At 37.0% G+C, this 252677-nt stretch overlaps 9 protein-coding genes, 1 long non-coding RNA gene and 1 pseudogene across 17 annotated transcripts in view; 4 read left to right on the forward strand and 7 right to left on the reverse strand.

Moving 5' to 3' along the window:
• The window catches only part of LOC115423359 (xylosyltransferase 1-like), an 81064-nt pseudogene extending 56347 nt beyond the window's left edge, over window positions 1–24717 (forward strand).
• A 9356-nt stretch (window positions 24718–34073) lies between these two features.
• Window positions 34074–35588, forward strand: LOC115424442 (uncharacterized). Its single transcript, XR_003936082.1, has 2 exons — window positions 34074–34116; window positions 34805–35588. It is a non-coding gene; the product is annotated as an uncharacterized LOC115424442 (long non-coding RNA).
• Window positions 35589–69580: 33992 nt separating this feature from the next.
• LOC115424094 (uncharacterized) lies at window positions 69581–71303 on the reverse strand. Its single transcript, XM_030141198.1, has one exon. It carries the CDS (start codon window positions 71273–71275, stop codon window positions 69581–69583), a length of 1695 nt encoding a protein of 564 aa, XP_029997058.1. The 5' UTR covers window positions 71276–71303.
• A 24494-nt stretch (window positions 71304–95797) lies between these two features.
• LOC115424096 (SE-cephalotoxin-like) lies at window positions 95798–97610 on the reverse strand. Its single transcript, XM_030141199.1, has one exon. The coding sequence runs from the start codon at window positions 97608–97610 to the stop codon at window positions 95937–95939; it is 1674 nt and encodes a 557-aa protein (XP_029997059.1). The 3' UTR covers window positions 95798–95936.
• A 25441-nt stretch (window positions 97611–123051) lies between these two features.
• On the reverse strand, window positions 123052–140515 carry kat8 (K(lysine) acetyltransferase 8). The gene is made up of 11 exons (XM_030141272.1): window positions 140111–140515; window positions 136271–136345; window positions 135980–136158; window positions 134623–134676; window positions 134369–134533; window positions 133059–133148; window positions 131827–131967; window positions 131014–131107; window positions 129032–129182; window positions 127954–128108; window positions 123052–123256 (listed from the first exon to the last, which is right to left on the reverse strand). The coding sequence occupies exons 1-11, from the start codon at window positions 140424–140426 to the stop codon at window positions 123192–123194; spliced, it is 1485 nt and encodes a 494-aa protein (XP_029997132.1). The 5' UTR covers window positions 140427–140515; the 3' UTR covers window positions 123052–123191.
• An 849-nt stretch (window positions 140516–141364) lies between these two features.
• On the reverse strand, window positions 141365–153418 carry rnf25 (ring finger protein 25). Its single transcript, XM_030141273.1, has 10 exons — window positions 153375–153418; window positions 153046–153117; window positions 151804–151900; window positions 150012–150079; window positions 149856–149925; window positions 149694–149765; window positions 147136–147282; window positions 146969–147058; window positions 144924–145061; window positions 141365–142250 (listed from the first exon to the last, which is right to left on the reverse strand). The coding sequence occupies exons 1-10, from the start codon at window positions 153389–153391 to the stop codon at window positions 141609–141611; spliced, it is 1413 nt and encodes a 470-aa protein (XP_029997133.1). The 5' UTR covers window positions 153392–153418; the 3' UTR covers window positions 141365–141608.
• A 3203-nt stretch (window positions 153419–156621) lies between these two features.
• anapc2 (anaphase promoting complex subunit 2) lies at window positions 156622–175083 on the forward strand. Its single transcript, XM_030141624.1, has 14 exons — window positions 156622–156720; window positions 159467–159716; window positions 160748–161069; window positions 161188–161320; window positions 161688–161910; window positions 162012–162131; window positions 163114–163231; window positions 163630–163808; window positions 163911–164052; window positions 165145–165220; window positions 167658–167861; window positions 168688–168820; window positions 170202–170443; window positions 174610–175083. The coding sequence occupies exons 1-14, from the start codon at window positions 156622–156624 to the stop codon at window positions 174817–174819; spliced, it is 2451 nt and encodes an 816-aa protein (XP_029997484.1). The 3' UTR covers window positions 174820–175083.
• A 3945-nt stretch (window positions 175084–179028) lies between these two features.
• On the reverse strand, window positions 179029–206600 carry LOC115424388 (ras-related protein Rab-35). The gene is made up of 7 exons (XM_030141625.1): window positions 206444–206600; window positions 202354–203177; window positions 191423–191473; window positions 186468–186591; window positions 185398–185522; window positions 182420–182544; window positions 179029–179810 (listed from the first exon to the last, which is right to left on the reverse strand). Exons 2-7 carry the CDS (start codon window positions 202406–202408, stop codon window positions 179661–179663), a joined length of 630 nt encoding a protein of 209 aa, XP_029997485.1. The 5' UTR covers window positions 202409–203177; window positions 206444–206600; the 3' UTR covers window positions 179029–179660.
• A 2031-nt stretch (window positions 206601–208631) lies between these two features.
• srrm2 (serine/arginine repetitive matrix 2) lies at window positions 208632–222425 on the reverse strand. Of its 7 annotated transcripts, none has more exons than XM_030140177.1 (16): window positions 222227–222424; window positions 220461–220712; window positions 220254–220349; window positions 219334–219519; window positions 218986–219069; window positions 218838–218906; window positions 218714–218743; window positions 218365–218481; window positions 218121–218259; window positions 217706–218032; window positions 216007–217639; window positions 214229–214775; window positions 212628–213275; window positions 212467–212541; window positions 210807–210914; window positions 208632–209129 (listed from the first exon to the last, which is right to left on the reverse strand). In XM_030140177.1, exons 2-16 carry the CDS (start codon window positions 220706–220708, stop codon window positions 209075–209077), a joined length of 4362 nt encoding a protein of 1453 aa, XP_029996037.1. In that variant the 5' UTR covers window positions 220709–220712; window positions 222227–222424; the 3' UTR covers window positions 208632–209074. The 7 variants fall into 7 exon arrangements, with proteins under 7 accessions (XP_029996037.1, XP_029996036.1, XP_029996035.1 ...); XM_030140176.1 differs by having other exon boundaries at window positions 216007–217061; window positions 217095–218032; XM_030140175.1 differs by having other exon boundaries at window positions 214229–214772; window positions 216007–218032; window positions 222227–222425.
• Window positions 222426–225304: 2879 nt separating this feature from the next.
• On the forward strand, window positions 225305–237385 carry arl6ip1 (ARL6 interacting reticulophagy regulator 1). 2 transcript variants are annotated; one of them, XM_030140181.1, is made up of 6 exons: window positions 225305–225480; window positions 227111–227244; window positions 227919–228038; window positions 231422–231539; window positions 232412–232548; window positions 233148–233217. In XM_030140181.1, the coding sequence occupies exons 1-6, from the start codon at window positions 225445–225447 to the stop codon at window positions 233200–233202; spliced, it is 600 nt and encodes a 199-aa protein (XP_029996041.1). In that variant the 5' UTR covers window positions 225305–225444; the 3' UTR covers window positions 233203–233217. The 2 variants fall into 2 exon arrangements, with proteins under 2 accessions (XP_029996041.1, XP_029996040.1); XM_030140180.1 differs by lacking the exon at window positions 233148–233217 and adding an exon at window positions 236381–237385 and having other exon boundaries at window positions 225309–225480; window positions 232412–232496.
• Window positions 237386–250278: 12893 nt separating this feature from the next.
• The window catches only part of LOC115424097 (uncharacterized), an 8984-nt gene continuing 6585 nt past the window's right edge, over window positions 250279–252677 (reverse strand). The window contains exons 2-5 of the mRNA XM_030141200.1: window positions 251892–252677; window positions 250617–250918; window positions 250432–250502; window positions 250279–250306 (exon numbers count right to left, since the gene is read on the reverse strand). The exon at window positions 251892–252677 is cut by the window's right edge and continues 843 nt beyond it. Of these exons, the coding sequence (XP_029997060.1) occupies window positions 250279–250306; window positions 250432–250502; window positions 250617–250918; window positions 251892–252677 (1187 nt within the window). The remainder of the gene's footprint in view (window positions 250307–250431; window positions 250503–250616; window positions 250919–251891) is intronic.

Below are 252677 nucleotides of genomic sequence, written 5' to 3' on the forward strand. Positions count from 1 at the left end.
CATCATTTCTACATCCAAATCTGCTTTTGTTCACATACTCTTCCTGTAAAAACTACAGCTATATTTGATTTAATCGTTAACACAAAAATCTTTTCAAATAAACAACTTTGCATCGTATTGTCACTTATAGTGTTTTTATGTTGCGATTTTAAAACTTTTTGGTGTTAATTCTACAGTCATTTTTTACAGTGTATATAAATGTACATCTATAAAATGTCAGCTTAACTTTCCGGTGTCCAGGTGAGCAGATTACGCACACTTTGCACTTCATGTTATGAAAGGTTGTAGTATTTTTCACAGTTTGTATTAGGTCATAACTCAAAAACTGTTCATTTTTGCATGATTTTTTTCAATTCTGACCCAGCCACTAAAATAACCACATTGTAAACAAAAAAAATTTATACAGTAGAGCCCTTCTTCAAAGTGAGTAAAAAAATGCACATTGGTTAATATGCATTATAATTTTTTGTGCTAAATCAAATGTTAGAAATTGTGTCAATGTTGCTGTTAATCCTTGACATGTGCCAGGCTGCAAAAAAAAAGTAATCCAATTTTTATGTACTATATTGAAATAAAAAAGATAAAGTTTGTAGATTTTTTTAAATTTAAAAAAATATGGTTTGTTTACATTAAGAACATGGCATTTAAAGGGTTAAAATATGACCCCTCTGAGGGGTTAAAAGCTCTAGCACATACTAACAACAGGCTAACACGTTACATTACTGACCAATAAACTTTGAAATCTATATTTTTGGAGCATAAGGACTGTAAATATTGTTCCATAAGTAACACATTTGGTTCATTTGCACCATGTCAACGGCTGCTTTACAAGTTTAGATTCATATTAAATTTCCACAAATGCAGCAGCGCAGCATGACTTCCAGTGTAACAGATAAGACTGAGGTTTCTTTGCAGAAGTCACACGTGTTTTCCAGTTGAAAAGATCAGGTTCATGTGATTTAAAGACTTGGGTTAGATTAGATTTGGGTCTGTCTGAATGAGACGCATGTGAAGATCCTTTCCGTTAAAGGTACATACAGTTTGACTACTTACACTGTTCTAGCCGCTGTCGGAAGAATTTCAACTGGACTGAACATTGGTTTGTCTTTATTCACCATGTTCACTCAGATTTAAGCAGCAGGTATAAAAACACCAGATGTCACAGTGATCTTCCTCTGAACCATTTGTTCAGGTGATTATTAACTGTACGTCTTATTCCACTCTGTACGGTCCTGATAGGAGACAGAAGCGTTTCAGTCTGAACCTGTTGATTCTGTGTCTTCATCTACACTATATGGACAAAAGTATTGGGACACATTGAATTCAGGTGTTTGTTTTTCTAACAGGGGTCTGGGATAGAAAATAATACTGCAAATGTCATGATATAGTTTTATGTTGTGATAAATATCATGGTATTGGTTAGTTTGGTTTAAATTGTTACCTTTGCTTCCAGAATGCCTCAGAGATGGTTTTTACTGAATTTCTCCCAGCATTGATTTTGTTTTTGTTTTGTTTTGTTTTTTTTTAATCCATAACTATGATTTTAAATGTTCTACCTTTTAGATTTCTAAAATATTTTACATGCTTAATGTTTATGTCTCAAGTCAGTATGAACAGGACACTTCACAGCTGTAGCCATGATGTGTCCCAATATTTATGTCCATATAATTTATAAACATCAATATTTCCTTACGCTTTAATGGGTAATTTTTCTTCCTCAGTGAGATGTGAAGAAGTAGATGGTTAGTTGTGCTAGAAAATGATTATTTTTCAGTCATAGCAGGAAAAAATATTTTAGAAATTTAGAGGCAGAACTTTGAAAATCATCGTCATGGATTAAAAATGAAACTAAACAAGAAAAGCACTCAGAGGACGCAGACCTCCGCCAAGACAGATCTGCCCCCCCACTCGATCACCACCAAAATTTAATCATTTCTTCCTTGTGCCAGTATCAATATTTCCTGAAAATTTCATGAAAATCTGTCCTTAACTTTTTCAGTTCTCTTGCTACAAACAAACACACAAAGCAGTGATCACAATAGCTCCAGGTAGAGGAAATCAGTGTTGAGTGAAATTCAGTCCAAACCACCTCTGAGGCATTCTGGAAGCAAAGATAATAATTTAAACCAAACTAACAAATGTAATGATATTTATCCTAATATAAAACTATATTCTGACATTAGTCATTTTTATTTTGTATCTCAGACCCTGTTAGAAAAGAAACACCTGAATTCAACGTGTCCACATACTTTTGTCCATATGTTTACCTGTGGGTGCAATAAAACACTGTATAATCATGTGACTGTTAGTTCTGTATTAGGGATGGAACCATATGAAAATGTCATATCACGGTTATTGTGACTAAAATTATCACAGCTATCATTATTATCGTTGTATTATTGAAATTGTGCTCAAAATGTTCAAAAAGTACTAATACACACACTGAAAGAATTTAACCAAGTTGTATTTTTTTTAAAAAATCAAGTAATAGTCCCACTGTCCCTTCTGTGTCAGAAACATTCACATATTAACCCTTAGTGGTCTGAGTCTATTCTGTCTGTTTTTCAGTCCTTTTGATTTGGCCTTTATATACTATAGAAACAAATGTTTACTATACCCATGTTTGGGATCTGTTTTTTCAGCACAACTTCATCTATATCATCTGTCTATTATTTTTCACTTTAACCTACTATAAAAACACAAAAGGACAGAAAACACACACAAAATATATAAAATCTAATTTGAAAAATGTATATAATTTATTGCATAAATAACACACAGATGTTTAACGAACCTTTTCACAGACTTTAAAAGTGAATATTGGTTCAAATATTAGGTATAGAAAATTAAAATTGTAATAAATTCAAACTATACTCAAATATTTGACATAAAAGCAGATCTGTACATAGGGTTTCTTCCCCTAAAAGTGCAGTAATCAAACACAGTTATCATGAGAATTAGAATTTAAACGCTAATACTAACCGTCTGTGATTTTACTGCCATTTATTGATATACCGGTAATCGTTACATCGCTATTCTGTAGATTTTTTGTTGACGATGGCTGTCTGTGCAGAGGAGAGGACGGGCAGATAACGTGTCTGTGAGTAACTGCCCCCACGGCTGTTTGTGGACGTTCACAGGTCCAAATTAAATATGAAGATAAGGCAGACTTGTCCTCAGGCACAATCAGGCTTCAGTTTGAGCGCAGACTGGATTTTTCCAGCTCTGTGTGTGTGTGTGTGTGTGTGCGTGTGTGTGTGTGTGCAGGTGTGTGTGTGTGTGTGTGTGCGTGTGTGTGTGTGTGTGTGTGCGTGTGTGTGCGTGTTTAGGTGTGTGTGTGTGTGTGTGTGTGTGTGTGCGTGTGTGTGCGTGTGTGTGCGTGTTTAGGTGTGTGTGTGTGTGTGTGTGTGTGTGCGTGTGTGTGCGTGTTTAGGTGTGTGTGTGTGTGTGTGTGTGTGTGTGTGTGTGCGTGCGTGTGTGTGTGTGTGGGGTGGAGACCCACAGTAGGTACAAGGAAGTGCTTGTTGGAGTTGGGGTGTGGGTTGGTGGCTGATGGGTGGGGGCAGCTTTATGGGAAGTGCACAGAGGAGGGGGGGGGGTCTGAAAAAGGAGCGGTGTGTTGAGCAGACCTGTGATTTTACACCACGTCTGCACTCGTGGACAGGGGTTTCAAACAGAGACTGCATGTCAGACATGGTTCCTTTTACAGCAGCGCTCTGAGTCCAGTGTTTTCTCAGACTTTGTCCTTCTGGGATGTTCACTGTTAGACCCCAGAAGTGGAGCTGACTTAAAAAATCTGAGGTAACCCACTGCCTTAAAAAATGTAAGTAATGAGTCATGAAAACTTGAGTGGATTCAACTTAATTCACTGCTTGTTTTGAATGGAATTGCTGTTTTAAGTCCAACGCACTAAATGACAAGTTCATTTAACTGAACATTTGTTGCAATGTCAGTTGCTTTGTATAACACTGGTCAACAACAAATGTATTGTTTCAGTTTTTTGAGCTGATTTAGGATCATTTTGGTGCTGAATCCAAAAATCACATTAATTTTGCTCAGTCAGGTCAACTTTCTGAACTATGCTCCATATTGGCTTTTTAACATTTGTGCTTACATTTATGGGCATTTTCACATCATATGATACAAAATTCTTTCATATTTCTTGCAATAAATGAATTCTGAAGATTTGACTTTTGCCAATTTATGATTAATGTTTTTTTTTAATATTACAGGTGAATGAAATGGCTTCGACTAGAAGATCTGGCAAAAATAAGCCTGATGTATTCTGCTCCATCTGCGCTGAATACACCATTGTACCTAACAGGAATCCTGTTAGAAAATGATTTTTTTTCTCTTAAAAGCTATTTTGGGTGAGAACTATATAAAAAAATCAACTGATAAAGTCACAAAAATGTAATCAAATTTGTGAGAAGATCAAATTAGCAAAAAAACCTGACCTGACTGAGAAAAACAGATGTCATTTTTGGATTTAGCGGTGCAAAATGGTCTGAATTCAGTTGAAAAAACCTAGACAACTTGGTAACCCAGTGTAATCATTAGACTGAATATCATCAGTTCACTGGACTCAATTCCAAGTTGATTTAAATGAAAATCTTTTGTAATATAAATTGCTTTGAATAATTGTTCAGTCTTATATATTGTAGCGTGGATGGAAGTTAAACAGGAAGTTAGCTCAGTGTAATTTACCAGTACGGGAAGTGCTTATAATTTGGCAAAGCATTAAGATTTCTATTGAACAAGAGCAGTCCTGTGTGAACAGTAAACCCACAGTTGTTCCTGTGGCTCTGACTCCTGCTGCAGCTGGACAAATACACAAAAACTAACCCAAAAAGGCCAAGAAACACTGACACACACACATTCAGTCCACGTGAACACTAACAGCACAACCCACTGAAGCCTGCACAGAAAAACAACACATTTACAACAGCAGCAACAATACCCACAATGCACTGCACAGATACAAAGGTGTGGTCAGGACTCAAACTGAGGGATTTAAATCCATTCAGCTGAAACTGTTTCATACTTTGGACTGTGTCTGCAAATGAGTAGAATATTCTGAACATTTAGTAGTAATGGAATCAAACTGAAATCATGTAAGTACATTGTAATTAAAGTATTTTAGTGAATACAAAGTCCAGGCTTACAGTGTATAATCAGATGTATAAGCAGATGTATAATCAGATGTATAAGCAGATGTATAAGCAGATGTATAATCAGATCTATAATCAGATGTATAATCAGATGTATAATCAGATCTATAATCAGATGTATAATCAGATGTATAATCAGATGTATAAGCAGATGTATAAGCAGATGTATAAGCAGATGTATAATCAGATCTATAATCAGATGTATAATCAGATGTATAATCAGATGTATAAGCAGATGTATAATCAGATGTATAAGCAGATGTATAAGCAGATGTATAATCAGATCTATAATTAGATCTATAATCAGATGTATAATCAGATCTATAATCAGATCTATAATCAGATGTATAAGCAGATGTATAATCAGATGTATAAGCAGATGTATAATCAGATCTATAATCAGATGTATAATCAGATGTATAATCAGATCTATAATCAGATGTATAATCAGATGTATAATCAGATGTATAAGCAGATGTATAATCAGATGTATAATCAGATGTATAATCAGATCTGTAATCAGATGTATAATCAGATGTATAATCAGATGTATAAGCAGATGTATAATCAGATGTATAAGCAGATGTATAATCAGATGTATAATCAGATGTATAAGCAGATGTATAATCAGATCTATAATCAGATGTATAATCAGATGTATAAGCAGATGTATAATCAGATGTATAATCAGATGTATAAGCAGATGTATAATCAGATCTATAATCAGATGTATAATCAGATGTATAAGCAGATGTATAATCAGATCTATAATCAGATCTATAATCAGATGTATAAGCAGATGTATAATCAGATGTATAATCAGATGTATAAGCAGATGTATAATCAGATCTATAATCAGATCTATAATCAGATGTATAAGCAGATGTATAATCAGATGTATAATCAGATGTATAAGCAGATGTATAATTAGATCTATAATCAGATGTATAATCAGATGTATAATCATGCATTGTACTTTTAACCACTTCAATCTGAGGTCTAAGTTGGGCATTTTGAACATACATTACCCTTCTATTTTGATTTTTTTTTTCTTTTTTTCTTCTTCTATGGAACAGAGTGTACCATAATTAAGCATTATACCAGGGGTGTCAAACATAGGGCCCGCGGGCCAGAACTGGCCCTCCGAGGGGTTCAATGGGGCCCACAGGATGAATGTCCCAGTGTACGACCCTGAAGATTAGGGCTGTTAGAAAATATCAGTTCTGCAATATATCGTGATATTTCATTTCACAATACAGTATCGATATTAAAAAGTCCTGTATGGATATTTGTAGGTGTTTATTCAAATGCAGATATGGTGGAGGTTCATTTTAGTTTTTCTTTTTTGTTTATATTTCACACTCTTTTATTCAATAATGTTTGTTCCTTTGTTGGGATTGAACTCAAATCCTGTTCTGATGTTAGTTGTGAACTAATAGAATCTGAACATTTGAACAGGATCTGAAACTGGAATGTCTGGAAAACAGAATTTCAGTTTGAACACAGTTGGAACATTTGCTGATAGAACATTAGATCCTGTTGGGATCAAATACAAATGTGTTTAGGATTTGTGCAGATTTCTGATGGAATTCAATTCTTCAAGAAAATAATCATTTTTAAAAAAGAAACAAAAAAAATGGCCTTTTTAACAGTACCTTGATATATCACGATATATCGCATCGTTATCTTAATATTGTGATTTATGTCGTGTTGCCAGATCCTTGCTGATACACAGTCCTACTGAAGATACTAAGTCAAGAGTGTCACTGAGTTTTTCAGTTGTTTTGATCCTAAAGTTAAATTCTATATTTTCGGTTCCAGATGCCTGGTACTAAATGTGTTGTGTGTTTGTAGATCTGCTGTGAGCTGTGATGCACATTGGGTTTGTGGTTTTTGTTTCTCAGGTACGTGGCCATGAGCCACCCGGTGTCGGTCCATCTCTACTTCCTGTCGGACCAGTTCCAGGGCTACCTGGTGCGTCACGTGGCCACCAATCGAGCCTCGACCCAGCTGGAGACCCTGGAGACCTGGGTGGCCTCCAAAGACCACTTCAGCCTGGCCAGCCCCCCCCACCCCACCAACCGACTGCAGCACGTCCAGGTCAGACTCACACTGGACTAGAATGGAGTGGTTTACATGTGTGTCCTGTTTACGTTTAGGACAGTTAGATGGAAATGAATACTGTCCAAATACAACCATGTAAATATTAAATTATATCATGTATGTTAAAGTATTCATTTAAAAAGAAGAAAACAGATGAAATGAAGCAGAAAAAGAATCAAATAAAAGTAGAAGGATCATGAAACACTGAAGGATTCAAACTAAAGCATTTCAGTGGCAGGAGTAGGGCTGTGTACGGGCAAGAATCTGGTGATACCACACAAATCACAATACTGTTAAAAGGCAGTTTTTTATTGGTTTTGTTTCTTTTTTAAAAGATTATTTCCTGGAAGAATTGAATTCTAGCAGAAATCTGCCCAAATCCTAAACACATTTGTATTTGATCCCAACAGGATCTGATGTTCTATCAGCAAATGTTCAAACTGTGTTCAAACTGAAATTCTGTTTTCCACACATTCCAGTTTCAGATCCTGTTCAAATGTTCAGATTCTACTAGTTCACAACTAACATCAGAACAGGATTTTTGTCCCAACAAAGAAATTAACATTTAGAGTAAAAAAAAAATCTGCATTAGCATGCTAGATTTCAAAAAATGTTCCAAAGGCAGACTGTAGGATTTGTGTAAAAATAAAATGCCTTCATTAGTTCATGGCAGTCTTTTAAAATACAGCCAACGTGTTGCGACCTCTGGTCTTCATCAGGACTTTTTTCAGTCCTACAGTGTGCCTTGAGAATATTTTTGTAAATCTAGCATGCTAATGCAGATTTTTTTTGACTCTAAATAACCAGACACACCACAAGTTTCCAAAGAGCACCTGTGGATAATCACCAAGAAGACCCAGCAGCACTTCCACTGTTGGATTAAAGGAACGAACATTATGTAGTAAAAGAGTGTTAAATAATAAATAAAATAGAAACAAAAAGCAAAAATGAACCTCCACAATATCTGCATTTGAATAAATACCTAAAAATATTGATACAGTTCTTTTTAATATTGATACAGTATTGTGAAATGAAATATTGTGATATATTACAGAACTGGTATTTTCTTACAGCCCTAGGCAGGAGTTAAATGATGAAACACAGACTGTATTAAGAATTCATAAACATCTTAGCAAATAAGGTCGACCGTTAAATATGCTGATCAATGGACTGTTGAAATTAGGCAGATACAGGTGACAAAAAAAGAAAATAAGCAAAATAAAGAAGTACAGAGTCCTTACACTTGTTTATGGAATAACTGCCTTTGGATCAGACCGTTTATAAAGTAAAGTGTGAGAAACTAAAAGTAACATATAAGGAAAAAGGTTACCAGTTAAACTGAACTGAAATAATGTAACACAAACCTGGCATTTTATTTATGTATGCATATGATTTTTTTTTTTTCGAGAGGGATTCTTTTTTCTTTTCCTCTTTTCACCTGTTCATGTTTTTTTTTTTTTCATGTTATTTTCCAGTTTTGATGCTTTCACAGTTCATTTTTTATGCCTGTATCACCACCTGAAGTCTTGACCACAGGCTGTTATCACTTATGAGAAACACGAAAAGAAGGTGTTCACTAAGTTTGGAGGAGTTTAGGGAGAGTTTGAGTGAAACAGTTTGACTCTTACCTGACTAAAACTTTAGCCAAATGAAGATAAAAGCAACTTGGAGAAACAGAAATTGGCACACAGATAATGAAATGATCTAAGGTCAACATGTATAATCTGAATAAAATCTGCTTTTCTGCATCATTAAAATAACTAAGCTTTTATCAGAGTCATCTCTAAAATAACCTTATGTTTTAATAAATGTGTTTTTTCTCACTGGTCCAATAATGAATTTTTGAAACTAATCTTTGTATCTGCCTTTGAACTGTGCTGATTGTACAGATCTGCTGAGTTTAATGTATGTGAAGCATCCATGTTTTAGATGTTGGAGCTTTTTTGCAGCTCGTTGAGTCTTCTGTTCTCATCCATCGACAGCATGATTATCAACAGGATTCATGTGTCAGTGCAGTGATGACTTCATTTCACTCTTAACTTCACTTTATACCTTATGTATTATGAGTCTGAAGTTAAAATTGACTGCTTGGTAGAGACGTACAACCACGAGATGCAAGTTGGAGTTTTTAGTTCATCGACCAATAAGCCACGAGGTACGATGAAGGCACCGTCATCTTCATCAGCTTCATCATCTTCATCGTCTTCATTAGCAATTTCTTCAAACATCTTTCTGATGAAACTACTGGTCGGATTAATGTCAAATGTTAGATTAATTTTTTTTTTATCAAATTTTGAAATATTAAGAATTTGTCTTTACTTATAATGGTCTATATACTGCAAAAATCTAAGTCTTACCAAGTGTATTTTTCTCATTTCTAGTCAAAATATCTCATCACACTTTAAATACAACATAATCACCTAAAGAGTAACTTATATTTGAGATATAAGAACTGATTTTCAGACAATAGATCTGGAAAATCTTATTTCAAGAAATCTTACCAAGATAATTTTCACTTGTTCCATTGGCAGATTTTTTTTATTTATTTATTTATTTTTACTTAATTCAAGATTTTTTTGCTTAATTCAAGCAAAAAAATCTGCCAATGGAACAAGTGAAACTTATCTTGGTAAGATTTCTTGAAATAAGATTTTCCAGATCTATTGTCTGAAAATCAGTTCTTATATCTCACTGAAAAGTTATTCTTTAGGTGATTCTGTCGTATTTTAAGTGTGATGAGATTTAGATTTTTGCAGTGTATTTTGATGGTTTATAACATGTAAATGATTAGAGGGATCAGTCTAGTTCCTGCTGATCACTGATAGAAGTCATAGATGGACTCTGACTTACTGAGTTGAGTCGTCCTCCAGTGACAGTCCCATCCACTTCTATGGGGAGGCTGGTCTCCTGCATCCAGACCACAGGACTGGAACAGAGACAGACCCTGACAACCTCACAAATTCAACTGGGGGTTCATTCTTGATAAAACATGCTGGTGAGACACTGGAACTGTTTTTAGGTCCAGTTCTGTCATAAGCCGCTGTCAGGACAGATGGGTCAGGTTTGGTCCGACCCACTTTCATTCACTAAATACATGTTCAATGAATGAAACTGGACCGAGGAACTGAAACGGTCTGATTTGATTTGATTTATTTCGAACATGCAAAGAAACAAAATAAAACAAAACAAAACATTTAAATGGACAGAATCTCTCTTCAGCACATACAAGTCTGAATATTGCATGGTCGAAAAGGAGTAAGAAGAAGTCTAAACGTATTTAATCCAACCCCTCAGTGCTTTTACACCTTTATCACTAACTGAATACAACAATCAAACTATAGTATTTTCCTCATTTTAGCATCGAACCACAATGATCCATCCTGCAGTAACTGAATTACCCACACCAGTCTGTTCATGTCAGTGCAGTCACACAAACAGACTCAACACACAACAGTTTTCTTCACTGATTCCAGCAGATTCATCAGTTCAACATCATCATAAACAAACAGGACTCAGTGTCTTTATTAAATACTGGAACTCTCAACAATCATTTTTTTATATCTATTTTTAAACTGAATTATATTTGATATTTGTTTTATCTCCACGCAGTTTTCCTCCACAGATGGTGATACAGAAACTTTTTAACCTAGTGTGTACTTTATGAATCTGTAAATTAAATTTTCCCCTTAACTCATCTCCTCCCTCTGTTTCACTGAACATTTCTTGAATTGCCCGTCACTCACTTATTCTTTGCTCTAAACATTATTTGAAACGGTTTGAGACCAGAGTGGTCCTGACCTGGTGTCTTTGTCGTTCAGGTGGGGACAGACTGGGACCCTAAGGAGCGTCTCTTCAGGAACTGGGGGGGTCTTCTGGGGCCCGAGGACGAGCCGGTGGCGGTGCAGCGCTGGAGCCGAGGACAGAGCAACCTGACCGCCACCGTGGTCTGGATCGACCCCACCAACGTCATCGCGGCCACCTACGACATCCTGGTGGACGCCGCCGCCGAGGTGACGCACTACCGCCCGCCCCTCACCCTCCCACTGAGGCCCGGCGTGTGGACGCTGAGGGTCCTGCACCACTGGAGCCCCCTGGGACAGACCAGCTTCATCGTGGCTCCGCTGGAGTTCCACCGACAGCAGCCCATACGACAAGGTGAGCGGATGTGCAGGTGTGACCTCTGACCCCGGGGTCCAATACTTCTGGAGGTTTCATTCTAGTTACGTTTGAGTTTGCCGATCACAAACCCAGCTTTGGGGTCTTCAAAACGTACTGAAAATTCTACCTAGACACACTTAACCTTTGCACTGACCCTGAAGCTGTGAAGACTGAAGCCTTATGTGATGAATTTAAGGTTTTATTTATTTATTTATTTATTTTTTCTCTTCTTGTTCATTCCTTTACTTTTATTTATTTTATTTACTTACCTATATTTGTATTTATATTTAATTTCCTCCTGCCTCACCTCCAGCATTATGTTTTCTCCATGCCATGTTCTGTTCTGTGTACATGGTATTATGTAAATAAAGTATAGGGAAAAAAAAAAGTTTAGTTTTATTTAGTTTGGACTTTTTTTTCTCTAATTCAGTTCGTTTTAATTCGTTTTTAGAGCAGGTTTGGTAGTTTTTATTAGTTTTCATTTTATTCTAAATGCTTAGTTTTTGTTCAGTTTTAGTTTTTTTTGTCGTATCTTTCGTCTTCTTCTCCGTCGTATTCAAATTCCCTTATTTTACTGAAGAAATTTCCAGTTGCTCATTGATGTTCAGGTCAGTCACATTTTTTTGTTTTAGGATAGTTTGTAAATATAAACATTTTCATACTGTAATTTTCCTTTTTTTTTGTTCTAAAGCAAAGAGAAAAATTGGGACTTGTCATTATTTATAATTTATTATGTTAGCATTCTAAGGACCGGCCCACTTCAGATCTAAATGGGCTGAATGTGGCTCCTGAACTAAAATGAGTCTGACATCCATGGTTTAGAAGGTTGTTGATTTGTGTTCCATTGTTTTTCAGTCTTTGTCATGTTCTGACCAAGGTTCGAATACTTCTGGATTTTTCATTCTAGTTTAGTTTTATTTAGTTTAGACTTTTTTTTTTCTCTTATTCAGTTCGTTTTAATTAGTTTTTAGAGCAGGTTTGATAGTTTTTATTAGTTTTCGTTTTTTTCTAAATGCTTAGTTGTAGTTCAGTTGTAGTTCAGTTGTAGTTCAGTTGTAGTTCAGTTGTAGTTCAGTTGTAGTTCAGTTGTAGTTCAGTTGTAGTTCAGTGGTCTCTTTTCTCTTCTTCTCTGTGCTCCTATTCAAATCAATCCCAGACAGGACTCTGCTGCTTTAGTCTCCATGTTTCCAGGTAGAGTGGGGACCAGAAGACGACTGGAAACCACAAGTGAACACAAGTGACGGAGCAAAAAGTGTCGTATGGAGACAGCACAGAAAACTGAGAGAGGGAAATAAATCCATTGAACATCAATCTGACATTGACAAAGACCAAAACCAAGGGAATTTGATCCATAATTTCTATCTGTTTTAGTTAGTTTAGTAAACACACAATACAGTTTCAGTTAGTTATGTTTTTTTTCTTTTAACTTTTTAACTATAACGTTGCCCAGTAGAAGCAGAGCATAAATACTAAACTACTGCAGCTGGAGGCAGCAGCCACCAGGCTCATAGAGGAGACATGGAAAACCAGAGAACAGAAGGTACTGGACCTGATGAAAGAGGTGGAGAACCAGGTCCAGAAGAGCCTTATGTGTGTCCAGGTGTGATGGAATCTGCTGAAGCTGATGTGCAGGTGCAGAGCAAGGTTATTATCGTTAACGAAAACTAACAAAATGACCTAAACTAGAATTGTAAAAACATTTTTGTTAACTGAAATAAATAAAAACTAGAATTAAAAGAAAAAAACAATAACTAACTGAAACTGCTTATAAAACTAACTGAAACATAAAAATTATGGACAAAATTCCCTTCGTTTTCGTCTTTGTCAATATCAGATTGATACGAAATCGATTTATTTCCCTCGAGCAATTTTATCTGGTGGCACCGTATGATATTTAAGGGTCCGTCACTTGTGTTCACTTGTGGTTTCCAGTCGTCTTCTGGTCCCCACTCTACCTGGAAACATGGAGACTAGAGTCCTGTCTGGGATTTATTTGAATATGACGACAAAAAAGATAAAAGATATAAAAAAAAAAAAACTAAAACTAAAACTAATCATTTAGAAAATAACGAAAACTAATAAAAACTATCAAACCTGCTCTAAAAACTAATTAAAACGAACTGAATTAGTGAAAAAAGTCAAAACTAAATAAAACTAAACTATAATGAAAAATCCAAAACTATTAGAACCTTGCTACTGGGGTTTGTGAAGGTTACTCTCAAACTTTAGATCGGGGCACCAAAGTCATTGTAGTTCAGGTTCCACATTCAGCCCAAAATGATCTGAAGTGGGCTGGAAAAGTAAAATAATAACATAATAATATATAAATAATGTCAACTCCAAACTTTTTATCTATGTTTTAGAGTTTAAAAAGTAAAATTACATAAGGGAAATGTTTGTTTACATCTACAAACGATCCTTAAAAAACATGAACAAACTGAAACTTAAAAAAAATAAGTGCAATTTTAACAATATTCTGCCTCAGCTTCTTGTTTACACATGTGTATTATAACTTACAGATCACAGTGGATCTACAAATACACAAAACATTTAGTAACAGGCATCTGGAACTGAAAAATATTTAACATAATAATAATAATAATAATAATAATAATAATATAAAAAACAATAATATTATACTAGATTTATTTTAACATTTCGTAACAGGTGAAATATTGGTTAATTTACACAGTTGTTCATGTTTCATACAGATTATTACATTTTTTTGTGACAGAATAGTTTGTAAATGTAAATATTTTCATGTAATTTCACTTTTTTTACACTTAAAGAGATGCAGTTTGTCATTATTTATAAGTTATTATGATAGTATTTTATTGGTCGGACCCACTTGAGATTGAATTGGGCTGAATATGGAACCTGAACTAAAATGACTGATATCTTAGTGTAAATTTTGCATTTCACAGATTCATCCCACCGGCCGGATCGGAGCCTTTAGCGGGCCAGATTTGGCCCATGGGCCGTATGTTTAACACCAGTGCTCTACATCTTTTTATAAACTGACCACACGTAAAAGTAACTACTGCTGTTTAATAAATGTAACATAACACAAAATCCAAATGTTTCTGTGTAAATGTTCAGTGTCCAAACTCCATCTGAAGCACCTGTTGAACTGATACTCAGTGTGTGTGTGTGTGTGTGTGTGTGTGTGTGTGTGTTAGAACATGCCGTCACAGCTGTCAACACTATGCATACATGTATTTATAGCATCAGTTTCCAGTCACTCACAGGGTCACCTTTACCCCCCCCCCCCCGGGGTGCCGTGTGACCCCCACAAACCTGGGGCTGTCTCTGTGTAGTTGTGTAGATAAATGATCACGTCCAAATCCACATTGTGAGGATGTATGTCCGGCCCCGGCGCCTTTAACCCTTTCATGCATGAATTATGAGAACTTTAATGGGTCCAAACTCAGTCATGTCCCGTCAGAGTGAACTTTAACTGATCACCATTCCAACGTTTATTTCACTATAAAGTAGCTCCTAGTTTTGGATCATCCCTTACAGTCCAACTAAAGCAAAAATGAATTTAAAAGTAAAAATGTGGGTCAAATTGTCTCTAAAATGTCCCGTCAGAGAGATTTTGAATACTGTGTTTTGACCTTTAATCACGATTTTTTTCCTGAGTGTTTTTATTCCTTTGTAGGCCTGAAAAAAAACAATGCGATTGAAGAGTTTTTTATGAACCTATTTTTCATGGAGTTGCAAAAATATCCACTCAGCTGGACACCATGCATTTAACCCTTTCACGCATTAATTTTTTGGGGTTTTTTTGAGTGTTTTTATTCCTCCTTAGGCATGAAAAAAACAATACAATTGAGTTGTTTTTTTTCATGGATTTACAAAAATGTCCACTCAGCTACACCATGCATTATATTCTTGAAGCACAGAAAGATATATTTAAAACCCAATATCAGAAAATGTTATGAAAACAATGAAATAAAAACATGTTTAATACTGCTAATCTAATATTTTCTCACAAAAAAAAAAAAAATATATTTTCTCACATTTTAACATATTTTATTTAATACTAGTTATTACTCACTTCATGGAGATAATGTGCAACAAAAAACCTTTTTGTCTAAAAATAACCCCAAAACTGTTTCTTACAGTCTAACAATTAACCGTTGTTTAAACTCAAACATGTCACTGCAGATCAGGTTTATCAAGAACAGCAAAGTTATAGTAATGGTATGAATTGTAGTGTTTGAGATGATGCATAAGTGTCCACTGTGTTGGCTGATATCCAACTACAACAACAAAATATAAAAATATAATATACATATAAAATATACATAAAATAAAGTATACAAGAGAACAGCTGTAGAATAGTTGTCCACTGTAGTAACCATTATGGACGAAAGGGTTCATTTTAGAAGCAAAGAAACATGTATTTACTGATATACTGAGTGAAAACGATGAAAGAATTGTTTTAATGCTGCTAATCAGATGTTTAGTCACATTTTAACAGACTCTAATACTAGTTATTACTCACTTTATGGAGATAATATGCAAAAAAAAACAAAAAAAACAAAAACCTACTGTCTAATAACAATAACAAGCAATTGATTTACAGACACGTCAGTGCAGATCAGGTTTATCTAGAACAGCACAGTTACACTAATGGTCTGAATGTCAGTGGACTATTATGGGATGGTGCATTAGTGTCCACTGTGTCGGCTGATCTGGAACTAAAACAACCAAACCCATGAATATACAGGAGAACAGCTGGAGAAGAACTGACCACTGGAGTGACCACTGGACTGACCACTGGACTGACCAGTGTGCATGAAAGGGTTAACTGTGTTTGGGGTTCTTTGAGTGTAGGCTTAGAATAGGGATGGAACCGTATGAAAATTTCATATCATGGTTATTGTGACCAAAATTATCACAGTTCTCATTATTATCGCGGTATTATTGAAATTGTGCTCAAAATGTTCAAAAAGTACTGATACACACACTGAAAGAATTTAACCAAGTGGAATTTGGAAAAAAAAAACAAACAAAAAAACCCCACCAAATACAATAACAGTCCCAATGTCCCTTCTGTGTCAGAAACATTCACATATTAACCCTTAGTGGTCTGAGTCTATTCTGTCTGTTTTTCAGTCCTTTTGATTTGGCCTTTATATACTATAGAAACAAATGTTTACTATACCCATGTTTGGATCTGTTTTTTCAGCACAACTTCATCTGTATCATCTGTCTGTTATTTTTTCACTTTAACCTACTATAAAAACACAAAAGGACAAAAAATATATAAAATCTAATTTGAAAAATGTATATACTTTATTGCATAAATAACACACAGATGTTTAACGAACCTTTTCACAGACTTTAAAAGTGAATATTGGTTCCAAATATTAGGTATAGAAAATTAAAATTGTAATAAATTCAAATTATACTCAACTATTTGACATTAAAGCAGATCTGTACATAGGGTTTTTTCCCCTAAAAGTGCAGTAATCAAACACAGTTATCATGATAATTAGAATTAAAACGCTAATACTAACTGTCTGTGATTTTACCGCCGTTTATCGTTATACTGGTAATGGTTCCATCCCTAGCTTAGAATTAGGTTTGGAAAAGCATGATGTTAACGAGGGTCCTCACAAGGATATAGAAACACAGCTGTGTGTGTGTGTGTGTGTGTGGGGGGGGGGGGGGGGGGGGGGTCTAAGTAAAGCCTGGTTTCTGAATAGACGGTGGTTTTATGGGCTGGTGTTAGGAAGTGAAGGTTGGATCAGATGTCGAACTGGATCTGGGTCATGTGGTTCATTTTAACCCATAAAGACCCAAACAGCCACCGACGACCAAAACCACCCACTGACCTAAAATATTCAATAACCTCTGATCCACTAATCCTACCAATACATGTCGATAATTAGTGTAAAATACAGTTAATCATCTTTTCATGGTCATCAGATATGACCCGTTTGGACGTTCAGAGGCTCTGTAGTTACCATGGAAACACCATCATCTTCTACAACATCGATTCACCAGTAAAACCCATGGATTTGAATAAATGACAGTGGATGGACACACTTGTTTTATAAATATTAATAAATAAAATGAACAAATAAACCTACAAAATGATAAACTGTGGAAAAAAATAAGCTAAATATTTATTAAAATAGAGTAAAAAGGACCCAATAAGTAACAACATGAACCAAAACAACCAAAGTAATGAATAAAATGAATAATAAAAAACAAAATAATCAGTAAATTAAACAAAATAAACTGTAAGCTGAACAAAATTGAGGATAAAATAATAAAAGAGGCAACAAAATGTAGAAAAATAATCAAATTAGGTAAAAAAAAAAAAAAAAAAAAAAAGAAGAATTTACCAAAAAACCAAATGGCCCATTTGGATGTTCAGAGGCTCCGTAGTTACCATGGAAACACCATCATCTTCTACAACACTGATTCACCAGTAAAACCCATGGAGTTGGATCAGTGACAGTGGATGGACACACTGGGTTTATGTTCAGTTAATGCTTTATTTTGCTGAAAATGTCACTTTTTCTTCAGTTTTCTCTGTTTTGGATATAATAAGCCTCAACTTTAATCTGAGTTTGTTCAGAAACCTACATGATTAGTAAATTAAATATAGGAAAATACCTGATGTTCACTGAAAAAAAGCAAAATACAGAAGATAATGTCATAATAAATGCCAATAAATCACGCAAGAAAAGTTAAATATAAAGAGAAAATTATTTTGGAACTGCCACCAAAGTTGAACTGGGTCTTTCTGGGTTAAAATCCAACATGTTCACCTGTAACAATCTGAAAAACACAAACCTCATGTCCAAATAATGCATCCACTGAGGTGGAAATATAGTCTGTGTCAAACTGTGACAGTTAGAAGGTCACTATTTATTATAAAAAATAAACTCATCTCACAGTTTGCTATAAAATCATCATGATTTTTCACCTGAAGCTTGTAATCATTAATATTTACATGTAAAGTCAAAGAATTGATGTGGAATGAGCACATAAAATTGATCAAATAGAATAAATAAAATTGATTGTGTCCTCATATAATTACTTTCAATCATATACAATAAGTCATGCAATAATCTGTTCTGCAATAACTGCAATATTTATTCAATATTTATCAAAATATAAATGAACTATTTTATACAGACTTGAGTTCATACATATACATACTGTTAATATTGTCTGTTTATATTTTATGTCTATTTTTTGTTACTTTACTTTTGTAAAATTGTGTATTCTATTTTCTGATCTTGTTTTTTTAATTTTTTGTAGTTTAACATTCGTTCTAGCCTTGTTTTCTGAGGTATTGGTGTTTTATTAATATTTTTGCACTGACTGGAGTAAACTCTTCATTTCAATGTACACACGATGACAGTGAAGTCTATTCTATCAAATAACATCAATCTGGTAACTATAATTACACTCTCCTGTAGATTACAGATTTTCAGTCAAGTTAACAACAACTGAATGAGCCTCAAAAACAAATTGTATCCAAAATAACATGAATTTGTACAAACCCAAAAAAGGTCAAATTTTCCAACTAATTAACCTGTTAAACCCTGACCATATTTTCAGGGAAAAACGCCTAAACAGGCAAACCCAAAGTACATGAAGAATTCCTTCACAATAATAAGGTTCATATGGATGTTCTTGGTGTCTGTGGACATTTACAGAGCTCACAGAATCTATTCCCATTGTCTGAAATACTGTATCTATTACTCTGCCTGAGTAAACTGGAACAAACTAAAAGAGAAAGTAGAATTTTTTATCCTCGCCTGTTTTTTTTCTGGCTGGACTGACGATGATATGCATAAATTAATTGTTCGTGTTGGAGATTTTTAATAGCGTATATTTCACCCCACAAAGATTAAAAATCATGTTTGAGCATTAAAGTTTGCACTAAAATACACGTTTGATGTACTTTTATTAACATTAGGGTCTAAACTTTGAGCAGAAGTTGAAAAAAAACATCCATTGTCCTGATTTATTATATTTTTATAGCAGATGAATATTAATATAATATTTTAGGCCTGTGGGCGGGCCGATAGGGCTAAAGGGGTTAAAAAAAAAAAAGAAATTAAGAAAGGTGACATAGTTCAACAGGTGAAGTCATTCATCCGCACAAACACAGTTTCCGTTTGTCCGCTGTGTACCAGGTCCATATGAAAGAAATATGACAGAGCAGGTTTATTCACTTCAGAACACACTGTCATCCTAAGGGCTGAACAAGCGTCACACAGCGAAGTGGAACTGAATAATTTAACACAATCAGAACAAACTGACAAAAACAAAAACATTCAGATGGAACTAAGTGTTCAGACATAAAACAGACGTCACCTTTGAAAGAAATGAAGAAGAAGAAGAGTTCAAACAAAGTTCAAATCAACCAGTAAAAGTCTGAAGGACAAAGTTTTAATCAGAGTTTCTAATGACATACGAAGACAACGTCTGAGAAAACTGTCCGACCGTCTGGTTAAGGAGTACTTTATACAGAAAATCATATAAAATACTCTTTATATTGTAAATTATATAAAATACTCTTTATACAGAAAATCATATAAAATACTCTTTATACAGAAAATCATATAAAATACTCTTTATATTGTAAATTATATAAAATACTCTTTATACAGAAAATCATATAAAATACTCTTTATACAGAAAATCATATAAAATACTCTTTATATTGTAAATTATATAAAATACTCTTTATACAGAAAATCATATAAAATACTCTTTATACAGAAAATCATATAAAATACTCTTTATATTGTAAATTATATAAAATACTCTTTATACAGAAAATCATATAAAATACTCTTTATACAGAAAATCATATAAAATACTCTTTATATTGTAAATTATATAAAATACTCTTTATACAGAAAATCATATAAAATACTCTTTATATAGGAAATTATATAAAATACTCTTTATGTTGTAAATTATATAAATCATGCATACTGTGTTTTTATGGAGTATTTTATATATTTTATACATTTTATTATATTTATATTTTATATAGTAAATCATATAATTACTCCTTCTGTCGTAAATTGTATAAATACTCCTGCAGCAGATCGTATAAATACTCCTTCTGTTGTAATCCTATAAATACTCCTTCTGTCGTAGATCGTATAAATACTCCTTCTGTTGTAATTGTATAAATACTCCTTCTGTTGCAATCCTATAAATACTCTTTCTGTTGTAATCGTATAAATACTCCTTCTATAGTAGATTGTATAAATACTCCTTCTGCAGTAGATCGTATAAATACTCCTTCTGCAGTAGATCGTATAAATACTCCTTCTGCAGTAGATCGTATAAATACTCCTGTTGTAATCGTATAAATACTTCTGTTGTAATCGTATAAATACTTCTGTTGTACTCATATAAATACTCCTGTTGTAATCGTATAAATACTCCTTCTGCAGTAGATCGTATAAATACTCCTTCTGCAGTAGATCGTATAAATACTCCTGTTGTAATCGTATAAATACTTCTGCAGTAGATCGTATAAATACTCCTTCTGTTGTAATCGTATAAATACTTCTGTTGTAATCGTATAAATACTCCTGTTGTAATCGTATAAATACTCCTTCTGCAGTAGATCGTATAAATACTCCTGTTGTAATCGTATAAATACTTCTGCAGTAGATCGTATAAATACTCCTTCTGTTGTAATCGTATAAATACTTCTGTTGTAATCGTATAAATACTCCTGTCGTAATCGTATAAATACTCCTGTCGTAATCGTATAAATACTCCTTCTGTTGTAATCGTATAAATACTCCTGTTGTAATCGTATAAATACTCCTGTTGTAATCGTATAAATACTCCTGTTGTAATCGTATAAATACTTCTGTTGTAATCGTATAAATACTCCTGTTGTAATTGTATAAATACTCCTGTTGTAATCGTATAAATACTCCTGTTGTAATCGTATAAATACTCCTGTTGTAATCGTATAAATACTTCTGTTGTAATCGTATAAATACTTCTGTTGTAATCGTATAAATACTTCTGTTGTAATCGTATAAATACTCCTGTTGTAATTGTATAAATACTTCTGTTGTAATCGTATAAATACTTCTGCAGTAGATGGTATAAATACTTCTGTTGTAATCATATAAATACTCCTTCTGTTGTAATCGTATAAATACTCCTGTTGTAATCGTATAAATACTTCTGCAGTAGATGGTATAAATACTCCTGTTGTAATCGTATAAATACTCCTGTTGTAATCGTATAAATACTTCTGCAGTAGATGGTATAAATACTCCTGTTGTAATCGTATAAATACTTCTGCAGTAGATGGTATAAATACTCCTGTTGTAATCGTATAAATACTCCTGTTGTAATCGTATAAATACTTCTGCAGTAGATGGTATAAATACTCCTGTTGTAATCGTAGAAATACTCCTGTTGTAATCGTATAAATACTCCTGTTGTAATCGTATAAATACTTCTGCAGTAGATGGTATAAATACTCCTTCTGTTGTAATCGTATAAATACTTCTGCAGTAGATCGTATAAATACTCCTTCTGTTGTAATCGTATAAATACTTCTGCAGTAGATCGTATAAATACTCCTTCTGTTGTAATCGTATAAATACTTCTGCAGTAGATCGTATAAATACTCCTTCTGTTGTAATCGTATAAATACTCCTGTTGTAATCGTATAAATACTTCTGCAGTAGATGGTATAAATACTTCTGTTGTAATCGTATAAATACTTCTGCAGTAGATGGTATAAATACTCCTTCTGTTGTAATCGTATAAATACTCCTGTTGTAATCGTATAAATACTTCTGCAGTAGATGGTATAAATACTCCTGTTGTAATCGTATAAATACTTCTGCAGTAGATGGTATAAATACTCCTGTTGTAATCGTATAAATACTTCTGCAGTAGATGGTATAAATACTCCTTCTGTTGTAATCGTATAAATACTCCTGTTGTAATCGTATAAATACTTCTGCAGTAGATGGTATAAATACTCCTGTTGTAATCGTATAAATACTTCTGCAGTAGATGGTATAAATACTCCTTCTGTTGTAATCGTATAAATACTCCTGTTGTAATCGTATAAATACTTCTGCAGTAGATGGTAGAAATACTCCTTCTGTTGTAATCGTATAAATACTCCTGTTGTAATCGTATAAATACTTCTGCAGTAGATCGTAGAAATACTCCTTCTGTTGTAATCGTATAAATACTCCTGTTGTAATCGTATAAATACTTCTGCAGTAGATGGTATAAATACTCCTGTTGTAATCGTATAAATACTTCTGCAGTAGATGGTATAAATACTCCTGTTGTAATCGTATAAATACTCCTGTTGTAATCGTATAAATACTTCTGCAGTAGATGGTATAAATACTCCTGTTGTAATCGTAGAAATACTCCTGTTGTAATCGTATAAATACTCCTGTTGTAATCGTATAAATACTCCTGTTGTAATCGTATAAATACTTCTGCAGTAGATGGTATAAATACTCCTTCTGTTGTAATCGTATAAATACTTCTGCAGTAGATCGTATAAATACTCCTTCTGTTGTAATCGTATAAATACTTCTGCAGTAGATCGTATAAATACTCCTTCTGTTGTAATCGTATAAATACTTCTGCAGTAGATCGTATAAATACTCCTTCTGTTGTAATCGTATAAATACTCCTGTTGTAATCGTATAAATACTTCTGCAGTAGATGGTATAAATACTTCTGTTGTAATCGTATAAATACTTCTGCAGTAGATGGTATAAATACTCCTTCTGTTGTAATCGTATAAATACTCCTGTTGTAATCGTATAAATACTTCTGCAGTAGATGGTATAAATACTCCTGTTGTAATCGTATAAATACTTCTGCAGTAGATGGTATAAATACTCCTGTTGTAATCGTATAAATACTTCTGCAGTAGATGGTATAAATACTCCTTCTGTTGTAATCGTATAAATACTCCTGTTGTAATCGTATAAATACTTCTGCAGTAGATGGTATAAATACTCCTGTTGTAATCGTATAAATACTTCTGCAGTAGATGGTATAAATACTCCTTCTGTTGTAATCGTATAAATACTCCTGTTGTAATCGTATAAATACTTCTGCAGTAGATGGTAGAAATACTCCTTCTGTTGTAATCGTATAAATACTCCTGTTGTAATCGTATAAATACTTCTGCAGTAGATCGTAGAAATACTCCTTCTGTTGTAATCGTATAAATACTCCTGTTGTAATCGTATAAATACTTCTGCAGTAGATGGTATAAATACTCCTGTTGTAATCGTATAAATACTTCTGCAGTAGATGGTATAAATACTCCTGTTGTAATCGTATAAATACTTCTGCAGTAGATCGTAGAAATACTCCTTCTGTTGTAATCGTATAAATACTCCTGTTGTAATCGTATAAATACTTCTGCAGTAGATCGTATAAATACTCCTTCTGTTGTAATCGTATAAATACTCCTGTTGTAATCGTATAAATACTTCTGCAGTAGATGGTATAAATACTCCTTCTGTTGTAATCGTATAAATACTCCTGTTGTAATCGTATAAATACTTCTGCAGTAGATCGTATAAATACTCCTTCTGTTGTAATCGTATAAATACTCCTGTTGTAATCGTATAAATACTTCTGCAGTAGATGGTATAAATACTCCTGTTGTAATCGTATAAATACTTCTGCAGTAGATGGTATAAATACTCCTTCTGTAGTAAATCTTCCATCCTGTGTTTTTCCGTCTCCAGAGGACGCCCAGCGGCTCCACGGCGGTCCGCTCAGAAACTCCTACATGGAGCAGAGTTTCCACGGCCTGAACCCGGTGCTGCGTCTGCCCGTCAGCCTGGGGGCGGTGGAGGAGGCGGAGGCCAACGCCGGCCTGACGGGGGCGCCGCTGCGTCGCTGGCTGGACCGCCTGCTGGAGGGCCACTGGTCGGCCGCAGACGTGTGCTCGTGGGGCCCCAGCGCCTGCCCCGTCATGCAGCGCTGTCACCTGACCGCCTGGAGCTCCGCCAGCCCTGACCCCAAGTCTGAACTGACCCCGCCCACACAGGACGGACGAATCAGGTAGCAGACGGACAGACTGAGGGGGAGGAGCAAATGAAGGAGGGCGCCGTGTCCTTTGAGCGTCTATTTATTTATTTAAAGCACGTGTGAGCGACGGGAACCAGAAGACGGACGGCGGCGGCGGAGGGTGTGCCGCCGTTCGGGAACACGGAGTTTGTCCGAACTTTATACCTCGTTGTGCGAGTGGATGTGTGTGTGTGTGTGTGTGTGTGTGTGAGTGTGTGTGTGAGTGTGAGTGTGTTTACATGTTCAGAAATGGAAAACATCTGTGGCTGCTCGTGTTTAGGCCTGGTATTAGTACGGCTGTGGAGATACCACACAAATCACAATACTGGGATCACGATACGATATATCGCAATATATCATGATACTGTTAAAAAGGCCATTTTTAGTTTGTTTCTTTTTTTAAATAATTATTTCCTTGAAGAATTGAATTCCAGCAGAAATCTGCACAAATCCTAAACACATTTGTATTTGATCCCAACAGGATCTAATGTTCTATCAGCAAATGTTCCAACTGTGTTCAAACTGAAATTCTGTTTTCCAGACATTCCAGTTCAGATCCTGTTCAAACGTTCAGATTCTATTAGTTCAAACTAACATCAGAACAGGACTGGAGTCCAATCCAAACTAAGGAACCAACATTATTGAATAAAACAGTGTGAAATAAGAATAAATACAATATAAACAAACATGAACCTCCACAATATCTGCATTTGAATAAATACCTTAAAATATTGATACAGTACTTTTTAATATCGATACAGTATCGTGAAATGAAATATCACGATATATTGCAGAACCCATATTTTCTTACAGCCTTGGTTATTATAGTACAAAAAAAAAAAGTTCAAACCAGTTCTGTTAAACACACAGTATGTATTTTCTGCCACCAGGTGTCGTTCAGTCAAAACAATCAACTAGAAGAGCACTCGGAGAGCGCAGACCTCCGCCAAGGCAGACCCCCCCCGATCACCACCGAAATTTCATCATTTCTTCCTTGTGCCAGTATCAACATTTCCTGAAATTTTCATCCAAATCCGTCCATAACTTTTGGAGTTATCCTGCTAACAAACCAACAAACCCTGATGAAAACAGAACCTGTGCCGTTCTGTGGCTGAGGTACAGAGGTCAGTTACCGCACATTGTAGACATCGTGTGGTTTTTTTGTGATTTAGTGATTTATTCCAAACATGCAATGAAATTTAACATATATGTGATCATGAAAAACATACATAACTAGAAAAGCGGGTGGGGTCCCGACCCTAAGGTTGAAAAACACTGGGTGAATAAGGTGGACTCCAGAAGAGATACTCCTTTTGAAAATGAAACGCTCTTTAACACAGAAAGGACCCGTACTGTGTGTTTAATGTCATAGAGCTTTTTTACAACTGAGGAAATGATGAAATTCTAAAATGCAGCTCCAAAAAGTTACTGAAATCTTCAATTGCCGTAGAAGAACTGTCATTTTATCAGTGGCTTATTAATAAAAACAGTGAACAGTCAACAGTGGTGCATGCTTTACCTTCTCCGTAGACTGAATAAATGACAAACATTAACTCAGATATACGCTCCCATTTACTCCCATCAACCATTACTGACAAATCTGCAAATAAATGACTTAAAAAGCTGGATTTGTCAGAGGAGTTCCAAATAAAACAGGCTTAAAATAGTCATTAACAGCCACAGATGTCACAGAGTGCCGCAGGTGTCGCGGGGAAAATTCTGTTCTCAAACATATTTAACATCTATAAAAGTTATGTCGGTCTGAATGTAGGTCACAGTTCAGCGCAGACATGTGGGGTTAGTTTCACCTGAAAAAGCTTCTCAGCGGTGTACTTTATGTCCTGATGCTCGGTGAGAAGAACTTTGAACTTTTGTGTCTTTTTAAGGACAAAACGCTCTGTAACCAAACAAAAATTACTGATTAATTTCACTTAATTACACGTTTAAAAAAGTAAAAACAGTGAATTCCAACCCAATAACTGTTCTACTATGAAATAATGATGTTACTGATGGAAATAATGTTTATTTAACTGGATATTTTTAACATTTGACCAACTTTCAGTAATATTTACCAAATATTAAAGATTAATTTCAAATTTATTGGTATTTGTTCGAGAGGTTTACAGTTTTCTAAGGCCTTTTTCATGAATTTTCCAAATAAATTTACTAAAAAGCAAACAGAAAAGAAATGGCTCAACTTTACTGACGTTTAACATGTACGACGGCGTATTAGGGCCACATGAGAAAATAAAAACACTTGTCACTACGAGAATAAAGTCGTTAATTAATGAGAATAAAGTTGTTATTTAATGAGAATAAAGTCGTGGTTTTAAAAAACTCATTATTTAACGAGAATAAAGTCGTTAATTCATGAGAATAAAGTCATTATGTAATGAGAATAAAGTCATAATATTTTGAGAATAAAGTCGTATCCACTCATTAAAAAATGTGGAACTGTGAACATTTAGTTGAGTTCTTCTTTCATTTGTGGTTCAGACTCAGAGGTTAAATACTGAGTCTGTCCTCCATCACATTCACATTCGTCTGAGGACTGAGACGACAGTCTGCACACATTTGGGTCTGCCGGAAGAACTGAGCTGATCTGTAGTAAAGTTCCTGTTTGGTGGAGGACGGACTGCTGCAGTGGAAACAGCAGAACTAAAGAATGAACTAAAGAATGGGAGAATTCTGCTGAGTTCATCTGTCCAACAGAAGGAAAGGATCTGCTTCACTTCACTAAAACTGGAAACTGTCGAATTTTCAAAATATTACGACTTTAATCTCATAAAAGAATGACTTTATTCTTGTTAATTAATGACTTTATTGTCATTAAATAATGAGGTTTTTTTTTTTAAACTACGACTTTATTCTCATTAATTAATGGCAAGGCAGATTTATCAGTATAGTACAGTTCATCCACAGGTCAGTTCACAGTGTTTTACAGAAATGGAAAAGAGAAGGATTAGAAACACACAATTCTAATGAAAACAGAATCAGTTAAACATAAATAATAATCAATTAAAACAAAGTCAAAGGTCAGAGGTCAGATAGAAGCCTTTCAGTTGAACAGCTGTTTTCAGCCTGGACTGAAACACAGAGAACTGAAACACACAGAAGTGAAACACATAGAACTGAAACACACAGAACTGAAACACATAGAACTGAAACACACAGAACTGAAACACATAGAACTGAAACACACAGAAGTGAAACACATAGAACTGAAACACACAGAACTGAAACACACAGAACTGAAACACACAGAACTGAAACACACAGAACTGAAACATATAGAACTGAAACACATAGAACTGAAACACACAGAACTGAAACACATAGAACTGAAACACACAGAAGTGAAACACATAGAACTGAAACACACAGAACTGAAACACATAGAACTGAAACACACAGAACTGAAACACATAGAACTGAAACACACAGAACTGAAACACATAGAACTGAAACACACAGAACTGAAACACACAGAACTGAAACACATAGAACTGAAACACATAGAACTGAAACACACAGAACTGAAACACATAGAACTGAAACACACAGAACTGAAACACATAGAAGTGAAACACACAGAACTGAAACACATAGAAGTTAAAACACACAGAACTGAAACACACAGAACTGAAACATAGAACTGAAACACATAGAACAGAAACACACAGAACTGAAGCACAGCTTCACCTGTTCAGTCCTGACTCTGGGCACCAGAACAAGACTAGTCCATAAGGTTCTCAGACCAGTCCATAAGGTTCTCAGACCAGTCCCTGAGGTTCTCAGACCAGTCCCTGAGGTTCTCAGACCAGTCCCTGAGGTTCTCAGGGTCCCAGATGGTTCATATGGGACCAACATGACCCAGATGGACTTCAGTTCTAGACCCTGGACAGACTTGTAGACCAGCAGAGCTGTTTTAAAGTCTGTTCTCTGAGCCACAGGACCCCAGTGCACAGATCTGAGCACAGGACTGATATGGTGGTCCTTCCTGGTTCTAGTCTGGACCCCATTAGCAGTGTTCTGGATGGACTGCAGCTGTCTGAGCTGGTTTAGAGGCCAGTGAGAAGGACTTTATTCTTGTTAATTAAGGACTTTATTCTTGTTAATTAAGGACTTTATTCTTGTTAAGGACTTTATTCTCGTAGTGACAAGCCTTTTTATTTTCTTATGTGGCCCTAATGCGCTGTTGTAAAGATGCGTGGAAAAGCTAAAAGAAAAGGTCCAGATGAATAAATATTAAAGAAGTTATTCGGTGCAGCCTTAACATGAACCTGTTCTTTTGTCAGTTTTTGGTTGTTGTAAGGATGTTAAAGGTACTGAATCAGCGTCTGTAAATGCACCTTTTCGGTGTATTTCCTACGTTTCTCCTCGACACCAGCGACTCTTCCGTTTCTCTCGGACTTTTTGGTGCCATGTCTGAGACGCTCAGACCGCCTGAGACTTGAAGTGTAAAAGGTCCGCTATGAAGAGATTCACCTCCTCTTTTCTTCTTCTTCTGTTTTTTAATCTGCTCTTTGCTGTTATGTGTTAAAGCATACAGATGCTGTGCGAGTTATTTATACAAGACATGGTTTTCTTTTTAGTCAGTGACTAATATTTGATCAACTGAGCTTCGTCTGCCTTTGTTTGTAAAGGCCTTCATGTCCAAGTGTTGGCGGTGGATGTTCACATTCACAGCCTCCTCACCTCCACCAGAAAACATCTACTTTATCTTTCCGGTAGACGTGTCTGTTTATTTATTGTCTCTTAAGTTGATCTTATTATGGTTTTTCTTCAGGGTTCTGGTCAGAGTGGTCAGTGCAGGTTTTTAGTTTATTCTGTTCTTATTAATCCTAATCCTGTTTGTTTTATTTTTGTACAGGTTACAGTGAGGGAAGCTCTTATTTGTTCTTCTATATTTGTGCATTTATGTGTGTTCTGCACATACAGCTGTTTAAAGGGGGAAATATTATGTAGAAAACATGAAGATGTGTTTTGTACGTGTGTGTCAGAGACGTGGAGGTGAAGAATGGGGAAAAAGACGCTTTTGCACAGACTGAGGGTTAGAGCAGAAACCCACTAAACGCCATCATCTGTCCTTTTCCTGTTCCAATTATTGACCTGTTTCATATGTGGTCAATTACAAGATACTGTTGGGTGGTTATTACTCAAAGAATACAGAAAACTACACTAAGAAATAACACATTATTATCCAATAACCTGTGTTTTATTTATCTATTATTACCATGTTATTACCAGCCTAAATTACTCATAATTAACCTAGACTTAGTTATGTTTTTCTTGTACTTCAGCTGTATTTACATGAGTATGGAGCCGATTTAGGGCCATAAGTTTTCTATATGAAAAAATAAAATTTGAAACTGAAAATTTAAGTTTTGATTTTGAATTTTAAAAAATACAACAATGTATTCAAATTAAAAATAAGTGTGTGCAAAGTTTTTTCAGGATAAATATAATTTTGATTCACTTCGGTAATTCTTTTGAATAAAGTATTTATTTTAATTTTTCACTTTCATATATATTTTAATATTTGAGGGTTTTTTTAGTTGCATGTTTTATTTTTCAGTTTCAGATCTTATTTTTTATGGTTTCAAATCTTATTTTTTCACTTTCAGATCTCTTTTTTTTTCGCTTGTTCAACTTTTGGCCCTGATGTGGCGTGGAGGGCGTGGCCTCAACTGAGAGGGGTGTGGAATCATGAGTGACAGCATGACAAAAATCTTAGGGACCTTCCTCGCTCATGTTGCCTTCAGGGAATATTAAAATATATATTAAAGTGAAAAACAAAAATAAATAATTTATTCAAAAGAATTACCGAAGTGAATCAAAATTATATTTGACCTGAAAAAATCTTTCCATACACTTATTTTTAATTGGAATACATTGTTGTATTTTTCAAAATTCAAGATCAAAACTTAAATTTTCAGTTTCAAATTTTATATTTTCATATACAAAACTTATGGCCCTAAATCGATTCCATACATGTGATAATTACCCAACAATATACTATAATTTACCATCTATTATTGACTTGGTAATCAGGACTTATACATTAGTAATACTGTGCACATCAAAAAGGGTTTAATTTTACATTATGAAACAAAAAGGCAGATTTGTTCATATTTCTGCTTTATTTATTCTTTTAAACTCTTTGTTTCCTCTGTTAGTTACGACGTAGATGTTCACAAATCCATGCACTTTCAACATTTTCATTCGATCTTTCTACTTAAAGTATTAAATGCTAGTTTTCAGTGTGGATGTAATGGGTGAGGAGGTCACCCAGGATGTTTAGAATCATCTTTAGACTTCAGATTTGTAGCCGCTCAGCGGGGACGTGGTGCCAAACAGCTGACACAGTCCAGTATTCACATGAAGCCTGGATCTGAGGCGCCTTGTGCAGGACTCTAAAGGACCTGGTGCAACTAGACCAGGGGTGGCCAGATCACGTCTGCAGGTTTTGCTAGTAGACTATAAAATGTGAGGTGGTCAGAGGATGATATTTATACTATTTATAAAAGGGTTAAAATATGAAAATAAACTTTACTTACTTTCATACTTTCTTTGGGTTTTTCTTCCATTTTGATAGAATGTTTGGACAATGACGACAAAAATGTCACTGTTGTAACCAAAAAAAAAAAAAACCCAGAATAATAAGACCTGTTCAGAAGGTGGCATTCTTAATAAAGTGTCCTATTACACTGGTCAACAACAAATGTATTGTTTCAGTTTGTTGAGCTGATTTAGGATCATTTTGGTGCTGAATCCAAAAATCACATTAATTTTGCTCAGTCAGGTCAACTTTCTGAACTATGCTCCATATTGGCCTTTTAACATTTGTGCTTACATTTATGGGCATTTTCACATCATATGATACAAAATTCTTTCATATTTCTTGCAATTAACGAGTTCTGAAGATTTTACTTTTGCCAATTTATGATTAATGTTTTTTTTAATATTACAGGTGAATGAAATGGCTTCGACTAGAAGATCTTGCAAAAATAAGCCTGATGTATTCTGCTCCATCTGCAGTGAATACACCATTGTACCTAACAGGAATCCTGTTAGAAAATGTTTTTTTTTCTCTTCAAACCTATTTTGGGTGAGAACTCTATAAAAAATCAACTGATAAAGTCACAAACATGTAAGCAATTTTGTGAGAAGATCAAATTTTTCAAAATCAAATTAGCAAAAAAAACCTGACCTGATTGAGAAAAACAGATGTCATTTTTGGATTTAGCGCTGCAACATGGTCCTGATTCAGCTGAAAAAACCTAGACAACTTGCAAAAAACATTTTTTTGTAACCCAGTGTTATTATTAGAACTATTTAACTGGAATTAATCTGTGAAATCACATTATTTCAGTCAATTTATGCACTGCCTGGCTTAAAATATATATATATATATTTCAATGTTATCGTTCATGCCACATAGTCTACAGTGCACAGTAAATGCCAGTGATTATTAAGTTCATAGTTGCATGAATTTTTGTCCCAGATCTTGTATTGATGATAGACTGTGTAAACTAGGAGTGTCAAACATGCGGCTCGGGGCCCAAATGCGTCCCACCAAAGGTTCCAATCCGACCCCTGGGATGAATTTACACAGTGTATAAATTCCACAGTCCAGACTGTGGAACTCATTTTAGTGTGGGTTCCACATCCAGACCAATCTGATCTACAGTCAAATAAGAACAGTAGAAGAACCCACACAGAAGAATGACTGCAGATTTACTACTGGGTTTGAGAAAATAATATTACATTATGTCGATAAATAATGACAACTTCAAATTTTTGTCTCTGTTTTAGTGCAAAAAATAACATTAAATTCTGAAAATCTTTCCATTTCCAAACTCTCCTGTACCGATAAAATGTGACTAACCTGAACAAACATGAACAACCTGAAATGTCTGTATTAAATTCAGTCCAGTTTGAACTCTTTTCTTCCTGTTCCTCAGTGTTTAGTGTCTTTGGAGATCTGATCCAGAATGCACATGGACTAATGAGAAGTTATGACTCAAAAATCACCCAAATTTACCCAAAAATGACCCTAAAACCACCTCAAAATTATTCAAAAACCACCTAAAAATCACCTAAAAATTACTTTAAAAAACACCTAAAAACTACCCAAAAATCACCCAAAAATTACCCCAAAACACCCAAAAATTACCCAAAAACCACCTGCAAATTACTCAAAAAAACACCCAAAAAACACCTAAAAACCACATAAAAAAACACCTAACCTTATGCCTATAAATAATGACAACTTCAAATTTTAGTGCAAAAAAATAACATTAAATAATAATTGTGAAAATCTTTCCATTTCCAAACTCTCCTGTACCAATAAAATGTGACCAACCTGAACAAATGTGCCCAACCTGAAATGTCTGTATTAAATTCAGTCCAGTTTGAACTCTGTTCTTCCTGTTCCTCAGTGTTTAGAGTCTTTGGAGATCTGATCCAGAATGCACATGGACTAATGAGAAGTTACTACTCAAAAATCACACAAATTCACCCAAAAATCACCCAAAAAACACCTAAAAATCACCCAAAAATCACCCAAAAAACACCTAAAATTACCTAAAAATCACCAGGATTCATTGTTAAAGAAATGTGAAAAGCTACTCATAAGGTGTTGCGGCTGTATTAATCACATAAGTAATTATCCAATGGAAGGAGCTGAACTTGTTGGGTTAAATCCACATGGGACTTTCTTTTTTGGCCAGGCAGTGTACATTTGGCATTTGAGGTGCATTCAGGTGCTTCCTTTTGGCTCTGAATTTACAGCGCAAACACTAAAACCACCTGTGAGTCTAAAGGATTGACTGAATTCACACAGTCTGTCTTGTTGAAGTCAGGTGTTTCTTTTCTAACAGTGGTCTGGGATACAAAACAATAATGACAAATGTATTAATATAGTTTTATGGTGGGATAAATACCATTACAGTGGTTAGTTTGGTTTAAATTGTTATCATTGCTTCCAAAATGCCTCAAAGATGGTTTTTACTGAATTTCTCTCAACATTGATTTTGGTTTTTTGTTTTTTATCCATGATTTTAAATATTTTACCTCTAAATTTCAAAAATATTTTTCATGGTCTGACTGACTAAATGTTGATGTTTATATCTAAAATCCTCATGAACAGGACATCTTATGAGCTTTAGCCATGATGTGTCCCAATATTTTTGTCCATATAGTTTATAAACATCAGTATTTCCTTAAAGACTAATGGGAGATTTTTCTTCCTCAGTGAGATGTGAAGAAAATAGATGGTTAGTTGTAGTGGAAAATTATTAACTACAGTCAGAGCATGAAAAACATTTTAGAAATTTAGAGGAAGAACATCTAAAATCAGAGTCATGGATAAGACAAAAAAAATCAGTGTTGAGAGAAATTCAATAAAAACCATCTCTGAGGCATTTTGGAAACAAAGATAACAATTTAAACCAAACTAACCAATGTAATGATATTTATCCCAATCTAAAACTATATTATGGTATTTGTCATTATTGTTTTGGATCCCAGAGCCCTGTTAGAAAAGAAACACCTGAACTCAACGTGTCCACATACTTTTGTCCATATAGTGCAGGACTGTCAAACTCATTTCAGTTCAGTTCCACATTCAGTCATATTTGATCTGCACTGGGCCCAACCAATATAATAATAATATAATAATATATAAATAATGTCAACTCCAAACTTTTCTCTATGTTTTAGAGCGAAAAAAAGTAAAAATATGTGATCAAAATGTTTACATCTGTCAACTATCCTTTAAAATAATGTGAATATCATGAACAAACTGAAGTTTCTTAAGAAAACTAAGTGCAATTTTAACAATATTATGCTTCAATTTATCATTTACACATGTAAATTACAACTTACAGATCAGAGCGGATCTACAAACACAAAACATTTAATAACAGGCAGAATATTGGAACACTTGCACTTCAGACATTTCAAAATGTTCATATTTGTTCAGGTTATTTGTGTTTTTATGAAATGATAGTTTGTTTTAGTGTAAATACAGTAAAATTACATGAAAATTTTTACATTTACAAAGAGAAAAATTCAGAGCTGTGAGTATTTATAGGTTATTCTGATAGTATTTTACGGATCCGACCCACTTGAAATTTAATTGGAAACCTGAACTAAAATGATTAATATCTTCGGTGTAATTTTTACATTTCACACATTCATCCCAGGGGTCAGACTGGACCCTTTGGAGGGCCGCATTTGGCCCCCGAGCCGCATGTTTGACACCTGTGATATAGTGTATGACGACATTCAACCTGACCTCAAAAATAGAACTAAACTAAAACAGATTTCATGTAGATCTGGAGGATTATTCCAACATCCCAGGAAGCTCAAAATCCACAACATGGTCTGTGAAGTTCTGAACTCCAGGAGCAATGACTGGAACGACCCAGATATGTTTTACCTCTGTCGTCATTTCATTTTTCATCCTAAAAAAAAAAAAAAAAAAGTCCCAAACAAAAAGAAAAGCACCGAAAAAATGGAAAAGCACAAACATGTCTGCTGTCACTCCTGCTTTAGGTGCATTTAAAAGGTCAGATATGAGGACCGACCTGATGTAAAGCAGTATTTTGTGAAGTAATCAACAGATGATGTAGTTTTTATTTTAATAGATGATGTTTGTTTTCCACAGACGTCATGTGACAGATTGTGATGGTGTGAAAATGTCAAATGCTTCAGATACAGGGGATAATTAGGATAAGAAGTTTGTTTTTGTGTTTGTTTTTTCTCCCAGGTCCATCTTCTTCCATTATTTCCATGTTGTTTGAACCATGTCAGTGTCTTCTAGTATTTACTTTTTCTTTTTTCTTCACTGCTCTTGCTGTGGCCCTGGAGCGGTGGAGCAGTGCTGTGCCTTAGCTGTGCTCCTGTTTTTAGGAAAACCTTCTCTGAAAGCATCAAAAACTGTCTCCAATGTCCAAAAACCAAAAAAAAAAAAGATGAAAGAATGGTTGTGAATGCCTTATACATGATTTTAGTGGTTTTGAAGAACATTTTTGGAAATAAAAACAGACTCTCATTCTATTTGGTCTTCCTGTCATTTATTTCTCGGCTGTGAATGGAAGTGTGTTAACCCAAATGACCTTTGAATGGCCTTTTGGTGACGACTTCCAAATGATTTTTTCTCTAAATTTAACCTCTCCTTCATGATTCATCAACATTTATTACAGGGTCAGTTTCAGCAAAAGTGAACATCAGTGCCAAAAATGTTAAGTTTCCTGATCTGAGTCTATAAATAGCCGTTAAATGCTCGGTTAGAACAGTGGTTTCCAACCTTTTTTGGTCCGCAACCCCATTTTAACATCACAAATTTTTGGCAACGCCAGACATTCAAAACTTTTTTTCTTTTTTTAGTTAAAATTAATTTGTTTTTGATCATGTAATAGTTTGCTATACTATGTTACAAATGAATGTTAATTTTAGAGGACATTTAGTCTATATGTCTATATTGGACATTAGTCTATATAATGTCTATTATTGTGGACATTTAGTCTATATAATGTCTGTTATTGTGGACAGAGGCAGTAAATCCAGGTGTAGATTACTGCACAAAGGGTCAGGATCTGTCCAGTCAGTTCAGCTGTGATTTACAAGGAGGACAATTAATACTGAACAAACAAGAACTGAAACTATGAATTATGAAAGAGCTGCAGCATCTGAAACTGACCACAGTGAACATGTGACACAAACAGAAGCACAGTGCTGCAGTTTGTCTGTTATGGATTGGGACTGGCTCTGTCAACTCACCATAGATTTTTTATTAGGAAGTTGTTGTTTTTTTTTTTTTTATCAATTACTATAAATTTCAGGCAACCCCATTTGAATACCAGGCGACCTCACACGGGGTCCCGACCCCAAGGTTGAAAAATACTGGGTTAGATAAGGTGGAATCCAGAAGATATATTCCTAATAATAATACTAATAATATTCAAATGTATTTGTCATTTCAGCATGTAGAGTACACAGAAATAAAACATTGTACTCAGGTCCCCGACTGTCAGCAGTATTTAATAAATAGTATAAATTAGTGATAAAAATAATAAAATAATAAAATACTGATTTAAATAACAATAATAATAACTGCTCCCTCCCTAAAAATTACCTATAAAGAACTAAAAAGTTTGACTACTACTACTACTACTACTACTACTACTACTACTAATAATAATAATAATAATAATAATAATAATAATAAAAATAATAATAACTGATAATGATAATGATGATGATGATGATGATAATAACAACAATAATAATAATACTAATAATAACAATGATAATGATCACAATAATAATAATAATGATAATGATAATAATGATGATGATAATAATAATAATAATAATAATAATAATGATAATAATGATGATGAGGATGAGATAATAACAACAACACTAATAATAATACTAATAATAACAATGATAATAATCCCAATAATAATAATAACGATAATGATAATAATGATGATGATGATAATAATAATAATAAGAATAAGAATGATGATGATGATGATAATAATAATAATATTAATAATGATCCCAATAATAATAATGATCCCAATAATAATAATAATGATAATGATAATAATGATGATGATGATGATAATAATAATAATAATAATAAAAATGATGATGATGATGATGATGATAATAATAATAATAATAATAATAATAATAATAATAATAATAATAATAATAATAATAATAATAATAAGAAGAAGAAGAAGAAGAAGAAGAAGAAGAAGAAGAAGAAGAAGAAGAAGAAGAAGAAGAAGAAGAAAGGTTTTCTCCACTCTCAGTTTTAACTTCCTGTCCCTTCTTTTTTAGTAGACTTGATATTAATTGTCTAATCAGCACCCGCAATTGAAGGAAAAACCGTATACAACTATATGGATGAACAGACATTTTTACAGCAGACATTTGAACTGGATCCGTCAGAAAAACCACAGGTGTGATTGGTCCAAACGGCTTCCTCCCATTTAGCTGCAGCAGTTTTATTCCTGTTCAACATCTTTGTTCATGATTCATTGACTGGGCCTCCAGAGGAACACAGCAGTAATATGAACAGGAACATCTGCGCTTCACCTGCTTTCACCTGGACGGCACAAAACACACTCCACCACCACCGCCACAAGAATACAGCAAATTAGGCTACTGGATTATTATTAAATAGTTTAGTATTATTACAACAATTCTTATTTCCCCCCTCATTTGCCCCTCTCTCTCTTTCTCTCTTTCATTCACACCCCCCTCTTCTCCTTTTCCCCATCATCCCTAACCAAGCATATGGTTTAGGTGCTCTGTACATTTAGGTTTTTTTTCATTGTAATATGATGTTGTCGTTTATCACTACTCTGTCATTGTTGTTTTTTGTTTCTTTATTTGTTTGAGTTTCCCTTTGTTTATGTGTTGTTGTTGTTTTTCTGTCCACATTGTCCTGTTAACTATCACTAATAAAAAAAAAAAGAAAAAGAAAACAGTCCAGTCACTGCTGAGTAAAAACCACAGTGAGTAGTTTCTCTCAATGTTTTTTTTTATTTTTTTATTCATGACTACGATTTTCATTATTCTACCTCTAAACTTCTCAAATATTTTTCATACTCTGACTGTAAATAATTAGGAAGCAAAATCTCCTGTTAAACTTTAAGGAAATATTGATGTTTTTAAACTATATGGACAAAAATATTGGGACACATCATGGCTTCAACTGTAAGATGTCCTGTTCATATGGATTTGAGATAAAAACATCAATATTTCCTAAAAGAAATGTGAGGAAAGTAGTAGATGAGTAGTAGATGGTTAGCTGTGGTAGAAATGTATTATTTACAGTCAGAGCATGAAAAATACTTTAGAAACTTTGAGGTACAACAATGAAAATCATGGTCATGGATTAAAAAAAAAAAAATCAGTGTAGAGAGAAACTCAATAAAAACCATCTCTGAGGCATTTTGGAAACAAAGACAACAATTTAAACCAAACTAACAAATGTAATGACATTTATCCCAGTATAAAACTATTTTATGACATTTGTCTTTATTGTTTTGAATCCCAGAAACCTGTTTAGTGATGGGACTGTTGGTTCTTTGGAGGGAGTCGTTCAATCAGGAGTCGTTCACTGAAAAGAGTCGTTCAACAGACTGGTTCTTTAATGTGTTTTGCTTTCTTTTGAAACACCAGTGTTTTCATGACTAAATAGGCTCCATGTGATGATTGACATTCCATTTTAAAGGTGCTTAATTGGCGGGGCAGTAAATATTATCTTACCATAAAACAGAATCATTAGTTCAAATGTGTGGGTTAAATCCATGACATGAGAGGTGACATTAGACAAATGATGGTGCAAATTACTCATTGACCCAGACTGGAAAGAACTATTTTTTTTTTGCCAATATTGCCAGTGTCATGTCCATCTGTTCTTTCTGAAACGTGCATCTGAATCCTCCTCCTTTTCTTTGGCTCATTACTCACAGCTGCTCACTCACTTACTCTCAAACTTTTCTCCAGTTTTGACCAGTCTTCCAGCTCCTCCTCTTCCTCCTCCTTCAGTCTTCCAGCTCCTCCTCCTCCAGTCTTCCAGCTCCTCCTCCTCCTTCAGTCTTCCAGCTCCTCCTTCTCCAGCTCCTCCTCCTTCAGTCTTCCAGTTTCTCCTCCTCCTCTCAGTCTTCCAGCTCCTCCTCCTCCAGCTCCTCCTCCTTCAGTCTTCCAGTTTCTCCTCCTCCTCCAGTCTTCAAGCTCCGCCTCCTCCTCCAGTCTTCCAGCTCCTCCTCCTCCAGTCTTCCAGCTCCGCCTCCTCCTCCAGTCTTCCAGCTCCTCCTCCTCCTCCAGTCTTCCAGCTCCTCCTCCTCCAGTCTTCCAGCTTCTCCTCCTTCAGTCTTCCAGCTCCTCCTCCTCCAGTCTTCCAGCTCCGCCTCCTCCTCCAGTCTTCCAGCTCCTCCTCCTCCAGCTCCTCCTCCTTCAGTCTTCCAGTTTCTCCTCCTCCTCCAGTCTTCCAGTTTCTCCTCCTCCTTCAGTCTTCCAGCTCCTCCTCCTCCAGTCTTCCAGCTCCTCCTCCTCCAGTCTTCCAGCTCCTCCTCCTCCAGTCTTCCAGCTCCACCTCCTCCAGTCTTCCAGCTCCTCCTCCTCCAGTCTTCCAGCTCCTCCTCCTCCAGTCTTCCAGCTCCTCCTCCTCCAGTCTTCCAGCTCCACCTCCTCCTTCAGTCTGCCAGCTCCACCTCCTCCAGTCTTCCAGCTCCTCCTTCCAGCTCCTCCTCCTCCAGTCTTCCAGCTCCTCCTCCTCCAATCTTCCAGCTCCGCCTCCTCCTCTAGTCTTCCAGCTCCACCTCCTCCTCCAGTCTTCCAGCTCCGCCTCCTCCTCCAGTCTTCCAGCTCCACCTCCTCCTCCAGTCTTCCAGCTCCTCCTCCTCCAGTCTTCCAGCTCCTCCTCCTCCTTCAGTCTTCCAGTTTCTCCTCCTCCTTCAGTCTTCCAGCTCCTCCTCCTCCAGTCTTCCAGCTCCTCCTCCTCCAGTCTTCCAGCTCCTCCTCCTCCTTCAGTCTTCCAGCTACTCCTCCTCCAGTCTTCCAGCTCCTCCTTCCAGCTCCTCCTCCTCCAGTCTTCCAGCTCCTCCTCCTCCTTCAGTCTTCCAGCTCCTCCTCCTCCAGTCTTCCAGCTCCTCCTCCTCCTTCAGTCTTCCAGCTCCTCCTCCTCCAGTCTTCCAGCTCCTCCTCCTCCAGTCTTCCAGCTCCTCCTTCCAGCTCCGCCTCCTCCACTCTTCAAACCGTTGTTTTTTTTAACTCCTTCCATCAGACATGCTCAGTTCACTCTTTTTTTTCTGCTGGAACATTCTCCTCCCGCCCAATCCCTCCCCAGTGACGATAAATTGACAGACAATCGGACACTCCCTCCTTAAAAAAAAATTTAAAAAAAATGAACGGCTCTTTACAAAGACTCGGTTCCCATCGTTCATTTCAAAGAGCCGTTCAAAAGATTCGATTCGTTCGTGAATGTCACATCACACAAAAGAAACACCTGAATTCAACGTGTCCACATACTTTTGTCCATATACTGTATGACGACATTCAACCCCACCTCATAAATAGAACTAAACTAAAACAGATTTCATGTAGAGCTTGAGGATTATTCCAACATCCCAGGAAGCTCAAAATCCACAACATGGACTTTGAAGTTCTGAACTCCAGGAGCAATGACTGGAACAACCCAGATATGTTTTACCTCTGTCATCATTTCATTTTTCTTCCTAAAAAAAACACAAAAAAGTCCTTAACAAAAAGAAAAGCACCGAAAAAATGGAAATTGCATTTTGGAAACAAAGATAACAATTTAAACTAAACTAACCAATGTAACACAATGCTTTTTATCCAAATATAAAACTATAATATTGTAGTTTTGGATCCCAGACCTGTTAGAAAAGAAACACCTGAATTCAACGTGTCCACATACTTTTGTCCATATAGAGTATAACACATATTGTCAGCCTTATATCTGTTAAAGCTGTAGTTTTTCCTGCTGGTCTGGTTTGGACTGAAATAATCTCAGGTCGTACCTTACTGAACAGCTGCTAAAGTGTGTGTGTGTGTGTGTGTGTGTGTGTGTGTGTGTGTGTGTGTGTGTGTGTGTGTGTGTGTGTGTGTGTGCAGTCAGTGCAGAGCAGCCACAGCCGGCGGTGATGGAATCATCGATACATGTGATCGAAGGCAGGCAGCTGCAAGGACAGAGCTAATGATCTGGACTGGAGAGTGTGTGTGTGTGTGTGTGTGTGTGTGTGTGTGTGTGTGTGTGTGTGTGTGTGTAGCTGCTGTCAGCACAAATCTCAACCATACTAAAACCTGCAGTTGATGATGATGATGATGAAATTCTTTATTCAGTCACACACTACCCAGTGTCAACAACAGCACTTCACACATTACACACAGGTTATGACTGAACAGGCCCAGGCAGAAGCAGAATGCTTCTATTAATGCCTGTCCTACAGAACATATTCAACTACCCAGCATCCAATATAGGAAAAAGAAAAAGACAAAAAAACAAAAAAAACTGTGAATCCAAGCCAACAAACAAGCAAAACCTAAAAAGGTGAAAATAAACCAGAGAAAAAGAAAACTTAACCACCAAATTAATGGTAATTTAATGTAGACTCAAAAATACATAATTTACCTGGTGCTTGTTAGAGCTTAACAATTGTATCCTTCTAAAATCGCCTTACGTACCATTATTTTAAATATCAAAAATGAGCGACACATTCTTAAATCCATACTGGCCTCATTCCATAGTTTAACTCCAACAACAGATATACATCTGCTTTTTGTCTCTTTTTTAGCTTTTTGTACAAAAAATTTGCAAACATCTCGCTAATCATATTTAGACTCTTGTGTTGAGAAGAACCTTTGTACACAGACAGGGAGGAACTGTAATTTGGCTTTATACATTATTTGCATTATTTTATAGTAAACCAAATTATTAAATTTCATAATATGGGATTTTATAAGCAGTTCATTAGTATGTTCATAATAACCAGCCTTATTAATAATACGTATTGCTCGTTTTTGTAGGAGGACTCTAGTATTTACATTTGTTTCATATGCTGAGCCCCACACTCCCACACACAGTATTCACAGATGAATAAAGGCTCTAACAGGTTTTTATGAAATACTGACTTAGACTGAGATCTACTCCCAACGTGAAACCCCATCATTTCATATTTAGATGAATGCAGGGCTTCATCTGCAAACATGATGAAATGTTCTGCATGGAAGTGAATCTGACTGTATGTGAACCAGCTGAACCAGTGCTCAGAGTCAGAACAGTACCGCCCCCTGGTGTTTGTTATCAGGAAAACATCAGATGATGAACAAATCTGAAAAAACTCATTTTCACTTGTTCCATTTCATGTTAATTTTAGGGATTTTTTTTTATTTCTTTATTTTTTTTCTTAATTCAAGAGAAAAACAAGAAATCTGCCAATGGAACAAGTCAAAATTATCTTGGTAAGATTTCTTGAAATAAGATTTTGAAGATCTATTGTCTGTGAATCAGTTCTGATATCTCACTGAAAACTTACTCCTTTAAGTCGTGGTTTAAGTGTGATTTCCATTCTGAACCTCTTGGTGACCATCTGAAAAACAAGTAAAAAAAACCTGAAACATCTGAGGGACTGTTTATTATTAACTTAGGAACGTTCTAAAACACTTTTGAAGATCTATTTAAAAATGTTCAAAATGACCATTTTTGGACATCATGCTATAGCCTTATGAAAATTCCATTCTGAGCCTCTTGGTGACCATTTGAAAAAAGACTCGAAAAAACCTGAAACATCTGAGGGAGTGTTTATAATGAACTAAGGAACGTTCTAAAACACTTTTTAAAAATGTATTTAAATGTGTTCAAAATGACCATTTTTGGACATCATGCTATAGCCTTATGAAAATTCCATTCTGAGCCTCTTGGTGACCATCTGAAAAAAGAGTCAAAAAAACCTGAAACATCTGAGGGAGTGTTTATTATGAACTTAGGAACGTTCTAAAACACTTTTTAAAGATCTATTAAAATATTTTCAAAATGACCATTTTTGGACATAATGCAATAGCCTTATGAAAATTCCATTCTCAGCCTCTTGGTGACCATCTGAAAAAAGACTCGAAAAAACCTGAAAAATCTGAGGGAGTGTTTATTATGAACTTAGGAATGTTCTAAAACACTTTTAAAAGATCTATTCAAATATGTTCAAAATGACCATTTTTGGACATCATGCTATAGCCTTATGAAAATTCCATTCTGAGCCTCTTGGTGACCATCTGAAAAAAGAGTCAAAACAACCTGAAACAACTGAAGGAGTGTTTATTATGAACTTAGGAACGTTCTAAAACAATTTTTAAAGATCTATTGAAAAATGTTCAAAATGACTATTTTTGGACATAATGCTATAGCCTTATGAAAATTCCATTCTGAGCCACTTGGTGACCATCTGAAAATAGAGTCGAAAGAAACTGAAACATCTGAGAAAGTGTTTATTATGAACTTAGGAACGTTCTAAAACACTTTTTAAAGATCTATTGAAATATGTTCAAAATGACCATTTTTGGACATCATGCTATAGCCTTATGAAAATCCGATTCTGAGCCTGTGGGTGACCATCTGAAAAAAGAGTCGAAACTACCTGAAACATCTGAGGAAGTGTTTATTATGAACTTAGGAACGTTCTAAAACACTTTTTAAAGATCTATTGAAATATGGTCAAAATGACCCTTTTTGGACATCATGCTATAGCCTTATGAAAATTCCATTATCAGCCTCTTGGTGACCATCTGAAAAAAGAGTCAAAAAAACCTTAAACATCTGAGGGAGTGTTTATTATGAACTTAGAAACGTTCTAAAACAATTTTAGAAGATCTATAAAATATGTTCAAAATGACCATTTTTGGACATCATGCTATAGCCTTAATAAAAATTCCATTATCAGCCTCTTGGTGACCATCTGAAAAAGGAGTCAAAACAACCTGAAACAACTGAGGGACTGTTTATTATTAACTTATTAACGTTCTAAAACACTTTTAAAGATCTATTTAAAAATGTTCAAAATGACCATTTTTGGACATCATGCTATAGCCTTATGAAAATTCTATTCTGAGCCTCTTGGTGACCATCTGAAAAAGTAGTCGAAAAAAGCTGAAACATCTGAGGAAATGTCTATTATGAACTTAGGAACGTTCTAAAACACTTTTTAAAGATCTATTTAAATATGTTCAAAATGACCATTTTTGGACATCATGCTATAGCCTTATGAAAATTCCATTCTGAGCCTCTTGGTGACCATGTGAAAAAAGAGTCGAAAAAACCTGAAACATCTGAGGAAACGTCTATTATGAACTTAGGAACGTTCTAAAACACTTTTTAAAGATCTATTGAAATACATTCAAAATGACCATTTTTGGACATTATGCTATAGCCTTATAAAAATTCCATTCTGAGCCTCTTGGTGACCATCTGAAAAAAGAGTCGAAAACACCTGAAACATCTGAGGGAGTGTTTATTATGAACTTAGGAACGTTCTAAAACACTTTTTAAAGATCTATTGAAATATGTTCAAAATGACCATTTTTGGACATCATGCTATAGCCTTATGAAAATTCCATTCTGAGCCTCTTGGTGACCATCTGAAAAAAGAGTCAAAACAACCTGAAACAACTGAAGGAGTGTTTATTATGAACTTAGGAACGTTCTAAAACAATTTTTAAAGATCTATTGAAAAATGTTCAAAATGACTATTTTTGGACATAATGCTATAGCCTTATGAAAATTCCATTCTGAGCCACTTGGTGACCATCTGAAAATAGAGTCGAAAGAAACTGAAACATCTGAGAAAGTGTTTATTATGAACTTAGGAACGTTCTAAAACACTTTTTAAAGATCTATTGAAATATGTTCAAAATGACCATTTTTGGACATCATGCTATAGCCTTATGAAAATCCGATTCTGAGCCTGTGGGTGACCATCTGAAAAAAGAGTCGAAACTACCTGAAACATCTGAGGAAGTGTTTATTATGAACTTAGGAACGTTCTAAAACACTTTTTAAAGATCTATTGAAATATGGTCAAAATGACCCTTTTTGGACATCATGCTATAGCCGTATGAAAATTCCATTATCAGCCTCTTGGTGACCATCTGAAAAAAGAGTCAAAAAAACCTTAAACATCTGAGGGAGTGTTTATTATGAACTTAGAAACGTTCTAAAACAATTTTAGAAGATCTATTAAAATATGTTCAAAATGACCATTTTTGGACATCATGCTATAGCCTTAATAAAAATTCCATTATCAGCCTCTTGGTGACCATCTGAAAAAGGAGTCAAAACAACCTGAAACAACTGAGGGACTGTTTATTATTAACTTATTAACGTTCTAAAACACTTTTAAAGATCTATTTAAAAATGTTCGAAATGACCATTTTTGGACATCATGCTATAGCCTTATGAAAATTCTATTCTGAGCCTCTTGGTGACCATCTGAAAAAGTAGTCGAAAAAAGCTGAAACATCTGAGGAAATGTCTATTATGAACTTAGGAACGTTCTAAAACACTTTTTAAAAATCTATTTAAATATGTTCAAAATGACCATTTTTGGACATCATGCTATAGCCTTATGAAAATTCCATTCTGAGCCTCTTGGTGACCATGTGAAAAAAGAGTCGAAAAAACCTGAAACATCTGAGGAAACGTCTATTATGAACTTAGGAACGTTCTAAAACACTTTTTAAAGATCTATTGAAATACATTCAAAATGACCATTTTTGGACATTATGCTATAGCCTTATGAAAATTCCATTCTGAGCCTCTTGGTGACCATCTAAAAACAGAGTCGAAAACACCTGAAACATCTGAGGAAATGTCTATTATGAACTTAGGAATGTTCTAAAACACTTTTTAAAGATCTATTGAAATATTTTCAAAATGACCATTTTTGGACATCATGCTATAGCCTTATGAAAATTCCATTCTGAGCCTCTTGGTGACCATCTGAAAAAAGAGTCGAAAACACCTGAAACATCTGAGGGAGTGTTTATTATGAACTTAGGAACGTTCTAAAACACTTTTTAAAGATCTATTGAAATATGTTCAAAATGACCATTTTTGGACATCATGCTATAGCCTTATGAAAATTCCATTCTGAGCCTCTTGGTGACCATTTGAAAAAAGACTCGAAAAAACCTGAAACATCTGAGGGAGTGTTTATAATGAACTTAGGAACGTTCTAAAACACTTTTAAAAGATTTATTTAAATATGTTCAAAATGACCATTTTTGGACATCATGCTATAGCCTTATGAAAATTCCACTCTGAGCCTCTTGGTGACCATCTGAAAAAAGACTCGAAAGAAACTGAAAACTCTGAGGAAGTGTTTATTATGAACTTAGGAACGTTCTAAAACACGTAAAGATCTATTTAAATATGTTCAAAATGACCATTTTTGGACATCATGCTATAGCCTTATGAAAATTCCATTCTGAGCCTCTAAATGACCATCTGAAAAAAGAGTTGAAACAACCTGAAACATCTGAGGGAGTGTTTATTATGAACTTAGGAACGTTCTAAAACACTTTTTAAAGATCTATTGAAAAATGTTCAAAATGACTATTTTTGGACATCATGCTATAGCCTTATGAAAATTCCATTCTGAGCCACTTGGTGACCATCTGAAAATAGAGTCGAAAGAAACTGAAACATCTGAGCAAGTGTTTATTATGAACTTAGCAACGTTCTAAAACACTTTTTAAAGATCTATTAAAATATGTACAAAATGACTATTTTTGGACATCATGCTATAGCCTTATGAAAATCCGATTCTGAGCCTGTGGGTGACCATCTGAAAAAAGAGTCGAAAATACCTCAAACATCTGAGGAAGTGTTTATTATGAACTTAGGAACGTTCTAAAACACTTTTTAAAGATCTATTGAAATATTGTTAAAATGACCATTTTTGGACATCATGCTATAGCCTTATGAAAATTCCATTCTGAGCCTCTTGGTGACCATCTGAAAAAAGAGTCGAAAAAACCTGGAAACTCTAAGAAAGTGTTTATTATGAACTTAGGAACGTTCTAAAACACTTTTTAAAGATCTATTGAAATATTGTTAAAATGACCATTTTTGGACATCATGCTATAGCCTTATGAAAATTCCATTATCAGCTTCTTGGTGACCATCTGAAAAAAGAGTCAAAACAACCTGAAACAACTGAGGGACTGTTTATTATTAACTTAGGAACGTTCTAAAACACTTTTAAAAGATCTATTCAAATATGTTCAAAATGACCATTTTTGGACATCATGCTATAGCCTTATGAAAATTCCATTCTGAGCCTCTTGGTGACCAGCTGAAAAAAGAGTCGAAAAAACCTGAAACATCTGAGGAAGTTTTATTATGAACTTAGGAACGTTCTAAAACACTTTTTAAAGATCTATTGAAATATGTTCAAAATGACCATTTTTGGACATCATGCTATAGCCTTATGAAAATTCCATTCTGAGCCTCTTGGTGACCATCTGAAAAAAGAGTCGAAACAACCTGAAACATCTGAGGAAGTGTTTATTATGAACTTAGGAACGTTCTAAAACACTTTTAAAGATCTATTTAAATATGTTCAAAATGACCATTTTTGGACATCATGCTATAGCCTTATGAAAATTCCATTCTGAGCCTCTTGGTGACCATCTGAAAAAAGAGTCAAAACAACCTGAAACATCTGAGGAAGTGTTTATTATTAACTTAGGAACGTTCTAAAACACTTTTAAAAGATCTATTTAAATATGTTCAAAATGACCATTTTTGGACATCATGCTATAGCCTTATGAAAATTCCATTCTGAGCCTCTTGGTGACCATCTGAAAAAAGAGTCGAAAGAACCTGAAACATCTGAGGAAGTGTTTATTATGAACCTAGGAACGTTCTAAAACACTTTTTAAAGATGTATTTAAATATGTTCAAAATGACCATTTTTGGACATCATGCTATAGCCTTATGAAAATTCCATTCTGAGCCTCTTGGTGACCATCTGAGAAAAGAGTCGAAAAAACCTGAAAACTCTGAGAAAGTGTTTATTATGAACTTAGGAACGTTCTAAAACACTTTTAAAAGATCTATTTAAATATGTTCAAAATGACCATTTTTGGACATCATGCTATAGCCTTATGAAAATTCCATTCTGAGCCTCTTGGTGACCATCTGAAAAAAGAGTCAAAACAACCTGAAACATCTGAGGAAGTGTTTATTATGAACTTAGGAACGTTCTAAAACACTTTTAAAAGATCTATTTAAATATGTTCAAATAGACCATTTTTGGACATCATGCTATAGCCTTATGAAAATTCCATTCTGAGCCTCTGGGTGACCATCTGAAAAAAGAGTCGAAACAACCTGAAACATCTGAGGAAATGTCTATTATGAACTTAGGAAAGTTCTAAAACACTTTTTAAAAATGTATTTAAATATGTTCAAAAACCATTTTTGGACATCATGCTATAGCCTTATGAAAATTCCATTCTGAGCCTCTTGGTGACCATCTGAAAAAAGACTCGAAAATACCTTAAAAATCTGAGGAAGTGTTTATTATGAACTTAGGAACGTTCTAAAACACTTTTTAAAGATCTATTGAAATATGTTCAAAATGACCATTTTTGGACATCATGCTATAGCCTTATGAAAATTCCATTCTGAGCCTCTTGGTGACCATCTGAAAAAAGAGTCGAAACAACCTGAAACATCTGAGGAAGTGTTTATTATGAACTTAGGAACGTTCTAAAACACTTTTTAAAGATCTATTGAAATATTTTCAAAATGACCATTTTTGGACATCATGCTATAGCCTTATGAAAATTCCATTATGAGCCTCTTGGTGACAATCTGAAAATAGAGTCGAAAGAAACTGAAACATCTGAGGGATTCTTGATTATGAACTTAGGAACGTTCTGAAACACTTTTTAAAGATCTATTAAAATATGTTCAAAATGACCATTTTTGACATCATGCTATAGCCTTATGAAAATTCCATTCTGAGCCTCTTGGTGACCATCTGAAAAAAGAGACGAAACAACCTTAAACATCTGAGGGAGTGTTTATTATGAACTTAGGAACGTTCTAAAACACTTGTTAAAGATCTATCTAAATATTTTCAAAATTACCATTTTTGGACATCATGCTATAGCCTTATGAAAATTCGATTCTGAGCCTCTTGGTGACTATCTGAAAAAAGAGTCGAAAAAACCTGAAAACTCTGAGAAAGTGTTTATTATGAACTTAGGAACGTTCTAAAACACTTTTTAAAGATCTATCTAAATATGTTAAAAATGACGATTTTTGGACATCATACTATAGCCTTATGAAAATTCCATTATCAGCCTCTTGGTGACCATCTGAAAAAAGAGTCGAAACAACCTGAAACATCTGAGGGAAGTGTTTATTATGAACTTAGGAACGTTCTAAAACACTTTTTAAAGATCTATTGAAATATGTTCAAAATGACCATTTTTGGACATCATGCTATAGCCTTATGAAAATTCCATTCTGAGCCTCTTGGTGACCATCTGAAAAAAGAGTCGAAACAACCTGAAACATCTGAGGAGTGTTTATTATGAACTTAGGAACGTTCTAAAACACTTTTTAAAATGTATTTAAATATGTTCAAAATGACCATTTTTGGACATCATGCTATAGCCTTATGAAAATTCCATTCTGAGCCTCTTGGTGACCATCTGAAAAAAGACTCGAAAATACCTGAAACATCTGAGGGAGTGTTTATTATGAACTTAGGAACGTTCTAAAACACTTTTTAAAGATCTATTGAAATATTTTCAAAATGACCATTTTTGGACATCATGCTATAGCCTTATGAAAATTCCATTCTGAGCCTCTTGGTGACCATCTGAAAAAAAAGTCGAAAAAACCTGAAAACTCTGAGAAAGTGTTTATTATGAACTTAGGAACGTTCTAAAACACTTTTAAAAGATCTATTTAAATATGTTCAAAATGACCATTTTTGGACATCATGCTATAGCCTTATGAAAATTCCATTCTGAGTCTCTGGGTGACCATTTGAAAAAAGAGTCGAAAGAACCTGAAACATGAGAGGAAGTGTTTATTATGAACCTAGGAACGTTCTAAAACACTTTTTAAAAATGTATTTAAATATGTTCAAAATGACCATTTTTGGACATCATGCTATAGCCTTATGAAAATTCCATTCTGAGCCTCTTGGTGACCATCTGAAAAAAGAGTCGAAAAAACCTGAAAACTCTGAGAAAGTGTTTATTATGAACTTAGGAAAGTTCTAAAACACTTTTTAAAGATCTATTGAAATATGTTCAAAATGACCATTTTTGGACATCATGCTGTAGCCTTATAAAAATTTGATTCTGAGCCTCTTGGTGACCATCTGAAAAAAGAGTCGAAACAACCTGAAACATCTGAGGAAATGTCTATTATGAACTTAGGAAAGTTCTAAAACACTTTTTAAAAATGTATTTAAATATGTTCAAAAACCATTTTTGGACATCATGCTATAGCCTTATGAAAATTCCATTCTGAGCCTCTTGGTTACCATCTGAAAAAAGAGTCGAAACAACCTGAAACATCTGAGGAAGTGTTTATTATGAACTTCGGAACGTTCTTAAAATTTTTTTAAAGATCTATTGAAATATGTTCAAAATGACCATTTTTGGACATCATGCTATAGCCTTATGAAAATTCCATTATGAGCCTCTTGGTGACCATCTGAAAATAGAGTCGAAAGAAACTGAAACATCTGAGGGATTCTTGATTATGAACTTAGGAACGTTCTGAAACACTTTTTAAAGATCTATTAAAATATGTTCAAAATGACCATTTTTGACATCATGCTATAGCCTTATGAAAATTCCATTCTGAGCCTCTTGGTGACCATCTGAAAAAAGAGACGAAACAACCTTAAACATCTGAGGGAGTGTTTATTATGAACTTAGGAACGTTCTAAAACAGTTGTTAAAGATCTATCTAAATATTTTCAAAATTACCATTTTTGGACATCATGCTATAGCCTTATGAAAATTCGATTCTGAGCCTCTTGGTGACTATCTGAAAAAAGAGTCGAAAAAACCTGAAAACTCTGAGAAAGTGTTTATTATGAACTTAGGAACGTTCTCAAACACTTTTTAAAGATCTATCTAAATATGTTAAAAATGACGATTTTTGGACATCATACTATAGCCTTATGAAAATTCCATTATCAGCCTCTTGGTGACCATCTGAAAAGAGTCGAAACAACCTGAAACATCTGAGGGAGAGTTTATTATGAACTTAGGAACGTTCTAAAACACTTTTTAAAGATCTATTGAAATATGCTCAAAATGACCGTTTTTGGACATCATGCTAAATGAAAATTCCATTCTGAGCCTCTTGGTGACTATCTGAAAAAAGAGTCGAAACAACTTGAAACATCTTAGGGAGTGTTTATTATGAACTAAGAAACGTTCTAAAACACTTTTTAAAAATGTATTTAAATATGTTCAAAATAACCATTTTTGGACATCATGCTATAGCCTTATGAAAATTCCATTCCGAGCCTCTTGGTGACCATCTGAAAAAAGACTCGAAAATACCTGAAACATCTGTGGGAGAGTTTATTATGAACGTAGGAACGTTCTAAAACACTTTTTAAAGATCTATTGAAATATGTTCAAAATGACCATTTTTGGACATCATGCTATAGCCTTATGAAAATTCCATTCTGAGCCTCTTGGTGACCATCTGAAAAAACAGTCGAAAAAACCTGAAACATCTGAGGGAGTGTTTATTATGAACTTAGGAACGTTCTAAAACACTTTTTAAAAATGTATTTAAATATGTTCAAAATAACCATTTTTGGACATCATGCTATAGCCTTATGAAAATTCCATTCTGAGCCTCTTGGTGACCATCTGAAAAAAGAGTCGAAAGAAACTGAAACATCTGAGGGATTCTTGATTATGAACTTAGGAACGTTCTGAAACACTTTTTAAAGATCTATTAAAATATGTTCAAAATGACCATTTTTGGACATCATGCTATAGCCTTATGAAAATTCCATTCTGAGCCTCTTGGTGACCATCTGAAAAAAGAGACGAAACAACCTGAAACATCTGAGGGAGTGTTTATTATGAACTTAGGAACGTTCTAAAACACTTTTTAAAGATCTATCTAAATATGTTCAAAATGACCATTTTTGGACATCATGCTATAGCCTTATGAAAATTCCATTCTGAGCCTCTGGGTGACCATCTGAAAAAAGAGTCGAAAGAACCTGAAACATGAGAGGAAGTGTTTATTATGAACCTAGGAACGTTCTAAAACACTTTTTAAAAATGTATTTAAATATGTTCAAAATGACCATTTTTGGACATCATGCTATAGCCTTATGAAAATTCCATTCTGAGCCTCTTGGTGACCATCTGAAAAAAGAGTCGAAAAAACCTGAAACATCTGAGGAAATGTCTATTATGAACTTAGGAAAGTTCTAAAACACTTTTTAAAGATCTATTGAAATATGTTCAAAATGACCATTTTTGGACATCATGCTATAGCCTTATAAAATTCGATTCTGAGCCTCTTGGTGACCATCTGAAAAAAGAGTCGAAACAACCTGAAACATCTGAGGAAATGTCTATTATGAACTTAGGAACGTTCTAAAACACTTTTTAAAAATGTATTTAAATATGTTCAAAATAACCATTTTTGGACATCATGCTATAGCCTTATGAAAATTCCATTCTGAGCCTCTTGGTGACCATCTGAAAAAAGACTCGAAAATACCTGAAACATCTGTGGGAGAGTTTATTATGAACTTAGGAACGTTCTAAAACACTTTTTAAAGATCTATTGAAATATGTTCAAAATGACCATTTTTGGACATCATGCTATAGCCTTATGAAAATTCCATTCTGAGCCTCTTGGTGACCATCTGAAAAAAGAGTCGAAACAACCTGAAACATCTGAGGAAGTGTTTATTATGAACTTAGGAACGTTCTAAAAATGTTTTTAAAGATCTATTGAAATATGTTCAAAATGACCATTTTTGGACATCATGCTATAGCCTTATGAAAATTCCATTATGAGCCTCTTGGTGACCATCTGAAAATAGAGTCGAAAGAAACTGAAACATCTGAGGGATTCTTGATTATGAACTTAGGAACGTTCTGAAACACTTTTTAAAGATCTATTAAAATATGTTCAAAATGACCATTTTTGGACATCATGCTATAGCCTTATGAAAATTCCATTCTGAGCCTCTTGGTGACCATCTGAAAAAAGAGACGAAACAACCTTAAACATCTGAGGGAGTGTTTATTATGAACTTAGGAACGTTCTAAAACACTTGTTAAAGATCTATCTAAATATTTTCAAAATTACCATTTTTGGACATCATGCTATAGCCTTATGAAAATTCCATTCTGAGCCTCTTGGTGACCATCTGAAAAAAGAGTCGAAAATACCTTAAAAATATGAGGAAGTGTTTATTATGAACTTAGGAACGTTCTAAAACACTTTTAAAGATCTATCTAAATATGTTCAAAATGACGATTTTTGGACATCATGCTATAGCCTTATGAAAATTCCATTCTATGCTTCTTGGTGACCATCTGAAAAAAGAGTTGAAACAACCTTAAACATCTGAGAAAGTGTTTATTATGAACTTAGGAACGTTCTAAAACACTTTTTAAAGATCTATTTAAATATGTTCAAAATGACCATTTTTGGACATCATGCTATAGCCTTATGAAAATTCCATTCTGAGCCTCTTGACCATCTGAAAAAAGACTCGAAACAACTTAAAATATCTGAAGAAGTGTTTATTATGAACTTCGGAACGTTCTAAAACACTTTTTAAAGATCTATTGAAAATGCTCAAAATGACCATTTTTGGACATCATACTATAGCCTTATGAAAATTCCATTCTCAGCCTCTTGGTTACCATCTGAAAAAAGAGTCGAAACAACCTGAAAATTCTGAGGAAGTTTTTATTATGAACTTAGGAACGTTCTAAAACACTTTTAAAAGATCTATTTAAATATGTTCAAAATGACCATTTTTGGACATCATGCTATAGCCTTATGAAAATTCCATTCTGAGCCTCTTGGTGACCATCTGAAAAAAGAGTTGAAAAAACCTGAAACATCTGAGAAAGTGTTTATTATGAACTTAGGAACGTTCTAAAACACTTTTAAAAGATCTATTTAAATATGTTCAAAATGACCATTTTTGGACATCATGCTATAGCCTTATGAAAATTCCATTCTGAGCCTCTTGGTGACCATCTGAAAAAAGAGTCAAAACAACCTGAAACATCTGAGGAAGTGTTTATTATGAACTTAGGAACGTTCTAAAACACTTTTAAAAGATCTATTTAAATATGTTCAAAATGACCATTTTTGGACATCATGCTATAGCCTTATGAAAATTCCATTCTGAGCCTCTTGACCATCTGAAAAAAGACTCGAAACAACTTAAAATATCTGAAGAAGTGTTTATTATGAACTTCGGAAGGTTCTAAAACACTTTTTAAAGATCTACTGAAAATGCTCAAAATGACCATTTTTGGACATCATACTATAGCCTTATGAAAATTCCATTCTCAGCCTCTTTGTTACCATCTGAAAAAAGAGTTGAAACAACCTGAAAATTCTGAGGAAGTTTTATTATGAACTTAGGAACGTTCTAAAACACTTTTAAAAGATCTATTTAAATATGTTCAAAATGACCATTTTTGGACATCATGCTATAGCCTTATGAAAATTCCATTCTGAGCCTCTTGGTGACCATCTGAAAAAAGAGTTGAAACAACCTGAAACATCTGAGAAAGTGTTTATTATGAACTTAGGAACGTTCTAAAACACTTTTAAAAGATCTATTTAAATATGTTCAAAATGACCATTTTTGGACATCATGCTATAGCCTTATGAAAATTCCATTCTGAGCCTCTTGGTGACCATCTGAAAAAAGAGTCAAAACAACCTGAAACATCTGAGGAAGTGTTTATTAAGAACTTAGGAACGTTCTAAAACACTTTTAAAAGATTTATTTAAATATGTTCAAAATGACCATTTTTGGACATCATGCTATAGCCTTATGAAAATTCCATTCTGAGCCTCTTGACCATCTGAAAAAAGACTTGAAAAAACTTAAAATATCTGAAGAAGTGTTTATTATGAACTTCGGAACGTTCTAAAACACTTTTTAAAGATCTATTGAAAATGCTCAAAATGACCATTTTTGGACATCATACTATAGCCTTATGAAAATTCCATTCTCAGCCTCTTTGTTACCATCTGAAAAAAGAGTTGAAACAACCTGAAAATTCTGAGGAAGTTTTTATTATGAACTTAGGAACGTTCTAAAACACTTTTAAAAGATCTATTTAAATATGTTCAAAATGACCATTTTTGGACATCATGCTATAGCCTTATGAAAATTCCATTCTGAGCCTCTTGGTGACCATCTGAAAAAAGAGTTGAAACAACCTGAAACATCTGAGAAAGTGTTTATTATGAACTTAGGAACGTTCTAAAACACTTTTTAAAGATCTTTTTAAATATGTTCAAAATGACCATTTTTGGACATCATGCTATAGCCTTATGAAAATTCCATTCTGAGCCTCTTGGTGACCATCTGAAAAAAGAGTCAAAACAACCTGAAACATCTGAGGAAGTGTTTATTAAGAACTTAGGAACGTTCTAAAACACTTTTAAAAGATCTATTTAAATATGTTCAAATAGACCATTTTTGGACATCATGCTATAGCCTTATGAAAATTCCATTCTGAGTCTCTGGGTGACCATCTGAAAAAAGAGTCGAAAGAACCTAAAACATGAGAGGAAGTGTTTATTATGAACCTAGGAACGTTCTAAAACACTTTTTAAAAATGTATTTAAATATGTTCAAAATGACCATTTTTGGACATCATGCTATAGCCTTATGAAAATTCCATTCTGAACCTCTTGGTGACCATCTGAGAAAAGAGTCGAAAAAACCTGAAAACTCTGAGAAAGTGTTTATTATGAACTTAGGAACGTTCTAAAACACTTTTAAAAGATCTATTTAAATATGTTCAAAATGACCATTTTTGGACATCATGCTATAGCCTTATGAAAATTCCATTCTGAGCCTCTTGGTGACCATCTGAAAAAAGAGTCAAAACAACCTGAAACATCTGAGGAAGTGTTTATTAAGAACTTAGGAACGTTCTAAAACACTTTTAAAAGATCTATTTAAATATGTTCAAATAGACCATTTTTGGACATCATGCTATAGCCTTATGAAAATTCCATTCTGAGTCTCTGGGTGACCATCTGAAAAAAGAGTCGAAACAACCTGAAACATCTGAGGAAATGTCTATTATGAACTTAGGAAAGTTCTAAAACACTTTTTAAAAATGTATTTAAATATGTTCAAAAACCATTTTTGGACATCATGCTATAGCCTTATGAAAATTCCATTCTGAGCCTCTTGGTGACCATCTGAAAAAAGACTCGAAAATACCTTAAACATCTGTGGGAGAGTTTATTATGAACTTAGGAACGTTCTAAAACACTTTTTAAAGATCTATTGAAATATGTTCAAAATGACCATTTTTGGACATCATGCTATAGCCTTATGAAAATTCCATTCTGAGCCTCTTGGTTACCATCTGAAAAAAGAGTCGAAACAACCTGAAACATCTGAGGAAGTGTTTATTATGAACTTCGGAACGTTCTTAAAAATTTTTTAAAGATCTATTGAAATATGTTCAAAATGACCATTTTTGGACATCATGCTATAGCCTTATGAAAATTCCATTCTGAGCCTCTTGGTGACCATCTGAAAAAAGAGACGAAACAACCTTAAACATCTGAGGGAGTGTTTATTATGAACTTAGGAACGTTCTAAAACACTTGTTAAAGATCTATCTAAATATTTTCAAAATTACCATTTTTGGACATCATGCTATAGCCTTATGAAAATTCGATTCTGAGCCTCTTGGTGACTATCTGAAAAAAGAGTCGAAAAAACCTGAAAACTCTGAGAAAGTGTTTATTATGAACTTAGGAACGTTCTCAAACACTTTTTAAAGATCTATCTAAATATGTTAAAAATGACGATTTTTGGACATCATACTATAGCCTTATGAAAATTCCATTATCAGCCTCTTGGTGACCATCTGAAAAGAGTCGAAACAACCTGAAACATCTGAGGGAGAGTTTATTATGAACTTAGGAACGTTCTAAAACACTTTTTAAAGATCTATTGAAATATGCTCAAAATGACCGTTTTTGGACATCATGCTAAATGAAAATTCCATTCTGAGCCTCTTGGTGACTATCTGAAAAAAGAGTCGAAACAACTTGAAACATCTTAGGGAGTGTTTATTATGAACTAAGAAACGTTCTAAAACACTTTTTAAAAATGTATTTAAATATGTTCAAAATAACCATTTTTGGACATCATGCTATAGCCTTATGAAAATTCCATTCCGAGCCTCTTGGTGACCATCTGAAAAAAGACTCGAAAATACCTGAAACATCTGTGGGAGAGTTTATTATGAACGTAGGAACGTTCTAAAACACTTTTTAAAGATCTATTGAAATATTTTCAAAATGACCATTTTTGGACATCATGCTATAGCCTTATGAAAATTCCATTCTGAGCCTCTTTGTGACCATCTGAAAAAACACTCGAAAAAACCTGAAAACTCTGAGAAAGTGTTTATTATGAACTTAGGAACGTTCTAAAACACTTTTAAAAGATCTATTTAAATATGTTCAAAATGACCATTTTTGGACATCATGCTATAGCCTTATGAAAATTCCATTCTGAGTCTCTGGGTGACCATCTGAAAAAAGAGTCGAAAGAACCTAAAACATGAGAGGAAGTGTTTATTATGAACCTAGGAACGTTCTAAAACACTTTTTAAAAATGTATTTAAATATGTTCAAAATGACCATTTTTGGACATCATGCTATAGCCTTATGAAAATTCCATTCTGAACCTCTTGGTGACCATCTGAAAAAAGAGTCGAAAAAACCTGAAAACTCTGAGAAAGTGTTTATCATGAACTTAGGAAAGTTCTAAAACACTTTTTAAAGATCTATTGAAATATGTTCAAAATGACCATTTTTGGACATCATGCTGTAGCCTTATAAAAATTTGATTCTGAGCCTCTTGGTGACCATCTGAAAAAAGAGTCGAAACAACCTGAAACATCTGAGGAAATGTCTATTATGAACTTAGGAAAGTTCTAAAACACTTTTCAAAAATGTATTTAAATATGTTCAAAAACCATTTTTGGACATCATGCTATAGCCTTATGAAAATTCCATTCTGAGCCTCTTGGTGACCATCTGAAAAAAGACTCGAAAATACCTTAAACATCTGTGGGAGAGTTTATTATGAACTTAGGAACGTTCTAAAACACTTTTTAAAGATCTATTGAAATATGTTCAAAATGACCATTTTTGGACATCATGCTATAGCCTTATGAAAATTCCATTCTGAGCCTCTTGGTTACCATCTGAAAAAAGAGTCGAAACAACCTGAAACATCTGAGGAAGTGTTTATTATGAACTTCGGAACGTTCTTAAAATTTTTTTAAAGATCTATTGAAATATGTTCAAAATGACCATTTTTGGACATCATGCTATAGCCTTATGAAAATTCCATTATGAGCCTCTTGGTGACCATCTGAAAATAGAGTCGAAAGAAACTGAAACATCTGAGGGATTCTTGATTATGAACTTAGGAACGTTCTGAAACACTTTTTAAAGATCTATTAAAATATGTTCAAAATGACCATTTTTGACATCATGCTATAGCCTTATGAAAATTCCATTCTGAGCCTCTTGGTGACCATCTGAAAAAAGAGACGAAACAACCTTAAACATCTGAGGGAGTGTTTATTATGAACTTAGGAACGTTCTAAAACAGTTGTTAAAGATCTATCTAAATATTTTCAAAATTACCATTTTTGGACATCATGCTATAGCCTTATGAAAATTCGATTCTGAGCCTCTTGGTGACTATCTGAAAAAAGAGTCGAAAAAACCTGAAAACTCTGAGAAAGTGTTTATTATGAACTTAGGAACGTTCTAAAACACTTTTTAAAGATCTATTGAAATATGCTCAAAATGACCGTTTTTGGACATCATGCTAAATGAAAATTCCATTCTGAGCCTCTTGGTGACTATCTGAAAAAAGAGTCGAAACAACTTGAAACATCTTAGGGAGTGTTTATTATGAACTAAGAAACGTTCTAAAACACTTTTTAAAAATGTATTTAAATATGTTCAAAATAACCATTTTTGGACATCATGCTATAGCCTTATGAAAATTCCATTCCGAGCCTCTTGGTGACCATCTGAAAAAAGACTCGAAAATACCTGAAACATCTGTGGGAGTGTTTATTATGAACTTAGGAACGTTCTAAAAAAATTTTTAAAGATCTATTGAAATATGTTCAAAATGACCATTTTTGGACATCATGCTATAGCCTTATGAAAATTCCATTATGAGCCTCTTGATGACCATCTGAAAAAACAGTCGAAAAAACCTGAAACATCTGAGGGAGTGTTTATTATGAACTTAGGAACGTTCTAAAACACTTTTTAAAAATGTATTTAAATATGTTCAAAATAACCATTTTTGGACATCATGCTATAGCCTTATGAAAATTCCATTCTGAGCCTCTTGGTGACCATCTGAAAATAGAGTCGAAAGAAACTGAAACATCTGAGGGATTCTTGATTATGAACTTAGGAACGTTCTGAAACACTTTTTAAAGATCTATTAAAATATGTTCAAAATGACCATTTTTGGACATCATGCTATTGCCTTATGAAAATTCCATTCTGAGCCTCTTGGTGACCATCTGAAAAAAGAGACGAAACAACCTGAAACATCTGAGGGAGTGTTTATTATGAACTTAGGAACGTTCTAAAACACTTTTTAAAGATCTATCTAAATATGTTCAAAATGACCATTTTTGGACATCATGCTATTGCCTTATGAAAATTCCATTCTGAGCCTCTGGGTGACCATCTGAAAAAAGAGTCGAAAGAACCTGAAACATGAGAGGAAGTGTTTATTATGAACCTAGGAACGTTCTAAAACACTTTTTAAAAATGTATTTAAATATGTTCAAAATGACCATTTTTGGACATCATGCTATAGCCTTATGAAAATTCAATTCTGAACCTCTTCGTGACCATCTGAAAAAAGAGTCGAAAAAACCTGAAAACTCTGAGAAAGTGTTTATCATGAACTTAGGAAAGTTCTAAAACACTTTTTAAAGATCTATTGAAATATGTTCAAAATGACCATTTTTGGACATCATGCTGTAGCCTTATAAAAATTTGATTCTGAGCCTCTTGGTGACCATCTGAAAAAAGAGTCGAAACAACCTGAAACATCTGAGGAAAAATCTATTATGAACTTAGGAAAGTTCTAAAACACTTTTTAAAAATGTATTTAAATATGTTCAAAAACCATTTTTGGACATCATGCTATAGCCTTATGAAAATTCCATTCTGAGCCTCTTGGTGACCATCTGAAAAAAGACTCGAAAATACCTTAAACATCTGTGGGAGAGTTTATTATGAACTTAGGAACGTTCTAAAACACTTTTTAAAGATCTATTGAAATATGTTCAAAATGACCATTTTTGGACATCATGCTATAGCCTTATGAAAATTCCATTCTGAGCCTCTTGGTGACCATCTGAAAATAGAGTCGAAACAACCTGAAACATCTGAGGAAGTGTTTATTATGAACTTCGGAACGTTCTTAAAATTTTTTTAAAGATCTATTGAAATATGTTCAAAATGACCATTTTTGGACATCATGCTATAGCCTTATGAAAATTCCATTATGAGCCTCTTGGTGACCATCTGAAAATAGAGTCGAAAGAAACTGAAACATCTGAGGGATTCTTGATTATGAACTTAGGAACGTTCTGAAACACTTTTTAAAGATCTATTAAAATATGTTCAAAATGACCATTTTTGGACATCATGCTATAGCCTTATGAAAATTCCATTCTGAGCCTCTTGGTGACCATCTGAAAAAAGAGACGAAACAACCTTAAACATCTGAGGGAGTGTTTATTATGAACTTAGGAACGTTCTAAAACAGTTGTTAAAGATCTATCTAAATATTTTCAAAATTACCATTTTTGGACATCATGCTATAGCCTTATGAAAATTCCATTCTGAGCCTCTTGACCATCTGAAAAAAGACTCGAAAATACCTTAAACATCTGTGGGAGAGTTTATTATGAACCTAGGAACGTTCTAAAACACTTTTTAAAGATCTATCTAAATATGTTAAAAATGACGATTTTTGGACATCATGCTATAGCCTTATGAAAATTCCATTATCAGCCTCTTGGTGACCATCTGAAAAGAGTCGAAACAACCTGAAACATCTGAGGGAGAGTTTATTATGAACTTAGGAACGTTCTAAAACACTTTTTAAAGATCTATTGAAATATGCTCAAAATGACCGTTTTTGGACATCATGCTAAATGAAAATTCCATTCTGAGCCTCTTGGTGACTATCTGAAAAAAGAGTCGAAACAACTTGAAACATCTTAGGGAGTGTTTATTATGAACTTAGAAACGTTCTAAAACACTTTTTAAAAATGTATTTAAATATGTTCAAAATAACCATTTTTGGACATCATGCTATAGCCTTATGAAAATTCCATTCCGAGCCTCTTGGTGACCATCTGAAAAAAGACTCGAAAATACCTGAAACATCTGTGGGAGAGTTTATTATGAACGTAGGAACGTTCTAAAACACTTTTTAAAGATCTATTGAAATATTTTCAAAATGACCATTTTTGGACATCATGCTATAGCTTTATGAAAATTCCATTCTGAGCCTCTTTGTGACCATCTGAAAAAACACTCGAAAAAACCTGAAACATCTGAGGGAGTGTTTATTATGAACTTAGGAACGTTCTAAAACACTTTTTAAAAATGTATTTAAATATGTTCAAAATAACCATTTTTGGACATCATGCTATAGCCTTATGAAAATTCCATTCTGAGCCTCTTGGTGACCATCTTAAAATAGAGTCGAAAGAAACTGAAACATCTAAAGGGATTCTTGATTATGAACTTAGGAACGTTCTGAAACACTTTTTAAAGATCTATTAAAATATGTTCAAAATGACCATTTTTGGACATCATGCTATTGCCTTATGAAAATTCCATTCTGAGCCTCTTGGTGACCATCTGAAAAAAGAGACGAAACAACCTGAAACATCTGAGGGAGTGTTTATTATGAACTTAGGAACGTTCTAAAACACTTTTTAAAGATCTATCTAAATATGTTCAAAATGACCATTTTTGGACATCATGCTATAGCCTTATGAAAATTCGATTCTGAGCCTCTTGGTGACCATCTGAAAAAAGAGTCGAAAAAACCTGAAAACTCTGAGAAAGTGTTTATTATGAACTTCGGAACGTTCTAAAACACTTTTTAAAGATCTATTGAAATATGCTCAAAATGACCATTTTTGGACATCATGCTATAGCCCTATGAAAATTTCATTCTCAGCCTCTTGGTGACCATCTGAAAAAAGACTCGAAACAACTTGAAATATCTGAAGAAGAGTTTATTATGAACTTCGGAACGTTCTAAAACACTTTTTAAAGATCTATTCAAATATGCTCAAAATGACCATTTTTGGACATCATGCTATAGCCCTATGAAAATTCCATTCTCAGCCTCTTGGTGACCATCTGAAAAAAGAGTCGAAACAACCTGAAAATTCTGAGAAAGTGTTTATTATGAACTTAGGAACGTTCAAAAACACTATTTAAAGATCTATCTAAATATGTTCAAAATTACCATTTTTGGACATCATACTATAGCCTTATGAAAATTCCATTCTGAGACTCTTGGTGACCATCTGAAAAAAGAGTCAAAACAACCTGAAACATCTGAGGGAGTTTTATTATGAACTTAGGAACGTTCTAAAACACTTTTTAAAGATCTATTGAAATATGTTCAAAATGACCATTTTTGGACATCATGCTATAGCCTTATGAAAATTCCATTCTGAGCCTCTTGGTGACCATCTGAAAAAAGAGTCGAAACAACCTGAAACATCTGAGGAAGTGTTTATTATGAACTTCGGAACGTTCTAAAACACTTTTAAAAGATCTATTGAAATATGTTCAAAATGACCATTTTTGGACATCATGCTATAGCCTTATGAAAATTCCATTCTGAGCCTCTTGGTGACCATCTGAAAAAATAATCGAAAATACCGTAAAAATCTGAGGAAGTGTTTATTATGAACTTAGGAATGTTCTAAAACACTTTGAAAAGATCTATTTAAATATGTTCAAAATGACCATTTTTGGACATCATGCTATAGCCTTATGAAAATTCCATTCTGAGCCTCTTGGTGACCATCTGAAAAAAGAGTCGAAAAAACCTGAAACATCTGAGGAAGTGTTTATTATGAACTTAGGAACGTTCTAAAATACTTTTTAAAGATCTATCTAAATATTTTCACAATGACCATTTTTGGACATCATGCTATAGCCTTATGAAAATTCTATTCTGAGCCTCTTGGTGACTATCTGAAAAAAGAGTCGAAAAAACCTGAAAACTCTGTGAAAGTGTTTATTATGAACTTAGGAACGTTCTAAAACACTTTTTAAAGATCTATAGAAATATTTTAAAAATGACCATTTTTGGACATCATGCTATAGCCTTATGAAAATTCAGTTCTGAGCCTCTTGGTGACCATCTGAAAACAGAGTCGAAAGAAACTGAAACATCTGAGGGAGTGTTTATTACTAACTTAGGAACGTTCTAAAAAACTTTTTAAAGATCTATTGAAATATGTTCAAAATGACCATTTTTGGACATCATGCTATAGCCTTATGAAAATTCCATTCTGAGCCTCTTGGTGACCATCTGAAAAAATAATCGAAAATACCGTAAAAATCTGAGGAAGTGTTTATTATGAACTTAGGAATGTTCTAAAACACTTTGAAAAGATCTATTTAAATATGTTCAAAATGATCATTTTTGGACATCATGCTATAGCCTTATGAAAATTCCATTCTGAGCCTCTTGGTGACCATCTGAAAAAAGAGTCGAAAAAACCTGAAACATCTGAGGAAGTGTTTATTATGAACTTAGGAACGTTCTAAAACACTTTTTAAAGATCTATCTAAATATGTTCAAAATGACCATTTTTGGACATCATGCTATAGCCTTATGAAAATTCCATTCTGAGCCTCTTGGTGACTATCTGAAAAAAGAGTCGAAGCAACCTGAAACATCTGAGGGAGCGTTTATATTTAACTTAGGAACGTTCTAAAATATTTTTTAAAGATCTATTAAAAAATGTTCAAAATGACTATTTTTGGACATCATACTACACCATTCATACAGATTCAGATTCAGATTCAAGTTTATTTTCATTTCATTATTTAAAAATACACAGAAACGAAATATTGTACTCAGGTCCCCGACTGTCAGCAGCTATTAGTATAAATAGTATAAGTTACTTATAAAATAATAAAAATAATAAAATAATGATATAAAAAAAATAACAGTAATAATAACACCCCCCCCTCTTAAAATTACTTATAAATAACGGAAAAAAAGTTTTATTTATAAAGTGCACAGCAGTAAAGTGCCAATTTAAAAGTGCATTCTGGGCTCAAAGTTCAGCAGGAGTTCATCATTCTCAGTGCCTCTGGATAAAACCTGTTTTGGAGTCTGGTGGCAGTCTGGTCGGTCTGGTGGCTTGGATGTACTGTAGTCTCCCCACACATTTGTCCTACTGAGGGCCTTTCAGAGCGTAGACACAGGTGTCCACTTCTACTGGATGTGGACGCTGTCAGACCTGTTCACATCAGTATATGTTCAGTGTTTGGGTTTGGGCCCAGGGCCTTGTGTGGTCTAGGCTGAATCCCACAGATCTACGGGGACAGTCTGGACAACACCAACACTAACGGGTTCTTATATGATATCAACTCCACTGAAGCTCCTATATAAGCAGATGTTCTTCTAGAGACTGTTCAGGACGGTTGGACTGTTTTCTGCGTTTTTTCAGACTCATCTGATCTTCAACAACAGGAAAGAATCCAAATCAAACAAACCCCTGAACAGTCCCTTTGGTCCATCTGAGCTAAACTGTCCCCATATTTATATAAATGTGTTCCAAACACAAGTGTGTGATGAGTGGAATGAAACAAAGAGACACAAAGAGACACAAAGAAACAACCAAACACAAAGAAACAACGAAACATTAAGAAACAACGAAACACAAAGAGACACAAAGAGACACAAAGAAACAACCAAACACAAAGAAACAACGAAACATTAAGAAACAACGATACACAAAGAGACACAAAGAGACACAAAGAAACAACCAAACACAAAGAAACAATGAAACACAAAGAGACGCAAAGAAACAACGAAACAACGAAACACAAAGAAACAACGAAACACAAAGAAACAATGAAACACAAAGACATGCAAAGAAACAACGAAAAACAAAGAAACAACGAAACACAAAGAAACAAAGAAACAAAGAAACAACGAAACAGAGAAACAACGAAATATAAAGAAACACAAAGAAACAAAGAAACACAACGAAACATAAAGAAACACAAAGAAGCAAAGAAACACATTCATTCATTCACTATCCACCGCTTATCCGGGGCCGGGTCGCGGGGGTAACAGTCTAAGCAGGGACACCCAGACTTCCCTCTCCTCAGACTCCTCCTCCAGCTCTTCCGGGGGGACCCCGAGGCGTTCCCAGGCCAGCCGAGAGACATAGTCTCTCCAACGTGTCCTGGGTCTTCCCCGAGGTCTCCTCCCGGTGGGACATGCCCGGAACACCTCCCCAGGGAGGCGTCCAGGAGGCATCCGAAACAGATGCCCGAGCCACCTCAGCTGGCCCCTCTGGATGTGGAGGAGCAGTGGCTCTACTCCGAGCTCCTCCCTGGTGACTGAGCTCCTCCCCCTATCCCTAAGGGTGCGCCCAGCCACCCTGCGGAGGAAACTCATTTCGACCGCTTTTATCCACGATCTTGTCCTTTCGGTCCTGACCCAAAGCTCATGACCATAGGTGAGGGTAGGAACATAGACTGACCGTTAAATCGAGAGCTTCGCCTCTCGGCTCAGCTCCTTCTGAACCACAACCGACCGGTACAGCGACTGCATCACTGCAGACGCTGCACCGATCCGTCTGTCAATCTCACGCTTCTTCCTTCCCTCACTCGTGAACAAGACCCCGAGATACTTAAACTCCTCCACTTGGGGCAAAGACTCCCCACCGACCCGGAGAGGGAGACCACCTTTTTCCGGTCGAGAACCATGGCCTCGGATTTGGAGGTGCTGATCCTCATCCCGCTCACTTCACACTCACCTGCAAACCGCCCCAGTGTACGCTGAAGGTCAAGGTTCGATGAGGCTAACAGGACAACGTCATCTGCAAAAAGCAGATATGAAATCCTGTGGTCCCCAAACCGGACCCCCTCCGGCCCCTGGCTGCGCCTAGAAATTCTGTCCATAAAAATTATGAACAGAACCGGTGACAAAGGGCAGCCCTGCCGGAGTCCAACATGCACCTGGAACAGGTTTGACTTACTGCTGGCAATGTGAACCAGGCTCCTGCTTCGGTCATACAAGGACCGGACTGCCCTTAGCAAAGGGCCCCAGACCCCATACTCCCGAAGCACCCCCCACAGGACACCACGAGGGACACGGTCGAACGCTTTCTCCAGGTCCACAAAACACATGTGGACTGGTTGGGTGAACTCCCACGAACCCTCGAGCACCCAATGGAGCGTATAGAGCTGGTCCAGCGTTCCACGACCGGGACGAAAACCGCATTGTTCCTCCTGGATCCAAGGTTCGACTATCGGTCGGATCCTCCTCTCCAGTACCTGAAATAGACTTTCCCCGGGAGGCTGAGGAGTGTGATCCCCCTATAGTTGGAGCACATCCTCCGGTCCCCTTTCTTAAAAAGGGGAACCACCACCCCGGTCTGCCAATCCAGAGGTACTGTCCCCGACCGCCACGCAATGTTACAGAGACATGTCAACCAAGACAGTCCCTGCACATCCAGAGACTTAAGGTACTCAGGGCGAATCTCATCCACCCCCGGTGCCCTGCCACCGAGGAGCTTGCCAACCACCTCAGTGACTTCAGCTTGGGTGATGAACGAGTCCACCTCTGAGACCTCAGCCTCTGCTTCCTCTATGGAAGACATGGCAGTGGGATTGAGGAGATCCTCGAAGTATTCCTTCCACCGTCCGACAACATCCCCAGTCGAAGTCAGCAGCTCCCCACCTCCACTGTAAACGGTGTTGGTGGCACGCTGCTTTCCCCTCCTGAGGCGCCAGATGGTTTGCCAGAATTTCCTCGAGGCCAACCGATAGTCCTCCCCCATGGCCTCCCCAAACTCCACCCAGACCCGAGTTTTTGCCTCCACAACCGCTCAGGCTGCAGCACACTTGGCCTACCGGTACCCATCAGCTGCCTCGGGAGTCCCACAGGCCAACAAGGCCCGATAAGACTCCTTCTTCAGCTTGATGGCATCCCTTACTTCTGGGGTCCACCACCGGGTTTGGGGATTGCCGCCACAACAGGCACTGGAGACCTTGCGACCACAGCTCCGAGCAGCCGCTTCGACAATGGAGATGGAGAACATGGTCCACTTGGACTCAATGTCCCCAGCCTCCCCCAGGATCTGGGAGAAGCTCTCCCGGAGGTGGGAGTTGAAGACTGCACTGACATCGGGCTCTGCCAGACGTTCCCAACAGACCCTCACAACACGTTTGGGGCTGCCGAGTCGGTCCGGTTTCCTCCTTCGCCAGCAGATCCAACTCACCGCGAGGTGGTGATCGGTTGACAGCTCTGCCCCTCTCTTCTCCCGAGTGTCCAAAACACGCGGTCGGAGGTCTGATGATATGACAATGAAGTCGATCATCGACCTCCAGCCTAGGGTGTCCTGGTGCCAAGTGCACTTTTGGACATCCCTGTGTTTGAACATGGTGTTTGTTATGGACAAACTGTGACTAGCACAGAAGTCCAATAACAAAACACCACTCGGGTTCAGATCAGGGAGGCCGTTCCTCCCCATCACCCCCCTCCAGGTCTCACTGTCGTTGCCCATGTGGGCATTGAAGTCACCTAGGAGAACAATGGAGTCCCCAGTCGGAGCATCATCCAGCACCCCTCCCAGGGACTCCAAGAAGGCCAGGTACTCTGCACTACTGTTTGGCCCGTAGGCCCGTAGGCTGAAACAACAGTGGTGGCCTTCCGGCGGCTGAGCTGAGGGACTATGAGCAAGCCCACACCAGCCTGCTGCCTCTCACCGTGGGTAACACCAGAGAAGTGGAGAGTCCAGCCCCTTTCGAGGGGTTGGGTTCCAGAGCCCAAGCTGTGTGTGGAGGTGAGCCCGACTATATCTAGACGGTATCTCTCAACCTCCCTCACAAGCTCCGGCTCCTTCCCCCCCAGCGAAGTGACATTCCATGTCCCAAGAGCTAGACTCTCCATCTGGGGATCGGGTTGTCGGGCTCCCTGCCGTCAACTGTCACCCAATCCACAATGCACCTGGCCCCTATGGTTCCCTCGGTGGGTGGTGAGTCCACCGGAGGGCAGGCCCACGTCACTCCTTCGGGCTGGGCCCAGCCGGACAACCGTGGGCATAGGCCCGACCACCAGGCGCTCGCATACGAGCCCCAACCCCAGGCCTGGCTCCAGGGTGGAGCCCCGGCTGCACCATACCGGGCGACGTCACGTTCTTTTGTTGGTACTTCTTCATAGGGGCTTCTGAACTGCTCTTAGTCTGGCCTGTCACCCATGACCTGTTTGCCTTGGGAGACCCTACCAGGGGCATAAAGCCCCCGACAACATAGCTCCTGGGATCATTCGGGCACTCAAACTCCCCCCCCCACGATAAGGTGGCAGTTCAAGGGGGAGAAAAAAACAACATAAAACAACGAAACACAAAGAAAAACAATGAAACACAAAGAAACAACGAAACAACAAAACACAACAAAACACAAAGAAACACGACGAAACACAAAGAAACACAACAAAACACAACAAAACGGAAAGAAACACAAAGAAACACAAAGAAACAACGAAACACAATGAAACACAAAGGAACAAAGAAAAACAAAGAAACAACGAAACATAACAAAACACAAAGAAACACAAAGAAACATAAAGAAACAAAGAAACAAAAAGAAACAATGAAACACAAAGAAAGACAAAGAAAAACAAAGAGACACAAAGAGACCCGGTGGAGCCACTGTTTGAACTGGACCAGCTCACTGATGTTTATTTATTCATCTGTTGGACATATTCACACCACACATCCATCCCATAATAACTCCTATTATCACAGGCTTTCCCATGTGACATAAATGTCCCAGTAGGTCAGGACCTGGAACCTCCGACAGTGACGGTAGATGTTGTTGATGTGTGTTCAGGTCTTCGTTAGTTGGCCAGACGTGTCCTCAGGACCTGGTCCAGCTTGTCCTCTATCTGCTTCAGACGGGTGTCAAGGACCTGGTCCAACTTGTCCAGTTTGGTGTTGAGGGTGGTTATGTCTGGCACCAGGGAACCGATGTCAACGTTCTGGAAGCTGCTGGTGCTGCTTTCACATCTGTTTCCATAGTAACCGTCAGGACAGTCACATAGGTGTTCATTGGAGTCCATCAGCTGCCTGCACACGCCTCTGTTCGCACAGATGTTAGATATGGAACAAATATGATGCCGTCTGGAAAGGTAGACGTTCACCTTGTACCTGTAACCATGGTGGGTGCACTCCACCTGGTTGAAAGAAGGCGGTGGTGACATCACTGGAGCATTACGATAGAAATAATGCAAAACTCTGGCATAATCTGTAAAGCTTTCAACTTCGATTTCGAGGGTTTCTCTAGAGAGCACCTGAACGTTACAGTCCTGGGACTTCTGTTTAAGGTTCGAACACTGGGTATTAGCAAAGCATCTCGGAAGGGCAGGCCCAACGTCTGCGTCATCCATGTCGAATGCCTTGACGAAGTATCCCACCGCCACCACCAGCTCCCCCACAGGTACACGCCACATATCGACCAGTTTGTAGTTGGCCTCATCCTTCTGCTCATACACCACTACTGCCCAGTTGTACCAGAAGTACTTCTCATCCAGAGTCTTTCGGACGTTGGCAGCGATGTTCTCCTTTTGGTCTTTGGTGAATCTTTTGCTGACCACCTCCACGTCTTTAACCAAGTACTGCTCAAAGTTGTCCAGACAGTACTGCAAAGCATCGTTCTGAGCTTTGGAAACGTTCTTGAACATGCGGTTATGTTCGTCCTGTTGACCTGATGAGCTGAATCCGATGAGTTTCCAGTAGAGCTGGTTGAGGACCATGCCCTTCCACAGCAGACTGCTCAGGTACAGGTTATAGCGGCCTATCTCTTTGATGCCACATTTGAACTTGTCCTTCAACAGGCTGTTGATGTTCTTGCTCAGAGACGTGCCGCTGACCGTCAGGTAATGGTAGATGTTGGCCACGCTGCCCTCAGTCTCTGAGTTCTCATAGAAGTTGGCGAAGATCTCGGCCAGCCTCAGCTTCTCCTCTTCACTCGTCACCAGTCTCAGGTTCCGCTGAAACTCATCAAACTTCCTCCAGGCGTTCAGGATACGAGTCTCATCTCGAGAGTAGACGCTGGCGAAGTTGAACCACTCCACGTCTGTGGACAGGTCGGATATCTGGAAGGCCAGAGAGTCCAGCCTCCGGTTGACCTCGCTGAAGCCGTTCCTCAGCTCCTCAATGACGTTTTCCTGAGGGATGAAGGCCAAAATCACATTGACAATTGAGAGGACCAGACTTCCGATACCAGGCGCCAAACTGGCAAAGTTTTCCAGGGCCTTGAACACCGATGCGAGCTTCTTAGGTTGGATTTGGTTCGTCACGTCTGTGACCGTGGTCAGGAAGTTTACGCCCACCTGGAACCCAGTCTGGACCTGTTCTTTGGTGGTTGCATCCAGCTCTCTTTTGAGCCTGCGAAGGGCTGAGAGGTCAGCAGGTGAAGGGTCATGTGACTCAGCAGCCGAGGTCGTCCAATAAACAAAGAGGATGAGTGAGAACCACAGCACGATGGAGGACGTCCGAGGAAACGCCATGACTGAAACACAGAGAAACAACATTTAAGACAGAAGTGGACCCAAGTCTGAAGGGTCAACATTTAAGACAGAAGTGGACCCAAGTCTGAAGGGTCAGTAGTTCAGTCATATCAGTGTTCCTGCATGAACAGAATGGACTGGTCGTCATGGTGACGGGATCCACTAACAATAACAAAAACAATAATAATACTACTACTATTAATAACAATACTACTACTACTACTACTACTACTACTAATAATAATAATAATAACAATACTACTACTATGACAAGTACTACTACTAACATTACTAATACCACTATTACTACTAATGCTAATAATACTACTAACAATACTATTACTACTACTATTAACAATACTACTACTACTACGACTATGATTTCATTTCATTTATTAAGATCCCCTTTAGCAACTGATGATTCAGTTGCTATTCTTCCTGGGGTCTCCTCTACATTACATTACAATCTTAAATTTTAACATTAATCTTACGCCATTCACACCCACACACACACAAACAGAACATACACAACAGCCCAATGCAATTAAAATAAACAAACAAAATAAGTACTATACATTTGTACTCCTACACCAAACAATAGCTGTCTGATACAAATCATGAAACATCTTTCAATATTAGCAATACTCATTCCATTTCATGCCTGTTGTGTAAACAAAAAAAGTTTTACTTTCTTTTGAAAACATTTTCTATTATTTTCCGACAACAAAAACCCTGGCAATCCATTCCATGCAACCATTGCTCAATAAAAAACAGTTCTCTGTAACTGATTAGTTCTGCCTAAAGGCAGAGCACACCGTGGTTCAGTAGTTTGTCTTGTACAATAATTATGTTGATCAGCAAAAAATGACAGTTTTCTGTGAATAATTTCTGGAGTTTGTGTTGCGATAATGTTACAAATAAATGATAATAAAGAATATTTCAATCTAGATTTTACAGTTAACCATGTCCAACTGTTGTGTATTGTGGTTCTATTAGTTCTGTACGGGCAACCCAAAACAATTCATACCGCTTTATTCTGTGCGACTTCCAATTTGTGTAAATTATTTTCATTAGTATTTGACCAAACAACTGAGGCATAATCCACATGAGATAAGACTAATGACTGAACTAAGAGCTTGGTCAACCATTGAGGAATACATTTCTTACAGTGTCTAATTATTCCTATACTCCGACCCATTTTTTGCAATATATTATTTATTTGACCATTCCACGACAATGTACCATCCACAATTACACCCAATAAATGAGCTTCATCTACCTGTTGAATCACATTTTCTCCCACAGTTAAGTGCAACGTTGGTAACATCTTAAGAAAATTTTGAACCAACAACCATACATTTTGTTTTGCCTGCATTAATAAGTAATTCATTGTCTATAATCCATTGTGTAACTAAGTCTAACTCCTTATTTAAGATGGTATTAAGTTGACCTACATTTTATGCCGATACATATAATGTTGTGTCATCTGCATATATTGCCATGGTTGCATGTTTAGTTACCAGAGGAAAGTCATACTATATATATATATATATATATATATATATATATATATATATATAAATATATATATATATATTACTACAACTACTAATACTACTACAACTAACAATACTACTACTAATAACAATACTACTAATACTACTACTAGTATCACTCCTCCTCCTCCTGTTCTTCTTCTGTGTGTCTTCTATTGTGTGTGTGTGTATTAGTTCTTCTTTTACCTGTGAGCTCTGTGTCCATCTGTGTTTGTCAGAATAAACATGTGGTCTGTATTTATACACAGACTGAAAGGAAGGAACTGGACTGACCAATCAGCATCCAGGAAAGGAGGAATGGAGGGAGAAATGAAAGGATGGAGAGAGGGAGGGTGGAAGGAATGGTGGGAGGGTGGAAGCGCAGATATAGGGTGGGTTTAAGTGGACATTTGGGAAGGGCCTCTGGCTCCCACTGGCTCATGTACAGGTTAATGTAGGATGGTGTGAACTAATACTACTACGACTAACAATACTACTAATACTAACAATACTACTACTACTACTACTACTACTACTACTACTACTACGACTAACAATACTACTAATACTAACAATACTACTACTACTACTACTACTACTACTACTACTACTACTACGACTAACAATACTACTAATACTAACAATACTACTACTACTAACAATACTAATACTAATACTACCAACAATACTACTAATACTACTACTAACAATACTACTAATACTAACAATACTACTACTACTACTACTACTACTACTACTACTACGACTAACAATACTACTAATACTAACAATACTACTACTACTAACAATACTAATACTACCAACAATACTACTAATACTACTACTAACAATACTACTAACAATACTACTACTACTAACAATACTACTACTAATACTACTACTAATACTAACAATACTACTAATACTACTACTAACAATACTACTACTAACAATACTACTACTACTAACAATACTACTAATACTACTACTAACAATACTACTAACAATACTACTACTACTAACAATACTACTACTACTACTAACAATACTACTACTACTAACAATACTACTAATACTACTACCACTACTACTAACAATACTACTAATACTACTACTAACAACACTACTAATACTAACAATACAACTACTACTACTACTACTACTACTACTACTAACAATACTACTACTAACAATACTACTAATACTAACAATACTACTACTACTACTACTACTACTACTACTACTACTACTATTACTACTACTACTAACAATACTACTACTACTAACAATACTACTAACAATACTACTAATACTACTACTACTACTACTACAACTACTACTACTAATACTACAACTAACAACACTACTACTAATAACAATACTAGTACTACTACTACTAACAATACTACTAATACTACTACTAACAATACTACTAACAATACTACCACTACTAACAATACTACTTCCTAAAACAATACTACTACTACTACTACTAACAATACTACTACTGCTAACAATACTACTACTACTACTACTACTACTACTAACAATACTCCTAACAATACTCCTAACAATACTACTAATACTAACAATACTACTACTACTACTACTACTACTACTACTACTACTACTACCAACAATACTACTAATACTACTAATAACAATACTACTAATAATAACAATACTACTAACAATACTAACAATACTACTAATACTACTACTAACAATAGTACTAACAATACTACTACTACTAACAATAGTACTACTACTACTACTACTACTACTACTACTACTAACAATACTACTACTACTAACAATACTACTACTAATAACAGTACTACTAAAACTACTACTACTACTACTACTACTAACAATACTACTAATACTACTACTAACAATACTACTAACAATACCACTTTTACTAACAATACTACTAATAGTAACAATACTACTAATACTACTACCACTACTACTAACAATACTACTAATACTACTACTAACAATACTACTAATACTACTAACAATACTACTAATACTAATACTACTACTACTATTACTAACAATACTACTACTAATAACAATACTACTAATACAGTACTACTACTACAGGGTGGGGAAGCCAAATGTACACTGAACATTTAGTTGTTTTTTCTCAGCAGACACTACGTCAGTTGTTTTGAACCCAAACATATACTGATGTCATAATCATACCTAACACTATTATCCATACCTTTTCACAAACTTTTGCCCATATGAGTAATCAGGAAAGCAAACGTCAAAGAGTGTGTGATTTGCTGAATGCACTCGTCACACCAAAGGAGATTTCAAAAATAGTTGGAGTGTCCATAAAGACTGTTTATAATGGAAAGAAGAGAATGACTATGAGCAAAACTATTACCAGAAAGTCTGGAAGATACTATTAAAGAAGAATGGGAGAAGTTGTCACCCCAATATTTGAGGAACACTTGTGCAAGTTTCAGGAAGCGTGTGAAGGCAGTTATTGAGAAAGAAGGAGGACACATAGAATAAAAACATTTTCTATTATGGACATTTTCTTGTGGCAAATAAATTCTCATGACTTTCAATAAACTAATTGGTCATACACTGTCTTTCAATCCCTGCCTCAAAATACTGTACATTTTGCTTCCCCACCCTGTATTAATAGCAATACTACCACTACTAACATTATTACTACTACTACTACTACTAATAATAATAATAATAATACTACTACTACTAACAATACCACTACTAATAACAATAATACAAACACTAACATTACCAATAGTACTAACATTACTAATAACACTAATACTACTACTACTAATAATAACAATCCTACTACTAATAACAATACTACTACTACTAGTACTAACAATACTACTACCACTAACATTACTAATACTACTAATACTAATACTAATACTAATAACAATACTACTACTAATAACAATACTACTGCTACTAGTACTAACAATACTACTACCACTAACATTACTAATACTACTAATACTAATACTACTACTAATAACAATACTACTACTAATAACAATACTAGTACTAACAATACTACTACTAATAACAATACTACTACTACTAGTACTAACAATACTACTACCACTAACATTACTAATACTACTAATACTAATACTACTACTACTAACAATGCTACTAATACTACTATCAGTAACACTACTACTCCTCCTGTTCTTCATCTGTGTGTCTTCTACTGTGTGTGTGTGTATTAGTTCTTCTTTTACCTGTGAGCTCTGTGTCCGTCTGTGTTTGTCAGAATAAACTTGTGGTCTGTATTTATACACAGACTGAAAGCTGGACTGACCAATCAGCATCCAGGAAAGGAGGGAGGAAGGGAGGAGAGAGGGAGGAGAGAGAGAGGGAGGAATGGATGGATGGATGAACCTGGTTCCTTCAGGTCAAAGTTCATGCAGGCGTTTATTAAATATCTATGTTCTGTCTGATCCAGAAAAATTAAATGAATCTAAAGCTTTGAAAAATCTGATGAATTCAGTTCAGTTTAATTCAGTTTAATTCAGTTCAGTTTAATTCAGTTCATAGGAACAGGACTGTATTTAATAATTAAACCATTTGTATTTACTCTGTTCAAGTGAGTTCAATGACATTAATTCATGTGTTTGGATTCACTGCCTTTACTGGAAACAAACGTCTGTAAAAAAAAAAAAAAAAAAAAAAAAACCCAGACCATTACAGCAGTTAGAAAGAGGTTAAAGAGGTTAGAAAGAAGTTAAAGAGGTTAGAAAGAGGTTAAAGAGGTTAGAAAGAAGTTAAAGAGGTTAGAAAGAAGTTAAAGACGTTAGAAAGAAGTGAAAGAGGTTAGAAAGAAGTTAAAGAGGTTAGAAAGAGGTTAAAGAGGTTAGAAAGAAGTTAAAGAGGTTAGAAAGAAGTTAAAGAGGTTAGAACGAAGTGAAGGAGGTTAGAAAGAAGTTAAAGAGGTTAGAAAGAGGTTAAAGAGGTTAGAAAGAAGTTAAAGAGGTTAGAAAGAAGTTAAAGACGTTAGAAAGAAGTTAAAGAGGTTAGAAAGAGGTTAAAGAGGTTAGAAAGAAGTTAAAGAGGTTAGAAAGAAGTTAAAGAGGTTAGAAAGAAGTTAAAGAGGTTAGAAAGAAATTAAAGAGGTTAGAAAGAAGTTAAAGAGGTTAGAATGAGGTTAAAGAGGTTAGAAAGAAATTAAAGAGGTTAGAAAGAAGTTAAAGAGGTTAGAAAGAGGTTAAAGAGGTTAGAAAGAAGTTAAAGAGGTTAGAAAGAAGTTAAAGAGGTTAGAATGAGGTTAAAGAGGTTAGAAAGAAATTAAAGAGGTTAGAAAGAGGTTAAAGAGGTTAGAAAGAAGTTAAAGAGGTTAGAAAGAGGTTAAAGAGGTTAGAAAGAAGTTAAAGAGGTTAGAAAGAGGTTAAAGAGGTTAGAATGAGGTTAAAGAGGTTAGAAAGAGGTTAAAGAGGTTAGAATGAGGTTAAAGAGGTTAGAAAGAGGTTAAAATAGTTAGAACGGGCTTAAAGCAGTTCGAAACGGGTTAAAACTGTTAGAATCGGGTTACAGTGGTTAGAAAGGGGTTAATTCAGTTAGTTTAATTCAGTTCATAGGAACAGGACTGTATTTAATAATTAAACCATTTGTATTTACTCTGTTCAACTGAGTTCAATGACATTAATTCATGTGTTTGGATTCACTGCCTTTACTGGAAACAAACGTCTGTAAAAAAAAAAACAAAAAAAAACCCAGACCATTACAGCAGTTAGAAAGAGGTTAAAGAGGTTAGAAAGAAGTTAAAGAGGTTAGAAAGAGGTTAAAGAGGTTAGAAAGAGGTTAAAGAGGTTAGAAAGAAGTTAAAGAGGTTAGAAAGAAGTTAAAGAGGTTAGAAAGAAGTTAAAGAGGTTAGAAAGAGGTTAAAGAGGTTTGAAAGAGGTTAAAGAGGTTAGAAAGAAGTTAAAGAGGTTAGAAAGAAGTTAAAGAGGTTAGAAAGAGGTTAAAGAGGTTAGAAAGAGGTTAAAGAGGTTTGAAAGAGGTTAAAGAGGTTAGAAAGAAGTTAAAGAGGTTAGAAAGAAGTTAAAGAGGTTAGAAAGAAGTTAAAGAGGTTAGAAAGAAGTTAAAGAGGTTAGAAAGAGGTTAAAGAGGTTAGAACGAAGTGAAGGAGGTTAGAAAGAAGTTAAAGAGGTTAGAAAGAGGTTAAAGAGGTTAGAAAGAAGTTAAAGAGGTTAGAAAGAGGTTAAAGAGGTTAGAACGAAGTGAAGGAGGTTAGAAAGAAGTTAAAGAGGTTAGAAAGAGGTTAAAGAGGTTAGAAAGAAGTTAAAGAGGTTAGAAAGAAGTTAAAGACGTTAGAAAGAAGTTAAAGAGGTTAGAAAGAGGTTAAAGAGGTTAGAAAGAAGTTAAAGAGGTTAGAAAGAAGTTAAGAGGTTAGAAAGAAGTTAAAGAGGTTAGAAAGAAATTAAAGAGGTTAGAAAGAAGTTAAAGAGGTTAGAATGAGGTTAAAGAGGTTAGAAAGAAATTAAAGAGGTTAGAAAGAAGTTAAAGAGGTTAGAAAGAGGTTAAAGAGGTTAGAAAGAAGTTAAAGAGGTTAGAATGAGGTTAAAGAGGTTAGAAAGAAATTAAAGAGGTTAGAAAGAGGTTAAAGAGGTTAGAAAGAAGTTAAAGAGGTTAGAAAGAGGTTAAAGAGGTTAGAAAGAAGTTAAAGAGGTTAGAAAGAGGTTAAAGAGGTTAGAATGAGGTTAAAGAGGTTAGAAAGAGGTTAAAGAGGTTAGAATGAGGTTAAAGAGGTTAGAAAGAGGTTAAAATAGTTAGAACGGGCTTAAAGCAGTTCGAAACGGGTTAAAACTGTTAGAATCGGGTTACAGTGGTTAGAAAGGGGTTAATTCAGTTAGTTTAATTCAGTTCATAGGAACAGGACTGTATTTAATAATTAAACCATTTGTATTTACTCTGTTCAACTGAGTTCAATGACATTAATTCATGTGTTTGGATTCACTGCCTTTACTGGAAACAAACGTCTGTAAAAAAAAAAACAAAAAAAAACCCAGACCATTACAGCAGTTAGAAAGAGGTTAAAGAGGTTAGAAAGAAGTTAAAGAGGTTAGAAAGAGGTTAAAGAGGTTAGAAAGAGGTTAAAGAGGTTAGAAAGAAGTTAAAGAGGTTAGAAAGAAGTTAAAGAGGTTAGAAAGAAGTTAAAGAGGTTAGAAAGAGGTTAAAGAGGTTTGAAAGAGGTTAAAGAGGTTAGAAAGAAGTTAAAGAGGTTAGAAAGAAGTTAAAGAGGTTAGAAAGAGGTTAAAGAGGTTAGAAAGAGGTTAAAGAGGTTTGAAAGAGGTTAAAGAGGTTAGAAAGAAGTTAAAGAGGTTAGAAAGAAGTTAAAGAGGTTAGAAAGAAGTTAAAGAGGTTAGAAAGAAGTTAAAGAGGTTAGAAAGAGGTTAAAGAGGTTAGAACGAAGTGAAGGAGGTTAGAAAGAAGTTAAAGAGGTTAGAAAGAGGTTAAAGAGGTTAGAAAGAAGTTAAAGAGGTTAGAAAGAGGTTAAAGAGGTTAGAACGAAGTGAAGGAGGTTAGAAAGAAGTTAAAGAGGTTAGAAAGAGGTTAAAGAGGTTAGAAAGAAGTTAAAGAGGTTAGAAAGAAGTTAAAGACGTTAGAAAGAAGTTAAAGAGGTTAGAAAGAGGTTAAAGAGGTTAGAAAGAAGTTAAAGAGGTTAGAAAGAAGTTAAAGAGGTTAGAAAGAAGTTAAAGAGGTTAGAAAGAAATTAAAGAGGTTAGAAAGAAGTTAAAGAGGTTAGAATGAGGTTAAAGAGGTTAGAAAGAGGTTAAAGAGGTTAGAAAGAAGTTAAAGAGGTTAGAAAGAAGTTAAAGAGGTTAGAAAGAAGTTAAAGAGGTTAGAAAGAGGTTAAAGAGGTTAGAAAGAGGTTAAAGAGGTTTGAAAGAGGTTAAAGAGGTTAGAAAGAAGTTAAAGAGGTTAGAAAGAAGTTAAAGAGGTTAGAAAGAAGTTAAAGAGGTTAGAAAGAAGTTAAAGAGGTGTCAAGTTAGGCAGAGGTCAGGGCCCCACAGGTCACACCAGGCACCAGAAGGCCTCATAGAGAAGTGTAACACCCAGCATTTTAACCAATGTTAAGTACAGCTTAGTATTAAAAAGATGATTTGAACTGATGTATTGCATTAAATTAGATGTATGTAATGTGATCAGTAAGTATAGCTAAGAAAAGAATGTTTAAATGAATGCTGATTCATTTGTGACTACTGTGTGTAGATGAGACAAGTTGAGACATGTTAAAGCAGAGAAGGGGCATGTTAGGACAAAATCCAGCAGAAAAACAGAAGTAAAGTAAGCAGCACTGAGCCATCTGCAGCTGACGCTAACTGATAACGTTAAGAAAAGAGAAGTGACATAAACAATAGGCTATTTTCTGCACCCAAAACTGGTCAAGACCGGTAAAAAAGGAAGTTCCACGAGAGGCATTTAGACATTACTCATCTATCAATGAAGTCAACTGTCTAGGCGTCAATGAGGTAATGCCTAAAAACCAGAACCGCTATTATAGCATTTTCAGAAGTGCAAGACGCTCTAAGAAGTTGCGTGCCCTACGTTGTAAAACGTAGAGAAGATAACTCTGAGCGATGCTCTTTTGAGACCCGAAAGGAGTGTGGCAGATTGGCTTCGGAGTTAATCTTACTTCTCAAATAATGCTGGAGGCTCGTCTGATAGAATAACTTTGCATCGACGGATCGAACTCTTTTAAAAGCAAAGACCTATTTCTTCAGATGACAAAGGACCAAAGACTCTTAAAGGCAAGAACTGTATTTGAAGAACTTTTACCATCTTATGGGGAACATTTGCCGACGGACCATCTGTTTAACAGACTTTCGGTATTTCTCTCCACTTTGGCCCAGACTGGAAAGGAAGAAGAATTTTTACATTTTCTTGTTTCTTTTCTTTTACCCAGTATTCTAAGACAAACTTGACAGCCCTGATCAAGCTGCTGAAGAACGTCTTTTTAAATTGAATTAATTTTTACCTTTTGATTTTTTACAGAAATTACATTAAATTTGGTTTTTAATTTTACTATATTTATCCTATTTCTCTAACTTCTTGACTTTATCCTGTTTAGGTTTTTGATACTGATTAAGTTTTAATTTTGGATTTTTATTCATCCAAATTCTCCGGTTTTGTAATTTTTTCCGATTAATACTCGGTAAGTGATAATCCTAATTTTCTAAATTATTCAACTGTCTATTTTTACTAGATTGGATCTTTTTCTAAATTTTGTTGTAATTACTATTTTTATATTTTCACTTATTGGATTCTTTTTCTAATTCTTCAATTCTTTATGAATTTGAATCTTTTTCAATAAACTTTTAGAATTCATTAGTTTTTAGGTCCATTTATCCGATTTTTCTTGGTTATTGGATTTTCTATGAATTTAGTCTATTCAACTCGTTAATTTAGATTGAGTTTTGGATTCTATTTTTATAGTTTTTACTTTTCCGATTTTATCGGGTTTACAACACTTTCCAATTCTGATCTTTTTACCAATTTGTGATTTTTCCTTTTTGCAGAAGTTAGAGAAATATTTATTTTTATTTGGGAACTTTTCCAATTTCAACTTTCTTTCAATTTTTGATCGAAGCAACAGGGCTTTCAACCCCATTATTATTTTTATTACTTTTTTTTTTTTCCCCTTGAGAACTACAAGCTATGCAATAACTGAAACAATTTGAAGAACTGATAGACTGAACTAATGGGATATGGGTTATCAACTGGAATGTGGTACTAGATAGAGTAAGATTAGTTTTAGACACAGAGCTTTAGAGTATGGATTTAGTTTTTCTTTGAAATTTAATTCATGCATATGCTGTGCTTTGCTATATTGCCTACAATAAATTTATAAAAAGTAACTACTAAATTCTCCTTGAGTTATTTCCCTGTGTGGTATCCTATTTTGGTGACTGTAAAACGCTAGCATTATTGTGTGCATAACAACAAAAGTCCTGAAGGTATTTTAGCCTAAATCCACCTACCATTGTTGTGTCCCAAAAGCCTATTGTTCCTGTCTTTTAAATTATTACCTGCCATGTAACAAGTGCACTAAATCCACGAAACAGCTATCGAAGACCAACTGGGCTGGTACTATTACTGACCATAGAGTGGGTTTCTCCTGGCAGTTCTGGTATCAGAGTTAGCGAGGCAGAGGTTGGAGTTAATGATAGTTAGAGGCAGGCGAGTGTTTAAAAATTAAGTTCAGCTGAGTAGTAATCGCTACGGCTAGCGCTATAGGGTAAGACCCTGGCCTAAGTGACGTGAGATCAGCACCCTATTTAAACGGAGAGCTGAACCACGGTAGTACCGAGGATTTAACAGAGGTTAGAAAGAAGTTAAAGAGGTTAAAAAGAAGTTAAAGAGGTTAGAAAGAAGTTAAAGAGGTTAAAAAGAAGTTAAAGAGGTTAGAAAGAAGTTAAAGAGGTTAGAAAGAAGTTAAAGAGGTTAAAGAGGTTAGAAAGAAGTTAAAGAGGTTAGAAAGAAGTTAAAGAGGTTAAAGAGGTTAGAAAGAAGTTAAAGAGGTTAAAAAGAAGTTAAAGAGGTTAGAAAGAAGTTAAAGAGGTTAAAAAGAAGTTAAAGAGGTTAAAGAGGTTAGAAAGAAGTTAAAGAGGTTAGAAAGAAGTTAAAGAGGTTAAAGAGGTTAGAAAGAAGTTAAAGAGGTTAAAAGAAGTTAAAGAGGTTAGAAAGAAGTTAAAGAGGTTAAAAAGAAGTTAAAGAGGTTAAAGAGGTTAGAAAGAAGTTAAAGAGGTTAGAAAGAAGTTAAAGAGGTTAAAGAGGTTAGAAAGAAGTTAAAGAGGTTAAAAAGAAGTTAAAGAGGTTAAAAAGAAGTTAAAGAGGTTAGAAAGAAGTTAAAGAGGTTAGAAAGACGTTAAAGAGGTTAGAAAGACGTTAAAGAGGTTAGAAAGACGTTAAAGAGGTTAGAAAGAAGTTAAAGAGGTTAAAAAGAAGTTAAAGAGGTTAGAAAGAAGTTAAAGAGGTTAAAAAGAGGTTAAAGAGGTTAGAAAGAAGTTAAAGAGGTTAGAAAGAAGTAAAAGAGGTTAAAGAGGTTAGAAAGAAGTAAAAGAGGTTAGAAAGAAGTAAAAGAGGTTAAAGAGGTTAGAAAGAAGTAAAAGAGGTTAAAGACGTAAAGAGGTTAGAAAGAAGAAAAAGAGGTTAGAAAGAAGTAAAAGAGGTTAGAAAGACGTTAAAGAGGTTAGAAAGAAGTTAAAGAGGTTCGAAAGAAGAAAAAGAGGTTAGAAAGAAGTAAAAGAGGTTAAAGAGGTTAGAAAGAAGTAAAAGAGGTTAGAAAGAAGTAAAAGAGGTTAAAGAGGTTAGAAAGAAGTAAAAGAGGTTAGAAAGAAGTAAAAGAAGTAAAAGAGGTTAGAAAGAAGTAAAAGAGGTTAAAGAGGTTAGAAAGAAGTAAAAGAGGTTAGAAAGAAGTAAAAGAGGTTAAAGAGGTTAGAAAGAAGTAAAAGAGGTTAGAAAGAAGTAAAAGAGAAAAGAAAGAAGTAAAAGAGGTTAGAATGAAGTAAAAGAGGTAAGAAAGAAGTAAAAGAGGTTAGAAAGAAGTTAAAAATAGTTAGAACAGGCTTAAAGCAGTTAGAAAGGGGTTAAAACTCTTAGAATCGGGTTACAATGGTTAGAAAGGGGTTAATTCAGTTCAGTTTAGTTCAGTTCATAGGAACAGGACTGTATTTAATAATTAAACCATTTGTATTTACTCTGTTCAACTGAGTTCAATGACATTAATTCATGTGTTTGGATTCACTGCCTTTACTGGAAACAAACGTCTGTAAAAAACAGGACATTACAGCAGTTAGAAAGAAGTAAAAGAGGTTAGAAAGAGGTTAAAGAGGTTAGAAAGACGTTAAAGAGGTTAGAAAGAAGTTAAAGAGGTTAGAAAGAAGTTAAAGAGGTTAAAGAGGTTAGAAAGAAGTTAAAGAGGTTAAAGAGGTCAGAAAGAAGTAAAAGACGTTAGAAAGAAGTAAAAGACGTTAAAGAGGTTAGAAAGAAGTAAAAGAGGTTAGAAAGAGGTTAAAGAGGTTAGAAAGAAGTAAAAGAGGTTAGAAAGAAGTAAAAGAGGTTAGAAAGAAGTAAAAGAGGTTAGAAAGAAGTAAAAGACGTTAAAGAGGTTAGAAAGAAGTAAAAGAGGTTAGAAAGACGTTAAAGAGGTTAGAAAGAAGTAAAAGACATTAAAGAGGTTAGAAAGAAGTAAAAGAGGTTAGAAAGAGGTTAAAGAGGTTAGAAAGAAGTAAAAGAGGTTAGAAAGAGGTTAAAGAGGTTAGAAAGACGTTAAAGAGGTTAGAAAGAAGTTAAAGAGGTTAGAAAGAAGTTAAAGAGGTTAAAGAGGTTAGAAAGAAGTTAAAGAGGTTAAAGAGGTCAGAAAGAAGTAAAAGACGTTAGAAAGAAGTAAAAGACGTTAAAGAGGTTAGAAAGAAGTAAAAGAGGTTAGAAAGAGGTTAAAGAGGTTAGAAAGAAGTAAAAGAGGTTAGAAAGAAGTAAAAGAGGTTAGAAAGAAGTAAAAGAGGTTAGAAAGAAGTAAAAGACGTTAAAGAGGTTAGAAAGAAGTAAAAGAGGTTAGAAAGACGTTAAAGAGGTTAGAAAGAAGTAAAAGACATTAAAGAGGTTAGAAAGAAGTAAAAGAGGTTAGAAAGAAGTAAAAGAGGTTAGAAAGAAGTAAAAGAGGTAAAAGAGCAGAGCAGACATAAAAGAAGTTACTCTTTTATGTCTTGTTTTAAGTGTGATCAGATGTTTTGACTAGAAATGAGAAAAATACACTTGGTCAGATTTGGATTTTTTTCCAGTTTTGTTGTTTTTTTTGTGTTGAAATTGATGGAATTGAAAATAAAAATCAGACAGAACATACATCTCCGATTTAACAAATCTGATTTATTTTCTTGACTTTAATGAAAAAGTACAAATGAAAGCTGTCCCAGGACACTTATTAGTTACTTGTAGCCCCATGCACCCCCCCCACAGAAGGGTCTGGCTGGGACCGCTTGGGGTTTGATGAAGCTCTGGATCTGGATTCGGCTCGGATCCCAAACACAATCCTCCTCCAGACCGCTCTTCACCATCCCGCAGTTTGGAGGAACCCAGGCCGTGTCGTAGTACTGGTGCCAGGTTTTCTGAAGTGGGTGGCCCTGGTAATTAATGGCAATGACTTTTCCCACTTTGACCAGGACCCTAACGACCACTTTGTCGTGTTCAGGATGGTTGATGGGATAACGGCTGGCTTTCTGCAGGTCTCTGCTGACGTAGACCCCGGGGCCCAGCATCCCGTCTGCGGACCGCTGAAACCCCCATAGTGCTGTTATGGAAGAAATATTACTCTACTAATTCGTCTATAATAAAGAAGGATAAGTTCAAACGTTCAGTGTCAAAGAAATCCCTTTATTTGGAGCTCCATAGAAACAGATCCCCCTCAGACAAAGACTGAGACGGTCTGACCCCAAAAATACAAATCACACTGTAGTCTTCTGTGTCCCATGAGAAAATGATGATGAGTGGAAAGTGTTTTGGTTAGTGTCAGGAACTTAGAGATCAGACCCCTGTGAGAACTGTGGGTGTGGCCTTCTACTGTGGACACAACACACAGAGGTCCAAACTGCTCTGAATACACAGTGACATGAATATATCTGAAATAGAGTTAGAAGCCTATGTGATATATGAAATATATGAAAATATATATGAATATATATGGATATAAGTAATTTTGCCATTACATACTCCCCCCTCTTGATCATTCATTGATCACTAAGAATAAACCATAACAAAAAGACCAATCACACACATCCATCCCTACACCCCCGTCAAGATTTAAGTAGAGATTTCCTAAACCATCATGGAGGGATGCTTTGGTTTCCTAGAGGACAGACTCTTAAGTAATCATCAAGCAAATGTATAGAAAACAGAGAGATGTTCTTATTAACATGTTAACAGGTTTACCAAGTACCAAGAGAAACAGGCTCATCATCTGGAAAAAAAAATTGTTCAAGGAATATCTGAAATAGACATTATCTGCAAACATGTCTGTGCACTTTCTGTGTTTCTGTGGGGTGCCCAGTTTGACAGAGGTCATCGTACATATGGACAGGAAAAGGGACCTAAAGGTAAACTAAATCTCCAACGGGACCGAAATGCAACAGGAGTTTGGAGTCGGTGAGGTTCACCGGAAAGGATCTGAAATATAATGTGTGTTCAATTTGTTTGGACTTTGTTTCATTAGGTGAAATTATAAAAATGGGTGCTTTGATTTTACAAGACGCTTTCATTTTGAAGGAAGTAAAAAGACATTTATACTGGTTGCTTCTGGACGAAGCAATATAGCCACATCTCAAACTAATCTCTTTTGTGTTGAACCGAGTTGGAAACCAGATTATTGTAATCAGTGAGATCAACTAAACCTGTGTGAGCGCCATTAAAAAACAAACAGATCTTGACAAGTGTAGTCTGATCTAGTTCAAAGGAGTGGCTTGAAGCGCTATATATCAAGGAAAATAATTAGGGCTGAAAGGACTAATTGACCAATAACATAAACAATCAAAATTAATATGTCTATTGACAGGTGTAGTGACATTATACACTCTGGTATAAAGTAAAGTTATGTAATTCTGGAGTATGTAGTTGTGTGTTTAAACTTTGTTAGTCTCTGTAACTGTTAATCTCAAAATGCACTTTTGTTTAACCCATACAGACCCAGTAGTATTATCGCACCAGTTCCCAAATAAATGCTTCTCTCCAATCAAATTTTTCTCAAGTGAGGTAGCAGCTTTACCTGTAATATTATCCTCTATATTTTGCATTTTCAACATAAGTGATATATTTACCTATATGCAATTTCCTATTTTTAATTTAAATCTTCATGAATATTCACAGTAAATTCAAAGGTTATTGTATCTAAACAGAGAAAACTGAAGAGAAAAAAAAACATAATTAACTGAACATAAACCCAGTGTTCCCATCTACTGTCATTGATCCAACTCAGTGGGTTTTACTGGTGACTTAATGTTGTAGAAGATGATTATTGATAGGATTAGTAGATCAGCAGGTGTTAAACAGGCTGGATCAGTAGATGGTTTTGGTCACTGGTTGTCTGGGGCTGTATGAGGAAAGGGGGGAAAACTAATTTCATTTCTGCTGCAATATGTTTTGAATTTTGAATAATGAATTGAACATCTGTTCAACAAACTGTAAGAATTCAAATTGTTGTGCAATAAGTGTTCCCATTAAAGGAAAGAAAATGTATTTAATCACTGGAATAAACATAAGTCAGAGCCAGTTCTGCTTTTACCCACTGCACCTATAGTTGGAAAAAGCACAAGGATTGTCAGTGTTTGTTATTTGTGTGCAACACTGAGTCACATAATAATTTACTTTTAGAAGTCTTCGGAGTTTGTCTTTAGTAGGCTTTTTTTTGTGGGATTTTTGTGGGAGTTCTGTTGTAGGCCTCATATTCTAGCACTCTACTGGAGATGGTCTCTGTTAAAAATGGTTAAAAAGGCTCATTTCATAACTTTATTTGAATACTAAAGTTCATTCATTTTCAGACTTCAGATCAAATGTTATTGGAATATTTAAAGTCTCAACGGGATAGAATGTTAAAGTAATACCTTTGTTTTTTATTTCCTTCTTAGATCTTATGGTGTGTTCAGAGCAAAGGTTTCAGAGTTTGTGTTGTAATATAAAGATTTTCACAGATTTTCATTTTTCAGTTCAGTTCTGTTATTAATTAGTGATTAGAACGTTCATCATTTAATTGCCTTTAAAAAGGTGTTAAATGATAATAATATAATATGTGCTTTATAATTTGCATGCTCATGGCATTTTAGTTACTTCATGTCAATGTACAGACAAGTTGCTAAGGCTAAATATCAGACCTTGTAGCTTTAAGATGCTCAGGTGAGCTGGGGGGTGCTACGAGCCTGGGGGGTCTGTGACATTAGAGCCCAGAGGAGCTCACAGTTTTTCTGGCTGTTTGGACTGTGTGCTTAAGTTCAGATGGATTTTATTCTCTATTTTTTGTATTTTGTTAAATAAATGTGAGAAGGTGAACTTCAGTAGAGGAAAGCCTTTTTCCAACAGGAGTTAGTGACAGATGACCTGTGTTGAGGAAGACTGAGCCAGTTCTGTGACTGTGGCTTCCTATGTGTTGTCTTCACTACTGTAGTGGCATTTTCAGAAGGAGGAGTAAGGGCACAAGAAAGATGGAAGGACTCTGAAAACAGACAGGAGAACAAGGCACCACAGGATGCTCTGAGGTCACTGAATCCAGGCCCCCTGAACGGGGCCGTGGTCTAGGTCTAGATCATAACTAACACTTAATATTTAGGTTGAACCTGACACAATACAAGGATAACTTTTACAACAACAACAAGGAGAGACAAGAAAATGATGAGTACTGTCAGGGACGCTGCTTGAGATGGTTGTTTGGTGTGTGATGACCATCAGCTGAGTCCAGGCGCTTTCTTCAGGTGAGGACGTAGAAGGAGTGAAGTCTGTGAACTGTCTGTCAGAGTTCATGAACACAGGCCTAAACATGGACTGTGCACTGGTTGTGTGATGTGAACCATGTGACCCATGAGCAGCGCTGGGCTTGCACTCAGGGTTGTTTTAGCTGTATGTATGAAAGCAGGAAGTGAGAGGATGAGTTTATGTTCTTGATCTGGTTCAGGGGGTGGCTCCCACATAGGAATGTCATCAGCTTCAGAGGTGGAACAGAGCGTTTGAATTCACCATCTGTTCGTTGGTGGTTTTGGTTTTACCACTGATGTCAGCCACTTCTGGTCCTGGTCTACCTGGTTGGGTGTTGACGTGGGTCATGAACCTTTTAGGCGGCTGATGCACAGATGAGCTTTTGCAGTGACTGAGGTGAACCCTGGTGGCTGGTTGGGCCTTCTGAAGTCTGTGACCAGCATGAAGTCACCTGGTTGAAGGCTGTGAAGTGGACCTGAGGCTGGAATGGACAGGACCACAGCTACCTGTAGACAAATGTGTTTGAGGATGGGAGAGAAAGCAGCACAACAAGAGAGCAGATCATGTTCCAGATGAGAAGGAGGAAAGGGTTTGGAGATTCAGAGCAGAATCTGAAAGGAGGAGATGTGGCAAACGGAATGTGAAAGGGGCTGAGGCTATGTGTGTCCCAGGTGGACCTGCACAGACCCTACAGAGCAGCAGGGTGGTCTGAGTGTTTAAGCATCCCCACTTTGACACTGGGACACACCCAAGGGTCAATGTCACCAACAGCTGTTCAGGCTGAGCTGTTAGGAGGAAAAAGAACATGTGGAGAAACGAGAGAGAGTTAAGAGAGGAGGAGCTGTGAGCAGTGTGTGAGTGGAGTGTGTATGAGAGGGAGACTGAGAAGAAGGGAGAGGAGGAGAGAGAGGAGGAGAGAGGAGGAGAGAGAGGAAGAGAGAGAGGAGGAGAGAGAGGAGGAGAGAGAGGAAGAGAGAGGAGGAGAGAGGAGTGAAAGGAAGAGAGAGGAGGAGAGAGAGGGAGAGAGAGGAGGAGAGAGAGGAAGAGAGAGAGGAGGAGAGAGAGGAAGAGGGAGAGGAGGAGAGAGAGGAGGAGAGAGAGGAGGAGAGAGAGGAAGAGAGAGGAGGAGAGAGGAGTGAAAGGAAGAGAGAGGAGGAGAGAGAGGGAGAGAGAGGAGGAGTGAGAGGAAGAGAGAGGAGGAGTGAGAGGAAGAGGGAGGAGGAGTGAGAGGAAGAGAGAGGAGGAGAGAGAGGAAGAGAGAGGAGGAGTGAGAGGAAGAGAGAGGAGGAGAGAGAGGAAGAGAGAGGAGGAGTGAGAGGAAGAGAGAGGAGGAGAAAGAGGAAGAGAGAGGAGGAGTGAGAGGAAGAGAGAGGAGGAGAGAGAGGAGGAGAGAGAGGAAGAGAGAGGAAGAGAGAGGAGGAGTGAGAGGGAGAGAGAGGAGGAGAGAGAGGAGGAGAGAGAGGAAGAGAGAGGAGGAGTGAGAGGAAGGGAGAGGAGGAGTGAGAGGAAGAGAGAGGAGGAGAGAGAGGAGGAGAGAGAGGAAGAGAGAGGAAGAGAGAGGAGGAGTGAGAGGGAGAGAGAGGAGGAGAGAGAGGAGGAGAGAGGAGGAGTGAGAGGAAGGGAGAGGAGGAGTGAGAGAAAGAGAGAGGAGGAGTGAGAGGGAGAGAGAGGAGGAGAGAGAGGGAGAGAGAGGAGGAGTGAGAGGAAGGGAGAGGAGGAGAGAGAGGGAGAGAGAGGAGGAGTGAGAAGAAGAGAGAGGAGGAGAGAGAGGAGGAGAGAGAGGAAGAGAGAGGAAGAGAGAGGAGGAGTGAGAGGGAGAGAGAGGAGGAGAGAGAGGAAGAGAGAGGAGGAGTGAGAGGAAGGGAGAGGAGGAGTGAGAGAAAGAGAGAGGAGGAGTGAGAGGGAGAGAGAGGAGGAGAGAGAGGGAGAGAGAGGAGGAGTGAGAGGAAGGGAGAGGAGGAGAGAGAGGGAGAGAGAGGAGGAGTGAGAAGAAGAGAGAGGAGGAGTGAGAGGAAGGGAGAGAGGAGGAGTGAGAGGAAGAGAGAGGAGGAGTGAGAGGGAGAGAGAGGAGGAGAGAGAGGGAGAGAGAGGAGGAGTGAGAAGAAGAGAGAGGAGGAGTGAGAGGGAGAGAGAGGAGGAGAGAGAGGAAGAGGGAGGAGGAGAGAGAGGAAGAGGGAGGAGGAGTGAGAGGAAGAGAGAGGGAGGAGAGAGAGGAAGAGAGAGGAGGAGAGAGAGGAAGAGAGAGGAAGAGAGAGAGGAAGAGAGAGGAGGAGTGAGAAGAAGAGAGAGGAGGAGTGAGAGGAAGAGAGAGGAGGAGAGAGAGGAAGAGAGAGGAGGAGAGAGAGGAAGAGAGAGGAGGAGTGAGAAGAAGAGAGAGGAGGAGTGAGAGGAAGAGAGAGGAGGAGAGAGAGGAAGAGAGAGGAGGAGAGAGAGGAAGAGAGAGGAAGAGAGAGGAGGAGTGAGAGGAAGAGAGAGGAGGAGAGAGAGGAAGAGAGAGGAGGAGAGAGAGGAAGAGAGAGGAAGAGAGAGGAGGAGAGAGAGGAAGAGAGAGGAGGGAGAGAGAGGAAGAGGGAGGAGGAGAGTGAGAGGAAGAGAGAGGAGGAGAGAGAGGAAGAGAGAGGAAGAGAGAGGAGGAGAGAGAGGAAGAGAGAGGAGGAGAGAGAGGAAGAGGGAGGAGGAGTGAGAGGAAGAGAGAGGAGGAGAGAGAGGAAGAGAGAGGAGGAGAGAGAGGAAGAGAGAGGAAGAGAGAGGAGGAGAGAGAGGAAGAGAGAGGAGGAGTGAGAGGAAGAGAGAGGAGGAGAGAGAGGAAGAGGGAGGAGGAGTGAGAGGAAGAGAGAGGAGGAGAGAGAGGAAGAGAGAGGAGGAGAGAGAGGAAGAGAGAGGAAGAGAGAGGAGGAGAGAGAGGAAGAGAGAGGAGGAGAGAGAGGAAGAGAGAGGAGGAGAGAGAGGAAGAGGGAGGAGGAGTGAGAGGAAGAGAGAGGAGGGAGAGAGAGGGAGAGAGAGGAGGAGAGAGAGGGAGAGAGAGGAGGAGTGAGAAGAAGAGAGAGGAGGAGTGAGAGGGAGAGAGAGGAGGAGAGAGAGGAAGAGGGAGGAGGAGAGAGAGGAAGAGGGAGGAGGAGTGAGAGGAAGAGAGAGGAGGAGAGAGAGGAAGAGAGAGGAGGAGAGAGAGGAAGAGAGAGGAAGAGAGAGAGGAAGAGAGAGGAGGAGTGAGAAGAAGAGAGAGGAGGAGTGAGAGGAAGAGAGAGGAGGAGAGAGAGAGGAAGAGAGAGGAGGAGAGAGAGGAAGAGAGAGGAGGAGTGAGAGGAGGAGAGAGGGAGGAGTGAGAGGAAGAGAGAGGAGGAGAGAGAGGAAGAGAGAGGAGGAGAGAGGAGGAAGAGAGAGGAAGAGAGAGGAGGAGAGAGAGAGGAAGAGAGAGGAGGAGAGAGAGGAAGAGGAGGAGGAGAGAGGAGGAAGAGAGAGGAAGATGAGAGGAGGAGAGAGAGGAAGAGAGAGGAGGAGAGAGAGGAAGAGGGAGGAGGAGTGAGAGGAAGAGAGAGGAGGAGAGAGAGGAAGAGAGAGGAGGAGAGAGAGGAAGAGAGAGGAAGAGAGAGGAGAGAGAGAGGAGAGAGAGGAAGAGAGAGGAAGAGAGAGGAGGAGAGAGAGGAGAGGAGAGAGGAAGAGAGGAGGAAGAGAGAGGAGGAGAGAGAGGAAGAGAGGAGGAGTGAGAGGAGAGAGAGGAGGAGTGAGAAGAAGGGAGAGGAGGAGGTAGAGGCGTTCTTTGTGGCCTTTGCTTCTGCTGCAGACACAGGATCTGTAGAAGAAGTTCATCATGTCATTGTCGTGTTGAACCCAAACACCATCAGTCACATCTCAGCAGGTGTCACAGTCAGAAAACACAAACGTTAAGTCAGAAAATGTGCAGAAAATCCACTCCTATAAATAATTAGGCCCATCAGCAGCTGTACACTGTCACAACAAAGTTCAGATTCACATGCTTTCCTCTACTGTGTCCTTTAGTTTATAGGTGCATCAGCCTGGACACTCTGAATATCACCTCCAGTCTGAACCAGCACCAGAATCCACACAAACTCTTGTACCGGTACCATACGCACACAACAAGAACACCAAAGACACAAACATACAACACAAACATTTATAAACACATATCACAGACATGACACAACACAACAAAATATTTTGGGCGATAATCAGATTTTAGGGGCAGTAGGGTTTGGAGGGCAACTATTAATGTTTAATCAGACATACATGGTACTTATGTACTGGATACAGTTGTATGCAGAATGACCACCAAGGATGGCATGGATCTATTAATGTGTACCATACTGAATGAAACCTGTTTTGTTTTGTTTTTTTCTTTTCTGGCAGAAATATAAAGGAACAATAGAAACTGATGGTGAGGGCTGCCAGTCAGTGATCCAAAAGGCTGAGGACGCTGTGGGACCGAAGTCCTATTAACTGTGTGAACGAGGACGCACAACACACATGTGAGGAGTGGATTCTGGGAACAGTGGTTGAACTGAGGGTGGTTGAACTGTTGTTGAAACATGAGAGGTGCAATGGAACCATAAGGTCTCTGGCCAGGAGATTTTTTTTTTAATTTTTTTTTTATTAAGGGTGGCATGCCGTTGAAAACAAAAATCAATGTGAAAAAAAAAATGTCTGACAGTGAGCACAACACTGGTTTGGTGAAATACATTTGGACTGGTTCACCACTGGATACTGTAGAAAGGATGGGTTTGTCAGATAATGTTCGTCGAAGTAAAACCCCTGTTCCCAATATAACTAAACTTGTAGTTTCTAAATCTACCAAGAAGTTGTTTACCAAAAAAACAAACCCTAAAGATATTATTGACAACTGTTTAAAACATGTGAGTGTGTGCGTGGCGTAGGTGTGTGACGTCAGTATAGACAGCTGATGTGCAGATGAAGAATGTGGGTTAGTAAGAATGTGTAGGACTTCTACTGCAGGGGAGGGGGAGGAGAGGAGAGAGAGAGGGGGAGAGGGGGAGGAGAGGAGAGAGAGAGGGGGAGAGGGGGAGGAGAGGAGAGAGAGGGGGGGGGGGGGGAGAGAGAGAGAGAGGGAGAGAGAGAGGGAGAGGGGGAGGAGAGGAGAGAGAGAGAGGGAGAGAGGTGCAGGTGTAGGTGTCTCACAGCCTAGTTGCTTTGGAACCCTTGTTGCCTGTATCCTCTTAGTTGCTTTGGAACCCTTGTTGCCTGTATCCTCTTAGTTGCTTTGGAACCCTTGTTGCCTGTATCCTTTTAGTTGCTTTGGAACCCTTGTTGCCTGTATCCTCTTAGTTGCTTTGGAACCCTTGTTGCCTGTATCCTCTTAGTTGCTTTGGAACCCTTGTTGCCTGTATCCTTTTAGTTGCTTTGGAACCCTTGTTGCCTGTATCCTCCAGGTCGTTGCTGCCGGTGTCCAAACGCTGTTGTCTGTTGTTTCTGTCTCGTCCACATCTCCTCATCTTGGCCTCGTCCTCCTTTGCCTTGATGTCTTTTGGTGACCATGGACAATGAACCAGAACTGGACCATCTGCACCACAGACTTCCACCATCAGACAGGAGACACCACTGATGTCTTCATCTTCACAGTCTGGTGGATTCAGATCCAACAGTCTGTCTCAGATTAGAACCAGTCACAGTCTCACCCCAGCTGCTTTTTCCTTCGGCTCTGAGTTTGTTGCTGATGTTGACAGTTGCTCTGGTGTGACGCTGTTGAGGTTGATGCAGAGGGGGAGGAGGAAGAGGAGGAGGAGGAGGAGGAGGAGCTGCATGCTCAGGGGGACGGACAGTGGCTTCCTGCTGCCGGTGGTCTGTGGGTGTGCCATTGGCTGTGGTCGACGCAGGCAGGTGTGGTCATCTTCTGGGAGGAACTTCAGAGCTGTGAGGTTGGAGTATAGAGAGGAGTGGAGAAAGGAGGAGGAGAGGGGAGGGGGAAGAGGAACTGTAGGGAGGTGGAGCAGAAGATTGACGTACTAGGTGCGATTCCCTGTGTGTGACAGAACAATCCGTTTCCATTAGACAAAGTTTTCCAATTTAGTTTACAAACATTGTTTTCTGTCCCTAATCTCTGCTCCTCTATGGAGCTCCTAATAAAGGGATTTCTTTGACACTGAACGTTTGAACTTATCCTTCTTCATTATAGACAAATTAGTAGAGTAATATTTTTTCCATAACAGTGCGATGGAAGCAGCATTTGTGCTGGTGGTGCCGTGGTACATGACGTAGGTTTTCCCGTCTTCTGGAGCGGACAGGACCAGGCGATCCACCCCATAGGGCAGATGGAAGTCATCTTCAGCCCACTGGTACGACATGCTGCCGTCTGGACGACTGCAGGAAAGAAAGGGTTGTACGGTGACTTCAGAACAATGCAATCACAACTTCAACAGCCTCCACATCTACTGCAACTTAGAAAAAGATCTACTGCAACTTAGAAAAAGAGCTACTGCAACTTAGAAAAAGAGCTACTGCAACTTCAAAAAAGATCTGCCGCAACTTAGAAAAAGATCTACTGCAACTTCAACAAGAGCTACCGCAACTTACAAAAAGAGCTACTGCAACTTCAACAAGAGTTACTGCAGCTTAGAAAAAGAGCTACTGTAACTTCAAAAAAGAGCTACTGCAACTTCGAAAAAGAGCTACTGTAACTTCAAAAAAGAGCTACTGCAACTTCGAAAAAGAGCTACTGTAACTTCAAAAAGATCTACCGCAACTTCAAAAAGATCTACCGCAACTTCAAAAAGATCAACCGCAACTTCAAAAATATCTATTTTAACTTAGAAAAAGATCTACCGCAACTTCAAAAAACATCTACTTCATAAAAGAGCTACCGCAACTTGGAAAAAGATCTACTAGAACTTAGAAAAAGATCTACTGCAACTTCAAAAAGATCTACTGCAACTTCAAAAAGATCTACTACAACTTAGAAAAAGAGCTAACGCAACTTCAAAAAAGATCTACTGAAACTTAGAAAAAGATCTACTGCAACTTCAAAAAAGATCTACCACAACTTAGAAAAAGATCTATTCTATTCTATTCTATTCTATTCTATTCTATTCTATTCTATTCTATTCTCTGTGATTAGCAGTGAGTTGCGTGGCTACTGCTGTTTTGTCCCCATGAGTTATTTAGCCTTTCTTTTGTAATATGTGCATGGATTGGTCTTTTTAAAAGAAAAGAGAATTTCTAATGGCAAAATGAACTAATTTATATATTTTTTCAATCACGTCTCATACCCTGTTTTTGGAGCCAACTTAACTGTGTGCTTTATATTTCCTTTTATTCTCCAGGTGCAATTCCTGGGGTGGCGTTGTCGGTTCCTTTTGTTATATTAATTTGTACCATTTGGTTAATTTGATTAGTTCCAGTCACCAATTATTAAATATTAGTTTATATTCTCATTTGGCCCTTTTCCTTCACCGCATACCCCTCCCACCGTCACACAACGAAACACAAAGAGACCCGGTGGAGCCACTGTTTGAACTGGACCAACTCACTGATGTTTATTAATTCATCTGTTGGACATATTCACACCACACATCCATCCCATAATAACTCCTATTATCACAGGCTTTCCCATGTGACATAAACGTCCCAGTGGGTCAGGACCTGGAACCTCCGACGGTGATGGTGGATGTTGTTGATGTGTGTTCAGGTCTTCGTTAGTTGGCCGGACGTGTCCTCAGGACCTGGTCCAGCTTGTCCTCTATCTGCTTCAGACGGGTGTCAAGGACCCGGTCCAGCTTGTCCTCTGTCCGGTCCAGTTTGGTGTTGAGGGTGGTTATGTCCGGCACCAGGGAACCGATGTCAACGTTCTGGAAGCTGCTGGTGCTGCTTTCACATCTGTTTCCATAGTAACCGTCAGGACAGTCACATAGGTGTTCATTGGACTCCATCAGCCGCCTGCACACGCCTCCGTTCAAACAGGTGTCAGGTCTGGAACAAACCGGCAGCCGTCTGGACAGGTAGACGTTCACCTTGTACCTGTAACCATTGAGGGTGCACTCCACCTGGTTGAAAGAAGGCGGTGGCAACACCACTGGAGCATCACGATAGAAATAATGCAAAACTCTGGCATAATCTGTAAAGCTTTCAACTTCGATTTCGAGGGTTTCTCTAGAGAGCACCTGAACGTTACAGTCCTGGGACTTCTGTTTAAGGTTCGAACACTGGGTATTAGCAAAGCATCTCGGAAGGGCAGGCCCAACGTCTGCGTCATCCATGTCCCATGCCGTGACGAAGTATCCCACCGCCACCACCAGCTCCCCCACAGGTACACGCCACATATCGACCAGTTTGTAGTTGGCCTCATCCTTCTCCTCGTACACCACCACTGTCCAGTTGTACCAGAAGTACTTCTCATCCAGAGTCTTTCGGACGTTGGCAGCGATGTCTTCTTTTTGGTCTTTGGTGAATCTTTTGCTGACCACCTCCACATCTTTAACCAAGTACTGCTCAAAGTTGTCCAGACAGTACTGCAAAGCATCGTTCTGAGCTTTGAAGACGTTCTTGAACATGCGGTTATGTTCGTGCTGTTGACCTGATGAGCTGAATCCAATGAGTTTCCAGTAGAGCTGGTTGAGGACCATGCCCTTCCACAGCAGACTGCTCAGGTACAGGTTAAAGCGGCCTATCTCACTGATGCTGCACTTGAACTTGTCCCTCAACAGGCTGTTGATGTTCTTGCTCAGAGACGTGCCGGTGACTGTCAGGTAATGGTAGATGTTGGCCACGCTGCTCTCAGTCTCTGAGTTCTCATAGAAGCTGGCGAAGATCTCGGCCAGCCTCAGCTTCTCCTCTTCACTCGTCACCAGCTTGAGGTTCTGCTGAAACTCATCTAACTTCCTCCAGGCGTTCAGGATACGAGTCTCATCTCGAGAGTAGACGCTGGCGAAGTTGAACCACTCCACGTCTGTGGATAGGTCGGATATCTGGAAGGCTAGCAAGTCCAGCCTCCGGTTGACCTCGTTGAAGCCATTCTTCAGCTCGTCCTCCTGAGGGACGAAGGCCAAAATCACGTTGACAAATGAGATGACCAGACTTCCGATACCAGGCGCCAAACTGGCAAAGTTGGCCAGGGCCTTGAACACCGATTCCAGCTGCTTAGGTTGGATTTGGTTCGTCAAGTCTGTGACCGTGGTCAGGAAATCTACGCCCACCTGGAACCCACTCTGGACCCGTTCTTTGGTGGTTGAATCCAGCTCTCTTTTGAGCCTGCGAAGGGCTGAGAGGTCAGCAGGTGAAGGGTCATGTGACTCAGCAGCCGAGGTCGTCCAATAAACAAAGAGGATGAGTGAGAACCACAGCACGATGGAGGACGTCCGAGGAAACGCCATGACTGAAACACAGAGAAACAACGTTTAAGACAGAGGTGGACCCAAGTCTGAAGGGTCAACATTTAAGACAGAAGTGGACCCAAGTCTGAAGGGTCAACATTTAAGACAGAAGTGGACCCAAGTCTGAAGGGTCAACATTTAAGACAGAAGTGGACCCAAGTCTGAAGGGTCAATAGTTCAGTCATATCAGTGTTAATGCATGAACAGAATGGACTGGTCGTCATGGTGATGGATCCACTAACAATAACAAAAACAATAATAATACTACTACTATTAATAACAATACTACTACTACTACTAATAATAATAATAATAATAATAATAACAATACTACTACTATGACAAGTACTACTACTAACATTACTAATACCACTATTACTACTAATGCTAATAATACTACTAACAATACTATTACTACTACTATTAACAATACTACTACTACTACGACTGATTTCATTTCATTTATTAAGATCCCCTTTAGCAACTGATGATTCAGTTGCTATTCTTCCTGGGGTCTCCTCTACATTACATTACAATCTTAAATTTTAACATTAATCTTACGCCATTCACACCCACACACACACAAACAGAACATACACAACAGCCCAATGCAATTAAAATAAACAAACAAAATAAGTACTATACATTTGTACTCCTACACCAAACAATAGCTGTCTGATACAAATCATGAAACATCTTTCAATATTAGCAATACTCATTCCATTTCATGCCTGTTGTGTAAACAAAAAATTTTTACTTTCTTTTGAAAACATTTTCTATTATTTTCCGACAACAAAAACCCTGGCAATCCATTCCATGCAACCATTGCTCAATAAAAAACAGTTCTCTGTAACTGATTAGTTCTGCCTAAAGGCAGAGCACACCGTGGTTCAGTAGTTTGTCTTGTACAATAATTATGTTGATCAGCAAAAAATGACAGTTTTCTGTGAATAATTTCTGGAGTTTGTGTTGCGATAATGTTACAAATAAATGATAATAAAGAATATTTCAATCTAGATTTTACAGTTAACCATGTCCAACTGTTGTGTATTGTGGTTCTATTAGTTCTGTACGGGCAACCCAAAACAATTCATACCGCTTTATTCTGTGCGACTTCCAATTTGTGTAAATTATTTTCATTAGTATTTGACCAAACAACTGAGGCATAATCCACATGAGATAAGACTAATGACTGAACTAAGAGCTTGGTCAACCATTGAGGAATACATTTCTTACAGTGTCTAATTATTCCTATACTCCGACCCATTTTTTGCAATATATTATTTATTTGACCATTCCACGACAATGTACCATCCCCAATTACACCCAATAAATGAGCTTCATCTACCTGTTGAATCACATTTTCTCCCACAGTTAAGTGCAACGTTGGTAACATCTTAAGAAAATTTTGAACCAACAACCATACATTTTGTTTTGCCTGCATTAATAAGTAATTCATTGTCTATAATCCATTGTGTAACTAAGTCTAACTCCTTATTTAAGATGGTATTAAGTTGACCTACATTTTATGCCGATACATATAATGTTGTGTCATCTGCATATATTGCCATGGTTGCATGTTTAGTTACCAGAGGAAAGTCATACTATACATACATACATATATATATATATATATATATATATATATATATATATATATATATATACTGTGTGTGTATATATATATATATATATATATATATATATATATATATATATTACTACAACTACTAACACTATTAATACTAATACTACTACAATTAACAATACTACTACTAATAACAATACTACTAATACTACTACTAACAATACTACTACTAATAACAATACTACTAAAACTACTACTAACAATACTACTACGACTAACAATACTACTAATACTAACAATACTAATACTACTACTACTAACAATACTACTAATACTACTACTAACAATACTACTAACAATGCTACTACTAATAACAATACTACTACTAATAACAATACTACTAATACTACTAATACTACTAATACTAACAATACTACTAATACTACTACTACTGCTACTAACAATACTACTACTAATAACAATACTACTAATACTACTAATACTAACAATACTACTACTACTAACAATACTACTAATACTTCTACTACTACTACTAACAATACAACTACTACTACTACTACTACTACTACTACTAACAATACTACTACTACTAACAATACTACTACTAATAACAATACTACTAATACTACTACTACTACTACTACTACTACTACTAACAATACTACTAATACTACTACTACTAACAATACTACTACTAATAACAATGCAACTAATACTACTACTACTACTAACAATACTACTACTAATAACAATACTACTACTACTACTACTACTACTACTACTATTACTAACAATACTACTACTAATAACAATACTACTAATACAGTACTACTACTACAGGGTGGGGAAGCCAAATGTACACTGAACATGTAGTTGTTTTTTCTCAGCAGACACTACGTCAGTTGTTTTGAACCCAAACATATACTGATGTCATAATCATACCTAACACTATTATCCATACCTTTTCACAAACTTTTGCCCCATATGAGTAATCAGGAAAGCAAACGTCAAAGAGTGTGTGATTTGCTGAATGCACTCGTCCACACCAAAGGAGATTTCAAAAATAGTTGGAGTGTCCATAAAGACTGTTTATAATGGAAAGAAGAGAATGACTATGAGCAAAACTATTACCAGAAAGTCTGGAAGATACTATTAAAGAAGAATGGGAGAAGTTGTCACCCCAATATTTGAGGAACACTTGCGCAAGTTTCAGGAAGCGTGTGAAGGCAGTTATTGAGAAAGAAGGAGGACACATAGAATAAAAACATTTTCTATTATGGACATTTTCTTGTGGCAAATAAATTCTCATGACTTTCAATAAACTAATTGGTCATACACTGTCTTTCAATCCCTGCCTCAAAATATTGTACATTTTGCTTCCCAACCCTGTATTAATAGCAATACTACCACTACTAACATTATTACTACTACTACTACTACTACTACTACTACTACTACTATAACTAACAATACTACTAATACAACTACTGTTACTACTACTAATAATAATAATAATAACAATATTACTTGTACTACTACAAACAATACTACTAATACTACTACTACTAACAGTACTACTACTAATAACAATACTACTACTACTAAGAATGCTACTAATACTACTATCAGTAACACTACTACTCCTCCTGTTCTTCATCTGTGTGTCTTCTACTGTGTGTGTGTGTATTAGTTCTTTTACCTGTGAGCTCTGTGTCCGTCTGTGTTTGTCAGAATAAACTTGTGGTCTGTATTTATACACAGACTGAAAGCTGGACTGGCCAATCAGCATCCAGGAAAGGAGGGAGGGAGGGAGGGAGGGAGGGAGGGAGGAGAGAGAGAGGGAGGAATGGATGGATGGATGAACCTGGTTCCTTCAGGTCAAAGTTCATGCAGGCGTTTATTAAATATCTATGTTCTGTCTGATCCAGAAAAATTAAATGAATCTAAAGCTTTGAAAAATCTGATGAATTCAGTTCAGTTTAATTCAGTTCAGTTTAATTCAGTTTAATTCAGTTCAGTTTAGTTCAGTTCATCTGAACAGGACTGTATTTAATATTAAACCATTTGTATTTACTCTGTTCAAGTGAGTTCAATGACAGTAATTCATGTGTTTGGATTCACTGTCTTTACTGGAAACAAACGTCTGTAAAAACAGACCATTACAGCAGTTAGAAAGAAGTAAAAGAGGTTAGAAAGAAGTAAAAGAGGTTAGAAAGAAGTTAAAGAGGTTAGAAAGGGGTTAAAACGGTTAAAAAGAGGTTAAAGAGGATAGAAGGAGGTTAATGAGGTTAGAAAGGAGTTAAAATAGCTAGAACGGGCTTAAAGCAGTTAAAAACGGGTTAAAACTGTTAGAATTGGGTTAAAATGGTTGGAAAGGGGTTAATTCAGTTCAGTTTAATTCAGTTCATAGGAACAGGACTGTATTTAATATTTAAACCATTTGTATTTACTCTGTTCAACTGAGTTCAATGACATTAATTCATGTGTTTGGATTCACTGCCTTTACTGGAAACAAACGTCTGTAAAAAAAAAACAAAAAAAAACCCAGACCATTACAGCAGTTAGAAAGAGGTTAAAGAGGTTAGAAAGAAGTTAAAGAGGTTAGAAAGAAGTTAAAGAGGTTAGAAAGAAGTTAAAGAGGTTAGAAAGAGGTTAAAGAGGTTAGAAAGAAGTTAAAGAGGTTAGAAAGAAGTTAAAGAGGTTAGAAAGAAGTTAAAGAGGTTAGAATGAGGTTAAGAGGTTAGAAAGAAGTTAAAGAGGTTAGAAAGAAGTTAAAGAGGTTAGAAAGAAGTTAAAGAGGTTAGAAAGAAGTTAAAGAGGTTAGAAAGAAGTTAAAGAGGTTAGGAAGTTAAAGAGGTTAGAAAGAAGTTAAAGAGGTTAGAAAGAAGTTAAAGAGGTTAGAAAGAAGTTAAAGAGGTTAGAAAGAAGTTAAAGAGGTTTGAAAGAGGTTAAAGAGGTTAGAAAGAGGTTAAGGAGGTTAGAAAGAAGTTAAAGAGGTTAGAAAGAAGTTAAAGAGGTTAGAAAGAGGTTAAAGAGTTTAGAAAGAAGTTAAAGAGGTTAGAAAGAAGTTAAAGAGGTTAGAAAGAAGTTAAAGAGGTTAGAAAGAGGTTAAAGAGGTTAGAAAGAAGTTAAAGAGGTTAGAAAGAAGTTAAAGAGGTTAGAAAGAGGTTAAAGAGGTTAGAAAGAAGTTAAAGAGGTTAGAAAGAAGTTAAAGAGGTTAGAAAGAAGTTAAAGAGGTTAGAAAGAGGTTAAAGAGGTTAGAAAGAAGTTAAAGAGGTTAGAAAGAAGTTAAAGAGGTTAGAAAGAAGTTAAAGAGGTTTGAAAGAGGTTAAAGAGGTTAGAAAGAGGTTAAGGAGGTTAGAAAGAAGTTAAAGAGGTTAGAAAGAAGTTAAAGAGGTTAGGAAGTTAAAGAGGTTAGAAAGAAGTTAAAGAGGTTAGAAAGAAGTTAAAGAGGTTAGAAAGAAGTTAAAGAGGTTTGAAAGAGGTTAAAGAGGTTAGAAAGAGGTTAAAGAGGTTAGAAAGAGGTTAAAGAGTTTAGAAAGAAGTTAAAGAGGTTAGAAAGAAGTTAAAGAGGTTAGAAAGAAGTTAAAGAGGTTAGAAAGAAGTTAAAGAGGTTTGAAAGAGGTTAAAGAGGTTAGAAAGAGGTTAAAGAGGTTAGAAAGAGGTTAAAGAGGTTTGAAAGAAGTTAAAGAGGTTAGAAAGAAGTTAAAGAGGTTAGAAAGAAGTTAAAGAGGTTAGAAGGAAGTTAAAGAGGTTAGGAAGAAGTTAAAGAGGTTAGAAAGAAGTTAAAGAGGTTAGAAAGAAGTTAAAGACATTAGAAAGAAGTTAAAGAGGTTAGAAAGAAGTTAAAGAGGTTAGAAAGAAGTTAAAGACATTAGAAAGAAGTTAAAGAGGTTAGAAAGAGGTTAAAGAGGTTTGAAAGAAGTTAAAGAGGTTAGAAAGAAGTTAAAGAGGTTAGAAAGAAGTTAAAGACATTAGAAAGAAGTTAAAGAGGTTAGAAAGAAGTTAAAGAGGTTAGAAAGAAGTTAAAGAGGTTAGAAAGAAGTTAAAGACGTTAGAAAGAAGTTAAAGAGGTTAGAAAGAGGTTAAAGAGGTTAGAAAGAGGTTAAAGAGGTTTGAAAGAAGTTAAAGAGGTTAGAAAGAAGTTAAAGACATTAGAAAGAAGTTAAAGAGGTTAGAAAGAAGTTAAAGACGTTAGAAAGAAGTTAAAGAGGTTAGAAAGAGGTTAAGGAGGTTAGAAAGAAGTTAAAGAGGTTAGAAAGAAGTTAAAGAGGTTAGAAAGAGGTTAAAGGTCCCGTATTATTCTATTTTTCAGTCACGTCATATAGGTCTCAGAAGCCCAAAAACATAGTATTTAAGTTTGTTTGCCCCAAAATCATCCTTTTTTCGGAGTTTCAGCGGTCGAAAAAGTCCCTCTCACCAGCCCTCCTCAGAACAGCCTGTTTCTGGGCCTGCTTCCGGGTATGCAAATGAACGCATCTGTCCACGCCCACTCCCCCTCCCCTCTCTGGGAGAGGACGCGGCTTCCGCTAGCGGTACTACGCGCTAATGTTGACTGTGAAGCCATGGCTCTCTCGTCTCCAATACACATGTCTCAGACAGAACATCTTTCCAAACACTGGCTTTCTTTGCCTTGAGGCGTGACTGAGCCCCGACAGAAAACGGCGGTGTTGTGTCGGGTTCGTGGACCTGACACGGAAAGCCGCCTGCCGCCACTAATGCAGGCAGCTGCTAACAAGCCTGATGCTAACTATACTGATGCCAACCACAAAAGGCCCGTGTTCAAAGTAGTTCTGTTGAATGTCTCTCGATATTATCAGCTCTTGCATGTTAACGGGGACGCAAACGTTAGCAGCAGTAACCGAGCTATGTTAGCTGCCATGCTAACGTTAGACGTACACATCAACGACCACCAGCCTATCCGTAATGTAGGGTTATGCAGTAAAGATACAAAAAATGATCAGAACTTACATCTCCCACACTTGTATTTGGGTCACGAAGCATTGGTACTGCGTCCTTCTTGGTTCGGAGTCTTTGTGCTAAGCCGGAGCTGTATGGGCCTATGTTAAAAAAACACTTGTCCTTGAAATGCCGGGCACACACATACAAGCGTTTGGGAATGTTGTTTGGTCCATGACCATCACAGATAGAATCCAGACACTTTTTACGGAGAGGCTCGGAAGTGGGGAGCAAAAATAAACTATCGTGTTGGTGTGTGCAGCCAACAACACCAAAACTTGCATGTCTCGCCTTCGCCATGTTTGTTGTCCAAGAGGTACTTTGCCAGGGCGGGGGCACAGTCAGGGGGAGGAGTTAAATCCGCTTATGTCGTCATAAGCGGACCCAACTCAAACTCGGCCGTTTGAGCAGGCATTTTCACTAAATGTGGTGTAGCAAGGCAGGGAGGAAACAGACAGTTTTCAAATTCGAACCTCATAATGAGGCTACTGCAACACACACTACTATAAGAAAACTTTCACAAAGTGAGATTTGCATAATACGGGACCTTTAAAGAGTTTAGAAAGAAGTTAAAGAGTTTAGAAAGAAGTTAAAGAGGTTAGAAAGAGGTTAAGGAGGTTAGAAAGAAGTTAAGGAGGTTAGAAAGAAGTTAAGGAGGTTAGAAAGAAGTTAAAGAGGTTAGAAAGAAGTTAAAGAGGTTAGAAAGAAGTTAAAGACGTTAGAAAGAAGTTAAAGAGGTTAGAATGAGGTTAAAGAGGTTAGAAAGAAGTTAAAGAGGTTAGAAAGAAGTTAAAGAGGTTAGAAAGAAGTTAAAGACGTTAGAAAGAAGTTAAAGAGGTTAGAAAGAGGTTAAAATAGTTAGAACGGGCTTAAAGCAGTTAGAAACGGGTTAAAACTGTTAGAATCGGGTTACAGTGGTTAGAAAGGGGTTAATTCAGTTCAGTTTAGTTCAGTTCATAGGAACAGGACTGTATTTAATAATTAAACCATTTGTATTTACTCTGTTCAACTGAGTTCAATGACATTAATTCATGTGTTTGGATTCACTGCCTTTACTGGAAACAAACGTCGGTAAAAAAACAGGACATTACAGCAGTTAGAAAGAAGTAAAAGAGGTTAGAAAGAAGTAAAAGAGGTTAGAAAGAAGTTAAAGAGGTTAGAAAGAAGTTAAAGAGGTTAAAGAGGTTAGAATGAGGTTAAAGAGGTTAGAATGAAGTTATAGAGGTTAGAAAGAAGTTAAAGAGGTTAGAAAGAAGTTAAAGAGGTTAGAAAGAGGTTAAAATAGTTAGAACGGGCTTAAAGCAGTTAGAAACGGGTTAAAACTGTTAGAATCGGGTTACAGTGGTTAGAAAGGGGTTAATTCAGTTCAGTTTAGTTCAGTTCATAGGAACAGGACTGTATTTAATAATTAAACCATTTGTATTTACTCTGTTCAACTGAGTTCAATGACATTAATTCATGTGTTTGGATTCACTGCCTTTACTGGAAACAAACGTCTGTAAAAAACAGGACATTACAGCAGTTAGAAAGAAGTAAAAGAGGTTAGAAAGAGGTTAAAGAGGTTAGAAAGAAGTTAAAGAGGTTAGAAAGAGGTTAAAGAGGTTAGAAAGAAGTTAAAGAGGTTAGAAAGAAGTTAAAGAGGTTAGAAAGAAGTTAAAGAGGTTAGAAAGAAGTTAAAGAGGTTAGAAAGAGGTTAAAGAGGTTAGAAAGAAGTTAAAGAGGTTAGAAAGAGGTTAAAGAGGTTAGAAAGAAGTTAAAGAGGTTAGAAAGAAGTTAAAGAGGTTAAAGAGGTTAGAAAGAAGTTAAAGAGGTTAGAATGAGGTTAAAGAGGTTAGAAAGAGGTTAAAATAGCTAGAACGGGCTTAAAGCAGTTAGAAACGGGTTAAAACTGTTAGAATCGGGTTACAGTGGTTAGAAAGGGGTTAATTCAGTTCAGTTTAGTTCAGTTCATAGGAACAGGACTGTATTTAATATTTAAACCATTTGTATTTACTCTGTTCAACTGAGTTCAATGACATTAATTCATGTGTTTGGATTCACTGCCTTTACTGGAAACAAACGTCTGTAAAAAACAGGACATTACAGCAGTTAGAAAGAAGTAAAAGAGGTTAGAAAGAAGTAAAAGAGGTTAGAAAGAAGTAAAAGAGGTTAGAAAGAAGTTAAAGAGGTTAGAAAGAGGTTAAAACTGTTAGAATGAGGTTAAAATAGTTAGAAACAGATTAAAACGGTTAGAAAGGTGTTAAAATGGTTAGAAAGGTGTTAAAATGGTTAGAAAGAGGTTAAAGTGGTAATATATTTGTTATATATGATTTAGGGAAAAGGGGTAGGATTAAATAAGGTTACCTTCTTCCAAGTCCTTTTCGGATATGTTAAGAATACTTAAATTATATGAAGTATTTCTTTTGTACAGTAGTATGAAGTTCTTTCTTTTTCGTATTATTTTATTCTTCTGCTGATTATTTGCTATGAGCATTTGCTTTTGTTGTTTGTATTGTATTTTTGCCCAAAATAAACCATTTATTTATTTATTTATTTATTTATTTATTTATTTATATATTTATTTATTTAATTGATTGATTGATTTCGAATATGGAAATGATACAGGCTTCCTGATTGCTGCTAACTGACTTCTTTACACAACATAATATAGAAATGAAAATTCAAAGAAGCATAAAATAATGATACACACAAAAAGAAAAAGAGTCATATTGGAAAAGGAGTGAGAAGAAGAATAACTTATAGCTCTCACCCCTTTGTCTAAACCAACAATATGTACATATACACATACATACACACATATACACATACATACACACATATATACAGACATATACACATACATACACACATATACACATACATACATATATACACATACATACAGACATATACACATACATACACACATATACACATACATACATATATACACATACATACATACATATACACTTATGTATGTACACATATACACGCACTTAAAAGTCTTACATTTTCTCCAAAATGGACGGCGCGCCTTATAATGCCTTATGTGTGCACCAAGTTCCAAAATCTGTAAATGTTGTTGTGTGACTTTGATGAGCGCTTCGCTTGACTGACTGAGAGCATTTCCTGCCGACACGGTGCTTATATAGAGGAAAGGCGGACGTGACAGAGGACAGCATGAGAACTTTGAGAAGTGTGGACGTGAAAGAAGACGCTAAAGGCACGCCCCCAGTTGGTATATAGTGCCGGTATGTGCATTATGCAAAACAACATCAGTTTGGCTAAGGACCACTGAAAATGGCACCTGCGAAGAGACACGCTTACGAAGCACAGTTTAAACTGCAAGCTATCAGCTACGCGGAGGAACATGGGAATCGAGCAGCCGCAAGAGAATTCAAGATCAATGAATCCATGGTTCGCAAGTGGAGGAAGCAGGAAAACGAGCTTCGCCAGGTCAAGAAGACGAAGCTGAGTTTCCGCGGAAACAAGGCGAGGTGGCCCGAATTGGAAGACCGACTCGAGCAATGGATTAATGATCAAAGAACAGCTGGGAGAAGCGTCTCCACAGTCACCATTCGACTGAGGGCAATAACGCTTGCAGAAGAAATGAAAATTGAACATTTTCAAGGAGGTCCGTCTTGGTGCTTTCAGTTTATGAAACGGCGCCATCTTTCCATCTGGGCAAGGACCACCGTGGCACAGCACCTTCCAGCGGATTACAAAGAGAAGCTGGCGATCTTCCGCTCCTACTGCAGTAAAACGATTGCAGACAAACACGTCCAGCCCAACCACATTACCAACACGGATGAGGTGCCGCTGACTTTTGACATCCCGGTGAATCACACTGTCGAGAAGAAGGGGCCCAGCACAGTAGCGATACGCACAACGGGGCACGAAAAGTCGGCTTTTACTGTTGTGCTTGGCTGCCATGCTAATGGACAGAAACTGCCACCTATGGTGATTTTTAAGAGGAAGACGCTGCCGAAAGAGAAGTTTCCAGCCGGAGTCATCGTCAAGGCCAATCAAAAGGGTTGGATGGACGAGGACAAAATGAAAGAGTGGCTGAGTGAGGTGTACGTAAAGAGACCAGATGGCTTTTTCCACGCGTCACTGTCCCTGTTGATCTGTGACTCCATGCGCGCACATCTCACAGCCGCTGTGAAAAACCAAGTGCGGCAAATGAACTCGGAGCTTGCTATCATTCCGGGAGGCTTGACGAAGGAACTCCAACCGCTGGACATCGGTATAAACAGGGCATTCAAAGTGAAATTGCGAACGGCATGGGAGCGATGGATGACAGATGGCGAACACAGTTTTACTAAGACTGGGAGGCAGCGCCGGGCGAGTTACGCCACAATTTGTGAATGGATTGCGTATGCTTGGGCTAACGTGTCTGCTTGCACTGTTGTTCGAGCTTTCGCAAAAGCCGGCATCATTTATGAGGAGCCGCAAGGCAACGAGACTGACTCTGACAATGAGGAGCGGGAACCTGGCGTGTTCGATGGAGAACTAGCCCAGCTTTTCATTTCGGATACAGAAGATGAGGACTTTGATGGATTTGTGAATGACTATTGATCAAAAAATAACGTGAGTACATTGCTAAATACTTCAATAAAGTACAGCTGAACTCAGTTTGGCTCCCGCTGCCTTTTTAACCGGTATGTTTTACCATGCCCGCACCCTATAATCCGGTGCGCCTTATGTATGTGTTAAATACAGAAATAGCACCCTTAACTGAGACTGCGCCTTTTAATACGGTGCGCCTTATGGTTGTGAAAGTACGGTACATACATGCATATACACATACATACACACATATATACACACATATACACATACATACATATATACACATACATACACACATAGACATACATACATTCATACATATACATCCATACATATATACACCCATATACATACACATCTGTCTATATATGTACATACATACATACACAGAGGGAGGAATGAAAGGATGGAGAGAGGGAGGGTGGAAGGAATGGTGGGAGGGAGGAAGTGCAGATATAGGGTGGGTTTAAGTGGACATTTGGGAAGGGCCTCTGGCTCCCACTGGCTCATGTACAGGTTAATGTAGGATGGTGTGAACCTCTGACCTGTGGTGGTCCCAGTGGTTTGCAGGTCGTGTTGGTTGTTGAAAATGAAATCGTTATTATCCAGGCAGAGTTGAATAAGTTGTAGTCATTCCTCATCCGGCCTATGAGGATCTGGATCTTTTCTTGAATATGTTTTGAAGTATGTAGCATCATGACGGTGCAGTGAGTGGAACAGAGTCAAAAACAGAGCTATTAATTAACGCATCCTCCTCTCCGTGTCAAACCACATTCCAGAAAAGCCGTGTTGATTGGCTGGTATCCGCTCAATCCAGGGACATCATTTGCAAATGACGTTTATGAAGACAGATGGTCCTAAGGAATGGAGCTAACCTAAATGGACAAAATCTAAGCCGTTGTCATCTGTTATTCATCAGAGCCATCTCCCCTGTCGTGGTAATTTAGGGGACCCAGGAAACTGAGTGTTTACACTTAGTAGACCACCTTACTTTCACATCTGTGTCTTATTATGTTTGCTTATCCAGAGGTGGAGGTAAACCCGAAGAACAGAGACTGAATAACCAAAATCTCTATCTGTTGCCGTGTTAATAATGTCACAGTAATGTGTTAATGTTGATTGTATTCAGCATGTTAACCCTTTTATGCATACCTATGCAAAAGCCCATTTTCCTGACCTGTGACCATATATGTACGTCCTGTTTATGTCATAGTGAATTATGTTGAAAGTAAGCGTAATACTGTCTATAATGTAATACATGTCTGATAATAATGGTGCTTATCTTACTGATGCTGAGTGAGGTTACAGGTGATGTATAAAGTTTGAGTGATCTTATTTAAGGATCTTATTTAAGGTTGGGAGAAGTTTTCTTACAAGTCTGCACAAGGTCCTCTCCCCCTCGGTCTTCCGAAGAGGGAAGAGAAATGTGACACTTTGTAGCATGTGAATGACATGCAAGGTGGGCTGGACTAGCTCCAAAACAGACAAAGAAGACAACGCCCCGAGGCATCGATGACTCATCAATGTGCACGAGGAGGGCGTGCCGGGTTGGTTTCTGGCAAAACTATAAAAGAAAATGAAACCAACTTTTCATCAGAGCTTTTTCCACCTTCGCTGCTCTCAACTTCACAGCGAGAGTCTTTTCCAACTTCTGGGCTCTCAGACCTCAGCCAGCCGAGAGCTGTTCCATCTCCATCACTCTCAAACTTCACAGAGAGTTTTTCTCAACTTCTCGGCATGAGTACTCCAGCCTCTGCCCTCCATCTCGCCAGCTGTCCACCTCCTCCGGCCACCAGAGCTTCAGACCTTCAGACCTCCAGAGCTCCAGCGCGAGCACGCCGCTCTGCAACTTGTTGCCGCTTCGAACTCCGTCAGAAAACATCCCAACTTCATCCGTTCTCCGTCAAGGCCTCTCCAGCCCTACATCCGCACCGCTGCAACTTGTAAGAAAACTTGTTTCCTGACATTTGAGTTGGTGTTATTCCCAGTTTAAGTAGATTTACCTCAACTTAACCTCACCAACGTTATAACATCTCGAATATAGCCGCCTGCCAATTTAGTCTACTTTTCTCCTGTCCATAATCTCCTGTTCCCTTTTGTCGTCTTTGTCTCTTGTCTTTGTCTTATTGTATGTCTTAGTTTAGTCAATAAATTCTTTATGTGTGTACAAATCCGCTGCCTCAGTTATTCTTGTGTACTGTCTATTTTCACACTCGGGTTCCCTGTATAGTCAATGTCTCACCACCTTTGCAAGGTTTCCAAATTATTGGTTTGGGTTCATTTAAGTTTAAGATTTAATAGTTAGATGCAGGCATCTTCAACTATGAATCTGTAATTGAATTAATCTATAAACCAACGCTCCTTTCTTAAATAATTTGGCTTCCTGTTCTTGTTACAAGTATCTGTAATCCTAGTGTGGTATTAAGGTTAGTGTAAAGGCTGTCAATGTCGACTGGAAACAGGAATGTGGAACTCAGGACTGCCATGGGTCTGATAATTTCAGTGAAGTGGTACATGTCCTTCACAGAACTGGGGTGTTGGATGGACAGGGGGTCCAGGAAGTGGTCTATATATTGGGAGATGCGGTAGGTGGCGCTATTGCAATGCAAAACTATGGGTCGACCGGGGGGAACCTCAAAGGGGATGGTCCAGGTTGAAGGTTTTTTTTATGAATTTTCAGGAGAAGGTAAAAATACTGGGGTCGTGGGTCATCGGGTCCGGAGAGAAAGTCTTTTTGTTTGGATGAAATAAGTTTTTTAGTGTGGAGTATTTGAATAATGTTCCTAAGTTTGAGTTGAGTCTGTGGTTGAATTGAATGTGGAAGGGGTTTGTCGTAATTGGTGTTGTTTAATTGTCTTTGTGCTTCTGTGAGGTGTCGCTGCCTGTCAGTGATAACTATTTTTGATCTGATGGTTTGAATATTATGTTTGGATTATGGGTTAATTCACTGAGGGCCCTGCGTTCAACCTCTGATAAGTTTTCCGGAACATCTGCTGGAGCCCAGAATTTGTCCAGGACCCGCCTGTTTTATTGCATGAAACGTTAAATTATCGGGTTGATAGTGGTGTCATCCGGTTCCCAACTGGAGGTGTGTATGAAGTGGGTGTGTCGATAGTCGGAATGAGGTTGGAAACGGTTGATGAGTTTAAGACGTCTATGGAAGAGGTGCAGGTCCCTTTGAAGCTGCAGCAAGATGCAAAGTGACTCTACATCTGCATTTGGTGTAAGATAAAGAACTGAGGAACGTCCTCAAACACTTTTAAAGCATCTATTAAAATATGTTCAAAATGACCATATTTGGACGTCATGCTATAGCCTTATGAAAATTCCATTTTCAGCCTCTTGGTGACCATCTGAAACAGGTGTTGAAACAACCTGAAACATCTGAGGGAGTGTTTATTAGGAACTGAGGAACGTCCTAAAACACTTTTTGAGGATCTGTTAAAATATGTTCAAAATGACCATTTTTGGACGTCATGCAGTGAAAATTAAAAGTGAAAATTATCTTGGTAAGATTTTTTGAAATAAGATTTTCAGGATCTGTTGTCTAAAAATAAATTCTCATATCTCACTGAAAGTTACTCTTTTATGTCTTGTTTTAAGTGTGATCAGATGTTTTGACTAGAAATGAGAAAAATACACTTGGTCAGATTTGGATTTTTTTCCAGTGTTGTTGTTTTTTTTGTGTTGAAATTGATGGAATTGAAAATAAAAATCAGACAGAACATACATCTCCGATTTAACAAATCTGATTTATTTTCTTGACTTTAATGAAAAAGTACAAATGAAAGCTGTCCCAGGACACTTATTAGTTACTTGTAGCCCCATGCACCCCCCCCACAGAAGGGTCTGGCTGGGACCGCTTGGGGTTTGATGAAGCTCTGGATCTGGATTCGGCTCGGATCCCAAACACAATCCTCCTCCAGACCGCTCTTCACCATCCCGCAGTTTGGAGGAACCCAGGCCGTGTCGTAGTACTGGTGCCAGGTTTTCTGAAGTGGGTGGCCCTGGTAATTAATGGCAATGACTTTTCCCACTTTGACCAGGACCCTAACGACCACTTTGTCGTGTTCAGGATGGTTGATGGGATAACGGCTGGCTTTCTGCAGGTCTCTGCTGACGTAGACCCCGGGGCCCAGCATCCCGTCTGCGGACCGCTGAAACCCCCATAGTGCGATGGAAGCGGCATTTGTGCTGGTGGTGCCGTGGTACATGACGTAGGTTCTCCCGTCTTCTGGAGCGGACAGGACCAGGCGATCCACCCCATAGGGCAGATGGAAGTCATCTTCAGCCCACTGGTACGACATGCTGCCGTCTGGACGACTGCAGGAAAGAAAGGGTTGTACGGTGACTTCAGAACGATGCAATCACAACTTCAACAGCCTCCACATCTACTGCAACTTAGAAAAAGAGCTACTGCAACTTAGAAAAAGAGCTACTGCAACTTAGAAAAAGATCTACTGCAGCTTAGAAAAAGATCTACTGCAACTTAGAAAAAGATCTACTTCAACTTCAAAAAGATCTATTGCAACTTAGAAAAAGATCTACTGCAACTTAGAAAAAGAGCTACTGCAACTTAGAAAAAGAGCTACTGCAACTTAGAGAAAGATCTACTGCAACTTAGAAAAAGATCTACTTCAACTTCAAAAAAATCTATTGCAACTTAGAAAAAGATCTACTGCAACTTAGAAAAAGAGCTACTGCAGCTTAGAAAAAGATCTACTTCAACTTCAAAAAGATCTACTACAACTTAGAAAAAGGGCTAACGCAACTTAGAAAAAGATCTCCTGCAACTTCAAAAAGATTAACCGCAACTTCAAAAAAAGCTACTGCAACTTCAAAAAAGATCTACTGCAACTTCAAAAAAGATCTACTGCAACTTCAAAAAAGATCTACTGCAACTTAGAAAAGGTTCTCTTCTATTCTGTTCTATTCTATTCTATGGGTTGTGTGTTGAGTGTTCGTTCTGGTCTCTGTGTTCCAGGCGTGTCCTTCTTTCAGCCTAAACTCATCTGCTACTAAACTAATGTGTTCACCATGAAACCAGGATGAGCAGGTTCTTTCCTCTGGTCCTGCTTCATGCACACACACTCATAAATGACCTTTAACCCTTTCATGCACACACTCATAAATGACCTTTAACCCTTTCATGCACACACTCATAAATGACCTTTAACCCTTTCATGCACACTCACATAAATGACCTTTAACCCTTTCATGCACACACTCATAAATGACCTTTAACCCTTTCATGCACACACTCATAAATGACCTTTAACCCTTTCATGCACACACTCATAAATGACCTTTAACCCTTTCATGCACACACTCATAAATGACCTTTAACCCTTTCATGCACACACTCACATAAATGACCTTTAACCCTTTCATGCACACACTCATAAATGACCTTTAACCCCTTTCATGCACACACTCACATAAATGACCTTTAACCCTTTCATGCACACTCACATAAATGACCTTTAACCCTTTCATGCACACACTCATAAATGACCTTTAACCCTTTCATGCACACACTCATAAATGACCTTTAACCCTTTCATGCACACACTCATAAATGACCTTTAACCCTTCATGCACACACTCATAAATGACCTTTAACCCTTTCATGCACACACTCACATAAATGACCTTTAACCCTTTCATGCACACACTCATAAATGACCTTTAACCCTTTCATGCACACACTCATAAATGACCTTTAACCCTTCATGCACACACTCATAATGACTTTAACCCTTTCATGCACACACTCACATAAATGACCTTTAACCCTTTCATGCACACACTCATAAATGACCTTTAACCCTTTCATGCACACACTCATAAATGACCTTTAACCCTTTCATGCACACACTCATAAATGACCTTTAACCCTTTCATGCACACACTCATAAATGACCTTTAACCCTTTCATGCACACACTCACATAAATGACCTTTAACCCTTTCATGCACACTGGTCACTCCAGTGGACAGCTGCTCTGTTGTATACTCATGGATATTTTATTTATTTATTTGTACACATATCTTTATTAAAGTTTTAAGACACTACATATCTTTTCTGACATGAATTGGAATCATTGTGTAGATCTCCCCTGAGCATAAACCCCCAGAATCACAAGCCCCCCCCCCTTAGTTTTCTCACAGTCTATCAGTAAATACATGTTTCTTTGCTTCAAAAATTAAACGCATGATGTCCAGCTGATTATTATTCTTATTCTTGTATTTTACTTTTTTATTTTCTAATGTTTTGCTTTTTTTTTTTTTTTTTTTTTTTTACTTTTTATTTATTTAATCTATTTATTTATTTTTATCAGAATTTTTTCCATCACATTGTTTTTTCATGTTTAACCCTTTCATGCACAGTGGTCACTACAGTGGACAGCGATTCAAATCTGTTTCACTTGTTCCACTGGCAGATTTTTTTTTTTTTTTTTTTACTTAATTCAAGATTATTTTGCTTAATTCAAACAAAAACATCTGCCAGTGGAACAAGTGAAAATGATCTTGGTACGAGTTCTTGAAATAACATTTTCAGGATCTGTTGTCTAAAAATCAGTTCTTCTATCTGACTGAAAAGTTCCTCTTTAGGTGATTATGTCTCATTTTAAGTGTGATGAGATATTTGGACTAGAAATGAGGAAAATACACTTGGTAAGCTTTAGATTTTTGCAGTGAGGCGCATCATTCACACACTGACATTCCCACCAGTAGTGTAACTTTGCTGTTCTTGATAAATCAGATCTGCACTGACATATTTGAGTGTAAATTCAATGCTAATTGTTATTAGACTGTAATTAACAGTTTGTTTGGTTTTTTTACAAGAACGTTTTTTTTTTTTTTTTCATACTATCTGACTAATAACTAGTATTATAGAATGTTAAAATGTGAGAAAACACATTAAAAATGTTTATATGTCACATCGCTGTTTTTGGACCAATCAAAAGATGGCACAGATTTTCTCTGATGTAAATCCAAACTGTAACCGGTGTGGCGCTGCTCCTGCTAATCATGTTCATATGTTTTGGTCTTGCTCAAAACTGAATACTTTTTGGAATGATATTTTTGCTCTGATTAGCACAGCTTTGGGTAAATCAGTACAACCACGCCCCCTGCTGGCTATTTTTGGAGCTTCCTCTCCTGCGCTGGGATTATCCAAAGCCCACAGTGACTCGATAGCTTTTTGTCATTATTGGCTCGTCGCATGATTCTGTTTCAGTGGAAGGAACCTCTGACACCCACTTTTGTGCAATGGGTGCATGATTTACTTTTCTTTTTAAAGTTGGAAAAGATTAAGTTTTCTGTTCGTGGACAAATTAATGTGTTTTATAAACAGTGGAATCCCTTTTTCTCTACTGTCAACAGGAGTGTCCTGCTGTCTCCTACTTCCTTCTGATGGAGAAATGTGCTGTTGGTTTGCACTGTACTGACTCAGCCCTGAGTACTGTAAAGAGGAACTGATAACGTTATTTATCTTGTTGTCTTTTTGGGGGGGGGGGGGGGGGGGGGTTGGTACATTTGTTGTATGGTTTGTTTGTATATGTTGTGTCTGTGTAGTTTCCTGTGTATGGGTACAGGTTTGTGTAAATGTATAATTTGAAATAATAAAAAAAATAAAATAAAAAAAAAAAAAGTTATGTCATAGTTTTCGCACCATATGCCAGTAAATGCATGTTTTTTTTGCTTCAAAAATTAAATGCGTGAGATCCGGCTGAGTGGATATTTTTGTAACTCCATGAAAAATAGGTTTATAAAAAATTGTCAATCACGTTGTTTTTTTCATGCCTAAAGACGAATGAAAAATCTTGATTAAGGTTCTCATAACTCGTGCATGAAAGGGTTAATATGACAGATCATAACCAGGGCTGTGTATGGGCAAGAATCTGGTGATACGACATGTGGTGGAAATATTTACTTTTTATATTTTATACTCTTTATATTTTATACTTTTAATATAATCTTTAATACTGTTCGTACATCTTCTTTTAATGCTGAGTCATTAGTCATTATGTGTGATGTTTACCACTCTGTAACACCCCCGACCCAGGAATGGAGTTCTTTCTTGCCTTGAGTTAAAACCCAAACACCTAAATGTCTGAATGTGTAGATAGAGGATGGCGCCTGCACTCCAGATAGGATCCAAGCAAGGTTAGAGTGAAGAGGTCATCATGACCTCTTCACGGAGCAGAGAAGGAGTAGTATGGGAGTGGTACGATGTACGTAAGGAATGACATCATAGTTTGAGGGGTTGGATTTGGTTCTATATAATCTTTAGTTTTCTCTTGTTTAATCAGACTTCACTTACAGAGTTTCTCTGTGATTGACTTCTCAATAAATGCATTTATTTATTTTAACTCTAACTTTCTCTCCTCCTCTTTGTGTGTGGGTTAGCAGTTGAACATTTCCATAACAGACACAAATCCCAATACTAGGATCATGATACGATATATCACAATATATCATGATACTGTTAAAAAGGCAATTTTTTATTTTTTTTAATTAATTAATTAATTTATTTATTTTAATGATTATTTCCTGGAAGAATTGAATTCCATCATAAATCTGCACAAATCCTAAACACATTTGTATTTGATCTCAACGGGATCTAATGTTCTGTCACCAAATGTTCAAACTGAAATTGTGTTTTCCAGACATTCCAGTTTCAGATCCAGTTCAAATGTTCAGATTCTATTAGTTCACAACTAAAACGTTCTAAAACTTTAAAACTCACTGACCTTGTGCAGTTCAAAACTATTCAAATACTGTATGAAGGAAAGAATAAGTGACTGCAGGACAGTATTCAACAAGTGTTTAGAGAAATAGAGGGAGGAGAGGATTTAAGGGGAAAGTTACATTTACAGATCCATAAAGTACGCAGCAGGTTAAAAAGTTTCTGTGTCATCATCTGTGGAGGAAAATTATGGAACAAATTGTGTGTGGAGATAAAACAAATATCAAACATAATTCAGTTTAACCCTTTATGCACAGTGGTCACTCCAGTGGTCAGTCCGGTGGTCAGTCCAGTGGACAGTTGTTCTACAGCTGTTCTCTTGTATATTCATGGTTTTGTTGTTTTAGTTTCATATCAGCTGACACAAACACTGCAGTTGATAACATGACTGTAACTTTGCTGTTCTTGATAAACCAAACCAACATGTTTGAGTGGAAATCAGTTCCTTGTTATTGTTATTAGACTGTAATCAACAACAAAAGTTTTTTTTTGTTTTTTTTTTGGCATATTATCTCCATGAAGTGACTAGTATTAGAGTTAACAACAAACAAAAAGTTAAGGATTTTTTTTTTTTGTCATTTTTTATTTTTTTTGTCTTTTGTCGTTTTTGCCATTTGTAAATAAAACTATGTCTGATCATTAAAAAAATTGTGTTTCAATTCAGTTCACACAAAAAAGTGAAAAGCGTTGTGCAAAAATCCCAACTGAAAAAAATCGCCCCCAAAATTTTAAATACCCATAACTTTTTGTTTGTAGTGTATATTAGAATGTGAGAAAACATCAAATTAGCTCCATTTAATGTCTTTGTTTCATAGTTTACACACAGTAGATCAGTAAATACACATTTCGTTGCTTTAAAAATTAAACGCACATTTTTGCAACTCCATGAAAAATAGCTTCATTTTTTAAAAAAAATTTATCTTATTGTTTTTTAAATGCCTAAAAAGGAATAACGAAAAAAATCTTGATTAACATTCTCATAATTTGTGCATGAAAGGGTTAAAAAAAGATATTTAAAAAAATGATTTTTGAGAGTTCTGGTATTTAATAAAGATACTGAGGCCTGTTTGTTTATGATGATGTTGAACTGAGAAATCTGCTGGAATGAGTGAATTAAACAGTGGAAGTGTTGAGTCTGTTAGTGTGACTGCACTGACATGATCATATTGTTGTGTTTAATTCCGTTACAGCAGTTTGGATCAGCTGTGGTTCGATGCTAGAATTAGGAAAATAGTTTAGTTTAATTCTTGTCTTCAGTTTGTGATAAAGGTGTAAAAGCACTGAGCGGGTGGATTAAATCTGTTCATTCTTCTTCCTGCTCCTTCTGCAGTATTCAGACTGGTGTGTGCTGAACATAGATTCTGTTCATTTAAATGTTCTTTTGTTTTTGTCTTAATTTGCTTTTTGTTTTATTTTGTTTCTTTGCATGTTCAAAATAAATAAATAAATGAAAATGAAACTAACATCAGAACATTATTTTAGTTCAATCCCAACAAAGGAATGAACATTATTGAATAAAAGAGTGTTAAAAAGAATAAATAAAATATAAACAAAAAAAAAGAAAAACATAAAAACATAAATGACCCTCCACCATATCTGCATTTGAATAAATACCTAAACATATCCATACAGTACTTTTTAATATCGATACAGTATTATGAAATGAAATATATTTTGCAGAACTGATCTTTTCTTACAGCTCTAGTTAAAACAGTAGTTCAGTGTTTTTCAACTCCTGCTTCATTCTAATCCCAGTGTAGTTTTCATTCCAGAATAAGCTCAGATTACATGTTTCCTGTTGCCTCCGACTCCAGGTTCAAAATAACTTGAACTCTGAACATAAACCGGTCGGAGGTGTTGAAACAGCTGTGGAAGTCCAGTGTGTGTTCACCTACCTGAGTGTGCAGCTGACGAAGCAGGAGAACAACCTAAAACTGTGAAAGGTCAGCTTTTATAGAGAGTGTGAAGCTTTAGGGAGGAAAGACCATATATGTGCATCATACTTTCACATTCGTTTCACTTCAAGTGTTGTTTGAAGACTTTCATTTAACTTCAAGGATGTTCTTCCGTTCATGGATGACGTCATCGCAGCAGTCGCTCCAGTTCTTACCCTTCATGTAAAAGTAAAGCTGGGCTTCGTGGGACTTTCCTGTCGTTCAGACACTTGTTTTATTCAGAATCAAATAAAATGTGGTTTTCCCAATGAAAATTCAACATCTGCATCTGAAAGACAGTCCAAACGACGACATAAGTGTTCTGTGTCTGTCAGACTGTTCTACTCCACCTTAGAACCAGAGAACCACAGAATTAGAATCACACATGATGAGATTTGGAACACTTATGTATATTACTTTTATTATTATATTGATCATATATTGTTGAGTACATATTGTACAAATTGCTGTTCTAATTTTGTGTCTTAATAGAGTGTTATTTGGTTTAAATATATATATATATATATATATATATATATATATATATATATATATCTACCAGTATAACGATAAACGGCAGTAAAATCACAGACAGTTAGTATTAGCGTTTAAATTCTAATTCTCATGATAACTGTTTGATTACTGCACTTTTAGGGGAAAAAACCCTCTGTACAGATCTGCTTTAATGTCAAATATTTGAGTAGAGTTTGAATTTAGTATAATTTTAATTTTCTATACCTAATATTTGGAACCAACATTCACTTTTAAAGTCTTTGAAAAGGTTCGTTAAACATCTGTTTGTTATTTATGCAATAAATTATATACATTTTTCAAACTGGATTTCATATATTTTTGTGTTTTTTGTCCTTTTGTGTTTTTATAGTAGGTTAAAGTGAAAAAATAATAGACAGATGAAATAGATGAAGTTGTGCTGAAAAAACAGATCCAAACATGGGTATAGTAAACATTTGTTTCTATAGTATATAAAGGCCAAATCAAAAGGACTGAAAAACGGACAAAATAGACTCAGACCACTAAGGGTTAATATTTGAATGTTTCTGACAAGAGAACGTGCATTGTACCAATTAGTTTTTTGTTTTAAATCCAACTTGATTAAATTCTTTCAGTGTGTGTATTCGTACTTTTTGAACATTTTGAGCACAATTTCAACAATACTGCGATAATAATGAGAACTGCGATAATTTTGGTCACAATAACCGTGATCTGAAATTTCCATATGGTTCCATCCCTTATCTATCTATCTATCTATCTATCTATCTATCTATCTATCTATCTATCTATCTATCTATCTATCTATCTATCTATCTATCTATCTATCTATCCATATATACACAGTTTATATACTCAGAGCTATATATGTTTGCATATTTAGAGCTTTATGTATGTGTATGTTTATATATTTTTCCTTTTTTTTCTCTCATATTGTTTCTTTCTTTCCTGCTTCTTTATTCTACTTGAATGGAAAGGCTGAAACACCCAATAATTTCCCCCTGAGACTGACCAAGTGTTCTGACACGTTCACATACAGAACATTCCTCATAATAACTAATATCATCTTCAATAAACTGGCAAAGGATAAGATGAACAAATAATAAAATATTTAATGAGTCGATAAGCCCAGACTTCAAACCTGTCAGCAGAACATGAAAAGTGTCCATTTCACCAACATGAAACTGAAAGAAAACTGTTCCTAAAAGCTCTGAGACGTTATTATGAAAACATCATGATGTGTCACAAGAAATACCTGAGCTCAGAGCAGGAATTCTTACAGAAGTCACATGATTACGTGGGTTATGTCGGGTGTGACCGTTTTTGACTCTTCATAAGAAACCAGTCCTTAGAGCTCGTCTGTCAGCTAACGAATGCACTGGACTGCTTTTCTGACGCTTTCAGATACGAGAATCCAGTCTTGTTAGAGGTTTTCCATCATCTGGTTAAATTGTTGTAATCATATATTTTCCAGTTCCAGACACCTGTCAGTAAATGAACCTCTGTAGCTCCACTGTGATGTCAGCTGTGATCTGCTTGTGTCGATCAGCTGAGGTGGAATCATGATAAAATTCACTCATTTTTCTAAAGAAATGTCAGGTTGTTCAGATTCAAACTACTGTTCATAGACATTTTCATCATGTGATTTCACTTTTTTTGCACTAAAATAGGTTATTATGCTGTTCTTTTACTGTTTCAACCCATTGACAACAAAGTGGTAAATGGACTGAACTTAAACAGAACATTTTCTCCACCTTAATGATGTCCAAAGCACTTTATAATTCCTCACATTCACTCATTCACACACCGACTCAAATGTGCTCACAGCTCTTCTGTGTCTGTGTTCATATTAAATCAGTCTCAGTGAATCCAAAGGAACTTTGTGTTGGTAAATGACAGTTGTTCAAATGGACAGGATTTCAGTTCTGTTCAACATGTTGATGCTCATATGAACTATGTTTTCAGCTCCAAAATGAACCATTTCAGCACAATTAATGCTATATTTTCATGTCACAAATGGCCAAGTTCTATTTGAACTGAACTGAGCTGAAAAACAAATCTTCTCTTCTTTTGGATTCCCCAGTTTTTCTTCCCAGATTCTCTCCTCCATATCACATGTTTTATTTGTACAGGTTCAATCTGGAGTATGGTGCTGATCCATCCTGCTTCTGTTCCACCAATACATACATGAAGAATGGCACACAGCACTGTTTACATCAACACTTTTACAATAAGAAGCATTTTTAGACACAAAGAACAATTCTAGATTGTTCTTTCCTCTTCAATCTGATGCTAAACTATCCAATAAATAATAGTGCTCCTAGTTTTTGCACAGGGATCATTAGTGTAAACGCTGACATGGCTGCAGAGCATCAGTATGATGGGATCCACAACAACCATGTCACATCCGTCCACTGACACATTTAGTGTTTTTGTGTCAGCTGGGATTGTTTTAGATCCACAATACCAACATTTATGAAGAAGAGCACAATTAGCAATAGGAAGTCTAGAAGTTTATTCCTAATAAAGTACTGGGACTGACCAGAGCATCATGGGTAATGTCACGTCCGTCCACCAGCAAAAGTTTTCACATCCACGTGCTATTCCAAATCCAATATTTATGAAAATAGAGCTTCCACTGTCAAAGAATATCAGTAGTCTGTGCACTAATGGATTAGCATTATTTACACACACTTCTGTGACTGTAGGACAACTGTTTGTTTTTTGACAAAAATGGACACTCATTTGACCCCTAAAGACATTTTAGCTGACTCACATTCATACACCAGAAGGCGGCTGCTGCCATGTAAGGGTTGAGGGTTCAGCGTCTTGCTCAAGGACACTTTGACATGTGGACAGTTGGAGCCAGGATTCAAACTGCTGACAACCCGCTGTGCCAGCTGAGCCACCGCTGCCCTGTGGTTTCCTGAACTAAAGTCTGTTCCGCTCCATCAGTCATGCAGTGTCGTCCCACCCAGTTTCACACCAACTGTAGACTCACACGTACAGTAAGAGCATCACAGATATTAAAGTGACTTCCATTCAAAGAACTGGAATCATACAAAAGCATTGTATTTAGAAATAAAAATATCAAAAATACCAAGAATCAGATGAGACAGCTTTGTTCTGTGTAGACTGTATTTATTTATGAAAATACTGACAGATGCTACTAACAACTATGTACAATGTTCAGAACAGCAGGGTTTGATTGGGCGGTGTACAGGCTGACGGACAGGTGGCATCCATCACTGGCTCCGCCTCTCACTTCTTGGACAACTTGGCCTGTTTATTTTTGGGAGGCGCCCATTTTAAGCACATGGTGTCCACTGGGAAAGAAACACAGCATGAGTGAGACACACAGAGGACAGAGAGAAAGACAGAAAAGAGGACAAGAGGACAGATAGACAGATGTAAAAGAGGACAAGAGGACAGATAGACAGATGTAAAAGAGGACAAGAGGACAGATAGACAGATGTAAAAGAGGACAAGAGGACAGATAGACAAATGTAAAAGAGGACAGATAGACAGATGTAAAAGAGGACAAGAGGACAGATAGACAGATGTAAAAGAGGACAGATAGACAGATGTAAAAGAGGACAGATAGACAGATGTAAAAGAGGACAAGAGGACAGATAGACAGATGTAAAAGAGGACAAGAGGACAGATGTGAAAGAGGACAGATAGACAGATGTAAAAGAGGACAAGAGGACAGATAGACAGATGTAAAAGAGGACAGATAGACAGATGTAAAAGAGGACAAGAGGACAGATAGACAAATGTAAAAGAGGACAGATAGACAGATGTAAAAGAGGACAGATAGACAGATGTAAAAGAGGACAAGAGGACAGATAGACAGATGTAAAAGAGGACAGATAGACAGATGTAAAAGAGGACAAGAGGACAGATAGACAGATGTAAAAGAGGACAGATAGACAGATGTAAAAGAGGACAAGAGGACAGATAGACAGATGTAAAAGAGGACAGATAGACAGATGTAAAAGAGGACAGATAGACAGATGTAAAAGAGGACAAGAGGACAGATAGACAGATGTAAAAGAGGACAAGAGGACAGATGTGAAAGAGGACAGATAGACAGATGTAAAAGAGGACAAGAGGACAGATAGACAGATGTAAAAGAGGACAGATAGACAGATGTAAAAGAGGACAAGAGGACAGATAGACAGATGTAAAAGAGGACAAGAGGACAGATAGACAGATGTAAAAGAGGACAAGAGGACAGATGTGAAAGAGGACAGATAGACAGATGTAAAAGAGGACAAGAGGACAGATAGACAGATGTAAAAGAGGACAAGAGGACAGATAGACAGATGTAAAAGAGGACAGATAGACAGATGTAAAAGAGGACAGATAGACAGATGTAAAAGAGGACAAGAGGACAGATAGACAGATGTAAAAGAGGACAAGAGGACAGATGTGAAAGAGGACAGATAGACAGATGTAAAAGAGGACAAGAGGACAGATAGACAGATGTAAAAGAGGACAGATAGACAGATGTAAAAGAGGACAAGAGGACAGATAGACAGATGTAAAAGAGGACAAGAGGACAGATAGACAGATGTAAAAGAGGACAAGAGGACAGATAGACAGATGTAAAAGAGGACAAGAGGACAGATGTGAAAGAGGACAGATAGACAGATGTAAAAGAGGACAAGAGGACAGATAGACAGATGTAAAAGAGGACAAGAGGACAGATAGACAGATGTAAAAGAGGACAGATAGACAGATGTAAAAGAGGACAAGGGGACAGATAGACAGATGTAAAAGAGGACAAGAGGACAGATGTAAGAGGACAAGAGGACAGATAGACAGATGTAAAAGAGGACAAGAGGACAGATGTAAGAGGACAAGAGGACAGATAGACAGATGTAAAAGAGGACAAGAGGACAGATAGACAGATGTAAAAGAGGACAAGAGGACAGATAGACAGATATAAAAGAGGACAGATAGACAGATGTAAAAGAGGACAAGAGGACAGATGTAAAAGAGGACAAGAGGACAGATAGACAGATGTAAAAGAGGACAAGAGGACAGATAGACAGATGTAAAAGAGGACAAGAGGACAGATAGACAGATGTAAAAGAGGACAGATAGACAGATGTAAAAGAGGACAAGAGGACAGATAGACAGATATAAAAGAGGACAGATACAGACGATGCTTCTGCAGGTTTTACATCAACAGGTTTGAACTAATGGAGGAGTAATGTACTAGTAATAGTAGTAGTAGTGGTAGTAATAATAGTAGTAGTTGTAGTAATAGAAGTACTAGTAGTAGTAGTAGTAGCAACAGTAGTAGTAGTAGTAGTACTAATAGTAGTAGTAATAATCGTAGTAGTAATTGTCGAAATAGTAATAGTAGCAACTGTAGCAGTAGTAGTACTAACAGTAGTAGTAGTAGTAATAGTTCAAACAGTAATAGTAGTAGTAGTACTAATAGTAGTAATAGTAATAGTAACAGTAGTAGTAGTAATAGTAGTAGTGGTAGTAGTACCACCGATTAAACATTTTATTGCTGTTTTCGTGTCGTCTTTCGAACGGACAGGACGGTCAATTACAGCTGAACACTTTATCAAATTCCAACAATAATCCCCATATAAGCATGTGTGGTTATATATGGGATATTTTGGAACCAGTGACACTAATCAGAGACTATGAAAATTCAATACGATCATTAGGTTTGTTGTATTTCTCCAAGTTTAAGTTGGCGTGTTTGACTTGATTTCTAAATGAATAATCAGCTCCAATCAGCATATCCCCCACAATAATCAGAACATGGCTCTTCCTCTGCGGTACCCCCACATGTCCTTGAAGCTACCTCGCAGCATTCCTTCGTTCTGTACGTCATGTACACACTTATCTACTCAGCTACAGAGACTGTATAAATACACCAAAAAACTTGTGTTGTTGAAGTGCTTCTATCAGACTGCCTCTGAACTCTGTCAGACTGTTTCCTTCTGTGCACAATAGGGACGTAACGATTACCAGTATAACGATAAACGGCAGTAAAATCACAGACAGTTAGTATTAGCACTTAAATTCTAATTCTCATGATAACCGTGTTTGATTACTGCACTTTTAGGGGAAAAAACCCTATGAAAAGATCTGCTTTTATGTCAAATATGTGAGTATAGTTTGAATTTATTACAATTTTACTTTCTATACCTAATATTTGGAACCAATATTCACTTTTAAAGTTATTGAAAAGGTTCGTTAAAAATCTGTGTGTTATTTATGCAATAAATTATATACATTTTTTTGTGTGTTTTTTGTCCTTTTATGTTTTTATAGTAGGTTAAAGTGAAAAATAATAGACAGATGAGATAGATGAAGTTGTGCTGAAAAAACAGATCCCAAACATGGGTATAGTAAACATTTGTTTCTATAGTATATAAAGGCCAAACCAAAAGGACTGAAAAACAGACAGAATAGACTCAGACCACTAAGGGTTAATATTGAAATGTTTCTGACACAGAAGGGACATTCGGACTATTATTTTATTTGTTTGTTTGTTTTTTTAAATACAACTTGGTTCAATTCTTTCAGTGTGTGTATTAGTACTTTTTGAACATTTTAAGCACAATTTCAACAAATACTGCGATAATAATGATAACCATGGTAATTTTGGTCACAAAAACTGTGATGTGAAATTTTCGGATCGTTACATCCCTAGTTCATAATACATTCACACAAAGACAACTTCTTTGTCTCGGCAACTTCATTTCTTCTCTCCACCGGTACTACAAGAAACTTCCCCAACTGCTAGAAAAATGTGTGTGTGAGTCAGCGTTCATTTATGTGTATCGTTGCAGCGGTACAACGGCCTTGGCCATGTGTGATATGATTTACAACACTTTCCTCCTCCTTTTAAGAATGACTCACCAGACTTGATTCACTTCCTACTATTATATCTAACAATAATACATCCTGTTCACAATGTGAAGAGTAGAATGTACAATGAGAAGAGGGAGTAATGGAGACAAAATCCACATTAAACCTGATAAAAAAATATCCAGCAAATACAAATTTAAATCGCTTTTCATTCATTCATTCATTCAAAAAAAAAAAGCAAACCAAATCCAAGTAACTTAAATACCTCTGTATTTTATCAATATTGAGTGAAAAAAGTAAGGACCTTTTCATATTGTCGCTGTTGGGTGGAAACCTCGTAAGTCAATTCTTGATCCTTTTTTTTGTCACAAAACAATTCCATTGGTCAGTAAATCAATTGGCCTGATGGTTTTACAAATATTTAACCAATGGAAAGTGTTGAAAGCAGCTGATGACTACTTCTCTTACCTCCAGTCATTTATTTCCCTGGATCATCACAGGTTTTCCCTGGATCCTCTCTGGACCTGCTGCTGTGCTCCTGCCTCTCTCCTCCTTCATCGTCATCACTCACTTCTCCATATAGTTCTGATAGTGTTTATTCTACAGTTCCATAGATGTTCTAGCTCAGTTATCTGTGCATCAGCTGCATCCATGTGCCTCCCCCTACCTCCCCCCTCTCCCCCAGTCTCTCTCTCTCTCTATTGTTCTCTCTTTAACCCCACCTGGTCAAGGCAGACGTCCATCCTCCTCAGTCTGGTTCTGCTCCAGGTTTAAACCTGTTAAAGGTGGTGTTTCCTTCCTCTGTCTCCACCCACTAGTGTTTGCTCCTGTTGGATTGTGTTGGTTTCTGTAAATTGGCTTCAGTCTGGTTTGGACCAACTCTATATGTAAAGTGTCATGAGAGAACTTTTGTTATGATTTGGTGCTATATAAATAAAATTTGATTGACTGATTGATTGATTTAAAATATATGTCGCTTTTCCAGTTTCCTGAAAAATAACCGTTTTGGACATAAGAGGTTTCCACCTGACAGCTGCAATATGTTTCAGAAATCTATTTTCCTGGTTCTGAGGAGACGTTAGTGCCTTCATTCAGTGGCTGTGGTCCGTGGTGAGTGTCCATGTCTGTGAGCATTACGGCAGGTGTTCTGTGTTAAATACTGGCTGCTGCTTCTCACCTGTGATGGGCGGTTTCTTGTACTGGGCGCTCTTCAGGTGCTCCTCCACCAGTTTGGGCGTCACACAGATCACATGTTGTCCTTTCCAGTATTTGACCATGTTGAGTGACTGCAGCGTACTGATGATGTCACTCTGAGTGATGCTGGTCATCTGACTGTAAACAAAGCGCATTGGATTGAAGATATTTTAAGTTCGAAACATTTATCGGGTTTTACACTTTTCTCTTTTTTTTTTTAAAATTCTCTTTTTATTGAAAGAAATCTGATTTTTTTTTTTCACGCATAGAAAAAACAGACAAATACACAAACTATGCACATCCAGAGTGGGGGTAAAAAACACAAAACACAAACATTTCCAGCAGCTCATCATGGTCCTGGCATACAGAATCTCAAAGTAAAGAATCAATGTATAAATAAAGATGAATAAAAACATAAAAACATATTTCCTTCAGTGGATTTTGGGTTCATATTCATGCATTCATTTCAGCAAAATCAGATCTCAAAGGCTTCACATATCTCACCCATCCCTCCCAGTGTTGCACAAAAAAAATCCATCTTCAAATTTACAGTAAAGGTTATTCTTTCCATCCTATAAATTCCCATGGTTATGTCGATCCAATTATTTATTGTCGGTTCTTCTTGTGTCATCCATCGTTTAGTTATTGGTTTTTTTCCTGCAGCTAATAATATGCTGAATAAGTATCTGTTTATGTTTTTGACCTCTGGAGAAATGTATCCCAAACTACATGGTTTTGAAATCCAAAGGGAAGTAGCTATTAAGAATGATTTCTATGGCTTTGTGTATTTCTTTCCAATAATGGTTCATTTTTGGGCATTCCCAGAACATGTGGAAATGATGTGCAGTGTGGCGGCTACAGTTCCTCCAGCTCTGTGAATTCCCATTGGTATAGTGTGACTTATGGCTAGGGCTAATAAAGAAACCAGTCATGTTTTTCCAACAGAATTCTTTCCATAAGCGAGATTTGGGTTTTACACTTTTCAAATGAACCTGCAGAAACCCAGAGAGAGGTTGAGTTTGATTTACCAGAGCAGAGCGTGGCTGCATGTGTGCGTTTACCTGAGGTCTTTGATGGACAGTGTCCCTCTGAAGTCCCGCAGGATCTCCAGCAGGACCCAGGACCAGTAACTCCTGTAGCTCAGCTTCCCCAGATCAGACAGGGGTTTCTCTGGAGAGCCCACCGTACTCTCCAGCTTCGACAACTCATAACCTGCAGGTGAGAAATGAAACACAAATGATTCAGAATTTGATGACAGGTTTCTTCTCAAACTGCACGTTTACTATAAAACATGCTGCAGCTACTACTGTATGCATGTATGTAACATGGGTGATACATGGTCATTAGCATTAATAAGGTAATAACTATGTAACAGACATGTTATTACACACTTTAGTTTAAAAGCACTGGTTATAGAGTTTATGTGGTATGTCTCCTGTCTTGCCTCAGGAAGTTTGCCAGTATCAGTGGTTTGTCCACAAACCCAGTATAACCAAGATAGAGATTTTACGACAGTTGTTACAGACAACACCGCTTCTTGACTTTAGGTGGACCCTGCAAGCAGAAAGGTCTATGGTGTTACTTTTTTTTTTTAAACTTGTAATTTTAATTATTTTAAATCACTTTTACAGCGCGGAAACAACAACAACAAAATAAAAGAAACTCACAAAAAAACAAGGGGGGATGTCGTTCCTGATGCATTCAACTGCTTTTCTGTACCTGATCTGATATCAAGAATTAGTGTCCTTGAATCTGGTCCATTTGTCCCATCTTCGCTTAAAAGTTCCCATCTTAATCTTCAGATGAAATGTTAATTTTTCCATGGTATATATTTCCTCTATAATGTCCAGCTACTGTTGTGGTCAAAGAGTCACTTTTTAACCAGTTCCTTGTGACTACCTTTTTGCAGCAAGAATTAAAATTTTAAATAAGTGTCTTCTCTTTTAATTACGTCATCAGGTATTAGACCCAGGTAGATAGTCTGGGGGTCCATTGGAATTTTATCATTCAAAATATTCTCCATTGTCTGAACAACATGGTTCCAAAACATTTGCATTTTTATACATGTCCAAAAGATATCACTGGTCTACAATTTTTTAGAAATGATTTGCTTCAGACATTAAATGTGCTAAATGTTACGTATTTTAATAAGATTAATTGGAAAATAAATGACAAAAGTGCCGGTTTGCTGATGTTTTCAAGGTATATGATTAAGTGTTATTACACATATATATTGGTTTATGTACATTTATATAATAGTTTTATAAATCTTCCACTAAATAGAACCTTAAAGTGAGTGTATTCTAATGTGCAGACAGTGTTTTGAAGTAGATCTTGTAGCTCTGAGACAAATATTCCTTTTGAGTCAAACCCATTCTCTCGTTAATTCTTGAGTTTCACATATTGACCCAAGGCTGTATCTTGGAAAGTTCAGCCAACCAGCATTTTTGACTGGATTTTTCTTTATCAGTGACTCTCAAGTGATAAAATTTCATTACTTTTATTCTGGAAGCATTTTCCTTGTAGACCAGTGTATTTGAGTGGTTGGCATTCGTGTGACCGCATCCTCTCCAGCATTGCTGCTGATTTCCTAACTGTTTGCTTTTAATATTTGGTGTAATAAAAAAGCGAATGAGGTTTTTCCAGCCAAATTCTCACCAACCTTTAGAGCTGGTGGATGTCAGCTGCGTTTTACACATAGAATACCACTCACTTTCAGACAGTAATATTCAATTCTGATTCCCATTTCGATTTCATGTAAAATGAATTCACACCATTACATTTTTGTAGACCCTGATATAATTTAGACCCAGTCTTAGTGGGTGTTTGTTTGTAAGCTCCTGTGAAGACCTTCATCAGTTTGCTGCCCTCTGATAAGTTACTCTTAATCTCCCTCTATGGTGTTATTTTAAGTGCTGTATTAATAAATTAACTCAACTTGTGACATAACTTGTCATTTGGTTTTCTGGATGTTTTATAGACACACTGTACCTCCTGTTAAAAGAGTGAAGTCGGTGAAACATGACAAGTACTGTTCACTTACTAAAAGCTATGAGGAACTTTCCGTAGCCTCTGCGTTGGTACGGTGGCAGTGTGAGGATACATGCCACATTATTCCCGTCTGGAGACTCTTTCTCCTGCAGAGCAAAACAAGAAACAACTGTCATTAACTCTTCAAATGTTCACTGCTAACAAAGGACTTAAAAATTTGTGTCACCCTGCAATTTTTTTGACTAATAACAGCATCTCAACAAGAGGAAGTGCCTCATTAGATGAATAAATGTAGAAAAAGGTAAAAGAGGTTTAATGCTAGGCATGTTTCCTCCTATGATGGTGATGGAAGTAGCTAAGGAATGAGCCATCTTGCTCCATTCTCAAATCTGGTGGGAGCTGGACATTCAGATTAAACGCTATTCTTTTATTTGAGTTATTATTTAAGCACCAATAATAAATAAAAAAGAAAATGTGTGGATGGGGCTAGTAAATATAGTGAGGGAGAATTCTATCAAACGAACTATGTTAAATAAATAAATCTCTAAGTTTTTATTTCTGCAACAAAGGCAACAATCATGTAAAAAGTAGCTTTGAATGTTAAGAGAAGGCTAATGCCCTTACAGACACATAGACAGATTAACTTTATTGATCCCCAGGGGATAATCACTTTTTCATCATCCCAATTAAAAGAAAAAAAGTACAAGGCCTTACAAGAACCCAGACAGTACCTTTTATTAATCTGCACTGAATAAAAATAAATTAAAAGTGAGATGTGGGACACTGAAACCAATCTGCTACAGTCTGCATTCATCTAAAACAGTGACTGCTCATACTTCAGACCACACATTCCACTCAGACTTACTTTGGAGAAGTATCCGACGATGTGCGCCCCCTGCTTGTTGACTTCAGTGAGAATGTAGAAGATGAACGGCTCCACATCAAAGTATAGCGTTTTGTGGTCGAGAAAGAGCTTCGCTAGCAGACAAAGGTTCTGACAGTAGATCTGCAAACACACAACAACCACTGACACAACATCACAAACACAATCCTCTGCAGACTTTTTTTCAATACTCAGCAAATTTCCAAACACACCAATATTTCACTATTATTAAGAATTTGACAGTTTTCTAAATTAGACGAGTGTCATGTAAACTGCATATTTTGTTTGGATATTCTGATATAGTCTGCAGTGTTTTCAGTTAACCCATAAAAACCCAAACACCCACTGTCGACTAAAATCCTCCACTGATCTAAACTGTTTAATACCAGCTGATCCACTAACCCTATCAGTACATGTAAGTAATTGGTGTAAAATGCAGTTCTTCATCTTTTCATGGTCATCAGATATGACCCATTTGGACGTTCAGAGGCTCTGTAGTGAACATGGAAACAGTGTCATCTCCTATAACATTGATTCACCAGTAAAATCCATGGAGTTTAAAAAACGACAATGAATGGAGACACTTGTTTTTATGGTCAGTTATTGATACTCTATATTTTGTTGAGGAAAGTCACCTTTTCTTCAGTGTTCTGTTTCTGATATAATAACCCTCAACTTTAGTTTGAGCTTTTATAAACATCTACATCATCACTGAATGAAATACAGAAAAATACCAGATTTTCACTGAAAAACTACAAAATACGAAAGGATAATATTATAATAAATGGTGAGAAATCAGTTAAGAAAATTAAATGCAGGTAAAAAATAATTTTGGAATTTCCACAAAAGTAGCACTAGGTCTTTAGGGGTTAAAGACATGTAGATTACACAGGGTGTTGTGACCTTAAACATACCTACAGTATTTTAATTGTGATGAAAAAGGATATCATCATATTTTTGGATGTGTACTGATATATGGTGCAGACCATTTTAAGGAGGTAGATAAATGTAAAAAGGAAGCTATTTTTGCATGGTCGAACATCTACCATAAGTGTAAAGCTTATGAAACAAAAATCCCAATTTTAATGTGAGTATGTACAGCTGCTTAAAATGTTCATTTCATTAGGTATGTAAGCTGATAATGGAATACTCTCTTTTTCAGAATAAGGCCAAAAACAAAGAATATTGTGCAGATGTAGGATGTAGATGCTCACTTTGTGGTCCCTTCCATCCACTTCGAATACCGAGATGTTACTCCTTCTGTAGATCTCTTTGCCTGGAGGCTGTTTCCACTGACAGTGTGACTGTAAACACACAGGGTCAGAGGTCAAACTTTCTGCCAACACACCACAAAGGGTGTACAAACATCAATAATGAAATGATGATCATTTGTATCCTGGTGATAAATGAACGGTAAAAAGGGTCATTCACTCTACGCTTTAGTTATTGTCAATAACTACTATGCATAAACTAACACCGGCAACGGACATATATTACGTAACTGTTGTCTGAAAATATTTAACGAAAACTCATCCCTGAGCCTAATTGCCAAAGTGGGCGACTTGTGTCTCCTTTAGGAAACAGAATGTAACATTCCTTTAGAATAAAACAGCTCCAAAGTCTTATAACTGTTTTAAAAATCACCTTTTCACAGTGAGATAGACTGCAGCCTCTAGAGCAGACCTGGGCAACGTAAGGCCACATGCGGCCCAACAGCTGAGCCTGACTGGCCCGCATGAGGCCATTGGTAAATTAAAAGTCAATGCAAATATAGATCATCATAATAGATGCAATAAATACACCAGCACTGCTTTTATTTTGCAGGATCTGCTAAATTAATCTACTTTCAGCATTTAGCATAAGGCTTAAGCACTGATTGGTTTGTTGGTCAGCTAAGGCCAAAATCAGAATGTATAGTTTTGAACTAAACATGGACTTCGAAGTATTTCTTCACTGAAGTCAGAGGTAAAGAAAAGAAAAAGGGACTGAAATATGCAAACAAACAAAGCTGGACACAGTTATTGTGTCTCATGTAAAGTTAATGCGAAGCTGGTTTTGTACATTTTCGAAAAATGTTCTCGTGAATATGCGATAAATAGTTGTATTCTGTGCTCTACATTTTCATTGCATCATTGCATTGTTTCATTTCCTGTTTATATAGAGGTGTATATTGAGCAGAGCTGCAGGTGTATTGGTCTGGCCCTTAACAACTGTCAAAGTTTGTCATGTGGCCCCATAAGAAAATGAATCGCCCACTTCTGCTCTAGAGCCTTGTTAGTACTATAAGTAAATAAAATAATTAATAAAATAAAATAGTAACAATAAAAAATAAATAAATAAATAAAAAGTATGGAAAATCATCAGGCTTCTTTAGGACTTGGTCCATTTATGTCACCATAGAATTCGATCCATTTTTCAAGCCATGTTTCTTGATTTAAAGGACAAAACAATCAAAAGCTGCTGTTTAAAAGAGGCACAAATGTTCCATAAAAACCTCCCAAACTGCAGTGAAAGCTGGACTGACCAGGTGATGTCTGAAGGTCTTCTCATACTTCATATATTTGAGGCAGTACTCGCAGATCCACAGTTTGGGCTGCTTCCCATAATCCTCAGGAAACGGGGAGAAGTACCAAGCATCGATCTCAAAGTTTCCTATCTGGATCTTATCCACATACTTTACTTTGGTGATCTGAGGGAGAGACATTAAAGGTGTCATTTAATTACATAAATTAAACTTCAAATGCAAAAACTAATTTAGGACAGAGAAGTAACGATTACCGCCTCGTGCTCCTTCTCAAGTGCAGCTGTTGTCGGGTCCATCTCTGCATACGTCTGCAAACAACAAGTACATGACATTTCACATTTAAATCTAAATTTACATAAATACTTATTTTTTTCTCTTTATATTTTATATTTCGCAAGTGTATATTTTCTGTTTTCTGACTTTCCTGCACTTTATTTTTGTATTTGCTGCTGTCAACTGAGAAATTTCCCCATGGTGGGATCTATAAAGTCTATCTTATCAAACTCCTACCATTTACTTCTATATAACAGTGTCACAAACACATCACAAACTAAAAAAAAAAAAAAAAAAAAAAATTGTGCTGGGCAGCAATTAAAATTTTTAATTGCAACTAATCATGTGGATTTCTGCGATTAATCACAATTAATTGCATAGTTATGGGCGGGGGGGGCAGCATCAACAGCGTGTATTTCCTTTCAGTGATATTTCAGACTGCAGTACTCCACTGATAAAAATAATTCCACGTCAGTGCTTCCAAACACCTGTGTCCTTCTCCCCCCACCATCTGAAAACATTTCAAATGAAAATGTCCATGGAACAGACCGCTACTGTTACACATGTTTATGTCCACACATGTTTATTTACACTTGTGAGTGATTGACAGGAGTCTTAGTCCCACTAATCAGTACTAATACTAATAAGCCCAATAATATGTGATGTTCAGCTGTTCAAAGTAAACAAAGGGGGCCCTCTAGTGGTGGGAATAAGTGTCACTAACGTATGTTTTGTCCTTGCGGTGTTCCCGTACTCAGTTTGGACATAAGAAGGAACTAACAGACACGTTTCTTTCACTCTGTTTGTATGGCCCCAAAAACGTTTGCCTGTGAGTATTTTCTGTTCAGTTGTTGTCAGAATGAATAGTATCAAATATCTCTGATGTGAACCTTTGTTTCTGGATAAAAAGACATTGTAAATCTTAAATTAATCTGTAAATGCTAATCATTAGCGTGTCTATGGATTTTCCCATTCAAGTTAGCATCGAGCTAGCGATCTTTTCCCCATTCATTTAAATGTATCATGCCAATGTAAATGTACTAAGGCAGTGAACAGAACTCAGACAGATTTTGTTTGTATGTGTCAGTTTTACAGTGAGTCTACAGGAACAGATTTGGACACAAGTTTTGGGTGTCCGGCTTTTCTTGGTAAACCTGTTGTCTATCTGCCGAGCTAATGCTACACGCACACAAGCAGAAGAATAGGAGTTACAATAAAACGGCATTAACGGGAGAGAAAAAAAATTGCCAGCGTTATTTAATGAATGCATTAACGCGGTAATAATGCATTAAATTGCCCAGCCTTAAAAAAAAAAAACAAAAAAAAAACCATATCAACCTTTTGCACATGGTTTATCTCGTCATGTTTGCGCTTCTGGTTCCGTGTGATTTTGCGTTCAGGCTGATCTCCCAAATCTCCAACGCCTCCGATCTCTGTGCTCTTCCTCACTGCATCCTTCACCGTCTTCGTTAGCGCCAGACGGGCCTTACCCACCCATTCATCTAGACGTCTGTTAACTACAAAGATTAAGAGGAGAAAAGAGGAAAGAGGGAACGGTAGCCTATTACAGACTTAGACTGAAGTAGGATGACATAAAGTGGTGACATGAATATTAAAGGCTGCACTCACAGCCAACATAGTGAACATAAAACTCCTCTCGGCCCTCCTGCTCATTCAGCCGGGACTGAATAACCTCAGCTGTGTCTGAAAAGAGAGGAAGAGGAGGAATGATTAGTGATCCAAAGTCAACATATTTGACCTCTGTGATTTATCACTAAGAAAATGTCTATCATTGTATCATTATTTCACATTATTTCACTGGTTGTGCTGCACATCACACGCAGTCATTTTTCCCATCTGGAGGACACAGCACAGATGCAAGCAGCGTCTGTTTACATATTATTATTATGAGCTTTATTTTGCAGCTACAGTTTAACCCTTGTGCATTCCTCTAATTCAGGGATGTCAAACTCATTTTAGTTCAGTTCCATATTCAGCTAAATTTGATCTGAAGTGGGCCGGACCAGTAAAATAATAACATAATAACCTATAAAAAATGACAACTCCAAATTTTTATCTTTGTTTTAGTGCAAAAAAAACCCCCCATTAAATTATGAAAATACTTACTTTTATAAACTATCCCCCCCCCAAAAAAAAACCTGAAAAAACTGAAATTTAAATTAAAAAATGTAAGAAAATTTAGTGCCATTTTAATAATATTATTCCTCAACTTATCATTTCTACATGTGCATTCTGGATCAGATCTACAAAGACACTAAACACTGAGGAACAGGAAGAAAAGAGTTCAAATTGTGCTTAATTTTCTTTAGACATTTCAGGTTTTTCACATTTGTTCAGATTATTTACATCTAATTGTTTCAGGATAGTTTGTAAATGTAAATATTTTCAGAATTTAATGTTATTTTTTGCACTAAAACAAAGAAAAAAACTTTAAGTTGTTAATTCTAGATTTTTTTTGGCTTAATTCAAGATTTTGTTTTTACTTAATTGAAGATTTTTTTTCTCTTAATTCAAGATTTTTTTACTGAATTGAAGATTTTTTTTGGCTTAATTGAAGATTTTTTTTTTTACTTAATTGAAGAATTTTTTTTGGCTTAATTCAAGATTTTTTCCTTAATTCAAGTTAATTCTTTTTTCTTAATTCCATTCAAGACTGTGGAATTTTTGCACTTACCAAAAACATCCCAGGGGCCGAATTGGACCCTTTGGTGGGCCACATTTGGCCCCCGGGCTGCATGTTTGACACCCCTGCTCTAACTGACTACCTCCTGTGGACCCTTGTTCCAAAAAATGTATATGAACAAAAAAAAACCCCCCCAAAAAAACCTGCTTTAAAATCCTCATATATGAATGTTTTTTTTCTGTATAAATCTCTTACGCCCTTTCAACTGTGCTCAAAACTACCAACTAATCAATCATTTTCACCTCTTTAAATGCCGGTTTGAATACATCATGTATTGTGCCATTTGTTTATTTAAAGAAACAACAGAAAATATAAGATATTTGCCACATAATACACAGTGGAGGTATATGACATTGTTTTATATCAGAGTATTGGACATCTCTAAGATTAGCACTAACACTGATTTCACTGCTTTACTGTTTTTTGTTTAGTGCACGACTCTCATAGCAAAAAATGCCTCATTAACTTACATTAAAACCATATTTTAAATATCACATACAAACTACTAATGCAATGAATCAGTGTTATTGCTTATTATTAACTCTGATATAAAACATTGCCAAATCCCCCACCATGTATTATATGGAAAGTCTCATATATTGTGTGTATTTTTTAATAAAAAAAAAGTGGCATCATGTAATTCAAACAGAAATTTAAAGGCTTAAAATTTTGAAAATGATAGAATATATAGTAGCTTTGCGCAAAAGATTTCAGCAGAGAAAATAAAAAATTCGAGAAAATATTGATATATATGATGATTTTATGGCAAAAAAAATGTCAGCTATGTATATTAGACGTGAAATTAGATTAACAAATGTCAAAAAAAGAAACAGTCTGGCAGAAATTCATTCCACAAGCTGTAACACAGGCATAATGATCAGCAAATCAATAGAGAGAGATGTTAAAATTGTACAAAAATGTCCTGAGGGGTCCATAAGGCTTAAACCTGAAAGCACTGCACATTTGAATTTAGTATTTTACATATCAAATATGTTGAGGTTGCATTGTTTATGTTTGTTATTGTGAATGAATATTATGTATTTAGTTTGAATATTAACATTTTAGACCTGTATGTGTCATGTTTTCAACTATGAGTGTTTACAGCTACATTCAGATTCATAAGACTTTAATACGGTTGTTATTTCCACTTATTTCACACATGGTTTGATGTTGAGCCATTATTACCCCAGCTGCAGGTTCCATCTACTCATACAGATAACTTTTCCAAAACTTTCCCTGCTGGAGTGCATTATAAGGTTTTACTATCACCGCAGCATTTTCAAGAATGCCATGAAGTCGGACTGTAACACAAAAGCATTTTCTTATTCTTAGCACAGATTGAGTTTCCAACGTTAGCGATGAGATTCCGCACGAATCTCAACAGAATCTGGTGTAAAGTGGAGTAGAGTCCAGAGGCATGTTGGATTTTATGTGTTTTAACCCTCTGGTATCCCGTCCACCAAGGCCCTTACTAAGCACCAAGTGGGCCTTTTTGGCACACTGGTGGAATAATGTCAAAAAAAAAAAAAAAAAAAAAAATTCATAGTTTTTTAATTCTTTTAGACTTTTTTCTATTTCATCAACTCGAGCTGTAAATAAAAATACCAAATACTCAATAACTGTCACATTTTTTAACCCTTTAACCCTTTCATGCATGAATTATGAGAACCTTAATCAAGATTTTTTTCCTAAGTGTTTTTATTCCTCTTTAGGCATGGAAAAAAAAAACAATGTGACTGAATTTTTTTTTAATCAACCTGTTTTTCATGGAGTTACAAAAATGTCCACTCAGCAACACCATGAATTTTATTCTTGAGGCAAAGAAACATGTATTTAAAACCCAATATCATACAGTGATATGAAAACAGTGAAATGAAACCATGTTTAATGCTGCTAATCTGATGTTTTCTCACATTTTAACATATTCTAATACTAGTTATAACTCACTTCATGGAGATAATATGCAAAAAATAAATATTAACAATTGATTTCCACTCAAGAACCAATCAAGAACCACAAAGTTACAATAATGGTATGAATTGCAGTTCATGAGATGATGCATAAGTGTCCACTGTGTTGGTTGATATGGAACTAAAACAACAAAACCCATGAATATACAAGAGAACAGCTGTAGAGTAACTGTCCACTGGAGTGACCACTATGCATGAAAGGGTTAAATGCTGTGTTTGTAATGTAAACAAACCATTGTTTTGGATGCAAAAAACAAAAAAAAATGTAATTTTTTTCAATACACTCCATAAAAAGTGGATCACATATTATTTGATTTTTTCATCCTGGCATATGTCAGTGATTAACTCCAACTTTGGTTCATTTGCATTATTGTTATTTTTGGTGCTAGGTCAAATGTTCAAAAATACTAGCATCTGTCACCAAGTGTGTGTAAAATGCACACCTATAAATCCAACTATTAAATATTATATATTGATTTATTTTTCTGCTCTAATTTGATTTTATTTTTGTAAATCCAGCTCAGCTCTAATCATACAGATCAAATGTTAGAAACAGTGCGTTTTCTGCACACTTGGCAGACAGATGCTAGTCTGCTCATTTTCTTTTGTTTACAATGTGCACATTTGAGTTGGTGGACAGAATTTTAAAGATCATGTAAAAATGAACAACTTTTGAATTCTAACCTTATTTAAAATGTGAAAAATAATATAAAGTTTTTTAACACGAAGTGCAAAGTGTGCCTAAAAGGCACACCCGGATACCTGAGCGTTAATATCTATATATTCGCTACTTACGCCACGTTTTATCGGCTCTTTGACATAAATACGTCTCCCCTATTTCGACCGACACCTCCTGCTCCCTCCCGCAGCCCAGGACCCCTCCTCCATCCGGGGTGTGCTGACTACTCGAGCCCCCGGCTTCTCTCACGCGCCCCACGGCCTCCGCTTCGTCCTCTTCCCCGCCGCTGCCGTTGGAGGAGCAGGCAGCCGGAATACTGGAGTCCAGTTCGGACCGCTCACTTTCCATGTGCCCGGGGTCCATGTCCACGTCCATTCTGTCTCCTGAATCTTGGTTGTCGCTCCTCTTGTGGAAGTCGGCCCCGCCGGTCATAACAGCTAACCCAAGCCGTTTCAAAAACAAGCGCACGCCTCTGGACCCTGCGCAGAGAACCGGGAGGGCTGGGCCTGCACAACACGGCCAAGATGGCGGCGGTGGGAGGGAGGCGCCGAGGGGCCGCCCACAACCCGCCAAAACTACATATCCCATGAGTCAAATGCAACGTTCATGTTGCAGCAGCAATATAGGAAATTTGATTAGGAGCCGAGGTACGACACTGTTACTGTTGCTAAGTTTGGATAGTTTTATCAGTACACTGGATATAATTATGGTTTAATTATTTTAATATCGAGTGGATTAAAATTGGCATATATGAGGGAATGAATTTCCAAATGTTATTTTAACACAAATATTATAAATACTAGATATAACTGAAATCAGTAAATAAAATAACAAACTATATTGCACTTACACAAAACTAGAGTGAAAATGTCTTTAGTTTCCATATTTGTGCATTTATATCATAACGTTTTGCATGTGAATTTTTACTTAAGAACACACATCTGTCAGTCATCTTTTGTCAGAATGTGACCCAACAGAACCACTGTAATAAAAATAAAAACATAAACACTGGCACTCAACTTAAACTTCCAAAAATAAAAAAGTTAGTTTTGAAAACTAATTAAAAATAAAATAAAAATGCAAAAACTAAAACAAACTTGCTTTGACATGTAGTGCAGTAGGAGTATGAAGGGGAATAAAGAACAACTATCAGAAATGTATACTTCAGTACTTAAAGTATTTACAGTCCTCCACTGCATGTCTTTGTCTAATGTCCATCTTCCCTCAGTCCTCAGCTTTGCTCTCTAAGTATTGTTTGCAAAATGTCATTTACATCATACCATAGAACTGCCAGAATACCAGAAATTACAAAAAAGATAAAGTGAAATCTGCCTGAAACTCCAAAATGAAGTACAGACACACGGACACACTGACATCCAGAGTAAATTTAATTCGTAGTTCTTTTAATTCATATGGCATCGCGACATAAAACAACCACCATGTGTTTTTGACATGAGTGTGCGTGAAAGTGCATAGCAGAGCGCAGGATGATGGCGCTGCACAGGAGGAGAGGACACGACAGTGAACGTCACATCTGCTGCCGGGTTTTAATCTACACAGACCAATAATGGAGGCACACACACATTTGTTCATCGGCCCTCCGGTTGCTCTTTGTCATAGCACCTCCTCCCTGCCCCGCTCCCTGTCCATTTTGTGTTGGTGACCCCTCCCGGGACCCCGCCGAGGCCCTCCCCCTCTGCAGCACAGGTTACCGGCTCCTCCCCTGCTTCTTGGAGCCCGGCCGTCCCAGTGGTAGCGTCCAGGTCCGGGGGCCGCAGGGCGCTGGGGGCCCCTCCTTCTTCCACGCTGCCCTCGGCCGCCTCCGGAGTCTACGGCATCTTTCGCGCCGCTGATATCCGACCCCGACTGGCACTGAGGATGATCGACTGGAGACGCCGCCGCCTCCGACTGTCCGACATCTGCGTACGCCTCGCTGCTGGCTGCGGGGAGGCGTACGTCTGTGTTTCCCTGTGTCTGCTGGCCGTGTTGACCCTGAGCTTTGGCATGTTTTGGTGCTTCAGCGGTGTTGGAACACAGTGACAGTTTGTCCAGCTGCTCTGTGACGCGCTGTGGCCTGTAGCGGCCCCCTCTGGGACCCCTGGCCTGGCTCTGCCTCCTTGAGCCCTGATCCCCTCTGCAGTGAGGCACACTGGGAGCAAACTGGTCCACCCCCACTCCAGTTTCATCATTAGAAGCAGAAGGTAGTGCTGTGCCAGAGTCCACATCCTGGTTCCCATTTTCAGCCACAGATGGAGGCTGTGGACGTTCACACGGAGGAGAAACGTTCAGGACATTTAAGGGTCACACTTATGTTTCAGCCTTAAAGGTGCCGGAGACTTTTGTGATCAATTTTTCATCTGATCTGTCCATCCTCAGTCATATCCTCAGTATCATGAACCTGTTCGTCTGTCTGTCATTACTCAGCTGAATCACTTGCATCACAGTGAACAGTTTCTTAGTTCCATCCACCAGAAAAAAAACATGTGTTTACAAACAGTCAGGGGGAAACAAGGTTCTAATAGTTTGGGATTTTTCAGTCTCGTTTAGTTTTACTTAGTTTTGACTTTTTTTTCTCTAATTCAGTTCGTTTTAATTCATTTTTTTGCAGGTTTGATAGTTTTTATTAGTTTTAATTTTTTTCTAAATGCTTAGTTTTAGCTTAGTTTTAGTTTAGTTGTAGTTCAGTTGTAGTTCAGTGGTCTCTTTTCTCTTCTTCTCTGTGGTCGTATTCAAATAAATCCCAGACAGGACTCTGCTGCTTTCTCCCAACTTTAGTCTCCATGTTTCCAGGTAGAGTGGGGACCAGAAGACGACTGGAAACCACAAGTGACGGACCAAAAAGTGTCGTATGATGACAGCACAGAAAATTGCTAGAATGAAATAAATCGCATTCGTATCAATCCAACATTGACAAAGATGAAAACAAAGGGAATTTTATCCATAATTTTTATATATTTTAGTTAGTTTTGTAAACACAAAATACAGTTTCAGTTAGTTCTGTTTTTTTCTTTTAATCTAGTTTTTATTTCAGTTCACGAAAATGTTTTTTCAATTCTAGTTTTCGTTAACGATAACCTTGGGAGGTCACTCGGCCATCTTCGGAATTTTGTCGCGACGTGCATTGTGGGAAACGAAGGCTCACCATATGATATTATATGGATGAAACAAACACGACGCAGAAACGACTGAAACGTGGAAATGGTGGAGGAATATACACAGAGGGAAGGGAGCTCCTGCTGTTTCTGCCTCGTGTCTGTTCCAGCTGCTGCTGTCGGACAGCGGTGCAAACTGGCGTTTCCCACAATGCACGTCGCAACAAAATTCCGAAGATGCCCCAGTTCCCTCCCTGCTCTGTCTGTAAACACATGGTTTGTTTGTGGTGGATGGAACTAAGAAACTGTTCACCGTAATGAAAGAAATTCAGCTGAGTAATAACAGACATACGAACAGATTCATGATACTGAGGATATGACTGAGGATGGACAGATTAGATGAAAAATTGCTCACGAAAGTCTCCTGCAGCTTTAAAGATACTGACCTATCAGCAAATACAGTGACATTCACCCATGTCAGTGGGCGGGATTAGCCTGGTTTTTAACAATAAAGACTTTTTCAATCATATAAATGGCTTTTTTGTAATAGTTACTTTAAAGTCCAGAACTTTACAAGCTGTGTATTCCTATTACAGGGTTTCTGCAGATATCAGCAGATCTAATTTAATGCTTTTTAATGCCCTTTTTAATGCCACTTTGAACAAATTTAATGCCCATGTCCAACTGCAGATACAGTTTTATTTATAGTTTTATGACGGTTTACTCTTGACAGTCTTTAACCAGGTTCTGAATAGTTCCTCCTCCAATCCCTTCTGCTGAAACTTGCATTTTCCCATTTTTCTGACATTTGCTAATATTCTCTCCTCTCTTTTGCCACAGCATGAGCACGCTCACAGCATGTTGCATTCCAAGCATCTGGTGTTGTGACTTTGTGTATTGGCCATAAACAAAAGTCAATTAAAGGGTTCTGCCTGTCAATCATCACACTATACTTCCGACCAAAATGATTAAATCGTTTTTTATTCTATGCATATGTTTGCACTGAAAGGAGCCGCTTTGTACATCTCATTGTACATGTGTATAGTGACAATAAAGGCATTCTATTCTATTCTATTCTATACTAAATGTATATATAGTCAAAATAAATCATGAATAACAATGCTTTTTTCCCATCAAGTGTATTTAATTTTTTAGTGCCTCTAGACATTGAATTTAATGCTTTTTAATGCCATTTAAGGGCTTCATTTTCACAAAATCTATTTAATGACTTTTAATGCTTTTTAATGACCCACAGAAACCCTGTATTACCTATAGTTTTATTTATTGTCATCTTATGTTAGAAGCTTTTTCCAGGTTGTAAGATGTAAGCAGCACACTAACACTAAGAGGATGAGTCCAGGTATTTTCTATCCTTTTGCTATTCTAAAAAAATCCTACATATAGCCTAAATTAATTCATCCTACAAGCGATACGTCTACATCTGTAACCTGAGTTATTTTGTTTATCCGTGTCAGACTTCCACTGTTGTCTGAAAAACAGTAAAAACACATCTTTGATATCACAATAGGTCATATCCTTAAAGTTATTACCTGTCATATTTTTGTCCAAATTGTGATATCTATAGAAAATGAATCAGCAGTGTCAGGAAAGTAAAGTTACACAGATGTCACAGTTTGGCCAAAAATATGACTTAGGCAATTATACTATGAGGCTAACGATATATTACTTCCATGGGAAACAGAACAAAACTAATTCCTGACAAAATAGCTCCAGAGTTTTATACATACATCAGAAAAGTTTGACCAATAACTAAACTGTATAAAAAAAAACCCTAACAACCTCCACTTGCATCCTGTTTCTGTGCCAAGCTTCTCACCTCATTTATGTGGATGAGGAAACGATTCGACTCCACCTCCGGGTCGATAATTCCGCCTTTGGCCCGCTGTTTTTCCAAAAGCTTCTGCAGTTCACACCACTTGAGCTGAAAATCTGAACCAATCGCTGCCTCATCCACCTAGGTGAGCACAGACAAGAGTTAAAACACTTAAAATACCAAAAAAAATAAAAAATAAAAAAAAGGATAAAAAGGATCACTGTCCCTGTATCTCACGCGCATGTTCTATCAAGAATCAATAACAAGTTGAATTTGTGAGGTTGTCAGGTTGAGTCCTGTGGTCTTGATGCAGGAGATCAGTCTCCCAACAGAAGTGGGCGGTACTTTCACTGGAGGAGAACTCAACTAATTCAAAGTCTATATGTGACTTCCTATCAGCTCACTAGTTCTACACTGATATCTGTAACCATTTACATGTTGTAAACCATCAAAAAATGGACCAAGTAAAGGCAAACATATTTCAAAAATTCCTTAAAAATTAAAAAATCTAAATTTCTCAAAACTGTGAACAAACTTTGTAGATACTGTCCCAAAGAAGAAACATATAAAATTTGAAATGAATTCGACCAGTTGTTTTGAGGGAGAAGTTTGAAGAACGATAACGGGCACAGCACCTTCACAATAACAAACACAGGACTGAGGCTCCTGTAGTCCAACAGCAGAATTAAAGACATTAACTGGCATTCATTTGACCTTTCACGGTCACTCAAGCTCAAAGGTCATGGCACCAAATGAAAGGCCATATGCGACTTCCTATCTATTGCCAATAGTAGTTATTATACCAATATCTTCAACTGTTTCAAGTTATAGTACTTTGAAAGTTTTCCCATTATAAAGCAATGGAGATTTTTAAAATTTCAAAAAGTCACAAAAAAATGTCAAAAAATCAATATTTCTCAATTCTTTGAACAAACCTGGAACACCTTGGCCCAAGAAACCTCTGCTATGAATGTCGAATGATTCTGGATGGCAGTTTGGGAGAAGAAATTTCTAGAAATCTGGACATAGATGACCTTGGGTTTGACCTTTTCAAGGTCACTCAATGTCAAAGGTCAAGGCACCAAATGAAAGCCCATATGTGACTTCCTATCTGTTGCCAATAGTAATTCTATCAATATCTTCAACTATTTTCAAGTTATAGCACTTTCAAATGTGTCCCATTATAAACCAATGGGGATTTTTACAATTTAAAAAATTCATAAAAGATTCAAAAATCAATATTTCCCCAATTCTTTGAACAAACCTGGTAGACCTTCCCCCAAAGATTTTCCACAACAAATATCAAGTCATTCTGACTGACAGTTTCAAAGAAGAAGATTCTTGAAAAACTGTTTACAGATAACGGATGGATGACAGCTGATACCAACAGTCCACCGGACCCTTTGGGCCAGTGGTTCCAAACCTTTTTTGGTTTGTGACCCCATTTTAACATCACAAATTTCTAGTGATCCCACACATTCAAAACGGAGACTTTTTTTTTTGCTAAAATTAATTTGTTTCTGATCCTGCAATAGTTTGCTATACTATGTTACTACTAAACATTAATTTTAGAGGACATTTAGTCTATATCATGTCTATTATTGTGGACAGAGGCAGTTAATCCAGGTGTAGATTACTGCACAAAGGAAGAATGTGATTTTCCTTGGTCAGGATCTGTCCAGTCAGTCCAGCTGTGATTTACAAGGAGGACAATTAATACCGAACAAACAAGAACTGAAACTATGAATTATGAAAGAGCTGCAGCATCTGAAACTGACCACAGTGAACATTTGACACAGAAACACAACCACAGTGCTGCAGTTTCACAACCACAGTTTGTCTTTTATGTTTGGGATTGTCTCTGTCAACTCACCATATATTTTTTATTAGTAAGTTTGTTTGTTTTTTTTTTTTAATCAATTACTAGAAATTTCAGGTGACCCCATTTGAATTCCAGGCGACCCCATGTGGGGTCCTGACCCCAAGGTTGAAAAACACTGCTTTGGGCTGTTGGACTAAAAATGCAGATACAAATTTTAGGTTTTGACCTCGGGCAGCTGTGGAGCAGGACAGGACAGCAGCTGGTGGACGTCGTAGCTCAGCGGTTCTCTGCAGACCGGACACACCACCGTCAGCTCCTGCACACGAGTCTCAGTGAGTGTTTGAGCAGATCCACCTGCACCTCATCATCTGTCCCAAACCTCCAGATACCTACCTGATGCTCCGTCCTCTCCCTCGTCTTGTCCTCCTCTAGCTCCTTCTCCCGCTGCTGCAGCTCCCTCTCAGAGTGGCTGGCGTAGCGGCCCAGGCAGTGGGAGTGGAAGTAGTGGTAACAGCTGGTCTTGGTGAACGTCTCTCCCTCCTGAGGACAAACAGGACACATGTTTATCATACAGTTACAGTATATGGACGATGGAGGTGTCTATTGTCAGTACTAACACCATCAGTAGTAGTATATCCACTGTTAGTACTTGGATTTGGAGTCCACAGTCGGGGTCTGCCTGTTAAAGGTAGTTTTTCCTTCCACTGTCACTGAGTGTTTGCTCCTGGAGGATTCTGTTGGTGTCTGAAGAGTCTGGTTTAGACCCGCTCTAAATGCAGCGTCATGAGATAATTTTTGTTATGATGAAAATTTGATTGATTAATATTTACAGCTACGTCTTTGACTTTTTGACTCTTGAATTTCCCTCGGGATTAGTAAAGTATCTATCTATCTATCTATCTATCTATCTATCTATCTATCTATCTATCTATCTATCTATCTATCTATCTATCTATCTATCTATCTATCTATCTATCTATCTATCTATCTATCTATCTATCTATCTATCTATCTATCTATCGTCCACTTGGGGACAGTTTCATTTAAGTCCAAGTATCACTAACACCTCAGTCAATACTTCTCTTATTTTGGTGTCAGTCAATGGTCTTTTTTTTTTTTGTAACTTAAATCTTTATTGAGTTTTATGTACAATTATAACAGTACCCCCCCCCCCCAAAAAAAAAAAAAACAAAAAAAAAACAAAAAAAAAAACAAAAAACAGACAAACACAAGAGAACAAATGAGTACAAAAGAAAACAATGTGCCCAGGTAGCAACAGTCTATTGATTTTGTGTAAATATAGTCCATTTATTCCACTTTTTATCCAGTTGTGGTTCTTGCACTCTCAGTCTGTGTGTTAATTTTTCCATTAGAAGTATTTCTTCAATTGTGAATATCCACTGGTCCTTTGATGGAATGGTTGACTTCCACCAGTTCTTTCGTCTAGCTTTTTTTTTGCAGCTATTAAGAGTATTTTAACCAGATATTTGTCCTTTTGAAGAATGGTAGTGTCTTTTATCATTTTATCATCTTCGGTTTGCTCAGCTGTCTGGACTAGGTTTCTGTGTTAAATTAAAGACTTCTGTATCTTTATAATCTTGAATGAAAATGAATGCAATTTAAGACCTCTTTCACATCTACACGTATATCAGGTATAGCAGGTCCTTCCTTCCCTCTGCTGTCAGACTCCACAATCAGCCCTGCTCCCAGTAGATCACCACATATGTGGTGTAATAACAACCCTCCCTCCATTCCATCTATCTTGCATATATTCACATCCGTATTTATACATATATATATTTTTTTATATTTATAACCATTGCACTACATCATATCAAACCATATTTGCACTCTCCTTTTTAAACACTTTTTTATTCAAATTTATATGACTGTTTGTTTTACGTGTATGTTTATGTGCATGTTTTATGCTGCTGATAACACTGTGAATTTCCCCATTGTGGGATCAATAAAGGAATATCTTATCTTATCTTATCTTATATGGCTTCCCAAACTAACAAAACATTTATTGTAATGAAATGTTTCAAACTGTGGAAAAATTGAGCTTGAAAGTATTAGTGAATATTGTTGTTAGGCCAGAAAAATAACCATGGATCAGTATCAGATCATAAAATTAAAAGCCAATAGTTAGAATAAGATATTTGGATGTTACATAATATGCTTGACATTATAAAACAATACGTTTTTTTTAAACATTAAAAAAATTCAAGACATCGTGTGGGAAACTAACAAATAAAGGAATATGGCTCATGTTGACACTGATTAAATTCTAATTGATTCTCAGTTGAGACACATTTAGCTATAATGTACATGATCTAAACTGTACCTTTGTTAGGAAATCTGACCGATATCTTTTGTTAATACTGTTAGCAGGGGCAAAAAAAGCCATAACTCAAAAATGGTTGTGCAAAGATCCTCCAACACTTCTGGACTGAACTGTTGTGAATGAAATTTATGACTTGGAAAGGCTGACTTTGTCATTAATACTCGCTGCTGACAAATGTAAAAAATATTGGGAAAAATGGGATGTTTATGTTAATCAAAGAAACCCTTGAACCTGTATAATCTAATACTTAAATATGCTTATTTTGACTTTGTTTTTGCTTAATTTGTCCTAAACCCATTTGTATTTTATTTGTCTAAAGGTTGAACCTAGATGCTCTAACTATTTATATATATATATATATATATATATATATATATATATATATATATATATATATATATATATGTATATATAGATATAGATATATATATATACACACACACACACATATATATATATATTTTTTTGTTTGTTTGTTTGTTTGTTCTACATACTGTAAAATTTGTGTATATAAAAATAAAATATAAAAAATAAGTAAATAAACTGTAACTTTGACCCTGTTTTTTCTTGGTTTAAAACAGGAACAGGGGGCTTGTGATTGCTGTACCTTGAAGTCATAAAGGCAGATGACACAGTTTCCATGAGGAATGTTGCTCTCAGTGAGGATCTCTTTTGCTTTCTGTGGAATGAAAACACCAGGACAGTCAGAAATAGAGCAGGAGACGATAACAGGTATTTGTTGATGTCTGAAAGGAGTGAGTGAAGTGACCTCGATGAGCTGGTACAAGACTGGAGACCCCAGACAGGACTGAGCCTCTGACTGAAGACACTTTTGGACACTTCAAAACAGAATGCACCATTTGCAGCTTTACTGAAACGCCTCATGACAGAATCACATCAAGCTGCAGTTTATGAAGTTTATTACCTGCTCAGTTTGTCGTCAGAAAGACCCCGCGGGTTGTGAATGGAGATAGTCGGAGAAGATGAGGGGTACTGAGAAAATACAGGGAGGAAAGTTAGACGTTGGCGTTTCACCCAAAGATACGCTGATAGAAATGAAAAACAGAAGAACTCTCATTGGAAACTAAAGATACGATAAAAGTGATTTAGAATCATTTTAATTTCAACAAGTGGTGCCAGGCATAACAAACCCCGCCCCCTGCACTTATTGTATCTTATTTTGGCATCAATCCAGCTGATGTCATCATGTCTATGTGTGTGCTGATGTAAGTATATCAATCGTCTCTATATATGTGCCAAGTTGGAAGTAAATTGAAACAAAATGTATGTTTTTATAGACATGTGAAATCTCACCCATTATTAGTAAATGGGAGAAAAAAAAAGATGTAAAAAATTCATTAAAAATTTGAACTTTGACCTACTTTTCCCAAAATGTAATCCCATCTATTCTCGGTCACTTGGTATGAATTCAACCAATAGTTTTGCTGCTACAGACATTTGAAATTCCTCCCATTATAAGCAAATGGGGAAAAAAAGATTTTAAAAAATTCATAACAAATTGGAACTGTGAGTTGTTCTTTACAAAATATAATGACATTTATTCTGGGTCACTGGCAAAATATAAAACAAATCTGGTATGAATTCAACCAATAGTTTTGCTGCTAGAGTGTTAACAAAGAAACAAACAAACTGAACTAAAAACAATAGCCCTCGCCCCGCTCTACTCAGCATTTCTGTTTGTTTACTTTAGATGCTCCATCAAAGCGGAGGGTAAAAGCCTGATTACATTCGCATCTCTGAGCTGCAGCAGATTCTCTTGGAACTTTTGGAGAATTAAAAAAAAAAAAAAAAAAAAAAGAGTCTCTGCACTTAGTCTGGATTAGGTGGATGTTAACAGACAGAACCCTGAGGATCAGAAATGTTGAAACCCTCAGTCGTATGTAATACCAGATCTGTGTCTCACAGGCAGTCAGTTTAAACACCTGACCAACATGCAGTCACAGAAAAGGGTAAAACACTTCTGCTCAGCACTCGCAGGCATTCAATGTTCCACACACACCCACTCACACTGTCCACACTTTGATCAGTTACATAACCTGCTGGAGGCTGCACACACACGATTCTACACTGGTCTGATGATGGATTTGTAGCTTCAGTGATTTTTCAGTAACATTTGCTTTTCAGCCGTGTGGATTTGTCCTGTTTCCAGACCATTTTTGACTTCTACAGAGTCTGTGAAATATCTTTAGGTTTTAGACGAGTGAAGTAACTTTTGAAAGTCTAAGACTCTTTATTGGGGTGAAAAATTATTTATGTTTAACTATTAACTATTTACACGTATACCTGTTCAGAATGATCATCAGTGTGTGTGCTTTTTTTTTTTTTCTTTTTGTTGTATTGATAATTTCTTTGTAGCTAGTGTTTATTAAACTTGAATGGAGCAACTGTAACACACAATAATTTCGCCCTGGGTTTAATAAAGTATTTTGATTCTATTTGTAATGCTTAGAACACAGATACAAAGAGAAAAACTCCTGAAGAGCTTTACAATTTTGATCCTTTAAATTAGAGAAAGTCTAGATCTGAAGATAGTTCTGACCACCTGGTGCAGACTTATCCTAGTGTTAGTTTATAAACATAGGTATTATGTTATATTATATTATATTATATTATACTATATTATACGACATTATATGATATTATATTATATAATAGTGTGAGATACTACACAAGGACTGAAGGAGGGTGCTGCTGACCTGCTGATCGAGGCTCAAAGTCAGGGTGAGTCGCACAAACTGAGAGACCGAGTCCTCGGCTGTGGACGGGTACAGGACCAGACTCACCTCCCAGCCCCTGAGGACACACCAGGACAGGACACAATGAGGACATAATGATGATACAACACAGCAGCAGTATTAAATAGACAGACACACTGGAGCTGTGTACAATACCTCTGACTAATCACAAAGACAAATCAGCTGTTGGTTTTAAAAAGCCTGCATTTACACTCATATTATAAAGCTGTTGAAATATAACTAAGTAGCTGAGGTCCTTTACTTATATCCTACTTTGAGGTACTTACTAGAGTATTTTCATTTTGGACAAACTGAAAACATTTCCTCTTCAATTTAACATAAAATGAATTCTCAAACAAATATCAAACTGGTTCAAACCAGCTCCATCTCCAGAAGAAACAACACCAACAAGATGCAACAACCGTTATGAGTCACTGCTGACAATCAAATGATGAAGGATGGAATCCTATTTGTATAGACTGTCTGCTTTCAATCTTTCCATGGCCTGGCTCTGCTTTATATTTAACGACTTACAAACCTTTATTCTACTGAGATCAAAAAGTTCAACAACTGATCAGTATTTGATATTAAAAAGCTTTGAAAACATAAGTTTAGAGTAGCATTTGTGTTGTTTATCAGGTCTATTTTTATGATGTCATTGTTATTAGTATTCGGTTTTTCCAAGGAGAAGATTTTATTATCTTATGCAGAACTAAACAAGTCACCAATGTGATCAAATTCAAGTCTACTGTCCCTCTGAGTTAAAATATATAAGAATATAAGAAGTAAATGAAAACAAACACATGCATGATTCAACAAGATTCACTGTTGATACTTATGTAAAAAGGATTTTTCCACTTTTACTTACATCGTTGTTCATTGTTTCTAAAAAAAAAAATTAAATAAAAGATCTGAATACTTCAACCATTTTCTGCCATGAAAAAACAGCAAATATCACTAATAAACATTTAAAATGGTTTTGGCCTCTGCAGACATGGAGGTAAAGGTTGCGTTTAGGGTCAAGTTATGCTACAGGAAAAACACAAAATAGAGCATCATTTCAAATGTTGGTTGGAAGTGCATTCAGTAAATGGCGGAGCTGCCTTATTTATTAAATACACATACATGTGCTGTAAACAACTACATAATTACATGAGAAATTGATTAAAAAAAAAAAAAAAAAAGAGGAATGCTTAGCCTCACCCGTCCTCTCGTCCGTTCACCAGCAACTCATCCAGATAGATCGACTGCAGCACCTCGATTTCGGACAACACGCTGCCGAAAACAAACACAAGTACAATAATTACAGGTTTGAAAGTGTCCTAAATGTTGTCCAAGCCAAGCTAACGTTAGCCGTGTTAGCTCACACACTGTGTTGCTAATTAGCTGCAGCAGCTCTGCGTCATTTAGGAAAGCTAGACTGAGATAACAGCGGCCGCTTTTAAACCACTCTCCTGTGGTCTGGATCTCTTGGCTGTCATGTCTGTTTTTTTGCTGCTGGGGTAAATTTCAGACAAGGTTTGAACACTCACTCGCACTCCGCTGCCATGATGCCGCCTGTCACAGAACCGCTAGAATGACTACCACTGAGGCGAAGTTATACCGGATGTTGTCACAATAAAAGTACCAAACAAATGTGGCTTTCTAGCTTTCGGTTCAGTACGATTAAAATCCCGACAGTCACAACGTAAATGAGCCTTAATAAATGCTTTGCATGTCTTACTTGGACAACCTAATTATTTTAACCAATCAACATGGATATTTAAAACGAAAAATAATTTACAATTCTTATTTTGAAAGTAATAACCGGAACATTAGTATGTTACCTTGGCTGCCTCTAGTGGTCAAAGTGCGAAACTGCAACATTTTTCTACATTAAACAGCAAAATTACTTATCTTTTATCTTATTACTTAACTTTTTTTAATTATTATTTTTTTATATAAGTAAATACAATAATGACACTATGATTTACTGTAGATACATCGTTTAGGAGCTATAACAAATCCTTTTTCTGTGATTATACATTTTTATAGACTTGCTTTTATGTCAGTCCCTTTTAAATTTAAATTTTTAAATTTGAATTTTATCCTGTTTGATTATTAATTTATATTCTCATATATGATGTTGTCTTTTCTTATTCCTTCATTTTCACATTGATTTGACAGCATCATGTTATGTTCTCCCTGCCCTCTTTACTCTGATTCACTTCATTTATTTGAAGTGTCATGTTTTTGCATTTGTTGTTCATATCTCTTTTATTGTGTTGCTTCTGTTTTTGTGTCTTTACTCGCATCTTGTATTCTGCTGGTGTGCCCTTCTGCTTTGTCTGTCAAAGCACTTTGTAAACTTCGTTTTTAAAGGTGCAATATAAATAAAGCTATTATTATTATTATTATTATTATTATTATTATTATTATTATTATCATTATGTGAAGAAGCCTGAATAAATATTTTGCATGTCTTACTTGGACAACCTAATTAGTTTAACCAATCAACATGGATATTTACGACGAAAAATAATTTTAAAATCTTACTTTGAAAGTAATTACTGAAATATTAGCATGTTACCGTGGCTGCATTGATTAAAAAACACACCTGCTTCTTTGTTGCCCTCTAGTGGTCAAAGTGCAAAACTGTAGCATTTTTCTACATTAAACAAAGCAAAATTACTCATTTTCAAAGTTTTTTTTTTTTTTTTTTAATGTTTTTTTTATATATATAAGTAATTAAAATAATGACACTATGCTTTACTGTAGACATAATGTTTAGGAGCTACAAGAAATCCTTTTTCTGTGATTATTACGTGCAATTTTACCAGTAACGAATGTTTAATTTTTATTGCATACGATATCTCCAGTAAATGGTAGTGTGAGAACTACACCGCCTGGTGGACACAATATCAAACTACATTCACCTGCTGTGAAAAGTTTATTTTGTATTTTCAGTTGATGTATTGCTATTTATCCCAGACAATATTTTCATACTTTTTTTTTTTTTTTTTTTTTTTTTTTTTTTTTTATAATTGTAGCCCATATTGACTGTGTGGTTACAGTTAGCAAACATTTTTCGCTTATAAATTCTGATAAATCTATGATGTAGTTTCACTTTATGTCCACCAGATGGCATAATGTTGACATTTCAATGTAATCTCTTACAAAGTAAAGCTAATTATTTGAAAAAAAAATAATAAAGCAAAACTTTTTTTTTTTTTTTCTTGAAAACACTTTTTAAAAAAGAAGGAGTGAAGTGTAAAGATCACAGGCATAATTTCGTATTGAGAAATCAGGTAAAAAAAAAACAACAAAAAACTGAATACCTCATCATTCAGTTTCTGATGAGAGCAAACCTCCCAGTACTTTAATTGAATGTGCAATAACCTGCTCTATGTTCGAGTACTTTTAATTCAAATGTCCAATAACTTGTTGTCTCTCAATACTCTTCTTCTTCTTATTCTTATTATTATTACTCTCTTTGTAATACTCTATTTTATAAATGTGTTTTTGTGCTTGTATGTGCAATAACTGTTTTTATATGTTTTAGCGGTGTTTATGTTTTATATCTGTCTTTTTTGTCATATCTTTTCCTTTTTCTAACTCTTTTTCTGACTCAGGGAAACACACAGGAATTCCAATGTACCTATACTGCTATGTATCTATGCAAATTGCAAATACATTCTATTCTATTCTATTCTATTAATAAATTTAAGTATCAAGTCAGTGTTAATATTAGCGTACACTTACTTTCGCTGATCGTACAAAATAAACTTCAATGAAATTACTATGTGATCCTCTAGAGCAGGGGTGTCAAACATGTGGCCTGGGGGCTAAATCCGGCCCGCCAAAGGTTCCAACCTGGCCCCTGGGATGAATTTGTGAAATGCAAATACACTGAAGATATAAACAATCCTTTTAGTTCAGGTTCCACATTCAGACCAATTCAATCTGCAGTGGGCAGGACCAGTCAAATACTATCATAATAACATAGTAATAATGACAACTCCAAATGTTTCTTTTGTAAATGTAAATATTTTCATGTATTTACACTAAAACAAAGTATAATTTTGCAAAAAATGGGAATAACCTGAACAAATATGAACAACCTGAAATGTCTTAAGAGAAATAAGTACAATTTTAACAATATTCTGTCTGTTATTAAATATTTTGTGTGTTTGTAGATCCACTGTGATCTGTACGTTATAATGCACATGTGGAAATGATAAACTGAGGCAGAATAGTGTTAAAATTACACTGATTTTTTTCAGTTTGTCCATGTTATTCACATCTTTTGAAAGAATAGTTTGTAGATGTAAACCTGTTCATAATGTAAGTGAACTGTTTTTGCTCTAAAACATAGATAAAAGCTTGGAGCTGACATGATTTCTATATTATTCTGTTCTTATTTTCCTGGTTCGGCCCACTGCAGATCAGATTCGGCTGAATGTGGAACTGAACTATAGTAAGTGTGACAGCCCTGCTCTAGGGGGCAGTAGTGACAAGGATCCTCCAGGTTAACGCACAGGAGCAGCCGTAGAAGAAGAAAAACCAACGAAGAAGACTTAAACCCGCGATAAGCAAGCGAGAAAGTCCGATGTTGTATTAATTTAACACAGAAAGGCTTTAAGTATGTGTACAAGTGTTGTTATTACACATTAATAGAGTCTGTAACAAACACAATGCGTGTATTTGCATAAACCGCGTCGCTAATCCGATAAACAGCTGGAAGTTTCAATGTTTGGCTGACATTAGCCCGTTTGGGTGAGTCTGAACACTTTGGGGAAAATGGAGGAAAATGCCATGGAGTCAGATTCAGCTGAAGTTTCGGCTTCCACCTCAGACCTGGGAGTGTCTGATGCCTGGGAGGATGTGACCGCATGTTTGGTAAGAGCCGTTTATCTGCGGACAGACAGACGGACGGACAGGGACCGGATGGGACCAGGTCCATCCAGGATGACAGGGTTAAATGTGTTCCATCATGTGACAAACACTGATCATGCCTTTAAAGACAGAGGGGGGTTAGGGTCAGTTCGGCTCATATGTTACTTTATCTTCCCCTGTATTTTATTAGGCCTTTCCTCTTTCAATCAATCAAATTTTATTTCTATAGCGCCAAATCGTAACAACAGTTCTCTCATGACACTTTTCATATAGAGTTGTCCCATACAGACTGAAGGCAGTTTACAGAAACCAACAGAAGTAAAAACTAGTGAGAGGAGACAGAGGAAGGAAAAAGGACCTTTTAAGAGGGTTAAACCTGGAGCAGAACCAGACTGAGGAGGATGGACGAGTGACAGGAGGAGAGAGAGGAAAGGAGGAGAAAAGAGAGAGCAATAGAGAGAGAGACTGGGGGAGAGGGGGGAGGTAGGGGGAGACACATGGATGGAACTGATGCACAGAAAACTGAACTAGAACATCTATGGAACTGTAGAATAAACACTATCAGAACTATATGGAGAAGTGAGTGATGACGATGAAGGTGGAGAGAGGCAGGAGCACAGCAGCAGGTCCAGAGAGGATCCAGGGAAAACCTGTGATGATCCTGGGAAAACCTGTGATGATCCTGGGAAAACCTGTGATGATCCTGGGAAAACCTGTGATGATCCTGGGAAAACCAGTGATGATCCTGGGAAAACCTGTGAAGATCCAGGGAGAACCTGTGATGATCCTGGGAAAACCTGTGATGATCCTGGGAAAACCAGTGATGATCCAGGGAAAACCTGTGGTGATTCTGGAAAACCTCTGATGATCCTGGGAAAACCTGTGGTGATCCTGGGAAAACCTGTGATGACCCTAGGAAAACTTGTGATGATCCTGGGAAAACCAGTGATGATCCTGGGAAAACTTGTGATGATCCTGGGAAAACCAGTGATGATCCTGGGAAAACCTGTGGTGATCCTGGGAAAACCTGTGATGATCCTGGGAAAACCTGTGATGATCCTGGGAAAACCAGTGATGATCCTGGGAAAACTTGTGATGATCCTGGGAAAACCAGTGATGATCCTGGGAAAACCTGTGAAGATCCAGGGAGAACCTGTGATGATCCAGGGAAAACCTGTGGTGATTCTGGGAAAACCTCTGATGATCCTGGGAAAACCAGTGATGATCCAGGGAAAACCTGTGGTGATTCTGGGAAAACCTCTGATGATCCTGGGAAAACCTGTGGTGATCCTGGGAAAACCTCTGATGATCCTAGGAAAACCTCTGATGATCCTGGGAAAACCAGTGATGATCCAGGGAAAACCAGTGATGATCCAGGGAAAACTTGTGAGGCGATAAAGCACAGAGACTCCAGGGAAGAAGTCAAGTCAGTGACATGTATTCACTGGGACATAAATAGAAGAGAAAATTAGGAGAGAAAAGGTCAGGGAGAAAGAGGAGCAGACTACTCGGTCTCATTCATCCTGTCTTGGGTGTTTTTTTTGTCTTTACCTGCAAATATACCAATATTCTCTGTTTTTAACAACTGAATGCTCTAAGACAGGGCTCTCAAACTCATTTTGGTTCAGTTCCATATTCAGCCCAATTTGATCTGCAGTGGGCCAGAACCAGTAAAATAATAACTTAATAACCTATAAATAATGAGAAATCCAAGTGTTTCTTTTTGTTTTAATACAAAAAAAAACAATTAAATTCTGAAAATATTTACATTTTACAAAAAAGATGTGAATAAGTTGAAAAACAGAAATTTCATTTGAAAAATTAGTGCAATTATAACAATATTATGCATCGACTTATTATTTATACATGTACATTTACACACAGTGTTCCATAAACATTTGGTAAATTTTGGAGTTTGGAACTAAAATTTGAACAATTTCTCCAATATTCCATCTGTTATTATCAACACAACTCCAGATTCCAGTGGATCCATAAATGCACCAAACATTTAGGAACAGGCAGAATATTGTTACAATTGCACATTTCAGGTTGCTCATCTTTGTTTTTATTTATGTATTTATTTGCATTTTACTGTGAAAGAATAGTTTTGTAAATGTAAATATTTTCACAGAGTAATGTTTGTTTGTTTTTTTTCATTCAAATTTTTTCCACAGAATTTTTTACGAAGTAAATTTGTGGTTGTCATTATTTCTGGGTTATTGTGTTGTTCTTTTGACTGTAGATCACATTGGTCTGTATGTGGAACCTGAACCAAAGGGATTTGGACAACCTGGACTGTTCAGGTTCATTTTTGCACTTTCATCCCGCGGGCTGGAATGGAACCTTTGGTGGGTCTGATTTGGCCCCCGGGACGCATTTTTGACACCTGTGCTCTAACACAGTGTAAATAAAACCTCAGTGTGGTCTGAAACTGATTTTTAAGTTTGCGCAACCTTAATTTTGTAAGTGAAAATGGCAGAAAAGCGACCTTGCATTGCTTTTTAGACCACGTCAGATCAGGTCCATATTACAGCCTGATATTTAGACAAATTAAATCTAGACTAGACCATCCCTTACAGATAGGAGACTCTAAAACACAGTGTCTGATTTGTGAAACTTTTGTTGTATTTACTTTAAAAAATCTGGACCATATTGTCCCAGAGAGACTAAAGAACGTGGAAAACCCTGGAAGTCAGTTTGTAGAAAAGCCTCATTTGTCAGAACTGAATTGTGTGTTTGGGGTTGTCAGGTGTCTCCTGGAGGATCAGGGTCGGATCAGACTGTGGTGGACTCTCTGGCCCTGCTCAGTGCTCATGGACTGGACCAGCTGCTGGGTAGCTGGCTGCTGGAGACTCTGCAGATGCGTCTGTCTTCCTGTGTCGTCCCTGAGTTCTGGTCGGGGCTCAAACAGCCAGAGAATGAGGTGGAGGAGAGAGACCGAGCCTGGGTTCTGCTTACCGCCTTTAGGACTCTGCTGGACAGGCTGGACCCCTTCCTAGGTTAGTGCTGAATAGAATTAGACCGGAAATGAGTGAATAAGTAAGTATCTGGGTCAAGATTATTATCGTTAACCGAGGCAAGGCAAGTTTATTTGTATCGCACATTTCAGCAACAAGGCAATTCAAGGTGCTTCACACAGGACACTGAAATACAATGACAAGGGAAAAAGAAACACATTTAAAACATTATAAAAAACATGTAGAAGGTGATTAAAAACAGTAAGTAAGAAAACAACACATAAAATCCAAAAATATAAAAACACACACATTAAAGTAAGAGTTGCAGTGCAAAGTTTCGAAAGAGAATATAAAATTTAAAAAGTCAAAAGCCTTTTAGTCAAAGGCAGCAGTGAACAGGTGAGTCTGGAACCTGGACTTCCAGATATACGGAGTATAGAAACTGAACGCTGATTCTCCATGTTTAGCTCTGAACGAAAGCTAATGAAATGACGAAACTAGAATTAAAACATTTTCGTTAACTGAAATAAATAAAAACTATAATTAAAAGAAAAAAAAGATAACTAACTGAAACTGTGTTGTGTGTTTACAAAACTAACTAAAATGGATAAAAATTATGGATAAAATTCCCTTCGTTTTCATCTTTGTCAATGTCAGATTGATACGAAAGTGATTTATTTCGCTCTAGCAATTGTCTCTGCTGTCACCATACAACACTTTTTGCTCCGTCACTTGTGTTCACTTGTGGTTTCCAGTCGTCTTCTGGTCCCCACTCTACCTGGAAACATGGAGACTAAAGTTGGGAGAAAGCAGCAGAGTCCTGTCTGGGATTTATTTGAATACGACAACAGAGAAGAAGAGAAAAGAGACGACAAAGCTAAAATTAATACTAAAACTAAGCATTTGGAAAAAAATTTAAACTAATAAAAACTATCAAACCTGCTCTAAAAATGAATTAAAACGAACTGAATTAGAGGAAAAAAAAGTCAAAAGTAAATAAGACTAAACTAGAATGAAAAATCCAAAACTATTCGAACCTTGGTCTGGGTTCAAACATCCCCTTCTTCCTCCAGGTGGTTTGGAGAGGTTGAGGACTTGGCAGGCTGAGGGCCGCTGTAGTCCATGTGGGACAAAGCCCGGGGGTCTCCAGGATCGGGCCTTTACCATCATCAGAGCCCTCCTCCTGTTCTCCCCCTCCCCCGTCCTCCAGGAACGAGTTCTGGAGTTCTACAGCAGGACGTTCTCCGTCTACATGAACCAGGAGGGGGAGGCTGAGGACGGGGGCGACGCTGCAGACGGACCAGAGGGAGGGGTCTGTCCAGGCTGCAGCATCCAGATGGGTCAGTGCTGGTGTCGGGAGGCGCTGGAGCAGCTGCAGGAGCTCAGCCACATCCTGTAAGTGAACCATGAAAGAGAGGGAAGATTTTATCTGGAAAGATCTGACTTTTGTATGAGACCCAGAGTTTTGACTCTGTCCTAGTTTAGTGATTTCTTCTGAATGTGGTGGTTGTAGATCCAAGCTGCAGCTGCTGGAGTGGGTCAGCTCCAAGGCCGTCACCTTCATCCTCCACAAACTCATTGAACAGCGGATGGAACAGCACTGCAGGGGCGAGTACGAACGCTCCTTCCTGCTCGAGTTCCAGGAGGTAAAACGTCCGCCATCTGATCAGGGTTTAAACAGCCCCGCCAAACGTTAGAAAAATGTTCATTTATTGTGTTTGATTGAAGATGAATCCAATAGTTTAATAAGTGTTGATATGGTTTTAATTATTTTTGACTGGAAGCTCTGCATTCATTTAAAGATGGACATGCTGATGTTCACTTACAGTGTTTCCTAAACACATTAAATCTGTCACAAAAAATAAGATAAATACCATAAGCTTTAAAATGCTTAGTTTGTCACTTTCTCTGCTTTATTTTGAAATACTTAAATTTCTCACATAGTTTTATTTGGGGATTATTAGGCTTTGTTCCTTTTTTGTTGTTTTAATAAATGTGTGTTTGTGTGAGCAGTGGCTGGAGCTGGTTCTTGGCTGGCTCAGCAAAGTGTTTGCCAGTGAGGCCGACAGAGACCCTCCCAGTGTTCCCAGTGTTCCCAGTGTTCCCAGTACTCCCAGCGTCCAGGACGGCCAGCCTTCCAGTCCTATCCTGAAGCAGTGGAGGTGTCATATGCACCAGTTCTTCTGTCGAATCTACGTCAACATGAGGATCGATGAGTTGTTCAGCATCATCAGAGGTGAGGGAACACATGTATTCTTTGTCGTCAGGTGTGGATGCCCAGATTTACAGGACTGTTGTTTTTTTTTTTTAATTTGTGATGTTTGTTGTCGCTCTCAGATTTCCCAGAGTCCAAAGCTGCTATTGAGGATCTGAAGTTTTGTTTAGAGCGAACAAACCAGAGGCAGCAACTCCTCACTTCGCTCAAATCTGCTTTTGAGAGCCGTCTGCTGCACCCAGGTCAGTTTGAACGATAGTGTCCATGTTTACTGAGGTTGATTGTCGTTTGTAAGATTTTCATTTGTTGATGAATTGATGGATCTACTCCTGTTTCATTTATTTTAAGGTTGGAAAAAAGGTTCAAATAAGTAACGTGACATTCTAAACTTCTAACTTAAATGGCATTTCAAGTGTTCTGCAAAGAGAACATCCCAAATATGATCTAGACCAGGGGTGTTAAACATACGGCCCATGGGCCAAAACTGGCCCGCCTCATGGTCCAATTAGTGTAGTCCCTTTAGTGCAAAAAATTACACTTAGGATATTAATAGTAAAGGGGGTCAAACTCATTTTAGTTCAGGGGCCACATTCAGCCTAATATGAACTCAAATAAAATAATAGCATAATAACCTGTAAGTAATGACAACTCCAAATTTGTCCTTGGTTTAATGTGAAAACCGTTAAATTACTTTATGAAAATATCTACATTTAGAAACTAGCCTTTCACGATAAAATGTCAATAATGAATATGAACAATCTGATGCGTCTGAAGAAAAATAAGTGCAATTTTAACAATATTTTACCTGTTAATATATGTTTTGTGAATTTTTAGATCCACTGTGGTCTGTAAGTTGTGTTAATAATAAGGGGAGACATAATATTGTTGAAATTGCACTTATTTTTCTTAATAATAACAAGAATAATAATACATTTCAGGTACAAGTACATGGTTGTTCGGGTTATTCACATTCTCTAATGTATTTTTACTTTTTTCTCTAAAATAGAGAGAAAATTGGATTATTATTTATAGGTTATTACGCCTTGGATTATTTTATTGGTCTGACCCACTTGAGATCACATTGGGCAGTATGTGGACCCTGAACTAAAAGGAGTTTGACACCACTGATCTAGACCAGGATACAGGTACAGGTATGATGTGCAGTGATAAAAGATGCATCTGATTCAGAACTGGACTTCTTTGGTTTGGACCATCTCCTCTCAGGTGTTCACACGTCTGACATCCTCACTGTTTACATCTCGGCCATCAAAGCCCTCAGAGAACTCGATCCATCCATGGTCATCCTGCAGGTCGCCTGCCAGCCCATCCGCAAATACCTCCGGTCAGTCAATCTGTTCATCCACCAAATTATGAGCAGTTTTTAAATATGTAGATTATTTACTCTGAGCTGTTACTCCTCCAGATTGTTGATAATTCATAAAAAAAATCTGTACAAACAATAGAATAGAATAGACTTTATAGTATACTATAGGTACATTGGAATTCTTGTGCATTTCCCTGAGTCACGGAGTTAAAAAAGACATGAACAAAAACAGAAACAAAACATAAACACAGCTAAAACATAAAAACAGTTATTGCACAGACAGACACAAATACACACTAGTGAAATAGAATACTGTATCAGAAAAATAATAAAAACCAAAACCAGATAAAAACAGGAAACTCTGCTGCTCATGGTGCTCAGCTGAGTTGTGTTGCTTAATTTGTGGTGCGTTTAAGGACTCGGGAGGACACAGTGAGGCAGATTGTAGCTGGTCTGACTGGAGATGCTGAGGGCTGCACTGATTTGGCTTCGGAGCTGTCCAGAGGAGACCCAGTGACACTGGAGATGCAGGAAAGTGACGAAGAAGGCAACGACCCTGAAGACTGGACACCAGACCCAACGGACGCTGTGCCTGGTCAGTGAACGCATCACTTGTAAATTTGACCACCTGTGTTTCTCTCCATTGTCTGTTTGGGGAATTGCAGAGATAAAAGTGTCGCTCCTGAATGTTTTCCAGATAAGACCGGCTCCAAACGGCGTTCATCGGACATCATCAGCCTACTGGTCAGCATCTACGGCAGCAAGGACATCTTCATCGACGAGTACAGAGCGGTGTTGGCCGACAGACTGCTGCACCAGCTCAACTACAACACCGCCAGGTAACCACCGCCTCTCTGACACACTCAGAGGTATCACTCTAAAAACTCTGTCAGGGCTATTTGACAAGGTTCAAGGTTTGAGTCACATTTTAGTGACATTAAGGGCAAAAATTCAAGTTTTTGGTTCTGGACTAAAAATCTATCAGTTTAGGGTCAAATTTTCTCAGGAATCTGAATCTAAATCATTTATGCAGAATCTCTGCTTAAATTGGCTTCATCGCTGACAGAACTGTCCAAACCTAACAAATTGGTGGCAGTTTCAAAAACCAATATGAAAATTTGGTTGTAAAAAAAACTTGATCTGACTTTAGGAAAGTAAATGGGCCTAAATAATATAAACTACTTGTAGCCCATGTAGGTGGGCACAAGTGATTCAATTTTGGAGGCTAGATATTGAAAATTGAGTGAATGCAAGTTTGGTTTTTTTTGCAGTGGTCTGTATTTTTTTCACAAACTAAAAACTGATGTGGGTAGGGTTAGTAGAAGTAATGATTTGACTGATCTAATATTAGAATAGACTGAATTGTTGGTAATGCTTTATTCACAACAGAAAAAGAAAGAGAATGGTGTATAATACATACAGATTTATGATCATATCAACTCTACATACAGAATTATAAGTCCAATTCTGACCTAGAAGCCAAAAAATCCAAACAGAATAGTCCCAGGACGTCTTCTGAGGAACTGTCTGATCTGACGTCATTGACTTTGAACTGAAATCACTGAAACTGATCCTCATTCTAAAGGCCAGACCATCAGCTCTGCTTCGAAGGTCCAAAGGAAGACAGTTCAATGAACATTTACAAACAGCAACGGATTCATATGGGTTTGCAAAGTATTTGTCACTGAAAAAGGGTCATTTTTGCTCCACTTTTCAACAAACATCATGCACAAAGTCACACAAGGACAAGTCACACACATTTTTGGATGTTATATTCTGAAACGACACAATTTTTCCATTAAATTCAACACAAGACACTGCATGAAAGGTACACATTTATTCCACAATAGCTTTTTCACAATAATGACACTCAGAGTTTCAACCTTGTCCTATTTTGGATTCCTGATGAGTTTGTGTCTTCTTTTCTTCAGGGAAATTCGGAACGTTGAGCTGCTGAAGCTCCGGTTTGGAGAATCTCACATGCATTACTGCGAGGTCATGCTGAAGGTGAGCACAGTCTGACACGATGCTTTTCATCATTTAACACTGCGATGTGTAATGAAACCACAGGGTATGTTTAGCCTCACAACTTGTGGACATAAAAACCAGGTGGTTGTGAGCTCTTCCTGTGCACATGGGACCACGTTTGTAAATGCTCCTTTCAAAGATGCTTTTGTGGTTTTGAAAGTAAAACACCTGTGACCACCTGTGTTCTTGGTTATAATTATTTTCACTTTTGATTGAGAGTTTCATTGTTTCTCAATCAATAACTTGTTTGGTCCTTAAAAAGGTGATGAAATCAATCTATCAATTCTAGTTACATAGCACCACATCGTAACAGAAGTGATCTCATGCCACTTTACATTTAGAGACACTAACAGAATCCTCCAGGAGCAAACACTTGGTGACAGTGGAAGGAAAAACTTTTGGAGGACTTCGGAGAACTCTTGGAGGATGGTCGTCTGACTCGACCAGTTGGGGTTAAAACGTCAGTCAGTGTTTCTCAAAGCTCATGAGGACTTTTCTTAAATGTCTTGTCTGGTTCAGATCCCAAAAAATATTCTGTTTACTGCCACAAAGGAGTGAAGAAACCAGAAAATATTAACATTTCAGAAGGACAAATTGTAGTATTTTGACTTTTTTCTTAGATTATATATTAAAATAGCTGGTTATGAGTGTAGTTTTTGACAACTTATTAAGTGAGTGACTAATTGTGTCACTGAATAAAATCACAGAACTGAAACCAAAACCAGGCTGATGGATCAGCAAATGTAACCCAGTCAGAGATAAAACTACAATAAGACAGGAGCTTGTTCCAACTGTTGGCTCCAGGAATTATAACCTAATTGCTAATATGAGCTAGGGATGTAACGATTACCGGTGCTCTGATCAGACTGCCTCTGAACTCTTCAGAGTGTTTCCTTCTGTGCACAATAGGGATGTAACGATTACCGGTGTAACGATAAACGGTGGTAAAATCACAGACGGTTAGTATTACCGTTTAAATTCTAATTCTCATGATAACTGTGTTTGATTACCGCACTTTTAGGGGAGAAAACCCTATGTACAGATTTGCTTTTATGTCAAATATTTGAGTATAGTTTGAATTTATTACAATTTTAATTGTCTATGCCTAATATTTGGAACCAATCTTCACTTTTACAGTCTTTGAAAAGGTTCGTTAAGCATCTGTGTGTTATTTATACAATAAATTATATACATTTTTCAAATCGGATTTTATATTTATTTTGTTTTCTGTCCTTTTATGTTTTTATCACTGATTAAAGTGAAAAAATAATAGGCAAATGATATAGATGAAGCTGTGCTGAAAAAACAGATCCCAAACATGGGTATAGTAAACATTTGTTTATATTGTACACAGGTGTCAAACATGAGGCCCGGGGGCCAAAAACGGCCTGCTAAAGGTTCCAATCTGGTTCCAATCCAAATTTACAAAGTGCAAAATGCAAAAATTACCCTGAGGATATTAACAGTCAAGGGAATCAAACTAAAAAATAATAGCATAATTACCTAGAAATAATGACTCCAAATGTTCTTCTTGGTTTAATGTGAGAAAAATAAGACATTATGCCTCTAAATAATGGCAACACCAACTTTTTGTCTGTAATTTACTGCGAAGAACATTAAATTCTGATCTCCTTTAACAATAAAATGTCAATAACCTGAACAAATATGAACAACCTGGAATGTCTAAAGAAAAATAAATGTAATTTTAACAATATTCTGCTTGTTTTGTGTCTTGGTAGATCTGATCTGTAATGCACATGTAGAAATCATAAGTTGAGGAAGAATATTGATAAAATTGCACTTCTTTTTCTTCAGAAATTTCAGTTTTTTCCAGTTATTCACATCTTTTTTTTTGTTTGGATAGAAATAGTTTCATCATTTAATGTTATTTTTTGCACTAAAAAATTTGGAGTTGTCATTATTTATAGGTTATTATGCTCTTATTTTACTGGTTCCGGCCCACTGGAGATCAAACTGGGCTGAATATGGAACCTGAAAGAAAATGAGTTTGAAAGCTCTGATATAGTATATAAAGGTATATAAAGGACTGAAACGGACAAAATAGGCTCAGACCACTAAGGGTTAATATTTGAATGTTTCTGCAACAGAAGGGACATTGTACTAATTATTTTTTTTGTTTTTTTTTAAATACATCTTGGTTAAATTATTTCAGTGTGTGTATCAGTACTTTTTGAACATTTTGAGCATAGTTTCAATAATACCGCGATAATAATGATAACCGTTATAATTTTGGTCACAATAACCGTGATATGAAATTTTCATATGGTCGCATCCCTAATATGAACATATAAACTGGTTAAATGTAGAGTGTTCTTGCAGTTCTACTCCCTTATAATAAAGACGATGAAATGAATAGTCCTTGAAATGCTACGACATGTGACCCTGTTGGATCCAGGACATGGCCGATTCCCGCAGGATCAACAGTAACATACGAGAGGAGGAGTCAAGGCTGGGCGAAGACGAGCAGCCGCCGCTCTCCCTGTCTGCCATCATCCTGTCCTCGGAGTTCTGGCCGACGCTGAAGGAGGAGAAGCTGGAGCTGCCGCCGGTGGTCTGCCAGGCCATGGAGGACTACACACACCGCTACGAGAAGCTCAAGGTACAGTTCACACCAATCTAACAAACGACATTATATGGACAAAAGTATGTGGACACGTTGAATTCAGGTGTTTCTTTTCTAACAGAAAACAATAATGATAAATGTTATAATATAGTTTTATATTGGGATAAATATCATTAAAATGATTAGTTTAGTTTAAATTGTTATCTTTGCTTCCAAAATGCCTCAGAGATGGTTTTTACTGAATTTCCCTAAACATTATATTTCCTTTAATCCTTGACTGTGATTTTAAATGTTCTGCCTCTGAATTTCTAATATATTTTTCATGCTCTGACTGTAAATAATGATTTTCCACCACAAATAACCATCTACTTTCTTCGTTTAGGAAGAAAAATTTCCCATTAAACTTTAAGGAAATATTGATGTTTATAAACTATATGGACTAAAGTATTGGGACACATCATGTCTACAGCTGTAAGATGTCCTGTTCATGTTGATTTGAGATAAAAACATCAATATTTCCTTAAAGTTTAATGGGAGATTTTTCTTCCTAAGTGAGATGTGAAGAAAGTAGATGGTTAGTTGTGGTAGAAAATTATTATTTACAGTCAGAGCATGAAAAATATTCAAGAAATTTAGAGGTAGAACATTATCATAGTCATGGATTAAAAAAAAAAAAACACAATCAGTGTCGAGAGAGTTGAAGTAAAAACCATTTCTGAGACATTTTGGAAACAAAGATAACAATTTAAGCCAAACTAACCAATGCAAGGATATTTATCACAACATAAAACTATATGCGCGAGACTTACGTGAGAACTCATGTGTGACAGCTGATGGAAACGGCTCTTCGTCTGTGTTTCAGGCCATGAGGACGCTGAGCTGGAAGCCTCACCTGGGCTCCGTCACTCTGGATGTGGAGCTGGAGGACCGGACCCTCACCCACCTCACCGTGTCTCCCATTCACGCAGCCATCATCCTGCACTTTCAGGACAAAAGTACGTCCTTCACATCCAAACTCAGACCGTGCTTCGCTTTCCGGAAATGGTCCCTTTGAATGAGACGTTTAAGGACACTTTACCGTGTTGATCCTCTCAGGTTGTTTGTTCGTGTGTGACATGGAACTAGATAAAAACATACAGTGAATCTAACTGAGCTGCTGTTTGGATTCACAGTTGAGAGCCCATTTATTTATTTGACTTTCACATTATTATTTTTTTTTAAAGTATGGACTGAATGAATGATGAATAAATGTACAATGAAAAGTCACACACTGGTGACAGTAGCCTGGAGGAAGAGCCTATAAACTAACCGATGTATGCAGAATTTCAGGATCTTTAAAGCTACAACAAACTACAGCAGTGTGATGACTGATCTAGACTGACAGTCAAATATAAATTAAAAAATAAAAAGTAAATTTGTATCTCATTTACTAACATTTATTTAGGCTGTTCACACTGATAAGAAAATAAGAGTTTTAGATGTATATGACCATAAAAATAACAGAATTGGGCAAATTTGCCTAAAGTCTGAACACCAGCAAACAGAACTTAAACAGAAATATAAATAAAAAAAAATATAAATATACTTAAGACTCTTGTAAATGAATGTAAGAGTTTTTAACCCTTTCATGCATGGTGGTCACTCCAGTGGACAGCTGTTCAAAGCTGTTCTCTTATACGTATATTCATGTGTTTTGTTGTTTTAGTTCCATATCAGCCAACACAGTGGACGCTTACACATCATCCCATACACTGACATTCAGACCATTACTGTAACTTTGCTGTTTTTGGAAAATCTGATCTGCACTAACATGTTTGAGTGGAAATCCATTGCTTAATATTCTTATTATACTGTAATTAACAGTTTTTTGTTTTTTTTTAAACAAAAAGTTTTGTTTTGTTTTGGGTTTTTTTGCATATTATCTCCATGAAGTGAGTAGTGACTAGTACTGGAATATGTTAAAATATGAGAAAAAACATCAGATTAACAGTTTGTTTGTTAATGTTTTTATTTTATAGTTTCCACACAATTTATCGGTAAATACAATACAAAAATGTTTTTATTTATAGTTTTCATACAGTATATCAGTAAATATGTTTCTTTGCTTCAAAAATTAAACGTATGGTGTCCAGGTGAGTGGACATTTTTTGAACTCTATAAAAAATAGGTTCATAAGAAAAATTTCAATCGCATTATTTATTTTTTTTTTTTTTAATAAAAACTCTCAGGAAAAATTTAAAAAACATCTTGATTAAGGTTCTCATAATTCATGCATGAAAGGGTTAAAATCTGTTAAATCCAGTGCTATTTATAGCTGTTAAAATGTGTCTGACCTTCAGCTCTAGATTTCCTGTGTATGTCTTTGTCACCCGTCAGGTTCTTGGACTCTGGAGGAGCTGAGTGTGAAACTGGGCGCCCCCAAGGAGCTGGTGCACAGGAAGCTGGCTCTGTGGCAGCAGCACGGCGTCCTGAGGGAGGAGGCGGGCGGACGGTACTATGTGGTGGAGAGGGGCTCGTCTAAAGAGAAGATGGAGAGAAGCGTCATGTTGATCGACAGCGACGAGGAGAGAGACTCCAACACCACCACCCAGTCTGAGCAGAGGGAGGAGAAGCTGCAGGTGATGAAAAACACACAGAAGGACGACCGTTTAATGGGGAACAGCCGGGACAAATCTGATATTTAGATCCCTGGTTTTACCCCGAACGCCGCCACCAGATCTCCTTGGTGTGAATGTGATAATTAGAACAGATTTGGTTGGATTTCTTCTCCCTTGATAACAAACATAGGGGACCCCTAGTGGAGGAACCAAGGCTCTAATAGTTTTGGATTTTTCATTCTAGTTTACTTTTATTTAGTTTGGATTTTTTTTTCTGTAATTCACTTCGTTTGAATTAGTTTTTACAGCAGGTTTGATAGTTTTTATTAGTTTTGGTTTTTTTCTAAATGCTTAGTTTTAGTTTAGTTACTGGAAACCACAAGTGACGGACCCTTAAATATCATATGGTGACACTAGCTGAAATTGCTTGAGCGAAATAAAACAATTTCATATCAATCCGACATTGACAAAGACGAAAACGAAGGGAATTTTATCTATAATTTTTATCCGTTGTAGTTAGTTTTGTAAACACACAATACAGTTTCAGTTAGGTATGTTTTTTTCTTTTAATTACAGTTTTTATTTATTTCAGTTAACAAAAATGTTTTTACAATTCTAGTTTTTGTCATTTCGTTAGTTTTCGTTAACGATAATAACCTTGGGAAGAACCCTATGGATTTCAGCTTCTCTATGAGTTAAGGCTGCACGATTAATTGATTTTAAATTGAAATTGGATTATTTAATTAGGATGATGTTTAAAAAAGGGTAATCGTCAAATTGAATTTCATCTCTCTCATGTCTCCGGGCCATGCGCCTCTGGGCTACAGTAGGCTCCTCCTCTGGGCTACAGTAGGCTCCTCCTCTGGGCTACAGTAGGCTCCTCCTCTGGGCTACAGTAGGCTCCTCCTCTGGGCTGCTGTAGGCTCCTCCTCTGGGCTACAGTAGGCTCCTCCTCTGGGCTACAGTAGGCTCCTCCTCTGGGCTACAGTAGGCTCCTCCTCTGGGCTGCTGTAGGCTCCTCCTCTGGGCTACAGTAGGCTCCTCCTCTGGGCTACAGTAGGCTCCTCCTCTTGGCTACCGTAGGCTCCTCCTCTGGGCTACCGTAGGCTCCTCCTCCTAACTATGAGAGCGTCTCCTCAGTCTTTGGTCTCCACACCAGTACAAAAATGGCGTTTGCTAAGGAGAGTGAGAAGTTTGTGGCTAAAAATAGTAAGAGCAGGTCGGTTGTGTGGAATTGGTACGGCTTCCATGTTTCCGATGAAGACCAAACCATTCCTCGCTGCAAACTCTGGCTGAAGGCGCTGTCAGTCACAGACAGCAGCACAACCAACTTATTTCAGCTCCTCAAACATCATCACACCCCAGAGTGGGAGCGGTGCGTTCCACTGTGGGCTGCACATGAAAACAACATGCTGACTTCTGTCGTCTTTTGTAGTTTTATCCAGAAATCAAAAATTGAGTTTTTAGAGGAAAAAAATCTGGATTTTATTTTTAGCCAAAATTGTGCCGCCCTACTGTGAGTATTAGAAATCATCCAAATGGGGGCGCTTTAGTTGAAAATCAGTTTTTTGGACATAAATCAAACAATAATAGGCTGAGATAAAATTTGATTCATATTGATCGTCCTCCGCTGCCATCCAGAGTTCATATGGGGTCATTTTCATTCACTAGGTGCAGTTTTGTGGGAAAAATGGGTTCTCTGAATATTATTCTGCCACTATCAGGTCAACGTAGCTCAAACTGAGTTCATGTCAATTGTCTATTAATTTATTCATTTTTGTAAGCCTAGTTTGAGTACATACACTACCAGGCAAAAGTTTGGACTCACCTGGTTTTTCTTTATTTTTATGACTATTTTCATTGTAGATTTTCACTGAAGGCATCAAAACTATGAATGAACACATATGGAATTATGTAGTTTAAAAAGGTGTGACAAAACTCAAAGCATGTTTTATATTTTAGATTCTTCAAAATAGCCACATTTTGCTTTTATTACTGCTTTGTGCATTCTTGGCATTCTCTTGATGAGCTTCATGAGCTAATCACCTGAAATGTTTTCCAAAAGTCTGGAAGGAGTTCCAAATGACACTGAGCTCTTGTTGGCCATCTGTGGTCCATCTCATGTCATTTAAATAAGAAGGTGAGTCCAAACTTTTGCCTGGTAGTGTAGTTACACAGGGTTCCTGCAGGGTCTTAAAAGTCTTGAGTTTACAAATCTGCATTTAATACCTAAAAAAGTCTTTAAAAGCTTTTAAATTTGATATGGTAGGTCTAAGTTCTGTTTTCATAAACCTGTTTGTTGTATTGTGTTTAAATGTGTCTGTTAAATGTCCAAACTGCAAAGAAAGTAACATTAGTCGGCTCAGTTCCAAACTGACAGTTTATATTGAAATCAGGAACCGATTATCTCTAAGTTTGCAGCCCCCGGTGAGGAATGATCCCAGAAGTGAAAAGTAAACATGAGGAAGTGGAAATTTAAAAATGATTGGTTTTAGAAAAGATCATTCTCGACACGGTGGAAGGGAACGTGTTAGAAGTTCACTGCACCTTATGCAAGAAATCAGTTCAACTCAGAATGACGGGAATCAAGGTGTTGGAGGAAATAATTACATTTTCCTAAATTCTAGAAATCACAGATTTTTGCCAGTGTGGTTGTGACATAGGCATTGAATTCTGTTCTAAGTAGTTTTAAAGAGGGCTTAAAAAGCTTAAATTGAACTTGTAGGATCCTTGATTATAATATTACAAGAATATGAACACACTGAGACTAAAGGGCTGTTGCTTTTTGTTAGGGTTATTTGATGTTAGTTTATTTTCAAACAGATTTTCAAACTTTATTCTCATCATTTCTTATTGTCTATGAGTAGAAATGAGAGAATAGAGTATTTTCCTTTTGTGTTTTGATGATGTGAATAGTCTTTTATCATAATTAGTAATATTTAATAGTGTGTAAAGTGCAGTTTCCTTTTGCTGATATGGCCCTGTGAGTCATCTGCAGTACTCTTTTTTTTTTTTTTTCATAAATATATTTATTGTCCTTTTTCATCGTTTTATAAGAACAAGCAAAAAACATAACACATCAAAACAATCCCTCCCATCCCCCACCCACACAACAGCACCGACTCCCAGTGCAACAAAACATACTTGGCAGACACAACTTAATTGACTACAGATATGTCCTTTAAAAATTGCAAAAAAGGTGTCCAGATCTTCTAAAAGTCTTGGATCTTTCCTTTATCCAGGTCCGTCATCTTTTCCAGTACCAGGTTAGAACACATTTCTTTAATCCGTTGGTTCGCTGTGGGTCCTTGAATATCTTTCCATCTCAAAGAAATAGCTCGTTTATGGAAGTAAATCTGTGTCATAAGATTTTGAATTATAAAAGATATTGAATTTCTAGCACTTAAATTTTTTTGCACTGAAATTAAGTATCTGAATTTTTTTGCACTGAAATTAAGTATCTGGATTGTTTGTCTCTGAATGCAACTATGTTCATAAATTTAGAATTAAAAAAAATTCAGGTGCAAAAATTTCAGGTGCAAAAATTCAGATACTTAATTTCAATGCAAAAAAAACTTCAGTGCTAGAAATTCAATGGCTTTTATAATTCAAAATGTGATGACACAGATTTACTTCCATACTCGTTTAGCTTGTAATAAACAAAAATGCAAAAGTTTCCTTTTTCCTCCAATTATTTGAAACTGCTCAGGGAAGATGTGCAAAATACAACATTTTGGATCTACAGGAATAACACATTCTGTAAATCTATAAATTAAATTAAGAGTCTCTTTCCAAAAATTCTGAAGTTTCTCACAGGTCCACAGACAATGAAACAAAGTGACTATTTCATTTCCTTATTACACTAAATTAACAAATGTTAGGAATGTTAGGATTAAAACGGTGTAGTTTTACAGGGGTGGTCTGCAGTACTCTTAAATTAAATTTTTAAATTCTCTGAAATCAAAACTACCCAAGTGTCAGTGAATGCCACATTTTGCCCAGTTTTTAAATTGTTCATCTGCGTATTTTAACATTGGCTGGCCTCTGCACTGCACCATTACACCTTTACTCCATCTGCACTGCATGGACAATCCATTTAACTGTGCTACTGTTCAGTTTAAATGCATTTTTATATTTTAGTCTTATTTGGGTCCTTTATTGTTCTTCTGAACTCTCTCTCTCTGCAGCTGTTCTGGGCCTACATTCAGGCCATGCTCACTAACCTGGACAGTATGACGCTGGACCGCATCCACTCCATGCTGCGGATGTTTGTCGCTACGGGACCCGTCGTCACAGAGATGGACGTAAACGAACTGGAAGCCTTTCTGCAGAGGAAGGTCCGAGAGCATCAGCTGATGATGTCTGCAGGCGTCTACAGACTCCCCAAGTCCAACTGACAGAAGACGAATAAAGTCCTGCATTTACGATCTGTGGGGAATAACGGAAGAGTCAGTCATGTTCATGTTTCAGGACACTGCTTTGTTTGGCTGAAACAACTTATTATTGTGATTTCACCCTACAAATACTTAATGGTGACACAAAAACAGAAGAGGTTTACCTTGTACTTTCAAGGTCCGTCCTCAGAGCCGCGCAGAAAAATGGAAGAACTGAACACAGTGTTGTAATGAGACGTTTTCAGAATAAAAGCTGTTCAACTCACACCTCCTCCAGTGGAAACTGTTTCAGTGCTGCATCTGGAAACGAAACTGATGGGATGTGCATTTTTGTTGAACACTTAAGTCTTCTAAATATATACTTAGCGCCATTAAAAATACACAGGTCAGAATAGTATGGATATTTGAAGTAGGGATGGAACCATATGAAAATTTCATATCACGGTTATCATTATTATCGCGGTATTGTTGAAATTGTGCTCAAAATGTTCAAAAAGTACGAATACACACACTGAAATAATTTAACCAAGTTGTATTTTGGGAAAAAAAAAAAAATACAAAAAAACAAATAAAATAATAGTGCCACTGTCCCTTCTGTGTCAGAAACATTCCAATATTAACCCTTAGTGGTCTGAGCCTTTTTTGTCCGTTTTTCAGTCCTTCTGATTTTGCCTTTATATACTATATACACAAATGTTTACTATACCCATGTTTGGATCTGTTTTTTCAGCACAACTTCATCTATCTCATCTGTCTATTATTTTTTCACTTTAACCTACTATAAAAACATAAAAGGACAAAAAACACACAAAAAAATATATCGAATCTGATTATAAAAATGTATATTAATGCTTAATGAACCTTTTCAAAGACTTTAAAAGTGAATGTTGGTTCCAAATATTAGGTATTTAAATTAAAATTGTAATAAATTCAAACTATACTCAAATATTTGACATAAAAGCAGATCTGTACATAGGCGTTTTTTCTCCTAAAAGTGCGGTAATCAAACAGTTATCATGAGAATTAGAATTTAAACACTAATACTAACCGTCTGTGATTTTACCACCGTTTATCCTTATACCGGTAATGGTTACATCCCTAATTTGGAGATATATTAAAGAGGGAAGCATTGGTTGTTAGAGAATGAACTGTGATCAACTTAAATTTATTCAGTGCATTGAATCCAGGTACTCAGAAATTGAAAGTGTCATCATTCAATACCAGGTGTGTCCACCTCAGGCTTCCAAACGTGCAGTGCAGCGACAACACGTGGAACTAAGACTCATGGTCCTGTCCTGAGGGGTCCGATCACTCAGACTGATTGGACTGCGATGACAGCGCAGACAGCGAGCCGCTTCATCACGGCTCACACCTGTTCGCAACATGACAATGGCACGTTCTCGGTTGTGTCGGAAGTCGTGACATTTTGAGCTGCCAAAAACATTTCAGCATTTTGTTTTGCTGCCTGTATACCGGCTGTTAACCACACCTAAAGTTACCAAGAGATTCGACTCAATGTCCGACATTAAAACGCCTCAAATACATATGAACATCTATGTCAATACAGAGAATAGGCCTGGGTAATACGATGAAAAAATAATGGACTTTAGTCATTTGTCTTGGATGATCCCAACTTTAAGCTATTTCTTGAAGACATTAAGACAAAAATCATCATTCAAAAGTAGTTTTCTTTCGTAAAATGCATGTCATATATAACTGGAGAAACATACTGACTATAAATACAGTAAATTATAACTGGAGCTGGTTTAGTAAGTAAGTTTAGTTTTAGTTTGGAAAGATGAGGACAGATTTGGATAAAAAGCTCCTGAAACTTACTACATTTTACATTCTACTAATGTTTAAGTTGATTTATTTCAAGGATAAGATGACAAAAACCAAAAACACAAAGAAAACTTCCATGTAAATATGTTCAAAGTCCATTTTACTAAAAGTTACGCAATCCAATATGACCTCTGACCTGTGACGTCACAATATGCAAATCAGATGAGTACATTTACTCCCATCATAACTTTGGCTCATACCCAGTGTTTTTCTCATTTACAGTATGACTTTATCTCTAAACACTTCCAAGATACAGCTTTTTGAAATCCTCAAATCAAAATTGAATGTTTATTAAAAAAAACCCCAAAAAACCCAAAACAAAACTGTGGCGCCTAAAGGGTTAATTCAATTTATTGGCCAGCTCTAATACAACAGGACGAAAATGACAAAACTATGAACATACAGTTGCGTCTGTGCAAAAACATATCTGTGGTCACTACACATTTTATATTTATACTAGAAAACTCTTCTGCAGAATTCTTGGTAGATTTATCCGACATTATCCCTCCGGTATCCTGTCCACCAAGGCCCTTACTAAGCACCTAGTGTGCCTTTTTGGCACTTTAGTGGAATAATGTCAAAAAATGTTCATAGTTTGTTTTTAATTCTTTTACACTTTTTTCTATTTCATCAACTTGAGCCGTAAATAAAAATACCAAATACTCAATAATTGTCACATTTTTAACCCTTTAAATGTCGTGTTTGTAATGGAAACAAACCATTTTTTTGGATGAAAAAAAACACAAAATAATTTTTTTTCAATATACTCCATAAAAAGTGGATCACATATTATTAGATTTTTTCATCCTGGCATATGTCAATGATTAACTCCAACACTGGTTAATTTGCATTATTATTTTTGGCGCTAGGTCAAATGTTCAAAAATACTAACATCTGTCACCAAGTGTGCGTAAAATGCACACCTATAAATCCAACTATTAAATATTATATATTGATTTATTTTTCTGCTCTAATTTGATTTTATTTTTGTAAATCCAGCTCAGTCCTAATCATACAGATCAAATGTTAGAAACAGTGCGTTTTATGCACACTTGGCAGACAGATGCTAGTCTGCTCATTGTCTTTTGTTTACAATGTGCACATTTGAGTTGGTGGACAGAATTTTAAAGATCATGTAAAAATGAACAACTTTTGAATTCTAACCTTATTTAAACTGTGAAAAATAATATGAAGTTTTTTAAAATGAAGTGCAAAGTGTGCGTAAAAGGCACACCCGGATACCGGAGGGTTAATGTATTTGTCCCAACGCCCACATTGTGCGTCTGGAATGAAAAAAAAAAAAAAGTACAGGCGTTAACTGTGTTACTCATCTCATGAGCGACATATACATAATATGGGACCTGAGCAAATCATTTTCTGGATATTGCACGTTTGGACCGTGTGTTTTTAATGGAGCTAAGTGTAAAACTTCTCAGCCTTGTGGGACCATTTTACTGCAGTGACTGTTGACCTCCTGTTTTTAAGTAAAGGATCTGAATAGTTTTATATCAGACGTTTTATTTGATCATTTTATGGCTCGTACTTGACTGTACATCTGGAAAAACCACACTACTCCATCTGACAGCACACTTGACAATAGTTCTTAGCGCTCCTGAAGCAGACAGACACTAGATTTATTGCTTTATTTGGAATCAGACACATTTGCTTGGCAACATAAAAACATCATACATGTATTGAGGTTACACAGACTGTAGTTTGAGATGGCAGGCCTCGTTCATGTGAACTGAGGCGAGCGGACGCTGAACTGCACTCATCACACCAGTTAGTGCAAAGTCACAGCTGCAAACATTTCCCTTTTCCCAGTGGTAAAATACTTTGAATGGATTAAGAAAGAACATAGAACGTCAGCACAGAACAGTAGTTCACTAGTGCAAAGTTAAAGGACCATATCGGCGTTTTGACACGTTTCACCTCATTCACACGAGATCGTCATCATTTAACATCACTTCAGCTTCGATTTTCTCAGTTGTATTGCTGCTACTTTTACAGCTTTACCACCTAAAGATAAGGCTAAAAGCCACATGTGGGCTCTAAGGCTGTGGTTTTATGTACATCCTACATTAAAAGAAACACTACAACAGTGGAAGGAAATCTGTCGCATCAGATTTTGAATTATAAAACACACTGAATTTGTAGCACGGAATTTTTTTTGCACTGAAATTAAGTATCTGATTTTTTTTGCACTGAAATTAAGTATCTGATTTTTTTTGCACTGAAATTAAGTATCAAAATTTTTTTTTGCACTGAAATTAAGTATCTGATTTTTTTTTGCACTGAAATTAAGTATCTGGATTGTTTGTCTCTCTTCAACTATGTTCATAAATTTAGAATTCAAAAAATTCAGGTGCAAACATTCAGATACTTAATTCCAGTGCAAAAAAAATCAGTGCTATAAATTCAGTGGCTTTTATAATTCAAAATCTGATGAGACAGATTTACTTCCATATACAACTACTATAACAATAAAATTAAAAGTTTATTAATTGATTCGTTTTTAAAGCATAGGTGCTTTTAGCGTGTCAAATTTGCTGCATTTTCTTGGTCAAAGGCAATTTAAGAGATTAATCTGATGATTTGTAAGATTTTTTTGGTAATTAGTTGAAAAAAACAAACAAGAAACAACAGGAAAAGGTAACTACCAGAGTAACAGGTCATAAGAATGAACGTTAGTTGCATCACTGCAGCAAACACTAATGAGTTAGTACGAAACTCAAGTGTTCACGCTGTGGGAAACATGAGGCCTTAGAAAATGTGATGAATGTCTGGAAGCAGTGACCTGGTGTTCGCACTAACGAGGGCGGCAGGTCACTGAACACAGAGCGTTTTGGAGTCAGAGATCTGAGAAAACATGAACGTGACAAATCATCCCACTTAAACCATCGACAAACACAGACTGGTCCTTTAACTCCTGTACCCTCCAGACTTTCGACGCTGCTCTTTCCTCCTCTACGGCGTCGTTTATCTGATCCTGCGTCAGATCCTCAGCAGCATTTCTTCCCTCTCTTCCTGCGGTCGCGGTCTCGCTGGGCGTTGATGTTGACCGTGTCCTTCTCCCGCTCTCGTTCGCGCTCGGCTCTGTTCTGACTCTGCTTCTTAGCCCGAAGAACCATGTGTGTGAAGGCCATGAACATCTGAAGGCGGGAACACAAACAGGCACAACCTTACTCTGAGCCACGTGTACGCCGTATGGGAGGAAGTGGAACAGGCTTTTCCCTTTCCCTGAGCTCCTTCTTTTACCCCGAAACATTAAAACGCCTCAAATATATCTGAAAATGTATGTCAATATACAGAACAGGCCTGGGTAACACAATACAAAAAACAACGGACTGTTTGCAGCGTCTTGGACGATTCACAACTTCAAGTTATTTCTTGAAGACATTAAGACAAAAACAATCATTCAAAAGTAGTTTTCTTTCCTAACCCTTTCATGCACACTGGTCACTCCAGCGGTCACTCCAGTGGACAGTTCTTCTCCAGCTGTTCTCTTGTGTATTCATGCGTTTGGTTGTTTCAGTTCCATATCAGCCGACACAGTGGACACTAATGCACCATCCCACACACTGTAGTTCAGACCGTTCTGTAACTTTGCGGTTCTTCACAAACCTGATCTGCACTGACATGTTCGAGTGTCCATTGCTTGGTATTATTATTAGTCTGTAACTAAAGGTAGGGTAGGAGATCCTGGAAAAATGGTTCCGGCAAGCTATAGTTTGAAAATACACAATTCAAAAGTCCAAACCCGGACGCCTCCAGAGTACTGGACTGTACTCGCAGAAGGGGGAGGGACAAATGGCAGTTGAATTTGATAGACATATCACCATTTAATCATTTGGACGGGCCTGTTAGAATGATTGGATGGTGTTTTTTCAGTCCTGTCCGTTCCACAGGTGCCTAAATTTTTTCATTTGTTTGTTAGAGCATTTAATTAATTGGTTGCAAATTGGGGTGTGAAGGGGATTTTAAGCAATGTAGTAAAAAAATAAAAAAGCTCCAGGAAAACATCTCCTACCCTACCTTTAACAGGTTTTGTTTTGTTTTTTTACACAAAAAAAGTTTTTTTTCTTGCATATTGTCTTTATTAAAGTATGTTAAAATGTGAGAAAACATCATATTAGCTGCATTAAAAATGTTTTTATTTCATAGTTTTCATACAGTATATCAGTAAATATGCTTCTTTGCTTCAAAAATTCAATGTATGGTGTCCAGCTGAGTGGACATTTCTTGCAACTCCCTGAAAAATAGGTTCGTAACAAAAAAATGTAATCGCTTTGTTTTTTTAATACCTAGAGGAATAAAAACACTCAGGAAAAAATAATCTTGATCAAGGCTGTCATAATTCATGCATGAAAGGGTTAAAATGCATGTCATATGTAACTGGAGAAACATACTGACTATAACTACAGTAAATTATAACAAGGAAACAGGTTGAATTTTGCATTTTTGATGTAATTAACCCTTCAACTGCCAAAGTCGCACTATTGCAACAACCAACATAACTGAATCAAACAGACCAAAGCTCCAGATAGAGTCGCCAAATCTTGTTACCACCTCCCACCAATAAATGGTGGACATGTGCCCCTTCAGTCACTTCATGGTTTCTATTCAAAGTGAGGAAGAAAATCCAGTTTGAAATGCGTGGTCCAGAGCTGGTTTAGTAAGTTTAGTTTTGGTTTGGATAGATAAGGACACATTTGGATAAAAAGCTCCTAAAACTTACTGCATTTTACTTTCTACTGATGTTTAAGTTGATTTATTTTAAGGATAAAACGACAAAAAAACAAAAACACGAAGAAAACTTCCATGTAAATATGTTCAAAGTTCCATTTTACTGAAAGTTACGCAATCCAACATGGCCACCAACCTGTGACGCCACAATATGCAAATTAGATGAGTACATACTCAGTGTTTTTCTCATTTACAGTATTATGGAACTAAATCTGTGTCATCAGATTTTGAATTATAAAAGCCTTTGAATTTCTAGCACTGATTTTTTTTTGCACTGAAATTAATGATCTGAATTTTTTGCACCTGAATTTTTTTAATTCTAAATTTATGAACATAGTTGAATTCAGAGACAAACAATTCAGATACTTAATTTCACTGCGAAAAAAAAGTCAGATACTCAATTTCAATACAAAAAAAAATAAAAAATCCAGATACTTAATTTCAGTGCAAAAAAATTCAGTGCTACAAATTCAGTGTCTTTTATAATTCAAAATCTGATGACACAGATTTACTTCCATACAGTATGTTTTTATCTCTAAACACTTCCAAGACACAGCTTTTTGAAATCAAAATCGAATGTTTAATGTAAAAAAAAAACCAAAACAAAATAAAACTGTGGCGCCTAAAGGGTTAATTCAAATTATTGTCCAGCTCTAATACAGCAGGATAAAACCATGAACATACAGTTACTTCTGTGCAAAAACATATCTATGGTCACTACACATTTTCTATTTATATAATAAAACTCTTCTGCAGAATTCTTAATCAATTTGTCCGACTGTATCTGCCATTAAGACAATGTCCATGAAGAACCAACTGAAATAATGGAAGTGATCCGTTACACTTACTGAGAAAAACCATGGGTTCAAATACAGTCTGGAATTCCCCCTTTGAGGGACAAAAAAAAAAAAAAAAAAGGCAGATCTTATCTTCTACTAATCGTATAGAGGCATAAATAGAAGTTTCCTTTGCTTTCAGTTTGTGATCTCCACATGTGTGATTTGCTTTGCTTTACCTCCTCTACGTTTATGTTTTCTTTGGCGCTGGTCTCAAACACTCGGACTCCGACCGACTCCCCAAAACGCATTGCATCCTGGGTATCCACTTGCTTCCTGGCAGGGTCGTCATTTTTGTTTCCCACTAAGAGACACGACAGAAAAAGAGGCATTTTCAACCACTCCTATTATGTCAAATCATTATAGCTTATTCTGAATTAGGGATGGAACCATAGGAAAATTTCATATCACGGTTATTGTGACCAAAATTATCACGGTTATCATTATTATCGCGGTATTGTTGAAATTATGCTGAAAATGTTCAATATGTACTAATACACACACTGAAAGAATTTAACCAAGTTGTATTTTGAAAAAAAAACCCAAAAAAACCAAATAAAATAACAGTCCCACTGTCCCTTCTGTGTCAGAAACATTCCAATATTAACCCTTAGTGGTCTGAGTCTATTCTGTCTGTTTTTCAGTCCTTTTGATTTGGCCTTTATATACTATAGAAACAAATGTTTACTATACCCATGTTTGGATCTGTTTTTTCAGCACAACTTCATCTATCTCATCTGTCTGTTATTTTTTCACTTTAGCCTACTATAAAAACATAAAAGGGCAGAAAACACATAAAAAACATAAAATCCGATTTGAAAAATGTATATCGATGGCCAAAATACAAAACCTCCCATCTGGAAAAAATCACTTTTTTCAGGAAACAAAAAAAACGTGGATCCTGTTGGATTCTGTAAATTGGCTTCAGTCTGGTTTGGACCAACTCTATATGTAAAGTGTCATGAGAGAACTTTTGTTATGATTTGGCGCTATATAAATAAAATTTGATTGATTGATTGATTGATCGATGGTTTAGTTTCATTATAGTATGGTCTTTGTTGTTGTTGTCAGGTGACCTTCATGTCATAAGAAAGGGCGGGATTATCTCGCAAATCGACTGAAAATGTGGAGTCATCCTTGTTCTCACCATTTAATGTGAAAACTCAAAATCTACAAATTTGCACATAGGAGGTTTTGTTTTTTGGCCATTGTTATGCTGAATTAGAGATGGAACCATATGAACATTTCAGATCACGGTTATTGTGACCAAAATTATCACAGTTATCATTATTATCGCGGTATTATTGAAATTGTGCTCAAAATGTTCAAAAAGTACTGATACACACACTGAAATAATTTAACCAAGTTGGATTTAAAAATAAATAAATAAAATAAAATAAAATAAAATAATAGTCCCAATGTCCCTTCTGTGTCAGAAACATTCAAATATTAACCCTTAGTGGTCTGAGTCTATTTTGTCCGTTTTTCAGTCCTTTTGATTTGGCCTTTATATACTATACAGGGTGGGGAAGCCAAATGTACAATGAACATTTAGTTGTTTTTTCTCAGCAGACACTACGTCAGTTGTTTTGAACCCAAACATATACTGATGTCATAATCATACCTAACACTATTATCCATACCTTTTCACAAACTTTTGCCCATATGAGTAATCAGGAAAGCAAACATCAAAGAGTGTGTGATTTGCTGAATGCACTCGTCACACCAAAGGAGATTTCAAAAATAGTTGGAGTGTCCATAAAGACTGTTTATAATGGAAAGAAGAGAATGACTATGAGCAAAACTATTACCAGAAAGTCTGGAAGATACTATTAAAGAAGAATGGGAGAAGTTGTCACCCCAATATTTGAGGAACACTTGCACAAGTTTCAGGAAGCGTGTGAAGGCAGTTATTGAGAAAGAAGGAGGACACATAGAATAAAAACATTTTCTATTATGGACATTTTCTTGTGGCAAATAAATTCTCATGACTTTCAATAAACTAATTGGTCATACACTGTCTTTCAATCCCTGCCTCAAAATATTGTACATTTTGCTTCCCAACCCTGTATAAACAAATGTTTACTATACCCATGTTTGGATCTGTTTTTTCAGCACAACTTCATTTATATCATCTGTCTATTATTTTTTCACTTTAACCTACTATAAAAACACAAAAGGACAAAAAACACAAAAAATATATAAAATCCAATTTGAAAAATGTATATAATTTATTGCATAAATAACACACAGATGCTTAACGAACCTTTTCACAGACTTTAAAAGTGAATATTGGTTCCAAATATTAGGTATAGAAAATTAAAATTGTAATAAATTCAAACTATACTCAAATATTTGACATTAAAGCAGATCTTTACAGAGGGTTTTTTCCCCTAAAAGTGCGGTAATCAAACACAGTTATCATGAGAATTAGAATTTAAACGCTAATACTAACCATCTGTGATTTTACCGCCGTTTATCGTTATACCGGTAATCACTAAATCCTCACTCTGAATACTGTCAAGATACGTTATCTACAATAAAAGTCAAAGATCATTCATTTATGCAGATTTTTGGGGGTTATTGTCCAGTTTGTTGGCTTTTCTTCATTATTATTCTAACAGCTCTTACAGTATCCAATATCTGCCGACCTCTGACCTTTGAGATTTCATGTTTATATTACGTTTAAATGTGCGCCACTGGCATTTGATCAGAGCACATACCCATTTCAGCCAACATTCCACTGTTCCATTCTTATCTAAAGGGATGTGAAAGGGGAAGTCTGAGGCATACTGATGTTTTTTTTTCACATATTAGACTGAGTTATGGTCACATCACGGGTTAAATTAAAAATAAAAAGTTCTATTTTCTGCAAATTCCGTCAAAAACAAAAGGAAAACAACCATGAACGTATCCTATTATTGACTGATAAAGCGCAGACCCTACAGCGACACACCTCCACTGTCCCCCTAAAACCAACACAGACGGCATTCTTTCACCTTTAGCTCACAGATTCTTTCTCATTTTTAAGATAAAGACGGGCTTTTAGGTTTGAGACATGACCGAGCACACAGGAGGAGTGTGATGACAGTTCAGTACAGCGATCTCAGATAATATTCAGTGGATTTCAGGTGGAATGGCGTGTCACATGACTCACCCAGGATCTTGCAGACACTGTCACAGTTCTGGGAGATTTCATTTAACCAGCGCTTCACATTTACAAAGGACTCTGGGTTGGTGACGTCGTAAACTATAATGACACCATGTGTGTTTCTGTAATACCTGAGAAGAGGAAAAGGTGAATTAAAACCAAGTAAACTTACACTGGACCTGAATAAAACCAGCAGGTAGATATACACTATACGGACAAAAGTATTTGGACACGTTGAATTCAGGTGTTTCTTTTCTAACAGGGGTCTGGGATACAAAACAAAAATGACAAATGTCAGAATATAGTTTTATATTGGGATAAATATCATTTCATTGGTTAGTTTGGTTTAAATTATCTTTGATTCTAAAATGCCTCAGAGATGTTTTTGACTTAATTTCTCTCAACATTGATTTTTTTTTTTTTTTTTTTTTATCCATGGCTATGATTTTAAATGTTCTACCTCTTAATTTCTAAAACATTTTTCATGCTCTGACTGTAAATAATAATTTTCTACCACAGTTAACCATCTACTTTCTGCACATCTCACTGAGGAAGAAAAATCTCCCATTAAACTTTAAGGAAATATTGATGTTTTTATCTCAAAACATCATGAACAGGACATCTTACAGCTGTAGACATGATGTGTCCCAATATTTTTGTCCATATAGTTTAGAAACAGCAAAATTTCCTTAAAGTTTAATGGGAGATTTTTCTTCCAAGGTGAGATGTGAAGACAGTAGATGGTTAGTTGTGGTAGAAAATTATTATTTACAGTCAGAGCATGAAAAACCTTGCAGAAATTTTGAGGTAGAACATTTAGAATCATCGTCATGGATTAAAAAAAAAATCAGTGTTGAGAGAAATTAAGTAAAAACCATCTGAGGCATTTTAGAAGCAAAGATAACAATTTAAACCAAACTAACCAATGTAATGCAATGATATTTATCCCAATATAAAAATATACTATGACATTAGTCATTATTGTTTTGTGTCCCAGACCCCTGTTAGAAAAGAAACACCTGTCCCAATACTTTTGTCCATATACTGTATATGTGTATCTGTGTTGAGCTGATTACGTAGATGTGATGGTCCTGAATCTCTCCTGTCCCGCCGTGTCCCAGATCTGCAGCTTCACCCGCTCCCCGTCGATGTCCACCGTCCGGATTTTAAAGTCCACGCCGATGGTGGTGATGTAGCTGCCTGCACAAAAAACCACCCAGAACACACACCGTCAACGTGTGCTTCCATGTGTCGTCTGGATCCACATGTTGTGTGAAAGGAGTCGGGATGGAACCATATGAACATTTCACATCACGGTTATTGTGACCAAAATTACCACAGTTCTCATTATTATCGCAGTATTATTGAAATTGTGCTGAAAATGTTCAAAAAGTACGAATACACACACTGAAAGAATTGAACCAAGTTGGATTTTGGAAAAAAAAACAACAACAACAAATAAAATAATAGTCCCACTGTCCCTTCTGTGTCAGAAACATTCCAATATTAACCCTTAGTGGTCTGAGTCTATTCTGTCTGTTTTTCAGTCCTTTTGGTTTGGCCTTTATATACTATAGAAACAAATGTTTACTATACCCATGTTTGGGATCTGTTTTTTCAGCACAACTTCATCTATCTCATCTGTCTATTATTTTTCACTTTAACCTACTATAAAAACATAAAAGGACAGAAAACACAAAAAATAAAAAATAAAATCCAATTTGAAAAATGTATATAATTTATTGCATAAATAACACACAGATGTTTAACGAACCTTTTCACAGACTTTAAAAGTGAATATTGGTTCAAATATTAGGTATAGAAAATTAAAATCGCAATAAATTCAAACTATACTCAAATATCTGACATAAAAGCAGATCTTTACAGAGGGTTTTTTCCCCTAAAAGTGCGTTGATCAAACACGGTTATCATGAGAATTAGAATTTAAACGGTAATACTAACCGTCTACAATTTTACCGCCGTTTATCGTCATACCGGTAATTGTTACATTTCTAGAAAGGTGATAAATTATGTTCAAGGCTCAGACACAATGATCATGTCTAAAAATAAAAAACAGATGCACAAAGCTTAAAGATGCGGTCCAGGTTTTTAAGTCTGTTGTCTCATTTCCATCATAATCACAGAAACTAATGTAATGAACATCATCTTGTCCATTAGCTGCATTAAAAATGTTTTGATTTGATAGTTTTCACAGTTTATCACTTTCTGATATTCAAAAATTAAACACATGGTGTCCAGCAGAGTAGACATTTTTGGAAGTCAGCAAAAAGTTATGAAGATAGATTTGTTTCTTTATTGCTTTAACCAAAAAAAAAAAAAAAATCACTTCAATCAAAGAAAAAAAGTGTTCAAATGCAATTTTTTGGGGTGTAATTTTTTTTTTTTTCATTCAAACACTTTTTTTTATTAATTTTTTTTTTTACTTAAAGCAATAAAGAAACAAATCTACCTTCATTAAAAAAAAACAGGTTTATAAAAAAAACAAATAATTGCATTGTTTTTTCATGTCTAAAGAAGAATAAAAACACTCAGGAAAAAAATCTCGACTAAGGTTCTCATAATTCATGCATGAAAGGGTTAAAAATTAGGAAATAAATACTGAAGGTACGGTTAGCAAAAGCTCATGACTTGTTTTAAGTATAAATACATGTATACAAAGTACTGAGTATAAAACTCTATATTAAACCACACTGTCTCTGTTCATGTGTAATGTGTGAAAGCTGTTTGGAGTATCGAAGCGGTTCTCTCTGCATCAGTCACTGAAAACAGATTCTTAATCTGAGTGAGGAATTCACCAGGTTAAATAAAGGATAAAATACTGGCGGCAAAGAACTCAAATGATAGTGTGTTCAATAGGGCTGTTAGAAAATACTGGTTCTGCAATATATCGCAATATTTCATTTCACAACACTGTATGGATATTAAAAAGTACTGTATGGATATTTTTAGGTATTTATTCAAATGCAGATATAGTGGAGGTTCATTTTTGTTTATATTTTATTAATTATTATTGAACACTGTTTTATTAAATAATGGTTCTTTGAATCATCCTAAAAGCACTTTTTTCTGTCTGAGAGGCAGATGTTTGTTCCTTTGGAAACGAGGAGAATTAGAAACATTTTGTGATAGAACATTAGATCCTGTTCTGATCAAATACAAATGTGTTTAGTATTTGTACATATTTCTGGTGCAATTCAATTCTTCCAGGAAATAATCTTTAAAAAACAAACAAAAAATTGCCTTTTTAAAAGTATCATGACATATCGTGATATATTGCATCATGATCCTAGTATTGTGATCTGTATGGTACCACCACATTCTTACACAGCCCTAGTGTTCAGGAGTCACTTTTTGGCTCAAAGAAACGTGCCTGTTTTCACAAATGACAGATTTCTCTTTTGGAACAAAGCAGTTCATGACTTACTGATCACATGTTTGTGATTTCCATGACAGTTGGGTTAATTTGGCCGCGACGGTGTTTTACATTTTCTATCAGACAAGTGAGCGTTTTGTTCTTTCAGTAGGAGATACTTTGTCCTGCATGTTTAGTTACGAGGCTGAGGACAGTCCTTAATGGAAGCTTTCTTTGTGCGTTTTTTTCATCATCTACTACAACACTCTAGATATGGAGTGATGATAAAACAGAACATGCTTTGAATTCCTTCTGCAGTGCATGAAGCACATCTGAGAGGAAGCTGTGTTCGTCTGTTTCTCGGCATGTGGGTTAACACTGTAACCCAACGACCAAAGCTGCAGATAGAAGTCATGGGTGGACACAGGCACCTGGCGTTTGCAGCTCTCTCCTCTCTGTCCAGATTTAAAGACTCATGGAAGTAAAGGCAGAGGATATGGTGAATGACAAGTGAAGTTAAAACAGTTTGGAGAACTGCTCTGTCACCTCTGACATGAGACCAGAGTCACACCTGAAGGAACCCCCAACTAAAACAGTCATATACACTATTAGGACTGTTAGAAAGTATCAGTTCTGTAATATATCGCAATATTTCATTTCACGATACTGTATCGATATTAAAAAGTACTGTATGATATTTTTAGGTATTTATTCAGATGCAGATATGGCAGAGGTTCATTTTAGTTTTTCTTTTTTTCTTTTTCTGTTATTTATTCTTATTTAACACTCTTTTATTCAATAATGTTCCTTTGTTGGGATTATTTATATAAAACTATTCTGACATTAGTCATTATTGTTTTGTATCCCAGACCCGTTAGAAAAGAAACACCTGAATTCAAAGGGTCCAAATACTTTTGTCCATATAATGTACTTAACTTCTGTGAAATCATGAACAACCAAAAGATTTTCTCCAACCTGTGAATATGATGGTGGTGCCAAAAACAGAACTGAGGCGACTGTTTATTTCTGAGTATTTGTGTGCAGCCGTCTACTGTGTGTCCAAAGGCTGAAAGTGTTCCTGTGTAGAAATCCTGGCAGGTTGGAACAGCTCTGCTCACTCCTGCAGGAGATAAGATGACTGTACATGATTACATTCTTGCATTTTGCAGATGAGTAACGTCTGCCAAAGAGGAGGACTTCTCCACCACGGGCTCCTTTCAGATAGGGCTGGAAGAAAATATCGGTTCTGCAATATATCATGATATTTCATTTCACAGCACTGTACCAATATTTTTAGGTATTTATTTAAATGCACATATTGTGGAGGTTCAGTTTTGTTTTTAGGTTTTCTTTATTGTTTGTATTATATCTATTTTTATTTCACACTCTTTTATTCAATTAATGTTCGTTCCTTTGTCGGGATTGAACTCAAATCCTGTTCTGATGTTAGTTGTGAACTAATAGAATCTGAACATTTGAACAGGATCTGAAACTGGAATGTCTGTAAAACCGAATTTAAGTTTGAACACATGGAGGTTCTAATAGTTTTGGATTTTTCATTCTAGTTTAGTTTTATTTAGTTTTGACTTTTTTTTCTCTAATTCAGTTCGTTTTAATTCGTTTTTAGAGCAGGTTTGATAGTTTTTATTAGTTTTCATTTTCTTCTAAATGCTTAGTTGTAGTTCAGTTGTAGTTCAGTTGTAGTTTAGTTGTAGTTCAGTTGTAGTTCAGTTGTAGTTTAGTTGTAGTTCAGTTGTAGTTCAGTTGTAGTTTAGTTGTAGTTCAGTTGTAGTTCAGTTGTAGTTCAGTTTTAGTTCAGTTGTAGTTCAGTTGTAGTTCAGTTGTAGTTTAGTTGTAGTTCAGTTGTAGTTTAGTTGTAGTTCAGTTGTAGTTCAGTTGTAGTTCAGTTTTAGTTCAGTTGTAGTTCAGTTGTAGTTCAGTTGTAGTTTAGTTGTAGTTCAGTTGTAGTTCAGTTGTAGTTCAGTGGTCTCTTTTCTCTTCTTCTCTGTGCTCCTATTCAAATCAATCCCAGACAGGACTCTGCTGCTTTAGTCTCCATGTTTCCAGGTAGAGTGGGGACCAGAAGACGACTGGAAACCACAAGTGAACACAAGTGACGGAGCAAAAAGTGTCGTATGGAGACAGCACAGAAAACTGAGAGAGGGAAATAAATCACTTTCGTATCAATCTGACATTGACAAAGATGAAAACGAAGGGAATTTTATCCATAACTTTTATCCTTTTTAGTTAGTTTTATAAACACACAATACAGTTTCAGTTAGTTGTGTTTTTTAAATTTTAATTATAGTTTTTATTTATTTCAGTTAACAAAAATGTTTTTACAGTTCTAGTTTTGGTCATTTCGTTAGTTTTTGTTAACGATAATAACCTTGGAACACAGGAACATTTTGTGATATAGCATTAGATCCTGTTGTGATCAAATCAAAATGTGTTTAGTATTTGTGCAGATTTCTGCTGTCATTTAATTCTTCAAGGAAATAATCATAAAAAAAAAAAACAAGTGAAAAAAATGCCTTTTTAACAGTATCGTGATCCTAGTATTGTGATTTGTATTGTATCGCTAGATTCTTGCCGATACACAGCCCTACTTTCAATGCGTGAAACTCGTTAAGTTCGCAGAAAGCTGAGGTCACTCACCAGAGAAGGAGTTGTCTGCGAAGCGGAGCAGAAGGCTGCTTTTGCCCACATCTGAAAGAGACGCCGACATCAGAGAAACAAGATAAGCAAGAAGAGTCACTGTGAGGAAACCAAAGCGGCCGATCAGGAACGGTGACGCCAGCTACGTCTGAGTTTTACAAACCAAACCAGAGAGAAAAATGACAACTATCTGAGAGGATGGGTTGCAAAAGTGAAACTGAAGCTAGAAAATGCAGTCAATTTCCAACTGGTGATGGTGAACCTTATCTATTATCAAAGCTCTAAAACACAGAAGTCATATCTGAACCAGTGGAAACATGTTTAAAGGAGATGTGCCAAACCAAAACGCAACTGCAACATGATGTAATTACTCTGAATTCTGCTGTGATGATTTAGCTAAACTACCAACAATGAAACACTGCCAGAAATTCAGTGTAATACATAAAAAAATCAGATAAAAACCTAACATCTCTACAAATGCAGGATCGTTCCATTTGATTTGAAAGACGAACATTTGCAAAACCCTCACTGCTTCTACTGGAAATAAAACACACAACACTATCACACTGAAAAAGATAAAATATTACAATAAATCACAAAACCAATCTTGCATTATTTGTGGAGTCCCAAAATGGCAAATGTCACTAAGATGTGTTGAGGTGAAAACAGATGAATATCTCTGGAATGTTCTTTTGGCAGCAGGGAAAAAAGCAATAAGAAAAAAATGGATGGTACAAAATGAGCCAACTGTTCAGCAATGGGTTCAAACAACATGGACATTTAGAAAATGGATAAAATCACCTTCACCGTTTATCTAAAACCAGAAATATTCATCAAACATTGGGAAAAATGGGAAAATTATGTGAAACAATACATGCCAAATGTTACCTTGGTGATATAAAAGGAGACTATTCGATTTAATAAGTCCTTTTTTACTTTACATTTACACTCTGTATTAATATCGCTCGGAATCTTTCTTTTCCATTGGATATTATACAAAGCTACATATGTCCATGCTGTCCTGTCTGGATGTTTGAATGATAGGATCAAATAATAGGGCTGTTAGAAAATATTGGTTCTGCAATATATCGCGATATTTCATTTCACAATACTGTATCAATATTAAAAAGTACTGTATGGATATTTTTAGGTATTTATTCAAATGCAGATATTGTGGAGGTTCATTTTTCTTTTTGTTTTTCTTTTTTGTTTCTATTTTATTTATTCTTATTTAACACTCTTATTCAATAATGTTGGTTCCTTTGTTTGGATTGAACTCAAATCCTGTTCTGATGTTAGTTGTGAACTAATAGAATCTGAACATTTGAACAGGATCTGAAACTGGAATGTCTGGAAAACAGGATTTCAGTTTGAACACAGTTGGAACATTTGCTGATAGAACATTAGATGCTGTTGGGATCAAATAAAAATGTCTTTAGTATTTGTGCAGATTCCACTGTGCAATTCCATGCTTTCAGGAAATAATCTTTTAAAAAAGAAACAAAACCAATAAAAAATTACCTTTTTAACTTTTTGTACCATGATATATCGTGATATATCGTATCATGATCCTATTGTGATTTGTATCATATCGCCAGATTCTTGCCGATACACAGCCCTACCTTTAAAGGGTGATATTTTGTTAAACCCACTTTTCTTAGTCTGTGGTTCATTTATTTGTGTATTTGAACTCTAATAGTTCCTACAGTTTGAACTTGAACCCTCCAGCTGCTGCAAAACCATCTGTATATTCATTTGGGCAAAAATCCAGTGGATTTCTACAACCTGTTTAAAATCCTGCTTAACTTGTTACGTTTTATAACTAGTTACATCATGACATTTGGACATATAAGGTCCAGACTGACGAACATTTCTCCAAGTACGACATAATTGTCAGAAGCAATGGTTGTAGTAAAAACTGAAAATATGTCCAAACTTTGAGCCGATGACCTAAAATGTTCAGCTGTTGGTTGTACTAACGAACACAAATGGCTGAAAAGGACAGAGCAGCACAGCCAACAACCTGATGTGCATTTAAAGGGCCAGCGCTCCAAAGCGCCTTTGTGGTGTCATTACTCAGAAACAGTGTTGCAGATGGACCTGTGGAGTCGAATGAACGAAGAATTCAGAGCCAAGCAGAGCATTTACAGTTTATGGAGACCACAGGGACATGTGGGAAAATGTATAGTTCCATTTAAAAAAAGTAAAAAAGCAAAAAAGCAGTGGCTTCAAGATATTCCGTCTTTCTTAAAAAGTGAAAAGATTGGGTATTCTTTGAAAGCCATCCCTTCTAAGTTCTATAATAAATGGCAGCCCTTCTTAACTTTTTTTAAATCACTTCCTTCTTCTTCTTGTGATTAATGGACTCCCCCCCCCCCCCCCCCTTTTTTTTTTTTTTTTCTTTTTTTTTTGTGGGTGCATGTGGGTGTGTCTAGCTTTTTGGTTTGTTTTTGTTTGGTTTTTGAATTCAGAGGGATACAGTTTATCGTATTTGTGACAAATGGATCACGTTTGTATCCTCTAGCCGTCCAGAATGTGTCATTCCTCTAAAGGTGTCCTTTTTTTGTCATCTCTCTGGGTTTTTTCTTTGTTTTGTGTTTTTCTGCGTGAACATGTGTGATGTTTGAAGAACCCAGAAGTATCGTAACGCTATGATTGTTTTTTTAATGTGAGAAATACTGAAACTATAAGCACTCATTCACATGTTTTTTTTTTTGTTTTTTTTTACACTTTTGTATGTATAAAATATGAAATGCGAAGGGGACTATGATAGATGGAGTATGTGTGAATGGTAATGCTGAAGATGTCTTGTCACATTTTCCAATAAAAACAAAATGAAAAAAAAAAAAAGCAAACATCCCTCCTTTAACAATAAAATGTGAATAACCTGGACATATATGACCAACCTGAAATGTCTAAAGAAAATTAAGTGCAATTTTAACAAGATTCTGCCTGTTACGAAATGTTCTATGTATGTATAAGCTGCGTTAATAATAAACTGAGATGAAATATTGTAGAAACTGTTCTTATTGTAACTCCAAAAATTTTACCAATATTACACCTGTTACAAAATGTTTGTGTAACATTATGTGTAACGCACACGTATAAATGATAAGTTGAGGCACAATATTGTTAAAATTTCAAGTATTTCTCTCACATATTTTCCGGCTCTTTCAGGTTAATTACATCTTTTTTGTTTGGATAGTTTGTAAATGTAAATACTTTCATAATTTAATGTTTTTATTGCACTAAAACAGAGGAAAAACCTGGAATTGTCATTTACATTCAATTATGCCATTATTTGACTGGTCTGGCCCACTTGAGATCAGATTGGGCTGAATGTGGAACCTGAAAGAAAATGAGTCTGACATCCCTGCTTTAGAACAATGTCATTGTCGACTGGAACAAGTGTTCAAATGTGTGTCTGAGGTCTACGCAGGAGCCTTCCACTGAAATCTAACCTCTGTTATTTTCTGCAGGGAGGAAGGTGACCTAAAATGACTCAGCATCTCCTGCAGCAAAACAAAATATAGTTTACAAGGCCTCCTGGAATCAGTGTGTTCTAAATCACTATCATTAAGAGCTGAGGAGGATTTGTTGGGTTGTTGATCGTGTATTATCATCAGCGTTACATAAATAAAACTTCAGTATTTGAACTCGACTCAGATCGCGGCTGACGGCTCGTATGAACGGTCATTACTGACTTTGAGGAAAATATTAGGTCAAAAAATAAAAACATCCAGATATGGTTGGATTTTCTACAGCCTAATATTCAACTACAGACGATTTGTTTAATATGGAACTAAATCTGTGTCATTAGATTTTGAATTAAAAAAGCCACTAAATTTCTAGCACTGATTTTTTTTTGCACTGAAATTAAGTATCTGAATTTTTGCACCTGATTTTTTTTAAATTCTAAATTTATGAACATAGTTGAATTCAGAGACAAACAATTCAGATACTTAATTTTAGTGCAAAAAAAAAAAAAATTCAGATACTTAATTTCAGTGCAAAAAAAAATTCAGATACTTAATTCCAGCGCAAAAAAAAAATTCAGATACTTAATTTCAATGCAAAAAAAAAAAATCAGATATTTAATTTCAGTGCAAAAAAAAAAAATTCAGATACTTATTTCAATGCAAAAAAAAAAAAAAATTCAGATACTTAATTTCAGTGCAAAAAAAAAAATAAAAAATTCAGAAAATTTCAGTGCAAAAAAAAAAAAAAAAAAAAATCAGATACTTAATTTCAGTGCAAAAAAAATGTAGTGCTACAAATTCAATGTCTTTTATAATTCGAAATGTGATGACACAGATTTACTTCCATAGTTTAATGAACTTGTCAGATTTATTCATTTAGACAGAAATTCAGTTTGAGAATTACTTGTACTAAATGAACTCAAAGATCATTCATTTATGCAGAGTTTTGGGGGTTACTGGCCAGTTTGTTGGCTTTTCTTCATTATTCTTCTAACAGTTATTACAGTATCCAGTATCTGTTGACCTCTGACCTTTGAGACTTCATGTTTATATTGCGTTTAAATGTGCGCCACTGGCATTTGATCAGAGCACATACCCATTTCAGCCAACATTCCACTGTTCCATTCTTATCTAAAGGGATGTTAAAGGGGAAGTCTGAGGCATACTGATGTTTTTTTTCACATATTAGACTGAGTTATGGTCACATTATGGGTTAAATTGGGCCAGAGCGCACCACATTTCAGCTCCCTCTGCCTCAAAGGAAAACAACCCTCTGCTCTTTCTGTTACTCAATTTCATCTCCTGATAAAACTAAATAAACTCTGAAGTTCAATAAGTGGAAGACGACCCACAGACACTCCCACATCAGCTCCATGGGACTGTCAGACGTCATAAGGCGTTCTGCGATTCTAGTATCTCAGTACGTTAACAGTAATGAGCCGCTCATATAAACTATGATCTAAACGGATCCTACAATTCTACAGCCCACACTTTTTCAGCTCGTGAGCTACTTTTAAAATGACCAAAATAATCTACCACCGCTATATACTAGGGATGTAACGATTACAGTTAAAGCGATAAACGGCAGTAAAATTGTTGACTGTTAGTATTAACGTTTAAATTCTAATTCTCATGATAACCGTGTTTGATTACCGCACTTTTCCGGAGAAAACGCCAATGTAAAGATCTGCTTTAATGTCAAATATTTGAGTATAGTTTGAATTTATTACAATTTTAATTTTCTATACCTAATATTTGGAACCAATATTCACTTTTAAAGTCTGTGAAAAGGTTCGTTAAGCATCTGTGTGTTATTTATACAATAAATTATATACATTTTTCAACTTGGATTTTATATTTTTTTGTGTTTTTTGTCCTTTTGTGTTTTTGTAGTAGGTTAAAGTGAAAAAATAATAGACAGATGATAAAGATGAAGTTGTGCTGAAAAAACAGATCCCAAACATGGGTATAGTAAACATTTGTTTATATAGTATATAAAGGCCAAATCAGAAGTGCTCAAAAACGGACAAAATAGGCTCAGACCACTAAGGGTTAATATTTGAATGTTTGTGCAACAGAAGGGACACTGGGACTGTTATTTTATGTTTTTTTTTTTTTTTTCCAAAATACAACTTGGTTAAATTCTTTCAGTGTGTGTATTAGTACTTTTTGAACATTTTGAGCACAATTTCAACAATACCGCGATAATAATGATAACCGTGATAATTTTGGTCACAATAACCGTGATATGAAATTTTCATATGGTTCCATCCCTATTATATATCAATTCAGATATCAGCGAATAGCTCATTAAGTAATATCAGTACCATTTAAACCAGTGGTTGGATAGTTCCGTAGGTAACACTACTGCGGTGCGTTCAAATCCTTGCAAATTTGAGTTCATTTTTAATAAATAAAAAAAGAATAAATTTAAAAGTATTAACATCTTTGCTCCTTGGATAACTATTCAATCACACAGTCTACATATTAAAAGTGGGAAAAAAAAACACAACAAACCCCGCCCCTTGCATGTATTTTGCCCATTTTAAGTAAATGGGAAGATTTTTAAAAATCTTTAAAAATTTGACCTTTGACCTACTTTTCCTTAAATATAATGACATCTATTCTGGGTCACTGGTAATCTACAAACCCAATTTGGTCTGAATTGAACCAACAGTTTTGCTGCTAAAATGTTGACAAATAAAGAAACAAACCAGTCAAAGCAAAAACACCCCCCTTGCCTCCCCTTCGAGGGGTGAGGTAAAAAAAACAGTGTCGTGTAAGTTGTGGCCAACAGAATACAAATGAAATAAGATGACCGTTGACTCGAGGCGACACAAGGGCTCCCCCTCCTCACAAAAGCCAGTTCACCCACTGGGTCCCACTAAGGCCTGCAGGTACTGGAACATGAAGATGCACCGTTTAAGCCCAACGCACATTCACCAGATCTGCTGAAACCGTTTCATAAACTCTGTCTGCTTTAACCCAGGGTTCTCAAACTCCTGTTCTTTCAGGTTCCACATTCAGCCCGATCTGATCTGGAGTGGACCAACCAGGAAAATAAGAACAGAATAAACTATGAATAATGACAACTGCACATTTATGTCTGTGTTTTAGTGCAAAAAAACCCATTAAATTATGAAAATACTTACTTTTAATTTCATTTTTAGGTGTTTTTTGAGTATTTTTAGGTGAATTTGAGTGATTTTTGAGTCGTAACTTCTCATTAGTCCATGTGCATTCTGGATCAGATCTCCAAAGACACTAAACACTGAGGAACAGGAAGAAAAGAGTTCAAACTGGACTGAATTTAATACAGACATTTCAGGTTGGACACATTTGTTCAGGTTAGTCACATTTTATTGGAACGGGATAGTTTGGAAATGAAAATATTTTCAGAATTTAATGTTAATTTTTTACACTAAAATTTGAAGTTGTCATTATTTACAGACATAATGTAATGTTATTTTTTTCACATCAAACTGTAAAGAAAATATGGAGTCATTCTTTTTTATACGTTATTCTGTTCTTATTTGACTGTAGATCAGATTGGTCTGGATGTGGAACCCACACTAAAATGAGTTCCGCAGCCTGGACTGTGGAATTTATACACTTTGTAAATTCATCCCAGGGGTCGGATTGGAACCGCTGGGGGGGGCGCATTTGGGCCCCGGGACACACGTTAGACACCCCTGCTTTAAAACAACCCTCCTCATGAATTTACACGAGTGTTGGTTCGTGTTCCCTCGACAGCTCATCAACACGTTGGCTTTTATCGTGTTGACGCAGTAAAAACAGAGGCCTCCAGGCAGAGCACGTTTACCCGCTACAACCCATTTTAAAGTTGTCTAAACATGAACTCTCTTCCATTCTCCAACAGTATGGGTCTTACTCCACTCATCTGTCACTCTGGGTTTTTCTGCGTTTGTGATAAAAAAAATAAAATAAAAAAAAAACAGTTTGAGCATGTGGACTGAGCCTCATCTGTAGAAGGATAATCAGTAGATCTAAAAGGTCTAATGTCCAGACGTTAGAGAATAAATTAAATCCCAAATCAAAAACAGGAGTACAACAGTAATAGTTAATAGTTTTTCAGTGATTTAATAACTGTCCTATTCTTTTTTATGGTCTGTATACTTTAGCTCAGGGCTTTCAAACTCATTTTTGTTCAGGTTCCACATTCAGCTCAATCTGAGCTCCAGTGGGCCGGACCAGTCAAATAATAACATAATAACCTATAAATAATGACAACTCTAAATTTTTTAGTGCAAAAAATAAGATTAAATGATTAAACGATGATTATCCAAAACACAAAAGATGTGAATAACTGAAAAAAACTGACATTTCTGAAGATAAATAAGTACAATTTTATCAATATTCTGCCTCAACTTATGATTTCTACATGTACGTTACAGATCAGATCTACCAAGACACAAAACAGGCAGAATATTGTGAAAATTACACTGATTTTTCTTTAGACATTCCAGGTTGAAATAGTGACATTGCACTTTACTAACTTATTTAGTTATTTATTCCATTTCTTTGCTCTACTTATTATTATTGTGACTTCAAATTTTTTAAATTTTTTAATTGTTTGTTCTTATTCTGGTTTTCATCCCAGATTGTTTTTATCTTTTCTGGTTTTTATTGTGTTTTAATGCATCTTGTTTTTATTTATTTGAGCTTACCTATTTTATTTACTTATCCATGCTGCTATACTGATGAACGGTGGAACACTGAGCACTTTTTGTTTTTGTCCTGTCTGTAAGTGTGATCACGCGCCTGTCTTGCATGTTTAATGTATGTGTTGTTGTAATGCCAAGGCAGTCACCTAGACTGCAAAATAAATCTACCCACAGGTATAAATAAAATAACCTTGACCTTGTTCTTATTTGTTCAGGTTATTGACATTTTATTGTTAAAGGAGATCAGAATGTTCTTTGCAGTAAATCAAAGACAAAAAATTGGTGTTGCCATTATTTAGAGGCATAATGTCTTATTATTTTTGTCACATTAAACCAAGAAGAACATTTGCAGTCATTATTTCCAGGTTATTATGTTATTATTTTTGAGTCTGATGCCCTTGACTGTTCATATCTTCAGGGTAATTTTTGCATTTTGCACTTTGCAAATTCATCTCGCGGGCCAGATTGGAATCTTTAGTGGGCTGGTTTTGGCCCCCGGGCCGCATGTTTGACACCTGTGCTTTAGCTGATTAGCCAATTAATGACAAACTGGGACAATATAAGGACAACATAAGCGTGGCTTCTTCCTGCTCCTACTTCAGACATAAAATGTTGTTAAAGAGCCATAATGAAATAGTTGTACATTGCATGACTTTTTTTTTGTGTAACTTATTGCCCTCAATATTTCAGAGTGCTCTGTTTGTAATTTCCTTTAGCTTTTTGTTCACCTTTATATTTTACTCCTACTTATGTTTAAAATCAAGTTTACTATTCTCATTAAATCTGGAAACAATCTGGATCTGACAAAAACAGAAACAGATTTGGCCCGGCAGTCTGAACATGTCTTAAACCACTGGAAACAACTGATGACAGCGTTTTTAAAGTGCTTTACCTGCTTGTTTTTTAGACTAACAGCATAAAACTAAAAGTAGTTCTAATAAATAATAATTTAAAAAAAAGCAATAAATCTTCACATTAAAATGGCAGCAGCCACTAAATGCTGTGCCATAAAAAGTACTTCACCTTATTTTTTATTGGTCTGTTGTTCAGCGTGTTAATCTAATGGTTTATGACAAACATCTGAAGGTTAACGGAGAAAACACAGATATTTAACCCACTGGTGTGTGTGTGTGTGTGTGTGTGTGTGTGTGTGTGTGTGTGTGTGTGTCTGTGTGTGTGTGTGTGTGTCTGTGTGTCAAGGTTCTAATAGTTTTGGATTTTTCATTCTAGTTTAGTTTTATTTAGTTTTGACTTTTTTTCTCTTATTCAATTAGTTTTAATTAGTTTTTAGAGCAGGTTTGATAGTTTTTATTAGTTTTCATTATTTTCTAAATGCTCAGTTTTAGTTTAGTTTTAGTTTTTTTTATATCTTTTCTCTTCTTCTCTGTCGTATTCCAATTAATCCCAGACAGGACTCTGCTGCTTTCTCCCAACCAAGGTTATTATCGTTAACAAAAACTAACAAAATGATGAAAACTAGCATTGAAAAAACATTTTTGTTAACTGAAAGCAGGGACCAGAAGACGACTGGAAACCACAAGTGAACACAAGTGACGGACCGTTAAGTGTCGTATGGTGACAGCACAGAAAACTGAGAGAGACAAAGAAATCAACTTCATATCAATCCGACTTTGACAAAGACGAAAACGAAGGGAATTTTATCCATAATTTTTATCCGTTTTAGTTAGTTTTGTAAACACACAATACAGTTTCAGTTAGTTATGTTTTTTTCTTTTAATTTTAGTTTTTATTTATTTCAGTTAACGAAAATGTTTTTACAGTTCTAGTTTAGGTCATTTCGTTAGTGTTCGTTAACGATATAACCTTGGAACACAGGAACATTTTGTGATATAACATTAGATCCTTTTGTGATCAAATCAAAATGTGTTTCGTATTTGTGCAGATTTCTGCTGTCATTTAATTCTTCAAGGAAATAATCATAAAAAAAAAGAAACAAGCGAAAAAATTCCCTTTTTTAACAGTATCGTGATATATCGTGATATATTGTATCATGATCCTAGTATTGTGTTTTTCAGTTAGTTACCTTTTTTTTTCTTTTAATTATAGTTTTTATTTATTTCAGTTAACGAAAATGTTTTTTCTAGTCTAGTTTTGGTCATTTCATTAGTTTTCGTTAACGATAACCTTGGGGTGGAACTGAGTCGACAAATGTTACTTTCTTTGCAGTTTGGACACTTAACGGATACATTTAAACACAACACAACAAACAGGTTTATACAAACATAACTTAGACCTACCATAACAAATTTAATACCTTTTAAAGACTTTTTTAGGTATTAAATGCAGATTTGTAAATTCAAGACTTTTAAGACCCTGCAGGAACCCTTTAGAACCATATTCTCAAACACTGTCGGGGGCTGACAGTACGGCTATAAACCCCCAGAATCCCCCCAGTCCTCTGCTGTATAATAAATCTGTCCACGATAACTGTTAGACCAGGGGTCTCAAACGTGCGGCCTGGGTCCAAATGTGGGAATTTGATCCATAAGTTTTATCCGTTTAGTTAGTTTTGTAAACACACAATACAGTTTCAGTTATCGTTTTTTCTTTTAATTCTAGTTTTTATTTATTTCAGTTAATGAAAATGTTTTTTCTAGTCTAGTTTTTGTTATGTCGTTAGTTTTCGTTAACGATAATAACCTTGGTGTGTGTGTGTGTGTGTGTGTGTGTGTCTTTGCACACGTAGTAACATTTGTCGAGGCTGGGACTCCGTAAACCAGTTGAATGTAGTTGTAAATGCACTAACTGGAGTCTCCGATGATGAGCAGTTTAAAGAGATGATTGTAATCCTTCCCTGCCATTACGAAGGCCTTTCGATGAATTTCCAAGTAAAGTCACTTTCATAGGATGAGGTGAGAATCGTACTCTCCCGCTACACTGTGTACTGTGTGTTTCAGCTCAGAGCGACTCCACAGTTTCTCCAGAAGTGTCAGGCATTCCTGCACCAGTCAGATGGCATTTCCAGTTGAACTCGTGCAGGTTTTGGTGGTTTCAGCTCAGGCGTTCACGTCATTCTCTTTGGTTTCAGACCACAGTAGGCGGGCAGCAGCATATGGAGCCTTTCTGGAGTAGCCTGCATTTATGATTCATTCTTGACGGCTAACAGCGGCCACGTGGCCCCACCTTAGTTCCAGTTCCACCCAATGACACTCCTGCAGGGGATTTCCAACTTTTCACCACTCATCAGTTTTACATTCGATATGTCAGTGCAGTGTGGACACTCCCGCTCTTCTCCTTTGAATGTACTCCCTTATTTGGTCTTCCCCAGATGCATGAAAGGGTTAAAACGCATTACCGAAGTGACTTGTGACACAGTTACTGCTCCTCATAGCTCCATCCCTTTTTAAAAGAAGTGAGAAACTAAGACGTTCCTCTTTTCCTGTGGTGTCACATCCGTTCTGGCTCCTTTACGCTGATTCCTTGATTTCACTTCAGTTCCACTGGTGATTGGGTAAAAATGTAAAAAAAAAGAAAAAGACAAATCAACCACTCCTCAGTTTCCTTATATGATCAGGGTTCTCATTTCTTCTTCATCGTCTCGTCGCTGCTTTAGTCCAGGTGTAAACGGTGCTAAACAAAGAAAGAGAAAAGCAACCAGTGGTTAGCCCAAACCACATCCATCAGCACAGCGCAGTGACTGCCACTTCATCTGTGACTGCTTTATGCAGCGTGCGCCCCTCCTCAGCTCCCTCCCCTCTCCTTAAACAACAGCTGAGTCACTAAACAGAACTTCCTCATCCTGCTTCACTCTGTATCCACCCGTCTTATAATTTAGCTGGCTGAACTATAGGTAGCAACAACAAAAGCCCTGGCTGCCGTGGCCTTTTCCTGGTTGGCACTGAGCTAAATTAGGCAAAGAAAACAGTGGCGTAAAAGCTGATATGGGGACAGTTTTCCATGAAAACAGGAAAGGATGCAGCTGTTACTGAAAGCAATTAATAGGACATTAGTGATGTGAGCTAATGAGACCAGGATTCATTCGCTTTGACATGCACTGATTTCATCTCCTTTTAAAAAACTGGTCATTTTATGATTTCTTTGCGTAACAACAATAATAATAACAGCCTGATGGAAAACACACCTCCTGACCTTCCTGGATAATTTAATAGTCATATTTTAATTCAGGATATGTCCCTCTGATGGGTTTTTTTTGTAATCAACACAAAAGACAGATTTTATGTTGAACCCTTTCATGCATGAATGATGAGGACTTTAGTCAAGATATTTTTCCTGAGTGTTTTTATTCCCCTTTAGACATGAAAAAAAAAACCCAACAGGATTGAAATGTTTTTTATGAACCTATTTTTCATGAAGTTACAAAAACGTCCACTCAGCTGGACACCATGCATTTAATTTTGGAAGCAAAGAAACATGTATTTAAAACCCCTCATCAGACGGTGATATACTGTGTAAAAACTATGAAATAAAAAGATTTTTCATGCTGCTAATCTGATGTTTTCTAACATTTTAACACACTTTAATGCTAGTTATTACTCACTTCATGGAGATAATAAGCAAAAAGAACAACCTTTTTGATTAAGAAAACTTAAATTACAGTCTGATAACAACTAGAGAGAGATTTGGGGTAGAAGTATTTAAGTGTTTACTTCTTCCTACTCCTTTTCAAGCATGCATAATATCATTTATTTTATTTTATTTTATTTATCTTATTATTATTATTATTATTATTATTATTATTATTATTATTATTATTTTTATTTATTTATTTATTTTAAATTTTGATTATTTATCAACCTTTTATTTACCAGTACTTATATTTTGTTGGTTGATTTTTGTTTCATTTCACTGTCTATGTGTTTGAAATAAAGATTTCAATCAATCAATCAAAATTAGCACTTGATTTCCACTCAAACATGTTCCTGCAGATCAGGTTTATCTAGAACTGCAAAGTCACAGTACTGGTCTGAATGTCAGTGTATGAGATGGTCCTTCAGCGTCCACTGTGTATGCAGCTAAAACAACAAAACCCATGAATATACAAGAGAACAGCTGGAGGAGAACTGTCCACTGGAGTGACCACTGTGCATGAAAGGGTTAATATTATTTGCTAACCAGCCCCTGCTGTTAACTGTCGATCTTTAAAACCTTGTTTAGGAGCCGTGCAGATAAGTCACAAAGATTTTGAACAGATTGTCACATGTTGCAACATGCAACACATTATCAGACGAGCAGCATATCAAACACTTACTGGAAATATTATCTGTAGCTTGTTGGAATTAACAAACAGAAAACTGAACATCCGTCTGAGTGCGAACTGGGGATGGAACCATATGAAAATGTCATATCACAGTTACTGTGACCAAAATTATAACGGTTATCATTATTATCGCGGTATTGTTGAAATTGTGCTCAAAATGTTCAAAAAGTACTGATACACACACGGAAATAATTTAACCAAGTTGTATTTTTAAAATAAATAAATAAATAAATAAAAATAATAATAATAAATAAAATAATAATAGGCACAATGCACTTTCTGTTGCAGAAACATTCAAATATTACCATGTAATCATACAAATGTGCATTAAAGATGACACCTGATGGACACTGTTTGACCATTTTCCAGATCAAGTTTGAGTTGTTTTAGTTTCTTTTTCATAGATAGATATACACACACTGAAAGAATTTTACCAAGATGTATTTAAAAAACAAACAAAAAACTAATAGGTACAATGCACTTTCTCCTGTCAGAAACATTCCCATATTAACCCTTAGTGGTCTGAGTCTATTCTGTCTGTTTTTCAGTCCTTTTGATTTGGCCTTTATATACTATAGAAACAAATGTTTACTATACCCATGTTTGGATCTGTTTTTTCAGCACAACTTCATCTATATCATCTGTCTGTTATTTTTTCACTTTAACCTACTGTAAAAACACAAAAGGACAAAAAAAAAAACAAAACACAAAAATATATAAAATCTGATTTGAAAAATGTATATAATTCATTGTATAAATAACACACAGATGCTTAATGAACCTTTTCACAGACTTTAAAAGTGAATATTGGTTCAAATATTAGGTATAGAAAATTAAAATTGTAATAAATTCAAACTATACTCAAATATTTGACATAAAAGCAGATCTTTACATGGGGTTTTTCCCCTAAAAGTGTGAAAATCAAACACAGTTATCATGAGAATTAGAATTTAAACGGTAATGCTAACCATCTGTGATTTAACTGTTGTTGTTTTTTTTGTCGTTACCCTGGTAATCTGTCCATCCCCACAGTCTGAACCTCCACACACCAGGACTCTTCACCTTGTCGTGTGACTGAAGTACGTCGCACCAAAACTCCCTCGAAAACCACTCATATTTAAGGAAGTCTGACTCATTACTGCCGCTTTTATGGTTACATTGTGAAATAAGGAAGGCAAACCTTATCGAGGTTAATGTGTTCTTCAATTCGGCGTAGTTTAAATAATCAAATGAATGCTCTCCTGATGATGCTAGCTTCATTTATTCCAACTGTCCAGTCCGTTTCCGTTGCCAAACACGCACCCAGTGGGTAGGTTGTGTGTCATTCACTGGCGCTGGGAGAAAAGAGTTAAATGAAGTTTTCTTTACGGCTAATGTTAGATACTTAAAGATACTAACCCAGAATAAGAAGGAAATCATACAGGTTGATAAAAATCTTAGTCTGAGTTCGATACCACGCATTCCGCCTCCGATATGACAGAAAACGTTAAAAGCTGCAGATTTCCTACGCGCTTCGGAGCGGGGCTGTGGGCCTGGCCGGACCGAACAAACCAAGACGGAGGAAAACTTGAGCTGTTCCCAAACTTCAGGAGCTTCATGTGGAACTAAAGTGACTTACTGTGGCTCAGTCTGCGTGTCTGCTGTCCTGTGGGTGCCTCATGTCTGCACACCCGCCGTACACAGTCTTTTGGTCGGGGTAGTGTCCTTCGGATCCCCGCTCCGGTCGGAATGTCGCCCCGCCGAGCCGACCACACCTGCCTGACTGCAGCTGAGAGCCGGTCCGTGAACGCATCCAAGGCTGCGTTCACGTCCTGTGGGACAACACATGCACAAGATGGACTGCTGCAGGGTCTGAAACTCATGTTCTTTCAAGTTCCACATTCAGCCCGATTTGATCTGCAGTGGGTGAGGTGGCCCAAAGGTGTAACAAAATTATCCACTGTAAGAAAAAAAAAAAGACAACAGACCAAAAAATTATCCACTATAAGAAAAAAAAAAAAAAAAAAAAAAAGACAACAGTACAAAAAAATTATCCACTATAAGAAAAAAAGGAACAGCCCCCCCAAAATTATCCACTGTAAGAAAAAAAAGACAACAGACCAAAAAATTATCCACTGTAAGAAAAAAAAGACAACAGACCAAAAAATTATCCACTCTAAGAAAAAAAAGAGAACAGCCCAAAAAAATTATCCACTATAAGAAAAAAAAAAAGAGAGAACGGCCCAAAAAAATGATCCACTATAAGAAAAAAAAGACATCAGCCCAAAAAAAACATCCACAATAAGAAAAAAAGAAGTCCACTACAAGAAAAAAAAAAAAAAAAGAACAGCCCCAAAAGTTATCCACTATAAGAAAAAAACCCATCATCCATCTTTTCACTTGGGGGGCGCTGTTTACCCAAAGGTCTCTTGCTTTAAAATTAAGGCCACCACAAAAAATAAAAGCATAGGCTGAAAATTTTAAGGTCTTCAGCTAATGTGGCTAATGCTAACGATGTAACCTACCGGAAATGAAGGTCGGTGCGCTAAAAATAAAGTTATTTAAAAAAAATATATAGTGGATAATTTTTTAGGCTAGTGGATAAGTTTTTGGGCTGTTGCACCTCTGGGCCACCGTACCAGTGGGTTGGACCAGTAAAATAATAACAGAATAACCTATAAATAATGAAAACTGCATTTTTTTCCTTTGTTTTAGTGCAAAAGAATATATATATATATATATATATATATATATATATATATATATATATATATATATATATATAAATTTACTTATTTATTTTCTGGCAGGGTTTTAAAATTACATATTAAAGTACTGCCAGCATTTATTTACTATATAGTATGTCATAGAAGCAGATATAATTGGTTAACAGCCCTGTTACTACTAATATAAATCAGTAAAGTACACCATTTATAATTTATTTTTACTTAGACCTACAAATTTTCTTTTAATCAAAACACACTGTGAAAATACTCCAAAACAGGGAAAGGTTCTGCTGTGTAAACAATGCTTCATGTAAATAATTTATCACCTAAATATTGTTGAAGTAGGAAAACTCAAAGTAGTCCCTGTGCTTGTAAATAATTTTCCACTGTAGATGTTTTAAGGTTTAGAACAGGCACATTAATGATATACCTGTAAATGTTTCATGTTGAGCACATTTAAATGACTGAGTCAACTTGTCACTAGTTTAGAAAATCAGGCCTTTTCCAGAGGGTTTAGAGTTTATCAAGAGGAGAAACTGAAACTCAACCTGCAAGAGACACTTCCTCCGTCACTTCACAACAAACTTCTCATGTTGACACATTTACTAATATATGATTTTAACTGGATAGGAAAGGGTTAAAAGGAAAAAAGAAGAAGTGAAAGAGAAAGTGGAGCTTTCAGGGATTTATTTTGAATTTGAAATGAAAGACAATTGTAAACTAAACTTAATTACTGTCCTTTCTGGGTCGATCAGTTCAACCAAGACAAACATTATTCTAACCTGAACTTTCAGTCTGATCGCACTTTGTCCTATCGGGTGGATCGTCTGAAAAACCAGTTGGACAAATTTTCAGTTTGCATTTTCAAAAACTTATGACAAAAATGCAAAAATGAGTGTGTATAGATTCCACCTCTATATAATTAGCTATCAGACAGATGTAGTGGCATAGAAATATAAAGTTATAGAAGCTGAAAACACTCCAAAAATCATGTGACTTAAATTCCAGGTTATGTCTGGAGGAAATTCCTCTAAAAAATGATCAAAAACCTAAATCTGTCTCTCCGCCACCGAAGCAACAAATGAACCAATTCCACATAGATAAAATGTACAATTACCTTTTATTATTATTAATCATTTCAACAAAGAAATAACCAACATGTTGCAGTGTCTGCTAACATTAAATGGAAATTGCTTCAAATCTATTACACAATATAAACCAAAATACAGACAGGTCATATCTACAGGTATAACGCAACAAACCATACAGGTACAGAGGAACATGTTCAGAGGAAGGTTCATTAGGACTGTGTCTGTGTGTGTGTGTGTGTATGTGTGTGTTTTCTTTTTCTTATTTGGGTCATAAAAAGAAGATGTACAAGCCAGCCTCAGATCATCACAATTAAAAAATAAACAAGTTATTGATTAATGTGTTTTGGCTCCCAACCGAATCGAGTCCCTTTACATTCACAGACATTTATCTATGACGGCTGGATGTGAAGTTCACCACGGAGTCCAGTTAAAGGAGGAGAAAGAAAGGGCGTCTCATTTCCTTCGTCTGCTGCCTGACGAGCGGCTCGGAGACTGTCTGCTACCACTCCTGCCGAGGCAAAAGGGAAAAGATACAAAAAGAATTATTAGAGGGTCAAGGTCAGACTGAAGAGCCATTTTGTTAAAGATTCTGTTTTCTGAAAAAGAAATGTGTTATCAGGAGCAATGGAAAGTCCCGGTGGTCTGTTGTTTTTAAGCTCACGAGCAAATAAAAATGTGTTTTTACTTAGAACGGGCCATATTTTGATGGTTTATAACATGGAAAGAATGACAGAAGTCATATATGGACTTTGATTGAATAGAGGGTCTGCACACTGGATGTTTAGAGAAAGGTCGAATGGTTATAGTGTGAACAAGCCCATCTCAGATCCACTCAAACTAACTTGTGGGTTTCTAGTTTGGTGTTAGAATGTTATATAGTGAATGATTTTCCTCAGTTAGGGTTGAGAAGCCTGGCGTCATTATCAGTCATTACTCTAATAAAATCCTGTCTTGGTAATGTCTTCCAACTCCTCCAAATGACAAAGCTGCTCTGGGACACGATGGAAGAAATTCTCAACCATCTAGTTTTCTTGAGTTTTACCGTTTCATCAATATTAGAAATCAACCAGTCCCACCCTAATCCATATTTAAAGATGCTACAAATTATATGTTGCTACCAAAGTTTAAAAGCCTCATCACATTGGTGTGAAATGGAATGTTTTCAGAAAATTGTAGACCCGTGAAACAAGTAGTTCAAGAATGTTAGGGCTGAAGTTCGCTTAGTCTTTTATTCCTGATACAGTATTTTATTTTTATTGGACTGTCTTTTCTCTGTAGCACTTTGAGATTCTGCTGAATGAAAAGTGCTTTATAAATGCAATTTTTTATTATTATTATTATTATTATTATTATTATTATTATGAAGTAGACTACAGCCTTTCCATGGGATTAGATGAAATGGTAAGTAAATAATGAAACAGATCCTTTATAAGTAACTCTAAGGATGAACCACATGAGTTGGATGACAGACCAGTAGCCACACGCCCACCGCAGTGGATTTAAAATCTTGTTTGCATAAAAAAAAATATTCATTTGATGATCCTATACTTTTTTGTGCAAATTGTTTGAATGTAAGCTCTATAACCCCCCACCCCCACCCCAGCTTTGTCTGTGCACATATGTGTATTATTTCTGTCTGTCAGAAATTTTTAATTAAAAAAAAAAAAAAGAAGATTTACAGTGAGTGTGGCGTGTAACTCACTAGCCGTGAACCTCGGAGTTCTTCTGTACACGACACGCATCAGTAAACAAAGGTTCTGGAATCCAACTTTTCTGTTTGTGTGGTCTTTACTTAAAACTTAGATTAATACAAACAAAAGATGAATTTCTAAATTAAATTACATGATGGTCAAAAGACTGTGATGCCCCTGGGCTCCAGGCTTCCGGTTCCACTCTTCTTTCTTTATGTTTTATAATCTAGGCAGCCAATAGGATTGCATCACACAATGATGTCAAGACTTCTGCTATTATTACTTGATATTCATATAATATACATAAATTATTAATAAGAAATCAAATATAAATATGAATTTTTAACTGAAGCACAAAAAAATGGCTCCAACATTTACATATAATGAGGGTAGGCTATGCAACAATTCAGAGCTGGATTCTCATGTGTTCTTATGAATCCAGCTGCCTCAATGTAACGTCATTAGACTCTTGAACAGAAACACAGAACACAGACCTGCGGCCAGGTGAGGATGGTGCAGCTCTCATGTATCTCGGCGGGGAATAGCTCAGTGAGCGAGAATCTCTCAGCGAATCAGCTGGTACTCTGCGAGGCTCAGGGGAGCTGTGAGACGAATACAGCAAACAGTCAAATTCAAAGCCTCTCAACAGACTGTAGTACAGAGTAAAAACACTTCAGAACTAGACGCACTCGGAGAGCGCAGACCTCCGCCAAGGCTGATCAGTGGCCCCCCCCGTGGGCCCCCCCACCCCCAATCACCACCAAAATTTAATCATTTCTTCCTTATCCCATTTCCAACAAACCCTGAAAATTTCATCAAAATCTGTCCATAACTTTTTGAGTTATGTTGCACACTAACGGACAGACAAACAAACAGACAAACAAACCCTGGCAAAAACATAACCTTCTTGGCGGAGGTAATAATGGTCTTTAATTCTCCTTAGTAGTTTTCTAAGTTGATCTGGACTAGGCTTTGTTCTCGAAAACATTTGGTCTCTCACCCAAGAGTCTTCATTAGTTCTTGTCTAATTCTCCTCTACTTAAATCCTATGAAAGACCATCACAAGAAAAATGCATTCATTTGTTAATTCATAGCCTTCTTTCTACAGGATTTGTAGACAAGAGAAAAGTACAAAAATCACAAGACTGGTATTTTCTGTTGACTAAAGTATTTAAAGACAAAAGGGCAGCATGACATTGAGAGAAAGGAAGCACTGAATTAGGCAAAATATTGGAGCAGAACATTCTTTTAAGCAAACAAGAATAAAAAAGCTATAATTAAATGAGATATTATTCTTACACCAAGCATTCAAATTCTTTAACAAACATCCAGTAGAATGTTTGTGATGCAACATAGATACAGTGGAAAATATGACTAGACTGGGCTGAATTTATCAAGGTACCAGCATTAGTTGTTCATGTTAGCGCTCTGATTTGCTAGTTCAGGGTTGTTCGACAGTTCGACAGTAACATGTTAATGACTCACTGCTAGCTCAAACATTGCTCCTCTGTCATAGCTTGAGCAACAGTAAAATGCTGCAGAAAATTCAGCATTGACACAAATATGATTTCACTTTCCTTTAGCCAAGCAACAGACAAGTAAATCACACCAGCAAGTCAACTTTCACAACAGAATGTGAGACTTTGGCATAGTTCTGATGTGATGCTAGTTACAGATGTGTGTTGACAGATTATTTTACCGTGATACTGGGGCCATAGTAGCCTTTAGACTCTGAAGATGAAATGTTCAAATATTCATAAATAATCCCAAAATTGGAATTCAGCCATCAAACTATGCACTGCACCTCACCAAGTGGCAAAGAACATGTCAAATTTGATAAGAATCGAGTGAATAGTGTCAGAAAGCAGTTGGACAAAAATCTCAGAATTCCTGGTAAATCTGTAAAACAAAAATAAATAAACAGAGCCAACACTCTGCCGCGGATACAACAAGCTGCATCTTGGCGGGGTAGGTGTGTTTCAGATAAAGATGAAAAGTCAACAGAAAAAAGTTGTGTATTGTTGAGATATAATTAAGAAAAAATGTTACTGAAAGAATTGCCCTGTGCAGTGAAACAACATGAACTGAAAGGATTTCTACACAATGAGGGGAAGATGACTGCATGTGTTTTCAAACCATAACGTCTACTCTTACCTCTTATTCTTCGCTGCCTTTTCATCCCCAGATGAAGAGGATGAGGAGGCAGAGCTCTGAGCTTTGGCAGGTTTTCTGTTAAACAGAGAAAGAAGTTAGTATAAATAAACTTCTTGTGTCTATTGGACTGATGTAGCCAGACATTCACATCTCCAGCTCACCCTTTTGGTGGCTCTGTCTCAGAATCAGAACTGTCTGAAGAGGACGATGAGGAGGAGGAAGAAGAGGATGAGGAGGAGGAGGACGAGGAGCTGGAGCTGCTGCTCCTGCTGCCTTTCTTATTTACATTTGCCTCCTTCCCGTTCACAGTACTCTCATTTCTGACTCGTTGTTCTGGGGGCTGAGGTGGTGTTGGTTTCTGGGGTTGACTTCGTGCTGGTTGCCGGCTCTCTGATTGGCTGTTAGCTGGTGACCTTCCGCGGGTCACATCGGAGGGTCTAGAGTCTAACTGAGCAGTTCTTCTGTCTGGAGGTGGAGCCTGAGAGGATGAGGAGGAGGAGCGAGTTTTCTGTTCTTTGTCCTCTCGCTCGACTCTTTTGTCTGGCAGTGCTTTGGAGTCATTCTTCTCTCTAGGTGGTGAGGGTGAGGATGAGGAAGAGGAGGAGGAACTGGAAGATGAGGAAGAGGAGGATGAACGGTGGGGTGGGGGAGGAGCTTCTTTTAGGTGCTCCTTTTCTTTTTCCCTCTGTTTTTCAGCCTCCCTCTGCCTGTTCCGTTCACGTTCCCTTTCTCTCTCCCTTTCCCTCTCCCTTTCTCTGGAAAGTGAGCGACTACTTCTTCTCCTACGCTGAGCAGGTGAAACATTGGACCTGAGAACAAAAAGAAACCAAAAAAAAAAAGGAAAAAGGTAAGCAGAGTTTACTAATACCCCTATTAGGGTTGCACAACACTTTGCCCCATAGCTCAAATATGGGACGCTGTCAGTCAAATTAGCTGTCTAGATATGAAAGAAGATATCTACGTAAACAAGATGCAACGTACATTACTAACTTCTGAAATACACCCCTTCATTCTCTTCTCTGCTACAAATATGCACAAGGTGTACTTTTGATTGAGGCTGCGTCAAAATGCACAGAGTAGATGAGACAGGAAGTGAGACGGTATTGTTATGCATGTAAATGAGCTCGTCTACTCAATAATCCAACCAGATTACAGATTAGATTATTGGGGAATTCATTCATTCAAACAAGCCTCTCAACTATTAGGTTTCTCAGTGCATGTTTGTGAAAACAAACACTATTTGCATTTGTTCAAGTATTCAACATATAATTACTATTTGCTAGTTTGCTATCTCAGTAAACAAAGATTTTTCTTTCTTACAAGTGCCTTCTAGTTAACATGGTTTGATATGCAGCAAATAAACAAGTATTTCATACTCATTCAACTGTCTGCCAAAAGAAATAGAAAGATGGAAATGGAACAGTTTCATAATTAATTCAATGTATATATCTGCACGTCATTCCCAGGCCTGAAAATGACTGTTTAACTAAAAATGTCATGGAAACCTAACAAAAATGGCTACAGACCACGTTTGCATTACTGTGGAATGTTCAAGAACATTATTTGAATTGGCTGAGACCAGTGAGTCCTTTCTCTGTACTATACTGAAATGTTTTGGACACATGTATGGTCAGTAAATGAAATAAAACAGGGCAAAAGTCAACTCAGATGCTTTCTAATGACGACATGAATTAGGGTTCACAGATGTGTGGAGTAAAGTTGTCTGAAGACCCAGGTTACGTATACATTAACTGTCATTTACCTGCTTGGAGGACTCCGCCTCCTTGGACTTCTGGATCTGCTCCTCCTGGCTGTTTTTACTCGTTCCCTGTCTTTCTCCCGCTCTCTGATCCTGTCTCTTTCTCTGTCTCTTTCTCTTTCCCTTTCTCGGTCTCTTTCCCTCTGCCTGTCCCGGTCTGACCAGGCTGGAGGAGGAGAGGCTCTCCTGGATCTGGGTGGGGGATCCTGATACTGCCTGGGTGGAGTACGACGAGGTGGGGAAGGAGCAGAGGTTTTCTGGGGTGGAGAGCGTGAATATGTAGAGTCCGACCTCCGAGCTGGCTCCCGCTCCCTCCCTCTGTCCCGGTCTCCAGCTCTGGGTCCTGGTCCCGGCCTCACCCTCATAGATTCAGTCTGGGTGGGTGGCGAGTACCTGTCTCCACCTCTGCTGGGTGGAGAAGCGCTCGGACTGGGGCTGTCTGTTTGTGTTGGACTGTATCGCTCCTGACCTTTTGTACGAGGCAGGTCTGAAGGAGGTCTGTTTGAAGGTCTGTCTCTGTCTGATGTAGCACCTTTGTCTCCTCCACCTGCTGGAGAAGATGCATCAGATAAGAAACAGACACTAGATCACAGAGAAAAACTGTTAATACCTTTATCTTTAGTATGCTGGTTTCATTTCATTTGACGTCAGAATGATGCAAGTCTTCACATTATACTAGCAGGATGCAAGTTGAGTTGGCGTTGCACAGATACAGCGGTATAAATACTGTTTACATGTATACTCTGAACCCATAGCACAGCAAGTACTTTCTCTTTTACTGTTAAGTGGTACATCCATTTTGACCTTTTACTTGATAATCAAGGTGCTGACTTTCACCACCCATACACATACAGAGTGTGTGTGTTAGAGATGCCATGGTACTGGGGAAAACTGTGTACTGTTCGGTACGCCCTACATGGGATACTCCGCCTTTATGGCCAGCAGTTTTTCGGTTTTGCTACTGATTTTGTGTTGGTGCATTACATCCTGCTTTACAGGCCACTGGAGTGTGTGCCTGTTCAGGCAGGTGAAAGCCCGCCTCTGGAAGTTAATGTCCAATCACTGCTGTGCCTCCACAACAGTGACTGGGGGGTTTGGCTTCAGAACTCACAAAGGTTTAAGTCGCTCCACTGTCATGTCTCATCTGTACAGTAAGTACACATGCAGTATACGACTGCGGCTTGTACCTCTCTCTCTCTCTCTCTCTAGGCAGCAAATAGAGAAGCAGCTTTAAACTCAACACACACCCAAGTCCTGCACAGGTTTACTTTTCCAAACCTGCACCCGCCCATACCCGCACAGCTGAGTACCACAACCCAACCCGTGATCAAACACATTGTCTACACAGTAACTCACTTTTAAGTACCTACAGGTACCTGACCTGGTGCAGGACTGACACACATACAATACCATGAAACAATTTGTACCTACTGTGAAATTCAGTTTTTACTGACAGGCAAAACAAAAATTTAATTTTGGGAGAAAAAAAAAAAAATTTTCTCTTTATGCACAAAACACGTACCCAAACTGAACCAAAACCGTGGCCCAAAAACTGCAGTACAGACCGTACTGTGGGCTACCTGCACCGCTGCACCCCCAGTGTGTATGTGTGTGTGTGCTGCTTAAGATACACAAAGAAAACATGTATAAAAATATAATGACATTACTTAAGAGTGTAGAAATTATGATTTTATGATATGGTATATTAGTGTATGGAGACCATTAACAAATGTGAAATAATTCCTGTTAGCTTAAATAACTGTGACTAGGTGATTATTTACCTCCACCTTCTCTCTCTCGCCTGGACCCATCGCCATCTGAAGCAGACACTGGACTTTCTTTCCTCCCATTGGCTAAATGTCTCCTAACTGCAGCCCCAATGGCAGATGGAACAATTTTTTCCTTTCCCGCGGCTGTTTTCACTTGGTCCTCATCCTCTGAAGATGAGGAGGAGGAAGATGACGATGAAGATGATGAGGAGGAGGAAGAAGAGCTATCACTGTCACTATCGCTGCTGCTACCACTACTGCTGCTGCTGCTACTGCCGTCTCGTTTTTTCTCCGCCTGCTTCACTTGTTTCTCAGTTTTTTCTTTCCTCTGAGGGCTTCTCATCTTCTCCTGCCTCTCGCTCATCTCACTCCTTCCTTTCTCTGTGGATCTCAATCCATCTTGCCGGCTTTCTGCAGATGATCGGGAGGCTTCGTCTCTCTTACTGTCTTGTTCCCTTGGGTGCCTATCTCTCACTTTAATGCTCTCTCTGTCCTTTTCCCTCCCTCTTTCATCCTCCCTGTCTTGTTGTCTTCCATTGGTGACAGGTGAACAGGAATCCCGGTCTCTCCTTCTGTCGTTTTTCTGTTGGTGAGGAGACACCTCCCTCTCCTGTCTCCTCCCACTCTCTCTTCTATTTTCACGCTCCTCTGTTACCCTATCTGTTCTACGCTCCCTGTCAACACTTCTGTCTCTCCTTGACCTCTCCCTTTCAGGAGGAGGGGAGGGTGATGAGGAGTCATGCCTCGTGTTCTGTTTATTCCTTTCTTTCTCCTGCTCAATGTCTCTGTTTCTACCCCTGTTGTCATGTTTAGGAGGAGGAGGAGGAGGAGGAGGAGGAGGAGAGGGGGATGATGAGGAATCATGTCTGGTCCTCTGTGGAAACCTTTCCTTTCCTTTGTCTTTCTCTGTCTTTTCTCTGCTTCTTGACCTCCTCCGTTTCTCCATGTCTCTACTTCTTGATCGCCACCCTTTCCCCATCTCTCTGCTCCTTGAAGGTCTACCTCTGTCCCTCTCATCATCTCTGCTCCTGGATCTCCTTCCTCTATCCATCTCCCTGCTCCTTGATCTTTTTCCCCTCTGCATCTCTCGACTCCTAGACCTCCTCCCTTTCTCCATCTCTCTACTCCTTGATCTCCTTCCTCTATCCATGTCTCTACTCCTCGATCTTCTTCCCTTCTGCATCTCTCTGCTCCTGGATCTCCTCCCTTTCTCCATTTCTCTGCTCTTGGATCTCCTCCCTTTCTCCAACTCTCTGCTCCTGGATCTCCTCCCTTTCTCCATTTCTCTGCTCCTGGATCTCCTCCCTTTCTCCATCTCTCTGCTCCTGGATCTCCTTCCTTTCTCCATGTCTCTGCTCCTGGATCTCCTCCCTTTCTCCATGTCTCTGCTCCTGGATCTCCTCCCTTTCTCCATGTCTCTGCTCCTGGATCTCCTTCCTTTCTCCATGTCTCTGCTCCTGGATCTCCTCCCTTTCTCCATCTCTCTGCTCCTGGATCTCCTCCCTTTCTCCATCTCTCTGCTCCTGGATCTCCTCCCTTTCTCCATGTCTCTGCTCCTGGATCTCCTCCCTTTCTCCATCTCTCTGCTCCTGGATCTCCTCCCTTTCTCCATCTCTCTGCTCCTGGATCTCCTCCCTCTCTCCATCTCTCTGCTCCTGGATCTCCTCCCTTTCTCCACATCTCTGCTCCTGGATCTCCTCCCTTTCTCCACATCTCTGCTCCTGGATCTCCTCCCTTTCTCCATCTCTCTGCTCCTGGATCTCCTCCCTTTCTCCATCTCTCTACTCCTGGATCTCCTCCCTCTCTCCCTCTCATTTTCTCGGCTTCCTGAACACCTCCTCCTCTCTACCTCCTTGCTTCTGGAGCGCCTGACCTTCTCGCTCAGTTCTGGTTTGCTTCTTGATGGTCTCCCTCTTTCTCTTTCCTTGCTTCTTGAAAGTCGGCTTCTCTCAGTCTGTGGTGTTGGAGAAGGAGATGAGGAGTCGTGTCTCTTTTTGGCGTAAGTCTGCTGCTTTTCTCTCTCTGCATTGGGTCTCCACTAGATGACAAAGTAGAGGTTTGATGCATCAGTAGATGGCATACTGAACTTTGATACTCAACCGTACACAAGAAAACTTGATCCTTACCCCTTCAGTCGCTTGCCGTGGAGGGCTGTGCTCCTCATTACCTCGCCTCCTCCGGTCTGGAGATCTCCCTTTTCTTCCTTCATCAGTTTTTCTTGACATTTGTTCTTGTTGACGTGATCTCGGAGCTGGAGATTGACTGTGCATATCAAACAGATAAAAGATCATTGAAATACCAAGAACACAGTTTCAATTGATCTGATTTTCACTTCTTAAATGAATAATACTGATCTTTATTGTTTCATACCTGTGAGCAGAGCTGGATGAGACACTTCTGTGCCTTGCCGTTTTTGCTTCAGGTGGACTTTTACTCACACTCTTCTTTGTTTTCCTCTTTGACACCTTCTTCTTCTCGTCTGAGGAACTGCAGGTAAGTGAAAGGTGAAAATTTAATATAATAAAGAGCTAATTAAGGAGGATTTTTCTAAGTAAATATGTTAAAACCTCTATACAACTTTTCCAACTTATTTCTGTAGCTACAAGAAAGCAAGCACAAAATTTTAGCCCACTTTCAAAAATGTCTAAAATGTGCACTGAAAAAACATAATCAGAGGTGCAAATAAGAGCGACAATTCAGTTTTGTCTAATAAAGTTACCTGTCGTCATCCTCCTCTTCTGATGCATCACTGAAAGGCATATATTCTAATTAGTCACTGGAAACTTGCAGATAAAACATTATGCTTAAATTATTCAGTAGATTAAAATCCAGCAGCGTGTTACCGTTTCTTTTTCTTCTTTTTGGATTTCTTTTTCTCTCTGGAAGGAGATGGGGATGACTCCTCTGAGCTGCTGACAAAATGAACAAAAACTGTAAAACTATTCCTCATTGTCAATAAAACCTTTGCAATGATCACATGTATTTTCCTACCTGTCTCTTTTCTTGACCTTCTTTTTCTTCTTTCGACTCCGTTTCTTGGGAGGGGAATCGGAACCCTCTGAATCTTCCAACAACCTGGCCCAGGAAAGGAATAGGTGCTTTTAAACAAGCTGAAACTGTGCCTCTTTATTATGTACAAGGTAACATTTCCTTCTACTGTTCACCTTCAACTGTTAGCTATGGTCACAAATCTGGTCTACAGCCTTTTTGTCAAGCCAAAATATGGACAACTTACTTTGAGACATATTATTCAAGTCTATTACTATACCCTAACCCTAAAAACAGATGTTATCTAATGCATAAAGACAGAGTGACCAGGTGTATTTGCAACAGCCTTACATGTATTTTTGCTGCTGCTGCTTCTCCCTCTCCAAGCGTTCCTGCTCCCTTTTCTCCTTCTCTTTTTCTTTGCGGTCAGCATGGAAGGATGATCCGTCCACATAGTCACTGGCAATGCCAAAGGCAGCGCGGAGTCTGTCGTTTTTCTGCTGATTTGCTGCAGCCAGAGCATGAGTCTCTGTCACCCTGGGAGGGAAAAAAATAAACAGCGTCGTTTTACTGGTCGTGCTATTTAAAAACGCAATTTCACAATTTAGTCTGATGTCACCCAATGCATGAATAGGAAAAAAAAGTGCTAGAAAGTGGTCAAGAAGCTGAGAGAAAGAAGCATGGATGTGTGAATTTTCCCATGCCATGTCCAGGCAGAGAAAGACAGAGGGGCCATAGGCATCTATGCTGAGTCAAATGACAGTGTGACACAGGTAGCCGAGGTTTTGGTACTTCTTTGCACACTTAAAGAGGGAAAGAAAAAGAAAAAGAAAAAAAACAAACAATATGAGGGCAAGTGTACAATGTATCTAGAATATTTTCCAGATTTTTTGATTGATTTTTAAAAATTTCTTGGTAAAGGAATTGGTTTGCTTTACCGAAAGTGACATATTTGTTTTACTTATCTTTTACTTATCCAGGAAGGTCCTACTGACATAGAAGATCTGTTCCCCCAGGGAGTTCTGGCGATATTACAACCTCAGTTTTCCAGAAGAAAATGATCTTCATAGACTGAAGACCACGTGAGATACCATATTAACACTGAGTGTTGCAAATTAAAGACCTAAATTGTCGACACTATAAGAGCCTTGGTTCAGTAAATAACATTCACACACTGAAGTGTTGATCTCTATTATCTAATATTTCTATGTTTTTGCTTCTAACCTTCTCTAACCAAACTAATCTTGGTTCTGTGCATGAATTGTACATACGTTGGTCTTTCATTAGTATTGGGAGCCGGCTCCTGCTTTTCCTGCAGCATCATACGGAAACTGTTCACCTTCTCTTCAATCTCCTCAGCAGAATACCTGTTCAGCAAAAGCATCAGAGTATTAACAACTTCTTCAAGATTTCAGACCAACCATTTGGCTATCTGCATGTATTCAAGGAGCCTGATGTGAGCATAGTTTTTCTCCTACCCTTGTTCCTCCATCATGTCTTGCAGCTCAGCACACTTGACCTCCAACTGTCTCTTCCGTTGGTGCTCCAGGATGTCAGCATTTGGTTGTCTGTTAAGCTGACTCTCCAGCCTCTCCCGGTCCTTCTCATCCCGCTCACCGCCACGTTCATCCCGTGGTCGTTTGACCCGCAGGCTCGACAGGTTGCGCTGCACGTAGCCATTGGTGCCACTGCCACGAGGAGTCGTCAAGCCGATCCCATTGTACATGGCTCTAGAAGAGGAAACAGATACAGAATGACATTTGTAGTAGAAAAAATACTACAAAGACACCACACTGCAATCTAAATCCATCCTCGTTAACAAATCACAGTTGGTAATGCATTAACTACTTATAATTGTAACAAGGCATTAGTGTTCTATTGTGTGCTGATGTGAAACAACAATCAAACACAAAACAAACTAAAGGACTACTCTACGGACTTGTCAAACAAATCAACTCCTCTTAAATTAAGAGTAAAAATGCTCAATATCAAGTTAGATTTAAACTAAGAATGTCTGATGTTTAAAAGAGATATAGAACTATACAACATACAAAGCTGTATGCATGAATAAACATCCCTAATTATCCAGTAAACATGTGGCACATAAAACACAACAAAGAGTCTGTTACAAACAAAAATCTGATAACAGTATTGGTGAAAATTTGACATGAGCAAGGTGTTCTGTACAAAATGACTGTATCAAAGTGAATATGCATAGGAACAGTGAGCTACACAGCCTCCCAATAAAATGCATCAAATACAGAATACAGCAGACTGTCCAGAGCATCTTCATGTAAAAGTCTATTTTGTTAAACAATATTTGCATTTTTGCTGTGAAAAGAGAAAATCTCTGGAACTCATGACATGATCATTTGTAATTGTCTGTAAATCCTTCTTTTCAAAGTTTTAAGTGCAATGAGATTAAACTGTGTTTGTCCCCACCCCAGCAAAGTCTCCAAATACGCACTTCTTTGTTTTCTTCTTAGACTCAAACCCCTCTAGGGACAGTTGTGCAAACCGACATTCACCATGGACAATATGACACTTGATCGTATAGCACTTTATCTATGTGTGCTGCAACTATCACTATCACATAAACTATAATCAAATGAATAAACGTGAAATGAGGTAAAGCTACTGTGATTTATTCATTTGCCGGATACAATCCAAGATAGTAAGAGAACAGCTAGATCAAAATGGCTGACATAAATACACTGGTATTTACATAAGGTTATTTTAACGTTTTGGTCTAACCAAACAGGATGATACAATACCAGCTGAGGCTACTTACACATTTATTTATCAACATAAATTGCAGCAATGATATGAATAATCTGGGCGATATTTAGTTAACACAGCTAACAAGTAAGGCCGTTGTTCTCAACACAGAATTAATTAACGTCTGATAAACCTAGGTGATCCAACTAACTCAGGTCAGACTTAACGGGTTTTTACTGTCTTAATTTACAATAAATAAAACACAAAAAATACAGTTGTATGGGGATTAACACGTGCGTCTGAATAGGCCTCTTATTTTTTGTAACGCATTTACGACGACTGAGATGAACAGTGGATTACAGAAGCATTAGCCCATACTAAGCAGGAAAAATCAGACGAAAACCACTGCCACAAATACAAAGTTTTGTCAGGATTTTACATTTCTACTCCTCAGGCCTAGCCACACTAATGCGTAACAGACAATCCGCTTTCAGCTAGCTAGCTAGCTAGCATATTTGATACGTACCAACGTTTTCTCCGGAAGTGGAGAGAAAGCGACTTCGAGTGTAATTTAGCAACAAATATATTTCTTTGTTGAATCAGCCGTCGAAAGTGATCTTGTATTATTAACTTATTTAGCTGGACGGTGAAGTCACTCGGCTAGTTAGCTCACAGCTAGCAGCACTGGTTTGTACCAAAGGAGGAAAGAGATGAACACGGACAAACGTCATACGCGCGAGACGCAAGTCGAAACAGTGATGCGTTTACGTACCAAGGAGATGATCGTATTTTTTCAGATAGTGGTAATCAGTAATAAATCATTAATTGTGATTAGTCATCTGTTGTTCAACGCATTTATTTACATATTAGTTACATTTTGCCATGTTTACCCGAATTTGTAAGTCTTTCAATAGAGAACCAAAAAGAAAAAATACTGATAGATATGGAAAAGATAGAGAGAATATATTTTATTTCCAAAATCATCTAGTAATAAATGTTTTCACTTCATTAAATATTCTTTTAGAATTTTTAAAACCAAAGTTAGCAGGAATTCATATGTTCTGTAAAAATATTACATATAGTTGCTGTCAGTATTCTGTGGTATATTAGATAATAATAGTTTAGTAGTAATAGTGATATTGATAAAGCATTTATGAGATTATTAAATTATCTGTATTCATTTGTGACTTACTTTCACATATATCTGTCGCCGGCAAATAAGAATAAAATCATCCATTCGTACGTTAATTTCTGCCAAATAAATTTCCAATAAATAAATAAATAAACTAGAAGCACTCGGAGAGCGCAGACCTCCGCCAAGGCTGAGCAGTGCCCCCCCCCCCCCGTGGCCCCCCACCCCCCCCCCCCCCCACCCCCGATCACCACCAAAATTTAATCATTTCTTCCTTATCCCATTTCCAACAAACCCTGAAAATTTCATCCAAATCTGTCCATAACTTTTTGAGTTATGTTGCACACTAACGGACAGACAAACAAACAGACAAACAAACAAACAAACAAACCCTGGCAAAAACATAACCTCCTTGGCGGAGGTAATAAATGAAACGACATAAAAAGCCCATGGTGCATTTTTCTTTACACCCATGATGTAGCACTTTACACCTTCTGTTAGTGAAGACTGCCCCTCTGAGGCATAAATGAGAAACACACTTCTATCCTTCAGGGGAAATAGAGCGTTACTGTTGATAATATATAATAACACTATAGTATTACAGGAAGGAGAAAGAAAATTATTTGGAAAATTTTGTCTTGTCCTGAGATTAATTTTGTCATTCAAAGAACACACGGCATGTTAAAAATAATACATTAAAAAACAATGTAAATAATAAATTAACGACTTGCATAGGTAACCACAATACCAACCAATAAGAATGGCCTTATTTATTTAAGTAGTACAGTAGAATGAAATCACAGACGATAAAACAGATTTTGAAGAGTGTTAGAATGTTAATACAAGAAACATTTTTGTTAGATCTGGAGAGCTAAACACACCATCTTATATTACGCTGACTATTTGCATGAATCTATTTCCTAAAATATCTCATAAGAGGATTAAATAATAAATATTACTACTTTTTTATTATTTAGAACAGCACAATTTACAATACAAATATAGTTGGGTTTTTTATATATCAAATATACAAAACATTTGCAATAGAGGACATTGTATAAGTGCTGAATTATAAACATGTATAGAAAGAAAGGAGAAAAGAAAAAGAGGATAGGAAAGACAGGAAAAAGAGAAAGAAGTATGCCAATTTATACTGGGGGTGTCGCAGTTCAAATAAATATATTAAGGGAAGTACAGATTTCAACAGTTTGGATTGCCTTTCGCTTATCAGAGTATTTAATTGAGAGAATGTATTGTTTGAAATTATTATAGAATGCAGTAAAGCATGGCTTTTTCTGCTGAGTATTTACAACAATGAATGTGAAATTTCGACATTAAAATTAAAAGGTTTATCAGGTATAGAGATTCACTTTTGAGCTAGCTACTTTCAAATTGACCAAACTATACATTCCTTCAAAACAACATACAATATCTTTCAATATTATTAGAAATAAAATCACAAAGTTTTGGCCAAAAAGTTTTTCACAATAGTGGCAGTGCCAAAATAAGTAAACAACAGTTTCAGGACATTCACTACAAAAGCTACAGTTTATATCAATATTTTTCTTAAATCTATTTTTAATATAAGATTTTAGACTTAGCTGGATAGAATTTATGAATGACTTTAAAGGATATTTCTTTAATATATATATTTTTTCAACTTTATTCATCAAAATCTGGTTATTCATTCAATCAATTTAATAGAAAAAGACTTATTTTTTCCAGACTGAGCAACAATATCAAACTTAAGTGAATAATATTAGTAAAGAACATCATAAAATAAAGTAAAACAAAACAAAATAAAATAAATATCAAAATAAAGTCAGAGGTCTAATCAGGAATCAACACATTCAAATTTCATAAACAATCCAGGCTCGTTTGGTTTTCACATGTCTGTGTCTTTTTGAAGTTTGTTATTTCATTCTTGTAAATTAGGAACAGTGTGTGTGTGTGTGTGTGTGTGTGTGTGTGTGTGGGGGGGGGGGGGGGGGGGGGGGGGGGGCTTCACAAATCTAAATTTGTGTATAAACTGTTTGGCCATAATAACCAGTGTTATACATAACTTCTCTTTTTCTGTTTTCCATTATAACTCCAAATTTAATGTCTTCATACTCCAGTTTGTCCTTCTCAGATGTCCAGTCTTGAAATGCTGTCCAAAATGTCCTGGTGTATGGGCAGTCAAAACATAAAAGTTCTAAAGATTCGATTTCAAATTCACCAAAAACAATATTAAATCTTTGTCTCATAAAGTCATTGCAAGGATAAATATAATTTAGTGTTTTAAAATGAGTTTCTTTCGCTTTAGGTGGTATGGGTAGAGTCAGGTATTTGGTTCTAATCCTGATTATAATTTCTAATATAACTACTTATACTACTACTATTTTTAAAAACATTGTCGCGGTCCTTGACCTAAAAAAAAAACTACTTTTCCCAGAATGCTCTCGGGTATTTTTGACGCAAACGTCTGGGATAAAAACATCCTGCCAGAGCTCGACCGTTAGTGACGGTGAAGCAGCAGCGGAGGCGTGTGACTCTGTGCTCTCCGGGGTCGTTTCTTCTGCAAAACATCAAGAGGTTCAGACTAAAATCTCAAATCGACTCTGTTGTTTACGATGGCTGAGGGCGACAACAAAAGCGCTAACTTGCTAGTAAGTACTAATCGACTCCTCTGTACTAGCAATGCTAAATTTAACCGGATTTGGAGGCTGTTCTATGTGTGTTGAACAACAGCACAGATGGTTCTAGCAATTCTGCCGTAAATTATGTTATGTTAACATCAGACATACCTGCCATCCTAAAAATAGGGAACAAATAAGCTGCGGATTTAGCTCTAACGCTACTCCTTTATCCGTCAAAGCTGTTCGTTTTGGTCGCGGTGGCTGCAGCTAACTTTAGCTAGCTAACCTTCTGGCTGGCCGATTAGCTAGTTCAAAAAAAGTCTTCCGCCTCGAGCTGCCGTGCGGATCCGAACCCTTCAACCATTAGCAGCGGCTGTGTGAGCCGTTTCAGCTGTTGTTTAAAGCTCAGATATCTCCTACCGAGTCAAATGGCTTTTTCAATCGACGGAACACGATTCTTTAGGTTAGCATCGCTCATTTCCTTTTGTCTGACATGAAGGCATTTAGCTGCTCTGGAAAATACTGTTATCACTGCTGCACTATCATCCAGGATAAGACTCAGTGTCTGTAATTGCAGATGTTATGGTATTTCCTGCAAGGGCGTCTAACTAAATACAAAGTATAAGAAAACTGAAGGACTGCCTATGGTACCATTTCGAAAATTTTTTACGTTTTTTGGTGCGTTTACTGCCTTTACAGCTGCGAGTAGACCAGTGTTTCTCAACCTTGGGGTCAGGAACCCATGTGGGGTCGCCTGGAATTTCCAGTAATTGATAAAAATACAAATAAACTTACTAATTAACAATATATGGTGAGTTGAGAGAGACAATCACAACACATAAAAGACATGACAGACTGTGGTTGTGAAACTGCAGCACTGTGGTTCTGTTTATGAGTCAAATGTTCACTGTGGTCAGTTTCAGATGCTGGAGCTCTTTCATAATTCATAGTTTGAGTTATTGTTTGTTCAGTATTAATTTATAGCCTTGTAAATACAACCTGGACTGACTGTACATTTCCTGACCAAGGAAAATAAAATTCTCCCTTTGTGCAGTAATCTACACCTGGATTTACTGCCTCTGTCCACAATAATATACATTTTATGGTTTAAATGTCCTCTAAAATTAACATTTATTTGCATTGTAGTATAGCAAACTATTACATGATCAAAAACAAATTAATTTTTGAAAATGTCTCTGTTTTGAATGTGTGGGGTCGCCAGAAATTTGTGATGTTAAAATGGGGTCACAAGCCAAAAAAGGTTGGAAACCACTGAAGTAGACTGTATAGTCAACCTACCGTGATTCTCTATTCTTAAAAAATAAATAAATAAATTCAAGGCTTAGAGCAACCAATTAATCAGCCAATATCATCACATGTTTCTGCTTCATTGTAAAGGCAATTACATCATCATACTCAAAGTAATTTAAGAGTATATCTGGAGCTGAGCAAAGTTAGCAAATCCACTGGAGAACTCTGATAATACCTCTGGTCACTACCAGGGCAAAGTTATACCAATAGGAGTCTTATCATGCTACTGGCATGATTAAAAGGAAAAAAAAAGTATTATTTACCATTCTGGGAGTGATTGGAAAAAGTATAAGTTTGTCAGATAATGAACTGTGTAGTTGTTAAAGCGTGTGGCGAATTTCATGTGCAGGCTCAAGAAACGGCCCAGCTGGAGGAGCAGCTGCAGGGCTGGGGTGAGGTGATCCTGGCTGGAGATCGTGTCCTCCGCTGGGAGAAGCCTTGGTTTCCTGGAGCTCTGATGGGTGCCACAACTGTACTCTTCCTGTAAGTATGCTTTAGTTGAATGTTTTATGTGGTACAAGGTAGTGGTTAAACCTTTTAAAACATGAAGTTCAAAGAAGTCGATAATATTGATTTTAATCTAAGATTTATACAGAAGAAAGCCAACTGTACATACTATAAAGATGTTATAGACACTAGATACCGTATAATAAGATGCCTGGAGTAGCTGATCATGTGATATTGGCATTGCAAGTCACTGATTACAAGTATTTTTGAGCAATACTTGCCAAAGGGCAGGTGCTGAAATAATCTGTGATTAGGGTGGAGAATGTTCTTTATAATCTGGTTTTGTACTGGCATCACATTTTATAACAATGTTACTGTGATCAGATTGGATTATCTACTGTAGAATCGGAGATGCAGCATTTGTTCAGTCCAGTTTAGAAGCCTCCTTTTTATACCAGTTAAGTCATATTTGTCATTAGAAAATTTTTATTTCTGAGGACACACCAGAGATTTGAGGAGCCTAAGGTGACACCTCATAATTCTATGTGTACACGCACTCAGTTTTATCTTGACGTAGTTTTTAATGTTATAGTGCAATAAATGACTGTAACAATTACCTATTTTGAAATCCCTTTTCTAAGGAACAGTGCCTTGTTACTGTTGTAATATTGGTAAACCTGACTGGCTGCTGTGTCTTCCTCTTTCTTCAGGCTCATCTACTACCTGGACCCATCAGTGCTCACTGGACTCTCCTGCACCGTCATGCTGCTGTGCCTGGCTGATTACCTTGTGCCCACACTCGCACCACGTGTTTTCGGCTCCAATAAGTGGTGGGTGGAAAAAGCTCTCTTATAAACTCATGTTTATTTCCTTTCTTTTAAAATATTTGCATTTTTAGCACCATCTAATTTTCCCTCCAGCTTTTGTGCAAGTGCTTCTAAAAATCAGACCACAGTATTTGCTGAACTAAATCCTTTTTCACTCAGAGCCTCAGAGATAAATCTGCCGTATCTTTGTAAATGACGTATCCCTTACACCTAATTGGACAAAAGCAAAACTCCATATACTGTCCTTTTTCCCCTAAAGCTTTATTTTTAGTCTTGTTGGTGGAAAACCTGAAATAATGCAGTTCAATATTGATGACAAGACAAAAATATGTTACCTGTACAGGTCCTACATCTTTATTGGTATGCTCCTAACCTAATCCACAAACATGGAAAATCCTACATGCCTAAGAAACAAAACAAAAGCACAAGTGTCCCAAATCAACTAAACACAAAATTAAGTTAAACAGAACAGCACAGAGAGAATTTGCCTGCATGACATGAGTTAAATTACTAAATAAATCCAAATAATCACCCTCATGTTTTCACTTGTCTTCTCTCTGTAGTGTTTGAATGTTTTGTCATGGGGAAGCAAATTCTGACACAGACAACTGGCACATGTGTTGCATTCATCTTATTCATTGTAGTTTTTTGCATTGCATGTCTTTGTAGCATGTTGATCCATATGACAATGTGGTTTGTCACTTAGCAACCCTTAATTCAGCAGGTGTACTGTCAGATTTCTCCAAAGCTGTCAACATACTTACAAAAAAAAAGAGGCACAAAGTAGAGTATAAAGTTGTTCATAATACTTAAATCAGTATCTGCAGTTTTTCAGTTATGGTTTTTCTTTCTTTTTTTTTTTTTTCGTGGCAGAGGCTTGAGTACTCGGTGTGACAGTCTCTATGTTGTCTGAACATTTTGATACCAGATCCGTGTGTCCCACCTCCCCATGAGCTTTGACCTTACACTGAACAGCTGCCTTGACTCAGCAGTGTCTATTCGATGGTGAAGATAGAGTGACAGACAGCAGTTGGCGCACTCTATTGGACATCTGTCTTACACCAGACACCTTCAGTTAGCTGTTATATAACCCAGGATCAGCAGAGCATGTTCCACACACTCATGCTCTGTGGCACATTCCATAGGCTGAGGCTCTGCTGCAGCACTGAAGTCAGTGTTTTTCAACCTCGGGGTTGGGACCCCACATGAGGTCGCCTGAAATTTCTAGCAATTGATTAGAATAAAATGTACAAATACAAAACATATATGGTGAGTTGAGAGAGACAATCCCAATCCATAACAGACAAACTGAAGCTGAAACTGCAGCACTGTGGTTCTGTTTCTGTGTCAAATGTTCACTGTGGTCAGTTTCAGATGCTGCAGCTCTTTCATAATTCATAGTTTCAGTTCTTGTTTGTTCAGTATTAATATTCCTCCTTGTAAATCACAGCTGGACTGACTGGACAGATCCTGACCAAGGAAAATCACATTCTCCCTTTGTGCAGTAATCTACACCTGGATTTACTACCTCTGTCCACAATAATATACATTATATAGACTAAATGTTGTCTGAAATTAACATTTATGTGGTACATGGTATAGCAAACTATTACATAATCAAAAACAAATTAATTTTAGCAAAAAAAAATGTCTCTGTTTTGAATGTCTGGGGTCGCCAGAAATTTGTGATTTTAAAAAGGGGTCACGAGCCAAAAAAGGTTGGAAACCACTGACTTATGTCCTATTATTTAGATAAACCTTAAAGATAAGAGAATACACAGTGTAGCTACATTTTACCCTCAGCAGGTTAAAACCCTTATGATATAATTAACAGGAAACTGATTTACAGCAAGGTTTATTTAAAAGGCAGTTTTTTTGCTTGTAGATATGGGTACAGCTAGTAAGTACAGCTAATGATCTTTTCTGTATGATGAAAGGCTGAGCTAATAGCTGAGGAAGCTGCTTGCTCACTGAGCCCCTGCTCGACCAAACGGCTGATTCAGGTGGCTGCTGACGAGGAGCTTTCAGAGTCTAGTCATGGTGCTGTTTGGCTCCTGGACAACAAAGACTCAAATAGGGAACGATGGCTCAGCATAAAAAAAGATGCCCACCTTTCCAGCAGGCCCCTTCCCCCTTCTTAACTAAGCCCTTTCCTGTACCTTACAGTGCTTTATGCCCTCAGCACTGCAGAGTGAAACCAGTTTAATTTAACAATAACGTCATCTCAAATAAAGACAATCCAATACCCTATGAAGAAAGAAATCCCATGATTTATTATCATGTTAGTCCTGTAAAAGCATTGTGACTACAAAGGCAAATGTGTGCACATTCTTTACTCTAGTACACAGGTGTCAAACATGCAGCCCGGAGGCCAAATCTGGCCTGCCAAAAGTTCCATTCCGGCCCGCAGGATGAAAGTGCAAAAATGAACCTGAACAGTTCAGGTTCCACATACAGACCAATGTGATCTACAGTCAAAAGAACAACACAATAACCCATAAATAATGACACGGACAGATTTTCTTTGAAAAATTATGTGGAAAAAATTGAAGTGAAAAAAATAACATTACACTGTGAAAATATTTACATTTACAAAACTATTCTTTTTCAATAAAATACAAATAAATACATAAATGAAAACAAAGGTGAACAACCTGAAATGTGCAATTTGAACAATATTCTGCCTGTTACTAAATGTTTATGTAACATTGTGTGTAAATATACATGTATAAATAATAAGTCAAGGCATAATATTGTTAAAATTGCACTAATTTTTCAAGTGAAATTTCTGTTTTTTCAGGTTATTCACATCTTTTTTGTAAAATGTAAATATTTTCGTCATTTAATTGTGTTTTTTTTTATACTAAAACAAAAAGAAAAACTTGGATTTGTCATTATTTATAGGTTATTAAGTCATTATTTTACTGGTCTGGCCTGCTTGTGATCAAATTGGGCTAAATATGGAACTGAACTAAAATGAGTTTGACAGCCCTGCTCTTGTAGAAGCACAGATGCATGGTTTTTTTTTTTTTTTTAAAAAACCAAACAAACAAAAAACCCAGTAAAAGTAGAAGTACTGGTTCAACTTCTTTACTGCAGTAAAAGTGAGAAGGGAACAAGTTCTGAAATGTACTGTAGGCTTTTGGAGGATGGGCTGTTTGTTTACTAAACTAACTGAACCTCACTCTTGTAAGTAAAAGATGAAGTTGTTGAAAATATACCAACTGTGAATAAATGTAAAATGAGTGAGTAACCAGCAAGTGAGGAAGTCTATGTGATAATGTGACAAATCACCTATCCTCTTCCTCCTGTTGATGTGATCAGCACTAGAGTCAAATCCTCCTCTACTAGACTCTTACTGTTCTTGTCCTCCTCATTGTGTGCAGGACCACTGAGCAGCAGCAGCGTTTCCATGAGATCTGCGGTAACCTGGTGAAGACCCAGAGGCGGATTGTTGGCTGGTGGAAGCGTCTCTGTGCCCTCAAGGAAGAGAAACCAAAAATGGTACATTAAAATCTGACTGTCTTCACACATTAGGAAATGTACCGGCCAACAAACATTTTACTGACATTGACATTTAGAGTTACTTTGGATTTATTTTGTGGTGTAGTATTTATTCACAGGCAGTGCATGACCTGCAGTACATGAAGGTCATCACCTGCTCATGAAGGAAGGCTGCAGCAAAATGGATTTTTAGAAAACAAAAAAAATCAATATCAATTTAAGTGTGTATTACATTTAGAATATTTTTCGCCACATTATCTTGGCATCAGATTCAAGGCCATAAGATTTTGTCTCAGGAGTTTCTGGTCTCTTGCTTCCCAAATAATCTTGGTTGTTAGTGTTCGTGTGAGACTGACACAAACATACTCATACTTTTAAAAAGTGACAAATCATCACAATCCAGCTCATAAGAGGCCTCATCTGTATGATTTGGAAATGCTTGAAATACAAGCTAATTTTGAAGCTTAAAAAAAAAACCTGGGGGTTACAACCCAGTCTTTGTCAACGGTTATTTACACTAATGTATTTAAGTGCTGCAGTAAATGAAGCTTTCTATCTGTTCTGTACAAAAGTGAGCTTTCTCTGTGCTCCAGATAAAAATATTCTCAGCTGATTTGGCTTTGCTGCTCTACTTAACAGACCACAAAGTGGGTTATGGGCGATGGAATCCAGGATTTTTCACACTGCACACTCCCCTCAGCCAGATCACATGCTATGTTGGTTCCTTTTTAAAGTTAGTTTCGCTACTGAAATGATGTGTTATATTGCAGTTATGTTGAGGGGTGATTTCTTTGAATCGGTATAATGCTGTTGTGTGTACAGGAGGTCACACTGAATGGCTGAATGTAATGTGAACTCCCTGTTTTCCCCAGTACTTTGCTTCAGTGATCAGCAGTCTCCTGGCTGTGGCCTGGATCGGACAGCAGGTGCACAACCTGTTCCTCACCTACCTGATTGGTGAGTATGTTAAAAAGAATGTAATTGTACTGTTAAACCAGCCGACTCTTATATAGGGCTGTGTATTGGTAAGAATCTGGCGATACGATACAAATCACAATACTAGGATCACAATATGATATATCACAATACAAAAAGTTAAAAAGGCAATTTTTTATTGTTTTTTTTTTGTTGTTGTTTTTTTAAAGATTATTTCCTGAAAGCATGGAATTTCACCAGAAATCTGCATAAATACTGAACATATTTTTATTTGATCCCAACAGGATCTAATGGTATATCACAAAATGTTCCTGTGTTCAAACTGAAATTCTGTTTTACAGACATTACAATTTCAGATCCTGTTCAAATGTTCATATTCTATTAGTTCACAACTAACATCAGAACAGGATTTTTGTGCGATACCAATAAAGGACCTGACGTTATTTAATAAAAGAGTGTTAGATAATAATAAATGAAATAGAAACAAAAAAGAAAAACAATAAAAATAAAAATGAACCTCCACAATATCTGCACTTGAATAAATACCTAAAAATATCGATACAGTACTTTCTAATATCGATACAGTATTGTGAAATGAAATATCGCGATATATTACAGAACCGATCTTTTCTTACAGCCCTACTCTTACACTACTACTCTTATACTCTTTACATTTATCTGGGCAAAGCTGAAAGTGTCCCTTTTTAAAGTTATCTTTTATTCTTAGAAATCAGTTGCTTTCACCAAAACATACATTTAATACATTGTGTTGTGTCATGTGGTGAATGAAACATAAAACGTCCAAGTGTATGGTGCACTCAAGTTCACATATGAGGTGACAAAAACAGGAAATGCTGCTTGTTTGTCAGCTGTTGACGGTGCGTTCATCAGCACTAGCCCAGTAGATTTTTTTGCGTATCATGATCACATGACTTGCACGTCTGCCTGGTACTAACAGGCTTCCTGTTGCTGTGAGTCAGAGTGAAGCAGTCATGTAGATCAATACTGAGATCTGAGACAATAGGGTCTTCCAGTAACAGCCGTGTTCAGTCTGAGCTGTTGCCTTCCGTCTTGCTCTGCACTGAACCTTTAACCTGGAAAACATCACTGTGGTTATTCCAGAAATTCTTTTAGTACAGTTCATTTTACAGTTGTGTTGTGCTCACCTGCCAGACTGGAAGTGCTGCCTTTGGGCAAAGTGGCCGTTAATGAATCAACAGAACATCATCAGTCACATGAGCTCAGACATGTCAAGTACTGAACTGGTGGAAAATCGTGACGCAGATGTTATGTCCGATGGTACATTAGTTTGAATACATTTTGTTTTGTAGAAAAATAACATTTGTTAATGTTGAACAGTTGGACTGATCTGATCTGGGGTTAAGGCACAACACCAGCAGGGTGCTGGAATGCAGAAAATGTCTTTTAACAAGAAAATAACTGTAGTTGTGTTCATGGTGCTTGCAGTTTTCATCTTCTAAAAACCAGGCATGTATAAGGCTGCAGGTTTTTGGCAGCATTTCCCCACAAATTAGAGCATTTATGCAAAAACCAGCGCTGATACCAGATGATGTTGGTAATTTCACTTAAACTAGAGGTTCAGATGAGTTAGTGTCTTGATTTATCACTCATGGCAGTTGTGTTCTAATTCTGAGACTTATGTCATAACTATGTAGCTATTGCAAAGGAGGTGTGGTATACTGCAACATGTTCCTATTTATCAATCAAAGATCTGACCAGTTTCAAGGAACCCTTCACATAACCAAACAAACCGAACACGTTGATATGCATAATTATTGGTGAACTATGTCAATTTCTGGAGGTAGTTTATCTAAGTGATATGGGCAGACTGAGCTTTACTTTTAAAGGCATCTTCCCCAGTTTCTGTAGAAATTCTCGACTGGATGAAAGAACTTCAGTTTTCCTTAGGCTGTATGATGACATATGGGATTAAAAATGGTTTTAACAAAGGACCGTCGACACTAGTGAAAATGTCTTGCTCAGACATGTCTTTAATATTCATCTGACAGGGATCCATGAGGTTGAAGTAATTTCTGATTAAAAGTAGGTGAGATGTCAAAGACTGCTCTGATGTTTTATGTAATATCTATTAATAATCTAGCACTGGTTATGTCGCTTGTAAGATTATCCCTTTTCCTAGGGCTGCTCGATTATAGAAAAAAACAATCACAATTATTTTAGCAATAATTGAAATCAAGATTATTAAAAAATGATTTGTTAAACGTAAAGTTTTTTTTTTTCTTGTAAAACAATGTAAAATATACTCTTTAAACATAAATAAAGCTTTTAAACTCTAAAAGTATGTTCATTTTTGTATGAAACAAAAAAATCTTTGAATGTAAATAAGTATACTGTAAATTCAAGTATGTTTCCTTTTGTAAACAAATAGTGCACTGGAATTAAACTGTTATAGACTTTCCATAGAACTGTAGCAATAAGAAAAAAAACTTCATGTAGAGTGCAAATTAGAAATTCAAGTATGTTCAGTGTAGTATGAAACAAGGTCAGTTTTATATATATATATATATATATATATATTTATATTCAGTGGCGTGCTGTGAGGTTTCAGTTTCAGGCCTTCTGTAAACATCAGCCATTTATAGAATACACAGGTTGTGCACGACAACGCAACGACCACGCACCGCACAGAAAACCAACATGAAACCACAGTGTCACACCACACATCCAACTATACACAACATTAAGGAAATACTAAAAAAAGGCTACTCTGAGCAAGTGATTCCGTACAACTGAATTGGACTTGCCTTTTTTGTTTACCAAGCGCTTCTGCCATTTTTCCAGACCGCTAAGTACAGCTGTCCTGGTGGGGCGGACCTGCCGGCCCGCTGGCAGCTGGAGCTTAAGGCTGGTTTATGTTCGCCGCATGAATGTGACGTGTGGAAAATAGACGTGGGGAGTCGGCACGAGAGTACGCGTGGTGCTTTTATACTCCGGGTGGCTCCGCACGGTGTCTATTCCCAAACTGCAGGGGGCAGTGCGCCACAAACGCACGACTATCAAAGTAAAAAAAACTAGAGAAGAAGAAAATTCCTCAGTTCGTTTTCTGTTTTCACATAGTTATCAATAAACGTACCTTCTCTGGAGGGAAATATGTGTGTTTCCCTGTGTTAAATAAAATTCCAGATCCAGCTCAACTCTCTCATTCGTCCATGGGATGTTTGGCCCCTCCCCCCTGGGTCTCCACTTCTCCCTTTGGCGGTCTTTTTTGCCTTCACATATCTGTCCTGAATGTTTTTCCAGTTTTTTTTTTTTTTTTGCCCATTCCTCCTCTTTGCCGACTGTCGCTGCAGTTTCCCTCCATGAATAGTTCCCACTCGGCTGTGGTGGTGGTCCTGGTGACCAGTCCTGCCAGTGCCTGTACTTCTGTACTTCTACCACCAGGAGCTCCTGAATGTCGGCCATGTTGTCCGCGCGCCTCTTACAAATTTTCTGAGGTGCGTGATGCGGAAAGTTTCTGCTTGAGATGAGCCGCACGAAGGGGCGGGGCTGTGAAAATGACATCAGTTGATTGCGTGAAGCTGCGTGGAGCTCACTGACGCGATACGCATAAACCAGCCTTTAGAAGGGGGCGGGGCCCAGCAGCTCATGGTAGCTTGCGTACTCGTGAATTAAAACTCAAAATTAATCATTGTTTTTTTCTCGATTACATAATTTTTGTAATCGTTGAGTGTAATAATCAAAATCGTATTTGAATTTCGATTAATTGCACAGCCCTACATGAGGTTGAAGTAATTTCTAATTCAAAGTAGATGAGGTGTCAAAGACTGCTCTGATGTTTAATGTAATATCTATTTCTAATCTAGTCTTGGTTATGTCACTGTTAGATGATCCTGTTTCCTGACCTCTGTGATTCCCTCCTACAGTGAGCTTCCTGCTGCTTCTGCCCGGCCTGAACCAGCACGGCGTCATCAGCAAGTACGCCTCCATGGCCAAGAGAGAGATCAACAAACTGCTCAAACAGAAGGAAAAGAAGAACGAGTAGACGCACGTGTGGATGAAGACCAAGGATCTCCGAAAAGAAGACTAGCCACGAGGAAAACCGAAGGATGGAAGAATGTTTGAAGAAAAGAAAAATGAGCTGTTCAAGAAAAAAAGCCTCCTGCTCGCTCTGCTGCCGCCACCGAGCAAGACGCACTTTGTTTTTGTCGCACATCGGATTTAATTTCTCCCAGACACCCTTTGACATTTCAGCCTCATCCCCCACTGAATATTATTTAAGAATTTCAGTCGTGCATGCAGCCACCACATGAAGGTTACCTCCTCACAAATTCCACAGACGTATTGGACACAGACCCAGTCCGCTGTTAGACGCCCAGTACACATAATGCTCCTGTTTGTTCATGTGTGCTTTGACTTTGAAACTCTGGGTAAAGCTTTCAAGCCATTCCTACAATTTAGACAAAGTGACTACTGAGCAGGGTTTGTAGCGTTACTGTAGCCCTTTAACCTCGCGTAGATTCCTCACCATAAAGATGTTTCGAGGACAGTTTGGTCAGATAACAACAGGTCATAAGTTTGGTCTCTTTTTTGCTTCTTGAGCTTTGGTTGTTTTTTTGAAAAAAAAAAAAGTGCTGAAAAAAACTGGATTTAAAGCCGAGCTCCTCTGTGATGTCGCGCCATCAGGAGTTTGTAGAAACGGGCCTTCCGCTGCTAGCTGGACTCTGGTCTCGTAGTTCATATAGGAAAACCTCACAGTGTGGTTGTGGTGTGAGGCGCCTCTGTACATAGGCCCATCCTCACTCTGTCTGTCCTCTCTTATTTATGTGTTTTGCCTCATTTCTGGTCTCATCACTGTCTTTCTCTTCTCATTTCATTTTATGTCTTACTGGACATCTTTACAAAAATGAATAAAGTTGGATTTAAGTGAATTTATTGGTTAATTTTGTTTGTTTCATTTTTTAAATTTTAATTTTTAAAGTAAGTAATTGACAGATGTAGAAAAGTTTGGCAAATATTAGTATAAACTAAATTTTAGTTTTATAAAATTTTTATTTTTCAGAATTTACTTTAAAACAATTATACAAGCAAAGTTATTTTTCAGGTCATCCACAGACAACTGTCTCCACCATAATAGCATGTTTCCAGAAAGTAACATAGAGTTTAACTGTTGGATTTAAAAGGTAGGTCTACTCTGATGTTTGGACAAATCTATGAAGAAGACTACACGTTTCAGTTTGGACAAGTATGTAAGATATTGACAAAAAAAAAAAAAAAGATAATGTCAACCTAAATCCCAAGGTTTGAAAAACAGGATTAACCCTTTCATGCACAGTGGTCACTCCAGTGGTCAGTTCTTCTCCAGCTGTTCTCTTGTATATTTATGGGTTTTGTTGTTTTAGTTGCATATCAACCAACACAGTGGACACTTACGCAGCATCCCATAATAATACACTGACATTCAGACCATTACTGTAACTTTGCAGCTCTTGATAAACCTGATCTGTAGCAACGTATTTGACTGTAAATCAATTGTTAATTGTTATTAGACTGTTTTTTGGGTTGTTTTTTTTCAAAGTTGTTGTGTTTTGTTGTTTTTTGCATATTGAGTGAGTAATAACTTCTATTATAGTCTGTTAAAATGTGAGAAAACATCAGATTAGTGACATTAAAAAAAACATTTATTTCATAGTTTTCATGCAGTATGACAGTAAATGCATGTTTTCTTTGCTTCAAAAATTAAACGCATGGTGTCCAGCTGAGTGGATATTTTTGTTAATCCATGAAAAATAGGTTCATAAAAAAATTTAATTTCAGTAACGTTGCTTTTCATGCCTAAAAAAGGAATAAAAACACCCAGGAAAAAAAAAATCTTGATTAAGGTTCTCATAATTCATGCATGAAAGGGTTAAGTACATCCAGTACAAGGTGTTGCCTTAAACATATTTACAAAAGTGCATTGTATTTTTTTTTCTTTTTCCAGTCTTATAAAATCTCTCCCTCAGACTGATCTAAATTGTCGGAGCTGCTTATCTTACATGAATGAGTGTGTTATTGTTTCCCTGCAGGGCTGCTCCAGGTCTGTGCGTTCATGTTCCCAGAGGGTGGGGTCAGGTGGCATGTTTGAAATATTTGCACACACCCTTCATTTAACATTCTACTATCAGTGGTGTCTTTCAGGGTGAATATAATATTTAATATAACATTAAAACCAAACCACAAACATTTGTATAAAAAGGAAGGACAACATTTGAAAAGGAGCGAGATGAAGTTGAATTTCTAATATTACAATAACCTCAGCCCGTCCTTCTGCCTGTGTCAGATCCCATATGAAACTGAAAAATCCAACACATATCAGATTAAATTCTGACTCGGCACAAAACACAAAAAAGCTCTAGAGACTCTGTGCATCAGTGTTGTGACGTGAAGAGGTGTCCAAACTCTTTCACACAAAGAGCTAAAATAAATGCAAAAGGAGGGTCTAATGATCACAAGATGAAGTATTTCAGTTCTCTGTATTTTAATCACATATGGAACAAGTTGTAGAGCAGCGTCCTGTACGACCTCAGATCTAAACTGAACTAGTAGAGCCTCAGTGCAGAGTGTTGGGTCTCCCATCGTCTGGACGGCAGCAGCAGTTTGTGTCTGGACCGTCTGCTGGACTTCACCAGGTGGTCCTGCTGCCTCTGCTCACCTGCACAAACATACCGAATATAGAACCAGTGTACTCTTAACAAACACTGAGCAGGTTCCACATGATGAAACGGAGGTTATTAGACGCCCAGGTGAACGGCAGCAGAATGAGAACTAGTGTTGTGTGAATAATCTGCTGCACTGTACAAAAGTGAAGGATTAGCCCATTTTCCTCTGAACTTTATGTTAGGATGTTAGGTTGATAGGTTTATTAAAATTTTAGCTTTTTCTTCTTCTTCTTTTTTTTTTTTTTAATTTTTGGTTTTTGTTGGATTTTCTTCCCATTTTGTTTAATTGTTGCCACATCCCCTTTTGGGATCTAATGAGGCTGACTGGCTCACACCTGTTTTGCCACATGCATTTGGGTCGCCACACAAAGCAGAGAAGTGAGCTGAGCAGAAAGAACATTTGATTTGTTTGACATTATTTTGAACAAATATCAAGCTTGATATTCATGTGGAATGGGTTGGTTTTCTTTTGTCAAAGTGCAGTTTGGTTCACATACCTATTACTGTTCACTGGATGAGTGAGGAGTTTGGACCCTTGGTCGGCGGAGCAAGGTATGTGGTAATTAATTGTAGTGGCATGTTTTGTCCTTTTGTTTGAAATATGTGTGTATTAAATTAGAGTTGCAAATGATTAATCGACTCAAAGTGATCCAAAAAACAAATCATTCATCCACAATTCTCCTGAATCTTCAGCTTTGTTTCCTTCATTTCTCTGCTGTTAAACATTGGTTCCACTGTTGTGTTTCACACGGACGCTTATCGGGACGCACAAACTAAAACAACAAAACCCATGAATATACAAGAGAACAGCTGGAGAAGAACTGACCACTGGAGTGACCACTATGCATGAAAGGGTTAAAGGTGACCATAGTTTCACAGTACCCCCCCCCCCCCCTTCCTCTGACCATAGAAGTGAGTGGTTCCGGTACAACAGAAGATGTCATCTCCCTCACCCACACATGTTCTGAGGGTACGTCCATTTTCTTCCAGTATAAAGACAGAGTAAATGTACCAGTTACTTTCCATCACTGCTCATTCTGATGTTCAGTGACCTGTGGGGTGGTGTCGCACCAGTTTACCTGTTAATATATCGTGCTGGTGCCAGTGTGTTGGTCTGCCGCTGGCCAGTTGTGGACGTCCACCACCAGTACCAGGGGGTCTGTGGTCACTCATGTATGTGCTGCAGTACTCAGAGGACACATCCTGCGGGCTGGTCAGCTCTTTGACCGCCTGACCGCTGCAATACCGAGCCCAGTTCTCCATTCTCATGTCCACTCTCTGGTCAAAGACAAAGGATGAGGAAAAGGAACCAGGAGTTTTTCTAAAATGAGACAGAATATGACACAAAAGTGCACAACAGACACAACAAGGTCATAATAGTTGTGGATTTTTCATTCTAGTTTAGTTTTATTTAGTTTGGACTTTTTTTTTCTCTAATTCAGTTCATTTTAATTAGTTTTTAGAGCAGGTTTGATAGTTTTTATTAGTTTTAATTATTTTTTAATGCTTAGTTTTAGTTTGATTTTAGTTTAGTTTAGTTTTAGTTTTAGTTTAGTTTAGTTTTAGTTTAATTTCAGTTTAGTTTTAGTTTATTTTAGTTGTAGTTCAGTTGTAGTTCAGTGGTCTCTTTTCTCTTCTTCTCTGTGCTCCTATTCAAATCAATCCCAGACAGGACTCTGCTGCTTTAGTCTCCATGTTTCCAGGTAGAGTGGGGACCAGAAGACGACTGGAAACCACAAGTGAACACAAGTGACGGAGCAAAAAGTGTCAGATGGTGCCAGCAGCTAAAATTTCTGGAGCCAAATAAATTGATTTTATATCAATTCGACACTGACAAAGATGAAAACAAAGGGAATTTTATCCATAATTTTTTATACATTTTAGTTAGTTTTGTAAACACAATACAGTTTCAGTTATCATTTTTTCTCTTAATCATAGTTTTTGTTCATTTCAGTTAACGAGAATGTTTTTACAATTCTAGTTTTCGTCATTTCGCTACTTTTCGTTAACAATAATAACCTTGAGAGAGAATAAAATATACGATAGAAGCAGCACCTTTATTAAACCATCAAAGACCAATATCATTGCCCAGTGTCGTATGTAAATAGCATATGTTGTCAAATATTGAATAACTTTGTAACTGTTTCCTGTCCATATGCTTCAAGAGTTCTGGTGCAGTGGAGTATCTCAGCTGTTCAGTGGTTTCACATGTTTCATGTAGACATTCAGAGGCTTCGTAGAATAATGAATGTTCCACTTTTTTCCTTAAAAACATCCCTTTTTGGACACATCTACTTCGTCGGTAAATGAAGTATAATTGTGTCTGATTTTACGAGGAAAGGTTCACAATAACATTATAAAATAAAGCAAAATAACTTACAGATTAGATTCAGACAAAACTCAAACACAAGAGTATACAAAATGTTATTAAATAAAATACATGAGGGTGGGGATGGAACCATATGAAACTGTCATATCACGGTTATTGTGACTAAAATTATCACAGTTCTCATTATTATTGTGGTATTATTGAAATTGTGCTCAAATTGTTCAAAAAGTACTAACACATACACTGAAATAATTTAACCAAGTTGTATTTAAATAAATAATTAAAATAAAATAAAATAAAATAATAGTCCCACTGTCCCTTCTGTGTCAGAAACATTCCAATATTAACCCTTAGTGGTCTGAGTCTATTCTGTCTGTTTTTCAGTCCTTTTGATTTGGCCTTTATATACTATAGAAACAAATGTTTACTATACACATGTTTGGATCTGTTTTTTCAGCACAACTTCATCTATATCATCTGTCTATTATTTTTTCACTTTAACCTACTATAAAAACATAAAAGGACAGAAAACACAAAAAATATATAAAATCCAATTTGAAAAATGTATATAATTTATTGCATAAATAACACACAGATGCTTAACGAACCTTTTCACAGACTTTAAAAGTGACTATTGGTTCCAAATATTAGGTCTAGAAAATTAAAATTGTAATAAATTCAAACTATACTCAAATATTTGACATAAAAGCAGATCTTTACATAGGTGTTTTTTCCCCTAAAAGTGCAGTAATCAAACACAGTTATCATGAGAATTAGAATTTAAACACTAATACTACCTGTCTGTGATTTTACCGCCGTTTATCGTTATACTGGTAATCGTTACATCCCTACATGAGGGTCAGATGAACCAAAAATATTTAAGGTCCAAACAAGAAAAGCTTCATTAAGATTCTTACTGTCATAAATGTCCTAGTTGAGATAAGATGAGTTTTAGACAACAGGTGATAGATCAGATTAAATCAAAGTAATTAAAGGCAAATTAAAGACAACTCTAGAGGTGTTTAACTCTGAACATCCTGAACAGCCACCAGTCGCAAAACTAGAACTTCTGAACCACTAATCAATACATACACACCAATAATTCAGGTAAAATACAGTTTGTCATCTTTTCATGGTCATCAGATATGACCACATTTGGACGTTCAGAGGCTCTGTAGTTACCGTGGAAACGCTGTCATCTTCTACAACATTAATTCACCAGTAAAACCCATGGAGTTGGATCAGTGACAGTGGATGGACACACTGGGTTTGTGTTGATGAGACCCTTTGCTAAAATAATCTTTTCTCTTCAATTTTCTTGTTTTGATATAATAACCTTTACATTTACCTTATGAATACCTTCATTATCAGTACATTCAATCCAGGAAAATACCCGATTTTAACAGAAAAATGCAACATGCAGATGATACTGTCATAATAAATGATAATAATATAACTTGGGAAAGATTAAATGTAGAGAAAAAATAGTTGTAGTTCTTAAATCAGGGCTGTCAAACTCATGTTAGTTCAGTTCCACATTCAGCCTAATCTGATCTAAAGTGGGCTGGAGCAGTCAAATAATATGAATAATAGGATAAGAACTTATAAATAATATCAACTCCAAAGTTTTCTTTATGTTTTTGAGTGAAAAAAGTAAAATTCCATAATGAAACTGTTTACATCTGCGAACTGTACTAGAACATAACATGAACAAATATGAACAACCTGACAATTCTGAAGAAAAATCAGTGCAATTTTAACAGTATTACACCTCAGTTTATCATTTATACATGTGAATCACAGCTTACAGATCACAGTGGATCTACAAATACACAAAACATTTAATAAGAGGCAGAATATTGGTACAATTCTACATATGTCTCTTAAGAAATTTCATATTGTTCATATTTGTTCAGGTTATTCACAGTTTTTGTAAAAGGATAGTCTGTAAATGTTCACATTTTTGTGTAATTTTACTTTTTTTACACTAAAAAAAAGACAAAAATTTGCATTTTTCATTATTGATAGGTTGTTATGATTATATTTTACTGGTTCTGACCCGCTTCAGAATGGATTGACCTAAAAAAAAATTCACATCGTTGATCGTTAATATCTTCATTATAATTTTTATATTTCACAAATTCATCCCAGGGGTCAGATTGGACCCTTTGGTGGGCCGGATTTGGCCCCAGGACGCATGTTTGACCCCTGTGTCTTAAAAGATTAAGAATATAAACCACATCACAGACTTGCACAGACTCATTTTTGGCAATAAAAATAATAATAATAATAATAATAATAATAAAAATAATAATAATAATAATAATAATAATAATAATAATAATAATAATAATAATACATCACACTTATATAGCACTTCTTGGACACTCAAAGACGATTGGTTCTCCATGTTTGCCTCTTACCACAGTCATGTGTTGAGGCCTGTACACCTCTTTAACATGCGACTGCGGGGGGCGCTGCAGCTGTGTATCACTGTCACTAAGATCCAGGTGGCTGTGATGCAGGGAGGGGAAACTCGGCTGTCTGGGACGGTAGAGCAGGGGCTGGTCATCAGCAGACAAACCAGAATAAGTCTGAAGAACACACAGAGAAGAGACATTAACACCAACTCATAAAGCAGTTCTGTCAAACTCATTTTGGTTCAGTTCCATATTCAGCCCAATCTGATCTGCAGTGGGCCAGAACCAGTAAAATAATGACTGAATAACCTATAAATAATGACAAATACAAGCTTTTCTTTTTGTTTTAGTACAAAAAAAACCCCAATTAAATTATGAAAATATTCCCATTTTACAAAAAAAATGTGAATAACCTGAAAAAACAGAAATTATATTTGAAAAATTTGTGCAATTTGAACAATATTATTTCTACATGTGCATTTACACACAGTGTTCCATAAACATTTGGGAACAGGCAGAATATTGTTCACATTTTGGAGTTTGAACTAAAATTTGAACAGTTTCTCCAATATTCCATCTGTTATTCTGAACACAACTGCAGATCCCAGTGGATCCATAAATGCACCAAACATTTAGGAACAGGCAGAATATTGTTCAAACTGCACAGTTCAGGTTGTTCATCTGTGTTTTTATTTATGTATTTATTTGCATTTTATTGTGAAAGAATAGTTTTGTAAATGTAAATATTTTCACGATGTTATTTTTTTCACTTCAATTTTTTCCACATAATTTTTCACAAAGAAAATGTGTGGTTATCATTCTTTCTGGGTTATTGTGTTGTTCTTTTGACTGTAGATCACATGTGTCTGTATGTGGAACCTGAACCAGAAGGATTTGTTCAGGTTCATTGTTGCACTTTCATCCTGCAGGGCCGCAATGGAACCTTTGGTGGGCCAGATTTGGACCCCGGGCCACATGTTTGACACCTGTGCTCTAAAGCATCAACATCAAACACACTCACCTGAATACAACGACACATTCTTGGATCAAGCTCCAAACTCGACATCACCTATGAATGAATTCTTAAATAAAATTTTAATTTGTTAGTAGACTGTCACATCACCTCCATCACTGTGTGACAGTGTCTGTGTTTTGTACAAAGTGTTATTTGTGATTGAACTTAAGCATTAATAAATGTATGACTCATGATGTTTAATGCAGCATGCATCATAGAAAACTGCTGCTCACCAGGAAGTGATCAAGTCACTGTGACTTTAAATGACTCAGCTGTGACTTCACTTTACTTCTCATTTACCTGATCATGCGTTAAGGAATGTTTATTCACAGCTGCTTCCATGCACAAACTGAGATTCCAACCAGTTAGCTGAGTTCTATACGCATTCATTACACATGTATACATATAATAAGCTTTCATGTCAACAACAGCAATTCTAATATTGTAAAAATTTATGAAGGTCATAAGTTCAAACTTTTTATCTATATTAGAAAAGCCAAGTGGCCTTCGTGTGTGTGTGTGTGTGTGTGTGTGTGTGTGTGTGTGTGCGTGTGTGTGTGTGCGCGTGTGTGTGTGTTCGGGTATTTACACAAAATCCAGAAAAAGCTGACTGCTGCAGTTTGGCAAACGCATGGATTTTTGGTCAAGGAGGGGACTAGTGAAAACGGCGAGTTGATAGGACTAATATTTTGGGAGATATTAGTAATTTTGGAATACAATTACAATCGTGTTGCTATGGCCAGAACACTTTGGCGGTGACTGCTGGACAAATGCGGTACAGCATTAGGGCTGTAAGAAAATATCAGTTCCGCAATATATCGCGATATTTCATTTCACAATTCTGTATCAATATTAAAAAGTACTGTATTGATATTTTTAAGTATTTATTCAAATGCAGATACGGCAGAGGTTCATTTTTGTTTTTTTCTTTTTCTTTATAATTTTTGGGAATCCTACCAGCTCTTTTATTCCTATATTCACATGGGTATTTTTCTCTGTTGTTTGTAAACTAAAAAAGTCATTCATTAAATTAATGTTAAAACTGTATTTATCCAAATCCTGCATTTTGAGTTTTTATAGAGAAAAGTTTTGTGATATAGCATTAGATCCTGTTCTGATCAAATTCACATGTGTTTAGTTTTAGTGCATTTTTCTGGTGTAATTACATTTTCCAAGAAATAATCATTTAAAAAAGAAACAAAACAACCTAAAAATATTCCCTTGTTAACAGTATCATGATATATCACAATATAATGTATTGTGATATGTATTGTATCGCCAGATTCTTGCCGATCCACAGCCGTATACAGCATGTACGACAGCATCCACACGACCCCAGCTAGAACCTGTGGACGCCCACGGACCAGCGCACTAGTCACATATATGTGTGTGTGTGCTGCTGCACGTCAGGAGTCAAAGTCAGAAGAACATGAGAATGTACATGAAACATCTGACGTATCACATGATGGATGAAGCACCTGTGAAGTAGTGTTTCTGAACTTATTATCAAGCAGTGAAGTAATCACATACAATGACACTGATTTCATGAGTTTATGACGAACAAGAATATGATGAAATCATTATGAGTCATGAATTAGTTTGTTCCTTCATTGTGACTTTTTTTCTCTTATTACAAAGTGTCACCTCTGACCTACAGACACACAAGTAAAAATCAGCATAAAGTGTATTAGTAAACTGTTCCTGTTATTCTTGTGCAATTTGCTAGAAGGTAAATGTTGAAACTCTGACTCACTTGTACCATGACATTTAATAAAACATGTCATGAGATGCAGCTTTAGGACAGAATCCAACAGAAGTGTCCCTTCATCCTGGTCCAGCTGTTGTGTACAGTGTCCTTACTGACCTGGGGGTGGGTGCCGGTGGAGCGCGCTGACCCCAGGTTAAAGGTGCTCTGGTGCAAATGTCTGGGCCTGGGGGGTCGTACTTTGGACTGACACTGCTGACAACGATGTTTTACCTGCACGGCACCCTTCATCACACTGTCCATGTCTTCAGTCAGCGATTCGGAGGTTTTTTTTAAGTGGTTGACCTAAAGACAAAACAAAAACATACCAACACAAATCACAGAGGCTGTCATGTTCGATTCCATGATTTATTTGATTGACTGATTGATGTATTTATTTCAAACATGAATGTCAAAACAGAAGAAAATAAATAAACCAAACCCTTAAACATAAGACATATAATACATATTCGAAAAGGAGTGAGAAGAAGTACAACGTATAAACTCCACCCCTTCTCCTTATAGAACACTGGTCAACAACAAATGTATTGTTTCAGTTTTTTGAGCTGATTTAGGATCATTTTGGTGCTGAATCCAAAACTCACATTAATTTTGCTCAATCAGGTCAACTTTCTGAACTATGCTACATATTGGCTTTTGAACATTTGTGCTTACATTTATGGGCATTTTCACATCATATGATACAAAATTCTTTCATATTTCTTGCAATAAACGAGTTCTTGAAGATTTTACTTTTGCCAATTTATGATTAATGTTTTTTTAATATTACAGGTGAATGAAATGGCTTCGACTAGAAGATCTTGCAAAAATAAGCCTGACGTATTCTGCTCCATCTGCGCTGAATACACCATTGTACCTAACAGGAATCCAGTCACAAGTTTCATAAAGTGTGCTTACCAATCTTATTTTGGTATTAATTATTATTTTTTGTGAGAAGATCAAATTTTTCAAAATCAAATTAGCAAAAAAAACCTGACCTGATTGAGAAAAACAGATGTCATTGTTGGATTTAGCGGTGCAAAATGGTCCGAATTCAGTTGAAAAAACCTAGACAACTTGCAAAAAACATTTTTTTGTAACCCAGTGTAATTAATAACAATAATAACCTTCTTAGTCTAAGTAGATCTAGACTATATACCATAGTATGACTGATACTTATTATTAAATAATTTGGTTTCTGGCTTCATATTATTATGAACAAATATAATATGATTTACATAAACACATAATACAATAACACATATATGTAAATCAGTCGTTTCCAACCTTTTTTGACTCGTGGCCCCATTTTAACATCACAAATTTCTGGCAACCCCAGACTTTCAAAACAGAGACTTTTTTTTTTTTTTTTTTGCTAAAGTCAATTTGTTTCTGATCCTGTAATAGTTTGCTATACTATGTTGCAAATAAATGTTAATTTTAGAGGACATTTAGTCTGTATAATGTCTATTATTGTGGACAGAGGCAGTAAATCCAGGTGTAGATTACTGCACAAAGGGAGGATGTGATTTTCCTTGGTCAGGATCTGTCCAGTCAGTCCAGCTGTGATTTACAAGGAGGACAATTAATACTGAACAAACAAGAACTGAAACTATGAATTATGAAAGAGCTGCAGCATCTGAAACTGACCACAATGAACATTTGACACAAACAGAACCACAGTGCTGCAGTTTGTCTGTTATGGATTGGGATTGTCTCTGTCAACTCACCATATATTTATTATTATTATTATTATTATTATTATTATTATTATTATTATTATTATCTTTTTTTCTTTTTTTATCAACTACCAGAAATTTCAGGCGACCCCATGTGGAGTCCTGACCCCAAGGTTGAAAAACACTGATGTAAATACATAATCATACACAGATTTAACCAACTAAAGGGTCTAACTGGGGTTAGATGTGCAACAATGATAAATAAAACCAGTAAACACACAAACTCCAGCATTCATGTTAGTATACACAAAGTCCAGATACACCAGAAACTGTATTCCTCCTCCTGAAATTAGGCAAACTGTGTAATCCTACACAACACTGAAATATTCTGCTGTGACTCACCTGAGATCAGGCCAACTGCTTTTGCTGAGGTAACTTTGTTGTCATGGTGATTACAAAACACAAATGCTGCAAGGTGACTCACTAACACAGTTCGCTCTTTCACACACTCGTAATGCCACTGTGACGGGATGACCTCTGAAAAAAAGCTGCCATTGTTGCTCGGCTCCTAAACATAAACACGAATCCACTGGTCCTGTCTGCTCTTATTTCACTGGTCACCACTGAGATTTAGATGTTATTTGAAGATTTATCGATCACATTCAAAGCTCTTCATGGATGCAGTGTTATACTGCTGAATGGTGGCCAAGGTTCACATAGTTTGGGATTTTTCATTTTAGTTTAGTTTTATTTTGTTTGGACTTTTTTTTTCTCTAATTCAGTTCGTTTTAATTCATTTTTAGAGCAGGTTTGATAATTTTTATTAGTTTTCATTTTTTTCTAAATGTTTAGTTTTATTTTTTTCATATCTTTTCTCTTCTTCTCTGTGGTTGTATTCAAATCAATCCCAGACAGGACTCTGCTGCTTTAGTCTCCATGTTTCCAGGTAGAGTGCCCTTATGAAACAAAAATATATGGCAATATATTGAAAAATATAATGCATTATATTAAAAAATACATTTCCATAAATGGGAAAGTAGTGCATATATTTTCCAATATACTGCAATATATACTTTAATCATATATTGATACATATAAAACATATATTGCAATGAAGACAAAAACTGCCCTATATTTTTATATATAGTTTTATTGAAACTCAATTTCTTTCCATTGACACAAGTTTACATAAAGCAGATATTTATCAACACTTCCATTACTTGGTATGCATAATAACATATTTCATGAAAATATGCATCGTGATATACATGAAAAAAGTGTTAACTGATAAAAGATGCCTTCTTCGTCATTTTGGCAACATAGGATGAAAAAGATGTACATATATATACATGCATATTTTTTGAAGTGTATTACTAAATATATAATTACATATATTTAGTAATACACTGGACAATATATGTATGTATATATGCATACATACATTATGAAGTGTATTACTAAATATATAATGACATATATTTACATATATAAGTAAATCAAGGCCTCCAGGTCCTTCTGGTTCTTGGAGTAGATGGTTTGGTCCAGTGGTGTGTTCTGGGCCATGGTCTTGGTGAGGTCCACCTGTGGAACAGATGGAACACAAGTCTAACTATGGAATGTGAACCCATGGCTCTGGGACTCAGGGTTTTAGAGCTGGACAGTCTAGGAGACACTAGGACTGGGTCCAGCTGGTCCACGTGGGTGCAGCTCATCTGTGGCAGTGGTGTCCTTCTGTTGTCATTGAACCTGCTCTCAGGATGGTTCCTGGTCTCCCTCTGATGGCTTTGCTCAGTTTCTCCTGTGGGTCCAGGTTTTGGGGGATGGCGTCCACTCACCTCCTGGTTTTTCTTCTTGAGGATCTTCAGCTCCTCCTCCAGACCCCGGATCTGCGTCTCCATGTTGGATCTGGTCTGCGTCAGCTGGTCCAGGATCTTCTTCAGTTCGGTGCCGGCTCCTTCTCATTCCTGCAACATGACGACCACAGGTGAGGATGAACCGAACTGCAGACGCTCAACTGATCTGAACTCACGAGGACAAACATCTGACAGTGCAGTCGTCTGGAACTCCTATAACCTGTGTTTGGACTCACTTGTTCTTCAGGTGTTCATCAGCCATGTGGGTGTCGCCCATGGATCTGTACACCTGGACGACGGTCTGGATCTGCAGACGACAAACATACACTCAGACAACCACGTCCTCCTGATGGACATACGTCCAGATGTGTGTGTTTGTGTGTGTGGATGTGGGTCTGTTGTGTCCATGGACTGGACTCACCTTGGACCTGATGATGGACATGGTTTGGAAGCAGGTGCTGTAGTCTCTGGAGGTGGAGTCTCCGCTGCTCTCCACCCACTGCCTGATCTTCAGCTCCAGCTCGGCGTTGGCGTCCTCTAGGGAGCGTACGGTGGACAGGTAGTCCAGCAGACAGGTGTCCAGGGTCTGCACCCAGAACTTGTCCACATCGGTGGGAGGACGGACGCTGGCAGATCTACTGCAACAGAGGTTTGGAGCAGCGGCGACGGCAGAAATGTAGCCTCCACTGCCAATGCTAACGTTCCCACTGACGGTGCTTCCACCTTAACAGAAGCACCACCTTAAAAACAGAACCACCTTAACAGTCTGTCACCTGTCCGTCTGTCCGTCTGTCTAATGTGCACATTTCACACCATGTAGACACTTTGACCATCAGACCATTTTTAAAATATTTTGATCCAAACGTTGTCATGGAGGCGGACCGTTGACACCTTGGTTCAGGATGACATTGACTCTAGATTAGCGCTGACATTTTTACCGTCCAACCATTTTGGGGTAAATTTGGGCCTTTGTTCAAAAAGGCCCTTTTTTTGGACTCCATATTTGTCCTGTGGGTTTCAAACCTGTCCACATTTGTCCTACTGAGGGCCTTTCAGAGCGTAGACACAGGTGTCCACTTCTACTGGATGTGGACGCTGTCAGACCTGTTCACATCAGTATGTGTTCAGTGTTTGGGTTTGGGCCCAGGGCCTGGTGTGGTCTAGGCTGAATCCCACAGATCTACGGGGACAGTCTGGACAACACCAACACTAACGGGTTCTTACATGATATCAACTCCACTGGAGCTCCTATTGAAGCAGATGTTCTTCTAGAGACTGTTCAGGACGGTTGGACTGTTTTCTGCGTTTTTTCAGACTCATCTGATCTTCAACAACAGGAAAGAATCCAAATCAAACAAACCCCTGAACAGTCCCTTTGGTCCATCTGAGCTAAACTGTCCCCATATTTATATAAATGTGTTCCAAACACAAGTGTGTGATGAGTGGAATGACACAAAGAGACACAAAGAGACACAAAGAGACCCGGTGGAGCCACTGTTTGAACTGGACCAACTCACTGATGTTTATTTATTCATCTGTTGGACATATTCACACCACACATCCATCCCATAATAACTCCTATTATCACAGGCTTTCCCATGTGACATAAACGTCCCAGTGGGTCAGGACCTGGAACCTCCGACGGTGACGGTGGATGTTGTTGACGTGTGTTCAGGTCTTCGTTAGTGGGCCGGACATGTCCTCATGATCCGGTCCAGCTTGTCCTGTATCTGGTCCAGTTTGGTGTTGAGGGTGGTTATGTCTGGCACCAGGAAACCGATGTCAACGTTTTGGAAGGTGCTGGTGCTGTTCTCACATCTGTTTCCATAGTAACCGTCAGGACAGTCACATAGGTGTTCATTGGAGTCCAGCAGCCGCCTGCACACGCCTCCATGCTGACAGTAGTCAGGTGAGGAACAAACCGGCAGCCGTCTGGACAGGTAGAAGTTCACCGCGTGCCTCATAACAGGGTTAAGGCACACCACCTTTTTGAAAACAGGTGGTGTCGAGATCACTTGGGGGGGATAATGATCCTCAACATAATTCAAAAATCTGGTATAGTCTGTCAAGTTTCTATAATCCACTTCAATGTTAGGATCATCTTCAGGGAGCACCGTAATGTGACAGTCCAGGTACTTCTCTTTAAAGTCCCTACACTGGGTATTAGCAAAGCATCTCTGAATAGCAGGCCCAACATCTGCGTCATCTCTATCCTCTTCCTTGTGGGTGTATCCCACCGCCACCACCAGGTCCCCCACAGGTACACGCCACATATAGACCAGATTGTAGTTGGCCTCATAGTACTTATCGTACACCATCACTGTCCAGTTGTACCAGAAGTACTTCTCATCCAGATTCTTTCGGACGTCGGCAGCGATCTCCTCTTTTTGGTATTTGGTGAATTTTTTGGTGAACACCTCCACGTCTTTAACCAAGTACTCGTCAAATTTGTCCAGACAGTACTGCAAAGTATCGTTCTGAG

This window comes from Sphaeramia orbicularis, chromosome 8 (genome assembly GCF_902148855.1).
Source record: "Sphaeramia orbicularis chromosome 8, fSphaOr1.1, whole genome shotgun sequence".
NCBI lineage: Eukaryota > Metazoa > Chordata > Actinopteri > Kurtiformes > Apogonidae > Sphaeramia > Sphaeramia orbicularis.

What these genes read in the sequence shown, in the direction of transcription:
- rnf25 (XM_030141273.1), bottom strand. An exon ending in TCTGACGACAAACTGAGCAG is followed by an intron (nt 149,926 to 150,011) that starts GTAATAAACTTC and finishes TCTGTTTTGAAG; the next exon opens with TGTCCAAAAGTGTCTTCAGT. An exon ending in TCCTCATCCACATAAATGAG is followed by an intron (nt 142,251 to 144,923) that starts GTGAGAAGCTTG and finishes GAACGTCCACAG; the next exon opens with CCTCCATCTGTGGCTGAAAA.
- srrm2 (XM_030140172.1), bottom strand. Translation starts at nt 220,708, where the DNA reads ATGTACAATGGGATCGGCTTGACGACTCCTCGTGGCAGTGGCACCAAT. An exon ending in AAGGTCAAGAAAAGAGACAG is followed by an intron (nt 218,907 to 218,985) that starts GTAGGAAAATAC and finishes TCATTTTGTCAG; the next exon opens with CAGCTCAGAGGAGTCATCCC. An exon ending in AAAAAGAAGAAAAAGAAACG is followed by an intron (nt 218,744 to 218,837) that starts GTAACACGCTGC and finishes TATGCCTTTCAG; the next exon opens with TGATGCATCAGAAGAGGAGG.
- LOC115424388 (XM_030141625.1), bottom strand. Translation starts at nt 202,408, where the DNA reads ATGGCAGGGAAGGATTACAATCATCTCTTTAAACTGCTCATCATCGGA. An exon ending in GCTCATCATCGGAGACTCCA is followed by an intron (nt 191,474 to 202,353) that starts GTTAGTGCATTT and finishes CGTCTCTTTCAG; the next exon opens with ATGTGGGCAAAAGCAGCCTT. An exon ending in CAGTGTCTGCAAGATCCTGG is followed by an intron (nt 182,545 to 185,397) that starts GTGAGTCATGTG and finishes CGTGTCTCTTAG; the next exon opens with TGGGAAACAAAAATGACGAC.
- anapc2 (XM_030141624.1), top strand. Translation starts at nt 156,622, where the DNA reads ATGGAGGAAAATGCCATGGAGTCAGATTCAGCTGAAGTTTCGGCTTCC. An exon ending in CCCATCCGCAAATACCTCCG is followed by an intron (nt 163,232 to 163,629) that starts GTCAGTCAATCT and finishes GGTGCGTTTAAG; the next exon opens with GACTCGGGAGGACACAGTGA. An exon ending in CTCAACTACAACACCGCCAG is followed by an intron (nt 164,053 to 165,144) that starts GTAACCACCGCC and finishes TCTTTTCTTCAG; the next exon opens with GGAAATTCGGAACGTTGAGC.
- LOC115424094 (XM_030141198.1), bottom strand. Translation starts at nt 71,275, where the DNA reads ATGTTGTTTCTCTGTGTTTCAGTCATGGCGTTTCCTCGGACGTCCTCC.
- kat8 (XM_030141272.1), bottom strand. Translation starts at nt 140,426, where the DNA reads ATGACCGGCGGGGCCGACTTCCACAAGAGGAGCGACAACCAAGATTCA. An exon ending in AGATAAACCATGTGCAAAAG is followed by an intron (nt 134,677 to 135,979) that starts GTTGATATGGTT and finishes TGTTGTTTGCAG; the next exon opens with ACGTATGCAGAGATGGACCC. An exon ending in CAAGAAACCGCCCATCACAG is followed by an intron (nt 123,257 to 127,953) that starts GTGAGAAGCAGC and finishes TTTCTTTCCCAG; the next exon opens with TGGACACCATGTGCTTAAAA.
- arl6ip1 (XM_030140180.1), top strand. Translation starts at nt 225,445, where the DNA reads ATGGCTGAGGGCGACAACAAAAGCGCTAACTTGCTA. An exon ending in GCCACAACTGTACTCTTCCT is followed by an intron (nt 227,245 to 227,918) that starts GTAAGTATGCTT and finishes CTCTTTCTTCAG; the next exon opens with GCTCATCTACTACCTGGACC. An exon ending in GTTTTCGGCTCCAATAAGTG is followed by an intron (nt 228,039 to 231,421) that starts GTGGGTGGAAAA and finishes CATTGTGTGCAG; the next exon opens with GACCACTGAGCAGCAGCAGC.
- LOC115424096 (XM_030141199.1), bottom strand. Translation starts at nt 97,610, where the DNA reads ATGGCGTTTCCTCGGACGTCCTCCATCGTGCTGTGGTTCTCACTCATC.